Below are 243,458 nucleotides of genomic sequence, written 5' to 3'. Positions count from 1 at the left end.
TTGTTGACAAAAACTTAAGTTAATGAGTTGGCATCATCTCACTCAGTAATGTCAAGACTAGCGACACCAGAAGATTTAATACTAATGCTGCAAGAACATTGTGGCAATGACACTTCTGATGACTGGTAATGTCAGAGATACTTCGACAGATGACGTGAAGCTAACTTGTATTGTTGATAAACTTGTAGTAGCAGTGGGATGCAATTCCAAAGGTACTGGACCTGCAACTTTTAATGAGTCGTGCAGATTCACTTTCTGTTGAAAGCACTTCCTCATATCAATCTCTGAAATAAGTATAACGGAACTTAACTTCAGACTAAAGTAATAGTCAGATGATCTCTAACCTCAGGATGTAAACGGCCTTAAGAATTGTGTGTCTATCAGGAACAATAATGTGTTATTTATAATGGTCCACTCACCTGAGAAACTAAATACTTAGAGCCAATTCAACGAAACAGTAAAACTGAGCACCGCTACAGAATAACCATAATACTTTAATACTTACACTTTTCATTGATTTATTTACAATAATTTAAAAGTTATTTGCACTGAGTGAATACACGAAACTAAGTCCAGATCAGACGTTGGGAACTATAGCCCTATAATGGAAAGGCTGTTTTGCCAAACAATGAACGCACGCATTGTGTTGCTGCAGGGCCTTGGAAATGGCAGGGGAAAAGGAAAGACTCAAGCGTGCTGCATCTGCGCACACTTTCTCACTGGACCACACTTTAGAACATGAACTCAAAAAAAATGAAGTGTATAAATAATGCTACATAAAAATATTTTGCATTTAGCCACCTGTAGGTAATACCAGCTTTTAAATCAATTTCTTACAGGAAAAAACCTGATTACAGTATATTTATTTACTTTCACTGAAAACTAGGAGGTAGAGGGGGTCGGGGGGGAAGGGGGGGCACTGCCCCCACCCTTGCCCTTGGGTATGGGTGCCGATGTGTAAAACAGATCTTCAAGATGTCATCCATTTTCTGCTCACTGAAAAGTTGAGTGACAACAGCTGGCACATAACTCATTTCATAATCATTATTGCAGATAAGCATCACATTTCAACAAGAACGTCTCTGCAATGCAACCTATGCTCGAACCATTGTAAAGTTTAAATGAGTTCTTGGTCAGTGAAGCAGCAAACTGGACTCCCTAAATAATGTTCTGTCATATGAAATGTAGTTACCATGTACTCAATATCTCATTCTGTATGTCAGTAAGTAGTACACTATACTAATGCAAATTTGTTCTGTGTTATTACACACACAGACTAATTTGTTCTTGTATTGTAATGCCTGTATAATCTTAAACTTTGAACAGTGGTGCTGCCTATCCAGTCTTCACTGGCAAATGATGGAGCTATGGTAGCTTTCATGAAACCAATCCAGCTCGTATGTGTAGCACAATTGTCTCGTCGGCAGACAACGAAACTCAGTCATTTCACTGCTTATATATAACACTAGCTTAGCGGCCGCTGCTTCCCTCATGTAAACTGTATGGTGTACAAGATTTTTGTTTTATTTTATCAACTTTTTATTTATGATGTTTGCAAGTTGCAATACATACTAAATGTTTCATATCAATTAAGGCCCAAGATGCATGGTCGTTTCAGAGTGCACTTCTGACCAAAATGTGATACTTGTAGCAGGAGTCCAGGGTTGCATTTTGCTTGCTTCTGGTGAAATTTCCATCGAAACTTGCATCCCCTAATACATATTTCTTTCTATCTAATTGGTGAGTGAAACACCAATTTTCATATGTTTAGCTTTAAACAAATTTTAATATAGCAAAACTTTTCTTAATAATGTTAAACCCCTATTTCACCCCTTTATGGATAGAATTTCCAAAAACAATGAAACATTTTATTCCAGAATGAGATTTTTACTCTGCAGTGGAGTGTATGCTGATATGAAACTTCCTGACTGATTAAAACTGTTTGCTGGACCGACACTCTAACTCAGGACTTTGCCTTTCGCGGGCAAGTGCTCTATCAACTGAGCTACCCAAGCACGACTCACGACCCATCATCACAGCTTCAATTCTGACAGTACTTCACAGAAGCTCTTCTGCAAAACTTGCAACTGTGTAGCTCAGTTGGTAGAGAACTTGCCCGTGAAAGGCAAAGGTCCCGCATTCGAGTCTCTGTCTGGCACACAGTTTTAATCTGTCAGCAAGTTTCAGATATTTTATTATTTCTAGCCCAGAAGTCAAATACCATTTTTCATAGATGTAGCTTTAAAAATGCTTCATTAGTTCTTTAATAATGATTTATCTTCAAAAAATTTTTCACCCATTGCTTTACTCCCTTAATGGTTGAATCTGCAAAAATGCTGAAACCATTTTTTTACTTCTGAGTGAGAAATCGGATACCAATTTTTGTTGGTCTAGCTTCAAAACTGTCTTAATAGTGACATTTTCAACATTCTTGATCACAAAGGGAAATATTCATTTTTTTAAGGGACAGTAAAATTCAACTGAAAAATCTAAACATCAAGTAATTACTTTTGCAAATATTGAAAATGAAGCCAAAGCATCTTACCTGTATTTTACTTAATGGTGAACCTTATTCTATTGGAGAAAAAAAATTAGTAGCCATAGACTATCAATGACTGCAATCCAGATTGTTTAAAACTGTGATGAAATGGATAGCAAACACATTGCACTTTTACTACATAAGGAAGTGAGATGGCTATCCAGATGGAAAGTGCTATTGGGGCTTCATGAATTTCATAGTGAGTTACTGTGGTGCTTTAATACACAAAACTTATGTTCAACATTTAATAGAGTTTTTAAGAAAGCCTTTATGGCTGATAAAACTTGGCATAACTGGAAGGTATTTTTACAAAGTGCAGCAAGTTAACTTGTCACTGCAAGGGAAGAGTCTTACTATATGAAATTGCATCTTTTGACTGAAAATAGAAATTTTGGATTCCTTCAGTCCAACGAAACAATTGCTTTCGCACTTTACATGAAAGTTTGGCTGAAAATTTTGAAATAAATGAAGTATCTAAGCTATTTAAATAACACTTCCATGTTTTGGTGAAAGCTCTTCTGCAATATTTTTCTAACATTAGTGAGGACAATTCCTGGTGTCAATGTCAATTTGCTGCTAAACCAGCAGGCTTCTAAGCAAGAGACTGATGGACTGAGGAACAAAGTGAATTAAAGAAGGCCTAATTCAAAGCAAAAGAATGAAGATCAACTATTTTGTAATTTCTGGGCAGATTTATAAGAATAATTTAAGTTTATCAAACAAGTAGTTATTGTTTTAGCTCCAGTCATCATTACACATTTGTCTGAACCAAGAATTTATTAATATGCTGCAATTAAAAAGTTCAGGAACAGGCTTAACGCTGCATCAGTTATTACGAGAGTAATGCAGGAAAGAAATGCCTCTGAATCATTATTCTGTTTTCAGTATCAGTTGAGGTTTTACATGCATTTCATCACATACAGGAAGGTGTAATTCGACGAATGACCAATACTGACTTCACATAACAAAGGTTTATGTTGTGTGTTTTATGAGACTGGTACATTTGCAGCCCAAGGTACTGCCCACAATGCCAATATTGGCTCTTTAGCAGAAATGTTTTCCAACTCACCGTGCATGATACGGCAGTAAAATACACTCCTGGAAATGGAAAAAAGAACACATTGACACCGGTGTGTCAGACCCACCATACTTGCTCCGGACACTGCGAGAGGGCTGTACAAGCAATGATCACACGCACGGCACAGCGGACACACCAGGAACCGCGGTGTTGGCCGTCGAATGGCGCTAGCTGCGCAGCATTTGTGCACCGCCGCCGTCAGTGTCAGCCAGTTTGCCGTGGCATACGGAGCTCCATCGCAGTCTGTAACACTGGTAGCATGCCGCGACAGCGTGGACGTGAACCGTATGTGCAGTTGACGGACTTTGAGCGAGGGCGTATAGTGGGCATGCGGGAGGCCGGGTGGACGTACCACCGAATTTCTCAACACGTGGGGCGTGAGGTCTCCACAGTACATCGATGTTGTCGCCAGTGGTCGGCGGAAGGTGCACGTGCCCGTCGACCTGGGACCGGACCGCAGCGACGCACGGATGCACACCAAGACCGTAGGATCCTACGCAGTGCCGTAGGGGACCGCACCGCCACTTCCCAGCATATTAGGGACACACTTGCTCCTGGGGTATCGGCGAGGACCATTCGCAACCGTCTCCATGAAGCTGGGCTACGGTCCCGCACACCGTTAGGCCGTCTTCCGCTCACGCCCCAACATCGTGCAGCCCGCCTCCAGTGGTGTCGCGACAGGCGTGAATGGAGGGACGAATGGAGACGTGTCGTCTTCAGCGATGAGAGTCACTTCTGCCTTGGTGCCAATGATGGTCGTATGCGTGTTTGGCGCCGTGCAGGTGAGCGCCACAATCAGGACTGCATACGACCGAGGCACACAGGGCCAACACCCGGCATCATGGTGTGGGGAGCGATCTCCTACACTGGCCGTACACCACTGGTGATCATCGAGGGGACACTGAATAGTGCACGGTACATCCAAACCGTCATCGAACCCATCGTTCTACCATTCCTAGACCGGCAAGGGAACTTGCTGTTCCAACAAGACAATGCACGTCCGCAAGTATCCCATGCCACCCAACGTGCTCTAGAAGGTGTAAGTCAACTACCCTGGCCAGCAAGATCTCCGGATCTGTCCCCCATTGAGCATGTTTGGGACTGGATGAAGCGTCGTCTCACGCGGTCTGCACGTCCAGCACGTCCAGCACGAACGCTGGTCCAACTGAGGCGCCAGGTGGAAATGGCATGGCAAGCCGTTCCACAGGACTACATCCAGCATCTCTACGATCGTCTCCATGGGAGAATAGCAGCCTGCATTGCTGCTAAAGGTGGATATACACTGTACTAGTGCCGACATTGTGCATGCTCTGTTGCCTGTGTCTATGTGCCTGTGGTTCTGTCAGTGTGATCATGTGATGTATCTGACCCCAGGAATGTGTCAATAAAGTTTCCCCTTCCTGGGACAATGAATTCACGGTGTTCTTATTTCAATTTCCAGGAGTGTATCATACCATGTTGTCTGCACAGAACTTTCAGTATGTTTTGAAGAATTGTGTAACTTTTTGTTATATTTTCATCTTCTCCACTGAAACTGATTCATGGACTATGACTATCAGTATCCTATAATGCATTTTGTACTGAATGAGTTGGGGAAGTGATTAAAGCATTTGCATTCAAGACAAAGTGAATTTTAATTTTATTTTGGCCATGCAAATTTTATATTTTCTGTGTTTCTCCTAATGCAGTGAAGTGAAATATTGGTATGGTTTCTTAAAGGAGACAGCTGATTTCAATCATCTTTTCATATCTGACTTACCTTGTGCTTTAAACTAACTTACCTTTTTTTCATTGCCTAACATGGAGGAGCAGTTCCCGCCAAGCCCTTGATATGCATTCAATGTTTCTGAATAAACAACATCAATGAAAGGTCATTGTTGGGGAAAAAAATGTTACGCTAACAAACTCCCATCTCTCCCCTTACTTTACAAAATGCACAATGAAGAGTATAGCTAACAGTAATTGATAATCACAGCAGTCATCAAATGAGCTCTTAATTATTCAGTAATTTTTGCCCTACATATTCTCTGAACAAGTTGCTTTAGCACTGAAGTCTCTTACCTGTCTAAGTACGTTGGAAACATGGGCATCACATTAATCACTTTTGTATTGTATCATTAATTCCTTTCCAGAATGAGATTTTCACTCTGCAGCAGTGTGCGTTGATATGAAACTTCCTGGCAAATTAAAACTTTGTGCCGGACCGAGACACACACACTCGGGACCTTTGCCTTCCGTGGGAAAGTGCTCTACCAGTTGAGTTACCCAAGCACGACTCTCACCCCGTCCTCACAGCATCACTTCTGCCAGTACCTCATCTCCTACCTTCCAAACTTTTCAGAAGCTCTCCTGCAAACATAGCACTCCTGAAGGATATTGCGGAGACATGGCTTAGCCACAGCCTGGGCTGCCAGTAAGTTTCATATCAGCGCACACTCCACTGCAGAGTGAAAATCTCATTCTGGAAACATCACCCAGGCTGTAGCTAAGCCATGTCTCAGCAATATCCTTTCTTTCAGGAGTGCTAGTTCTGCTAGGTTTGCAGGAGAGCTTCTGTAAAGTTTGGAAGGTAGGATATGAGGTACTGGCAGAAGTAATGCTGTGAGGACGAGGTGTGAGTCTTGCTTGAGTCACTCAGCTGGTAGAGCACTTGGCCACGGAAGGCAAAGGTCCCGAGTTAGAGTCTCGGTCCGGCACACAGTTTTAATCTGCCAGGAAGTTTCATTAATTCCTTTCCTTGCAACATTGCCTACCTCACTTCTGTGTGTTGCAGTACTTCATTTGGTTTCATATGTGTGTGTGTGTGTGTGTGTGTGTGTGTGTGTGTGTGTGTGTGTGTGTGTCTTACCCTCATTGATTCTTAGAATTTCACTTTAGTGTAAATGACAGATAAAAAGGAGAACCTCAATCTGGAATTCTCTCCTGCATGTCGTCAAAAACTAATTCTTTTTCTGGAGCTGTAAGAATCTAGACTTCTCATATTTCAGATATAAACTAAACGATAAGTTATTTATTACCATAAAGTTAAACTAATGAATTTTAGTCAGTTTTAAGAGGAGAGACTTCATTAAACCAGTTATTAGCTGTACCATTATGCTGTCTAACTGGTAATATCATTCCTTCAACATTAGTCTTTTATTGCTTGCTTTGTAAGGCCCTTCAGGCTCTACTCTAATAAATTTACAAGTTTCTGGTACGAAAGTTTCCAGTCAATTAAAGCAATTTTTTTATCGCATACTTTGGAGATACAGAAAAATTTTATACAAATTTGCACCAGTTAATGCTAACATTATCTCCAAATGAGCAGTATGTTTTACAGTTGGTTACAAAATGTTCAGTAAAATTTCCAATTGCTGTAAGGCAATTGGTTTTCTTTCTCATGAGTCTTATGGCAGCCAACATTAGAACATAAAGAAGAAGACTAAGAAGGGGGGAAAAAAAAGGAAAAAAAAAAACTGTAGTCCTATGGTCATTTATGTACTTCAATTTCAAAGCATTTCAAATCCCTTATTTCAGAGACAATTTTGCTTTGCTTTATAATAATTTGCTATATAATAATTTGACAAAGGGCTTTAATTAGCTAAGTCAGCTTTGCACCTCTTGCACAAATGAAATGCGTTTTTACTGTGTCAATATACTAATTTGTCCAAGAGACTATCACCCCAACACTTTTCCATCTACAAGGTGACCTAAATTATCTGAAAATATTGTCGTATTTTTTAGTTGCACTCTTCACACATTGAACCCATGTAAGCAGGTTGTGTCTGACCTCCCATTTCATGAAGTCTCCGATGATTTACTACCATAGTAAAGATTCTATCACTTTACCGCAGTCACAGAACACTGCTGCATATTCTACATCACAAACACAGAAAATAAAAATCTGTAAGTTATTCTGATTAACCTGTGTTCCAGAATCACATTTAGAAAGGTCACTGGCATCGGCTGATACATCACATCAGAAAAATCTTGGGGAATCAAGAGTCTATAATGTTGAACATGCAGTCAGTTTCAAAAGTGTTATAAAGAAACTCATTAGGAGGAATTTCTTGTTTACCAAGAGATTCCAATTCACATTTATGATGATTAATACATATTACAAAATAATAAAATTACACTCTTTTACAAAATGTACATGCAAAAGTGAAGAAATGTTCTAACTCTCCCGTTGTAATGTAGTATTTCGTCGTGATGAAGATCTGAAACTGGGTATTCATTATAATGAAAGCCTATTTAAGCAAAATGAAAAATTTATTTTGCCTTTGAATGAATGGAAACAAGAACTTTTAAAACTTTTTTCATTTAACAGTTCATCTGATACATTTCTTTGGTACACATTCAGAGATTTACCACAAAAAAGCATAGTAAACTGCACACAGTGCAAGACAGCCTCACTCTTGGCAACTACAACTAATAATGAACACGCAGATCATGAGAAGTTCGAAATTTTTACGAAACATGTTGCTTACACTATATTATCTTCATGGTCCCCCAATCAAAGCCACAAGAGCCCTCTTGTAATCACCAGAAGTGTCACTCTGTAATAAAGAAGATTAACGTCCATGTCAGCAGCTATTCAAAAATTAAGTGAAAAATCACTCAATTCTGTAAATTACAAATACAATGAAATCTGGAAATCCATAACACCAAATATTTTTCATAGAACTAGTTTGTAACCAAGTTGTTGGCTGCCTCCAATAGTTTGAGACAAAAAAAAAATGTTTAAACAATACAGAAATCATACCTTCACTGCACTTTCCAGTGTTTTATCATAAATTCTCTCATATTCTTTCTTTATGGTTCCCAGATCAATTTCACTACGAGAGACAATAATTCTTATCAATGTTTTATCGTCCGTGCCTGCTCCAGCAAGAGCATTGTGCAAGCGTTTTGCAAAATATGCAGCAGGATTTTGCACGCATTCCACTAGAAAGTCAGGATCCAAAATTAGTTACAAAACATAATCAAGTTACACATTTGACAAAATATAATATCATAAATTACCTAAAGCCATCATAGCAAGCAGCAATTCTCCTGAAAGCTCAGACTCCAGAGCCTGTTCAATTGTGCGGCCGGAAACGTTTTTGTACTCTTCAAATATTAGCCGTAGTTGGGCAAAGCTCTCATGGGCCATAATCCGATTGAAGACCTCTTCATCTGTCCCAAGCTTTAACTCTCCTACATCAAGGGAAAAAAGTATTTTAACAGTTGCCATTACTTTTACCGCTTTGATCATGTTTTGTTTTCCTAGGAACTTATTTTTACTTATGTTAGCAAGTAGTGGAAGAATCCATTAGAAGAACAGTTCAATTTGACATACATCACCATTGCACTTATTACACGTATGGCAACTTTATGCTCAGTCAAAATATTGTTTGGTGTGTGTGTGTGTGTGTGTGTGTGTGTGTGTGTGTGTGTGTGTGTGTGAGTGAGTGAGTGAGTGAGTGAGTGAGAGAGAGTTTTAATACATTAATTTCATTACTGCCCGTGTGATACTGATGTTGCACACCATTTTTCTCCGCCAACAGCAGCTTCGTTACTTTTTATTAGTCTTTTACTTCATGTTTCAATAGAATTGTCTACAACACAAACTAACAAAAGACGATCTATAGGAAATGCATTTTGTTGGGCATCTGCTGTCTGACTACATGACACAATGAGAAATTGTGAAGGTAATGACACACACTCAAACTACGTAAGAGGTAGAGGAAGTAGTACTTATGGACGTTGGTATTTTGTTACGCTAATTCAACTGATACACGATTACAAAATTTTGTAACTGTAGTAGATTACTGTTTGTATTGCTTTCAGGAGACCACCAGAGTGCAGTCATTTGCAAAACACAATCATATCATATCATATCCATCATCATCATCATCATCAGGTGATACCTGTAGGACGAACATCTTTGCTGCATCATGACTCCTTGCGGCAGGATGTCCACCAGAGTGACATGGCATGTTGCACCATTAAGCATATATCTAGCTTGCAACTTCTGAAGGAACACACACAATTTAATGTGGCACTGCTTACTGGACTGACACGACAATGTCACATATGGCATGCCATGCCACTGTCAGATGAATGTGGAGCACTCCATGTTCTATGTGCCACATCTGTATTGGTCCAACTTTATGAACATTGACGATTTCGTTTCACGACTGTGTGAGAGGGGAAAGTAAGATAGTTATTCAACTCTTTAAACAACTTCACACCCAGTTAATTAGCAGTATATATGTGGCACATTAGCTGTGTGACAAAATTCTTAGAAATTCCTATGTTTACACACTTGTTGACATTTTGCATCATGCTTTTCCTGATACCATCTAGCAAACAGACAAACTCACTTTAAATTACATAATCTTATAATGTGTAACTATCAACAAGACAGATCAAATAATGACAAAAACTTGAAATGATATGATTTCTGAAGTCTTCCCAGCATGATTGATTGATTGATTGATTGATTCCGGGAAACTTGTCTAATATACTCATTGTTGGTATAAAGATAAACAATGAAATTGTTAATAACTTAGATAAACATGTTGAACACACAAAATGAACAACCAATGGGAAGGAAGGAAGACTAGCATTTAATGCTCTGTTGACAATGAGGTCACTAGAATGGAGCAGAAGCTCTGTTTCAAGGAGGGGGAAGGAACATCCATCATTTGCCTAGAGTGATTTGTAGGGAAATTATTTGTACTCTCAAATGTGAGTTCACTGTGCTACTTCACTTGGTGATAAGAATGCACTTCTTGTGGCAGCACAAATTTTAATTTCTTCCACAGTGTGACTAAAGATACTTTTCCCATGTTTGTTTTCTGAACTGGCAAAATAGCACTGATTCCTTTGCACTGCCACATAATCAACTTTGACAATTATGTTATTCACACAAACAGTTTTACCAGTGGAAAAGCAAAAACTACTGTTGGTGGCTATAGCAAAGAGGACAACACTCAGGATGCAGCCTTGAGGCCCCCTGTTCTCCTATATAAAGGTGTCTGACAAGGCTGAACCAACACATACCGTGAAAACTGTCTTTAAAAATTCCTGAGGGAAATGATGGGGCAGGCAGTCTCAGAAGCCCCATGTTTATAGAGAACAGGGGACACAAATCCTCCAGCACGTTTTAGGTTTCTTCAAATCAAAAACATGGCCAGTGTCTGGTATTTCCACAGAAAACTGTTTATGATAAGGGTTGACAAAGTGACAGGATGGTCAACTGCAGAACAGTATGCATGAAATCCAAGTTTTGCAGTGGTTAGTAGACTGGGAGACTTGTCACCATACCAGCTAGCCATGTATCTTACATTCCATCACTTTACAAACACAGCTTGTAGCTGGTGAGAGAAATGGGGTGGTAGCTGGAAGGAAGATGTTTGCCCTTACCAGGCTTGGGGATGGGTATGACAGGCTTTATGCCAGCATCTGGGAAACATGTAATTTGCCCAAATGCAATTGTATGTATGAAGGAGAAAGTGCTTGTCCGCAAGAGAAATATCTGATCATCATCTAGCCCTGGGGCAAAAGAGGGGGATGAAGTGACAGGATGTCACGCTCCTTCATAATAAAGACGCACTGAAGCATACACATTTATGAGGGAAGGATATCACCTGAGCTGCCTCCACTCATTTCTGAGGGAAGAAGACAGAATGGAGCTCAAAATCTCCACAAAATAGCTGCCCAAGGCATTGGAGATAGCAATAGGGTCCACAAAGACATCTGCTATGACCAGGTTGGAAATCTGGGAATGAACCTTTGTACCAGATAGCTGATGGACATTTCCTCACATGACAAGAGGAAGTGAAACTGTTGAAAGAACTAGTAAAGAAAATCCAGCTAGATTTTTGCTATCCCAAAGAATATCACACTGCACATGCAAATGTTTATAACAAATACTGTTCACCATCATAAGATCACAAAAACGCACAGAGCACGTCTCTGTGTGAATAATGTCCTGGCATGCCTCAGTCCACCACAGGGCCAGGACATAGCACATTGAAGGAAAAAATGTGAGATATAGAACATCCTGCAGCAGTAAGGATTACGTTCATAAGGTACTCTATCGTAACAAATGGGGAAACAATGTATATTGAAGGTCACCAGGGAGGAGTAAAGCCTCCAGTCAGCCTTAGAAAGCTGTCAACTGGGTAGAAGTCAGCAAGTGGACAGTGCACACTTGAGTTGGGTCAGAGACAACAGTACAGTTGAGACAACAGGTGAGCTGGGCAGTTCAGAATGAGAGGTCCAAATGGGAATCAATGTGCATGGAGTCTGAAAGGAATGTGGATGCTCCACTGTTAAGACAGACGAGGTTGAGTTGACTGAGAAAGTCAGCCAAGAGGGAACATCTGGCAGGTTCTTTAAGAGCTATTTACTGACATAGGGGTTTATACAGCTGTTAGCTGTTTAGCCAGCTGGTATGAGGGTGTAAAAAATGTTGCTTACAGTAAGTCAGAGTTGCCTTTAGGCCTTTGGAAGTGCGGCAACAAGTAGGGGAAGGTTTTGGTGATTTCTCTTGGCATCAACTGGTATAGAAGCACTATGATCTTCATGTAAGTTTTACATTTTGCAATTTTACTTTGACAGTGGAAATAGTGAAAGCACTATTTCTGCTCTTTCCGTTTTCAGGACCTTTGTATTCGGTGAAACAGTTTTGGTGAGTGCACAGTAAATTTCTCCCCTGCATCAGCACTGGGGAGGGTGGAAATTACTTGTTCTACACTGCTGATGAAATCTGCAACATTTATAGCAGTAGATGCGGGTCAAAATTGGGTCTCTTTCCTAGAGCTGGTATCACCATGTTGTTGATACCAGCTTGTCGATTTATGATGATGTATCACTGCTCTGTTGAAATATGAGTGACTAACAGTTTGATCAACATAATGGCTTCACTCTCAGTGAGAGAATCTGCTCAGCCAACTGAAAAGTCACAATATCAGTCGAGAACTAGTTTTGCACCAGATGGAAATGCCAGAAAGCAATAAGGAGTGGAGTGTGAACCCAGTATTCAGCCATAATGTCCCCTGATCACTCCAACTCATAAGGTTTGTTGCCATATAGTGAGGAAAGAGGGGGGGGAGTGACAAGAGTACCAAGGAGTTGTGATGCAACAAAGACTTTCATTGTACATGTATCTCTGAAGATGACAGCAAAGTATGTTGTCTCTCTCCTGCCCCCCCCCCCCCCCCCCCACACACACACACACACACACACACACACACACACAGAGAGACATAGAGACATAGAGAGAGAGATGATACTGCTATTCACAAACACAGCATCACCACTGCCATGTGAACTGCAGGAAGATAGGTCCCTCTTCACAAGATAAAGAGCTGCATGGGAGACTAGTAAAACTAAGCCAAAAACACTATTAGTACACCAATTAAAATAAATACTGAAATAAGTGAGAAATAACTTTAGTGTCTTGCTTGAAAGCCACCATAAACATAACCTAAAGTGACAAAAGTCATGGGACACTACCTAATATTGTATTGGACCTCCTTTGCTTAGCACAGTGCCGCAACTCAACAAGGTATGGACTGAACAAGTCTTAAGTTTCCTGCAGAAATATTGAGCCATGCTGCCTCTATAGCCATCTCAAATTGCAAAAGTATTGCCGAGATGTTGTTCATGAAATGACCTCTCGATTATGTCACAAATGTTTGATGGGATTCATGTCAGGCAGTCTGGGTGGCCAAATCACTGAAGTTGTCCAGAATGTTCTTCAAAATAATTTCGAACACAGTGGCCTGGTGACATGGCATAGTGTCAGAGATAAAAATACCATCATTGTTTGGGAACATTAAGTCCATGAATGGCTGCAAGTGGTCTCCAAGAGGTTCAATTTGAGCAGAGGACCCAGTCCATTCTATCGAGACACAGTCGGCACCATTACGCAGCAACCACCAGCTTGCACACTGCCTTGTAGACAACTTTGGTCAATGGCTTCATGGAGTCTACAGCACACTAACCCTAGCATCAGCTCTTACCAGCTGCAATGTGGACTCATCTGACAAAGCCAGTTTTCCAGTAGCCCAACTGATATGGTCAAGAGCCCAGGAGAGGTGCTGCAGGCAATTTTGTGCTTTTAGCATAGACCTTACAGTCCGTCTTTTGCCACAGCCCATTAACGACATATCGCTGCACTGTCCTAAAGGATACATTTGTTGTGTCCCACTGCCTCTATTTTACAGTGTTGCTTGTCTGTTAGCACTGACAACTCTACAGAAACATCACTGCTCTGTAGTTAAGTGACGGCCATTGGCCAAGGTAATGCCTGAAATGGTATTCCCAAACAACTTCAGAAATAGAATGTCCCATGCATCTAGCTCTAAGTACCATTCTGCATTTGAAGTCTGAATTCCAGTCGTATGGCCATTGTCACATCTGAAACCTTTTCACATGAATCAATCAGGTACAAATAACAGCTCTGCCAATGCACTGCACTTTTATACTGTGTGTACGTGATACTACACCAATCTATGCATGTGCATATCACTACCTCATGACTTGTCACCTCAATGTAAGACTGACCAGTTATAGGATTGAGACAATCATTTTGATGATCATTCAAACTGTCACCAATGCATTTTCCTAAGTTTCTCTTGTTTCAGAAGAGGGAAGCCCCTTCCACATTTACTCACTACACACAAAAATTTGGGTATCTAGAATGTAATGTAAGTGGATTTTTCAGGGATAACCTGTAGTTCTAAGACTTTTAAATTATGAATACTTAACATATACTCAATTTACCATAATTTAAACTCATAAAAGTTTAAAGAAATATAAAGAAGGTTCTACCTGCAGCAACGAGTTGTTTAGCCATGGTAACTGCAAAATCCCTACTTGGTGGATAGCTCTCATCCCTTGTATCCTGAAATAAATTTTTGTTAACACAACAACCATGTCCAGTTCTTCGATGTATGTTGTGTCAGCATGGTTAAAGAGCTTGACAACTGCACCCCAGATTTCAAATTTGTTACTGAAGCAAACACTGTACACAGCCAGCTTTGTGCAAAAAGCAGTTACATGTTACTTGCTACAGATTAATTAGAAGTTTTACAATGGCCCATAGAGTTTGTATTATAATTATACATGCATTGTACCCCATCTGTTTTAAGGAAAAAAGTGTGTGTGGCTCCCATTTTCATCTAAGATTTTATTTTTACTTTCATCTTTCAGAACACTGAACCAATTATTAACGCCTTTTGGTTAGAATGAGTCAAGCAAGTATTCTGCTTTTAGCAGTCATTCTCCTGTCAGCCTAGACATTCTGAAAATTTCTGATAGTCCAGTTTTGTATGTCATGCTTCAAGTTATTGAGCCAAGCAATAAATGTTCAGAAATCCCATTCAGTTTGAATCCAACCATTTTACACTGATTCAGGAAAGTTTTTGCTGTGTTTGGACATCACATTACTTTCTACTGCTGTTGCATACCAATTTTTGCAAACATCCTAAGTCTCAGTCAAAGCATTCATAAATACAAATAGGTTTTAGAAAACAAATTAATGGGTAATTAACTCAAGAAGCTAAACCCAAACAGACTGACGAAATTTTTCTTACCTGCTTCGTAGAGTTGCTGAGCCTCATCTTTTGCCTTTTCAGGGTCAAGAGATTCATCATCACGCACTCCCTACATTGAAAGAAGTTTAAGAGTCACAAGCCTTTTCCCAAAGCCTTCATGCTTTATAATCAGTTTATTTGAAAGCAGGACTAAAGCAAGTGAAGCTATATACAATGCATATCATGCAAACAGTAGTAAACTGCATAGAACTTATGTTAATAGCTACACAGACAATAGACTTGCTACATACATAGAAAACAGAGGCAATTAACACTATACAACTGCAATAACTATTTGGTGATTAATGCATTTTTCCACTCATCTGACCTTGAAGTCATTAACACTTCATTCTTAAAACTGGTCCATTCTGAAGGAAAAGGACAAGATTCAGTAATATTAATGCACACAAATGCAATATGATTTTGTACATAAATGCAATTCACCTGCAATGAAGGTAAGATGTCAGTCATCAGCTGCACAAGATAAAGGCCCTGTATTTGTTCACTTTACTGGTTTCAACAGTTTAAATTTGACTTTTCACATATACTAAGTATAACTTGCAATTTGACAGACAGCTACTCATCACATGTATCTTCTTTTTTGCAATTTAACTATCCACTGATTCTGTAGAAAAGGAAATTACCATCTGATTCTTATTTTGATGTTGGCTTGTTGATTTGAGCCTATTTTACTTCTAAAGATGAAAATTTAAATGGTTGAAACTGGCAGAGGGAACCAAACAAAGGTTTTTTGTGCAGCTAACAACTGATGTTTTATCTTTGTTGAAATAAGATACAATACACGACAAAAATTTCTGATTGTGTACATCAGGACTATAGAAAAGAAAAACAGATCACATACTGTGGGTTTTTAGCAACAGTTTCAGTAAGGGCTATTTGAATTCTTTTGACAAAAAGTCCAAAGACTTACTGTAATGGATTTGGTGAGGCAGCATTTAGTATTCGCCCGAAGTACATTTACAGTTGTGGCTTTATCCAAGGTGGCAAAATTTTATCAAGTTTTAATGAACCTGGTAAGTCATAGTTGGCTGGATATTTTTGCAGGATATGCCTCTCCCGTCTACCCCCCTAGCATGAGGAGGAAGTTTTGCATTCTTAAACCTATAGCTAAAAGATGTACTGAAGATGGTTTGGGAGGCATGGCTAAACAATCACATAACTGCTACAAATACCAAATACAAAATCCACCTTTAAGGTATTGCTCTTCATCTTTTAAATTAAGCTGAAACCAAGTTACAGAAAATTCGTAAAGAAAATTATCGAAGTTCCAGTTAAATATAGATAGGAAAAGTAAGTTATCCTACTTCGTGAAATTTCAAGGCATGGGGAAAATAAGATCAGTGTTTAGCAATATAGGATCAGTGTTTAGCAATATAAGATCCTTCATGTAGCATATGACAAACATTGAAGAATAGAACTTCAATATGGAGTCTGTAACAAGGTCATCAAAGAATGGACATTAAGACACACAGAACAGGACGAGAGGAACATAAATGATATGATGTTGCTCATTTTGAGAGTGGAACAATCATATACTGAGATGGGGAAAACTTACTCCACTGGAATTTAAAATTACAGCACAGCTTAAGTAAACAACAGTAGCCATAATGTTGGATGTTGTTGTTTACTTATCAGAAGGGAGACTCCTGCTGAAGTGATTACGAAACATTTCAAAAGAAAAATGTTCTTATAGTCTCACCTCTCCTGAATGTGTCGAATCTTGAGTGAAGTACCACACTAGCCCATAGTCATTCCTTCAGCACAAGCAGTCCTAACTCTGCTGATTATTTTTCCTTTAAGAAAGAAGGCTCTACCCTGCCAAATGGCAAGAAGAAACATTTACAAAAATACTATTAATGTCTTACATTTCACTGCTTCATGAAGATGCAATGCTGCTTTAAAGATCTTTGAAACAACCTGGCCTTTAGAAGCAGTTTAAACTACTAAGCCATCAAAAATTCAAGACTGCTACATGTCTTAGTTTGTTATGTTGTCCTGTTCATTTTCACACATCTAGGATTTTAAATGCAGGGAAGAAATGTCCATGATTACTCATTACTGGGACTAGCATGTGCAGCATATGTTACTCCTGTCATCTTGACACATGATAATACATTTATTGAGACAAGAGGACAGTCAGAAAAGGCTAAGATCCTGGCATCGAAGACTGTATGTTTCCACTGTGAATTTACCACTGTGGCAAGCTGAAGGGTTAGGTGTAGTCAAGTGAACACAGTAAAAATAGCTGCAGCTTTTTCTATGACAGTCTGGTCAGAGCAGCTGGAGACAGGAGTCATGTGCATGAGCTGTGCTTGCTTGCGTGAATTTTCCTGTTTTGACAAAGGCATTGGCTAAAAGCTAATGAGTAAGTGTCTTTTCATCATGCTTGTTTACAATTCTACTTTCTTCACAGTGAGTAGCAGTCATCTTTTCCTTACATTGTATCTAGATTTTCTATTGTTTGATTTCAGTTTGGTAACTTGCATACAGAACTGCATTAGCAATAATTAGATATTTGTAGCATGTTTTTGCTACCACCAAAAAAATCATAATAAAATATTAGTATTTAGTTATTCACTCACTAGCTCCTGTTAGCTACGGGATACAAATATTTGGCAATGCTTACTACAAACATTAGTAAAATACAAGGTTTTTTCTTTTAAAGAAAAAAGGAAACTGAGGATAGCAGTCCATCAGACAGTTCCAATACCTGTAGCAAATAGTGTAGCCTAAATTCTGCAGGCTAAGCTTTCAACAAATTTCACTAAATATTACTAATTTGGCACACACTCTTAGATACATAATGAAGGACTACACAGTTACACAAAATGAGACTTTTGGGTGCAGCATGGATCCTACGCATTCCAGTGATAAAATGGCAGAAACATGTTTATATTTATCTTCATTTATGGCTATTTTGTTTGCACTGGAACAATTAAGCCATTTCATTTATTTCAAAAAGACAAAATTATCATGTGTAGTGTTCTACCATTATTGCATTCACAGAAAACTCTTCACAATTTGGTTGATGTCAGTAGTGTAATTGACAGAAGTCAAAAGACAACTTTGGATTTATTTTGAGTAGCTTTCAACCTTAGCCTAGTTTACACTGCAGTGTACACTGCAGTGTACACATCATTGTCACCAGTCTGTGCTGTCTTTGCTGGGCTGAGTTGGTTCACTTCTCAACTTCATGTGATATGCTTTTATACACATACACAGACAAAATGCTAAACTTTGCAATGTTTAAGTCTGCCAATGAAGTCAAGTTTTGTTTACAGCAAGGGATAACTGTCAATGCCAGTAAAGTACTTTCATTTTGTATCAGTTCAGCTGTACTTTGTTCACCATAATAACAAACCTGATGTAAACAAACACAAATGCGATGATTGGCCAACAGCTGTAGCACATGTTCACTGGTGGTGTTACATTCTGTAGGGTAGAGGGGGGGGGTGTCAAATAATTAGATTTATTAAATTAGTTAAAGACAGGAGCTTTACAGTAATGAAGTTAGAATGTCAAAGAATTTCACAGCTCAGTGGGTATGCACTACACAATGCCAGGAGGGTCTGTCAACTTGTCCAGCAATAAGTAGTGAGGTAGTGAATCTTAAATCACAGTACAGAGCATTAGTGGAAAAATTGAGTGAATACGTGGAATTATTTGATCTATTGGTCCATTACCCACAACACTGCTTGTGCAGCACCAAATTCCTACTGGAAGTATAGCACCCTGTCTACAAATGACAGTATCAATCTCCAAGGCATTTACAGCCGCTTGTGGAAGGATGTGTAGATCAGCAACAGAGAGGGGGAAAAAAAAAAGATGGTGGCAGAGCATATCTTTTCTGTTGTGAGTACCAATTCCTCACCCAGAAAACAGTCTGATGCATGCCCTATGCCTAATATAACAGACATTTGACAACATGGATCAGTGTTGGTACTTCACAACACTGTATTTTTTAATGGTTACCAGCAGTTTGAAGCGATGCCAGAGGACCAATCAAATGCAGCATTCTTAATGTTGATTGGGCACTGTTCATTTTTCACAAGTTTACAGAAAAAAATCATTTAGAATTTTTCCCAGAACTGTGTTCACTAGAGATAAGGACATTTAACATACAGGTTGCATAGCTGAAATGGGAGTGTTGTAGACTGGTAATCCAAAACAATCCATTAACTGAGGGCTCCAGTCTCTCCTGAATCATTCTTTTTTTAAATTAATGTTGCAATACTTACATCTTTTAAATGTAGAATTCATCAAACATATACTGATAAACACATATCTAATCATCATTTTAACTGAAACACACATTGTTTCTAGTTACATACTGCATGCACAATTCAAGCTTTCATTGCAAATATAAATTCTTCATTATTGATATTTCATACAAGATTGTTAACAAAAGTTGTTTTAATTAGTAAACCATAAAAACCAAATTTTTAGGACAGGAAATTAAACACTATTTGGACTACTTCCAGCATTTTATACCACAGATGTGATCCCACAGAAGTCAAGAGTGACAAGCCTTGTGGAAACATGAACAGTAACAATTTTCACAACATTAAGCACACCATTCCAATGCTGCCTTTCTATAGTTGCCACCATACCACTGCAGCATGAACCCAACAACTAATCTGGTGCCAAGTTACAGGGTTTGTCGAGGAAAGTAACATATTTAAGCCGACAAACATAAAGAAACTAACGCCCAAAGCTTTTTATACACATCACTGCTGAACAGTGGCAGGACACAGACAGCACATCATAAAAAGAGAAGAAAATGTGGTGCTTGGTTGGCTTCATGGAGCCTGTTGTTAAGGACTTCTCTATCAATGTAGAGGTAACAGTTTGCAGTACTGAAACCTTTCTCAAATTCATTTACAGAAGGAATTAAGATCATGCCAAATTACTAAGTAATATCTTTAGGAGATTCATTATCTATATGGTGAAATCCCTGCAATACTCTTTTGCATCACACATCTCCTGCAGAACAATTAGGATGTGTCCACGTTAGGAATTTATATAAATTTTTTTAATTACAGTATTATGTTAGTTAAGAACGAGCAAATAATATAATTTCCATTTGGTCCTCAAGAAGCAGATGGTACTTCTGAAGTTTTGCTCAATACTACTTCATTCCCTTTAAAAATTGAAAGACTCTCGAAGCTATATTGTTGCTTTGTTCATCTCTGTAAGTTTCAACTTCTCAAATTTTAGCAAGCTACTTGGACCAACTGGCAACCCAGAGCTGTCCAAGTTAAGTGCACTGGTAAAAATGTTTGCCCATATTACATCTCAGATGATTTGCACACAACACAGCATAAAACATCCTCCTTATCATACCTGACTACTCAAGTCAGCTTGGCTTCCACTCCACGCGAGATAAAATCCAATGAGATTCCAGCAATTTAAAGAGATTCCAGCAATTTAAAGAGAACATACGGTGTAATGTTTACATCAAGTTTATTCTCATGATAAACACAGTATTGCTTCCATTGCCTTCATGAATAGTATGTTAAGGATGACAGAATCTTTTAAGAAGAGTACAATATTATATCAATGGCTCTTTTTATTGGAGTTTAACTTTTCACTGCCATCCAAATAAGCAGAAAGCACTATATCAAACACATTAAACAATGGATGGAAATTCTGCAGTTTCCCTAAACTAACTCCTGGAAACTAGGGAAATCCTGAGTCAGGATGGAAGACAAGGATTTAAAAGACATTCTCCAGCATGTTAGCAGATCATTACAACTACTGTACTATCTCACTCAGCTTAGTCTAGAAGTCATCTTGCATTTCAGTGAATTCATGAAGTATTGTTTATATCATATGAATAAATATGTCAATCTGTCTCCCTTCTTCCACATAACAGGTGGATCCCCATGATTTCACTTTATCCTTTTTCAATAATCATCTTGGAATTATGGTATCTGCAGTTTTAAATGTGGAAGTTCTATCAATGATAGGTTAGAATATTCCTTGGTTACTGACATGCATGCTATTAATATGTTAGTCCACACAGTGATGCACATATGAAGTGCTCTTACAAACTCTTAGTGATAAGTATTTGAAGGAAACTCACATCTGTAATCATCCGCTACATCAGAGAAAAGCATGCACAAGTAAATTTTATTAACACATGGTAACTCTTTACATGTACAAGGAGGAATTTAATTTTCTATACAATGAAGGTAAGTTAACACTTAATCTGACTACGAGAATCAGATAATAACATTACACTACTTCACAGCTGCAACTCCACATATTTTTCCATTTTAATCTTTATGACACAACATGAAGTGACAAAACTTAAGTGTAGTAATAATAGTGGTAGTGTTATTACAATAATTTCAAAACTTTCTTCTCATAGTAAGGCTGATCACTACTGTGTACTGCCTCACTAGGTCAAAACTGCTTGCTTATAGAGCTGTCAACATTTCAAACAAAGGCATGTAAGTTCTGAAACCATTCTAGAAAGATTTATCTGAAAATAAAGTCATTTAAGACAATCTTCCTTTCAATGCAATGGAGTAAAATTTATTTAAAACCCTGGTTCTGAACAAGAGGATGATTATTTCCTGCACAAAATTGCCTTCAAGTTGTAGGTAGCATAGGGCATACTATTTGAAGTCGTGGAGCTTCAATGATAACTACTGTAAAGCATAGGAACAAGGATTTTTTTTAAACTACATATGTTGCTAACCCTTTGTGCAGTTCTAAGGCTCTTACAATATCAAAAGTAAATTTAGTCTTACTCTTTTAGTGAGCAACAAGATCATATACTGTTGTCCTGGGCAAGGTCCCACTTCTTGGAGTGGGAAGTGTATATCTGTCCTCCGGATGACAAATGTGTGTGGAATATATTTTAACAATGAGGGAACTATGAGTTTGGACTTTAACCTGCAACAATGAGGACCACATGCCACTTCTCCATGCTGGGAGAGAAAAAGGAAATTTCTTACTCAAAATTCCTATCCACCCAAAGTGACATTCTACAAATGGCAAAGCAGGTTTTACAAAATCAGTTTTTGTGGGTTTACAGTAATAACCACAAATGCAAATGCGTGAACTCCTTTATTTTAGATAGCACAGAAAATTATCACAACCATCCTGTAGAGGTACTAATTTGTTTACTATACACATGTCTGTTCAAGATTCATAGTTAACTTTGGCAAGAGGGGAGGTTGGGGATGGGGCAGCTAGAGCTGTTTGAGAACAACCTTGTGGTTATGTAACGGGAATGTGTTTTCTATACAAACAGTTTTTCTATATTTTAGCACATGTGAGATATGGTATAAATGGTGAAATAAGTACTTACAGTAATTATCAGTGTCAGCAGACGGCGGAAATCCCCAGATGTTTCACTGCACAAGTGCTCAGCGAGGGGTCTATCATACACTATGGAACAGAAGAATCTATTTAATTGTGGCAAAAGTATTTGAAACTTTAAAACTATTAATATATAGTTCTATATAATTTGCTTTCACAAAACTATTTCACCTACTTGTGCCAATCATGTTCCCTCGTTCTATAAAACAGATTTAAGTTAACCTACATATGCAGTGAGGAGACACTGAACCTCAACAAAACATTAAGGTGTTTGATATGATTAGGTGAAACATTTTTATCAAACAATAAAAAATCAATTGCAAATGATGGATAAAATTTATTCTTATCCACATGATCAATATCCCTGCAGTATCAACAGAGAAAGAACAGTTGCAAATATAATATAAAAATGTATTTATGATCCAGCAACAAGCCTTAAATTTTAGTGTTAAAATGGCTAATGGCTAGTTTCTATCAAACGTTTCTCCTGAAAGGTGAAGTGCTTGGCAGATGATGCAAACATGTTCAAACCATACCTATTACACTGTCTGATGGAACATGTCTCCTTATTTTATCACAACAGTCCATATAAAGTATTTTGGTCTTCAGGCCAGAAAATTGAACAAAATTCAGTGAAAAGATTTTGATACTGTGAAAAATTCTTAATAGCTGCCCTATCCCAACTCATCATATTCATAACAATATCTTCCATAATTTGTAAAAACCAAATGAAACTGCCAATCTCTGAACTGTTTTGATGAATGAACAAGGATTGGTGCAGATTCAGTATCAAAGATTAAACTTACTTTATACTAGTGAACAATTTAAAATAGCAGCAGAAACAAAAGCAGCAGAGATGTATATAGAAGTGCTGGCATTAGCACAGATGTGCAATAAAATGGCACCTTCCTTGTGCGTGAATATAATCTAATTCTGCTGATATTTTTCTTAGTGAACATTCAGATAAATTTTGCAAAACTATACAACTGATTTTGTCAACTATTTCCATTATTTTAACAAACTCACTCCTGCTGAGCCTCGTGTATTACCCGTGCCACTTTGAACATTTTGCCAGTTGTAAACAGACATGAACCAATTTTTAGAATACAACAACATTCTGCATATTTTCCATTGTGTTCATGAACATTTATTGGCAGTTCTGGTATCACATTTCCTTTCCATGAACCATGGACCTTGCCATCAGTGGGGTTGCTTGCATGCCTCAGCGATACAGACAGCTGTACTGTAGCTTCAACTACGACGAAGAGGTATCTGTCTAAAGGACAAACTTTTAGTTCCTGATGAGGGACAGTGGTCTTTTCAGTAGCTGCAGGGGCAACAGTTCAGATGATTGACTGATCTAGCTTTGTAACATCAACTGAAACATCCTTGATGTGCTGGTACTGTGAATGGCTGAAAGCAAGAGTGAATTACAGTTGTGATTTTTCCTGTGATTAGACAATGATGGCATCATCCTGGGCAAAATAACCTGAAGGTTAAATAGTCTGCCCATTCGGAACCCTGGGTAGCAACTACTCAGGAGGAAGTCACCATCAGGAGACACAAAACTGGCATTCTAAGGAATGGAGTGTGAAATTTAGATCCTTTAACTGCACTGGTAGGTTAGAAAATTTAGAAAAGGGAATTTATAAGTTGAAGTTATAATGGGAATCAGTGAAGTTCAGTGGTAGGAGGAAGAGAACTTCTGGTCAGGTGAATACAGGGTAATAATTACAAAACAAATGGAGGTAATATAGGAGCAGGTTTAAATAGGACTACAGGAAAGCTACTGTGTACAGCATAGTGAATGCATTATTGTAGATAAAATAGAGACAAAACCAACACACAAAACTGTAGTACAAGTTTATATGCCCACTAGCCTTGCAGATTAAGAGAGTGAAGAAATGTATGGCGAGATAAAAGAAGTTATTCAGATAGTCACAAGATGCAAAAATAAATTGTAGTAGGAAAAGGAAGAGAAGGAAAAATAGTAGGTAAATACAGAATGAGAGACAGGAATGAAAGAGGAAGCCACTTTGTGGAATTTTGCACAGAACAAGATTCAATCATCACTAACATGAGGTTTAAGAATCACAAAAGAAGGTTGTACACATGTAAGAGATCTGGAGACAATGGAAGGTTTCTGATAGATTATATAATAGTAAGACAGATTTCAGAACCAGATTTTAAATTCTAAAACATTTACAGGGACAGATGTGGACTCTAATCTACAGTTAATAACAAATACTTTGCAGTGAAAGTTGAAGAAACTGCAAAGAGATAGGAAATTAATGAAGTAGGACCTGGATATGTTAAAGTTTGCAAGGGAGCATTATGCAACAGATGACTAGAATAGGGGAGAGGAACGCAGCAGAAGAGAAGTGGGTAGCTTTACGAGATTAAATAGTGGAGGCAGCAGAGGATCAAATAGGGACAAAGACGAGGACTAGTGTAATTCTTTGGTTAGCACAGGAAGTATTGAATTTAACTGATAGAAAGAGAAAGTTTGACTTCAAAATGCAGCAACTTAAGCATGTGGAAGGTAATACAAACATTTACAAAATGAGATTGGGAGGAAGTGCAAAACTAACTAAGCAGAAGTGGCTAGAGCACAAATTTATAGATTTAGAAGAGTATCATTAGGAGAAAGATAGGTACCACCTACAAAAAAATTACAGAGAACTTTGGAGAAAAGAGAAGCACTGTATGAATATCAAGTGCTCAGATGGGAAACCAGTCCTAACCAAAGCAGAGATAGCTGAAATGTGGAAGGAGTATGTAGAGGATCTATACAAGGGAGATGAACTAGAAAGCAAGATCATGGAAACAGAAGTAGACGTAATTCAGGATGAAATGGGAGGTACGATACTGTGAGAAGAATTTGACAGTACTGTAAGACCAAAGTCTAAACAAGGCCCTGGGAGTAGATGACATTCAGTCAGAACTACTGATTGCATTGGGAGAGTCAGCTGTGAAAAAATTATGGCACAGAAGATGTGAGAGACAGGCAAAATAACCTCAGACTTCAGAAAGAATGTAATTATGATTCAAATAAAAGCACCTGCTGAAAGGTGTGAAAACCACTTATCAGGTCAATAAGTCATGGTTGAGAAAGACAAATACGAATTCTTTACACGGGAATAGAAAAGCTGGTAGAGCTTACCTCCGGGAAGATCAGTTAGGATTTTGGAGAAATGAAGGAACAACTGAACTGATCATGACCCTACAACTTACTTTAGAGGATAGGTTAAAGAAAGACAAACCTATATTTAAAGCATTTGTAGAATTATAGAAAGCTTTTGACAATCCTGCCTGTGATAATCTCTTTGAAATCCTGAAGGGACTGAAAGTCTACTTACAACTTGTACAGAAACCAGACAGCAGTTACAAGTAGAGGGGCATGAAATGGAAGCAGTGGTTGAGAACTGAGTGAGACAGGGTTGCGAGGTTTCCGATGATATTTTAATTCTGTCAGACAGCAAGAACAGTTTAACGGAATGGACATTCTCTTGGAAGGATGATATTAGATGAACAACAAAAGCAATACAAGGATAATGGAATGTAGTCTAATTAAATAAGGTTATGATAAGTTAGATTAAGAAACGAGACAAAGTAAAGGGTATAAAAAATGACAACTGGCAATGGCAAGATAAGCATTTCTGAAGAAAATAAATTTGACAACAAATATAGATTTAAGTGTTAGGGAGTCTTCTCCAAAGGTAGTTGTATGCAATATAGCCCTGTATGGAAGCGAAACTTTCCAAAGCAATTTAGACAAGAGCAAAATAGAAGCTTTTGAAGTTTGGTGCTACAGAAGAATGCCGAAAATTAGTTTAGCAGATAGCATAAATAATGAGGAGGCACTGAACATCTACATCTACATCCATACTCCGCAAGCCACCTGACGGTGTGTGGTGGAGGGTACCTTCAGTACCTCTATTGGTTCTCCCTTCCTATTCCAGTCTCGTATTGTTCATGGAAAGAGGGATTGTCGGTATGCCATACTCCGCAAGCCACCTGACGGTGTGTGGCGGAGGGTACCTTCAGTACCTCTATTGGTTCTCCCTTCCTATTCCAGTCTCGTATTGTTCATGGAAAGAGGGATTGTCGGTATGCCTCTGTGTGTGCTCTAATCTCTCTGATTTTATCCTCATGGTCTCTTCGCGAGATATACGTAGGAGGGAGCAATATACTGCTTGACTCTTCGGTGAAGGTATGTTCTCGAAACTTTGACAAAAGCCCGTACCGAGCTACTGAGCGTCTCTCCTGCAGAGTCTTCCACTGGAGTTTATCTATCATCTCCGTAAAGCTTTCGCGATTACTAAATGATCCTGTAACGAAGCGTGCTGCTCTCCGTTGGATATTCTCTATATCTTCTATCGACCCTATCTGGTACGGATCCCACACTGCTGAGCAGTATTCAAGCAGTGGGCGAACAAGCGTACTGTAACCTACTTCCTTTGTTTTCGGATTGCATTTCTTTAGGATTCTTCCAATGAATCTCAGTCTGGCATCTGCTTTACCGACGATCAACATTATATGATCATTCCATTTTAAGTCACTCCTAATGCGTACTCCCAGATAATTTATGGTATTAACTGCTTCCAGTTGCTGACCTATTTTGTAGCTAAATGATAAAGGATCTATCTTTCTGTGTATTCGCAGCACATTACACTTGTCTACATTGAGATTAAATTGCCATTCCCTGCACCATGCGTCAATTCGCTGCAGATCCTCCTGCATTTCAGTACAATTTTCCATTGATACAACCTCTCAATACACCACAGCATCATCTGCAAAAAGCCTCAGTGAACTTCCGATGTCATCCACAGGTCATTTATGTATATTGTGAATAGCAACGGTCTTACGACACTCCCCTGCGGCACACCTGAAATCACTCTTACTTCGGAAGACTTCTCTCCATTGAGAATAACATGCTGCGTCCTGTTATCTAGGAACTCCTCAATCCAATCACACAATTGGTCTGATAGTCCATATGCTCTTACTTAGTTCATGAAACGACTGTGGGGAACTGTAAAGCAACGCCTTGCGGAAGTCAAGAAACACGGCATCTACCTGTGAACCTGTGTCTATGGCCCTCTGAGTCTCGTGGACGAATAGCGCGAGCTGGGTTTCACATGACAGTCTTTTTCGAAACCCATGCTGATTCCTACAGAGTAGATTTCTAGTCTCCAGAAAAGTCATTATACTAGAACATAATACGTGTTCCAAAATTCTACAACTGATCGACGTTAGAGATATAGGTCTCTAGTTCTGCACATCTGTTCGACGTCCCTTCTTGAAAACGGGGATGACCTGTGCCCTTTTCCAATCCTTTGGAATGCTACACTCTCCTAGAGACCTACGGTACACCGCTGCAAGAAGGGGTGCAAGTTCCTTCGCGTACTCTGTGTAAAATTGAACTGGTATCCCATCAGGTCCAGAGGCCTTTCCTCTTTTGAGCGATTTTAATTGTTTCTCTATCCCTCTGTCGTCTATTTCAATATCTACCATTTTGTCATCTGTGCGACAATCTAGAGAAGGAACTACAGTGCAATCTTCCTCTGTGAAACAACTTTGGAAAAAGACATTTAGTATTTCGGCCTTTAGTCTGTCATCCTCTGTTTCAGTACCATTTTGTTCACGGAGTGTCTGGACATTTTGTTTTGATCCACCTACCGCTTTGACATAAGACCAAAATTTCTTAGGATTTTCTGCCAAGTCAGTACATAGAACTTTACTTTCGAATTCATTGAACGCCTCTCGCATAGCCCTCCTCACACTACATTTCGCTTCGCGTAATTTTTGTTTGTCTGCAAGACTTTGGCTATGTTTATGTTTGCTGTGAAGTTCCCTTTGCTTCCACAGCAGTTTTCTAACTCTGTTGTTGTACCACGGTGGCTCTTTTCCATCTCTTATGATCTTGCTTGCCACATACTCATCTAACGCATAATGTACGACGGTTTTGAACTTTGTCCATTGATCCTCAACACTATCTGTACTTGAGACAAAACTTTTGTGTTGAGCCAACAGGTACTCTGAAATCTGCTTTTTGTCACTTTTTCTAAACAGAAAAATCTTCCTACCCTTTTTAATATTCCTATTTACGGCTGAAATCATCGTGCAGTAACCGCTTTATGATCGCTGATTCCCTGTTCTGCATTAACTTTTTCAAATAGTTCGGGTCTGTTTGTCACCAGAAGGTCTAATGTGTTATCGCCACGAGTCTGTTCTCTGTTTAACTGCTCAAGGTAGTTTTCAGATAAAGCACTTAAAAAGATTTCACTGGATTCTTTGTCCCTGCCACCCGTTATGAACGTTTGAGTCTCCCAGTCTATATCCGGCAAATTAAAATCTCCACCAGAACTATAACTTGGTGGGGAAATCTACTCTAAATATTTTCCAAATTATCCTTCAGGTGCTCAGCCACAACAGCTGCTGAGCCAGGGGGCCTATAGAGACATCCAATTACCATGTCTGAGCCTGCTTTAACCGTGACCTTCACCCAATTCAGTTCACATTTCAGATCTCCATCAATTTCCTTTGATACTATTGCACTTCTTATCGCTATAAACATGCCTCCCCTTCACTGTTCAGCCTGTCTCTGCAGTATACATTCCAATCTGAGTTTAGGATTTCATTACTGTTTACGTCTGGTTTCAGCCAACTTTCTGTCCCTAGTACTATATGGGCAGTGTGACCGTTTATTAATGAGAGCAGTTCTGGGACCTTTCTATAGACGCTCCTGCAGTTTACTATTAGCACATTAATATTGTTATTCCCTGTTGCATTTTGCCTACTCCTACCTTGCCGCATCTCAGGAGGCGTCTTGTCGGGCCTAGGGAGGGGATTCTCTAACCTAAAAAACCCCCATGTGCACTCCACATGTACTCCGCTACCCTTTTAGCTGCTTCCGGTGTGTAGTGCACGCCTGACCTATTCAGGGGGACCCTACATTTCTCCACCCGATAGCGGAGGTCGAGAAATTTGCACCCCAAATCTCCGCAGAATCGTCTGAGCCTCTGGTTTAAGCCTTCCACTCGGCTCCAAACCAGAGGACCGCGATCGGTTCTGGTAACGATACTACAAATAGTTAGCTCTGATTCCACCCTGCGAGCGAGGCTTTCTGCCTTCACCAATTCCGCCAACCGCCTGTACGAACTGAGGATGACCTCTGAACCCAGACGGCAGGAGTCATTGATGCCGACATGAGCAACAATTTGCAGTCGGGTGCACCCAGTGCTCTCTATCGCCGCTGGTAGGGCCTCCTCCACATCTCGGATGAGACCCCCCAGCAAGCAGACAGAGTGAACACTGGCCTTCTTCCCCGACCTTCCCGCTATTTGCCTAAGGGGCTCCATCACCCGCCTAACGTTGGAGCTCCCAATAACTAATAAACCCCTCCCCCCGTGTGCCTGCTCGGACCTTGCTGAAGGAGCAGCCACATGTCCACTCACAGGCAGAGCGGGCGATGCCACACGGCCAGCCTCCACATTGACCCTCCGCCTCGTGCGCCGCGAATGCCGCTGAACCCGCCACTCCCCTTGGGGAGAGGGTGGCCCAACCGCGCCCGGTACCCGCGAAGATGTCTCGACAGCAGCGACAGTGGGTGAAGCATGTAACACCTGGGGCGTACGTTGCGACGCACCAGACTCCCCACTGCCGCTACACTCCGAGGCAGCAGCCTGAAGACGGCTGACCGCGGCCATCAACACCCTCAGCTGTTCACGAACAGTGGCCAGCTCCTCTTGCGTCCGTACACAGCAGTCACACATCCTATCCATCCTAAGGAATCAATTCACTGAAGAGAGTTAATCAACCTTTAACTAGACTGCTAATTCACTAAAGACGGCTGTTTATTCACTAAACTGTGGTTGCTGGCCACTTCTTGTAGAAAACAATGAAAATAGCACTACCTGTCTCTGGACTGTATTGAAAACAAACACTAGCACTACTGGCACTCTCTCTGACTGTATTCAAAACAAACACGAAATCTATGGAACACTAAGAAAAATTTGTGGGACAACCTTACTAAAAGAATGGATAAGTCTCATTCTGGGACATCAAGGGACCATGAATTTAGTATTGGAGGGAATTGTGAAGTAAAAATCAGAGGGAGACCAAGAGATGAATACAGCTAGCAGGTTCAAAAGTATTTAGGTTGCAGTAGTTATTTGGAAACTTAGAGGCTTGCATGGGATAGAGTAGCATAGATAGCTGCATGAAACAAGTCTTTGGGTAGAAGATAACAACAACAACAACAACAACAACAACAACCACCACCTTAAGACCCAAGTACAAGACCCGCCCAATCCACCCACCCAGCACTTCCTATTCCAGTGTTTTCACAGGTTTATTCTACTTCATAAGCAGCCAGGCCACCTACGAAAGCACCTATGTTATTTACCAGCTCTGTTGCAATCATTGCATGAATTTTTATATTGGGATGTGTACAAACTGTCCAGGATGAATGGCCACCACCAAATTGTGGCCAAGAGAGAAGTAGACGATCCTTTGGCACAATATGCAACTGAACGTAACATACTTTATTTCAATGGCAGCTTCATTACTGAAGCCATGTGGATCCTCCCTTCCACCACCAGCTTTTCTGAAGAGTGTGCACAGGAGTTATCCTTACAACACATGCTCAGCTCCCATAATTATCCTGGCCTCAACCTACAGTAATGTCTTCACACTCTACCCACAGTTTCCACCCCCTGCTGTCCTACCATCTCCCCATTCTTGTCTCCCACCTTCTTTGTTCACTGCCCTTTGCCAACACCCACCAATCTTTCCCCACTCCTCCCCCCCCCCACCTCACTGCCCCCACAACCTCCTGCCACATGCCTGTTAGCATTTTAGTCCCTGCACATACTGTCAAACAGTGATCCCTCTCCCCACCAGTCACCCACTAGTATCCCTTCTCCACCCCCTTCCCTGACACCACCAGATTGCTGCTTCCATCCCACATGATAATTTGATTCTGGCCTGAGCTGCTGGAGTCCACGTTCATATTTGTGAGGTGTGCTTGCTTGTGTGAATGAATGGTGTGCGTTTTTCTTTTGCTGATGAAGGCTGTGGCCAAAAGCTTTGTGTAAGTGTCTTAACTGTGCATGTCTGCAACTGAACATTTCTTGTTTATGGTAAATAACATCTTTTCCTACATTGTTGACACACCCAGGTACTCGTGTGAGATGGTTGACTCCAACTATGACTCACCGACAGTTATAAGGTACATTTTTTTTGTTTTGTGAAGTGCAAAATTTTACATCTTTGAACATTTATAACAAGTTGTCTATCTTTGCACCACACTCAAATCTTAACATCCGATTCAATATTTATGCAGCTTCTTTCAGGCAGTACTTCATTACAGATAACAGCATTGTCTGCAAAAACTCCGAGATTACTATATATATATTGCCCAGAAGGTAACTGATACGCAACATCAACAGCAACAACCCCAACACACTTCCATCAGCCACACTTTAATTTACTTCTACATCTGATAATGATTCCCCATCAGAGATAACACGCTGCAGCCTCCCTACTGAAATTTCCTCAATCCAATCTCAAATTTCACTTTGTAACCCATGTGATCAAACTCTTGACATTAAGTGTACGTGTGATACTGAATCAAATGCTTTTCAAAAATCAAGACATAGTGCTTCTACCTGACTGCCTTGCTCCAAAGCTTTCAGCACATTATGTTAGAAGTGAGAATTGGGTTTCACATGATCAATGTTTTCGGAATCTATGCTGGTTGGCATGGAGGTCATTCTGTGAAAGAAATCTTATTATGTTTGAGGTCAAAATATGATCTACAATTCTACAGATTGCATAGTTTTTGTTCGAGGTTTCTACGATAGGTTACAGTTAGAAGAGGGGTTAACTCAGATGAAAATTCAGTGTAGAATATGACCAGAATTCCTTCGGACCCTGGGGCTTTGTTCAATTTTAACGATTCCAACTGTTTCCCAACACCACTGACACTAATACTGATTTCAGGAATCTCTACAGTGGTACGAAGAATAAATTGGGGCAATTCTCTTGGGTTTTTCCTTTTTACACAAACATTTGGAAACAGAGTTAAGCATTCCAGCTTTCACTTTGCTACTGTGATTTCAGTTCCTGTCTCATTCAATAGGGACTGTACACTAATTTTTGTGCCACTGACAGCCTACAGTTATGATAAGAATTTCTTTGCGTTCTGTGAAAGATCATTTGATGTAGCATGCTATGGCAGCCATTGAAGGCTTCACACACTGAAACATGTTTGGCTGTCAAGAGAGCATTCAGCATCTCTATACACTTCTATGTTTTGTCTTACACCTATTTTGCAGTAGTATATTTCCTTGTAAGTTTTTTTACTATGACTGTATACCATGGAGGGTCCTTCCCATTATGAACTGTTCTACTAAGTACTTATCTATTCAGAGAATGGTCAATTATCCTTTCAAACTTAAAACCATAGTTCCTCTACATGCTCCCGTCCTACGTTGAAAGTTTCAAGTTCCTCATTGAGATATGCCATAACTAATTTTTTTTATTTACTTTACATGTGTATCTCTTTTTTTTAGTTGTCTTTTGTACTTTGGTAATCATTGTTGCCATGACAACATAATGGTCACCAAAACCAGTTTCGAAGTGGACATCCTCAAAGAGGTCAGGTCTATTTGATGTCACTACACCTGATGTATTTCGATCATGAGTGGTGCTCTGAACTATCTTAAGAGTACAGGAAAAGAACATGTTTTGTCCACTTTTTCAAAAAATGAAATATATGCCACGAGATGTGTTGTTTAACATTGTTAAATGACAAATGTGATTATATGAATAGCCTACATTCTATAACCCATTTTAGATTAGGCATGCAGGGAAAGAACATGCTTGTGTCTTACTACAGGGGCTAAATGAGCTTTGCCCAATGTTGGGAATTAAATTCTGATTCCTTGTTGATTGGCAAACAATGTTTAAGCAAGAAACAATTTTCCTTTATTTGCATTGTTGTTACAACTGAAAATCATTACTTTAGTTTGAGACATACTACTTAGTAATGCTGATGGTGCAAGTGATTCATTTCAGTTTGAATGGTTAATTATTTATATTTTTGAATGATGAGTACTTCATCTGAGGATGAATGAGTCCTTCAGATTCTCAGTGTCAGGAAAGAACATGGATGGGGTAAATGAGTAAAGTCATGAATAAATTAAGTTGCGTGAACTAGGAAAAGACTGCAGCTATAAGTTAAAGTGTTTTGCAGTAATAAGTGCTGAAGGAAGCTCAAATATACAAAAATTTAGTGATTTGATAGACTGGAATTAACAATAATTGTATCTGACATGCCTCATAGCAACACTTCCACTTCACAGAATGCAATCAAGGAAGAATGAAGACTAAGCTCGGCTTCGAGGGTGTAATTCCAACTACAGAGAAAGAATGAAAGGTGACGACATTGTACACATAATTCCTACATGCAGAAAAGCCTTTGTAGTGCACTGAGTAACCAGATGATTAATGACAGTTCCAAAGTTTTTGAAGTGGACAAGTTTTGTGCAGGAAGGGGTAAGCATGGAAATAGGCCATAGAATATTAAGGAAGCAATCTGAATGGCAGTTTATGATCACATTCTTTCATTTAAAGGTACATCAAGCACTTCTAACAATGAAAAGCCTAAGAGGCATACCTCACAGAGGAACCTTTGGTGAAAAAACTGAATGAAATGTTACAGGAAAAATACTCAAATTTGGACATGTTACATGAAATGCATACAACAGCATTTAACGTCAAATTCATTATAGCTTTGGGGTATCCAAGGAATGACAAGCTCGACCTACAGTAAGTACTGCAGGTCCTACAAGCTGAGATGAAAGTGCAGAATGAAATGTTTGAGAGGTTTAAATGACAACATGAAAAAACAAGTATTCAAAGAAATTACTAAGATCACAATAGATCAGAAAGTACACAAAGTCAAAGGTGAAACATTTTATTCCAGAAAGAGAAATGCTCATTTAAGAAACCAAAAATGTAATGAAACAGAAGCAACCTGCTTAGACAACCAAAAAATGTATGCTAAACAAACTTTAGTACTACTGATTTCTATTACACAAGGCAGTTGTCTTTTTACTCTTTCAGTAGTATCTATGAAATTCAACTTACAGTGCTCTACACTTACACTGAAGATATTTGAAGGAAAGGGGCCAATGAAGTTGATTCCTGTGTAAATAACTGTGACAGAATTATTGCACAAGAAAATCAAACTCTTTGAAGTTTTTGTGATTCATGTTCAGGTCAGAAAAAGAATGACACTGTACTAAAGTATCTTTATTATCATGTGAGTGAAAAGCTTTGAGATAATGGAAGTAACCACCCACAATAATATGAGAGTGCTCAACATTATAAGCAGTAGCAGAAGTTCCAACACATTGGATGCAGATAATGCAGTATGTAAACCTAAGCCTTTTGATGTGGTTATCAATATAAGATAAAAAATTGGGGGTCATTCCAAAGAAGAAATATTCAATAAAATTTCCTTTCGTAACACGACTACTGAAGTAGGTAGTACTCTCAAAAAAATATCCCTCCCTTATTCAACATTTAGAAACTTATAATTGAGCTGGCATTTTATTGGTGGTGAGAGCTTCACAGCAAATTCAAGAGAAGCAGCCATGAAAATACCCATCTCCTGCTCAGAGAGGTAAAATAAATATCAAAATAGTGTTTCATAATAATTTTGTATAATGCTGATAATATCTTTGCAGGTCCTTTGGCTACATCAAAAGAAAAGTATCAGACCTCCAGATTTGAAGGAGTACTGCAGAAAAGAAACGTCAGTGTTTTACTCAAAAGCTTTTACACTATACTGAGAAGTCCATGTTGGGACAAAGTGATATTATATTTTACTCTTATTACTACTTTATCACATGAAGTTAAAACACACTGCTCATCAAGAAGTATCTTTGCTCGAGAACGATATTTTTACTCTGCACTTTAAGATGCACTCACATGAAACTTCCTAGTAAACAAACTGTGTGACGGACAGACTAGCTCGGGTCCTCTGCCTGTCATGTGCAAATGCTCTACACATTTTTAATCAGCCAGGAAGTTACTTTTTAGCATTTTTATTGTTCCAAATATTCTTTTCCATTAAAAAATAGTCTGAGAATGTTGAACAAAACATATAGATTAACTTGCATTATATTCTATTCCACGATAGCCAAGTAGCACTTTCCCCCGTTTTAACATATTACATTACTTTAAATATTATGCCAATAAAATCACAGTTTAAATATTTTAGGAATCAGTTTAAATTAAATTTAATGTATATAACACGTCCTCCCAAATGACTTTTGTATTCACTACTTCTGTCCATTAGTATCCATGAAATTTTGTTTCAAACTTTAAAATTGCTCTCCTGAACAATTTGACAATGTTCACAAATCACATTCTTTCACTGTGCTCTTCATGTGTTATAGGTAGTTTTCAGAGAACGTGCATTGTGCAATTTCTCAGGACGGCTCATCGTACCAATGATGATGTGGTCTTCAGTCCTGAGACTGGTTTTATGCAGCTCTCCATGCTACTCTATCCTGTGCAAACTTCATCTCCCAGTATTTGCTGCAACCTACATTTTTCTGAATCTGTATAGTGTATTCATCTCTTGGTCTCCCTCTATGATTTTTACCCTCCACACTGCCCTCCAAAACTAAATTGGTGATCCCTTGATGCCTCAGAACATGTCCTACCAACCGATCCCTTCTTTTAGCCAAGTTGTGCCAGAAATTACTTTCTCCTCAATTCTATTCAATACCTCCTCATTAGTTATGTGATCTACCCATCTAACCTTCAGCATTCTTCTGTAGCACCACATTTCTAAAGCTTCTATTCTCTTCTTGTCCAAACTATTTGTCGTCCACGTTTCACTTCCATACATGGCTACATTCTATACAAATACTTTCCTGACAAATCTATACTGTATGTTAAAAAATCTCTTCTTCAGAAACGCTTTCCTTGCCATAGCCAGTCCACATTTTAAATCCTCTCTACTACGACCATCAGTTATTTTGCTCCCCAAATAGCAAAACTCCTTTACTACTATAAGCGTCTCATTTTCTAATCTAATTCCCCAGCATCACCCAATTTAATTCGACTACATTCCATTATCCTCGTTTTGCTTTTGTTTATGTTCATCTTATACCCTCCTTTCAACACATTGTCCATTCCGTTCAGCTGCTCTTCCAGGTCTTTTGCTGTCTGACAGAATTACAATGTCATCTGCGAACCTCAAAGTTTTTATTTCTTCTCCATAGATTTTAATTCCTACTCCAAATTTTTCTTAGCTTTCCTTCACTGCTTGCTCAATATAAAGATTGAATAACATCTGGGAGAGGCTACAACCCTGTCTTACTCCCTTCCCAACCACTGCTTCCCTTTCATGCCCCTCGACTCATAACTGCCATCTGGTTTCTGTACAAATTGTAAATAGCCTTTCGCTCCCTGTATTTTACCCCTGCCACCTTCAGAATTTGAAACAGAGTATTCTCGTCAACATTGTCAAAAGCTTTCTCTAAGTTCTACAAATGCAAGAAACATAGGTTTGCCTTTCCTTAATCTTTCTTCTAAGATAAGGCGTAAGGTCAGTATTGCCTCATGTGTTCCAACATTTCTACGGAATCCAAACTGATCTTCCCCGAGGTCGGCTTATATCAGTTTTTCCATTCGTCTGTAAAGAATTCGCGTTGCAGCTGTGACTTATTAACCTGATAGTTCGGTAATTTTCGCATCTGTCAACACCTGCTTTCTTTGGTATTGGAATTATTATATTCTTCTTGAAGTCTGAGGGTATTTTATGTGTCTCATCATCTTGCTCACCAGATGGTAGAGTTTTGTCAGGACCGGCTCTCCCAAGGCCGTCAGTAGTTCTAATGGAATGTTGTCTACTCCCGGGGCCTTGTTTCGACTGAGGTCTTTCAGTGCTGTGCCAAACTCTTCACGCAGTATCGTATCTCCCATTTCATCTTCACCTACATCCTCTTCCATTTCCATAATATTGTCCTCAAGTGCATCACCCTTGTATAGACCCTCTATATATTCCTTCCACCTTTCTGCTTTCCCTTCATTGCTTAGAACTGTGTTTCTATCTGAGCTCTTGATATTCATAAAAGTGGCTCTTTTCTCCAAAGGTCTGTAATTTTCCTGTAGGCAGTATCTATCTTAACCCTAGTGAGATAAGCCTCTACGTCCTTACATTTGTCCTCTAGCCATCCCTGCTTAGCCATTTTGCACTTCCTGTCTATCTCATTTTTGAGATGTTTGTATTCCTTTTTGCCTGCTTCATTTACTGCATTTTTGTATTTTCTCCTTTCATCAATTAAATTCAATATTTCTTCTGTTACCCAAGGATTTCTACTAGCCCTTGCCTTTTTACCTACTTGATCCTCTGCTGCCTTCACTACTTCATCCCTCAGAGCTACGCATTCTTCTTCTACTGTATTTCTTTCCCTCCATTCCTGTTAATTGCTCCCTTATGCTCTCCCTGAAACTCTCTACAACCTCTGGTTTAGTTAGTTTATCCATGTCCCATCTCCTTAAGTTCCCACCTCCTTAAGTTCCCACCTCTGAAATTTTCTTCAGTTTTAATCTACAGTTCATAACCAATAGATTGTGCTCAGAATCCACATCTGCCCCTGGAAATGTCTTACAATTTAAAACCTGGTTCCTAAATCTCTGTCTTACCATTACATAATCTATCTGATACCTTCTTGTGTCTCTAGGATTATTCCATGTATACAACCTCCTTTCATGATTCTTGAACCAAGTGTTAGCTATGATCAAATTATGCTCTGTGCAGAATTCTACCAGACGGCTTCCTCTTTCATTTCTTACTCCCAATCCATATTCACCTACTATGTTTCCTTCTCTCCCTTTCCCTACTCTTGAATTCCAGTCACCCATGATAATTAAATTTTCGTCTCCCTTCACTACCTGGATAATTCCTTCTATCTCATCATACATTTCATCAATCTCTTCGTCATCTGTAGAGCTAGTTGACATATACTTTTACTACTGTAGTAGGCATGGGCTTCGTGTCTATCTTCGCCACTATAATACGTTCACTATGCTGTTTGTAGTAGCTTACCCGCACTCCAATTTTTTTATTCATTATTAAACCTACTCCTGCATTACCCTTATTTGATTTTGTATTTATAACCCTGTATTCACCTGACCAGAAGTCTTGTTCCTCCTGCCACCGAACTTCACTAATTCCCACTATATCTAACTTTAACCTATCCATTTCCCTTTTTAAATTTTCTAACCTACCTGCCGATTAAGGGATCTGACGTTCCACGCTCCGATCCGTAGGATGCCAGTTCTTTCTCCTGATAACAACGTCCTCTTGAGTAGTCTTCGCCTAGAGATCCGAATGGGGGACTATTTTACCTCCGGAATATTTTACCGAAGAGGACGCCATCATCATTTAACCATACAGTAAAGCTGCATGCCCTCGGGAAAAATTACGGCTGTAGTTTCCCCTTGCTTTCAGCCATTCGCAGTACCAGCACAGCAATGCCGTTTTGCTTAGTGTTACAAGGCCAGATCAGTCTGTCATCCGGACTGTTGCCCCTGCAACTACTGGAAAGGCTGCTGCCCTCTTCAGGAACCACTCATTTGTCTGGCCTCTCAAAAGATACCCCATGGTTCATGGAGGGGGCGGGGGCGGGGGGACAATGATGTACGAAATACTTTACTCATCAAACGGTCAGTTGGGGAAAAAACCAATGATGTACGAAATATTAATTTTCCCAACTGACTGTTGGATGAGTCAAGTCTCCACCAATGATTACAGTATGACTGGGGAACTTAAGTAAAAGTGAACTGAGGTTCTTTCTGAAGTTTTCGGTTAGATCAGGATGGTTGGTTGGTTGGTTGGTTGGTTGGTTGTTTGAGGTGAAAGGGACCAAACAGCGAGGTCATCAGTCCCTTGTTTCAAATAGACTCCATGCTGCTAACGGGACATCTCAGAAAAGGCAGAACAATAAAACGGAAAAAGAGGAAACGTAAAAGGGCAGTCACGTTGTCATTAGTAAAAACAAACGAGGGAAGTTGGCAAGAGAACGAACCCAACACTATGCTGAAGCAGCATAGGCAAGACCACCTGTGACTTAAAAGGGACAACCGCTATAATGCAGAAAGTACGGATGGGAATAGAAAAACTAACCAAGCCTTAAAAAGAAGGGGTAAAAACAGAGTAAAAGGGAAAGAAAAGAGGATTCCAGGCAGGGAGGTGAATCGGGAATCTCTGAACACCGCCTACAGTGGGAGACACCCAAACACTCACCGCCCTGCCCCAACACCAGAGGGAGATTAAAAACTTTAAAACTGAGAATAAAAACCACTCTCCCGGAGGAAACCTAGAACCAGAGAGACCATCCGGGAATCGTCAGCCAACATCAAAGGTAAAGTGTGGGGGAGTCTGTACTTCGCACGCAGAGCCAAAAGAAGGGGGCATTCAACCAAAATGTGGGCCACTGACTGGAAGGCTCCACAACCACATAGCGGGGGTGGCTCATCACGCAAAAGGAAACCATGGGTCAGCCTGGTATGGCCAATGCGGAGACGACACAGTGTGGTCGAGTCCTTGCGGGAGAGGCGAAAGGAAGAACGCCATGGGCCTGGATTCACCTTAATGGCGCGAAGTTTATTAGACAGTGGAGTAGCCTCCCAAGAACTGGCCCATGACTGTGCAAAGTGGGATTTGATGTGAAGCCGTAAATCCGCTGCAGGAGGGGTTACAGAAAACGGGGGGTAAGTAACTGCTCCCCCAGCCAAACGATCAGCGAGCTCATCACCTGGGATACCCACATGGCCCGGGACCCATAGGAAGTCAATGGAACAAGCAGCACGGTGAAGATCAGCGAGATGGTCATGGATGGCAGAGACCAAGGGATGGCGCGAAAAACACCGGTCAATAGCAAGAAGGCCACTCATCGAGTCCGTACATAACAAAACGCGGTTGTGTTGGGATTGTTTAATAAAGGTAAGGGCCCGGGATATGGCCATCAATTCCGCGGTAAACACCCCACATGAGGGTGGCAGCAGATGATTTTCCGTTCCAACAAAGGACGTGAAGGCATACCCAACATGATCAGCAGATTTAGAGCCATCAGTGTAAAAAACAACAGCATCCCGAAACTCCCATAAAATTTGGCGGAAAAAGGAACGGAACACCACCGGGGAGATGGAATCTTTCGGACCGCGGCGGAGATCCATCCGAATTCGAGGCCGAGGAACTAACCAAGGAGGGGTAGAGGGGAGGGAGCGAGGAAGACAGGACAAAGAAGGAAGCCGGAAATCACGGGTAAGAGACGCAAGGCGCAGCCCAACCGGTAAACCCGCCCGAGGGCGGGAGTCAGGCGGGCGACGTCCATGGTCTGGAAATAGGATAGAATAGGAAGGATGAGCGGGAGAAGAACGGATAGTAAGGGCATAAGACACCAGAAGCTGGGACCGCCGAACAGAAAGGGGGGGGATCCCAGCTTCAACCAGGAGACTATCAACAGGGCTAGTAGGGAAGGCACCGGTGGCCAAACGGATACCACGATGGTGGACCGGATCCAGCACGTGCAGCGTGGAAGGAGCAGCTGAACCATAAACTTGACAACCATAGTCCAAACGTGACAGAACTAGAGCACGATAAAGACGGAGGAGGAGGGAACGGTCCGCACCCCAAGAGGAGTGGGCAAGGAAGCGAAGGACATTGAGTTTACGGAAACATCCTACCTTCAGGAGTCTGATATGGGGCAGCCAAGTGAGCTTGTTGTCAAAAAGAAGACCCAGGAAACGAAACTGTGGAACCACAGGCAATTGTTGTGCAGCAAGATAGAGCTCTGGATCAGGGTGGACCGTAGTACGGCGACAGAAGTGGACCACCCGCGATTTTAAAGGAGAGAATTGAAACCCGTGTGAGTGGGTCCATGCAGAGGCACGCCGTATAGCCACCTGGAGCTGCCGTTCTGCAGATGCCATCGAGGAGGAACTAACCCAAATGCAGAAATCATCCACATACAGGGCAGGAGCGACCAAGGGACCGACAGAGGCCACAAGTCCATCGATAGCAATGAGGAAAAGAAGGACACTCAAGACAGAACCCTGTGGGATGCCCGTCTCCTGGGTCCGTGGAGAACTAAAAGCAGTACCAACTCTAACTCTGAATGACCGATGGATCAGGAACTGGCGGATAAAAATCGGGAGTGGGCCCCGAAGACCCCACTGATGAAGGGTTAGTAAGATGTGATGGCGCCAGGCCGTGTCATAGGCCTTGCGAAGGTCAAAAAACACTGCAACCAAATGGCGGCGCTGGGAAAAAGCCTGCCGAACTGCAGATTCCAAGCGAAGTAAATGATCGATTGGAGATCGTCCCTCTCTAAAGCCACACTGGTATGGGGACAATAGATCCCGAGATTCGAGGACCCAAGTGAGCCGACGGGCTACCAGCCGTTCAAGTAACTTACAGCCAACATTGGTCAAACTAATTGGCCGATAGCTGTCAACAGATAGGGGGTTCTGACCAGGCTGAAGGACAGGAACCACAATGCTATCCCTCCACTGAGAAGGGAAGTCACCCTGGAGCCAGATACGGTTAAACACCCGAAGAAGATGGTGCCGTTGTGGAGCACTGAGATGTTGAAGCAGCTGGTTATGAATGGAATCGGGGCCAGGGGCCGTATCATGAGAAGAAGATAGAGCAGAAAGAAATTCCCATTCAGTGAAAGGTTCGTTGTAAGATTCTGACGCACAAGTGGTGAAACATAAGGCGACAGCTTCAGCCTGCTGTTTTTGATGAAGGAAAGCAGCTGGATAGGAGACCGACGCCGATGCCATGGCAAAATGGGTCGCAAGATGTTCTGCGAGAACTAATGGGTCCGTACAAATGCCATCTGGGAGGTGAAGGCCTGGGAGGGTGGACTGCCGATGGCAACCTTGGAGAGAGCGAAGTGTAGCCCATACCCGCGACAGAGGGACAGTGGAACCAAGGGAAGAAACGAATCGTTCCCAACATATCCGCTTGCTCTGTTTGATTAAATAACGGGCTTTAGCGCGAAGGCGCTTAAAGGTAGAAAGGCTGGCTACAGATGGGTGCCTCTTGAAGTGTTGCAAAGCTCGACGGCGATCACGGATGGCAATGGCAATGGCCGTACTCCACCACGGGACTGGCCGACGACGAAATTGGCCAGATGAGCGCGGGACAGCAAGGGTAGCCGCGCGAACAATCTCGTCAGACACGTCACGTACGACGTCATCAATACAACCCGACAAAGAGGGAGAAAACTCGACCTGTGCAGTGTATAGAGGCCAATCGGCACGGTGGAAAGACCAACGAGGTAACCTATCCATCGGGGAGCGGGAAGGGAGCGTGATAATCAACGGGAAATGGTCACTATCACAAAGGTCGTCGTGTGGCGACCAGTGTAATGAAGGGAGGAGAGAGGGAGAAGAAAGAGAAAGATCAATGGCAGAAAAGGTACCAGGACCAGCACTGAAATGAGTAGGGGAGCCATCATTAAGAAGGCACAGGTCGTGGTCTGCAATAAATTGGTCGATAAGAAGACCTCGTCTAGATGGAAAGGCACTGCCCCACAAAGGATGATGAGCATTAAAATCCCCAAGGAGGAGGAAGGGAGGAGGAAGTTGCTGAAGAAGGGTGGTTAAGGCAGCAGGTGTGAAAGTCCTGTCAGGAGGGAGATAAAGATTGCATACTGTGACTGCAGAGTCTAAGTGGACCCTAACAGCAACCGCTTCCAATGTAGTTTGGAGAGGAATCCACGTGCTAGCAATGTCTGTACGGACCAACGTACAAACGCCACCAGAAGCCCGCAAGGGTCCGACCCGATTTCGACAGAAAACACGGAACCCACGGAGGGTCGGTGAGTGAGCATCAGTAAAATGAGATTCCTGGAGAACCACACAAGCTGCTGAGTAGGACGAGAGAAGGGATTTCACTTCCGGAAGGTGACGATAATAGCCATTACAATTCCATTGGAGAACCACAGAACGATGGTTTAAATGAGGGCTGAACACGCTGAATCCAGTCATACCGCCGGGTCCCCACCCGTCACCGACAAGGAGGGGGCGACGTCCATAAAAGACAGGTCAGAATCCGGTTGCGAAGTCGGGGAAGGGACCTCCGGTGGTACCAGAGGCTCTTTGTCCCGGGACTTATGTTTCTTCTTCTTTTCAGGCTGAGATCGAGGAGGGCTGTGTGGCATAATGGAGCCAGCTGCAGCAAGATCAGGAACAGAAAGAGACCGGGCGACCTGGGGGCTGATAGACCGCGGCTCTCGCGGTCGCCGCGCTGCAGCAGACCTCTGACCTGGAAGGTGCCGGGAAGGGGCATCCCGGGAGAGGCGCCCTTGACCGGCAGACGCCGAAGGAGTGGGACACTTCTCCGGCTGGGGAGGGGGAGCAGCGCCCAGAGGAGAGGGGGTGGGAGCCGCAGGGGAGGGGGGAAGGAGAGGGGTCCGGGATGGGGGTAAGGAAGGGGGAGGAAGGGATGAAGATGTAACCAAGGCGTAACTAGATTGCATGGACACAGGGTGCAATCGTGCATATTTCTTACGGGCCTCTGTGTAGCTTAAACGATCAAGGGACTTATACTCCTGTATCTTTTTTTCTTTCTTATAGACTGGGCAATCTGCTGAACGTGGAGAATGACTACCATGACAATTTACACATACAGGAGGGGGAACACAGGGACTCCCCTCATGGAGTGGACGTCCACAGTCGCCACAGAGGGGGTCCTGGGAACAGCGAGAAGACATGTGGCCAAAACGCAAGCACTTAAAACACCGCATAGGAGGTGGGATGTACGGCTTCACATCACAGCGATAGACCATAATCTTAACTTTCTCAGGAAGGGTATCCCCTTCAAAGGCCAGGATAAAGGCACCAGTATCAATACGATTATCCTTAGGACCCTTCTGAACACGCCGGACGAAGTGAACACCCCGCCGTCCGAGATTGTCCCGAAGTTCCTCATCAGTTTGAAGGATGAGGTCTCTGTGAAAAATCACACCTTGTACCATATTTAGAGACTGGTGAGGGGTAATGGACACGGGAATTGTGCCAAGGTGGGTACAGGCACGAAGGGCCGCAGATTGGGCAGCCGAAGCAGTTTTTATCAGCAACGAACCCGACCGCATCTTGCTCAGGGAGTCCACTTCGCCGAACTTGTCTTCAATGTGTTCCACAAAGAATAAAGGTTTGACACTGGTGAAAGTATCTCCATCAGTCCTAGTGCAAACTAAATAACGGGGGAAAGGTTTTGCCCCTAGACGACGGGCCTGACCCTCCTCCCAGGGGGTAGCCACGGAAGGGAAGGCCGAAGGAGCAAGAGAAGCAGCACTTGAGGAATCAGTACCACGCAGAGAGACTGCCGCAGAAGAGCGGCCAGAGGTTTGGACCCGTATGCGTTTCATCTGCATAGCGTCCGCCCTGATACCACCCACTCCGATCAGGGGCTCTCCTCACGGGCGCCACCCAGCCACAGCAAGGGCCGTCTGGCACGGCGGCCATTGCCGGGAGTTCCGATGCTCCAGGATGACGAGCAACCACTCCAAGGCATGCATGAGGAGGTCACAGCTCAGGTATCAGAAGTGTGATCCCTGTGTGTTCAGGGGGCTCAACCAAAAGGGTACATAGCGACCCCACCACACGGGCTGGCTACCGTGCTGGCTATGCACCCTAGCATCAGACAACGACGTAAAAGAAAAGGTGGAATGTACTAGAAGGGCACACGTCGGAGACACTAGGTAAGGTGCTCTTCCCCAAATGGCTCACACTACGGAAGAGAAATTTTGGAATGGAGGTCAAAACCCCAGAGGGGGACCAAGGAATGCCAAAAGGAGGAGATGATTACGCAACAAAGCCGGAGTGTAAAACCAACAGAACCAGGAGGATAGCGGGGGCCAACATAAGCAAGGACACCAATAGAGGGAGAGGAGAGGGCGAGGGGAAAGGGGTATGGAGGGGAAAGGAGGGGAAGGGAAAGGAAAGGCAGCCCGGGAGAGAAAGAAGGCTGCAATGGCTCGGGGCCCCGTGCTCGCCACACACGTATCCACAAAAGAGTTGTGGACCCCCTGGGGGGGTTAGATCAGGAGACAAGTACGGTGGGAGATAGATTCAATTACTATTTTGTGTCCACCCCTGATACAGAGTCTTGTCCAGATAATCTCACATACAGCTTCAATTTCTATCTCAGTGGGTTTGAGTTTCATGTGTATCGTGCAAATACACCACGTCCATTTCCCTACAGCCTGTCTTTTTGATGCACTCTTAAATTATCCCCAAAGTCTCACTATTATCAATTTCTGGTTTCAATCAGCTTTCTGAACTTAAAAAGTGAGCTTCCCTGCTTTTCATCAGCATTTCAAACTCTGACACTGCTGCAAATACTTCAGCAGCGTACCACTAGGATTTTAATACTCTCACCTGTGGGTGTCATTCCTTTTGATCTTCCACTGACACTTCTGGGTTTCCTACAGCTAGCATTATTTGGACTGGATGGAGTCACCCAGTCTAAATAACCTTGTGTGCACCCCACACTATTGGCTACCTGTGCAGTGCACAACTGACCCATTCAGTAGGACCATACAGTTCTCTACCCTTTGGCAGCCTAGCTTGTCACTGAATCTTCGAAGCCTCTGGATCAGTTCTCCTATTTGACTCTGAAGCAATGGGCTATGATCAGTTCCATGGACAATGATTTACATGTGAGCTTTGTTGAAACTATATGTACAAGGGTGGTGTTGTCAACCTTCTCTGCTACAAATCCAATTCAAGAACACCACCACATTCAATAACGCCTGAATGTTATCACTTTAACCACATTAGGCTTATTCCAAATTAAGAAAATATTTGAAAAGTCAGATGCTATGTAAAAAAAAAATTAGTATCTCTTATGATAGTATTGTTAACTTTATTCAAATTACTCACATGAAACTATTTAAAAGTAGTGAATAATTACCTTTTTATGTGTTTTCAGACTGTAAGCTGTGACAAAACTGAACATGTTACAAAAATATAATTCGCTGATTAAAGTTTCTAATTATTTGCATATACAATTTTCTCTCTTAATTCCTTCTTATGAAACATACTTGCATTGGAACTATTAATAATGTTTGTATTACTGGGTCCAAATGGGACAAAATTTGCAGTTCTTGACTGTGTTTTCTAGGCTTGTTTGCATTACAGCACAAAAATGGAATTTTACATTTCAGTAATAGAAATACTTAAGACCTTATAAAAGCACAAATACAGAAAGTTTACCATAACATAATGTAAAAACTTGCCTCAAACTGTTTTTACGAGCTTGCTTTGTTACTGGCAGATGCCTAGCTTTGCATTCTTAATAACAAAGAAATTACAGGGTTTCCATGCGTGTTTTACACACAGTACTAAACTTTCAATTCGCAGAAAATTCACCTACAAAAATTCTCTGGCAAGTTTTTGTTCCACTTTTGATAGGAACGGCTCTGCTTTAGATATTCAATCAAAGAATTCATTGCACATTACAAACAGCCCAAAGACTTATTAAACAAAACAAAAGGCTGGGAGTTTAAAAAGTGTTGGGTCCCAGACATCTTTTTTCCTACTTCAAAGGGCATTCTAATAATTAGCAGAAATACTGTGAATCCACTTCCTGCATTACTAAATTTACTTAAGTCACATTTTCTTTAAGGATAATTCACTTACATCTTTCATAAGCTTCAACTATCTTCTTTACTTCCTCATTGGTCTTGCTGCAGAGAATTTCCACAAGTGTTTCTTCATCTGTGCCCAGGCCTGCCATAGCTTTGTGGAGCTGTTTTGCGAGGTAATCAAAATGAGGCACAACCAGTGCCACTATAACATCCTCAAAGTGACCACCGAGCTCACTCTTTAGGTCTTCTATTAAGTCCTGTAGAACATTTGAGACAAGTTAACTTAAGACGTCAGTGTTTCCTTTTCAGATGGTTCAACAGTTATTTAATGATAGTTACAGTCCAGAACATAATACCAAATTATATAAGTGCAGAAGCTGTAATGCAGTTAAGACTACTCAATGAATGGATTGATCAAGTCTCCTCATAAATTTAAATTGTCTTTGAACATGGACTTAGTGGAATCCTTATTTTGTACTGCAAGTAAATGTGACTTAACTAACATCCAGTTAAACCAAATTATACTAATACCTTCCATTATTCACAAGTTCATTCGAATTTGGAAACTGTTGGACGTACTATTTCTTCCTCGCATCACAGATCTCACGACACTGTTCAAATTGAACCTTTTGAGTAAAAGTAACTTTCAGTTCATTCCCCAAAACGTTTGAGTCTCAGCAGTAACTTATTTTAACCTTAAGGCTTTCATGTTAATAAAGCCTTTGTATAGTGCTTAGGTGCCTCGCAATTTATTCTCTTTCTCTAAATCAGCGAAGGAATGCTCACTCACAGTAAAATCTACAGACGATAACATCTTAACAGATTAAGCAAAAGCTCAGATTTGACAAAGACACAATAGAAACTTTGCAGTGTTCTTTCTGAAGGAACAATTCCAGAACCACAATGACATTTAGAGGGACTAAAGGTAACTTACAAATCTTAAAATCAGTTGTTCTACTGGCTCACTTCCCTCCAATTTCGTTCAATAAAGCCAACTTTAGATTGCACTATGCTTATCCTACTGAAAGGAACATGTATTTGCCTATGTATTTTCTAACTTAAGTATCAAAGCACCCAGCTGATAGTGATGAAAATTTCCAGTTCATACAGAATTTGAAACATGGTAAAATTTTTGTACCAGCACTGCCAGTGTTTAATGTGTTGTATATAAGTAAAACCACCAGGTTCATATGGGGATTGAAATATAACACCTCTATTCAACCATATGAATGCTATTCATGACTGCAACACTACATTTGCTGATTGCTAGCATGTTGGAAGCAATCCATTACTTTAAATAACAAAGTTCCCATAAAATCTGGGTGTGTATTGTTTTTACCCTTTCAGGCCTCTGGCTACAAGGCTGCAACCAGTATTTTTTCCCAATGGAAACCTGAAGTACACATTTGTGAATATTTAATCTTTCCATCAGGCCCAAGTGCTGCCAACTATCAGACATCACTACAAAAATATCAGCAAGTCAATGTAACAGTGTGCAACAGCTCTCGACAGCCAGAATACGCAGATGTGGTTGGTTCACTATATTTCACTGTATAATCTGATACTGTTATTTTGCTTGGTAATTATAGAATGCTAGCTTTACTATTTATTGCAATGGAGAATATATTGTAATTAGTTACTTTAGTCTACAAAACAAAGTGTTGAGAGCATGTTTTGAAAACTGGTACATATTTTTATGTAACTCTTCATCTACAATCATAAAAGATCACCTAAGAGCATTACCACATAAAGAAAAATTCTTTCTTTAAAAAAAATCAGGCCTGAAAAGGTTGAACACAACAATGGTACCAATTTTCAAGATGTTACACTATTTCAGGAATGCTATAATGTGCAATGGTACCCCACAAGCTATTAAATAAAGTAAAGAAATTTGAAAAGATGTAAGGCACAAACTACTCCTAATTGCTTTCTACCATATTGGTAAAAATTATGCTGAATTTTTCAAGTGAAAATAGGACTTTAGACAGTTACTTTGAACAAAATGCTGTTGCTCTGTTACTTACTGAGCCTTCAACCAAAACTTCTTAAGTACACCTTGTGCAACTAAATGAAAGGGAAGTCTTGCATCACTTTCATAACCATGAATGCACATGGGCTTGGCTTCAAGAGGAGAAGGGAATGAAAGAAGCCTTACAGAACTAAAAATTAGCTTTACTGTGAAATAAACACAAAACAAAACCTAAAAATGGCAGTCAGTTCAGAAGTGCAAAGAACTCAATCTGCTAATGAGTAACATTCAATACCACCTTGCTTCACCCCTTGCATTGTAATTTGCTTGGATCCTATCCGCATGCTGCCCACAAGATGGTTGATACTAATTATCAAGCCCTTCTAATTCTTGTAAGGTGGACCTCCTAAGGTCATCTAATGTGCAAGAAAGATTCCTGCAAGATGCACTGAGTTTCCACTGATTTCATGCACTCTTGGTCATTCTTTTCTGTAGATAGTGCAGGGCATTCCATTCAGTTGAGTCCTGCTTCCTGACAGATGGTATTCCTAGGTGGGTGTGGTTTGCTACTATCTTTTAACATGAACACAGCGGTGAAATTCTTTCCACTAATATCATTCTGAAGATGGTTCTGATGTAATTAGTCTATCCTGTGCAAGCTTCTTAAATTCTGCATAACTATTGCAATGTACAATCATTTGTAACTGCATGCTGTAATTGAGTCTGTTTCCTCTATACTCAGTTGATCTGCTCACCTAATCTTCAGTATTATTAATTTATTATACATTTCATAGACTTTTCTTGTCTGTGCTGTTTACTACCCACATTTCGCTTCCTTATGAAGCTACACTCTAGGAAATTATCTTCAGAAAAGATATCCTAACATCTGAATTGATGTTAGATATTTACGTTCTTTTTCTGAAACTTTTTAGTACTACCAATCAAATTTTTATATCATCTGTACTCCAGCCATTGTCAGTTTCTTGCTGCCAAAAGATCAAAATACTTCACTACTTGGGGTCACTTCCTAATCTAATTCTCTCAGCATCACGATTTAATTGTAGTACAAGTGATTACCTATTTTGCATTTGATGACGTTCATCTTAAAATATCTTTTCAGGATATTACCCATCCATACTGAACTGCCTTCAAATTACCCTCAATACTGAAGACTGCATACCATATCCGAATATAGTACTGGCCCACAAGATGACTGACAAACTTTCCTGTAGACCTGAGTGACTGTGCAATGTGTATTGATTGTTACCTGGCACTTCTACATTCAATTTTTATCATACCTGAGAAAAATCCAGCATTTGCCTGTGAAGAAGACTTAATGCCCTAACATTTTCCTTGCCCACCTTCTTTGCATACCACAGTGCTCTGGCAGTGTTCTACTGTTTTTAATAATATCCATCTAGTGGCCAGAATCAGTGTGGAGACAGTTACATATTGCTTGGCATGCCAAACCCCATCCAGCTACCCTCAACAACGCAGTATATAGTTGTGTTATGTCCTCCTTCGGATGTGTGCAACCATACATACTATAGAATTATTAAAATTACTTTATAGTTGACTACGCATTTCCTTCAATAAGAGCTTCAATGTCACACCCCAAAAAGTTTGCTGTTGCCAAACTGCCACAACAGTGTCAGTTCAATTCCAGTTCCTTGTCCAGTGTTCTTTCTTGATGTGTGTGGATTTCGAATCACGGATCTGGCACATTCTCAGGGATGCGTGTGCGCATGTGTGTGTGCTCTGGGGAGCAAACCCTAGATGAACACGAGGTTTGTGTGCGCCTGTGTAAAGGGCGTATCTGCAATGAATGTAGAAAATGAGAGGGCTGGCAGAGTGGGCCGTAACAAGCGTATTTCATGTAGCAACGCATGTCATCATCCCTTCGCATATGGCACTAGGTGCCAACAGTTACAAGTGCCACCCAAAGGGTAGGCATGAAACATGGCATCTGAACTGTTATGCCAACAGGTCTGCAGGCCAATTAATTACAATGTATTTGTGACATGCAGATGAAACAGGCGTTTTACGACCCTTATTTGCAAATGCTGTAGTAGACTCAGCTGCAGATATTTCAGGTGGTACAACACTATGGGTTTTCTGCCTATTACTGGAATGTGCACATGCTGCTTTTGGTTGTGCTAACATGTCTGATAGGCGCTGCATAGAGGACAGCACATGTGCACACTGCAAAGTCTGGTTTGCCTGCGTCTGTCATCAAACAGGACACACTTGTGTTACTGTTACTATGTAGAACAGACAGGAAATTGAGCACTATTCCTGTGAGAAGAGGGCAGACATGCACTGTGCTTATGAGGGGCAGATGCTGCCCAACATTAGAATGTTTGGAGGTTTCCAATTTGTCAAGTGCCAGATCCGTGCACATTTACTGCCATCCGAAGGTCGCTACGAAGCCAGGTCAACTTTAAATACATTTTCCACTGGCACATTCTCGTGATGGTACATCTGCATTTAATGCCTACTTCAAAACCCAGTGTACAGATTGTTTGTTGCAAGTGCAAAGGCTTTATGGACATCTATGTTAGAATAGTGCTTACACCAGGGCCTGAAAAGGTGGCGTTAACACAGCTGGAACACGTACCCTCACCAAGCTCGTGATATGCTGAATGGGAATTTGGTGTAAGCTATTCCACAATTTGGCATCTGTGGCATGAAGATGATTTGTGCCCCTACCACCTTCAGGAAGTTCGGGCCCCTAGCCCAGAAGATTTTCCATGTCTAACTGAATTTTGTCAGTGGTTTTTGAAAAGGTGTGCCATTCAAGCAGACTTTCTGAACTGCATACTTTTAACAGATGAGGCATGCTTTACACATGAGGGTATATTTAACACCTACAATAAACATGTGGGTACGGAAAAATCGACACCATGTTTGTTTGTCGTCACCAAGATCACTTCACTGCCAACATCTGGGTCACCTTCATACATGATAATCTGGTTGGTCCATACGTTTTCCCCAGCAACTAAACACAAACATATTTATATTTTTACAAGAAATTGTGCCAGAGTCATTACAACATGTTCCACTCAACGTGCAACAGCAACTGTGGTATCAACAAAATGGTGCACCTGTGCACTTTGTACATGCTGTGTGAATGCATTTAAATGAAACCTCTGGAGAGCATTGGATAGGGCAGTGGAACAGTGGTGTGGCCTGCACGTAAGGCGACCAACTCTCCCGTATTTTAGCACTTTTTTAACATTCTCCCATCTCCCTTACTGTCCACCTGTTTCTCCCATGTATTTTGTTTAGTGATCACAGTTATAACCCGTGAGATACTATCGATAGTTTAAATTCTTTCATCGAGGCATCTCAAACTTTTATTGCAAGTAATTGATACTATTCTCTATTACTGTTGATGTCAGCAATCTGAACAGATGAATATTAGCGCCAAATGTTTCGATTTGTGTTAACTTCTTAGTTTTTCCGTAATACCTACTGAGAAGTAGATGTGTGTACAGTATTTTCATTAGGTTTTTAAGTGAATAGGTTTTCATTATGTGCTCTTGCCATAAAAATGAAGATGTGAAAACTCCACAAAACAAGAAGATGAAGTACTTGTGTGTTTACTTGAAGATATGGAGCAATATTCATGGTTACAGCCCATGGCCAAGAATGTAAAATGAGCTTCCTGTGTGCTATGTAAGCGTGACGTCAACATCGCTCATGGTGGTAAAGCTGGCTGCAGCTAACATTCTTTTATATAACTACACAATTGGAATGAAAGAGACAATGGTGAATTCAAATTTATTTAAATATTTTGGCAACACCAGCAAGGACATGAAAAACGTTGCATGTGAGCTAGCAACAATTTTTCATACAGTAAAGCATAATATCAGCTACAGAAGTACGGACTGTGCAAATAAATTATCTAAGGACATTTTTCATGACTGATTTGGCCAATGTCACCCTGTGATCGAACTAAGGCAGAAGCAGTTGTGAAAAACGTTTTGGCACCGAGAAATATTCAAAGCTTCAATGGTGTCTTAAAAATCCAGCAAAACCATTTAACTTTTTTATACTGCAACTGATGCTTCGAAACAGAAACAGCGAGATGTTTCATATTGTTTTAAGATGATATGATCCTGAAAACAGATTAAAAAATAGACTTCTGGACTTCATTGAACAGGCTAATTAGACAGCTAATGCTGTTCACAGTCTGGTCAATTCTTCATGGCGTTTACATGATTTAGATGTAAAGAACATGACTGCATACTGTATTGATAACGCAAATATTAATTAAGGGAAGCACAGTTCTGTATTTAAACTGCTTCGAGAGAACAACAAGCATTTGGTGAAAGCAAATTGCTCAAATCACTTTCTACATAATGCCACAAAACATGTTTGTGATGCTTTAGATGTAGATATCGAAATGCTTGTTATGAAAATATATGGCCATTTCTCTGTATCTGCAAAGAGAAAAGAGTTGCCAACATTCAATTGTTCATGTTTCTACCCATTGGCTTTTGTTAACATCTGCTGTGGACAGACTAATCCAGAATTGGTTACCAATTAAGAGTTATTTCAAGAGTGTGGATTACTGTCCAAAAATATTAAAGTTTTTTGTGAAGAAGATCCGGAAAAGGAATGTGTTACGAAGTCATATCTAAATTTAATTTCAAACAGCTGCTGTACTTGTTCAGTCTGGAAAAAATCCTTGAAACTTGAAATTTCTGCATCATGGAGTGCTATGAAGTGATGAAAGATGTGCATCATAAGATTCAGCAAAGGATTAAATGCAGTTTTTTTGGTACTACCACTGAACAATTATTGAACAGTTTAAGTCCATCATAAAAAAATGTGTCAGATTTTATTAACTTCTATCATTGCTTAAATAATTACATAACAAAAAATTTTGATGTATCAAATACAAATCCAGTTCACTGTCTTTTACCACTAAAGTTGGAAACTTAACTTTCTTTCAGAGTGTTAAAAGCCATAGTTAAATAATTTTCTCTTTATTTCGCAAATGAAGATGCTCTGTATGAGGAGTTTTATACTGTAAAAAGTGCTGTCAGTATGGTGAAAACAGGAACAGAAAGTTGAGTAAATTTTTTTTAAAGATTTAAATTTCAAACAAATTGATGTCCCAAACCTTAGTAAAATCATAGGCTTTGTATTAAGCATTCCAGGATCAAATGCTCACACAAAGTTTCTCTAATGAACAGTAAGTGGACAGGCCAAAAAAAAAAAAGCTGCAGCTTAGAACTTATTAAGCCAGAGCTTTTGATTAAAATTAATTTCGACTATAATAGCAAAGACTTTTTAAATTTGCTCAGGAAGAAAACTGCAGATTTGTGCTACTTCTGTAAATAAGTATTTGGATCATTCCACATGAAGTGTCTTAGGGCTCCCAGCTCTAACATCTTCAATTTTGATGAAATTTATAAAGGAGGAACCTGAGGGCCCTACATGAACTTATGCAAAGTTTCAGGCTCACCTGTAACTTGGTTGAGGTGCTAGAGCCATTTAAAGCTGCGAAGAAATTGTCAAGTTTGCCATTCCACTGTTCCTAATGTAAAAGAGCTAGACTCTTGCTTCTGGGTAGAGTGGTACAAGTTTGTATGCTCTACACACAAATGTTGTTAATAGAGTCCAGAAAGCAATGTATTTGGCATAATCTCAGTTTAAAGTGGGCAACAAATCGTGTCTTGAGAAATTTTCCCCACAGTTTAACGAGGCATTAGTAGTGGAGAAAGTGCACTCTGGACCTTATCTTTTGCTAAACTACTGTCTGGATGTTTAGTAGATTGCAAATTTTGGCCTGGTTTGTATGTTTAATTACTGTGCTACCATCCAATAAATTTGCTAAGAGACATGACTGTATCAAAAAATGCCTGTGTTCAAAGTCATGTAACTCAAAATGGACCCCTACCACATTACATTCATTAACACCATTCAACAGAGCACATTCATTTTATAAGAAAAACTTATTTTCATTTTGTTGTATCTTTGGGTAAGGTGCAAAAATGTCACCTAAAATTTGGAATTTTGTTGATTATGTCTTCATTGTTTAAATATTCATTTTGCTGTTTATTTGGTGATTTAAAACCTGTTTGTGACAGGTCCATTGCTAAATTTAACCATTTAACTGTACTAGAGACTGCTACATAACTTTTGGGAAGTTGAATGCTTTTTATTTCTTTTCTTTATTTAGGACTCTAAAATTTGATTTTAGTGTCTGAAGCATATCAAGTTGTTGCTAAAATGGAAGAACAAGATCAAGTTAATGTATGCAGTTTTGGAAATACTGATTCCCCATGCCATTTAACAACACACTGCCTTAAAAGGAATAAAAGTTGTAAAGCAACTTTCCTTAGAAGAACAAGAATTACTTATAACTAGACAGAGTGGTTTACACTCTACTGAAAATACTTAACTATGCTTCCATCATGCTGCAATCCATTTGGCAAGAAAAACCACATTACACAAAAAAGCTTGCACTCTAACATAGAAATAGCTGACCTACTAAAAAGGATAACCATGTCTGATATTAAACCAGGCCAAAAAATGTGTCCTTCACGAAGAAAAGGATTTGATTCACTGAAATATTCACAAATAGACGTTACATATCAGTCAGATGAAGATGAGACTAATGTTGGTCACAATTTGCATACAAGCTTAACATCTCTTGGAATATCATTAAAATTTCAACAAACTGGTGCAAGGGATACAAAAGGATATGCAAAGTGCAAAATACATCAAGTTGAAGGTGCAATTAAGAAAACTGCAGAAGTTGGAGGACTTGATCCCAGTGAATTGGAGCAACCATCTCTAAGCAAGCAATGCTTGATTTGTTCAGATTACATTGAGCTGATCCAAGAGTTGAAAGAAAAATTACATATATCAAATAATGAGAAAATTCAAATTTTGACCTTAGTTCCCCAAAGCTGGTCTATCAAAAAGACCATGGAAGAAATTTTGTTTCAGAAAGAATGGTAAGGAAGGCTGGAAAGTTAAAAGCTGGACAGAGAATATTGCCACAGCTCAAAGGTAAATGTAGGGAAAAGCTTTGAGGTGTGAAGGCAAGAGTCATAGAACAATTTTATGATGAGTTTACTCTGATTTGTCCAGGAAAAAAAAGTACCATAATACTGTTCGGATAGATGGAGAAAAGGTTAACAAACAGAAATACTTATTAGTGAGTACTATTAGTGATCAACTGAAAAGAAATTTTTCTTGCCTAACGCAACAAAAATGGACTGGAAATAGGATTTTCCAAATTTTGTGAATTAAGGCCAAAGTGGTGTGTGACTGTAGGCACAGCTGGTTCACATTCAGTTTGTGTCTGCACAATATATCAAAATGTGAAACTTATGTTGGCACATAGCCCAATAAAAGAACATTACAAAATTTTACTGAGCAAAGTAGTCTAATTCGGAAACAAAGGATTGCATGCTTCATCACTGAAGTATGTCCAAGAACAGAAGCTCTAAATGAGTATTTGGAAAGCACTTTGCAGATATTGATCCTGAGGATACAATTCAGTTCAAACAATGTACTCAAACTGATAAAGTTATTGTTGTGGTCTTCAGTCCTGAGACTGGTTTGATGCAGCTCTCCATGCTACTCTATCCTCTGCAAGCTTCATCTTCCAGTACTTGCTGCAACCTACATTTTTCTGAATCCGTATAGTGTATTCATCTCTTGGTCTCCCTCTACGATTTTTACCCTCTACACTGCCCTCCAATACTAAATTGGTGATCCCTTGATGCCTCAGAACATGTCCTACCAACCGATCCCTTCTTTTAGCCAAGTTGTGCCACAAATTTCTTTCTCCCCAATTCTATTCAATACCGCCTCATTAGTTATGTGATCTACCCATCTAACCTTTAGCATTCTTCTGTAGCACCACATTTCAAAAGCTTCTATTCTCTTCTTGTCCAAACTATTTATCGTCCATGTTTCACTTCCATACATGGCTACACTCTATACAAATACTTTCAGAAACGACTTCCTGACAAATCTATTCTCTATGTTAACAAATTTCTCTTCTTCAGAAACGCTTTCCTTGCCATAGCCAGTCCACATTTTATATCCTCTCTACTTCGATCATCATCAGTTATTTTGCTCCCCAAATAACAAAACTCCTTTACTACTTTAAGCGTCTTATTTCCTAATCTAATTCCCCAGCATCACCCAATTTAATTCAACTACATTCCATTATCCTCGTTATGATTTTGTTTATGTCCATCTTATATCCTCCTTCCAAGATACTGTCCATTCCGTTCAGCTGCTCTTTCAGGTCCTTTGCTGTCTGACAGAATTACAATGTCATCGGCGAACCTTGAAGTTTTTATTTCTTCTCCATGGATTTTAATACCTACTCCTAACTTTTCTTTTGTTTCCTTTATTGCTTGCTCAATATACAGATTGAGCAACATTGGGGATAGGCTACAACCCTGTCTCACTCCCTTCCCAACCACTGCTTCCCTTTCATGCCCCCCCGACTCTCATAACTGCCATCTGCTTTCTGTACAAATTGTAAATAGCCTTTCACTCCCTGTATTTTACCCCTGCCACCTTCAGAATTTGAAAGAGTATTCCAATCAACATTGTCAAAAGCTTTTTCTACATCTATGAAAGCTAGAAATAGGTTAAGTGAACTGACGAAGTCTATTGCATGTAATAATGCTGAATGACTAATAAAGAATCTGAATCTAGGTTTGCCTTTCCTTAATCTTTCTTCTAAGATAAGTCGTAGGGTCAGTATTGCCTCACGTGTTCCAACATTTCTACGGAATCCAAACTGATCTTCCCCGAGGTCGGCTTCTACTAGTTTTTCCATTCGTCTGTAAAGAATTCGCATTAGTATTTTGCAGCTGTGTCTTATTAAACTGATAGTTCGGTAATTTTCACATCAGTCAACACCTGCTTTCTTTGGGATTGGAATTATTATATATTTCTTGAAGTCTGAGGGTATTTCGCCTGTTTCATGCATCTTGCTCACCAGATGGTAGAGTTTTGTCAGGACTGGCTCTCCCAAGGCTGTCAGTAGTTCTAATGGAATGTTGTCTACTCCGGGGGCCTTGTTTCGACTCAGGCTTTCAGTGCTCTATCAAACTCTTTACGCAGTATCGTATCTCCCATTTCATCTTCATCTACATCCTCTTCCATTTCCATAATATTGTCCTCAAGTACATCGCCATTGTATAGACCCTCTGTATACTCCTTCCACCTTTCTGCTTTCCCTTCTTTGCTTAGAACTGGGTTTCCATCTGAGCTCTATATGTTCATACAAGTGGTTCTCCTTTCTCCAAAGGTCTCTTTAATTTTCCTGTAGGCAGTATCTATCTTACCTCTAGTGAGATAAGCCTCTACATCCATACATTTGTCCTCTAGCCATCCCTGCTTAGCCATTTTACACTTCCTGTCGATCTCATTTTTGAGACATTTGTATTCCTTTTTGCCTGCTTCATTTACTGCGTTTTTATATTTTCTCCTTTCATCAATTAAATTCAATATTTCTTCTGTTACCCAAGGGTTTCTACTAGTCCTCATCTTTTTACCTATTTGATACTCTGCTGCCTTCACTATTTCATCCCTCAAAGCTACGCATTCTTCTTCTACAGTATTTCTTTCCCCCATTCCTGTCAATTGTTCCCTTATGCTCTCCGTGAAACTCTGTACAACCTCTGGTTCTTTCAGTTTATCCAGGTCCCATCTCCTTAAATTTCCACCTGATAGAGATACACTTGAAACCAGAGAAATGACAGTTGAATTCCCTGAACTATTAGTTACAAAACTGTTGGCCATTTCTGCACACCACTACATTGCAAAGCATCAGAGCAAGCATTTGCAGTTCACTAAAGGAGTGTCTCAAACCAGGATAATTGATTATATTAATTGATTTCACAGAAAATTACTCTTTTACTGTCCAAGACAGTGCAGGGATTCCATTGGGAAAATAGTCAAGCTAGAATATATCGATTTGTCATTTACTACAAAGATAATGAAGACAAAGAACATCAGCTACTGCATAATCAGTGATTGCCTCTGACATAACAGTTGCAGCACATGTGTTTTTAATGTACTTTATCAAATTCCTTAAGTGCATTTTTAAAGAAATTAAGCATATTCATTTTAGTGATGGTTGCGCAGCACAGTACAAAAATTTAAGAGCTTCCAAAATCTTTGTTATCACAGTTTTGTCATTACTGCAGTATTGTTCATGGGTTACTTTCCCAAAACACTTGCTCATGGTAGGAGAGTAATTTAGTCTTAAGTGGTGGTGGTTCAGTAGCTTTGCTTAAGTAAACCAAGCTGCGGAGGATATGGTCACTCACACTGCTAAGTTGGTGGTGTAGTCTCCCTCGCAGTGGAGCTCTAACTGATCACTCAGAGTGTGGGTGAATCAAACTGTCTTGCAGCCAGGCTTCTCATGAGAGGTGAATGAAGAGATTAAAAATCTGCACAAGAGGAAATGAACTGGTCAAATAGAACATCTAATGTGCTTTTTAGATACCTCAGGAATTTAAGATCCATGAAGTTGTTTGTTTCTTAACAGATCGAGTGCAAAGTGAAACATATCAATACTCCTAAGAGAAGCCAAACTTGCAGCAAGAAAACTGCATGCACTTTTTCTAACCTCCTGGCTGGAGCAGTTGACTGAGTGTATTCCTAACCTGATGTTTTTAATTTTGTTTATCTGCTGTTAAAAACCCTAGTAGTTCCACCAGTTCTTCCTGTACTGTGATGGTGTCTGCTTCATTTCCATACCTGGGACATTTCAAATTCCACCCTCCACATGGTTCTATGCAAAAAGTAACAAAATTTACTGCAATATCACCACTCCAACAAGTTATGTTGCTGGCACACAAAAGACTGAAAAAGAGATGGGAATGAAGAGTCTTCCACATAGATAATATTCCTTTCTATGAGTGCCATTTTGAGAGAGTTGGGGAAGGGGAAGTTACTATATTGGTTACTATCCAATTTACTTGTTTCGATCCTCTAAACCAGTTTTGAACTACTTTACTAACAATGCTGTCCTCATATTTATTTTAAGACACATCGGACATTGGCTGCAGTCACGGGGCCCTCTGCAAGACTGCATTGCTGCTACAGAGGAAAGCAGCAAGTAGCACTACTTTTAGGGAAAAGAAGACCACTGTAAACACATCTTCAACAAACCAGGTGTTAGGACTGATTGTGGCAAATGTGTGTTCAATGGCCTCATTCATGTGAAGTGGGAACCACAACACACAAGACACTGAATTCACTATTATAACACCTGAAATCAAGACAGTCTAGATAGGCCAAAATATCAACTGACCAAGACACTAGTTGCCATCCAAACTGTGCCAATGGAAAAGATTAGTGTACTATCAAATCATTTTCATTTCATATCAACAGTAGTTTAAAGCAAAAAATGTTGAGTGACAACATCCACTTTATAAACACTGTACAGCACGTTGACAACCAACAATATGTATACATGTGTTGTAATTTTAATACCATTATGTCCATTCTATTACTGTATTCCTGGTATCTGTCACGTAGTGAGTGTAGTCTAGTGGAAGTAATGGCAATACTAAACTGATCACTATTGCCTCACCCTGCCATATTCCTCTGTGAAGAACTTTGCAATCTGCTGTCGCTGGTCATTCGAGCGCTGTGTGAGAATGTCGATGATCGCCTGCTCGTCTGTGCCCAGACCCTTCATAGCAGCCCTCAGTGTTGCTCCATCTTCTGCTGCGTTGAAGTCTGCCGCTGGTCTCACCGTTGGTTCCGGCTAACACACCGAACAAACAGATGTTGATAAACAGGTCTATTGCAATTTATGATTACAATTCCTAACGTAACACGTAAGAATTTAATTACACTTCATATTTGCCGCTTCAAAAAGAGCAGTCCGCAAAGAAATCTTTCTTCCGCCAAAATTCGCAATTAATTGTTAACGCAGGCACTAGCTCTGAGACGGCAATGAACCTTATTCTGTAGATCATTTTACGACTTCGCTCTGCAAATTGAAGCGATACATTTGAATACTAAACATCACAAGAAATTATTTTTGAAAATAAGATAAAATTTTTAAATACAAAAAATCAAGCTTAGTAACTGTAACAAACAGATCAATAATTTCATCAGATTCATCGATTCTCATTGGCAACCATATATCACCAAACTTCTCACCCCTTTTAAATAACATTGCTTCCCACGATCAACGATGATTTTTGCAACAGCTGAACGGAATAACACGCACTACTACTACTACTACTACTACTACTACTATCACCACCTACAATTCTTATATCTTTTACTCCAACCGCAGCTCACTGCGCCCTGTTAGGGCATGTACAAATCATTTTACTTATTGCGACGCGGTTCGCCATAATTTTACTGTAGATTTCACGCGGACAGTACCAACACAATTCGTAATATTTTTGACACAGAGTAAAAGAAATCCTACATTCGCAATCTTATTTGCAGACTTAATGCTGTTTAACGTATTGGGCAAAGTTTGGTTCTGTATCGCCAAAATTCTAATAAAGCTTTAAAAGGAATTTGTGCGAACTTATATACGAAATGCGAAAACACAAGTAAATAGCTTCCAGTGCTACACCGATAAATGTGCTATGTATTATGCTATTTGATGTAGTACCCTATTTTAGCACAAAAACTTACCACGTAGTCACCCATTATTGCTCACAGTCAAGTTCTCCACGCTCCACACACCACTTCTCCGTCGGAACGACTGAAAGGCGAAAGCTCCAGTGACCTGCAACACAAGTGAAACCAACCGAGCTGACTAACGTAACTTCAAGGCCACATTGCTTTGCTCTGACGCGGCTCTGTTTGACGTTCTTATAAAAGAAGGAACTTCCCCCGTTGTCAACAATTGCACACTGCCGCCGATCGGCTTATTGCAAGCCATTGCTCCCCACTATCCAGAAAAAAAAAAAAAAAAAACAGTTCACAACTTATCACCGTCAACCTAGACAATGCTTTGTGGAATAATTTACTGTTTTAGCTGATACGCATACGGTGGAAGCAGCGGCGCATATTGAAAGCTCTTATCCAGTTGCTTCGATCTGACTAAATCAGCTTTAGCTATTGATTGTAATACACAAATCATACGATTCTATCAGCTGCGTTTCCACATGTGAGAATCTCGAGGTATTAAAAACAAGTCTAGGACTTTCTTCAATACTGGCATTTCCGCAAAGGTTCAAATAAGTTAGTGTATGAAGCCGATATCTGACAGTGATATGGCGCAATGCATAAGGGAGGCGCTGCACACATTCAAGATGAGCAGACTGCAGTTCTATTGTGCCATACAGAATTCTTGATTCAGCAGGTTTCAAAAAATCAAATGCCGTGGTCGTTCCTCTGAATGGAGCGCTAACCTCGTCTGTTTTTGTTCGTAACTAAACTGCTAGACAATTCAAATTATATTACTTAAAAAACAAAGTACTCATAAACGACTTCACATTTTAGGATATCGTTGGATTGGAACAGTGCTTGGTCTTTATATTTTCATCAAAAAGCACACGTGGTCTAATATCCATCGAACTGAACTTTCAGTCGGCGCCTAAGCTTTTGCCAAGGTCATAGACATAAAATAGAAATAACTATAGTATTGTGGCCTCAATCCCTGAACTACTGGGAATCTCTTAAATACTTTCATGATTGATAGATTTGCTACCTTCGCTCTAGAATGAATCAAGTATTTCGGGAGTAATGTATGTGGAAAGACGAAATATGAAAACAGAGCTTAAAGGAGATAAAAATTGAGAAGTAGCAGAATGGCAGAGTCAAGTCAATGGACCCATATCGTTTTATCCTTGGGGTACAGCAGTACATAAGTCAAATATGGAACTGGAAGAAGGGTAAGAGGTTGCTACTGTATAAGCAGATCAGTTAAATAATTTGCAAAATGTATTGTGGCGAAACGACGAAGCATTGCACAGACACGAATATTAACGCGGATTTACACGCTCGTTTTAATTGGTATTGTGTTCAAAATTCGGCAGAGATCCGTACTCATAAGAGTATATTCAATATGTGGCAACGGCTGCATTTCTAGCTACTACCAGTACAACCGTAATATTAAAGGCTATCTTCTTTTATCGTCATGATAGCATCTGTGTGAATAATGGGAAATTCTTAAAATAAGAGCGCAGTCTGTAACGTAATCAGCGGCAATATAACATTACACTGAAATTAAACTGGGAATAGTCTGGATTAATGCTTGCCATAAACTGCCTCGCTGTGCTGTAAAATTACGAGGACGACTGCAGGCTTTGCACGTCGTTTGACAAAACGTTAAGGCGGAGAAAAATAGAATCGTTGGCATCTGTTTCTCAGTCAGTGATGTTACATGAGTGATGTACTACATGTGAATTTAGTAAATTCACTGTGATGTTCACTTTTCTTACGTACTAAAAGATGTGGTTATAGGTCTTGAGCGCAAAACTGTTTGGAGAACAAACGGTCCTGGTTAAACATTCATAGGTTATTAGGCGAGCAACTGTCTCCGTTAATTAAGCGTTTGGACAAGTTTTCTCCTCCAGGAAAAAAAAAAAAAAAAAAAAAGGAATGCCCGAGGAGTGTCAGAAAATCAGACTAGTCTAGCAATATGCAGGAGTTCCAGAGACGGGTTTACAGTTACTATACACGATACGCAAACTGCTCAAGCCGCCTCAAGGTTCTGCGCCAGAAGAAATTTACGCAATGTGTTACTTCATTTTTCCAAGTTTTTCAAGAGACTTAATGTAAACTTAGAAATTCGGCCATAAAGTAACCGTGTTAAAGAAACAGCTCCGTGTCAAAAATAGACTTTTTCTATCATATTTTGTATTTGTTAAATGAAAGATTCCTTTGGGCAGCATAATTTGTTGCTTTCGAGGTCAATTTATTAAATAATTTTCGAATTTTTATCCTGTACCTGCGGACGTTATCGGTCTCCTTCGAAATGGCTTCGTTTGTTGGAATAAAAGTATTATACTGGGATGAACAGATATCTACATTGAATTGTGAAGTGGAACGACCGTATAGGCCTACCTGCAAATGACAGGCTACGATTCGTTAGTAGTATGTTGCGAAACTGCAGTTTTTCCTCGAAAGTGATGGTATTCAAACCATTTGTACTCCCACACCAATACTGCAAAAGTCTGAGGGACCCATATGAAGTCAGATTAGCAGAGTACAGTGAACTTGTATGAGGACAGAGAGAATAGTCGTAGGCTGGTTTGACTCCTTGACTGGCGATCGGCAGACGCTTTAAGGTAGGCATCGTACATCTCAGGACCACCTACTACAAAAGTTGCAAGAGCCGTTTTTTAGGATAGAAAATATTTTTTATCTCCATGTACTTAACGTTTAGAGATAAGCGATGTTCGCAAGAGGGGGAATCAGGCTTACAACAGATCGCACAGCAGTCGACCATTTATTCTTCCCAAGCTGTATCCGTAAACATATGCCACGTAATTCAATGACTTGCTGAGTGTAGATGAAGATACTATCTCATCTAGATCTTTCCGTTATACTTAGACTCTCTAACCAACTTTTTTTACATTTGATCTAGATTACTGTGTAAACAGTTTTCTTTTAACTACAACCAGCAAAAAACACAATACTGGCGCCGGAAGTTATGTAATTTTCGTGCATTTAGACTTTGTATGTGACTATACTTAACGGCAATCTAAACCTCACAAATAATTACACAGGGCCTAAGTTCATATTGGAACGCTACGTTTAGGTTTCTGCCCGTTCGCCAGGTCGATTGAGCGACTATGCCGAGACCTTGCAGCTATTGACCGATTCCGCCTGTTATTCGCAGGTTGCTACACCGCTTTACTTCCGTGAGCATTTTAGCAAAATTACTCTAAGTCTGATTTGATCTTTCATGGGTCTCGAGAAATACCTCCCAGCTGCTTTGTGATAAATATCACCTACTTAAAAATTTAAACGCTGCTTTAGATTTCTGTGCTATGAATATTAGAAAAATGGTAATTACAAAGTATATACATTCATCTACAACCTTATCTGTATGCTTCGTCAATCCCGCTTATGTATCATTCATAATGATTTTAGTGGATAATTAGTGTAATGATCCTATTATGATAGCATCCCTCTACTTTTACAGTTACAAGTAGTATGTAACGACGATAAGAGGAAAATCAGTCAACTATAGCGTTAATCAACTTAATCTACATACATCATATTTAAGGACTTTGTATACTTTAAGATGACACTAGTGAATCAAAACTTATCTTCAGAAAATTAATGTTTTAAGATTCGAAATCAAATATTTTGTCTGGTTGTAATACAACGGTTGAATAAAAAAATGGCAACACCACGAGAATGCATGCTTGAACACAAATACAGATGCTAGCCAAGCCTGTAGGTTGTGCTGTTTTATTTGACCGAGAACGGCACCTGTGCAATGTCAATACGTTGCAAGTATCAGTCATGACCAAAACAGTGTTCTGTGTAGTTGTGGGAGCATTGTGTTGAAGCTATATGGATTCGAACGTGGGCAAACTGTTGGTGCTCGTATGGTGGGCGGTTTCGTAACCAAGGGAGCCGAAGTGTTTCGTGTTTCAAGCGGCAACGTATCTAAAATTTATATCCCATACAGGGACAGCGGGAAAAACGTCTTCGGGCAAAGTCACAAAGTGGATGTAAGTGTGCGTCGAGTAATCGTGTCGGGCGGTCACTGAAGAGGACTGCGACGAAAAGTATGAGAACTAACGCCACTGACTGCACCGAAAGACGAAGTGAACGTCATAAGCTGAGAATTGGAAGGCGAGCTGGAATCCCACGGCCACTCATCAGTGATACAAATGCCTGTCACAGGAAAAAGGTGCGGAAGCCATAGAAGTCTTGACTGAAGCAACGGAAGAGTCATTTGGTCGGTCTTGCTGCGCACTGTTGCCAAGCTCTGGCCGAGTTTACGACCTAATAACGAAACGTGGCAAGGGTTCTATGATTTGGCAAACCATATCGTTGCGATCCATGGACACCCACCACTGCCACTGCGTGTTCTCATTACTGCCAAGGATCACGCGACTGTTTTGGGTGATCAGGTCCATCCCATGGTACAATATTTGTTCCCCAATGGTGATGCAGTGTGCCAAGACAGGCGCCTGCTCACAAGCTCTTATCGTACAAGGCTGACTTCAGTATTATTTTAGTCTACTTAGGAGAGTATTGTGCGATATCGCTATCTACTTCCATCATTACATGAACTTACCATTGTGTTGCAGGGAGAATGGTGTAAGACTCTCTGAAACCATACAGAAGCCGTATTTATCCATTTCGAGACGACTGGAAGTTGTTTTGAATGTCAAGAGTTTCCTACACCGTAATATGCACTTTTTTTGGCCATCAGTCTACTGACTGGTTTGATGCGGCCCGCCACGAATTCCTTTCCTGTGCTAACCTCTTCATCTCAGAGTAGCACTTGCAACCTATGTCCTCAATTATTTGCTTGACGTATTCCAATCTGTCTTCCTCTACAGTTTTTGCCCTCTACAGCTCCCTCTAGTACCATGGAAGTCATTCCCTCATGTCTTAGCAGATGTCCTATCATCCTGTCCCTTCTCCTTATCAGTGTTTTCCACATATTCCTTTCCTCTCCGATTCTGCGTAGAATCTCCTCATTCCTTACCTTATCAGTCCACCTAATTTTCAACATTCGTCTATAGCACCACATCTCAAATGCTTCGATTCTCTTCTGTTCCGGTTTTCCCACCAGTCCATGTTCCACTACCATACAATGCTGTACTCCAGACGTACATCCTCAAATTTCTTCCTCAAATTAAGGCCGGTATTTGATATTAGTAGACTTCTCTTGGCCAGAAATGCCTTTTTTGCCATATCGAGTCTGCTTTTGATGTCCTCCTTGCTCCGTCCGTCATTGGTTATTTTACTGCCTAGGTAGCAGAATTCCTTAACTTCATTGACTTCGTGACCATCAATCCTGATGTTAAGTTTCTCGCTGTTCATTTCTGCTACGTCTCATTACCTTCGTCTTTCTCCGATTTACTCTCAAACCATACTGTGTACTCATTAGACTGTTCATTCCGTTCAGCAGATCATTTAATTCTTCTTCACTTTCACTCAGGATAGCAATGTCATCAGCGAATCGTATCATTGATATCTTTCACCTTTTATTTTAATTCCACTCCTGAACCTACCTTTTATTTCCATCATTGCTTCCTCGATGTACAGATTGAAGAGTAGGGGCGAAAGGCTACAGCCTTGTCTTACACCTTAATACGAGCACTTCGTTCTTGATCGTCCACTCTTATTATTCCCTCTTGGTTGTTGTACATATTGTGTATGACCCGTCTCTCCCTATAGCTTACCCCTACTTTTTTCAGAATCTCTAACAGCTTGCACCATTTTATATTGTCGAACGCTTTTTCCAGGTCGACAAATCCTATGAAAGTCTTTATTTTTCTTTAGCCTTGCTGCCATTATTAGCCGTAACGTCAGAATTGCCTCTCTCGTCCCTTTACTTTTCCTAAAGCCAAACTGATCGTCACCTAGCGCATTCTCAATTTTCTCACCCGCCAGTGGTAATTGGGCAGATATTTCAAACCACTTCAGCGAGTTGCGCGTGGAACACTGTTCCCGATCGGAGAAAGCTGCAAACTTGGCAGAGAATCGAACCCGAGAGCCCTGGGTACAGACTAGAGGAAGCTACGCTAATAACGAGCTGCGAAACTCTCGAGAAGATACGCCTGAATTTAACACTGCGAGCGAAATGTAAATTACGTTACGTAACTTCAATCTTAAGTAACGAGTCCCATTGTCATCTGCGCAGGTCTTCCGTCTATTACACGCGCAAACAAAGTTGACACTCGGCGCGGTGGCTGATGGGAGGCATTTCCCATTCACAGTCTCTCCCATCAGCCACCGCGCCGAGTGTCAACTTTGCGCGAGTAGTACATGGGATTGTGCTACATAATAGAATAGGCACTTGCAGACCAGAACGTCTGCGGAGGAAGACAATACCTCACAACTTTAACAATGTTGTATCTAAATTCTTCGTTTTGGTGCCATGAAATCCGCAGTTGCTGCATAATTACATGAAGTATTTCAAATACCTCTACGTAACTACTGAACGTGCATTTTTATTTTACCGTATCCATTTTATTCATTTAAAACATCGTCAGCGGTTCTAGATCGATAAACACTTCCTGGCAATACATTTTTGGGTAGTCTTAGCCAAGTAATATCTGACAACCTATTAAAGAATGAATGATCGTCGTTAAAGTCAACATGCAGTATTTCTGTAACAACAGATCTGGTAACAGTCCGAGTCTTTGGCGAAAAATCTTGAGAAGATGAAAGACCCCATAATTGCAGAGTTGCAAATGCTGTAAGAAGCTTCTCTTTCCGCGACCTCTTTATTTTCTACTTTCGTTATATATCTAAGTGGATGTGCTAATCCAAAAAAGAAATATCGATACCTAATTTTCAAATATAAAAGATCACTATTATGCCGGAATGCAACGTGTATTTAGACTTGAGAACGCCACGACAAAACTATTCCACCTGGTATGCTAGATGTATGAGACAGGTGAAAAAGACGTAGTAATTCTTATTTCAAGTACGGCATGTGGTGACAGATGAACATATTTCCGAACTGTCAGTTTAATAAGTCGCACTTACTGGCAGGAATTATTTACAGAAGAATGTAATTGTGAGAACCCGACCTGAGGGAAGATCAATGTGTTTATGATAAATATAGGAGCACGCGAGGCAATAGTGACCCTATGACTTATCTTGCAAGGTAAGTTACAGAAAGGCAAACCTACATTTATAGCATTTGCAGATTAAGGGGAAAAAAACACCTGACAATGTTAACTGAAATATACTCTTTGTAATCTATAAGATAGCAGGGATAGGATATTGGGAGCACAATATCTTCTGTAGCTTGTACAGGAACCAGACTATGGTAATAAGATGCGAAGGATGTGAAAGGAAGCAGCAGTTGTGAAGGTAGTGAGAGGGTTGCACCCTTTGTCTCATGTTACTCAACAAATAAGTTGAGTAAGCACAGTACAGCAAAGAGAAGGAAGTCGTAAATGAAATTAAAGTTTAGGGAGGAGAAACGAAAACAGTTTGTCGATGAAGTTCTAATTCTGTTAGAGCGTAGAACTCTGAACACCATTTTAACGTAAAGTATATTGTCTTGACAAGATTAAGATCAATGAGACGTAAAACAAGGGAATGGAATGTTGTCTAATTAAATCAGGTAATGTTGAGGGAATGAGTAGTAGTAAAGAGTTTTTCTTTCTGGGAAGCAAAATAGCCGAAGACGGCTGGAGTAGGAAGGTCATCAGATCATCAAAACTAATTGCAAAATGATTTTGACGATATATCTGTTTGGTGCAAAAAGTGGGAATTGACTCCGTGTAAAAGTCATCCACGTGAGCACTAAAAAGAATCTGCTAAATTTCAGTTACACGATAAATCTGACAACTCTAAAGGCTTTAAACTGAACTAAATACTTGGGGATTACAATTATGAATAACTTAAATTGAAACAACCACATATATCGTTTTGTGGAGAAAGCAAACCAAAGAATGATTTATTGGCAGAATACTTAAATATAACAGCTTTATTAAAGGGACACTAACACTATGCTTGTCCGCCATCTTCTGCATTATTGCTGGGCGATGTGGGATCTGCATCAGATAGGGTTGACCGAGGACTTCGAAAAAGTTTTAAGGACAGCTCGTTTTGTGTTGTCGCGAAATACGGGAGAGCGCGCCGCCGATACGACACCCGAGTGGGGGTGTTCTCTGCAGCAGCACGTTCTCATGAAATATCAATCACCAACTTTCTCCTCAGAGTATGAAAATATTTCGTTAGCCGCCACCTACATAGGGAGAAACTATCATCATAACAAAATAAGAGAAATCGGAGCTCGCAAGGGAAGATGTGTGTTCGTTTTTCCCGCGCGCTATCGAGAATGCAACGGTAGAGTATTACATTGGTTCGATAAACCCTCTGCCAGGCACTTCATTGTGAATTGCCGAATAATTGTGTAGATGTATATATGAAATGAAAATTGGCAATAACAGATTTCTCTTTCTGAAACGCTTTTTGCTAACACTGAATATAAATTTAAATGTTAGGAAGTCTTTACTGCGGGTACACGTCTACAGCGTACTTTCGTATGGAAGTCATACGTGGACGAGACGCAGTTCGGACAAGAAGAGAATAGACGCTTTTGCAATGTAGTGCTACAGTAGGATGCTGAAAACCAGGTAGAAAGATCTGTTAAGTGATGAGGACGTACTGAGAAATTAGGAGAATTTGTGGCACCAGCTGACTGGAAGAAGGGATCGGTTGGCAGGACACATTGTGAAACATCAAGGGATCATCGGTTTTGTATTTGTGTGCGTGCGCGCGTGTGTAGAGAGCGCTTGCTTGCGGGGGTGGGGGGGAACGAGGGGGGGTGGAAGGGGGTAAAAATCGTAGAGAGAATAAGAGCCTTGCACAGGATAGAGTAGCATGGAGAGCTGCATCAAACCATTTTTCAGACTGAAGGCCACAACAGCATAATCTCTCTTTCGACGTCTTCGTAATGTATTATTTTAGTCCTATAGTAATGGGCTTCCAGTCTACTGTATTGATTTTTTGCATCGTTGTGAGTAGTTTATTGGAAACAGAGGCGAACAGATGCAAATTAACTTTTCAGACAAGAAAGTTAGCTATGTACGAGGTACGACAACAAAGTAATGAGACTTATTTTCTTTGCAAGATGTAGCAACCCTGCAGACTTGCGTAGGCACAATATCTTTGATCTTGGTCTATAGGCTGCTTCTAGTCCATGCTCCATGCGGCACATCGATGCAACTGCTCTGTCGTGAGTTGTGCTGTAGTAAGTTCTCGTGTGTGTGTGTGTGTGTGTGTGTGTGTGTGTGTGTGTGTGTCTTGTCACGGAAATGGAACCGCATAATATTGTGCAACGGTATGCCATTTCTATTTGCGTTGAATTGGGTGAAAACGCGACAACTTACAGTAAGCTTCAGAAGGCTTTTGGAGAGGAGGTTATGTCAAGAGCTTAAGTGTTTCGTTTGAATAAAATATTTAGTGAAGGCAGAACGAATGTTGAAGATGAAGACCGCAGTGGACGACCACCAGCCTCACAGACGGATGTCAACTTGGCCAGGGTGCGTGAACTCGTACGATCTGATCGAAGGTTATCCGTGAAAGTGATTGCAGAAGAGCTGAACATCAATCGAGAAGCGGTTTGTCTAATAACTTAAGATTTTGGTATGAGAAAGGTTTGTGCAAAAGTGGTCCCCAAAAATCTCGCACCGTGACAGCAAGAAACATGGAAAAATGTGGTAGCCGATCTGTTAGAGCAAACAGAAATCAATCCAAAATTTTTGAGACGTTATCACTGGTGATGAAAGTTGGTTTTTTTCAGTATCATCCAGAGACAAAACGCCAAAGTTCGCAATGGTACTCAGAGGGATCACCCAAACCAAAAAAGCTCGAAAGTCAAAGTTAAAAGTGAAATGCATGCTTGTGTGCTTCTTTGATTTCAAAGGAATTGTTAATAAAGAGTGGGTGCCTTCTGGACAAACAGTTAACCAATATTACTACAAAGAAATTTTAGAGAGCCTTCGTGCAAGAGCTGTGTGTCCGTGTCAACATTGCAAATAATTGGATTCTGCATCATGATAATGCGCCATCCCATCCACAATGCTCTGTCTGTACAGCAATTTTTAACCTCAAAACAAATTTCAGTACTACCACAGCCACCTTATTCACCAGATATCGCTCCGTGCGACTCTCTTCTATTTCCGAGAGTCAAAACGGCGGTCAAGGGACACCATTTTCAAACAGCAGTAGATGTTCAAAAAGCTGTGACGAGGGTCTTTGAGGATATTACAGAAGATGAGTTCCAGAAATGTTACCATCAATGGCAGAAGCGCTGGAAAAAAGTGTGTGCAATCAGAAGGGAACTAATTTGAAGGAGACAACACTAAACGTGACTGAAAGCGTAAGCAACATTTTTTTTCACATCAGTCTCACTACTTATGTCGCGCATCATATATAATACGTTAAGGCTCTGTTACGTTCACTATTTTTGTAAGTGTTTTAACACACCACTTGTTAGCAGCAGAGCCAGTATTGTTCGAAGAAGATGGCAGCGTTTGTCGACATGTGTTACGAGTAAGTTTGCTCTACTGCTTTGCCGCGATTGGCCTGGAGGAGAGATGGGCACACCCCTTGGCGCCGAGCTGTCGCCTCGTCTGGCTCCAAAACAGATCAATGCGCGCCTCCTGGGCAACAGCGTCCTTGTGGTGTGAGGAAGCTTTACTGGGCGGCCGTCGGCTTCCGATTCCTATCCCTCAAATTTACAGTCAAGCAGCCCCTTCACCACAGTACACTTCGTATACAACCAGTTCCCAAAAAACACGAATCCGTGCAAACTCTTCTCGCAGGTTAAACGTCCCTGAAATCTGACGAAAGATGGAGAACCATCAAATGATAAACTATGATTCGTACATCGTTATCCTGATGAAGGCTAAATACGTGGCTGAAACGCTCTAACACGACACGCGGTCTCACCACCCAACGTTTACTCGCCATTTACACAACCAACAACGCTGTTATGTTACAGGCCCATGACTCAATCTGCTTTGTTGGGTAAAGCTAGTACCGACGCGTTCTGCAGCACAAGGTCGTTCGGGTTTTCGAAATAATTCAAAATACAAACCTCTAAATTCTTTGTAGTCATTTCTCTAACCATTGTTCCCTAACGCACACATGTATTATGGTCGGTGTTCAACACCTGCAGAACTACGTCCCCACCCCCAAACAAAATCGGGGTTATATAAGCAGAGTTTTCAATAATTAGCAGTCCATTGGGGGGCAAGATAAGAATCGTAACGCATAGACGTACAAGAAGACTGGTGATTGAGGTAGAAAATGGCTCTTCACCCATCCTACTGAAATATGAAGTACTGACATTCAGAGTTTATGAACTTTAAGAAATGGTTGACTGCTCTAAGTTTAGCGTATTCCGTAATTACGTGGCAAGCACAATGGCAAATACTGCGACTTTCTATTTTATATCTTAAAATAGAGTCTCAATCTAATTTTTTCCGAGGTTTTACAGTTCTCATCGCTTTCCATATTTCTTACTACTTCTTGAATTCTCCCAATCGCTATCCTTTAAACCTTTTCTGCAATGCGTTATCTGTTCCTTTTTACTTATTTCTGTACTTGGATGTACATTAGCGCTCGTTTTGGCAACACCTTTGCACAATTCTCATTACTTGTCTTTCCATTAATTGTTTTGTTATCTTTCGACACTTCCTTAATGTCTGTGCGATTTTCTATTTCTTTGCAATCTTCATTTCGTGACATTTCACACGAATAAGTATCTGTTTTCTACGACCATTTTGGTAACAAAAACAATTTACTTAGTACGTGCTCCTAAAATCTGTATTACCTTCTAGGTATACAAGGTAATCTACCTACAAAAAATTTGTATTCATGACCCACAGAGAACAGAAACCTTTGAAATGTGGTATTAGGTTACAGATCATGGTTAGCTCAGATAAATGATGTACTGAATTATTGAGGAAAGAAATGTATGACCACCTTGGCTAAAAGAAGGGATTGGTTGACAAGACATCCTTAGATATCAAGCAACAGCTAGACTGGTAATGGAGGGAAGTGAAGGGATTAAAATACTAGCGCAAAGACAAGGCTGGACTACGGGACGAAGGCAAAAGTGAATGTAGGGCGCAGCAGGTACGCATAGACTAAGACTGTTGCACATGTTTAATTAGATATGGTTTGATATAGTCTTCGGACTGAAGACGAAGAATCGGTCAATTCTCCAGGCTATAGTGAAAGTTTACGATTTTAGTCGGTTTTAGTTCAGCGTGTGCAGAATTTTTAAACAAGAGTACACTAGTGGCCATTAAAATTGCTACACCACGAAGATGACTTGCTACAGACGCGAAATTTAACCGACAGAAAGAAGATGCTGTGATATACAAATCATTAGCTTTGCAGAGCATTCACACAAGGTTGGAGCCGGTAGCGACACCTACATCGTGCTGACGTGAGGAAAGTTTCCAACCGATTTCTCATACACAAACACCAGTTGACCGGCGTTGGCTTGTGAAACGTTGTTGTGATGCCTCGTGTAAGGAGGAGAAATGCGTATCATCACGTTTCCGACTTTGATTTTTTTTTTTTTTTTTTTTTTGTTGTGGTTTTAGGGCGCAAAACTTCTATGGTCATTAGCGCCCAGCCCGTGACTTAAGACAGTAAAAAACCGAAATTTAAAACCAGCAGCAATGGGAACAAAGTCAGAAAATTGGAGAAACTAAAAATAGAAGACTGCTTAAAAATCCACTACAGAAAGGGGGTGATTGTCCCCAAAAAAGGCTTCAAATGACTGACGTCATTTCACTGTCACTAATAAACTGTAGAACGCGGTCGGCGGAGCGCGTGTCATCTGCTAAAATCGACGATAGATCAGGCGATAGCTGTAGACGGGAGCGTAACGGATTAAAATAGGGGCATTCAATTAAAAGGTGTCTTACCGTCCACAGCTGAGAGCAGTGGGGACAGAGTGGGGGAGGATCGCCGCTTAAAAGATGTCGATGGCTAAAACGACAATGCCCTATCCGGAGTCTAGCTAAAATTACCTCCTCCCGACGACGCGTTCGGGAGGAAGAGGTCCAAGCGCAAGGAAGGGCTTTCACTTCCCGCAATTTATTACAGGGAAGTGCCGACCAATGGGCATGCCATAATTGAGCAACATGGCGACATAAATCGTTCCGAAGATCGGTGAAGGGAAGCGACTGAATAGCTGGCCGAGGAAGAGAGACTGCGGCCTTGGCCGCTATATCGGCCGCCTCATTCCCACAGATACCAGCGTGTCCCGGGAGCCAGAGGAACGCCACCGAGACGCCCCTCAGGTGAAGCAAGCGCAGACAGTCCTGAATCCGGTGGACCAGAGGGTGCACAGGGTAAAGAGCTTGGAGACTGAGGAGAGAGCTGAGAGAATCTGAGCAGATAACGTACTGTATCCGCTGATGGCGGCGGATGTAGTGGACAGCCTGGAGAACAGCGTAAAGCTCCGCAGTATAAACCGAACACTGGTCGGGAAGCCGAAAGCGATTTGGGGTGTCGCCAACAATATAGGCACTCCCTACACCTAACGATGTTTTCGAGCCGTCGGTGTAAATAAATGTGGCGTCCGTCATTTCTGCACATAGAGCAGCAAATGCCCGACGATAAACAAGTGTAGGGGTACCATCTTTGGGAAATTGACAAAGGTCACGGAGCAGGCAGATCCGGGGACGGAGCCAAGGCGGTGCTGTACCCCAAGTTGTCAGGAAGGTTTTAGGAAAGCGGAAGGAAAGAGAATGGAGCAGTTGACGGAAGCGGACTCCCGGGGGTAGTAGGGAGGAGGGGCGGCCTGCATACCCTACATCAAAGGAGGCGTCGAAAAAAAGGTCGTGGGCTGGATTAGCAGGCATGGAAGACAGACGGCTAGCATAACGACTCAGGAGGACTGCTCGCCGATTGGACAGCGGAGGTTCAGCAGTCTCAGCATAAAGGCTTTCCACAGGGCTAGTGTAAAAAGCTCCAGACACTAAACGTAATCCACGGTGGTGGATAGAGTCGAGACGCCGAAGAATAGACGGCCGAGCAGAGGAGTAGACGATGCTTCCATAATCCAATTTCGAGCGCACTAAGGCGCGATAGAGGCGGAGAAGGACCACTCGGTCCGCTCCCCAGGAGGTACCATTCAGGACACGGAGGGTGTTAAGTGATCGCAGACAGCGAGCCGAAAGATAAGAAACGTGGGAGGACCAGCATAGTTTTCTGTCAAACATAAGAGCCAAGAATTTAGCGACGTCTGAAAACGGAAGGTTGACAGGACCTAGATGTAAGGAGGGCGGAAGAAACTCCGTACGTCGCCAAAAATTGACACAAACGGTCTTACTGGGTGAAAAACGGAAGCCAGTTTCGATGCTCCACGAGTGGAGGCGATCGAGACATCCTTGAAGACGTCGTTCAAGAAGGTTGGTCCGTTGAGAGCTGTAGTAGATCGCAAAATCGTCCACAAAGAGGGAGCCGAGACATCAGGAGGGAGACAATCCATAATTGGATTTATGGCGATGGCAAACAGTACAACACTCAGCACGGATCCCTGGGGTACCCCGTTTTCTTGGGAGAAAGTACGGGAGAGAGTAGTGTTCACCCGCACCCGAAAAGTGCGCTCTGCCATAAATTCGCGAAGAAAAAGGGGCAGCCGGCCTCGAAAGCCCCAAGAGAACAGTGTGCGGAGGATGCCTGTCCTCCAACAGGTATCGTATGCTCTCTCCAGATCAAAAAATATTGCTACCGTTTGGCGTTGCCGGAGAAAATTGTTCATGATATAAGTGGAGAGAGCGACAAGATGGTCAACTGCAGAACGATGCTTCCTAAATCCGCATTGGGCTGGTGTTAAAAGGCTGCGGGATTCCAGCCACCAAGCTAAACGGTAATTCACCATACGCTCCAAAACCTTACAGACACTACTCGTGAGAGAAATGGGGCGATAGCTAGAGGGGAGATGTTTGTCCTTTCCAGGTTTCGGAACGGGAACGACAATAGCTTCCCGCCACCGTCTGGGAAAGGTGCTGCCGGTCCAAATTCGATTATAAAGGCGAAGGAGGTAACGCAGACTATGGGTGGATAAATGCAGCAACATTTGGACATGGATACCATCCGGTCCTGGGGCGGAGGAGCGAGAAGATGAGAGGGCATGTTGGAGTTCCCGCATGGAGAAAACAGTATTGTAGCTTTCGTGATTTTGGGAGGAGAAAGCAGGAGGTCGCACTTCCGCTGCACGTTTCTTCGGGAGAAACGCTGGCGGGTAATTTGAAGAGCTCGAAATCGCAGCAAAGTGCTGACCCAACGAGTTAGAAATTGCGACGGGGTCCACTAAGGTATCATGCGCGACAGTGAGCCCAGAAACCGGGGAGAAACTAGCCGCACCAGATAACCGCCGAAGCCGACTCCAAACTTCCGAGGAGGGAGTGAAGGTGTTAAATGAGCTAATAAAGAATTTCCAGCTTGCCTTCTTGCTATCGCGGATGACGCGACGGCATCGCGCACGGAGCTGCTTATAGCGGATACAGTTGGCCAAAGTAGGATGGTGACGGAAAATGCGAAGAGCACGTCGCCGCTCACGTATTGCGTCACGGCATGCCTCGTTCCACCAAGGAACTGGGGGGCGCCGGGGCAATTCGGAGGTGCGTGGTATTGAACGTTCCGCAGCTGTAAGGATAACGTCGGTAATGTGTGTGACCTCATCGTCGACGCTGGGAAAGCGACGGTCATCGAATGTCGCGAGAGACGAAAAAAGTGTCCAATCGGCTTGGGCAAACTTCCAGCGTTGCGGGCGCATATATGGCAGTTGAGGCTGCAGTCTGAGGACACATGGAAAGTGGTCACTCGAGTGTGTATCATCAAGGGCGAACCATTCGAAGCGCCGAGCTAGCGGAACAGTACCGACCGCAAGGTCCAAATGAGATAAGGTTGTCGTGGAGGCAGACAAAAATGTGGGGACCCCAGTGTTGAGGCAAACTAGATCCGCTTGGTGGAAGACGTCTAGCAATACGGAGCCACGTGGACAAGGGTGTGGAGATCCCCAAAGCGGGTGGTGGGCATTGAAGTCCCCAACCAGCAAATAGGGGGGTGGAAGCTGACCAAGAAGATGAAGGAGATCAGCTCGTGCCATTGGTGTGGACGATGGAATGTATACAGTACAAAGAGAGAACGTGTATCCGGAAAGTGAAAGACGGACGGCGACAGCTTGGAAGGAAGTGTTTAAGGGGATTGGGTGATAATGGAGAGTATCACGGAGAAGAATCATGAGTCCTCCATGGGCTGGAGAGCCTTCAACAGAGGGGAGATCATATCGGACAGACTGAAAATGAGGGAGAACAAAGCGGTCATGGGGACGCAGCTTTGTTTCCTGAAGACAGAAGATGACCGGCGAGTAGGAGCGTAAGAGGACCGACAATTCATCCCGATTGGCTCGAATGCCGCGGATATTCCAGTGGATAATGGACATGGGGTGAAAAGAGAATGGAGGAATGGGACCAAAGTTGCTGTCAACTCAAAGACTGCTCGGAGCTAGCAACCGACAGCATGGAATGGCATTCAGCCGAAGGCAGAAGATCCTGATCCATAAGTTGGTCAGGAGCAGTCCCTGCCACCAGCGATCGGCCGGTTGACCGGCCACCAGCAGTGCGCCTCGGCGACACAGAAGATGGCCGAGGGCGATTTCCGCCAGGTGGTGCTGTAGAGGGGGCACGCCTTGGCGGAGAAGGAGAGGAACTGGGTTTCTTTGTAGCCTTCTTGGAAGAATGTTGTTTAGAGGAAGGAGGAACCGATGGTTGTGAAGCTGCGGTCCGTAAAAACTCTTCACGAGTATGCTCTTTTTTCGAAGACTTGGCGTCCGACTTTTGGGCTCGAGATGTAGCAGAACCCGACGAAGGGTGAGCCATAGAGTGGGCTGGCGAAAGTGGTGAGGTTGAACGAGCGATCTTTGCGCTGGCCGATCTGACGACCGTGGTACTAAAGGTGAGGTCGCAAGTCTGCGTGGCCGCCTCCTTTGTTGGCCGAGGAGAAGCAAGGACAGTGCTGTATTTTCCTGTCTGAGGCACGGTGGGCTTGCGACTGGCGAATAATTTTCGAGCAGCAAAGGTCGACACCTTTTCCTTCACCCTTATTTCCTGGATGAGCTTCTCATCCTTAAAAACGGGGCAATCTCGAGAGGAAGCAGCGTGGTCACCCATACAGTTGATGCAGCGAGGGGATGGAGGTGGACAAGCACCCTCATGGGCATCCGTGCCACACGTAACACATTTGGCTGGATTGGAACAGGACTGGCTGGTGTGATTGAACCGCTGACATCGATAGCAACGCGTAGGGTTTGGGACGTAAGGGCGAACGGAAATTATCTCATAGCCTGCTTTGATTTTCGATGGGAGTTGAACTGTGTCAAATGTCAAGAAGACAGTACGGGTTGGAATGATGTTCGTGTCAACCCGTTTCATTACTCTATGAACTGCCGTTACGCCCTGGTCAGACAGATAGTGCTGAATTTCTTCGTCAGACAATCCATCGAGGGAGCGTGTATAAACGACTCCACGCGAGGAATTCAAGGTACGGTGCGGTTCCACCCGGACAGGGAAGGTGTGGAGCAGAGAAGTACGCAGCAATTTTTGTGACTGGAGGGCACTGTGTGTTTCTAACAACAGGGTGCCATTCCGTAATCTGGAACAAGACTTTACAGGACCTGCTATTGCGTCGACTCCTTTCTGAATAATGAAAGGGTTGACCGTGGAGAAGTCGTGACCTTCATCAGACCGAGAAACAACAAGGAACTGTGGCAACGATGGAAGAATCGTCTGTGGCTGAGACTCAGTATGCTTACGTTTGTGACTAGACTTAGTGGAAGGTGAGGAAACCATTGCGGAAGAATCCCCCATGATTACCGGCGTCTCCGATGGCGCGCTCCTCCCTTGTGGGGGCCCTCTCTGAGGGCACTCCCGCCTTAGGTGATTGTTCACACCTCAGGTCACACCTCCCGACAAACGGACGGAGGGACCAATCGGCATTTTCGGAAGGTATCAGCTCGGGTAATCACCCCTCCCTGGGCCTGGCCGTTACCAGGGGGTACGTACGTGTCCTACCTGTCTACCCGGGGCGGGGAATTACGCGTTACCCCGTCACCGGCTACGCACGAAGGGCGTGGGTCGGCCTTCAGACACGCACAGGGAGGAAGAAAGAGAAAGGGAAGGGAAGGAAGAGAGGTCTCAAACGCCGCAGCGGAGAAAAGAGAAAGAGAAGAGGTAAGGAAAAGAGAAGGACAAAGGAAGGAAAAAGACAGAGAAGGACAAAGGAAGGAAGAAGACAAAAGCAAGGAAGGCAAGAAATGCAGTACATTTACGAGCGTCCGTCTCCGGACGTAGGCACAAACCATACTCCCAGATGGGGAGAAAGAGAAGGAAAGAGCCAGAGGTGAGGGGAGGAGGGGCGAAGATAGGGATGGGGAAGGATGCGGAATGGGAAGGTATGCAGCCCGGAAAGGAAGGAAGGCCACATTAGCTCGGGGTCCCGTGCTCGCTACGCACGTATCCACAAAAGAGTTGTGGACCCCCTGGGGGGGCCCCGACTTTGATGAAGGTCGGACTGTAGCCCATCGCGATTGCTGTTTATCGTATCGCGACATTGTTGCTCCCGTTGGTCGAGATCCAATTACTGTTAACAGAATATGGAATCTGTGGGTTCAGGAGGGTAATACGGAACGCCGTGCTGGATCCCAATGGCCTTGTATCACTAGCAGTCGAGATGACAGGCATCTTATCCACAGGGCTGTAACTGATCGTGCAGCCCAGTCTCGGTCCCTGAATCAACAGATGGGAACGTTTGCAAGACAACCATCTGCACGAACAGTTCGACGACGTTTGCACCGGCATGGACTATCAGCTCGGAGACCATGCCTGTGGTTACCCTTGACGCTGCATCACAGACAGAAGCGCCTGCGATGGTGTACTCAGCGACGAACCTGGTTACACGAATGGCAAAACGTCATTTTTTCGGATGAATCCAGGTTCTGTGCACAGCATCATGATGGTCGCATCCGTGTTTGGCGAGATCGCGGTGAACGCATATTGTAAGCGTGTATTCGTCGTCGCCATACTGGCGTATCACCCAGCGTGATGGTATGGGGTGCCATTGGTTAAACGTCTGTCACCTCTTGTTCGCATTGATGGAACTTCGAACAGTGGACGTTACATTTCAGATGTGTTACGACCCGTGGCTCTACCCTTCATTCGATCCGTGCGAAACCCTACATTTCAGCAGGATAATGCATGACCGCATGTTGCAGGTCCTGTACGGGCCTTTCTGGATACAGAAAATGTTCGACTGCTGCCATGGACAGCACATTCTCTAGATCTCTCACCAACTGAAAACGTCTGGTCAATGGTGGCCGAGCAACTGGCTCGTCACAATACTCCAGTCACTACTCTTGATGAACTGTGGTATCGTGTTGAAGCTGCATGGGCAACTGCAACTGTACTTGTACAAGCCATCCAAGCTCTGACTAAATGCCCAGGCGTATCAACGCCGTTATTACGGCCAGAGGTGGTTGTTTTGGGTACTGATTTTTCGGGATCTATGCACCCAAATTGCGTGAAAATGTAATCACATGTCAGTTCTAGTGTAATATATTTGTCCAATGAATACCCGTTTATCTGCATTTCTTCTTGGTGTAGCAATTTTAATGGCCAGTAGTGTAGATCAGTCGCCAGCTGCACAAGAACAGCTTTATTTGTTTTATTTTACTATTTAACAGTTTAAGGTTATATTCGAAAGTTAAATAGGCTCATTGGTAAGTCAACGTCAAAATACTAATTGGACGGTAATCTCTTACAACGGATTGGCAAAAGAGTATCTATAAAGCAAGGACGTTAAAAAATGTACAAAGATTGAACAGCAGAAGTAAAACCGTTTTGTTACAACAGATGTAAAATAGTTAAGCCTGCGAGCCAAAACATACCTTTGATACAAAATCGATAAAACAGTGGCATCGCTAAAAATATGATATGCGATGAGTAGCAAACAGCACTCAAATCTCACATCGTGCATAGTATGTCCGACGAAAGTCAACCACCATACTAATGACATGAAGGGCATTGAACGATGTGAGGAGTGAAAGTGTCACTGATATGATACGCAAGTAGGGGTGACAGTTACTGAAACAAAGGCGGTTTTCTTTGCGGCGAGACCTATTTACGAAATTGCAATCACCAACTTTCTCTTCGGAACGCGAAAATATTTTGTTGACACCCACTTACGTAGGGAGAAATGATCATAATAACAAAATAAGAGAAATCAGAGCTCGTGTTCCTCTTTTCCATGCTCCATTCGAGAGTGGAATGGTAGAGAAGTAGTATGAAAATGGTTCGATGAACCCTCTGCCAGGCACTTTAGTGCTAATTGCACAGTAACCATGTAGATGTAGATGATTTAAGCCTATTTCACTTCTGACGATTATAGTTTAAACTGTGGAAACCAGTAAAGTGAACAAAAAGGTTTTCTTGTGCAGCTGACGACAGATTTTTTGTTGCTGTAGTAAGTCCTGTGTCTTACGTAAAACTTCGTTCTTGGCAATTCTGTAAATGCCTCGACTCATTTGTATAAACATTGCTAATATTAAAGAGCTTCTCGCCGCTCCCCGAATCCCCCCTGATAAATCATGCGAAATAGCTTACGTGTATCTTGTATGGCTGATTTTAAAAACAAGTGACTCAAGGGAAGCTTTTTCCGCGTACAGCGTCTGTATTTCCTGAATATTGAGGGCCACACACTTGTACAGAGTAGGGAACAACCACCATCCACTTATCGGCTGGCAGCAGACACTATTAGTACCATTATAAAGGCTTTGTAAAGGTACCGCTGACGTGTGTTCTGGAAAGTGCAACATTCAACAAAATTTCCCCGTTTACTTTGGTGGGACGAAATTGAGGAGCCAATCTCCATAATCATCGAACAAGTCAGTAAATTAAATCAGAAAATTTAATAACAAGTAAAATAAAATTTACTCATATCCTATGCAGACGAGATACTGAGTACCCATTAGTATAGTCAGCAGTATAACAAGAATCTTGCGTAATTTTTTCCGAGCAATTGTGAGTCATGAGAAGATTCAATGCAGACTTGAAAGTGTGAATTACTTCTATGATTTTTTCATAAGATTATTGTGGTAGCTTATTGAAAAAGGATAAAGCAGAATATTTTACTTCTTTCTGCACTAGAGCCAGGCAGGTGCGATTCAAATGCGGGTCTGATTTCTGCCTTGTATGAACTGTGGAAAACTGCTAATTCTTGGGAATAAACTGATAATGTTAATATGAATCTGGATTAGTATGTATTGAGAGGCCAATGTCAGAAAAGGGTCGATAAGAGATTCGTGAACGTATACCATATATTGCCCAAACTATCCATTTCCGTGCCAAAAATATCCTTTGTAAATGCGAAGAGTTACCCTCGAATACGATGCTGCAAAGCAGATTAATTTTCTTGTTGGGCCGTCACTTGTTGCAGATTCTGTTCTAAGATAAACGCAGCAGATTTCAGTTTTTGAACAAGATGCTGAACAAGGGCTTTCTACGACTATCTACCTGAACACCTAGGAATTTGAATTGCTCCGACTCGGTAAATAATATGCCCATTCTGTGTAATCAAAATGTTTTAGCTGTATAGTGTTAGAAACTGCAAAAACAGTCTGATTTAGCATCAATTTATTTTCTACAAGCCATGAAGTTACGTATTTAACTCTAGTGTTAATACATTGCCTAGTTTACATTCAATATCTTTCAATACCAACCTAGTGTCATTAGTAAACGTAAGTATTATAGAATCGCCTGCCGTAGTAGAATAGTGGTTCCAGTACTGACCTCCGAGGCATTCCTATATCCGGAGGCGCATTAAGAGTTCTTCCTCGTGCCTCCGCGTCCAGGAGGAGGAACGCCACGGCCGAGTAGTTTGTTGCGCTGACCGCATCTTTCCTCTCACCCTTATCCACTCGTACAGACACACGATCCATTATGTAAGGAACGAGAACTGCATGCACAGGGCATAACATTTGGAAATTTTCTTTTCCATGCAGGCATAATATACGAGGTGCATTCAAGTTCTAAGGCGTCCGATTTTTTTCTCCGGACTAAAAGAGATAGAAACATGCGCATTGTTTTAAAATGAGGCCGCGTTCATTGTCAATACGTCACAGAGATGGCAGCACCGTACGGCAGATGGAATTTTACTGCCAGCGGCGAGAATGAGAACTGTTTTAAATACTTAAAATGGCGACGTTTTCCTTACTTGAAGAGCGTGCAATCATTCGTTTTCTGAATTTGCGTGGTGTGAAACCAATTGAAATTCATCGACAGTTGAAGGAGACATGTGGTGATGGAGTTATGGATGTGTAAAGTGCGTTCATGGGTGCGACAGTTTAATGAAGGTAGAACATCGTGTGACAACAAACCGAAACAACCTCTGGCTCGCACAAGCCGGTCTGACGACATGATCGAGAAAGTGGAGAAAATTGTTTTGGGGGATCGCCGAATGACTGTTGAACAGATCACCTCCAGAGTTGGCATTTCTGTGGGTTCTGTGCACACAATCCTGAATGACGACCTGAAAATGCGAAAAGTGTCATCCAGGTGGGTGCCACAAATGCTGACAGACGACTACATGGCTGCCCGTGTGGCATGTTGCCAAGCAATGTTGACGCTCAACGACAGCATGAGTGGGACTTTCTTTTCGTCGGTTGTGACAATGGACGAGATGTGGATGCCATTTTTCAATCCAGAAACAAAGCGCTAGTCAGTTCAATGGAAGCACACAGATTCACCGCCACCAAAAAAATTTCGGGTAACCGCCAGTGCTGAAAAAATGATGGTGTCCATGTTCTGGGACAGCTAGGGCGTAATCCTTACCCACTGCGTTCCAAAGGGTACTACGGTAACAGGTTTATCCTACGAAAATGTTTTGAAGAACAAATTCCTTCCTGCACTGCAACAAAAACGTCCGGGAAGGGCTGCGCGTGTGCTGTTTCACCAAGACAACGTACCCGCACATCGAGCTAACGTTACGCAACAGTTTCTTCGTGATAACTTTGAAGTGATTCCTCATGCTCCCTACCCACCTGACCTGGCTCCTAGTGACTTTTTGCTTTTTCCAACCATGAAAGACACTCTCCGTGGCCGCACATTCACCAGCCGTGCTGCTATTGCCTCAGCGATTTTCCAGTGGTCAAAACAGACTTAAAGAAGCCTTTGCCGCTGCCATGGAATCATGGCGTCAGCGCTGTGAAAAATGTGTACGTCTGCAGGGCGATTATGTCGAGAAGTAACGCCAGTTTCATCGATTTCGGGTGAGTAGTTAATTAGAAAAATCTGAGGCCTTAGAACGTGAGTGCACGTCGGATGTAAGGAACGAGAACTGCATGCACAGGGCATAACATTTGGAAATTTTCTTTTCCATGCGGGCATAATATACTTGCTGCTTCATTACCCTGAATTCTCAGGTGTCCTGGTGCCCAGCAGAATGACACTAACTTGGGCTGCCTTTAAGTGAAAAATGAATCTTGTATCAACTGGATGTGTTTTTCTGCCAAGTATATGCGATAGAAGACGCAGCACAAATGAGAAATTTGGTAGCATGATTACGCCTCAACCGCTCCGCCGCCCTCAATTTCGCAGATAATTTAGCATAATACGTCGTGAATGCATTGTGTAAGTGAATCTTTAAGGCGCACTCAGAAAATAACACCGCACCGCCGATGGAATTCCACTGCTTAGAAATGCCAGTGTAAACTAGAAAATAGCTGCAGTACTCAGTAAGTTCTGTAAAATATGGATTGGAAATATAGCCTGGGGTACAGTTCTTGCTGTTCAGTGACAAATCTGAAGTAATTTTTAATACCCTTATTAACTATGATGGTGAACGACTCCATCGATGAAGCACTGATTGGTTGCACATTAGAGTGTCTTTAGATACTGCTTAGTGCGAATCCCGAATGGCCTCGTTTCTCGCGGAGTATTTACGAATATTCATCCCAGTGGAGAGCAACCAACGGTATGGAATGCCAGTGATTGCGGGGTCGAGACAAGGCTGCATAAAAGCCGGGTCTACATCCAGATATTCCGCATGTCACCGTACGCTGCGTGGCGGGGGGTACCCTGTACCATTACTTATTTCCTTTCGAGTTCCGCTTGCAAATGGAGGGAGGGAAATACGACTGTCTATATGCCTCCGCATGAGCCCTAATTTCTCGTATCTTTGCGGTCCTTACACGCAATGTATGTTGGCGGCAATAGAATCATTGGGCAGTCAGCTTCAAATGCCGATTCTCTCAATTTTCTGAATAATATTTCTCGAAAATAACGTGGCCTTCTTTCCAGGGATTCCCATTTGAATTTTCCAAACATCTCCGTACACTTACGTGTTGCCCTAACCTACCGGTAACAAATCTAAGAGCCCAGCCCCGAAATTGCTTAGATGCCTTCCTTCAATCCGACCTTGTACGGAGCCCAAAAACGCGAGCTGTACTCTAGACTAAGTCGCACCAGCGTCCTATATGCTGTCTCCTTTTATAGGTGAACCACTCTTCCCTACAATTCTCCCAATAAACAGAAGTCTACCATTCGCCTTCCATACCACAGTTCTCACATGTTCGTTCCACCTCATGTTACTTTGAAATGTTGGTCCCAGATATTTAAATGAACTGACTGTCAAGCAGGACACTAGTAATAATTTATCCAAACATCATAGGTTTGTTCTTCCTAGTCATCTGCATTAACTTACATTTTTTCACATTTACGGCTAGCTGCCATTCATCACTTCAACTAGAAATTTTGTGGGAGTCGTACCTTCCTACAGTACTCAATTATATTACTGCCCACGCTGTCAGCCAAATCATTTATGTATACAGACAACAGCTGTACTGTCACACTTCCCTGGGGCATTTCTGACTATACCATTGTCTCTAGTGAATACTTGCCGTCGAGGATCTGTCACCGGATTAGAAGTGATGTTCACCATCCTCATCACAAGCTGGAAAAGGTGAGAGGCATTGCAGTTGCATTTTGGTCTGAGACCAACGTTGCGGTTCTCACGTTAGCATTACAACCCTTCAGGTTTTACTGAGAGATTATGATTTTTGAATTTATATTTGTCTTTCACAAGGTCTGCTGTTGTCGAATCTAAATCAACTCCCCAGCTGACACGAACTACTGGTTGTCCCTTGATTCTAATTTGCAAGTTCTGTGCCCTATCCAGCTACTGGCACACTGTATTATTCAAATTTAACGTGTTTCCATCATTTAAGGTAGCGTGAGAGGGATAGAATACTACGGCCCTGAGCATAGAATAAGACGATGTATATTGTTTCTATAAGAAAACTTACCAAACGGCGCAAATGTAAAAACATCGTCGCAGTGGGAAGAAAATGATTGCCTCGTACTCACGAAGTACGAACGCTTAGGGACTGATGAACGGCATTTGGCATATTGACTGCCTCTAATCTAATTGACACAGAAGTATACGAAGTAAGAAGTCGTGTCCACCACGTCACCATCCCAAGTCAAGAGGTACTGACCCGTTCTCCATGTACGCCATGTGCGAATACTTCTACTTTCACACTAAACAGAATGTGACCACTGCGATTTCTTCTCGTGAAGCTCTCTTTCCCTGATTAGTTTCTTGCATAGTACAGCGTCTCGAATAATCTTTCCGATAAATGTTTTGCTCATGACTCCAGAGACTGAAGAGGTGTGTACGTGTTCATGAGGAATATTACGAAATACGGAAACGCATAAATTTCCAAAAAATTACTCAACATTTGGCGTTGCTCTCATTTCAGACTGCGCGTTAAGTTGTGGAATATTTAAATAGTATAGAGATAGGAGAGAGTCTTTATAGAACTGGTGTGAACAATTTTGCTCTGAGACTGTGTGTGTACACCCACACACCCTAATCGTGTTGAACTCTTCACAATGCAAATGTGCCCCCACAACCTCAAACAAAGCGCACACGCTCAGTTGCAAGCGTGATAACTTATCTGGGTGCAGCGCGTGTTGCTGGCTAATTACGACATCTGACGTATTATTACACATTCAGAGCCATTCGAATATCTGTATGGCTAAACTATTATTTATCACATACATAGTTTTCGGGTTGGTCTTTGAAGTACATAAAGAGCAAAATTTTGAAAAAATTGTTACATTAATTTTAGCATGGAAAGAGAAAAGCTACGTAGCAATCAACAGTGATGATAAAACTATTATTTTCGTCCATGAAATCCAGTGTCGTTGACAAACGGCGCCAAGGTTGATGCTACGTTCCTTTACTTCCGGAAGGCATTCTGACGCAGTTACACACTGTCGTTCCGTGAACAAAATCTGCGCTTACAGAATGTCTGCCCAGTTTTGAGACTGCATTAACGACTTAATATCATACAGAACTGAACGCATTCTTAATTTAAGTGTGAAATAATTTCGAGAGTACCCCAGGAGTGTTATAGGACATTTACGAGTCACTGTACCTAAAAATAATCAAGTAGATAATGTATAAAGCCCTTTGAGGCTGTTTGTGGAAGATGTCAATTGGAAACTTGCAACGCCATGAGCCTCAAAACGCAGGTAGACGTGCAGAGACGTATGCTGAACGTCAATGAATAAAGTACAGGGTAAAATAAGCGGACATACCCACTTTTGTGCGACTGCGCAATCGGTAGTAAGAAACTGCACACAGCAATGATCTCAAAATATCTGTGAGTAACCGTCCGGGGCAACCTAAAGCTTAATGAGCAAAGAAAATCGCAGGGAACGAAAATTCACTGGAATAATTCGAAGGTGGCGTAGGTCATTTGCAAATGAAATTGCTTACCCTCAGACTTCAATATGAATTTAATAATTCCAATTCCAAAGAAGGCAGGTGCCGCTGCATGTGAATATCACGTAACTATGAGTCATGGTTGCAAAATACAAACACGAATTCTTTACAGAAGAAGAATGGAAAACTGGTATATGTCAAGCTTCGCAAAGAGTTTGGATTCCAGGGAAATGTAGAAACACGCGTGGCGATACTGACCCTACGACTTTCTTTAGAAGATTAAGGAAAGGCAAACCCACGTTTATAGTATTTGTAGACAAAGCTTTTTACAGTTGACCGGAATACACTATTTTAAATTCTGAAGGTAACGGGTTTAAATACAGGGAAAGGCTATTTACAACTAGTACAGAAACCAGAGGGCAGTTATAGGAAGGGCATGAAAGAGAAGACGTGGTCGAGACAGGGTTTTACTTTATCCACCAATTTAATATTGGAGCGAAGTGTGGGTGGGGGGGGGGATTTTAGATGGAGACCAAAAACTGAATTCAGTAAGATTCATAAGGGTGTAAGTTATGTTAGTTATTCGGAGAGAAAGAGGCTGGCACAGGATACAGTAGCGTGGAGAGCTGCATCAAACCAGTCTTCGGCCTGAAGACCACAACAGCAGCCTCTTTCGACCGGTTCTTAAGTACGGCTTGTCGGTTTGAGACCATTGCGAGGTAGGATTAATAGAAGAGGCACGAGAGATCCAAGGAAGAACGATGCGTTTCGTCGTGGGTTTAGCAAGTCCGCGAGCGGTACGTAGACGCTCATCGAATTCTACTCGTAGATCAGACGCTACAAGTGACAATCACAGATATATTGTTACAATACCGAGAGCCTACATCCCGAGAATAGTCAACACTATGTGATAAGTATCTAGACACCCCTATGCAATGCCGGACTGACCACTACATGTCACGAGAGGTGAATCCGCCAGTATAAAACCAGGCAGGGAGCATTGTATTTTCAGTAAAGAAGCAGCAACAGTGGAGTGGGTCGGTCAGGAAACCTCAGTGAATTGGAATGTCGACTTATTTGACGTCACATGAATAAAAAATCCATCAGGGACATTTCAACCCTTTTAATGCTGCCCTAGTTGACTGCTGCTGATTTGACTGCAGTGGAAACGCGAAGGAACAGCTGCAGCTGATACGAGACCATGTAGACCTCGTCTAGTCACGGACAAAGACCGTCGAGCCATCTCAGAAGCTGGTTCTACGACATATCAGGAAATCAGCGGAAGGAATCACACTTTAGTTTCAAATTGCTATCAACAGTTTAGCCAGCGCAATAACTGTGCGTGGGAAGTCAGAAAGATTAGTATACAATGGTCGATCAGCTGCTCATATGCCACAGATTTCTGTCGTCACTGCCAGGCGAGGCGGTGTAAAGACCAACACCAGTCGACAGTGAATAAGTGGAAGCTAGTGATTTTGAGTGATGAATTATGTTATGCTCCATCGCAATCTGTTGGAAGGCTTGTGTGTATGGCGAATGCCTACGGACGTTATCTGCTATCACGTGTAGTACAAACAATGAAATACGGAGGTGGTGTGATTGCGGTATGATCCCCTTACTGCGCTTAAACCAACGCTAAGGAACAGTTCGGAAATTGGTCGATTGTAGAAGCATGACATTTCTTCCAGTCATAAAGCAGCCCCTTTGAGCCAGTTGTTTATGGACAATAACATTACTGAGATGTACTGGCCTGCTAAGAGTCCCGACCTGAACCCAACGGAACATCTTTGAGTTGAAATAGAATGTGTGCTTCCGTCTAGACCCTAGCTTTCGGAATCACTACTTTTTCTGGTTTCGGCTCTTAACGAAGAATGGACTGCCATTCCTCCAGATATTGAGATACCTCATTGCAAATGACCGCAGCAGAACTCACGCCGTCAAAGGCAAACAAACGATGGAGTCATTCCGTATTAATGTCCACTAATAAGTGTTCACATACTTTTGATCAGATAGATTACTTCTTCCCACATAGACGGAGCCGAACTACCACGACGGGAAAAATCGGGCACATTTCATCTGATACGTGGGCTTACCTACGTCGTCGTCCCCCCCTTCCCCACATTCGCAAATGGAACAGGAATGCGCCACTAAGACGTGATCCGGAGTGTAGATGTAGATGATTAAAATCATTCGAGTGTCTTAAAAATGTTTGTCAGCGTTCTTCAACTGCTGGAGGTGACATGGCACTGAACTGAGAAAGACCTAATACGAAAGGCGGAATTTGGTCCTATAGACGGGGCCAAGAACCACAAACATCCTGTTAACTCATTGCCGGAACAGCATGCAGTCAACTAGATCCAAGTCAGCATCATTATCTAAGACGGCAAGCGTATTATTTCTCTGTATAAGGCTTCATGTGGACGTCTCGATGGAATCTGTTGCAGTCAGTGAAGCTCTGCAGTCTTCACGAACAGCAGCATACATGTTCAACGATACGGCAGTGTGCCACAATGGAGGGGGCATCATTGAGCTCTGAGGACTCATTGTACGACAAGCAATTTGCTCTAATGGACTTAAGTGGGTATTCTGATGACGCCAGCGCCTTAGCCGCTGGTCCGAAAGCGGTTCAGGCTCCTGTCTGAAGCCAAGGCAGTGTCAAACCAAAAGCGAAGAACCAGTCAGATGATTCATAAACTTAACAATACAAAGGAACTGAACATGTGGACTAGGAAATTGTCGTAGTCTTGGCGGCCAGTTCTTTGTGTTCTGCGAGACCTGATTTTATCGGTATAGGTAGAGAAGGAAGTTTAGGGTTTGAAATTCGGTCGAAGATAAGATGAGTGGAGACTAAGCACAGGCTGTGATAGGCCCAGAATGACTAGCTATTCGCCTTAACCGATATTGAGAAATCATGGGAATCTAGCTCTTAACAGCCGGACATGAATTTGATCACAGTCACTTCCAAAGGCGCGTTCCATTGCTAGTTACCTTCGTTGGTGGTAAAGAATCTGCCCACTATTTTACCCATAGAGTATGCTGAAGCCATCGTAGGAATAATCTGGCGGACAGATCGCAAGGCGAGTTCCTGAGTGGGTGAAGTACGCACTTTTCCTGAAACCTGAGCTGGCCTTAGTCTGGTCGTTGTAGCATACGTACCACTTAAGCTATGTTTCTTCTTTGCAGAAGAAATGATCATTGGCTGAAAGGAAGGTTTCTACGTAGGCCACACTATTTGATGTGTGGTTTCTGGTGCAGTACTATGTAATGGGATTCCATGTGTCAGTTATTGGTGACAGCCAACTGCACTGTCCTGCTAAACTTCAACACTATAAATCTCTCTTTCTCACAAAATTTATTAGTCATTCAGTGGTTTCACTTGGACAACAAATATAACAAATCGCATGCGAGGTACTAATTAGATTCAGTCACCACGCTCTAAATACAGGTTACTGAAACATAATTACCACAAGTGATACGCAGTATTGTTTCAAGCTCTAGCGCAGAGTGAATTCGCAACGCACTAAACAATAGTACAACATATTCGAAACGCTTCGTGATATACCGGGTGATAAAGTCAGTATAAATTTGAAAACTGAATAAATCACGCAATAATGTAGATAGAGAGGTACAAATTGACACACATGCTTGGAATGACATGGGGTTTTATTAGAACCAAACAAATACAAAAGCTCAAAAAATGTCTTACAGATGGCGCTTCATCTGATCAGAATAGCAATAATTAGCATAACAAAGACAAAGCAAAGATGATGTTCTTTACAGGAAATGCTCAATATGTCCATCATTCCTCGACAATAGCTGTAGTCGAGGAATAATGTTTTGAACAGCACTGTAAAGCATATCCGGAGTTATGGTGAGGCACTGGCGTCTGATGTTGTCTTTCAGTATACCTAGAGATGTCGGTCGGTCGATCACGATGCACTTGCGACTTCAGGTAACCCCGAAGCCAATAATCGCACGGACTGAGGTCGGGGGACCTGGGAGACCAAGCAAGACTAAAGTGGCGGCTGAGCACACGATCATCACCAAACGACGCGCGCAAGAGATCTTTTATGTGTCTAGCAGTATGGGGTGGAGCGCCATCCTGCATTTTGGTTCTAATAAAACCCCATGTCATTCCAAGCATGTGTGTCAATTTTTACCGCTCTATCTACATTATTCCGTGGTTTATTAAGTTTTCAAATTTATACTGACTTTGTGATCACCCAGTATTCTGTTCCTAGGATTGGCGAAACTCCGGCAACTGCTTCATAAATTATCAGTTTCAATGAAAAACTGACTGCCCACCGCAGCGTACAGTGCCTGATGGAGAGTATTTCGTAGCAATATTCGCGTTTCGAGCGAGGGGAACATGACTGTCTACAGGCCCCTGTCTTTTCGTTGTTGCTTTAGCGCGCTGAACAGCTGTCATAAGCTCCCGTGTCAACTTAAAATGGCAAATTACCTAATGAATTTGAAGTCTATAATACTCAGAGCCTAATCGACTGACGTAGAGGGAAGGCTAAAAAACCATCACTTCCCTTTGAGGAAGTTGCTTAAACGATTGAAAATTTAATTTTTCTCGCCATATTACTACGACGAGTAGAAAGTAAAACGCTGTCTACAGTTCGGGCTGTATTTGCTGCAAGATCTGATAATTTAGATGGCAAATATACATTAAAATGGAAACTGTTATAAAACCCCTATTGGGTCAGAAAATAGCACACGGTCAATGGGTGATTGCAATAAGCACAGAGTGATGCGGGATCTCCACTTAAAGGTGACAAACGCTAGTGCCAAGTCCGCAGCCTAGCTGAAAGTACCTCCCCGCGGAAAGAGCAGCGAGAGGAAGTCGTCCAAGCCGTTTGGAGTTTGTTTTCCTATATAGATCAGTGTTGATGCCAGAGTGACAATGTTCTTACATGCGGCAACACAGATCACCTGAAGCGACACAGTAGCTGAAAGGCCTAGTCGGACCGCAGCCTTGGGTGCAACATCGACAGCTTCGCTCTCCGGCATTCTCACGTGACCAGGGACCCACATAAACATTACGTTGGCTCCATTAGCAGCGAGCAAGTGGAGGCATTCTTGGATTCGTTGTACTAAGAGGTGATTGCCTACAGACAGAGGCTCTGGGCAGCACTAAGTGAATTGGAACGTAATTCACAACTAAGAAACCTGTGTCCTCCGATGTACTGGGTGGCCCGATAGTGGGCGGAAAGCTCTGTAGTAAAAATAGAGCACTGTTCTAGAAGCTGGTATCTAAAATGTTTGTTGCCAATGACTCAGGCGCATCCGACACCACGGTCGGTCTTAGAGCCATCAGAGTAGACGAAGGTGCTGTTTCCAAGAAGCGTGCAAAGTTCGAGAAACTTGCAGGGATAGGTCGAATCTAGAGTAGTGTCCTGGGAAGCGGACTAAGTTCAAGATGAACGCGGACCTATGCACGGAGCCAAGGTGGTGAAGGGCTCTCACCCATCGGGAACGTGGCTGGAAAGGTGAGGTCAAGCTTCCGAAGCATTATACGAAAGCTAGCTCCGAGGGACACCAAATAAGTTGAGCTTACGCCGTACTGGCAGTCTAGGGTGAAGTGAAAAAGCACGCTTAGGATGGGGGATGGATACGGAGGACAGGTGACATGCTTACCTGCTGAGGAGATCATCACATCGGTATGACAATGGTAGTTTGGCAATGCCTGCATAGATACTTACTGGGCTAGTGTAGAAGGCTCCAGTGACCAAACATATGCCTCGATGGTTGATTGTGTTGAGATGGCGTAAAATAGACGGTCGTACAGATGAGTAAACGAGACACCTGTAGTCTCTTATCGGACAAGGGACTGATTTAAGAGAGGAAGATTTTTCGATCCACTCCCAATGAAGTACTGTTTAAGACACGTAGGATATTTAGAGATCGGGTACAGCGTGGTTCTAGATATGTGGGAGGACCAACAGTTTCCTATCGAACCTGAGTCCAAGAATTTCGTGGTTTCGACAAATGGAAGAGCAACAGGACCGAGACATAAGGACGGTGGAAGAAACACTTTACGCCGCCACAAGTTCAGTTTTTTCAGTTGAAAAATGGAAGTAGTTGTCGATACTCCACGAGTAAAGACGGTCGAGACTTCGCTGACGTCTTCGTTTAAGTTAAAAGGTCCGCTGAGAGCAGCAGTAGATCCAAAGTCATCGACAATAGGAGTCAGAGATGACTGACGGGAGACCCCCGTGTGTCTGTATGCCCCTAGTGACTCATGATACATATGACGATGGCACCAGAACTGTCAGTTTATTCGAATATAGGTCCTCTGATTTACCAAACAGGGTTTTGTCTGTGACTACCAAAATTCGCATTCAGATTCCCGCGAATTTGTTGCGTTTTCGTAAGAGGCTATACTCATCAGTTACGATCCTAATAGCGCGTCTTTCGCGTTTGTTCGCTACCTATCGTCTTATCTACTTCGTGAGGACTCCAAATGCTGGAATAAAACGGAATTCGTCACAGAAGCATCTAGTCAGATTACCTTTGCAGACGCACACTTTCAGAGAGCCCTTCCAAAAAATGTCTTCCATTCGCATTATTCACTACTGATTCTATGCCATCGAGCCATTTCGTGTAGCTTCTTAGTATCACCCCTAAATGAAATATAATCAGAATGTTTACCATTAATCTTGGAATCGCGTGATGTCTAATTCTCTTCTTTACAGGCAGTATCTTGCTTCTATTCATATTTAAAGACAGCTGGCATTCATTGTAACTAATGGATATTGTGTCTAAGTCTGGCATTTCTTTCCTACGGACAACAGTTAAGGATCTTGTAGTTACGCTGATACTATCTGATAGATCTTATGTGCACTGAGGACGTTAGAGCTATTATGATACTGGAACTGCGCCAGTCAATGGCAAGAGGGCTGTTTGTAGTAAGTGTTACTTGCCTTAACGCGCTGGCGCAGTATAACGTCGCTATGTATCTTGGCGGCGTGTTAACCCGAGTACTGTTTACTTTTGGATAGCAGGCAGAGAGAGAGAGAGAGAGAGTCACTGAATTAACGTCACAATGCCTTGTACTGGACTTTCCGCTGCGCAATCACCACAGTATATTTGCCGTCCAGCACACCAGAAATGACTAAACGTACAGTGTTCGTATTGGAATAAATATAATTTACTCGTCACGCAGAACTAGTATCCGAAAGTTCCAGAGGGTGTTTAAAGCTTAATTATCATTCCGGGTCGAATCATTTGAACAAGGTACGACAATATACACAACGACAAATATTTTGTACTTCACGAACAAAAAGGCGAAGTATAAACTTCCTGGCAGATTAAAACTGTGTGCCGGACAGAGACTAACTCGGGACCTTTGCCTATCGCGTGCAAGTGCTTTGCCGTCTGAGCTACCCAAACACGACTCACGCCCCGTCCTCACAGCTTTACTTCCGCCAGTACCTCTAATTTCATTCTGGAAGGCTAAGTGTCGTTTCTGCGGAGTATATAGACTTTCAAAGAGTCAGATTTTACTACACTCAGCGAGACATTACAGCCGTATTAGTATCTCACCTGACAAAAATCTTACTTTCAATGAATACGAGGCCTGAAAAATTCTAATTAACCCGTAAAAATCTTAACCTCGCTTTAGTTTAGACTAACAAATTCTACTGATGGATCGTAATAAATCGGTATAATTTGTTCAATCGATAAATTTCCTCGCGTCAAATAGCAATATCTTTGAATGCTGCCACTTGTCTAAAATTAAGTGGCAGTAGTTATGAATTATCAATAAATTCGTTTCTTTTCTGTGAACTAGTTAAACGTAATGGATATGTATGAATATCTTTTGCTTTCTTATTTCTTTCCCACGTGAACACTACGTCGTAATCAAAACTTTAGATAGCTTTTCAGTTGGTCGCAATGTATAGCAAAGGTAATACGTTCTTTGAATGTCAGCGATAATGCGTAATTACTACTAAACTACTTTAGCAACTCATTTATTCAAAAGAAACTTAAGAAATACCAATCTGGTTTACCTTCTGTTAACTTTTTTCCTGACTTTCATGTCGACTGGCAGAGAATGTCATTAAGTATTTAGTTTCAACAAAACCCGAATTTACGACCAACCAGCAATTGCTATTTTACGTTCAAGGTGAAACTTAACTCTGCTATCTTTAGCACTTTTAGATTTCTGTATTTACAGGAACCTTTATCTTTCAGCAAATTCAATTACTGATTCCGAGTTAAGTAAATCCAACAAATATTAAATCTCTTTCTCTGAGACTACGTCAGTATAGCACATTTAAAGCAAATTCTGTGATTCTGAACTATCACATCTGTCTAAAAACTATATTTCAGAACGTAATCTTTCTTTTATATTTCAGTCACGTAATATTCTATTTTAACCTTTTAATGTATTTCAATACAATTTTCTCGACGTAAGTGGCCGAGTGCCAGCAACAAACTAATACCCCGCATCTGTAATAACAAAAGTAAAACAAGAATCCGCTTCTTCGATCCTGACAATGCAAAGCTTGCCTCTTTCGGCGTTGGCGTTACACGACCTGTTTGAACATAGGGCACTCGTCACTTTTCACTCTGCAAGCTTCAGTTACATGCTGTTCGTTATTGGTTCCCACACTAAACATCGGCTAAGGGTATGACCTATTTAACTGTTTGTGGGCCAATTCAAACTAACAAGCCAAGAGATGTCCACCGTATATATTTGGGCCCAAAATTCCACCAAAACTCACTTGAGTCGTTATCTCGCTCGATCCACTTCAAAAAATCCACCACTGAGACCAAGAAAAAGCCTAATCAACTCTAGGCGAGCTGCTAACTACTCACAAGACGTCGCGGACCAAAAATCCAGTACCTCTGATATCCTCACAAAATTCAGTTCTCAACATTTTGTCCAGCTGTGCCTTCCATAGCCTGAACTGACAACGATTCACTATATTCACCTACAGCACTAAAAACCTAGGGAAAGATCATTCCTGGCAGTTTTTCGCCAACCCAGTGGCTTAATTTACTTAGAAAACTCCTAAGAACCTGAATATTCCAAGATAGACGAGAAGACAACTGCAGCTTCGGAGATTCACGCTAGTCTCTTCTCAATAATTGATTTACCGCACACGTAAGCTTGTTGTACAGAATCTCGTCACGCCAGACCATTACTCCACCCACGCTCAAGCCTTACTAAACCCGATCGCCTTGCAACGATCCAACTCGTGATGTCTGCATATAGCGCGCAAACGAAGTTGACTCTCTGCGTGCTGACTAATTGGCAACAGCTGTAAATGGGAAATGCCTTTACAGTCGCTCCCATCAGCCACCGCGCCGCGTGTCAACTTTGTTTGCGCGTATAATACGTGAGGCCTTTACGTGAATTTTATCTCAAAAATCTCGTGGGAATCATTAAAGACGATCAAACACGTAACGCCACCTCGACTTTTGACAATTAGTGCATGGGAGCGATGACTGGTCCCCTCCCCCAAATCAACCAACCAACCAACAATTATTAGCGCATTATCGGCAGCGGCTTTCGATAAACTAGCAGCGACCGGCTACTTCGTAGCGCGATCGTAGTAGCATCGCTCACTTCTGCTATGGCCAAAGGTCGCTTCGCAGCTGCAACATGCTTCAGCCTTCCGCCACCGGGGCGCGTACCGTGTGTCTAGAACAATGTTACTACACGTCGTCTACGACATCGTAGAGAAATTACAAGTTTTCACTTGCTTTTAACACATGTGTGCTTGGGTGCCGAGCAATAGTAAAGGCTAATAAATACTGCGAGTGACAGCACAAAGGCATCACAGCCTAGACGCTGCAACTAGTTTCTTGAAGTCTCCGCGACATCTTTCAACAATATAACGCAAGACCACATGATGTCCATAGTGTCCTGACGCATGTAGGTATTAATGATTTTCGACTGTTGCCCTAGTCTCACCCACTCTAAACATCTGGCCGTGAGTTGCCGAGACACTGGCCCTCAACAGCCACTACGACAGACGATTTCTGACAGTTGAAACCAGCAGTAATAATCATCCAAGCTCTGTTCAGGTCCTGTCCTGCTTACAGTCACTGCTGCTAGAAGGAGCAGCCATGTATATTCTCAAATCATTGATAAATTTAATGGTGTATTCTGCCTACTGTACTATGAACGCACACTTTAAATTCTTTGTTTTCCGTTCCTGTATTGTAATTATGTCCAGCAGTGTATTTCGCACCATCCGGCCAACAATCCCACTAACAGAGCGAAAACAGAGTTATGAAAGTCATGGGACAGCCATAAGCATGCATACAGGTTGCGGTAGTATCGCGTACACGATCTATAGAAGGGCAGTGCCTTGACTGAGCTGTTATTTGCACTCAGGTGATTCACGTGGAAAGCTACCGGAGTAGTTATGGCCGCACGACGGGAGTTAATGGACGTTTAACACGAAATGGTACTTTGAGCCAGGCGCAAGGGATATTCCGTTTCGGAAAGGGTCAGAATTCAATATTTCGAGACCCACAGTGTCAAGGGTGTCAATATCAGATTTCAGGCAATACCTCTCACCGACGGCCTTCACGTAACGACCGAGAGCAGTGGCGTTTGCGTGTTGTCAGCGCTGATTGTGAAATAACTGCAGAAATCTATGTGGAACGTACGACGAACGTATGTTAGGACAGTGCGGCGAAATTTGGCGTTCATGGGCTATGGCAGCAGACGACTGACTATAGTGCCTTTGTTAACAGCACGGGATTGCCTGCAGCGCCTCTCCTGGGCTCGTGACCATATCGGTTGGACCTTGGACGACAAAGAGCGTGGCCTGGTCAGATGAGTCCCTATTTCAGTTGGTAAGAGTTGATGGATGGTTTGAGTGTGGCGCAGACCCCACGAAGCCATTGGTCCAAGTTGTCAAAGCGCGCGCAAGCTGATGGTGGGTCCATAATGGTGTGGGCTGTGTTTGCTTGGAATGGGTCATTGACTGGAAATGGTTATGTTCGGCTACTTTCCAGCCATCCATGGACGTCGTGTTCCCAAACAACGATGGATTTTTACGGATGTGTCACTGGGCCACAATTGTTCGATTCGTTTGGAGAACATTCTGAACAATTCGAGCGAATGATTTGGCCACCCAGATCGAACGACCTTAGTTCCATCGAACATTATTGGGACATAACCGAGAGGTCAGTTCCTGCACAGAATTCTGCACTGGAAACACTTTCGTAGTTATGGACGTCTATACAGGGTGAAAAGTATTTAAACCGACAAACTCTGGGAGGTTGTAGGCGACATCAAAACAAATATTTTCCCCTAATGTCATTTTTCCTACGAGGAGTATTTAAACCAGTAGAGGAAGATTTCTCTGGTGACAAACCAACAAAGAGGACATATCTGGCGATCGAGCAGGCCATGGTACAGGACCACCCCTGCCAGTCCACGTTTCTGGGAACCGTCGGTCCAGGAATCTACGCGCACGACGACTGAAATGTGCCGGCGCCCCGTCATGATGGAACCACATGCGTTGTCTCGTAGGGAGCGGGACGTTTTCCAGTACTTCTGGCAATTCTCTGGCGAGAAAATTGTAATAGTGCCTGCCATTTAATGGCCTAGGTAGCAGATACGGTCCAGTTAAACAGTCCTCAACACCGACCCCCACATTAACGAAGAACCGCACTTTATGAGCTCTAGTAACTGTGGCATGTGGGTTACCCTCACTCCAAACATTCGAATTGTGCATGTTGACTCCATCACGCCCGAACGTTGCTTCATCGGTAAACACCACAGAGGATGGAAATGTAGGATGCATTTCAGACTCCCAGGTACCACTGCGAAACTGTGCTCTGGGTGGATAATCAACTGGTTCCAGGTTGTGGACACGCTGTAAGTGGAATGGACGTAACAATTGCTCTCGAAGGACTGTTCTTACATTCGTCTGATTCGTTCCCATGTTACGTGCAATTGCACGAGTGCAGATTTTTTTTTTTTTTTTTTGTGGTTTTAGGGCGCACAACTTCAATGGTCATTAGCGCCCTGACTACTCTAAGAATGCACCGCGAGGCACAAGTTGACAACAACAACTAAAAGGGAAAACACGATAAAAGACAGACCGACAGGCATAGGATTAAAAAACAGCATCATCAAATGTCCTTAGCGAGGTTCGTCAAATTGATAAAACGAAGAACACGAGCAGCTGCTCGTGGGTCATCCGCTAAAATGGCATCGAAAGTATTTGGCAGGTTAAGATCTAGGCGCAGTGTGTTAAAATATGGACAGGACATTAAAATGTGTCGAACCGTCAGCAAGTGCCCACATGGGCAGAACGGCGCCGGCGCAGCCGTCAGCAGATGGCGATGGCTGAACCGGCAGTGTCCAATTCTTAACCGGGCTAAAACTACCTCCTCCCGCCGAGAAGGGCGTGAGGAGGACGTCCAAGCCACGGGAAGAGGTTTTAAGGCCCGAAGCTTGTTGTCGGTAAGTGCAGCCCAATCGGCATGCCACAGCGATAAAATGCGCCGACAAATGACCCTGCTAAAATCGGACGAAGGGACACAACAAGAAGCTGTCCGACGCTGGAGGACCGCAGCCTTGGCCGCGGCATCTGCAGCTTCGTTCCCAGGGATACCGACATGGCCAGGAACCCACATAAAGCTAACCAGAGAACCGACGTCCACCAGCTGCTGAAGAGAGCGTTGGATCCGGTGTACGAAAGGGTGAACCGGGTACGGATCACTGAGGCTCTGGATGGCGCTCAGGGAGTCGGAGCAGATGACATAAGCAGAATGTCGGTGGCGGCAGATGTAAAGAACAGCCTGGTAGAGGGCAAAGACAATAAAGGAACACCCGACCCCGTCATTGGTCTTAGAGCCATCTGTATAAATGAAAGTCATGTTGATGAACTTCGAACGAAGTTCCAAAAAACGGGAGTGGTAGACCGAACCGGGGGTGACCTCTTTTGGGAGCGAGCTGAGGTCAAGGTGAACGCGGACCTGAGCCTGGAGCCAAGGTGGCGTGTGGCTCTCGCCCACTCGAAAGGTTGCAGGGAGTGAAAAATTAAGGTGTTGAAGGAGGCGACGAAAGCGAACTCCAGGGGGTAGCAGGGCAGATACATACAACCCGTATTGACAGTCAAGAGAGTCGTCAAAAAAGAAACGATAAGACGGATGGTCGGGCATTGACAGTAGCCGACAGACATACCGACAAAGCAGTATATCGCGCCGGTAGGTGAGTGGCAATTCGCCAGCGTCAGCATGAAGACACTCTACGGGACTAGTATAAAATGCTCCGATCGCAAGTCGTAAACCCCGATGTTGTATGGAGTTGAGGCGGCGTAAGATGGATGGCCGTGCAGAGGAGTATACGAAGCTCCCATAATCCAGCTTGGAGCGGACGATCGACCGATATAGACGAAGTAGGACGGTTCGATCCGCTCCCCACGACATACCACTGAGAACACGGAGGACATTTAAAGAACGGGTACAACGGGCGGCCAAATATGACATGTGGAGACCAGCTAAGTTTCCGGTCAAATGTAAGGCCTAAAAATTTGGTTGTCTCCACGATTGGGAGAGCAACGGGACCGAGTCGTAAGGACGGTGGGAGAAACACTTTGTAGCGCCAGAAGTTAATACAGACCGTCTTCTCGGCAGAAAAACGGAAGCCATTGGCGACACTCCAGGAGTAAAGACGGTCAAGAGAACGCTGAAGACAGCGCTCCAGGACACGTGGACACTGCGCGCTGCAATAGATGGTAAAATCGTCCACAAAAAGGGAGCCTGACACATCAGCTGGGAGGCAATCCATTATTGGATTGATCGCGATGGCGAAGAGAGCGACGCTCAAAACTGAGCCCTGTGGCACCCCATTCTCCTGGCGGAAGGTGTCGGACAGGACAGAACCCACACGTACCCTGAACTGTCGATCCAGTAAAAAGGAACGAATAAAAAGAGGGAGGCGACCGCGAAGGCCCCATGTATGCATGGTGCGGAGAATGCCCGCCCTCCAACAGGTGTCGTAAGCCTTCTCCAAATCAAAGAACACAGCCGCGGTCGGGCGCTTCCGCAAGAAGTTATTCATAATGAAGGTCGACAATGTAACCAGATGGTCAACAGCAGAGCGGCGCCTACGAAATCCACATTGTACATTGGTAAGTAGGCGTCGAGACTCGAGCAGCCAAACCAATCGAGAGTTAACCATTCGCTCCATCACTTTACAGACACAGCTGGTAAGCGAGATAGGTCGATAACTGGAAGGCAAGTGCTTGTCCTTCCCCGGCTTAGGAATCGGGACAATAGACTCGCGCCAGCATGCGGGAACATGTCCCTCAATCCAGATGCGATTGTATGTACGAAGAAGAAAACCTTTACCCGCAGGAGAAAGGTTCTTCAGCATCTGAATATGAATAGAATCTGGCCCTGGAGCGGAGGACCGTGATCGGCCAAGTGCGTTTTCGAGTTCCCGCATGGTGAATGGGGCATTATAATTTTCACAATTCGAGGAGCGGAAGTTAGGTGGCCTAGCCTCCTCTGCCTGTTTGCGGGGGAGGAAGGCAGGGTGGTAATGAGCGGAGCTCGAAACCTCTGCGAAAAAGCGGCCGAAGGCATTGGAGACAGCCTCAGGGGCCACAAGGACGTCATTCGCGACCTTCAAGCCAGAAACTGGGGAGTGGACCTTAGTGCCAGATAGCCGGCGCAGGCTACCCCAGACAACATAAGGAGTAAAACTGTTGAAGGTGCTTGTGAAAGCAGCCCAGCTGGCTTTCTTGCTTTCTTTAATAATACGACGACACTGAGCACGTAATCGTTTGTAATTGATACAATTCGCCACTGTAGGGTGGCGTTTAAATGTGCGTAAAGCACGTCGACGAGCACGTAAAGCGTCTCTACATGCTGCGGTCCACCAGGGGACCGGTACGCGACGTGGAGAAGGAGGGTGAGGCATGGAATGTTCAGCAGCAGCGAGAATGACTTCCGTGATGTGTGCGACCTGACGATCGCAGCTTGTGAAGGTTTGATCCTGAAAGGTCGCCCTGGAAGAGAAGAGCCCCCAGTCTGCCTTGGAGATGGTCCAATTAGAGGAGCACGGAGAGGGGGTATGCTGCAGGAGATGGATAACACACGGGAAGTGGTCGCTCGAATATGTATCAGAAAGTGCATACCACTCAAACCGGCGTGCAAGTTGGGGAGTACATATAGAGGTCTAAATGGGAATAGGTGTGAGATGTGTCCGAAAGAAAAGTAGGGGCGCCAGTATTGAGGCAGACAAGATTGAGCTGATTGAAAAGGTCTGCTAACAAGGAGCCCCTCGGGCAGGATGCTGGAGAGCCCCAAAGGGGATGGTGGGCATTGAAGTCTCCAGTTAACAAAAATGGTGCAGGTAGCTGAGCAATAAGTTGCATCATGTCTGCCCTGGTAACGGCAGATGACGATGGAGTGTAAACGGTACAAAGGGAAAACGTAAAAGTGGGGAGAGTAATGCGGATGGCAACTGCCTGCAGGCCGGTGTGCAACGTGATCGGATCGTAGTAAATATCATCCCGGACCAGCAACATAACCCCTCCATGAGCTGGGATACCTACCACAGGGGGTAGGTCAAAACGCACAGAGGTGTAGTGTGCCAAAGCAATTTGATCGCATGGGCGTAGCTTCGTTTCCTGGAGGGCTACGACGAGCGGACGGTGCAAGCGGAGCAGCAACTTCAAGTCCTCTCGGTTGGAGCGAATGCTGCGAATATTCCAGTGAATAAGTGCCATCGTAAGAAAAGGAAGATGATAGAAGGGGTCACCTCGAAGGCCGCTTAGGGCCTGGCTTCGAGCGAGCACTGCCGCCGCTATCAGTAGGCGGACAGTCATCGTCCATTGGGTCTATAGGGTCATCGGCCATCACGGGAGGATGGCCGGGAGGGGGAGCTTCCTCCGCCGGTGAACGGCCAGATGTACGGCTACCAGCGGTGCGGCCAGGCGAAACGGATGACGGCCTGGGGCGGCAACCGCTGGGTGGCGCAGGAGAAGAAATGCGCCGTGGCGGAGAAGGAGAACTGTGCTTCCTATGCGCCTTTTTGGAAGGACGTTTGGTGGAAGTACCGGACGAAGGCTGGGAGGTTGAGGGACGGAGGAAGTCTGCATGGGATGGTTCCTTCTTGAAGGCCCGTGCATCTGACTTCGGGGTCTTCGACTTAGCAGAAGCTGAGGAAGGGACTGGTGTCTGTGAGGTGATGGGAGGAAGAGGAGACGTCGACCGCGCGATCTTAGCACTGGCCGAACGGACGACCGTGGTGCTGAAGGTCAGATCGCATGTCTGAGTTGCAACCTCCCTGGTAGTCCGAGGAGAGGCGAGGACAGTACTGTATTTCCCCGCTGGGAGCAGCGTGGGCTTCCTACTAGCCAATAGCTTGCGAGCAGCCGAGGTGGACACTTTCTCTTTGACCCGAATTTCTTGGATACAGCGTTCTTCCTTATAGACAGGACAGTCGCGGGAGGATGCGGCATGGTCACCCTGACAGTTCACACAACGAGGAGACGGAGGTGGACAGTCACCCTCATGGGCATCCCTGCCACAAGTGACACATTTAGCCGCATTGGAACAAGACTGTCGAGTGTGATTGAAACGCTGACACTGGTAGCAGCGCGTAGGTGTCGGGACATAGGGGCGAACAGAAATAACCTCGTAGCCCGCCTTGATGCGCGATGGCAGCTTAACACTATCGAAGGTCAAGAAAAGTGTCCGGGTCGGTACAAGGTCATTGTTGACCTTTTTCATGACCCGATGGACAGCCGTCACGCCCTGCTCAGCGAGGAAAGATTGAAGCTCCTCGTCAGTCAATCCGTCGAGGGAGCTAGTATAGACTACACCACGAGACGAATTCAAAGTTCGGTGGGCCTCCACCCGGACAGGGAACGTGTACAGGAGTGTGGCCCGAAGCAGTTTTTGTGCCTGAAAGGCACTCTCAGTTTCTAGTAATAAGGTACCGTTACGCAACCTGGTACAAGATTTGACAGATCCGGCTATGGCATCTACGCCCTTCTGAATAACGAAAGGGTTGACAGGGGAAAAATCCTTTCTGTCCTCAGATCGAGAAACGACGAGGAACTGTGGGGCAGGCGGTAGTACTTTTGTCACTGTTGGCTGTTCACGTTTCCGTTTTTGGGCAGAAGTCGAGAGAGATGGAGTAGAATCCGTTGCGGAGGAATCCCCCATGATTGCCAGCGTCTCCGATGGCGCGCTCCTTCCTTGTGGGGACCCTCTCAGAGGGCACTCCCGCCTTAGGTGAATGTTTACACCTCAGGTCACACCTCCCGAGAAACAGACGGAGGGACCAATCGGCATGGTCAGAAGGTATCAGCTCAGGCAATCACCCCTCCCCGGGCCTGGCCTTTACCAGGGGGTACGCGCGCGAACGCGTGGGTCGGCCTTCAGGCACGCACAGGGAGGAAGGAAGAAGAGGAAAAAGAAGAGAGGGAGAAAGAGGACAGACTGTCTCAAACGCCGAGGCGGAGACCAGAGAAGGCAAGGAGAAAAAGGCAATGAGAAGGCAAGGAGAAAAAGGCAATGAGAAGGCAAGGAGAAAAAGGCAATGAGAAGGCAAGGAGAAAAAGGCAATGAGAAGGCAAGGAGAAAAAGGCAATGAGAAGGCAAGGAGAAAAAGGCAATGAGAAGGCAAGGAGAAAAAGGCAATGAGAAGGCAAGGAGAAAAAGGCAATGAGAAGGCAAGGAGAAAAAGGCAATGAGAAGGCAAGGAGAAAAAGGCAATGAGAAGGCAAGGAGAAAAAGGCAATGAGAAGGCAAGGAGAAAAAGGCAATGAGAAGGCAAGGAGAAAAAGGCAATGAGAAGGCAAGGAGAAAAAGGCAATGAGAAGGCAAGGAGAAAAAGGCAATGAGAAGGCAAGGAGAAAAAGGCAATGAGAAGGCAAGGAGAAAAAGGCAATGAGAAGGCAAGGAGAAAAAGGCAATGAGAAGGCAAGGAGAAAAAGGCAATGAGAAGGCAAGGAGAAAAAGGCAATGAGAAGGCAAGGAGAAAAAGGCAATGAGAAGGCAAGGAGAAAAAGGCAATGAGAAGGCAAGGAGAAAAAGGCAATGAGAAGGCAAGGAGAAAAAGGCAATGAGAAGGCAAGGAGAAAAAGGCAATGAGAAGGCAAGGAGAAAAAGGCAATGAGAAGGCAAGGAGAAAAAGGCAATGAGAAGGCAAGGAGAAAAAGGCAATGAGAAGGCAAGGAGAAAAAGGCAATGAGAAGGCAAGGAGAAAAAGGCAATGAGAAGGCAAGGAGAAAAAGGCAATGAGAAGGCAAGGAGAAAAAGGCAATGAGAAGGCAAGGAGAAAAAGGCAATGAGAAGGCAAGGAGAAAAAGGCAATGAGAAGGCAAGGAGAAGTCAAGGGAAAGAGTAAGGAAGACAGTGAGGTGGAGAAGAGCAAAGAAAGGAACCAACAAAACGAAGGAAGAAACGAGAAGTGAAAAACCAAAAAGACCACAATCATAGGTCGTGGAACCGTCCGTCTCCGGACGCAGGCGCTAACTACCCCCGTGAGGGGGATGGACTCCTTTTAGTCGCCTCTTACGACAGGCAGGAATACCTCGGGCCTATTCTAATCCCCGGACCCGCAGGGGGGACGAGTGCTGATTGAAGAATACCGCTCAACATGCTGCAAGACAGCTTCCTCAAATTGCAACGTTCTTACCGTGCGACGGCGTCCCTGTCCAGGTAATCTGCTAAATGACCCGGTCGCACGCAGACGTTGGTACACAGCAGCAAAGGTCGTATGATGCGGGACGCGGCGATTAGGATATTGTTGTTGATAAAGCCGCTGTGCAGCTCGTCCCTTGTGGTGCGCTACGTAGTACGCACCAAGCATGTTAGTGTACTCACACCAGGTGTATCGCTCCATTAGTAAACAGAGACAATGCACTACTACACTGGTGGACAGCAGTTGCCTACAACTGAAGAGCGTAATACGGTCTCAACCGGTTTAAATACTCCACATAGGAAAAAAATGACTTTAGGGAAAAATATTTGTTTTTATGTCCCCTACAACCTCCCAGGGTTTGTCGGTTTAAAAGCTTTTCACCCTGTAGAGGCAGCATGACTATTTCTGCAGGGGACTGCCAGCAACTTCTTGAGTTATTGCCATGTCGAGTTACTGCACTACGCCGGGCAAAAGGCGGTATCCGATGACTTGTCACAGTGTACAACAGTGGCGACCAAGCATAAAGAAACGGGGAAAAGGAAAGAGACATTACCCCCGTTATGAACGACTTCATGGTTTATGTCTACTGCAAAGTGCTGAACGTCACCAAGCTGGTTTTACGCCGACAAACCCATGTTACCCCCATCACAGTTGATCACAAACCATGGATAAGGTTTCTGGAGCCACTCCCAGCAGCCTGCTTTGGCGACCTCTGCCTTTTCCCAGACCTGCCAGACTGAAGGCTGCTGAGCCACCTGTTGCGGAAGCGAGATACGTGCTTCCGGTATCTGTATGTGAGCTTGCGCGCCGCGTCATCCATGCACGGTGGCATAGTCAGCCTTGTGACGTCACGTCAGCTGTGGCGCAATGGTAACTCTCCGCTTGCGTGCTGACGGAAGCTCACGTGCGGCTGCCTGACCCACTAACACTGGTAACGAACTCTGGCCGGGCTGTGGAAAATATCTGAACAGAACAGCTCATTATGTCTACAGATTCAGCCGTTCCTGTTCGTGGAAGCGTTATAAATGGCTTACACGTTGTCAGGCGGTTTTTTGATCTTCTGAACTACTCATCAACATATGCTTTATTTACCGGTATGCTACAACTGTCGCGTCAAATGAAAGTCACCGGCACACGTTAGAAGGAAACAGTTTCGCTTCCGAAATAATCGAGGAACCATAAGTCTAGTATTAGCTGTCAAATTACTTCTAGAGAAACGAATTAAGATGTATGTAAGTTCCACAGCAGTGTTACATGTTTACTAAACTTACGATAATGTGATTTACAAAAAATTAAAATGCTGAGAAACAGTAGCAGCGGCAGACTAGAAGCCTAAAACATAACCTCCACAAACTAGGCTGGTGTTTTAATGGAACACAAGAGAGGTCTGAAGCGGAGTTACTAGAATGCACAGCACCGGTTATTTTTACTCAACACAGCACAGGCGTCAGCAGAAGAAAAAAAGAATGGTAGAGTTGGCAAATCAAATGGTACTTCAAATAAAAATAATAAAATGAATATAGCCTCAGAGTATCAGGCAGAGCAAGGAAGAGCTTCTTTAAAGTATATATTAGTGTTATACCATTATATGCCCGACAGAATGGTTTCTCTTGACAGAAAATAAAACATCAAATTGAGTTGCGTCTTTGCTTAAGTATACTTGGTTGCTGTTAAAATTGGGATGTTGAAGATGGTCTTCCTTGACGGTAGGCAACAGAGCCTAAGTGAGTCGTGACATCTTTTCAAAGAGAAAGTAAAATTTGTAAACTGTTGTATGCAGCGCAATCAGTACTTTTCATTCCGAGCACGGGAAATCCCTTTCTACAGTTAAAGTTACCGTCAAATTATTCAGTGTGAAATAATGAGGAAACGCGGAAAAATTAACGATATAATGTTCAAAGCTACAGGGGGAAGAAAGACAGCAGTATTACATTACAGCACGAGTGCTACAGGACAGTAACTTATACTGTGGGAACGCATTCGGGACTTTCGGAAATAAGGTAAGTCTCTCCTGACAATGTTGGGTAAATGAAGAAACTAAACGATTCCGTTTTTCCTGTAAGAAATTTTATGAAACAAATATGCTTTTACGACACGAGTGCCCAGCTCTGATTTCAATGTCGTATCAGGAGCACCTGCGTTAAAAATTAGAAAACTAGGTATGTCGACCAAGAAAACGTCTTTATTCACAAATGTCTATATTGCATATTTTACATGTATTCCAGTCAACCTGTTCTGATCAATGAGTCAGAGCAAAGATGATCGCATGTTCCAGCTTGATCATGTGACCAGAACTGTTTGCAAATTACACCATAAAACTACACTCTTAGATCAAGAGCATCATAGTACGATGAAATGAAATGTCGTGTGGCTAGAGCCTCCCGTCGGGTACACCGGTCCATTGGTGTCCGTCTTTTTAGCTGACATCCCTTCGGCGACTTGCGCGTCGATGGGGATGAGATGAAGACAACACCCAGTCTCAGACGAGAAAATCTCCGACCCAGCCGGGAATCGAACCCGGGCCCCTTAGCATGGCATTCCGTCGCGCTGACCACACAACTATCGAGGCGGACAGGACACCATCTTAAAATGAGGAAATGAGATGAGACAGAAGCTACGAAACTGTTTCCAAAACACTGTCCACTAAGGAAGCGCAAGTAGAACTCTCCTTCGAAATACGGCGGGAAAAAAAAATCAGGAGTTCATTTTCCTTCGCTCCATAAGCGTATCGAATAGAGGCTGGTTAGTATCGACAGGAAGCACTGTCGTACACTGTAATGTTTATGTTTATTTTTATGTTTGAGTGTAGGATACACCAAAAGTATCGTTATTACGTCAGTGGAACACTAAATTATTTTAGCTGTCTCAAATCTTAACTACTTAATCAGCCACGAATTATTTAATAAGCTCTTCAAGAACTGTGTGGAACGAAAACTAGTCGGGACAGTTGTGAGTAAACAATAAGTATGTCATCTCTCTACGCCGGAGCGTACGCTGAATAATTCAAGGTATCGTGACATGCCCGGGTTCACTGCGCAGCTTGGCATAGTTTTGTACTCATTAATTAGTAGTGTTCCGTGACGGCGTTTCAAAGGCTGTACCTTTCGATGCATTTTTGCTTTGAAGGCAGACGATACGGGGGTAAAAACTAGAACTGTTAAGGGCTCGTTCTGCTGTGTGTAAATATGTTATGGATGTTTGCCAGAGTGAAAAAACGATCATCTTTTAACATTCTTATTAAAATCTATGCTCTGAGTGAAAATCTGTAACCACTTTTACTACGCATAGTTATCACAGTGATTTGGCAAATTGGATGATTAATAATTTGAATTTTCTGGTAGTACATCCTGAAACATATCAGACCCCACACCTGATTATTTTGACAGTTTAATCCTACCGCTATCCTACCGCTACTTTCAGGATACAGCTATTATGACATTGTGATCATGAAACCACTGTGTTGAATGTTTCACATCAGCAGTTGCGAATTTAGCCTCAATTACAGTTTCCAAGATAATGCTTTGAACGACAGACGACCTGATAGCACGCTGAGGAACAGCACAAGGGTTAAGTTACAGTTCAGAGATTCCGGTTACAAACTTTTAGAGGGACATTAGTACATAATATATGCATATAATATACGAATAAGAAACTATGTCCGGAAACGTGCCGCTTCCGTTCTAAGACGGCTTCAGTCCAGGTGTAACTCATTCGCTTGTGCCTGAGGAGTTTAATTAGGCGTGACGCAGTGCAGTTACTAGATACCAAAACGAAAGGAAACATAACGAAACATCCATTCTTCAGTTAAGCACATTAGTTCGTAGTAACACTTAAACACGAAAAGTTTTTACATTATTCCAAAACAAAAGAGAACACAGCGTATTGTACGTACAGAACAGTAATAAATTGCCACAGTGGCTCGATGTGACTACCACTTACGCTGTTTACTACGCAGCATGTTCTGGTACATACCCCATCGTACCTGGTGGGTCTTCAATTTCTAGTGCAGCGGCCTGAACTCTTGTCAGCAAATCTTACTCTATCTACAGGAGTCTCGTAAATTGCACTTCGCATACGACCCCACAAGAATTAGTCCATAGGAGTAGCACACGTCACACTGTCTTCGCTATTGCATACTAGGACAAGCAACTCCGACTTTTCTCTTTCCCTCAGCAGACGTGGATTTTTTTTGTGGTTTTAGGGCGTACAACTTCAATGGTCATTAGCGCCCTGACTACTCTAAGAATGCACCGCGAGGCACAAGCTGACAACAACAACTAAAAGGGAAAACACGATAAAAGACAGACTGACAGGCATAGGATTAAAAAACATCAAATGTCCTTTCCGAGGTTTGTCAAATTGATAAAACAAAGAACACGAGCAGCTGCCCGTGGGTCATCCGCTAAAATGGCATCGAAAGTATTAGGCAGGTTAAGATCGAGGCGCAGTGTGTTAAGATCTGGACAGGACATTAAAATGTGTCTAACCGTCAGCAAGTGCCCACATGGGCAGAACGGCGCCGGCGCAGCCGTCAGCAGATGGCGATGGCTGAACCGGCAGTGTCCAATTCTTAACCGGGCTAAAACGACCTCCTCCCGCCGAGAAGGGCGTGAGGAGGACGTCCAAGCCACGGGAAGAGGTTTTAAGGCCCGAAGCTTGTTGTCGGTAAGTGCAGCCCAATCGGCATGCCACTGCGATAAGATGCGCCGACAAATGACCCTGCTAAAATCGGACGAAGGGACACAACAAGAAGCTGTCCGAGGCTGGAGGACCACAGCCTTGGCCGCGGCGTCTGCAGCTTCGTTCCCAGGGATACCGACATGGCCAGGAACCCACAAAGCTAACCGGAGAACCGACGTCCACCAGCTGCTGAAGAGAGCATTGGATCCGGTGTACGAAAGGGTGAACTGGATACGGATCACTGAGGCTCTGGATGGCGCTCAGGGAATCTGAGCAGATGACATAAGCAGAATGTCGGTGGCGGCAGATGTAAAGAACAGCCTGGTAGAGGGCAAAGAGCTCAGCTGTGAAGACCGAACAATGGCCATGGAGCCGGTATTTGAAACTTTGTGCCCCGACAATAAAGGAACACCCGACCCCGTCATTGGTCTTAGAGCCATCTGTATAAATGAAAGTCATGTTGATGAACTTCGAACGAAGTTCCAAAAAACGGGAGTGGTAGACCGAACCGGGGGTGACCTCTTTTGGGAGCGAGCTGAGGTCAAGGTGAACGCGGACCTGAGCCTGGAGCCAAGGTGGCGTGCGGCTCTCGCCCACTCGAAAGGTTGCAGGGAGTGAAAAATTAAGGTGTTGAAGGAGGAAACGAAAGCGAACGCCAGGGGGTAGCAGGGCAGAGACATACAACCCGTATTGACGGTCAAGAGAGTCGTCAAAAAAGGAACGATAAGACGGATGGTCGGGCATTGACAGTAGCCGACAGGCATACCGACAAAGCAGTATATCGCGCCGGTAGGTGAGTGGCAATTCGCCAGCGTCAGCATGAAGACTCTCTACGGGACTAGTATAAAATGCTCCGATCGCAAGTCGTAAACCCCGATGTTGTATGGAGTTGAGGCGGCGTAAGATGGATGGCCGTGCAGAGGAGTATACGAAGCTCCCATAATCCAGCTTGGAGCGGACGATCGACCGATATAGAAGTAGGACGGTTCGATCCGCTCCCCACGACATACCACTGAGAACACGGAGGACATTTAAAGAACGGGTACAACGGGCGGCCAAATATGACATGTGGAGACCAGCTAAGTTTCCTGTCAAATGTAAGGCCTAAAAATTTGGTTGTCTCCACGATTGGGAGAGCAACGGGACCGAGTCGTAAGGACGGTGGGAGAAACTCTTTGTAGCGCCAGAATTTAATACAGACCGTCTTCTCGGCAGAAAAACGGAAGCCATTGGCGACACTCCAGGAGTAAAGACAGTCAAGAGAACGCTGAAGACAGCGCTCCAGGACACGTGTACACTGCGCGCTGCAATAGATGGTAAAATCGTCCACAAAAAGGGAGCCTGATACATCAGCTGGAAGGCAATCCATGATTGGATTGATCGCGATGGCGAAGAGAGCGACGCTCAAAACTGAGCCCTGTGGCACCCCATTCTCCTGGCGAAAGGTGTCGGACAGGACAGAACCCACACGTACCCTGAACTGTCGATCCATTAAAAAGGAACGAATAAAAAGAGGGAGGCGACCGCGAAGGCCCCATGTATGCATGGTGCGGAGAATGCCCGCCCTCCAACAGGTGTCTTAAGCCTTCTCCAAATCAAAGAACACAGCCGCGGTCGGGCGCTTCCTCAAGAAGTTATTCATAATGAAGGTCGACAAGGTAACCAGATGGTCAACAGCAGAGCGGCGCCTACGAAATCCACATTGTACATTGGTAAGTAGGCGTCGAGACTCGAGCAGCCAAACCAATCGAGAGTTAACCATTCGCTCCATCACTTTACAGACACAGCTGGTAAGCGAGATAGGTCGATAGCTGGAAGGCAAGTGCTTGTCCTTCCCCAGCTTAGGAATCGGGACAACAATAGACTCGCGCCAGCATGCGGGAACATGTCCCAGCAGACGTGGATGCGTTACAGACCTGATTAGAAACGTCCATAGAACGGAAACTGTACTTTTCCCGACATGGGTCCCTATTACTCACTACCTTCCGCAAGTCTTAGAAATCTGTAACGAGAACTTCCGAATATCCTGTAGTTTACATGCGTCTTAACTGACGTTTTGGTTGGTTGGGGAGGAGGCGAGTGTTTGGGTTAAGGGAGTAAACAGCGAGGTCATTTGTCTTAAGAGGTTGTCCACTTTGGGTTAGTGAACCAGAAATTTGATCTCACTGTGAAAGCATGTTGTTGTCTTCAGTCCTGAGACTGGTTTGATGCAGCTCTCCATGCTACTCTATCCTGTGCAAGCTGCTTCATCTCCCAGAACCTACTGCAACCTACATCCTTCTGAATCTGTTTAGTGTGTTCATCTCTTGGTCTCCCTCTACGATTTTTACCCTCCACGCTGCCCTCCAGTACCAAACTGGTGATCCCTTGATGCCTCAGAACATGTCCTACCAACCGATCCCTTCTAGTCAAGTTGTGCCACAAACTTCTCCCCAATCCTATTCAATACCTCCTCATTGGTTATATGATCTACCTATCTAATCTTCAGCATTCTTCTGTAGCACCACATTTCGAAAGCTTCTATTCTCTTCTTGTCTAAACTATTTATCGTCCATGTTTCACTTCCATACATGGCTACACTCCATACAAATACTTTCAGAAACGACTTCCTGACGCTTAAATCGATACTCTATATTAACAATTCTCTTCTTCAGAAACGCTTTCCTTGCCATTGCCAGTCTACATTATATATCCTCTACTTCGACCATCAGTTATTTTGCTCCCCAAATAGTAAAACTCCTTTGCTACTTTAAGTCTCATTTCCTAACCTAATTCCTTCAGCAACACCCGACTTAATTCGACTACATTCCATTATCCTAGTTTTGCTTTTGTTGATGTTCATCTTATATCCTTCTTTCAAGACATTATCCAATTGGAAGCATGTAGGACAGGTAAAATCGAGGCATTGATAGCCGTGTTGATGCCAGTGTACAGAAATAATTTGAAGAGACGTGAAAGTACACGCATCAGGGCAGTATGCTGATCAGGAAGCAGCCGAGGGCTCCCACAGATCACATCTGTGCTGAGACGAACCCCACCTGCATCTGACCCTATCCCAAACCGATGAAGGACTGAAACAGTAAGAGCGTAAATAATGCCTTCTAACTGGAGCACTTGCAATAGAAGTGGTAAGATTGGTTGGTTTGGAGAGTAAAGGGACCAAACTACGTCATGATCGGAGTGGGACCAGCTGCAAAGATTAAGCCACCTGCCGTTTGCCGCCATAGCATCGTTTTTGTGGACAGAGGCTAGCAGACGCATCCTACCACCTGGGGGCAGGCGGCTGTCACATCAACTTGCTTTTTCTAGCAGCTTGCCGGATTTTATTATGGAATGAGATCGTTTCTCAATTCCTAGACCAACGTAGCATGCGAAGCGTTCCGATTGGCGTCGGAATTTGAATGTATTCCTGACTTCAGTTGACATTTTTCATTGTACTATTAACTTCTCTATATTTATCAGTGAACTTCGTCACTGTAATAAAGTGTACTTATAATTTGTCTTTTCCATCTCCAAGGCACCAAAACGGCGGGCTGCGTTTTAATAACCGTATCTCCATTGCTTCTAATATCTTGCTTAATCATTTAAGGAAAGTTTCGGAGCTATGGAAATACGAGTTTATACGCATTTCTTAAAATATTTACTTTCCTACCAGTTTAGAAATGGATTTGCTGATAACTGCTAGCAGATAACGGTTAGTATGGAAACGGTGAGTCCATCGCATTTGTCACTGACTAGATTCTCTCTCGCCCTGCGCACACTTTACCACAGCACGAGGTGGCAGTGGCGGTTTTAAAGACGTGGTCGGCGTACGGCTTCAGCCAGCAGACGCTGCTGAGTTTCAAGCGGACGCCGCCTTACGTAATCCTGCTGCAGCCAGCGGCCAAGCAGCAAACATGTTTTGCGTCTTGCTGCTGTGCTTACTAGAGGTCGCTGGAACAACGGCTAGCATTTACCAACGACCGCGCGTGTCCACAGTGTCGGACACTGCACTGCAAGTTGTAAACTGTTACAAGAAAACAATTCCAAGTAATACGAGAGAAGTTTCTCGCGACGACATCCTTACATAAAATAACACTTTTTGGCCGAGTCAAAAAGGAGCAAAAACTTTGACAGTGTACTGCATCGTCTTAGATTGGAACAACGGACTGTCGTGCCTGCTGCTGCTACCCCGACGGCATAGGATTGTCAGCGTACATCGTCATTACGTCATGCTGCCAAACATTCTGTACTATCTGCGTATGTGGCGCAGCCGCTCTCTGAGGCCGGCCCTTACCAGTTTATCCACTCTTCAGTAAGTAATTCGAGTCCGTGTTTCTGTACACGACTCGTGATCGCAGCCTCTGTTTTCGAAACATCTGACCACGAGTGGTCGGAGCACGGGGCTCAACCCGAACCACACACCACTGTTAAGCACTAATGAAGGACTGGGTCCCTTACTTCGATTGCACACAATTCATTAAGATCAATCCAACATTTCAAATACATAAATGAAGTTACGTTTGAATCTGACATTAAAGAGGAATGAAACAAAAAACAATTTCAATATCAGCTGGTTTAGTGCGTGAAGCGCGAGTTAAGCCAATAACCAGGTAAACTAAATTTGAATCTGTTTGGCATTAAACAGGAAATAAAAAAATATATGTTTAAATTACAACATTAAGGAATTCCAAATCTTTCCCTTTTCTAGGCGGAGGCTGAGCCAGAAACACAGAATGCCACAAAAAGACAGTTTTGCTGTGAAATCTTACAGTACGACCGGAAGCAGTAACAGACAAGGGGTCGGCACCCACAAATAACACAGGCTAAGAGTCAGGCAGGGAGCACATCCTACGAGAACTTGTTCACACTATGCTCACCACAAACTATAGACATTCCGGCCGAACATCCGCTTGCGGTGGCTGCCAGAAGGACGAAGCAACTAACAGGCCCACGCCGTGCTTCTCACACAGGCACCTCAATTTGTACAAACATCTAGGCCAACAACCCCTGACTCCCCTCTCACTGCGAGGCTTGGCAGTTTATACGAAATGCCTTCCAGGCAACCAGTAACCGCCGCAGGAGTTTCACGATTCGCAAACAGCCCAAGCGTAACAGACATCACACATGTGCTTACGGCCGAGCTACAGCTCCGCCAGTCTCACCGGCCGCCCCAAACCACCACCACCTTTAGGTGGTGGTGCCCAAACCGACTGCCTCTCGCCGTCCCGCGCGCCCCAGCCGAAAACGCAAAGATGCTCTTGCCCGGGGACGCGCCAAAGATAACAAGCCGATCGCTGATGACCGACCAGCGATCTAGCTCACACGAGAGTCAGATTTATGGCTCTAGTAGCCATGACGTTTATTCCCACGTTTCATATCTCACCTACGTGAAACTGCAGTAGCTGACAAATGACGCCAAATAGGAGTGTGGTCCTAAGAACAAATTGTACTAGAAATACACCTGCAGTGAGAAAATGCACCAACGGGATAGTATTGTGATCCGATTGGCAGCTATGATAAATGAATGAGGGATTACTCTGGCCAGCGCGTCCAAACATTTTTTCAGTGGTACACAAGTTACCCTCCACCAGATACCATAAGGTGCCTTGTTGATTATAAATGTAGAAAGGAAACTGAAAAATATTGGTTCCTCATCAACGAAAATGCTACCCTGTAAACTAAATGAGTTAATTTCGATGCCGTGCTCCCCGTTTACGCAGCACCATGCTGAAGGTAATTTGCGTCAACAATTGAGGGGCGACCACCTGCTGAAGGTGCCACTCTTGAGTGTTTCATGAAACTAATGTGAGAAGTGTCTTCTTTAGAAGATCATTCGAGACCTTAGATAAACGCCACGAAGTGGAAGTAATTTGATATTTTGGCTGCTGGTAACTCATCCAGGTTGTACGGTCGTGGTCCACGGAACATTTTTTGTTCCTAATGTCCCGTCCAGAGTTGCTCTTGGGTCCCGTTGAGTCTTACTAACTAATCTGACGTGGGACCATGAAACTGGGGGCGTGATCAGCAGAAAGAAGATTTGTGAAACATAAAACTTTACTATCTCACAGTTTTCTGTCAAAAATAAAACTTCTGTCTTTTCCGTAGATTCTACACTACTGGCCATTAAAATTGCTACACCAAGAAGAAATGCAGACGGGTATTCGTTGGACAAATATACTAGAACTGACTTGTGATTACATTTTTCACGCAATTTGGGTGCATAGATCCTGAGAAATCAGTACCCAGAATAACCACCTCTGGCCGTAATAACGGCCTTTATACGCCTGGGCATTGAGTCAAACAGAGCTTGGATGGCGTGTACAGGTACAACTGCCCATGCAGCTTCAACACGATACCACTGTTCATCAAGAGAAGTATTGTGACGAGCCAGTTGCTCGGCCACCATTGACCAGACGTTTTCAATTGGTGAGAGATCTGGAGAAAATTCTGGCGAGGGCAGCAGTCTAACATTTCCTGTATCCAGAAAGGCCCGTACACGACCTGCAACATGCGGTCGTGCATTATCCTGCTGAAATGTAGGGTTTCGCAGGGATCGAATCAAGGGTAGAGCCACGGGTCGTAACACATCAGAAATGTAACGTCCACTGTTCAATGTGCCGTCAATGCGAACAAGACTTGACCGAGACGTGTAACCAATGGCACCCCATACCATCACGCCAGGTGACACGCCAGTATGGCGATGAATACACGCTTCCTATGTGCGTTCATCGCAATGTCACCCAACACGGATGCGACCACCATGATGCTGTAAACAGAACCTGGATTATTCCGAAAAAATGACGTTTTGCCATTTGTGCACCCAGGTTCGTCGCTGAGTACATCATCGCAGGCGCTCCTGTCTGATGCAGCGTCAAGGGTAATCGCAGCCATGGTCTCCGAGCTGATAGTCGATGCTGTTGCAAACGTCGTCGAACTGTTCGTGCAGATGGTTGTTGTCTTGCAAATGTCGCCATATGTTGACTCAGGGATCGAGACGTGGCTGCACGATCCGTTACAGCCATGCGGATAAGATGCCTGTCATCTCGACTGCTAGTGATACGAGGCTGTTGGGATCCAGCACGGCGTTCCGTATTACCCTCCTGAACCCACGGATTCCATATTCTGTTAACAGTCACTGGATCTCGACCAACGCGAGCAGCAATGTCGCGATACGATAAACCGCAATCGCGATAGGCTACAATCCGCATTTCTCCTCCTTACACGAGGCATCACAACGTTTCACCAGGCAACGCCGGTCAACTGCTGTTTGTATGAGAAATCGGTTGGAAACTTTCCTCATTTCAGCACGTTGTAGGTGTCGCCACCGACACCAACCTTGTGTGAATGCTCTGAAAAGCTAATCATTTGCATATCGCAGCATCTTCTTCCTGTCGGTTAAATTTCGCGTCTGTAGCACGTCATCTTCGTGGTGTAGCAATTTTAATGGCCAGTAGCGTATTATCTTTCATGGGTTGTTCTACGTTAAAATTGCCCTAAGTTTATGTATTTCGATGGCCTATGTGTAGCCGCGGATAATAGGGCGTCGTTGTAGGTTGTGTTTCAGTTTGGGAAAACTTCGTGGTTTCCTGAGTGAACATGCTCTGTTGATTTTTATTTTCCCTAGTTGATGACACATTCCCTAGACGTGTACTTTATTGTTGCAATGCAGACATTACCACACATACACGGACTGAACAAAGATATGGGAACACCGCGAGAAATGCGTGCTTGAAAATAAATGCAGTCGCTAGCCAAGCCTGCTGATTACACTCTTGCATTTGACCACGAACGGCACCTGTGCAATGTCCTCAGTACTTTTCATTTATTATTTGTGGTTCAAAAAAGCATGTCTAAGGTAACTGAATTCGAATGTAAGCAAACTGTTGGCACTCGTATGGTGTGCGCTTCCATACCCAACGGATCCGGTATTCGGTGTTTTGTTTTTGTTTTGGTTTTAGGGCGAAAAACTGCTATGGTCATTAGCGCCCGGTCCGGGACTTAAACAGTAAAAAACCGAAAATGAAAACCAGCAGCAATGGGAACCAAAGTCATAAAATTGGAGAAACTAAAAACAGAAGGAAGGCTTAAAAATACTCTACAGAAGGCGTTGGTTGTCCCCAAAAAAAGCTTCAAATGACTGACGTCAGTTCACTGGCACTAATAAACTTGAGAACGCGATCGGCTGAGCGCGTGTCATCTGCTAAAATCGACGATATATCAGGCGACAGCTGTAGACGGGAGCGTAACGGAGTAAAATAGGGGCACTCAAAAGGTGTCTTACCGTCCACAGCTGAGAGCAGTGGGGACAGAGTGGGGGAGGATCGCCACTTAAAAGATGTCGATGGCTAAAAAGACAGTGCCCTATCCGGAGTCTAGTTAAAATTACCTCCTCCCGACGACGCGTTCGGGAGGAAGATGTCCAAGCACAAGGAAGAGCTTTCACGTCCCGCAATTTATTATGGGGAAGTGTCGACCAATGTGCGTGCCATAAAAGAACACGACAACATAAAACGCTCCGTAGATCGGCGAAGGGAATCGATTGAATAGCTGGCCGAAGAAGAGAGACTGCAGCCTTGGCTGCTATATCGGCCGCCTCATTTCCACAGATACCAACGTGTCCCGGAAGCCAGAGGAACGTCACCGAGACGCCCCCCAGGTGCAGCAAGCGCAGACAGTCCTGAATCCGGTGGACTAGAGGGTGCACAGGGTAAAGAGCTTGGAGACTGAGGAGAGAGCTGAGAGAATCTGAGCAGATAACGAACTGTATCCGCCGATTGCGGCGGATGTAGTGGACAGCCTGGAGAACAGCGTAAAGCTCCGCAGTATAAACCGAACACTGGTCGCGAAGCCGAAAGTGATTTGGGGTGTCGCCAACAATATAGGCACTACACCTAACGATGTTTTCGAGCTATCGGTGTGTAACGCCGGAAATTCACACCCTCCTATTTCCATCTATTGTACTATTTTTTTTCCTTGCTTTGTTACCTCAAGATATGACATTTCTGTCTCTTTGTATATTGTAATTGTTTTACTATTTGTATATTTATGCATTTATGTCGATGTATAATTGGTTTGTTTCGTAAATATTATTTGTATTTTTACGCTGGGTCTTGCCTAGGGAAAACTGCTATCGAACGATTACGTCGATAGGTCGTGTGAAGAATCAAAGTGTGTAGGATCTTTGGTAGTGTTAACTCTGCCGCGTGGAGCGCGGGCTGAGGGAGGGAGTCTGGCGGGAGTAGCGAGTGGAGCAGGTGTGTTGTGTGACGCTCCCGCGAGTTGCCGCGCTTTCGGGGTTTGGCAGCATGTAATTGCGCTCGACTTGCGATGATAGTTTCTGACATGGTGTCGCGGACGGGAAACATTAACTAGCGCACATCAAGAGCCCGTTTCGTCTGGTGACCGTGTCGAGAAGAAGGCACGCCAACATCCAGCTTCTGCAACAGCGACGGCCGACAATGAGTGACTGTCGCCACCTCCTCGACCGACGGCTTCAAACCTTCAATCAACCGACAAGGAAGACTGGAAGCAAGTAAAGTTTTAGAACTGTATGGCAGACCTCAGCTTTTCAAACTGTACCATTTTCGTAACTATAATAACAGCAACTTAGCATGAACCTTTGTTGCTCATTGTCCCAATTGCATTACCAAGCAGGGTCCCTTCCTTTTCCGAAATGAACCCGAGTGTCGTTGAAATTTAAACGCCAGCACTAAAGTAATATAGCTAATTCTATTTCACTGCTTTAATTTCAAAGTTCAGTTAGCTGGCTACAATATTCAGATTACACAAGCACAAATTAAGAGTGCCGAGTTTTGTTATCGTATTTTAGCTTACCTGTGACTGCAGCTCAGCTTGGTACGTACTAAATTTTACTATTGTTAATTGTTCAGAATCATTTAATTCAAGTTCAAAGTTAAATCTCTTATTTCCAAATTGCGTAGATTCAAGTAGTTTTTTGAAATGATTGTTGAGGTAGTCCAAGACTAACCGTATTTTACTGAATTTCGATGTGCTTCAGAAAGAAAGCTCACTATTAACTTCAGTCACTAAATTAACTTTCGATTTTCCGGTTTTATTAATTCTTTGCTAAATTAAGTCAGGGTGTAGCGAAATTTATTACTTCTGACAAACTTTCAGTTTTCACACTACACGTGTCAACCTTCAGTTGCCACGCTTCTAGTGCTAATTATATGTGTCATAACCTTTCTTTTTCAGTTACTATAGTAATTGTCCTTAGGACTGGCGACCGTGATTTCCCCCAAATCTCAAATACCTAATTACCGCTAGTTAATTGTTAACGTAACGGCTGCACATTTACTTTCTTTATTAACTTTACCCCTTTTCAAAATTAATTTCCACCAGTTTCATTAGCACATTTCCTTTCATTTAGATGTAACCCTTTCCTCCCTCTTTACCGACAGCTTAACTTCGGTGACGATTGCTTTTCCAAAACTCCCATTAGGTACACGCAGTTTCATTTTTCACTGTCATTAAGGTCGGCAAGTGAGGGGGAGGTTACAGGTGTAAATAAATGTGGCTTCCGTCATTTGTGCACATAGAGCAGCAAATGCCCGACGATAAACAAGTGAAGGGGTACCATCCTTGGGAAATCGACAAAGGTCACGGAGCAGGCAGATCCGGGGACGGAGCCAAGGCGGTGCTGTACCCCAAGTTGTCAAGAAGGTTTTAGGAAAGCGGAACGAAAGAGAACGGAGCAGTTGGCGGAAGCGGACTCCCGGTGGTAGTGGGGAGGAGGGGTGGCCTGCGTACCCTACATCAAAGGAGGCGTCGAAAAAAATGTCATGGGCTGGATTAGCAGGCATGGAAGACAAATGGCTAGCATAACGACTCAGAAGGACTGCTCGCCGATTGGACAGCGGAGGTTCAGCAGTCTCAGCATAAAGGCTTTCCACAGGGCTGGTGTAAAAAGCTCCAGACACTAAACGTAATCCACGGTGGTGGATAGAGCCGAGACGCCGAAGAATGGACGGCCGAGCAGAGAAGTAAACAGTGCTTCCATAGTCCAATTTCGAGCGCACTAAGGCGCGATAGAGGCGGAGAAGGACCACTCGGTCTGCTCCCCAGGAGGTACCATTCAGGACACGGAGGGTGTTGAGGGATCGCAGACAGCGAGCCGAAAGATAGGAAACGTGGGAGGACCAGCACAGTTTCCTGTCAAACATAAGACCCAAGAATTTAGAGACTCCGAAAACGGAAGGTTGACAGGTCCTAGATGTAAGGAGGGTGGAAGAAACTCCTTACGTCGCCAAAAATTAACACAAACGGTCTTACTGGGAGAAAAACGGAAGCCGGTGTCCATGCTCCAAGAGTGGAGGCGATCGAGACATCCTTTAAGCAGTCGTTCAAGAAGGCTGGTCCGTTGAGAGCTGTAGTAGATCGCAAAATCGTCCACAAAGAGGGAGCTCTAGACATCAGGATAGAGACAATCCTTAATTGGATTTATGGCAATGGCAAACAGTACAAAACTCAGCACGGAGCCCTGGGGTACCCAGTTTTCTTGGGAGAAAGTATGGGAGAGAGTAGTGTTCACCCGCACCCTAAATATGCGCTCTGCCATAAATTCGCGAAGAAAAAGGGGCAGCCGACCTCGAAAGCCACAAGAAAAGTGTGCAGAGGATGCCTGTCCTCCAACAGGTATCTTATGCTCTCTCCAGATCGAAAAATATTGCTACCGTTTGGCGTTTCCGGAGAAAATTGTTCATGATATAAGTGGAGAGAGCAACAAGATGGTCAACTGCAGAACGATGCTTTCGGAATCCGCATTGGGCAGGTGTTAAAAGACTGCTGGATTCCAGCCACCAAGCTAAACGGTAATTCACCATACGCTCCAAAACCTTACAGACACTACTCGTGAGAGAAATGGGGCGATAGCTAGAGTGGAGATGTTTGTCCTTTCCAGGTTTCGGAACAGGAACGACGATAGCTTCCCGCCATCGTCTGGGAAAAGCACTGTCGGTCCAAGTTCGATTATAAAGGCGAAGGAGGTAACGCAGACTATGTGTTGATAAATGCAGCAACATTTGGACGTGGATACCATCCGGTCCTGGGGCGGAGGAGCGAGAAGAAGAGAGTGCATGTTGGAGTTCCCGCATGGAGAAAACAGTACTGTAGCTTTCGCGATTTTGAGAGGAGAAAGCAAGATGTTGCACTTCCGCTGCACGTTTCTTCGGGAGAAACGCTGGCGGGTAATTTGAAGAGCTCGAAATCTCAGCAAAGTGCTGACCCAAAGAGTTAGAAATTGCGACGGGGTCCACTAATGTATCATGCGCGACAGTGAGCCCAGAGACCGGGGAGGAACTAGGCGCGCCTGAGAACCGTCGAAGCCGACTCCAAACTTCCGAGGAGGGAGTGAAGGTGTTAAATGAGCTAATAAAGAATTTCCAGCTTGCATTCTTGCTATCGCGGATGGCACGACGGCATCGCGCACGGAACTGCTTATAGCGGATACAGTTGGCCAGAGTAGGATGGTGGCGGAAACCGCGAAGAGCACGTCGCCGCTCACGTATTGCGTCACGGCATGCCTCGTTCCACCAAGGAACTGGGGGGCGCCGGGGCAATTCGGAGGTGCGTGGTATTAAACGTTCCGCAGCTATAAGAATAACGTCTGTAATATGAGTGACCTCATCGTCGACGCTAGGAAAGTGGCGGTCATCGAATGTCGCTAGAGACGAAAAGCGTCCAATCGGCTTGGGCAAACTTCCAGCGTCGCGGGCGCATATATGGCACTTGAGGCTGCAGTCTAAGGACACATGGAAAGTGGTCACTCGAGTGTGTATCATCAAGGGTGAACCATTCGAAGCGCCGAGCTAGCGGAACAGTACCGACCGCAAGGTCCAAATGAGATAAAGTTGTCGTGGAGGCAGACAAAAATGTAGGGACCCCAGTGTTGAGGCAAACTAGATCCGCTTGGTGGAAGACGTCTAGCAAGAGTGAGCCACGTGGACAAGGATGTGGAGATCCCCAAAGCGGGTGGTGGGCATTGAAGTCCCCAACCAGCAAATAGGGGGGGTGGAAGCTGACCAAGATGGAGATCAGCTCATGCCATTGGTGTGGACGATGGAATGTATACAGTACAAAGAGAGAATGTGTATCCAGAAAGGGAAAGACGGACGGCGACAGCTTGGAAGGAAGTGTTTAAGTGGAGTGGGTGATAATGAAGAGTATCATGGAGAAGAATCATGAGTCCTCCATGGGCTGGAGTGCCTTCAACAGAGGGGAGATCATATCGGACAGACTGAAAATGAGGGAGAACAAAGCAGTCATGGGGACGCAGCTTTGTTTCCTGAAGACAGAAGATGACCGGCGAGTAGGATCGTAAGAGGATAGACAATTCATCCCGATTGGCTCGAATGCCGCGGATATTCCAGTGGATAATGGACATAGGGTGAACAGAAAATGGAGGTATGTGACCAAGGGTGCTGTCAACTCAACGACTGCTCAGAGCTTGCGACCGACAGCATGGAATGGCATTCAGCCGAAGGCAGAAGATCCTGATCCATAGGTTGTTCAGGAGCAGCTCCCGCCACCAGCGATCGGCCGGTTGATCGGCCGCCAGCATTGCGCCTCGGCGACACAGAAGACGGCCGAGGGCCATTTCCGCCAGGTGGTGCTGTAGATGGGACACGCCTTGGCGGAGAAGGAGATGAACTTGGGTTCTTTGTAGCCTTCTTGGAAGTATGATGTTTAGATGAAGGAGGAACCGATGGTTGTGAAGTTGGGGTACGTAAAAAATCTTCACGAGTATGCTCTTTTTTCGAAGTCTTGGTGTCTGACTTTTGGGCTCGAGATTTAGCAGAACCCAATGAAGGGTGAGCCATAGAGTGGGCAGGCGAAAGGGGTGAGGTTGAACGGGCGATCTTTGCGCTGGCCGATCTGACGACCGTGGCACTAAAGGTGAGGTCACAAGTCTGTGTGGCCGCCTCCTTTGTTGGCCGAGGAGAAGCAAGGACAGTGCTGTATTTTCCTGTCTGAGGCACGGTGGGCTGTCGACTGGCGAATAATTTTCGAGCAGCAAAGGTCGACACCTTTTCCTTCACTCTGATTTCCTGGATGAGCTTTTCGTCCTTAAAAACGGGGCAATCTCGAGAGGAAGCAGCGTGGTCACCCATACAGTTGATGCAGTTAGGGGATGGAGGTGGACAAGCACCCTCATGGGCATCCTTGCCACACGTAACACATTTGGCCGGATTGGAACAGGACTGACTGGTGTGATTGAACTGCTGACACCGATAGCAACGCGTAGGGTTTGGGACGTAAGGGCGAACGGAAATTATCTCTTAGCCTGCTTTGATTTTCGACGGGAGTTGAACTTTGTCAAATGTCAAGAAGACAGTGTGGGTTGGAATGATGTTCGTGTCAACCCTTTTCATAACTATGAACAGCCATTACACCCTGGTCAGACAGGTAGTGCTGAATTTCTTCGTCGGACAATCCATCGAGGGAGCGTGTATAAACGACTCCACACGAGGAATTTAAAGTGTGGTGCGCTTCAACCCGGACAGGGAAGGTGTGGAGCAGTGAAGTACGCAGCAATTTTTGTGCCTGGAGGGCACTGACTGTTTCTAACAACAAGGTGCCATTCCGTAATCTGGAACAAGACTTTACAGGACCTGCAATTGCGTCGACACCTTTCTGAATAACGAAAGGGTTGACCGTGGAGCAGTCGTGACCTTCGTCAGACCGAGAAACAAGGAACTGTGGCAACGATGGAAGAACTGTCTGTGGCTGAGACTCAGTATACTTACACTTGTGAGCAGACATACTAGAAGGTGAGGAAACCATTGCGGAAGAATCCCCCATGATTACTGGCGTCTCCGATGGCGCGCTCCTCCCTTGTGGGGGCCCTCTCTGAGGGCACTCCTGCCTTAGGTGATTGTTCACACCTCAGGTCACACCTCCTGACAAACGGACGGAGGGACCAATCGGCACTTTCGGAAGGTATCAGCTCGGGTAATCACCCCTCCCTGGGCCTGGCCGTTACCAGGGGGTACGTACGTGTCCTACCTGTCTACCCGGGGCGGGGAATTACGCGTTACCCCGTCACCGGCTACGCACAAAAAGGCGTGGGTCGGCCTTCAGACATGCACAGGGAGGAAGAAAAGAAAGGGAAAGTAAAGAAGAGATGTCTCAAACACCGCAGTGGAGAAAAGGGTAAAGAGAAGAGGTAAGGAAAAGAGAAGGACAAAGCAAGGAAGAAGACATACAAGCAAAGAAGGCGAAGAATGCGTTACATTTTCGAGCGTCCGTCTCCGGACGTAGGCACAAACCATACTCCCAGATGGGGAGAAAGGGAAGGAAAGAGCCAGTGGTGAGGGGAGGAGGGGCGAAGATGGGGGATGGGGAAGGATGCAGAAAGGGAAGGTATGCAGCCCAGAAAGGAAGGAAGGCCACATTAGCTCGGGGTCCTGTGCTCGCTACGCACGTATCCACAAAAGAGTTGTGGACCCCCTGGGGGGGCCACAAAAGAGTTGTGGACCCCCTGGGGGGTATTCGGTGTTTCAAGGGGTGCCGTATCGGATGTTTATCCGCATACAGGGACAGCAAAACGTCATCCACTAAGGAAGCGGTCGAAAATTTTGTATAATCGTGACGGACGATCATTGAAGAGAATTGTGACGAAAAATAAGAGGTTGGCAGCTGCAAAAGTCACTGCAGAACCTAATGTCGCACTCGCGAACCCTGTCGTCACCGAACCAGAGGGAGCTCCATGAGCAGGGAACTGCAAAGCGAGCTGAAATTCCGAAAACACTTCAGTGATGCAAATACCCCTGACAGGAAAACGTGGTGCCGGAGCCATAAAATCTAGGCTACGGAGCACTGGAAGAAAGTCATTTGGTCGGATGAGCTACGTGACACTGCTCCCAACTTCTGGCCAAGTGAACGTCCCAAGAGTAAAACATGCCGAGGGGTTCGGTGGTGATTTCAGCACCCATATCGTGGTATTTCATGGGCCCCGTGGTTAATCTGCAAGATCACGTTACTGCCGAGGTTTATGTGACCATTATGGCGGACCAAGTCCTTCGCGTGGAATAATGATCATCCCTAATGTGTTCCAAGAAGGGGCCCCTGTTCACACAGTTCGCACCGTCCATGATTGGTTTTGTGAAGACTAGGAAGAGTGGTCGCATCTTCCCTGGCCACTAGAGTCACCACAGTGAACAGATCTCAGTGTTACTGAGACTTAGCGGTCTGCTTTGGAGAGAGAGAGAGAGAGAGAGAGAGAGAGAGAGAGAGAGAGAGATATGCATGATTGCTATGCACCTCCATCATTGCTACTTGAAATTGCCACAATTTTTCAGGAAGAGTGGCATAACATTCCCTTTAAGGGGGGTAGGGCGTCAAACGGGCCGACTTTGTGCAGGAGAGGCACCACAGCACATTTCAATTTCCACTGTCTATACTTTTAGAAATAAATTCATAAAACTTTGTCAGCATTCACACTCATAGCAGTGGAAGTGCAAAAAGAAATTTTTTTAGATATGAAATTTCATCATTTTTTCACTTACTGTTGGCTGCATTTGTTGCTATAGGTACATTTATCTTCACAACTAAGAGATTCTTTGATGAATTTTGCACAGAATACAAAACATACTTACAGGTGTATGGAACTCTAGAATTTTCCAAATCTATTGAAAACTGTGGTAAAAATTGAGATAATTAACTACAAAATTTGATTTTTTCCAAACGAAGTTTAAAACGTAACAGCTCATTTATTTTTTCATGAATTTAATAGATTCTAGAGTTTCATACACCTGTAAGTATGATTTGTATGCTGTGCGAAATTCATCGAACAGTCTGTTACTTATGAAGAAAAGTGTACATATAGCAACAAATGCAGCCAATAGTAAGTGAAAAAAAGGATGAAATCTCACATGTAAAAAAATTTATTTTGTTATGTTTTTGAACTTCCGTTGCTGCGAGTGTGAATCCTGAATCCCTCCTCGTCATGCTGACAGTTTCATGAATTTACTTGTAAAAGTATAGACAGTGGAAATTGAAATGTCCTGTGGTGCCTCTACTGCTCCTAGTCGGCCGGTTTGACGTTCTACCCCCCTTAAAACCATGAAGGAGCTCTTATCCATTCAGAGTCGACTGAAAGCTGTTTTAAATGCCAACGGGTGTCCAACACCTTATCAAGCATCGTGAGGTGTTTTGTTTCTTTTTCGTCCATCATTTGTAGATGGAATCTTATGGCCCTCAAGCTGAAAGATGGCGTTTATCTTCTCCGTATCTCAGGGCCTAAAATTTTCTTTGTCAGTCTAAAACCTGATCTGATGTTCAAGTTTTTAATAAAGGGGGAGGAATTATTTAGTCACAAAACCGTATTCTTTTCCTGAATAGTCATTTTTTCTGGAAGCCTGCTTTATATTCTAATTCTACATATAGATTTTTGGCTTTGTGGACAAGACGCTCCTTGTTTGCTGTAGATCATGGTTTGAGTTTCTCTGCAAATACGTGCGTGTGTGTGAGCGTGAACATGACTTTCCGAGAAAGTGTGTTCCAGAGCGACCAATGGAAGAATCCATGCACGTATGGTAAGGTCTACATTGGAACTACCGAGGTAAGTGTGAATACAAGGCTGAAGGAACATTGAAATCTTTGTCGACTATAGAAAGTAGAAACGTCAGCTGTAGCAGAACATGTTCTTCGGTCAGAAAACCAGGATGTCAAGCTTCCGAAACCAAAATTTTATTTACATTGACGGAATTATCATCCAGGCTATAGAGAAGCCATGGAAATAATTAGAAACTGTGACAATTTTAACAGGGAATAATAGGCCATGGAACTTCAGGACGTGTGAACAGTAAAACAGACTCAATGGATAAGTTTTACCTTTGACAAGTATCGTCTCTGCTGATCTCTCCCTCTTTATCATTACATTTGTATGGCTGTCCACCGTTCGACTCTTCAGTCGGCAAAACTCAACGGAACTCTCAGTAATTGTGAAGATGTTCTACGCAAAACTGGACGAATCGATAGGAAAGAAAGATATTTCACGGATCACGACCAAACATCCCTGAAAAACTCACCAGCAGCCAAGACAACCGCGCATGGAAGCCATAATCGTATATTTTGTTACGCAGGTTTAGTCCAATGACGGGGAGAAATTATTTACATACTTTTAGCCTTATTGGGCTAAGCATATGGGTAGAGTGTCCAGTCTGCAGTGGAAACTGTTTTAGATATTTTGGGAAGAATGAAGCACAATGCGCTTCAGTTAATTCTTTTATGACTCACGACCTTTCTGAAATGGGACAGACATCAACGAATCCAACAGTGTGAGGGCTGCCTAGCACACAGTACAGAGTTGAAGCTCGCTCGGCGCCCAAAGCATCGCGCCTGATGGCGTGCAATGAAATTTTTATCACAAGGGAGGCCGACTACTGGTTCCACGAGCTGACCTTTAACAAGGAGAGAGATTGGGCCCACTGTAGCACACGCAACCTGCCATATCAAAGTCCCCTTACGATGCAGAAGATCGAACAGACCTCTATTACGTAGCTCAAAGCGCATTCGCGTCTTCTATGGATTACACTAATTTTCCGGCAGAACAAGAGCTTCATCGTTATCTGATGTGCATATAAAGCAAAAGAAATATAGAGGCCACCGCTGCAAGAGGCGTTGCACATCACAGATTTTTATTGTTAAGAGCATAACGTCCCAGATAGAAAGATTGGAGTTTAACGTCCAATCAAAGAGTCATTGGAGAGAGTACAGGCTTGGATAGGGAAGTAATTCTGCGGTGTCCAAACATCTTGACACATGCTTTTATTTACGGGGACCACGATGGTTGGTTGATTTCCGAGAGGGAATCAAACGTCGAGGTCATCAGGCTCATGATGTAGGATGACAGAAATCGCAAACTGTGCACATAGTGGGGCGCCATCACCGCCACTGACCCGCCGCCCCATCCCTACATCCACACCATACCATCACGATACAACGGGGACAAGAAAAAAAGACAAGGGGAAATAAAACAGCACAACAGATCAAACTAGATGTATGAAAACGGTGGGGAGAACCTGACCGATGGAGGCAAGGTCAAGGCTCAACCAACACCTGCGCTGAGTGACTCAAATTCCAGAGGAAAATTCAAGAGTACAAACCCCTTTCGGGAAGAAAACCGAGGACAGACGAAACCATGCGACGGTCGTCCGCCAACGCCCGAGACGAGGAAGGTCGGAGGGCGTATTAGTGCCAAGGGACAAATTATATAAAATATGGATCACTGAGCGGAGCTCCTCAACTGAAAGCTAAAAGAGGGGGGGGGTCGGGAAAACTGGTTGCGGAGTGGAAAACCGCGGGCCAACTAACATGGCCGATGCGAGGACGGCAGAGCATGGTAGATTCCCGCCGGGAGAAGCTGAGGGAGAACGCCACATGATGGATCTCCTTCATGGCGCGAAGTTTATTAGAAAGGGGTTAGTCTCCCAAGAGTCAGCCCACGATTGAGCAAAAAGGGATTTGATGTAAAGCTGCAAATCCGCCCCCAGAGGGTCACGGGGGCAGGGAGCCCACGAAAAACTAAGTTTAGTTGGTAGACTGTGGGCCCTGGTCCGCAGGGACGGTGGATACCCAAAATACCGTCTGCCACACACCCTGACGTGGCTGCGAAGTACTGATGTAGATATGATGCACTGAAACGTGAAGGACACAGCACAACCATTGTTGTGGACTTGCAATGAATGTAATTATGATGACTGACTACTATTGGGACTTAACATCTGAGATCATCAGTCCCCCTATAACTTAGAGCTACTTGAGCTTAACTAACCTAAGGACATCAGACATCCATGCCCGAGGCAGGATTCGAACCTGCGACCGTTGTGGTCGCGCAGTTCCAGACTGAAGGGCCTAAAACCGCTCGGCCACCACGGCGGTCAATGTAATGACATTCTATTATGAAGTTCTTCCATTCTCATTCTCATGCTGTTAACCCTTGATTAACAAATCCACACAAAATTTACGACTGCAGTAGGCTATAAGACAAGATATTCTGTACTTAATTTTGATATGTAACATATCACTGGAGGCCTACATAATTAACTGCTGCATAACCTGTAAATTAAGACAGTTCAAATGGCTCTGAGCACTATGGGACTTAACATCTATGGTCATCAGTCCCCTAGAACTTAGAACTACTTAAACCTAACTAACCTAAGGACACCACACAACACCCAGTCATCACGAGGCAGAGAAAATCCCTGACCCCGCCGGGAATCGAACCCGGAAACCCGGGCGCGGGAAGCGAGAACGCTACCGCACGACCACGAGCTGTGGACAATTAAGAGTCTTTGAATAAATTTGCAGTAGTACATTTTACAATTGTTTAGTAGTAATGTAACATTCCCATCCCCCGCCCCCATTTAGAGTTTTAGGTTAATGGGTACTACTATCGACAGTGGTACTTGTCACCAGCGCTTGTAAATTCGAAAATAAAGAAATTCTGAATATATCTGCTATTTCAGAAAAATGAGGCTCTGAGCACTACGCGACTTAACTTCTGAAGTCAGTCGCCTAGAACTTAGAACTAATTAAACGTAACTAACCTAAGGACATCACACACATCCATGCCCGAGGCAGGATTTGAACCTGCGACCGTAGCGCTCGCTCGGTTCCAGACTGCAGCGCCTACAACCGCACGGCCACTCAGGTCGGCCAGAAAAATGAGACTCGTCCTATTACAATATTTTATTATCTTTAAAACTGCAGAAGTTAATATTTTACTCAAATATTCTCAAAATGAACATTTTAGTTAACTACTTTCAAATGCTTCATGCAATTTCACCGAAAGATATCTCAGACGACAGCATTGCGCTATGTCATCCCAGAAAACTACTTACCAGTATCTGTTTTATTGACTGATTTACGTCTTTTCTATCTTTATCATTGTGCAAATGTGTCAGAACACTGTATTCCCAACAACACTTCGCATTAATGAAATATGAAGACCTTATACATTGGCATACTTTAGTAGTTATTTAAGCAATATGTAACTATTTTGCCAGATATTTCATCTCGACGCTCCAAGCTGCAGACACGAAGGCAGGCCCAATTTGGCAGTCAATCTGCGTAGTGGTGAGACGTTGCTAATGTAAGAACGAATGGTGTAGGTGCAAGCATTTTTACTATCAAAGGATTACACTTTCACTAAAAAATTTAGGTGACTACGTGTTGAGTACCGCAGATAATTAATGTCATGACGATTCGAACCGTTGTCTCTTCCACGACCACCTTGCAAAGAGCGAACGTTACCCACTTGACCGCACTGACTTCTTACGACCGACACTTACGCAGATACATCCGTTATATAATAGAACCGTAAAACTTCTCTTGCGATTTTCTCGGAATTGCCAGAGTAGTGCACCTTACTAATTGAATATGTTTTAATGGCCTACTGTCCGCCTGCTTAGCTGGGTAGTAACATGTTCGCCCCCCATGCACTGGATCCGGGTTCGATTCCCGTCCGGGTTCGATTCCCGTCCGGGTTCGATTCCCGTCCGGGTTCGATTCCCGTCCGGGTTCGATTCCCGTCCGGGTTCGATTCCCGTCCGGGTTCGATTCCCGTCCGGGTTCGATTCCCGTCCGGGTTCGATTCCCGTCCGGGTTCGATTCCCGTCCGGGTTCGATTCCCGTCCGGGTTCGATTCCCGTCCGGGTTCGATTCCCGTCCGGGTTCGATTCCCGTCCGGGTTCGATTCCCGTCCGGGTTCGATTCCCGTCCGGGTTCGATTCCCGTCCGGGTTCGATTCCCGTCCGGGTTCGATTCCCGTCCGGGTTCGAATCCCGTCCGGGTTCGAATCCCGTCCGGGTTCGAATCCCGTCCGGGTTCGAATCCCGTCCGGGTTCGAATCCCGTCCGGGTTCGAATCCCGTCCGGGTCGGAGATTTTCCCCGCTCGTGGACTGGGTGTTGCATTATTTCATCCTCAAGCAGCCGCGAATCAGCCAATGTGGCGCCGACTGAAGTAAGACTTTCATTTGGCGGCCGAACCCGAACGGGACATCCCGGTCAACAATCCCATACGATTATTTCAATGGCCTTCTAAAGGTGGACAAAATCCATGACCCCAATGTCGTGGCCTCCCCTTGTAAGAGTGATCGAATGTTTAAAATATTTTTATTTAAATATTGCAGTAAATTAGTTCAGTCCAGGTAGTGGTGAAGGTGAGTCGAATCATGTCTGTGGAACGTGAGAACAATGTATTTTGGTTGGGAGGGCCTTCAGCCAATGGAGACGCAGACACTGGAGTAACATTGCTGTTGAGACTAACACTTTTGCGGTGGCGCACTAAAGGAAGCGATTCAAGGCACTTATGTTAGATTTCTGAGGACACTGTCGAATTCTGGAAGACGGCAGACCTGCCTATGATATAGTGTGGGATTTTGATCAAGTGGGTGATATACTCTGGACAATGAACAGCCGCAGTGAGGCTAACTTGGGAAATTTTGGTGGTCATTCGGAAAGAAAGCATACCTACCTGAGGTGACTCGTTATTCGATCGTGCATGTCTGATTCTGAGTGGTCAACGGCTGCTACAATACTGAGTGCAATACGAAACAGACTAAAATGCATGTTTGTACTAGTTATCTCATGTTTGTCAATTTGTAAACAATCATGTTGAAATCTGAACTACATCAAAAAAGTTTTGCATCACCCCAGTTCCCAGAACTCGGGAAGATAAATGTTGACTGAATATTTTATCAGCGACACAGTCCCATTGATCAGAGATGTCACTAAACATGTAAACAACTATGCATTAGCAGCGCCTATTAGACGGAGGGGGTCCGACAGCCGATCAGTTCGTCATTCCACCAGGAAGGAGGTACACGGCGTGTGTTGTCTGTAGTTCAGCCTTGCGTAGACGGTCAATGCCCCAGTTCGACCGCGTCCCCATTGTTACTTTGTGCCAGGAAGGTCTCTTCAAGGGAAGTGTCCAGGCGTTTCGGAGTGAATCGAAGCAATGTTGGTCGGACATGGAGGAGATAGAGACAGGAACTGTCGACACTCCTCGCTCAGGCCGCCCCACGGCCAATACTTGAGTGTACAACCGCTACCTACGGATTATGGCTCTGAGGAACCCTGACAGCAACGCTACCATGTTGAATAACGCTTTTCGTGCAGTCACAGGACGTAGTGTTACGACTCAAACTGTGCGGAATAGGCTGCATGATGCCCAAATTCACTCCCGACGTCCATGGCGAGGTCCATCTTTGCAACCACGACACTATGCAGCGCTGTACAGATGGCCCAACAACATGCCGAGTGGACCGCTTAGGATTGGCATCACGTTCTCTTCACCGATGAGTGTCGCATATGCCTTCAGCCAGACAATCGTCGGAGACGTGTTTGGAGGCAGTCCGGTCAGGCTGAACGCCTTAAACACACTGTCCAATGAGTGAAGCAAGGTGGAGGTTCCCTAATGTCTTGGGTGTGGCATTATGTGGACCGACGTATGTCGCTGGTGGTCATGGAAGGCGCCGTAACGGCTTTACGATACGTGAACGCCATCCTCCGACCGATAGTGCAACCATATCGGCAGCATATTTGCGAGGCATTCGTCATCGTCCCCCATCGTGCACATTTTGTGACTGACTTCCTTGAGGATCACTACATCGCTCGACTGGAGTGGCCAGCATGTTCTCCAGACATGAACCCAATCGCACATGCCTGGGATAGATTGAAAAGGGCTGTTTATGGACGTGACCCACTAACCACTCAGGGATCTACGCCGAATCGCCGTTGAGAAGTGGGACAATCTGGACCGACAGTGCCTTAATGGACTTCAATGCAAGAGGACGAGCTACTGGGTATTAGAGGTACCGGTGTGTATAGCAATCTTGACCATCACCATATCTGAAGGTCTCACTGTATGGTGGTACGACATGCAATGTGTCGTTTTCATGAGCAATAAGAAGGGCGCAAATGATATTTGCGTTTTATCTCTATTCCAGTTTTCTGTACAGGTTCCGGAACTCTCGAAACCAAGGTGATGCAAAACATTTTTAGATGTGTGTATTTAGATCTATTGGATATTGTCTATTGTGATCACGAAATGGTTTCAGTTTCTGCGTGTCTTTGGTTACTTTAGTTTAAGATTCTGCTCCCATTCTTGTAATGTTCCCCACGCAAATGTACTCCATCTGGTAAGATAATTTTGCTTGTATTTTAATTGGATATCTTAGGACCACTTTCCATTTGTGATTTACTTTCTTGAATAAACATTATTCAGAATAATTCTCTATCTTCTATATCAATTACACAGACGTTAGAATAGAACTCTTACTAAGTAATACTTTTATTTTACATCTGTTCATATTAATTCGCAGCTCGAGCCATCACATTGATTGCAGGATCAGAACTAAGATTATTATTTACAGTGATTTAGCTTCTGGGCATGAAAGACATCCGCGGCTCGACTTATGTGTCTGCGTCGAGCTATTCTTAAAGAGAGCGTCGCATAGCCCAGTTACCGAAAGTACGAGTAACCACAGGTAAAGTCGCAATTGGTTTGGTTGTTAGAGAGCAACTACGCAGCAGAAAACTGTTAGGTAACGACGTTATCGCCTGTGAATATCCGCAGTGTTTACGCCCTCCTTCCACGGAGACCATGTCGTCCAGCGCTGTCCTTTATGATCTCATCCCACGTTGTCCGCTCACGTAATGACGGCAGTCTGGCAAAATTGGCTGAACTGTGCAGGGATCACACTTTTAGTAATAGTCCTGCCACGTAAGGTTACACCGAAGTACATAAACTTGCTATTGTAATGAGTCAATGGCGCATCATGAACAATGGGGGAAAGCGTAAACCAATATGGAATGCTCCTCGTATAACAGTTTGCATGTAGTGATTAAGTACGAGTTTGGGAGTTAACAGTCGAGTGGTGAGGAAACAGTGAGCGATTAATCTGCTTTTATATGGAGGGTGCGCGTAATTACTCACGAAATCAGTGGAGACACGATTAACATTCTTAGTAGCATGCACTGGTGAGCTACATTGTTAAGGCTACCGTGAACCGTTATAACGTGACAGTTTAATTTGGAAAAGCAACTCAGAAAATGGAAAATATCATGATAAGGTGGAATTAAATAACTGCTGATACCAGCATGGCCGGTTGCAGCCACTGAAAGCTTTTTACGTCTGACCTCAAACTTAGTAAACTGCACGAAATATCCTTTCAATATAACCTTTTTACTTATAACTTAAGACATTTAATATTCACAAAGAAAAAACATTTTTGTTTTAGGTTACAGCTTTAACTTAATTTTATGCATCGATTCCCGGTGAGAAGTGTAGCGCACACAACATTTTACCCACAAGAACTCAACAGTGGCGGCTGGTTGAGTTCCAGACGCGCACCAACCTCACGCTAACGCCGAGCCGTATCTGTTTCTGCCATCTCTCGGATCAGCGACGCTACCGTCTACAAAAGCTCATCTGTCTTAAGTCCTGACGTTGCGTTCCTGCCTGCGACACATGCGCGACCGTCAGTGAATGAAAATAGGTCTCCGAAGAGGTCGGTTAGCCAGAAAAATGTGCTCTGCGTGTTGATAAAATACTGTTGAAGACTTGTGTCGAATTAAGTTGGTATACGTTAGTACCATATTCAAATCAAAGCTGCACGTTCATAACCAGAATTCAAGGCGGCTTGATGAAAGCGATTGATTCTGAGTAAACATCTCTACAACGTACTCTTGACTGACTAGCGATGCCAGCTGGAAATTAACAGACGAGCGTTAAAATATGCTGCTACGTGGGACTTAGTATGCAAAATGCCAGGATATTCAAGACACTGCTCGACACCGTTCACCAAAATAATCTTCACTATTATTAAATTTCCAACCACAATCGTGACCATAAGGCGATCCGCTATCATCTACCCCTGCAGTAGGAATACAGCAAGACAGTGAGCATAGCTAATTATCAGTAACGGTTAGAGACAAAGTGCAGTCTTACATTCTAAGTTTTGTATATTGGTTCAAACAATTTGTATTATTGCAGTGACAAATTTTGGGCATTGATCAAAGTCGCTCCCCGTGCGACTGCACATGGTTTTCTTTGGCACCTCATACGAACTACTGTTTATTGCGCTGCTGACTGGGTCACTTCCCATCACGATCTGCCTCTAACAAAGGGACACTACCAGTACTTGTAAAATTTTCTCCCCAATGTCGTCTGACATCTCTTTTCATAGTATTCATAATTGAACTACTTTTACTAGAGCCAACTGGGGTCGCTAACTCTTGAAAGTGGAGATAAGTGTAATAGTGTAACGGAAGTGAAAATAAAGGATAAACGCAAAAAAATAAGGGACTCTAAGTTTACTACTCATACAGAATAACTAACGGTAAATAATCTTATTGTATTATTACTCTCCTCTATAAAAAAAATTAAATCACTAACAAATTACATTTCTGAAAATGTAGAGGAGAAGCACCAGAACAGAGGTTCAACAGTTGACGGATTACATTTACAGTGATTTAAAAGATTACATTTTAATTAATGGCTTTCTGGTATTTAGCAAGAGATCGTGCCTCTTTCTGTAAGTGTGTCACTTTTTACAGAGAAGTTTCTTACAACTATATTCAAAATTTACACTAACCTGAAGTTCTGCTTTTATTAGCTCTATACTACTCTTGTTTCATTCGTCACTTCGTTTATTATTCATCAACGACAAAATTCTCTGTACCTGCAACCTGCATTTGATCCAGGTAATGTGCAACTACCTATAGTACACGTCCTTTCAGACTGAGCGATGGTGAAACAGGAATACCTCGCACACATCGAGATATAGCGGGCCGACGCACCACACCGAACAGAAGTCATATTGGAGTGCCTAAATTCGATAGGAAGAGCGGAGAGGGGGAGGAAAGAAAGTGACAAAGAATCAAAGCAATAATCATCTATTTTAAAAGAATGGATGGTGGGATTTCCGAAAATACAGGACCCGGGATTTTCGCCCAGATTAAATGAAAATACGGGATTTCCCCGGATATATGGAATAGCTGGCAGTCCTAGCGTCACCGGTAACGCTCGCGTATGCGCCTTCGGGCCTCACGTTCAATAATTTTAGGATTGGTGTCTAAAGTAAACAGTATTTTGACGGACCGATTATTTCTTCTCTCCTTTACTGCAGATACAGGGAGTGAGTTCGGACGTCTCCTCAACCTGCGTCTTTTTAATTTAGACTAGAGAACCGCCACGCTAAGCTTCTAGAACATTCGAGACGCCTCCCTTTTGCCACTCTCCGAGTCACTGTCCTGCTCGCGTGTCCCGCGGCCTTTGCATGTCAGCTTCAGTCTGCAAAAACCATGGCTGCCGCCCACCTCCCTTAACTTTTGTTACTATGTGCGATTAAAAATTATGTAACATGCAAACAAAATTGAATTTCGATGCAAGTGGCATCAATAACTAGCAAAATTCCGTTCGCTTATTTTACGATCTATTCCACAGTACGATATGCTTTTCCTCCAATGATTAAGAAAGATGATTTTCGGGAATGAGCCTGGACAGGGAAATCTAATGTCACTGTTTTACTGTCTGTTTACGGACAAAGTATGTTGTTCTTGTTAAGCAGTCATTTCCCATGTCTGATCGCAACAAAGGAAATTTTCAATTAAGAATCGGCAAAATACTATAGTGCAAGGGAGGTCGCATGCTTTTGCCGGATTCCTCTGGTTACTAACTAAACCATAAGCATCATGATGTCCAAAACATACCATTTCATTGCTGCCCGTCATCCCAGAGTACGTAGTATACAATGCATACTCCATTTATTTCACCATTTTCTCACAAGAGATAATTTCCAAACGTCAATCTTGACGAAACTTGGATGTGTATATGGGACAACATAATGCAATACGTATTTTTTGTTTATGACCAGTTTCACTTTTAAGAGGTCAAACATCCTGCAAGGTAATTTGGAATGTCAGGGTTGGAGGGTGTATCTTCAGAATGATATATAAAAGCGTTTCTTATATAAGAATTCGTACGTAACTTTCTTGAAAACTATAGCCGAATTTTCTAACAATTTTGCAAAACACCACACCACTTAATTTTAAAAAAGAAAACTTGTTGCACAAAAAAGCTTAAAGTTTATATAATGAAAGTATTTACTGAAATACCGTTTTTGGAAAATCAGCTGTACACATACCCAATTAAAATATCTAAATTTCATTATTGGTCTATTTTTACTTGTTTTTGTTTTATGTTTAAAAATTGCTGTTTCACCGTTTTACACTTGTATTTGGTTTACTGTTTCGCTTGTGCATTTTGTTAATTGAAAATAAGGAACTCGTTATGACAATCACTACGATACTGGTAATCTGTGATCCTGATTTGTATCATGCGTATTTCAGTACATTGGCGAGCCTCAGCGAAGAGGATTATGTAGTGACTGCAGCTTGATTATATTTTTTCTCAAGTGGAGTCTGACATTCAACAGAACTGGACATGAAACAAATAGTAAGTTCTTCCAGCAACGGAAGTTGTGTACATCTCACGACTGTACCCGTGCCGCCGAGCCTTTTGGAGGCAGCCTTTGGGGTCAGCAGACAAGTTCCTTGTTCTCGGGTATGATTGTCAAAATTGTTTCTTCTCATTGCCATCCGCCATTTCGTAGTCTTAAATTAATGAGTTTGGACCAAGAGCTCGAGAAAATCTTTTTGAAGCCCCAAATGTCCTTTTGACAGCATTTAAATCAGGTAAACAAACATCAGATCAAGCCAAAAGATATTTGAAAGATGTTTTCTTTCCCAATGAAAGAGAAAAATCTATTCTTAAATTCTTATGTCAATGGGAAAGTGTTTCTACGCCGTTCCCACTTCACAACACTTTTCGAAAGTTGTCTGCTTCTGCGGCGAATTCTCAGTGGCATTAAGGGTTAGAGTCAGTTTAGCACAGATTTTAATTTTACAAGACATGATAAATGAGTAGGTTAGCTTTTCTTTCGTACAAAATTCCTCAGTTAAAGCTGGATGTGTAAGCGCGTCGTCATTGTGAAGGACACAATGAACGGTTGAGATCTCTTTCTGCGAATTTTCTAGTGCAACTTTTTGTAAACACACTTGCGTGATTGTAAGTCTATGTTTGATCTAGAGGCAAAAATTCTACGTTCTCAGTTCTATCGACATCGAAAATAATGGAGCACTGGCACCTAATTGCGGTGGGAAAATTTTAACAACTCATTGTTGTGACTGGATTCTTGTTTCAATATCGTAGCCCATTAAACAGACGTCTCCTGCCATCAACAGTTCTGACCACAGGTTCTTTGCTACTTTCGTATGTTCCTACTTTGAGTCAAGAAACATGAGACGGTCACTAACTTTATTCATCTTCATTTTTTAAATGAAAGCCCGACGACACGAACCAATCGACACGCCAATCTCTTCTAGACGTTCTGACAGTTGTCACTCAGAAAACTGATCCGTGACGAGTTGTTGCCCAAGTGTCATCCACAATGAATTTGCAACTATTTTAGAATTTGAGGAACAGTTCATAATATTGCTTTTGACTAAGCATCGGATCAAAGCTTTCTTCGTAAGTTTAATTTTAGTTTTGAGAATGGCAACATGTTCTGCACGTAAATTTCTTCTATTTACGAAGGTCTTAGAAAGATACAGTCAATGTGATTAATAGTACTGAGTGTAATCCAATAGCCTTGTGGATCTCGTTATGCCTAACAAAAAAGGAGACAGCGAAACTGATAAGCCTCGTAAGAGATATTAAATACTAAATTCATTGGATTATTTTATCTTAAGTCGGTATGCCACGTTCCTTCAAAAGTTTTAAAATTTCCTAGAAAGTTATTTTTGGACCTAACACTTTCGAAATTACAAAGAATAATGATGTGGGGTTGCGACAATTGACGAGACAGTCCATGGCGATATTAAACAGAAATTAACATCTCCGAAGGGCTGAAGGGTGGACACTGGTGGCGTGTGGTTTATGACTTACGGAGTACATGGTAGGTTCGTGTCGAAATTTTTATTGTAATGGTGAGGTCTTGTGCAACATTTGGTTGCATAGCAAAATGTATGGAAGTAATATTTTGTTCTACAAATAAAGTTTGAAAAATACCAAAACATTCCCACACTTTTCGAGATCGAATCTTACTGTTATAGACCGAAATTAATTACATAAAATGACATCGCTATCAAACTATTTCGCATGGGAGTATAGAGTATTTGTGTATAAATGTTACAAATTTATACAAGTCATCGTATATTTGTCTCAAAAGTACGCACGAACATCTATGCTACAAAAATTACATTGTTTCTTGCCTGTCATACGACCTTCGTAACATCCTTGGATTTCAGTGCTGCTAACAGTTTTCTCAGTGATTAAAATACAAAATTTCCATGCATGCTGAAATGATTTATATTCGCTCTCATACCAAATAATTTGATAAATGTAAGATGTTGAGGCAACAAAATACCTAACGGACTAGAACAGTTTTCTTAAAAGAATCATTGTATTCGAATGTGGTCTACTCGTCTTGATATCGTTTCAGTATCTGTATAGGATTTAGTAAATAGAAAAACTAAACGCCTGTTGTCTAAACACGGGGCTTGATGTACAAGGTGCGGTGTCATTTCTGACAAGCATAAAACTCATGTTACATGTATTTTTGAGTAATGATTTGAGAATTGTTTTACTAAAGTGCTACGTTACCTGCCGGTCCTAAAGTATGAACGAGATATACAAACTGTTAGAAACTAGCATTCGCTGTAGAGAATCTTTTTACTGGTGCCTGTAAAAAGTGTGTACAGAAAGAACTGAACAGTTTCAAACTGGTCGTTACACTTTTACCTGACCGAATGTTAAATTGTAACTGTGGTATCAACTACGATATTTTTAACGGTACGAGTGTAATTAGTAAATCGCTCAGTTGTTAAAATCAGTGGTCGATCTCAGGCAAAAGGGAAAAAACTGTCAGCACACTTCGCGTAGTGTGTAATGACATGGTCTCTGCCTTTTTCAGCAGGAACATTACTTTGGGATCTTTGTCATTTAAGCACCTTTTCTCTGCGGCTAGGAATTCGTACAGCGTTTATTACTACCAAGATTCGTTTCTTACTCGTTCAATCCCGTAAACGGGATCACGCAAAAACGTCCACCCATGATTCATGTGATGACATTTTGGGCTTTCGTTTGATATTACAAGCTCAATGATAATCATAGTGTTACTATAGTTCTAAACATCTCAGTAATTTAAGCGCCAAGTGTGTTGCCCATCTCAACAGATGGGTGAGAAGGGCAGCTTCAAACAATCCGAAGTCATCACTTATTTTAACTATAAATCACTGCTAAAGTTGCTTGAAGAAACCATGTAAATGGTCATCATGAAGCCACATTTTTCACTGCCTTCTTTTATTGAGTCATGTTGGAGTAATCGCGTTTAATGAAACATTTTGTACGGCGCCTTTTCAACAGTTATTAGCACTTACAAAATAAGCATATCATGCTAAAACGACGCCGTTCTGAACCTTCGATTCATTCTTCCGGATCCTCTATTAGTGACAATGTTACGGTCCAGAAGGTGTATTTTACATTTTTGTTGGCCGGCAAACTGGGCCACAGCACAGTAATTGCAAACGGAAATTTTTCTTGTAAAAGTGTTACTATTAGAACTGTGTAGTCTTAACAAGAAAAAATGTCAGTGACATCGTATGAGGTGTCTGGGTAGAAATTCCGAATGATCCTCACAAAAAGTGAAACAGCTATCTGCTACTTAATGCTACGTATTTAGCTATTGAAGCTCCGTTACTATTCTGTGGAATATGGGGTTTCCTCAAACGTATGCAACGAAGCTATAAAATGAATTTCGGTTTAAGTAAGTCGTTATCTTAGAAAGTTGTTTACATTATAGCCGATTGTTAGATCCAGTTACAGGGAAGATCATACATCTTGCATCCATAGCGTTATTAGCTGTGTCTGGTGCTTTTTATTTTTTTAAGAAGGAAAAATAGTTCCGAGCACCTATGGGAGGCGTTATGTACACAATCACTTAGCGTGTAACGTCACGTGAAGAAATCCCAGATTATGAATCAGTGCTTACTACGCTCTGGCAACACATTGTCTAAACACACACACACACACACACACACACACACACACACACACTATTCTGGTAGAAAACATTGGTACAAATTGCCGAACCACGGGCATACCGTAGCCATGACTCTCTGCCTACTTCGCCGGTGAAATGTCAAAGTTAAGAGAATACTAGATTTTTCGCGCTTGTACTTTCGTAACTTTTACAATTGATATTTGACATCGTAGGCTACAAAACACAGAAGTAACCCCGTCACGAAATGCGTTTAAGCTTCATAGGCTCGACCATGTTAACTCACTACTACAAGAAACTTGTTACGGATATGCTGGCACTGTGCAACGTGTTGCTCCTGTCACGAAACATTTCAAAGCAACCAACATAAAACTTCTGAACTAATACCAAAAACCGAAATTCCCAAAGAAAATTATGGTAAGCGAAATTTGCTGTAAATCGTAAGAGCTTTTAATTTTTTTCCTTGGGACGTGGCATAACCCCCGTTCTTACTGACACAATGGAACATCCATACTAGACCAGAGGAAACTACTTCGCCATTGGTGGGCGTGGCTGTCATCGAGACACGCTGCCCGTGACAAGACTGCCATACTTTCACTAACGCTTCAATTGAGCGGAAAACATCACAATCACTCGAATGAGTCAGAAAATTTCCAAAATGAACTGCAGAAAATTCCTTTTCTAACCTTGCCTATGGGAACGTACACCTTTAGCAAGAAATTTGCGCCTACGTCTGAAGAAGCACGCTTCGGTGATACACATGAAGACAACGTTTTAATTTAATGGACTAGACCGTGATATTGGGCCCTTCCTGAAATCTTTGTTGTAGCAACAAGCAGATCCGTAGTTTTAGCCCGAGGCCTAGGTCAAACTGGAAGATGATTTGGTTTTTGGATTGAATTCCAAATAACGTTTGTGGTAAAAGACTGGCGTTTAGAATAACTTAATGTTTACGTTCGCGCCATTATTTAATCTTAGTCTACCACACCCTCGTTAAACTTACGACTGCAGTAGGGTATAAAACAAAACATCCTGTAAATATGTTACGTAACATACCACTGGATACCTGCGTAATTAACTCATGCATAACCTATAAATTACGACTTCCCTTGAATACGAAGTGCGATAGTAAACTTTAAGATAGTTTAGTAGCAATGTAATATTCCTCTCTCCCATCCCCCTTTAGTGTACTAGGGTTAACGCACCTTTCGTCGTAGAAGCAAACTGCAACAAATTCTGAAAACCTACATTAGGTAATGGACAAGTCTTCGGCAAGTCTTTTGATGCGTGTTATATCGTACGTACATTTTAAAAGCGCAAGGAGAATCCACCATGCAACTTTTACGATTTAACAAGTCGCGTGAACCAGTCTTGCTTTCAGACTTTACACTTTCCAATTTTCTGGCACCAGAAAGTATCATCTGATGTTTTAATCTCTACACTATTTAACTGCCACAAAAAGCATGTTTTCGATGCTCAAATTCCTATATCAATTTAGGACTTTTGCGAGAAAAATTAGGTAATCTGCTGTCCGTACACTGAAGAAAATGCTTACGCGTGAATTATGTTCCCAGTCACTGACAAAATAGCAAACATAGTATATTGAGGATATGTTTCTCAAACACTGCATTCAGTACGGCAACGTGAGATCGCTAATATTCAACATTGCGAAGCATAAAAAAAACTTAATGCGCTGATGTACTGCATGTGAACAAGACAAAAAAGAATTCCAAGTCCACAGCTATCCACCAAATGTAGCAAGAGATGTTGGAAGAATAGAGACTTTCTCCAGCTACCCGCCAGGGCTTTAAATACCACCGGCACACTGTGAATCTGGCGGGGACCCACGCGACCAGCCCCACCACTAAACACTTTTTTTTTAGATCGGTCGCCCCCTCCACCGATGACAGCGGTCAACATAAAAAGTCACGTACCTCGCGTGCGAACTCCGGTGAGAAACGGCGTTGGAAGCTACACGCCCTAGCCGCTATGACTGCCCTGTGAACACTCTCTCTTCTCGCCGCAGACGTCGTGACGTCACGGAAGTGCCGGACACGCCGTCTGGTGGGGCAAACAGGAGGAGGGATGGGTGCTGCCGCCAAGCGGGAAGCGCGAGCTCTTGCCCACCAGGGCGGCGCCACCGATCAATGGGTACCTTTGGCGCGCGCTGTTCCATTTCTGGAGAAGTTGTCCAGCGATGCGAATGTGAGTTTGAAGTTAACCACTTGAACTGTAAATATATAAATCATTCTGATTTCATTAACCGTTTCTCCTTGTTGATACTGACCGCGTCGGGAGATGAATTCAGTTTTTTATGCCAGTAATATAAATTCACTTTTCCGAGTCTGTAGCGCTTTCCCACCATCCAACTCTCACACGCCTCCTTCCAACGTCACTTGATTCCCCTGGTCGAGTGGTGTAATAGTAGGCTTATACTTTTTCGGGTCCAACCCACGAGATATGACCATACTTTTTGTGTCCAAACCAGGACATATTTTTAAAGTTACTTAAAAAGTCTTAACTGTATAGTGAAACAGCTAACTTTATTTTTTCAGTTGCATTTTCACAAGATATGACCTTTTTCAGAATTGTTTTGTTTGTTTTAATTACAAATTATAATTCACAACAAAAAATTATGAATTATTTATAACATTTAGCAAATGTTAAACAGTACATACTAAAAGTCTATTGTTTCCTGCAGACCAGATATTCCCGATAATCGAAAAAAAGCTCTCTCAACTAGAGTAGATGTCCCAGGCAAAGACATCGCAAAGTCAACCATTTCAGAAATATTGCGGTATGAAGTGTCATTCTTTTACCACCTTCGAAACTCCGTCTTTGGCGGCACACTCCAGATCACTCCTATTCCCAGCTATGGATTTAAAAAAGTCTCTTATATTTCGTGAAGTCATAGTATTAAAATCACTCCTATGCTTAGCTGTTTTCACATGGTCTTCAGTATTCTGTTTTCCTGTATGTACAACAGAAAATTCTCCAGTACACAGTGTGCAATAAAAACCTTCATTATTACTGTCATTACACAATTTCATAAATTTGTATTCCTGTTGCAAGTTAAAATTAAAGACACACTTTCTTTTGCCCGTTGCTAAACGACGAGACCAAAAAAAGAATAGAGATAAAATGATCAAGAACATGTAGATGAGTTGCTTCTCTCATGAAAGCAAGTAAACATGCCCCTATTACGTTGCCCAATGACTAAGTGAAAAAATTGTGGCAGAAACGGTAGCCACACGTCCCCATCGGCTGAGAGAGGAACGACCACAAGAAAGTGTTTAAAAGCACGACATCGTATGTGAAAGTCTAAAATTAAAATGAAATTCCCCACCAGTCTAAAATTCTCAAACCCCAGACATTTTTGCAATTCTGGAACATTACTCAGAAAGCACTAAAAGCCAGGACTGTCCAGGCTAATCCCAAAGGTACGAGGGCAGTTCAATAAGTAATGCAACACATTTTTTTTTCTGAAACAGGGGTTGTTTTATTCAGCATTGAAATACACCAGGTTATTCCCCAATCTTTTAGCTACACAACACTATTTTTCAACGTAATCTCCATTCAATGCTACGGCCTTACGCCACCTTGAAATGAGGGCCTGTATGCCTGCATGGTACCATTCCACTGGTCGATGTCGGAGCCAACGTCGTACTGCATCAATAACTTCTTCATCATCCGCGTAGTGCCTCCCACGGATTGCGTCCTTCATTGGGCCAAACATATGGAAATCCGACGGTGCGAGATCGGGGCTGTAGGGTGTATGAGGAAGAACAGTCCACTGAAGTTTTGTCAGCTCCTCTCGGGTGCGAAGACTTGTGTGAGGTCTTGCGTTGTCATGAAGAAGGAGAAGTTCGTTCAGATTTTTGTGCCTACGAACACGCCGAAGTCGTTTCTTCAATTTCTGAAGAGTAGCACAATACACTTCAGAGTTGATCGTTTGACCATGGGGAAGGACATCGAACAGAATAACCCCTTCAGCGTCCCAGAAGACTGTAAGCATGACTTTACCGGCTGAGGGTATGGCTTTAAACTTTTTCTTGGTAGGGGAGTGGGTGTGGCGCCACTCCATTGATTGCCGTTTTGTTTCAGGTTCGAAGTGATGAACCCATGTTTCATCGCCTGTAACAATCTTTGACAAGAAATTGTCACCCTCAGCAACATGACGAGCAAGCAATTCCGCACAGATGGTTCTCCTTTGCTCTTTATGGTGTTCGGTTAGACAACGAGGGACCCAGGGGGAACAAACCTTTGAATATCCCAACTGGTGAACAATTGTGACAGCACTACCAACAGAGATGTCAAGTTGAGCACTGAGTTATTTGATGGTGATCCGTCGATCATCTCGAACGAGTGTATTCGCACGCTCCGCCATTGCAGGAGTCACAGCTGTGCACGGCCGGCCCGCACGCGGGAGATCCGACAGTCTTGCTTGACCCTGCGGCGATGATGACACACGCTTTGCCCAACGACTCACCGTGCTTTTGTCCACTGCCAGATCACCGTAGACATTCTGCAAGCGCCTATGAATATCTGAAATGCCCTGGTTTTCCGCCAAAAGAAACTCGATCACTGCCCGTTGTTTGTAACGCACATCCGTTACAGACGCCATTTTAACAGCACCGTACAGCGCTGCCACCTGTCGGAAGTCAATGAAACTATACGAGACGAAGCGGGAATGTTTGAAAATATTCCACAAGAAATTTTCGGTTTTTTCAACCAAAATTGGCCCAGAAAAAAAAGTGTTGCATTACTTATTGAACTGCCCTCGTATACTGTGCCTATGTAATACGTGGAAACTTCAAGTAAATCCACAGAAAAGCTGAGCCATCATCTTTGGTTGCACCATTCGGCGTTTCCGTCATCCACATTTCCATCTCTCCAAATTCCTCTTTTGGATTTGCAGCTCATGTATTTTTTCGGTATTCGCAGTTAAATTGTTGGGTATAGGTTGCTCATTTTATGCAAAACACTGTCTTTTCTTGTTACCCGAACATTTTTCGACACCTCTGTGCCATCATCAGTGGGTTTTGTTTATTTAACTGTAAAAAGTGAGCATATTTTAGGTTGTAACTGATCTAACAAATTGAGATCTGAAGACAGTTTTTGTTTTTACCTTGATTTTACGTTATACGGTTTTGCTGGACCATGTTTATTGTGTCCTGTATTGATAACTTGTTACTGGACCCATGTGGCAGAGAAATTAAATCAACAAATTTGTAAAAGGAAAGGGAACGAACGCACTACACACACACAAAACCTTACGCAACACAGCACAAAACAACACAGCACAACACACAAACTATGACCTCATGCATGACACAATAGTGGAACAACACACACACACACACACACACACACACACACACACACACACACACACACACACAAAACAAAATGGTACATACTCACCTACAATAACAAAACTGTCCACAGAATAGGCAACATACTGAAGAAACAGGGCCTTCAGACAGGATACAGGACAGACAACATGACACAGAAAAAACTCAGAACACAGGAGACACCCACAGCTAAAGTCAACAGATCAGGAATATATGAACTCACATGCAACACTTGCCAATCAGTATACATAGGACAATCATACAGGAATTTTAAAATAAGGTACTCAGAACGCCTCAGAACCCTAAAAAGTAACGGCAACCATAGCATATTTTCTGACCACCTAATAGTCCATACTCACCACACAACTTCAATAGCAACAGACTTAAAAACACTGTAATCCAGTCACAGCCTATACCACAAACTAACAATAGAAGAAAACCTCCACATATAGAAGGCAACAGCAGAAGCTAAACAAGTTTTAAATTAATACCCTACACTATGCAAAGGCACATAATTAACACATTAAAGGAACTTTACAGAAAAGCCAACACAAACAGCTATAGGAACTTACACACACAAACACACACACACACACACACACACACACACACACAGAGAGAGAGAGAGAGAGAGAGAGAGAGAGAGAGAGATAAAAGTAAAAAAAAATCAAGTTCTGCCTCTAAATCACTCGGGAGAAATGAACACTGACAGGGTAGAATACGAAGCAACATCGTTTACACCGCGTTTTGCGAAGTGAAAAGTAATTTGTTAAACCAGAATTATATAAAGTACATTGTCAGCTTCGAACTTACAGTGGTTATCAAGACTTTAATAAAAATGGCAAAGGTAATGTCAATCAGAACACTGGAAGGAGTTGTGGTCTAAATAACAATAGATTTATTCATTCTTAACATCACAAGACAGAAAAAGCCCTAAGAAAGCCACAGAAACATTTTTATTTGACAAACGCTTTCTATGATATGTGGTCTATGGTGAACGAAGTGATCAGCCGGGGATCAACACATGACACTAACCAGAACAATCGCTTTAACTGACTTCATACATGTGAATCCGTGGTATGGCCCCAAAACTAAGCTACAGTCAAACATCTATACTCTACTATTTCATAAAGAAAAATATGGTTCCAAAGAACAGGGTACTAAGAATTCTTTACCCTCCTGCTCGTGCGTTCAGCGACTGGAGTCTTGGAGGGCAGCGTTTGGCTAATTCGGAATGCAGGAACTTCCCTATGAGCCTCTGAAGCCCCAGTGGATTCCAGTGTGTAGGTGGACCCGTTTGCCGCCAAACCAATTTGTCTCCGTGTAACGACTATGCGTGACGGAATGTGTTAAATTTTTAGACGGCCGACTCAAAACAAATAAATACACCCACGCATCACGCGTTGTGTGCATGATGCTAGAAGCAGTACCTCTGACAGTTCAGATGGTGACTGGTACAGGTTCTAAGAGGCACACTAGCAAAGGACACAAGTCTCGCCTTTTAGCTAAAGACCTGCAGTTCTTTACTAGCGAAGCGCCAATACAAGAGAGTCCTCTTCTCCCTCTCTCAGCTTTCCTCGCCAGCTCGGTAGCGTAGCACATTTACATCTTAGACTATCCCCACTTTAGCCCAATCCAATCTCGAGCTGGAGCACGGCACTCGTACCTGGGGGACCGCCCCTTGCTCTGCACACACAGATTTGACCAATCAACGACTTTAAAAATTAATTGGGAGAAAAGGAAAACAGATTCAGCTTCGAGCCTCTTTCCCATGCGTTTACGCTGTGTATTTTGCTAAAACTATGACCTGGATGGAACCACAGCCCTCCATAAAAAGATCGTTATCTCCCCTGTTGTGTCCATTTCGAACATTCCAAAGAACATCCATAAACTCTCTAAAATGAAACTTCCTGGCAGTCTAAAACTGTGTGCTGGACCGAGACTCGAACTCGGGACCTTTGCCTTTCGCCATCTGAGCTACCCAAGAACGACTCACGCTCCGGCCTCACAGCTTCACTTCTGCCAATACCTCGTCTCCTACCTTGCAAACTTCATAGAAGGTCCCGAGTTCGAGTCTCGGTCCGGCACACAGTTTTAATCTGCCAGGAAGTTTCACATCAGCGCACACTCCGCTGCAGAGCGAAAATCTCATTCTGGAAACATCCCCCAGGCTGTGGCTAAGCCATGTCTCCGCAATATCCTTTCTTTCAGGAGTGCTAGTTCTGCTAAGTTCGCAGGAGAGCTTCTGTAAAGTTTGGAAGGTAGGAGACGAGGTACTGGCAGAAGTGAAGCTGTGAGGACAGAGCGTGAGTCGTGCTTGGGTAGCTCAGATGGTAGAGCACTTGCCCGTGAAAGGCAAAGGTCCCGAGTTCGAGTCTCGGTCGAGGACACATTTTTAATCTGCCAGGAAGTTTCATATCAGCGCACACTCCGCTGCAGAGTGAAAATCTCTTTCTGAAAACTCTCTAAAAGCCTCGTGCCTTCACAAATATGTTTTGTAGCAGAGTCTGGACGTCTAAGCGCCACTGACCTGTCCACGGAAATTCGCAGAAACACACAGTCGTCTCGTCGACTTCCTGCCTAACAAGGGCCCATCCTCTGCTTTATTGCCGGTCATCAATGCTCTTCCCATAGCAGTGGCGACTCCTTGGCATTAGTCAGCCTACCTGGATGCAGCTGACGACAGACTGGCGTCATACAACGTGTCTGCGTAATGAGACCGAGGAACAGGACAGTCCGCAAATGTCTTAACCCAAGTTCCGCCGCAAAAACGCTCTCCTCGGCCCTCAGCTGCCGTACGCTTTTACTGCAGTCGTTTAAATCGGCACCCTCTTCCTTTGAACCCAGGTAAAGCTTACCAGTATTCCTTCACTAGAGCATACAAGCAACAGCTTTAACTACTGCCAACCATTCCATCATATGAATGAAGTCAGATCGTATCCAGGTATAGCAACCAAGTAATAAATATCAACTTCCCTAAGAACATTATGCAGCATAACACCGTATCAGAAGTGAAAGTGCCGTGCAATCTCTCAACATTTAATATGTATGTGCAGTGCTCTAGAACGTGAAAGAAGAAAGGCCTCCTACAAGAAAACACGAGTAATAACAAATATATATGCAAAACATTTTGCATACAGAAAATCATGTTTTTAAAAATCAAGGGAAATGTTAACTCGCTGTTGAAATTCACATTTACATCGTTTGGTTTGCAGATGAGAAGCTGTCAGAGCAGAACACTACACAGGTAGTCCTGCAAAACAGTAAATTGTAAAATCTGGGTAAGAACAAGAACGAACGAAAACCTCATTTTGTTAAATCAGTCGCAATGTAAGATATGTTCACTTTTTACGGTTCAATAGTAAAAAAAAACCACGGATGATGGCACAGAGGTGCCGAAACGTGTTTAGATAACAAGAAAAAAGAGTGTTTTGCATAAAAGACGGAACCTATATCCAATAAATTCCGTCTCTCCATCCGCAGTCAACTCACCCCTCTAACACAGTAAAATATTTAGGACTGACTTTCGGAAGAAAGGTAACTTTGAATGCACGCCTCAGTACCATCCAACACAACACCCGAAACCGACTAAAACCACTAACAGGCCACGTCTGGGGACGTACATCCTTGTACCATTATCCTTACCCATAAATCCTTCACCCACTCGATTCTAATTTTCCTCACTGTTGCCTGAATCTCCCCCTCCCCTAAATTGTACAAGTCTCTTAAAATCCTGTAAAGTCATGCCACACCACCTCACCTTCTGTGTCGGCCTACCCTCCCCAACTTACATCCTATACCATCATCCACTTTTCACACCTTGTACTCTTCCTGCAGCACCTTTGGATCCAATATATTAATCGCTAAACCCACTCCTGACACCAAATACCTCACACGGTAATCACCAGTCCACATATCCTGCTGTGCCACTAGATCCTTATTCCGCCTTCCCTGCACCTTCTTGCCTTATCTTTCTCCACCCGCTTGACTTTCAACCAACTCCTACTTCTAATGATGAAATCTGTCCCGAGATATACACTTCTTTCCAACCCTACTCAGAATGTTTTACCTCACACTATCTTTCCATTTTCCTCTCTCCTTCTCCTCCACTTCACAGTCTTTTTGACTTTACTTGATCTACAGAGCCCCATAGTCATCTAGGTAAAAATGCGGGTTGGATGATAGGCGTACCGAGATAGTTCGCCCAAGTGTGACAAACACTGTGTCCGGATAGCGCAGTGGTTAACGCAATTGTCTACTAAGCAGGTTACAGTTCCGCTTGGGACGCGACAGCGACCGGACCTGTCGGTATTTCCGCGTAGTCGCAGCGTCGCAAGCCGTGTTTATAGAAATTCTTGGATTGTGACCTGTGATATTCTCAGTGCTTCTTCACTACCGTCGTACACAACCTTCTTAATTCACTCACAGCGGTCCCTACCGCTCATATAGTGCAGTTTTGGCTCCCAGTGTACCCCGTAAGAATACCCTGTGTTTTGCATTTGAGAAATCTTCCAGGAATGTGCAACTGAGTTCTCTAGAAATCTATGACTGGATAGTGGATATTATTGGCACACGTCCGACCAGGTCCACACAGCATATTATGACATGGCGGAATACTGTTTCTTTGTGAAGTTTTTAGATCAGATACAACTGGAGAAAATTTTGGTGAATACTGGTGAGAAAGCAGAGTTCCGACAGCGTGATCGGTCGGTGAGTACAGTTTCAATAACTAACGCTGACATTGACTATAAACAAGTGCGAGTGTTCAGTTTGCCACCTGAGGTTGAGAATTGTTCTCTTAGAGGTTTCCTCACAAAATATAGTGACATCCGACAGATTAGAAACGAAAAATGGTCGATCCGTCACAAACTCCAATGTTATAGTGGGGTTCGCTCAGTTGACATGGCCGTTAAAGTCAATATCCCATTCTATATAATGGTTTGTGGTTATAAGGCTCATGCCATTCACGATGGACAAGTAGGCACTTGTTTTATCTGCAACACGAGTGGCCATTTACGAGGTGATTGCCCACGGCGCGTTGTCGTACTTCGAAACAACCTGCAACAACGACAGAGATTAACATTGGCTGATGTCCTAACTCAAAATCAGACGCATTCTGTGATTGACTCCCAACCAAGTGCATCTGTGTCAGAGGACAACGATCTCGGTAACGGCACTTTCCCACCCTTACGTCAGGAACCCGTGGCCAGTAACCCCTTAGCCATCGGTGTTGCATTATCTGTCGGTAACAAACGACGCCGTACTAGTGACGGTAGTGGCTCCGGTGACCAGGTCGTAAAAAATCAAACCGATGACGCGGAGTCACGGGCCTCCACACAGGACACGCATATGTCGGATGGCTCAGTTACGACCTGCCAAATTCACACAGAAACTCCCGACGCAGAAACTGTCAATACGAGTACAGTCGAGTGTTTACAGCAATCCGTTCCGATGCCGCTTCTCGACTCGCCACAGGTGGTCAACACACAAGAGGCGGCAGTCAGTCAGTGCACATCGTAAACACAGAGGACGTTGCACGCGCTGTAGAGCATAACATAAACACCCGCCACCTCGGAACTGCTTCCAAACAACGCGAGGAAGCGGAAAGCTGTATATAAACAGCCAGTGCGGCTCCAAACAAACACAGTGAGCCTACTGAAGCCGCGTCCTCGGACTAGCCGTCACCCGTTCCGAAGCAAGGACTTTCACATACTGCTTACAGCCATGACTCGCCGACTCCGCCGTCTTCTGTGACACTTCAGACGACTGTGCGACGCCAAAATAAAGTTAAACCAAATGACTCTGTGACTGAAAGTAAGTCAAAAAGTAAAGTCAGCGCAAAAAATGGTACAAAACCTGCGGATGTAGGTTCGAAGTCCGACGGTGAAATGGACTGGGCTTCCTACGCTTCCCAACACCCACACGTCTCTGACGATCATGAGTCAAGCTTATAAGTTTTTGTCCTTGAACATTAATAGAGTTAGGACAGATTTAAAATTAGCAATGCTACGGCAGTTTATCTATGATTCAGAAGCTGATATAGTTCTGTTGCAGGAAGTGTCTATCTTAAGTTTTCATGTTTCAGGATTTGCAACAATCGTAAACACCGCGGCGGAAGGAGGTACAGGTACGGCCATTCTATCACGAGACGGAATCCCAGTGAGCAATATCGAAATGTTGGACTCCGGTAGAGGCATAGCTTGCCAAGGTTTTGACGTGACCCTTGTCAATATCTATGCTCCATCTGGGACGACACTAAACTCAGAAAGAGCTAACTTCTTTAAACAAGACATCATCTACTTGTTACGCCGCAACCCAACCCAGTTGATAATTAGTGGTGATTTTAACTGTGTGATCCACAGGAAAGATCAATCGCCAAACTTTAATTACTGTAGGGAACTACATGATCTGGTGCGTCACCTGCAGCTGAAGGATGCGTGGGAACTAAAATTTCCTACCCTGGTAAAGTACACGTACCTGACCGCCACCGCATGTAGCCGTCTAGACCATTTGTACATCTCTGAGAACATTTGCCAACATGTTCTGGACGCCGATGTCATTCCGGCTAGTTTCTCCGACCACTGCGCCCTCTGTGTCACGATAAATCTGGACAAACAACATACTAAATGGCATAGGATTGCGTGGAGCCTAAATGTTTCTATTCTCGCCGATGCCGCGCTACAAGATATCATCTCCACGACATGTGCGGATTGTCTCAATCAATGCTGCAGATATCCGAGCAAGTTGGCCTGGTCGAATGTTGTGGTCAAACGGAAAATACGATTATGCTTAAGAAACTACAGTTGGCAACGGGCGCAAGATGTCAAACGCACGATTGATTTTTACCAGCCGGCCGGTGTGGCCGAGCGGTTCTAGGCGCTTCAGTCTGGAACCACGCGACCGCTACGGTCGCAGGTTCGAATCCTGCCTCGGGCATGGATGTGTGTGATGTCCTTAGGTTAGTTAGGTTTAAGTAGTTCTAAGTTCTAGGGGACTGATGACCTCAGATGTTGAGTCCCATAGTGCACAGAGCCATTTGAACCATTTTTGATTTTTACCAGACAGTTCTGCGAGAGTTGTATGGGACTACGTCACCAACCAACACGTAGCTGACGACCATCAAACAAATCAAGACGAAGCTTATAGGCATAAAGCGAACGCATGTTGAAGGACTGAAGATCAGATCTAAAGCAAAATCGCTTCAAGAGGACGAATTTGCATCGCTGTATCACCTCATAAAACATCGTGCCAATCGCAAGCGAGCTTTTATCGGGGAGATGGACACAGATGATGGACTCCGTTTGACCCGACAGAGTGATATTCATACTGCAGTTTACCGGTACTTCACGGATCTGTACTCGCAATGCGATACATACGGTGATGACGGCGGCGATATCGCGCGTGCTCTGCCCACCGTAGTCACGCCTGCGGAGAACTCGGCGGTCGTACACGGTTTTGCTCGAGACGAAGTCCTTGAACTGATTTCTGGCTCGCCATCGAATAAATCCCCTAGCCCTGATGGTTTGCCACGGGAATTTTATGTGCGTTTCTGGCCCACAATCGGGAAAGCATTTACAGATGTTCTCAATGAAGTGATGCGAGGGAGTGACGTGCCGGCCGAAATGAAGGAAGGTCGAATTGTACTGATACCCAAAAGCAAACACCGAAAAACCTTAGATAACTTCCGACCGATTACTTTACTCAATTTTGATTACAAAACCTTTGCCAGAGCACTCAGCAGCAGATTGTCTCCATTAATGAAGCAAGTGATTCACAACCATCAATCATGCTTCCCTGGTCGCACTATTATGACGCCCCTTTCGGAATATAGAGATGCAATAGCCATAGCTTCAGTCACTAACGTGAATCTCGCATTGCTGTTTATCGACTTTTGCAAGGCATTTGATCGCGTCCGCCACGAGTACCTCCTACAGCTACTGCAGCGGTGTGGTTTTGATCAACGGGTTATAAATGTCGTGCAACATTTCGTCACGGGCATTACAACCAGAGTCAGCGTAAATGGACAGCTTACCCAACCATCGAGGTCCAAAGAGGAGTGCCGCAGGGGAGCCCTCTCTCCATGATGTTATTTGTTTTATCACTCGAGCCGCTCTTACGCTCTATTCATGACAAACTTGCAGGCCTTTCGATCGCCGGGACGTCCTTCGTGGTTCGTGCTTACGCCGACGACGTCGGAGTGTTACTGCGCAACGACGGAGACGTGTCAACCCTCAAGACCGCGGTAGACGAGTACTGTCGTGTTTCCGGTGCTAAAATCAACGCCGATAAATGCACCTTTGTCAACATTCGAGGATTCGACGCAGTTATTGTACCTTGGGCGAAGCGTGTCGAAGCCCACACCACTCTGGGGATGATTATCGACAAATGCCCGCTAAAAATGAATGCAAAATATTGGAAGCAGGTCACCAATAAAATGCAAGGTGCCATCTATGAAAACAATTGGCGGTCCGTTGACATTCTCCAGCACATACGACTCCTCAGCAGTTATATATTCAGTAAAGCGTACTATACGACCCAAATATTTCCAGTCCCCAAGATGTAGGCCAAACACGTGATGAGACTCTCTATTAGATTTATCTGGCAAGGGCACCTGTTCAAAGTGAAATACACCACGCTGACTTCTTCCAGACAGGCCGACGGACTCAACATGACTGACATTAACCGAAAGTGTACTGCGTTATATATTAAACAAATCACCCACTTGTTGGACAAGGAACCTCTCAGCGTAACCAGTTGGCTCTTCCTAACCTTAGAACCCACCGATATGCACCCATCCATTGCTGTAGGTAAAATGCATTACAAACTACGACATGTCAAGCAGTTTTTTCTTGGAGTAAGCTATATTGATGGACATTATTTCACGCAGGATTTACCGACGACGCATCTGTTATTAAAAAGATGGACATCTCCAATAGTCCGGAATCCCATTGAACTTAAATACCCGAGTGTTCATTGGAAGGCAGTTTGGGACAACATAAGTTTTACCGTCTACACTGCTGAGGTGGCATCCACATGGTATAAAGTGGTAAACGATGTTATACCCACTAATGAAAGGTTGCTTATGGTTCAAATGGCTCTGAGCACTATGGGACTCAACATCTTAGGTCATAAGTCCCCTAGAACTTAGAACTACTTAAACCTAACTAACCTAAGGACATCACACACACCCATGCCCGAGGCAGGATTCGAACCTGCGACCGTAGCAGTCCCGCGGTTCCGGACTGCAGCGCCAGAACCGCTAGACCACCGCGGCCGGCAAAGGTTGCTTAGAATCAGCTTATGTGACAGTGATAAATGCGTCCGCTGTGGTCTGGTCGACACCTTACGCCATCGTTTCACTTGTGGCGGCCATCTCATTAACTGGAAATGGATGCAGCAGAGGCTGGGCCTGATTACCCGCAGCAGCCCAGCCAGCCAATGCACCGACATCCTGCTCTGGCCGGACGCGAAACATTTTCCCGCTACCAAGAACAGCACACGTGATGTGGCTATTAGGACAGTTTGTGACATATATCATCAATATATCATCATCCACAATAGTGAAGATAATCTCATTAGTTTCGAGGCTTATATGAGGACGGCACGTTGGAAGATGAAACGTTACCCAAATGTCAGGACGATGTTTGGTAACATGTTAGACATAATTTTTGAAAAACAAGGCGTAGGGTGATTCTCGACGCAGGTAAGGACACAAATCCCATGCAAGACTATGTAGCGAACAAAATACACAACGAAGAATGGGTTACACCTGTTCCTAGGACTGCTCCCGACTTCTCAATGGTGTTATTAACTTCATTTGACGTTTCCTTAATTTATGTTGCCTGTGCATATCTTTGTTATTCGTTTGTATGCTCAAAAATGGTTCAAATGGCTCTGAGCACTATGGGACTCGACAGCTATGGTCATCAGTCCCCTAGAACTTAGAACTACTTAAACCTAACTAACCTAAGGACAGAACACAACACCCAGTCATCACGAGGCAGAGAAAATCCCTGACCCCGCCGGGAATCGAACCCGGGAACCAGGGCGCGGGAAGCGAGAACGCTACCGCACGACCACCAGATGCGGACGTTTGTATGCTCCAAATGACTTTCTGTGAAGATTATGGACGGTTTTGTCAGTTTAATATTTTTGTTCCGTTTTGTAAGCTTACAAATGGCACTATATGGCACTATATTGAAATGTGTTCTTCAGTCTATTTATTGTAGGATACAATTCGTGTTGAAACAGTTCCAGTACTTCATTATTTTGTTTTTGTGCTTGTGCGATTTTATGATTGTTTTAATAAAGAACAAAAAAAGCAGAAGCTCCCAGGTTCGAATCCCAGTCTGGCACAAATTTTCACTCGTCGCTCATGTTTCTGCATGAAGTCCTTATGCAGCTGACATCATTAGTTTCTTCCCTTTCCTTTCCCCTCCCTCCACCTTCAATTTGTATGATATTGTCATCTGCTTTTATGTAAAAAATAATAAATTTTGCACACTAATGTATTTTTGGCAAAATCATCATTTATTGTCATTTTTTAATTTCTTTCAAAACATCTTTTGGATTTATACAACTTTTTTTCTGAAATACGGTTTTATCCATTGCCAGCCCACGCCTTCCATGGGAAATTGAAATAACAATAAAAACGAGCATTGCTCTGACTCACGAGAACTAATAAATCATAACTGGATGCATTCCAATCACTCAATTTAAAGGGATAAACCGCGTTGCAAATGCCAATACAGGTGCTGCCTCAGTGATGAGCAATTCCGGCTCTTTTCGAGAGGGAAAGCGATCGCTGCTTAGGCACGTCCTGGCATTTCGACGGCATTTCATTATTCGCAGAGCGTCAGTATTACAACGAAAGGTCGAGAGAGAATCTGAAGGCCTTCGCTAGTGAAAAGTTGTCATTAGTTGTTGAGGTTTAATATATTCCGTGTCCTTTCTTTACCTTGCATAACGTAGTGATCAAATATTTTCTGTAAAATGTTGAATTTTAAAGGACAAACACTTACGCTCTTTCTGAGGAAACTTCGACATTTTGTTTGCAGCAAGTTGAAACTAGAATAAAACTTTATTCCGTGAAACATTAGTTTTCACTCCTTATTGTAAATGTAATTTCGGTACTGTAATCGGGCACGATACTGATTAATTTACAATAGAAAAACGTATTTCGCAATTTGTTGTCTTTTGCTACAGAATCAATTTTTAAATCACTTGTGATCGATGACAAATGTATTTTTCCGCATTTGTACGCAGAGTGTATGATATTTCCGCCACGTACGAAACCTATGACGTAAAGAGACGTTACATTTTTCTTTGACTTTGTTTTCTTATCTACAGCTCAATCGACAAACGTCATACGTATTGCGGCGTACGAGACAACAACGACCTGATTACTAGCATACCTCATATGCTTGATGGTTGACCAAGCATCATCATCATCATCATCATCATAATCATCATCATCATCATCCTTTAAGACTGATTATGCCTTTCAGCGTTCAGTCTGGAGCATAGTCCCCCTTATAAAATTCCTCCATGATTCCCTATTCAGTGCTAACATAGGTGCCTCTTCTGATGTTAAGCCTATTACTTCAAAATCATTCTTAACCGAATCCAGGTACCTTCTCCTTGGTCTACCCCGACTCCTCCTACCCTCTACTGCTGAATCCATGAGTCTCTTGGGTAACCTTGCTTCTCCCATGCGTGTAACATGACCCCACCATCTAAGCCTGTTCGCCCTGACTGCTACATCTATAGAGTTCATTCCCAGTTTTTCTTTGATTTCCTCATTCTGCACAGGCCGGCCGAAGTGGCCGCGCGGTTCTGGCGCTGCAGTCTGGAACCGCGAGACCGCTACGGTCGCAGGTTCGAATCCTGCCTCGGGCATGGATGTGTGTGATGTCCTTAGGTTAGTTAGGTTTAACTAGTTCTAAGTTCTAGGGGACTAATGACCTCAGCAGTTGAGTCCCATAGTGCTCAGAGCCATTTGAACCAACCTCATTCTGCACACCCTCCTGCCATTGTTCCCATCTACTAGTACCTGCAATCATCCTGGCTACTTTCATATCCGTAACCTCAACCTTATTGATAAGGTAACCTGAATCCACCCAGCTTTTGCTCCCATACAATAAAGTTGGTCGAAAGATTGAACGGTGCACAGATAACTTAGTCTTGGTACTGACTTCCTTCTTGCAGAAGAGAGTAGAACGTAGCTGAGCGCTCACTGCATTAGCATTGCTACACCTCGCTTCCAGTTCTTTCACTATGCCGGCCGGAGTGGCCGAGCGGTTCTAGGCGCTACAGTCTGGAACGGCGCGACCGCTACGGTCGCAGGTTCGACTCCTGCCTCGGGCATGGATGTGTGTGATGTCCTTAGGTTAGTTAGGTTTAAGTAGTTCTAAGTTCTAGGGGACTGATGACCTCAGAAGTTAAGTCCCATAGTGCTCAGAGCCATTTGAACCATTTTTTTTCTTTCACTATGTTGCCATCCTGTGAGAATATGCATCCTAAGTACTTGAAACCGTCCACCTGTTCTAACTTTGTTCATCCTATTTGGCACTCAATCCGTTTATATCTCTTTCCCACTGACATTACTTTTGTTTTGGAGATGCTAATCTTCATACCATAGTCCTTACATTTCTGATCTAGCTCTGAAATATTACTTTGCAAACTTTCAATAGAATCTGCCATCACAACTAAGTCATCCGCATATGCGAGACTGCTTATTTTGTGTTCACCTATCTTAATCTCACCCAGCCAGTCTATTGTTTTCAACATATGATCCATAAATAATATGAACAACAGTGGAGACAGCTTGCAGCCTTGTCTTACCCCTGAAATTACTCTGAACCATGGACTCAATTTACCATCAACTCTAACTGCTGCCTGACTATCTATGTAAAGACCTTTAATTGCTTGCAAAAGTTTGCCTCCTATTCCATAATCACGTAGAACAGACAATAACTTCCTCCTAGGAACCCGGTCATATGCCTTTTCTAGATATATAAACCATAGATACAATTCCCTATTCCACACGTAACACTTCTCCATTATTTGCCGTAAGCTAAAGATCTGGTCCTGACAACCTCTAAGAGGCCTAAACCCACACTGATTTTCATCCAATTAGTCCTCAACTAATACTCGCACTTTCCTTTCAACAATACCTGAGAAGATTTTACCCATAACGCCGATCAAAGAGATACCTCTGTAGTTGTTACAATCTTTTCTGTTTCCATGTTTAAAGATTGGTGTGATTACTGCTTTCGTCCAGTCTGATGGAACCTGTCCCGACTCCCACGCCATTTCAATTATCCTGTGTAGCCATTTAAGACCTGACATTCCACTGTATTTGATGAGTTCTGACTTAATTTCATCCACCCCAGCCGCTTTATTCCACTGCAATCTATTGACAATTTTCTCCACTTCCTCAAATGTGATCCTATTTCATTCATCATTCCTGTCCCATTGTACATCGAAATCTGAAACATTACTGATCGCATTTTCACCTACATTGAGCAACTCTTCAATATATTCCCTCCATCTGCCCAAGGCATCAACAGGATTCACCAGCAGTTTTCCTGACCTGTCCAAAATACTTGTCATTTCCTTCTTACCTCCCTTTCGAAGACTGCTAATTACACTCCAGAATGGTTTTCCAGCAGCTTGACCTAAGGTCTCCAACCTGTTTCCAAAGTCTTCCCGAGATTTCTTCTTGGATGCTGTAATTATCTGTTTGGCTTTGTTTCCTTCTTCAACATAACTTTCTCTGTCTACCTGAGTTCTAGTATGAATCCATTTTTGATATGCCTTCTTTTTCCTTTTACAGGCTGCCTTGACTGTGTCATTACACCAAGCTGTTTGCTTCATCCTACCTTTACACACTACTGTTCCAAGACATTCTTTGGCCACTTCTAGTACTGTGTCCCTGTACCTTGTCCACTCCTTTTCCAGTGACTACAATTGACTACATTCAAGTAACTGGTACATTTCTGAGATCACTGTTATGTACTTGTGTCTGATTTCCTTATCCTGAAGTTTCTCCACTCTTATCCTCCTACACATGGACCTGACCTCCTGCACTTTCGGCCTCACAATACCAATTTCACTGCAGATTAAATAGTGATCAGTGTCATCAAAGAATCCCCTGAATACACGTGTGTCCCTCACAGCCTTCCTGAATTCCTGATCTGTTATTATATAGCCAATGACAGATCTGGTTCCCCTGCCTTCCCAAGTATACCGGTGAATGTTCTTATGTTTAAAAAAGGAGTTTGTGATTACTAAGCCCATACTGGCACAGAAATCCAAGAGTTGTTTCCCGTTCCTTTTGGCCTCCATATCCTCTCCAAATTTACCCATAACCTTTTCATACCCTTCTGTTCGATTTACAATCCTGGCATTAAAATCACCCATGAGCAGAACCCTGTCCTTGTCCTTTACTCTAGCAACTACATCATTGAGTGTGTCATAAAAACTATCCATTTTATCTTGATCTGTCCCTTCACAATGCGAATATACTGACACAATCCTAATTTTGTTGCTAGACACTGTCAAATCTATCCACATCAGTCGTTCGTTTACATACCTTATTACAACTACGCTGGGTTCCATTTCTTTCCTGATGAAAAGCCCTACACCCCATTGTGCTATTCCTGCTTTGACTCCTGACAGGTAGACCTTGTATTCTCCCACTTCCTCTTCTTTCTCACCCCTTGCCCGAATGTCACTAACAGCTAAAACGTCCAACCTCTGGTATGATTTTTTTTTCTTAGTAATTTAATTGAAAGCTTTGTTGCTTTGGTAAAAATAAAATTGGTTCTTTTTGTCGTGACTGAATAAATTACTATTAATCACACCAGATTTGTCGGAGAACAGCAGCAACATGTGTAAGTGATCCAGCTTTAAGAAATTCTATTACCTTTTAGCGGAAAATTCGTGTGGTACTCTCCGACGTTAGAAAAGTCGTGGTGTTCCGTTCGGAGCAGGAGGCGGCTGTCTTTTCTCATTCGCGATATCGAAAATTACTAAAAAATGAACAGAAATTTTTTTTTCCGGAGGAAGATCGCGCGGAGAAAACAGACAGAAGTTACATGAAAGAAACCTAAGGGACCAACTAATTGGATTTGTACGAACATATAAACGGAACTGAAAGAACTTGGAATAAATACTATAGCGATGTCGTCACGACAGCCTCCTGTTCCGTCAGAACACACGCTGGATCGTAAGCTGCATAAATCTTTTAAACAGGAAAGATTATCACAAGTATAATTAATGAAAATAAGGTTGAGAGATTTTCTTTGAAATTAAATAAACTTCAAGGCTTCAAGTATTATATTATGAAACGGAAACTTACATTAACATGGCCACCCATTGTGGCAGTGGAGCGAATTTTCATGATACACATTCGACTCTTAAATTTACAATAAAATAATTATATCAGTATGGAGCACAATACTTTTGCGTCCGACTCGCAACACATTCACAGAAGAACAGCTAGAGAGCGGCGCGGCTTCCTGCAGAAGTAAAAATTGGCAATTGTTATTTTTAAACATAAGTGCATCGTTTTTTTTTTTTTACTGATCGATAGCAGCGTATAACAGTCTATAGCTATCGTGACATTCTGCTATTTTCAGGAGCGCGGCAAAGATATCTGGTTACAACATTCATTGGTATATGTTAAAAGTTCGCACATACTGACGCGAATACAAAAAAAAAAACTTTTACATGTTAAAAATCGCAGTGATATAGGCTGTAATGTCACAATGCCTCCCATGTGAGGCATGATGATTCCGGAAGGATCATCAGGACTCACATGTAGTTTCAAGACATTACTGTGTTTTATCATCTGTTTACTTTCGTTCTAACATAAAATTGGAATGAGTTTGTCATCTAGTTATTTTATGCTTCCAGTACAGTTATGGAAACAAATAGTCTTTCAGTGTCTTTCGTGCACTTTGGCACTTCTCTCAGTTCATTGTAAGGTGTCCTTGCACTGTTATCTTAACTGCTGTTACTGTGAAACAAGTCTAACACACACAAAGATAAATGAATAATACTCTCTATAGAAAACAAAACATGTCAGTAGACAAACATACACAGATACATTGAAATAATTACTTAAACAGTCCTCTAAAATTGTCTGTGACCTGTTTGGTCTCGTAATGTTTTTTATCCGTTTCATTAGATTCTTTTAGAATGTAGTTGTTAATCAGGTCGTTGCACTTGACACTACACTGTACACTTTTATTTGTCACGCGCTCACTTAACCGGAGTCTGGAACGTCTATTCTCGTTCGGTGAGCGTCGTCGTCCGAGAGGTCACGACCCTGGGTAGCGTCTTTTTTGTGTTCGCTCGTGTTGCCTCTCTAGTGTCTCGCATCAAGCGTCAGGTCGTTTACATGCAAATAAACAGAAAGAAACCTGTGTTAGGTTCGTGCTATAATCTAGACTTACAGGTAAAAGTTTTATAGGATTCTGGACAGGATTGATAACCTCCCCTTCCAGTTAACGTTTCAGTGCTCAGTAATGCCTTGTCTTTATTTAACTATCTATCGCAAAATATCCGACGTGACTGATTAAATGGAAATTAATTTGAAGCTAAGACTTCTCTTTTTACAGAATAAATAAAGTTCATAATTAAGTTTCACTGTGATAGCTTTAGCAATGTCTCTTGCGTAGTTGTGAGACGGAAAACATTCTAAGGTCAATGACACGCCTCCACAGCGCGCGCGTCGGTTGTGTTTCAAATGTTAATTGTTGAGTCCAACTGCAAGCAGCTCCGCGCTGTTGCCGGTTACTAGTCCAGTGTAACACGCGCTCGTGTATGCTCGTATGAAGTTTAACGTGTGTCACTCGCGCTCTGCTAAAATGAGAACACGCGGAAAACACACGTCTAGTGTCCTTTCTCCATCGTCGATCGGCGTATCGAAAACTTGGGTAGAAAATACCACCGTCTGTTTCGAGGATTTCACACGACAGTCCCTGCGACCTGCCATGTTGCTTCCACACAGGTAAGTGAAGCCAACGTTTTACATATAGTTTGCAAAATGCTTTGCTGTGATCGCTGTCACTCCCTGCACTTGCGTGTACACATGTCACTGCACACGTATTTTGTACACTTTATCACTCGCATTTTGTTTAGAACGTCTTAGAGTGTCTGCAAATTCACATCTCCCATCTCACATTGCGATTTCAAAGTTCACAGTTCAAGTTACTCACAGGTAAATACATTACAAGATTAAACAATGTCCATAAATTACATACATACATACATACATTTCTTAAGTTTGCTTACAGTCACAAAATTCTGTTAACCTTTTCAGTCACGCCACGCCGGATTAGCGTATTGAATACCACTACTTGTGCATCAAGGCACGATTATTTCGGTTATTCTCTCTCCCTTTTACAAAAGGTAAAATTTTTCTTAAAACAAATCTTTTAAGCAGCTTGTTATTTCGTTTCTCTTCAAAATTTAGTGTCACTGTTTATGTAGAGCACAGATTGAACAAATTCTGTCTCTACTGGTCGAGCATACTTATGCATTTCTCTCCGGAAGATTCATGCTTCATAAAGTTACTGGCTGCAAGTACTACTCGCGGAATGTATTATAATCTCTCAACATTGCTACTCGCGATACGCGATTAGAACAAAACTTTCACTAACGGATCTCTCCCACAAATTTCGTTTCCACTTCAACCGTCTAAAGAGCACTCAGATGAGCCTGTCAAATTCTAATCCTCACTTCTTTTTTTTTAATGGGATAGGATGGGGAAGTGAAAGAGGAGAGGATCAAATATGAACATAAATACACTATATACATATACAAATTCTAGCACAACTACACTAGGATATTTTTTTGTGACCTTAGATGCATGACATGCGTCACATGTGCCTTCAAGTGGCTATTCTTTAATCTAATATCAGATCTTAGTTTCCTTCTGGGCGATTGTCGGGCTTGGCTGTGAAATAGCTAATTACTTTAGTGCATCTTACATGTTTAAAGAAGAAACGTTTACCATCAGGAATACTTCAGACTTGTCAGTACGACGTATGTGTTTCCATGTAGTGGCACTCTCGACTACATGACCTAACGGCTGTTGTAAAACAGAATAAAGGAAATGCTTTGTTACTTAGCTATTAAATCTTTATGAGGCTTACTGTTCGTAGATGATACTTTGAATCTGAGATTGAATCTCCTGAAAACTATCAAATACTACGTGATACTCTCTCTCTCTGTTATTTACTGCTTTTGACAGTTCAAACACTTGGCTACACAAATCTGTTTAATTCTGAAGATCGCGCTAACAAAAGGTATAGTTCATGGCGGTGTTACAATAACGCACAGTTTACACGCAATAGGCTGTACTCTGTACACTTAAAGACTAACATTCCATCTTGAGGGCTGAAAAAGAAATTGCTTAACCTAATATTTCACATACATATATATTCATTGGAGTTGGAAGGTGGCAATCTGCTACGTCCTTCCGTATCTCCTTTCACCAATAACGGCATTCCTCAATGCCAACAGCCAATTTGGACTGCTTACACCTATGACTAACTTAAAACTAACTGAGAATCTGTCCTCTCAAATGGAATGTGCTTTCTTTTTCGTACGCCATAATAAATCAAATCTTTAATTACCTCCATAGTTTTTCGCCAAAGTGTAAGTACTCGTATTGGTGTGTTTGAATACCGAAGTGTTTCACAGGTTAAACCTTAGGCTAATGTTCCTTTGCTTGTTACTTTGCCTCGTTATACTTCTTGAGATCCTGGTGGTGATACAATCCTTTAATTCTGCCAGATGCTGGATCCGCTATTAGATAACATCCTGTATGTGGTTTTCTAATTACTACAAATGGTCCGTCGTACAATAGCCTCCATTTCCGATTTCTTTTCAACAACTTCGATGGCTTAAAATGTGTCCGTAAAAGCACCTTTTCATTAATATAAATGTAAGAGCCTTAGATACCTTCTTGTCGTAAGACTTCTTGCGTAGATTCGCCTGTACAGCTAAGGATACCAATGCTTGCCTAAGTTTTGCATCTAAATCTAATTCTGGTTCTACAATTTTAGGTATGGGATCTAACCATTCATTTCTTTCCCGATGACTCGACATTAATTCCGCAGGTGTAAATCCAGTTGAGAAGTGTGGAAGATTGTTGACAATCTGCTCGAATGAAGATACAAAGTCAATCCAACGGGTTTGTCGATTAGGTATGTAGGTTCGAATGAATCTGTTGAACTCTTTGAAGATACGTTCGGTAGGATTAGATTGCGGTCTGAAACGAGATATAAGTATTTGTTTGATGCCATGTCTGGCAAGAAAATTGCGCCATTGTCTGCCAGTGAAATTCGATGCATTATCTGATAGAATGGCCTCCGGCTTGCCAAATCGAGGAAAATAGTCTTGTTCAATTCGACGGATGATCGGAAGTGCACTGGATGATTTCACTGCATAAAGTCTCACATGTTTTGTGAAAAGATCCATCAATGCGACTAGGTATTTCACCCCTCCCCTCCCTTGCGGCAGGGGGCCGGCGAGATCAAGGGCCAGAACTTGATTTGGTCTCTCAGTAATAATTGGATTCAGAGGAATTAGGTTCGAATGGTTGAAGGGTTTTGCCTTCTGGCAGATAAGACATGTACTTAACAACTTGTGGATTCGATGGTGCAAGTTTGGTACATAGCAATACGCAGAAATCTTTCGTTTGCATTTTTCAGGTCCATAATGACCCCAGGAAAGATGTGTGTACCAGATAAGGTGTTCAACGTATGCGTGTGGTATACACACACACCATCTACCAGAGAGGAGAGAAGTTCGATGGAATAAAACATCGTTGTGTAGTTTATAAAATTTGGACAAGTGGTGATCGGGGTTTGTTAGAAGAAGTTGTTTGACCTTACGCCATTTGGGATCTGTTTCTTGGAGTATACGCATCTGCTTGCAGAGCTGAAGGAAATACTTTCTATGTAGTGGGTCTTTCATTAGAAGAATTCGGTAGTTAGACATCTGCTCCATAAGTTCACTGGACTCGGGAAGTCCTTGCGGCATGCGTGACAAAGCATCCGCGATAATGTTGTTTTTACCCTTGATGTACACTATTTCGAAATCATACTCTTGCAAGAAGAGACTCCATCGTGTAAGACGAGGATGAAGAAATTTACACGAGAGCAAGAAACTAAGAGCTTGGTGATCAGAAAAGACCTTAATTTTCCGACCATGGATGTAGTAATTGAACCTTTTAAAGGACCATACAACGGCCAGAGCCTCCAACTCTGTCACCGAGTATGACCTCTCACATTGTGTGAGAACCCTACTTGCAAAGCTGATAACTCTTATCTCTTCTTTTCCATCAATTACTTCTATTTGAAACAAACAAGAACCAAGCCCCTGAAATGAAGCATCTGACGAAATACAGAATTCTTTATCCATGTCTGGATGGAACAAAATATTGCTGCTAAGAAGTGCTTGTTTAATGCGATCAAAATCTGCCTGACACTCTGGCGTCCAATGCCAGTGAGTATTTTTCTTTAGAAGATCATGCAATGCTTGACTGTTCATCGACTGGTCCGAAATAAACTTTCTGAAAAAGGAAGTCATTCCGAGGAAGCCTTTCAACTGGCATTTAGAAGAGGGCACAGGAAAGTTTTTAATAGCTGCTAGTTTGTCTGGATCTGGGGTAATTCCCTGTGATGATACAAGATGTCCTAAAAATTTAATCTCGCTTTTACCAAATTTAGACTTATGTAGATTAGCTGTGACTCCACAGTCAACAAACCTCTGGAAAACTTTGCTTATTATGTCTAAATGTTCTTCCCAAGATTTCGTAGCAATCAGTAAGTCATCAACATACACTGTTACTCGATCCAACAGTTCAGGTCCTAATACATGATCAAGTGCAGCTATGAATACGCCTGAACTCACATTCAAACCAAATGGAACTACTTTGAATTGGTATGATCTACCTGCAAATATAAACGCTGTATATTTTCGAGACTGTGATGTCATCTTGACCTGCCAGTAGCTCGATCTCAAGTCTACCGATGTGAGGAATTTTACTCCATGAAACCTTTGTAATTGTTCATCCATAGCCTCAGGTCGAGTTCTTACTGGAATAATTGTTTTATTTATGTTTCTTGCATCCAAAACTATACGTACACTACCATCCTGCTTCAAAACTGGCAATAACGGACTACTGTAAGGTGAGTCTGACGGTTCAATGATCCCCCACTTAAGCATTTTACGTATTTCATTTTTCACAGCCTCGCGCCTTGCGTACGGGACAGAGTACGTTGTCTTGCAAAAAGTAGAATGGGGAGCGACCTTCATGTCACATTCGTAGTCACGTATTACTCCAGGTTTCGAAGAAAAGACATGAAGATACCTCATAAGTAAGTGCAGTAAATCTTGCCTTTGTATGTAATCAAGTTCACTTGATTCGCTTACTTTATTCAAAATCTCTTCTCTAGTCGGAAGTCCGTCATCAGTATCAAAATCCGTCCAACTGTTACCCTGTCTTGTCATGTGTGCTTGGTTCAAAATTATTCGCTGTACCAGTCTGCGTACCTTAACTTTGTGCTCAGTGTTGATTCTTTTGACCTTGCCGCGCAACAATTGCAGCGTTACCTCCTGTTCACTTACTCGGATTGTATAGATACCCTTTTCTATGTCAATCACTGCCTTGTTCTTCCTCAGGAACTCCATTCCTAATAAGCATGACACTGACAAATTCTTAACTTCTAGAAATACACACATGAAAGAAGTAGAATTAATCCTTATCGGTACCTGAGCTTGCAAATTGACTCGCTGTGATAAAGATCCTACCGCTCCTGTTACTGAACAACCTTGTACTGGTAACGTTAAAATTTTCATCCCTGCAGAAACTTTCTTAAACATACATAGTGATAAAGCATTTACGTTTGCACCAGTATCAATAATAGCGTCTATTGGTGTATTGGCTATGTAAATTTTAGTCATTGCTTGTACTTCGTCTTCCCATACGTCATTCAAGTCTGTCTCAATATTTTCCTGCAACAAATCGTCTCTCAAGTCAGTGTCGCGATCATAACGTATTACGTTAAGTCGTTCAAGGTTGAGTTTGCCACCATTATGTCCCGCAGCATCCCCAAGGAGGCGAAAAGGTGCTGCCTTTAGTTTTCCGCTTTCTTGTGATGCGACTGGTTTGATTCTTCTGTCACATCACTTGACCATTCTCGCTGGTTTTTTACCCATTGTGTGTGTTGATTTGTATCAAACCCTTGTCGGTACTGCACTTGGTTACCAGGCTGAAAAATCGGTATATTACTTGCCTGCGTAAAATATACCGGTGGATTGTATTGTTTTCTTGGTTTATTGTTATTGTATCTAAAGTCCTGTTGTGGTGGCGTGTACTGTTGTTGCATGAACGGTTGTTGCTGAGTCGTGTATTGCTGTTGTTGCTGGTGTTGTGGCTGCCCATAGGGTTGTGGTGGAGGTAGCTGACCTCCGCAATTTTGATTGTTGCAACGTTTACCCTTGTATTTGTTCCCATTCTGGTAGAAGTTACTACCGTTATTGTTTGATTGGTATGGGGCATTCCCGTAATACTGTTGTTGCGTGTTGTATATTGGATTGTACCGTTGGTTGCCGTAATGCTTGTTTTTGTGTTTACCATTACGGTAACCATTGTTTCGGCCTCTATTGCGGTTATTGTACTGTTTGTTTCCGTATTGTGTTTCGTGTGAACCATTTCCATTACTACCGTTTCCATTCGAATACGTGCCTGCGTTGTTGTTCTTACGGTTAGCATTCGCACGCGCGTCTTCGTGTATAAGATCGAGCGAATCAAGGACGGATGAAAATGCGTCCTGATCTTCCTCTGACACGTTCACTAATTTTTCGCGTATGGGAATGGGTAGTTTTGACTTAAGAATCATAATAACATCTTTTGTTGTTATGGGAGTGTCCCAATATTGTATCTTTCTCAAGTACTTTTCAAAGTACCGGCGAAGTCCGCCACTGTTCGAATGGAAAGGTTCGGCGTTGTAGACCTCTTTGCGTAGGCGTTGCTGAACACCTGCGCTCCAAAATTTGCTTAAAAAGTTCTTCTCAAACTCGCTAAATGTTTTGCACTTATCAACCATCTCGGTTCCCCATATAGCACTTTCTCCTTGTATGTATCCGGTAATGAATTGTATTCTCTGTTTGTCATTCCAGGCAGCTGGAAAGACTCCTGAAAAGTTCTTTAGGAAAACGACTGGATGAATATTTCGCTTTTCCGGTTGGAATGGTTGAAAAACTCTGTGTTTCAATACACTCTCCTCTTTCATGAGGGTTGTGAGTGTCAATTGTTCAGTGTTATTATTGTGTGAACCGTTAAATTCATTTTTCGGTCGCGGAATGTACTGTGGTGTGTTGTGTTGTCTGGTATTGCTGTTCATCTGGCTCAGAAGGTAGTGAGTGTTTCCCGTCACTCTGGTTATCATGCTGTAGTGTTTGAATTTGCTGTTTCAGGTCGGATATCTCATCTGTTACTTGCTTCCGCCATTCCGGCAAATCCCGGGTAAACACTCGTCTAATTTGGCCTAGTTCAGTACAAACAGTGTCTCCTGAACTGCCGGGTGCAGATAATATGTCTAAGGTTGCGGATTTAACAACATCTTTCAAGTCACATGTAACCTTCTCCTCAACAAGCTTCTCCTGTACATCAATCCATTCTTTGTAATGTTCGGAGAGTGCTTTAGTGTGCGAAGCAACACTACTGTTAACTCTTTCCTCAATAGTTCGGTCCGAAATGTCATTCGCCATTGCGCTTACTTTTGATTCTACAGTGGCTACCGCTGTCGCTAACTCGTCTACCTGTCGTGCAACTGTTTTATACGCAAGTTTTACCGAATCGGTTTCTTTGCGACACGCTTCGATTTGAGTTGTGAGATTCTGACCAATGTTATCAATTTTGTTATTCAGAGTCCTTATCTGTGTTGTCAAAGTGGTTACTTGCGCCGTGACGTCACCCTTAACCGAATCTATCTGTGCTGTGAGAGAGCCTACTTGTGCTGTGAGAGAGCCTACTTGCGTAGTGAGGGTACCTACTTTCGCATCAATGGTGGTATTTACGTCATTCCTAACTGAGTCAATCTGTGTTGTCATATCCGTTTTCAACTCTGATAAAAACTTGTCTCTGTCTTTCTCACGTTGTTCCCTCTCCTGTCTGTCTAGTATCAATTCCTGTAACATTTTGACAATGTCAATTGATACCGTTATCGGGGAGGTGGGTGTTTCCTGCTGAGTGTCGTCCACGTTAGCTACCTCTTGTCTGTCGTCTGTCCTGGCCGTCGTTCCGCGTGAGCGGAGTCGGTAATGTTTGTTAACAGTGCCGTCGCTTTCGTCTGCAGAGTTCGCGCTCGATTGTTCGTCCGCCATAATGAAATTCAACTGTTGCCAACTTAAAATGGGTACTGCCAACTGAAATTCTGATTGTCAATTATTCTTGCCGCGCAAGTTAAAGTCGCGGCGCGTTCGTCAAATGTCTAATGTTACGTGGGTAATAACTGACACACGTCTGTAGCAAAAAGACAAGATGGTGTCAACGCCGTTGAAACAATTGATTGCCAACGCTGTTACACAGAAAAGACTGAAATGGCATCCATCTTGAACTTACACGAGAATACTAACTACAGTATAAAACAAATAGTCAAGCAAAAGGTTACAGAAAATGTTCAAATATTTACGTAGAAAAAAAAGGTGGTTTTTTACGTTAAGCTACAGAAAGGATAGAGTGAGGTCGAATTTGAAGGTCAAATGAGCTACTCTTTAGACAGAACTATGGCAAACGAAAATTTGGTACTCACTCGGCGTTGTCTTCAAAACTGCAAATCTGCGTCTTATTAAATCCCAAGATATTTGTGTAAATACCGCGTCCTTCAATATTGCGTATATTTATTGCTCATCCGTAATTTTATGCAGCATTGGTTTCGAAAGAGCGATACATGAAATAAGACAATCATATATTAGTACCGTGACACTTTCAATATTTTAGTCAAGTCCCTGTTCGGGCGCCAGATCTGGTATGATTTTTTTTCTTAGTAATTTAATTGAAAGCTTTGTTGCTTTGGTAAAAATAAAATTGGTTCTTTTTGTCGTGACTGAATAAATTACTATTAATCACACCAGATTTGTCGGAGAACAGCAGCAACATGTGTAAGTGATCCAGCTTTAAGAAATTCTATTACCTTTTAGCGGAAAATTCGTGTGGTACTCTCCGACGTTAGAAAAGTCGTGGTGTTCCGTTCGGAGCAGGAGGCGGCTGTCTTTTCTCATTCGCGATATCGAAAATTACTAAAAAATGAACAGAAATTTTTTTTTCCGGAGGAAGATCGCGCGGAGAAAACAGACAGAAGTTACATGAAAGAAACCTAAGGGACCAACTAATTGGATTTGTACGAACATATAAACGGAACTGAAAGAACTTGGAATAAATACTATAGCGATGTCGTCACGACAGCCTCCTGTTCCGTCAGAACACACGCTGGATCGTAAGCTGCATAAATCTTTTAAACAGGAAAGATTATCACAAGTATAATTAATGAAAATAAGGTTGAGAGATTTTCTTTGAAATTAAATAAACTTCAAGGCTTCAAGTATTATATTATGAAACGGAAACTTACATTAACATGGCCACCCATTGTGGCAGTGGAGCGAATTTTCATGATACACATTCGACTCTTAAATTTACAATAAAATAATTATATCAGTATGGAGCACAATACTTTTGCGTCCGACTCGCAACACATTCACAGAAGAACAGCTAGAGAGCGGCGCGGCTTCCTGCAGAAGTAAAAATTGGCAATTGTTATTTTTAAACATAAGTGCATCGTTTTTTTTTTTTTACTGATCGATAGCAGCGTATAACAGTCTATAGCTATCGTGACATTCTGCGCTTTTCAGGAGCGCGGCAAAGATATCTGGTTACAACATTCATTGGTATATGTTAAAAGTTCGCACATACTGACGCGAATACAAAAAAAACTTTTACATGTTAAAAATCGCAGTGATAAAGGCTGTAATGTCACAAACCCCATCTTACTTGCAGCCTCTGCCAGCTCTACCTTCTTCCCAGAGTAGCCCCCATTGATATTAATAGCTCCCCATCTCGTTACCATTCGTTTGCCGAGTCGTATCTTAGGAGTCCCTGGTTTGTCAATTAGAGGTGGGACTCCGTCACCTCCAAAGGTCCGAGGCATTTTGCTCTGATTGTTGCCAGCATCATATTTATAGTACCAGGGAAGCAAGTTGCTAGCCTTACTTGCCCCGGGTCCCATTGAGTTTTACCCCTAACGGTTGAGGGACTAACTGGTGGATTTGGTAGTCTTTGCCGTCTGAGCACAAAGGTGGCCACGACTCGAAATATGTCCGAGATGCCCAGCCTTATTCCGAAGTAACTGGTATCCCGACTATCAGGACCACTTACTTGGCCACTCATACGTTGCCTGTGGTTCATGAACTTGGACATGATACCAGGAACCCACACCATGAACCAAGCACTAAATATATATTTAAGTGCTTAGTAGAACAGTTCGCGAAGGACCCTCCATTATGTATTGAGAGATTCTAAATCACTAGCGCCGGCCACTGTGGCCGAGCGGTTCTAGGCGCATCAGTCTGGAACCGCGCTGCTGCTACGGTCGCAGGTTCGAATCCTGCATAGGGCATGGATGTGTGTGATGTCTTTATGTTAGTTAGGTTTAAGTATTTCTAAGTATAGAGGACTGATGACCTCAGATGTTAAGTCCCACAGTGCTTAGAGCCATTTGAACCATTTTTGAATCACTCGCATTTGGTAGTCCTAAGGGCAACGCGCGAAGCCTTCAGTGACTACCGTAGCAGAATATTATCGAATGAACTCTCACTAAACTCAAAGAAATTCTGGTCGTGGCCAGTCACTCATGGATTACAAAAATGCGGAGCTCTTTTTTCAGTGCTATAATTGACGTACAAATCAGTTGTAGTGGCATTGAGAAACAGCTGAATTAGCTAAACATGAACAAAGCTCTTGGGCCCGATGGAATCGCTGTCACGTTCTATACAGAATTTGCGACAGAGTTAGCCCCTATTTAAACCGTAGTAGGTGGCAGACACCTCGAACAAAAACCTGACCAGTAGTTGGAAAGAAACGTAGGTCACTCCCGTCTACAAGAAAGGTAACGGAAGTGATCCATAAGACTACCGTCCAGTATTTTTGACATACTGGGTGGTTTTACACCGAAGAGCTAAAGAAACTGGTACACCTGCCTAAAATCGTGTAGGGCCCCCGCGAGCACGCAGAAGTGCCGTAACACGACTTGGCATGGACTCGACTAATGTCTGAAGTAGTGCTGGAGGGACGTGACGCCATGAATTCTGCAGGGCTGTCCATAAATCCGTTAGAGTGCATGGGGTGGAGATCTCTTCTGAACAGCACGTTGCAAGGCATCCCAGATATGCTCGATAATGTTCATGTCTGGTAGCCAGCGGAAGTGTTTGTAAGTAGGCTGTTTAGTTTTTTATGTTGGTAACGCCACGTAGCGTTCTGTATGAAAATCACTGACTGTGCTGTGTGCAGTCTGTGGCTGGTTTGCATTGTTGGAATATTTGCCATTGTAGTATTGGGCAGTTGGATGTGAACAGCGCGTGCCACAGCGTGAGCCACCGGCAGTGTTGGATGTGGGGAGAGAGATGGCGGAGTTTTGAGAGCAGATGATCTGGACGTGTAATATATATATATTTGTGAATTTGGTTGGTGTCAAAATATTTCATTTGCTTAGTATGCCTATCAGTAGTTAGTTCCTTCAGTACTTAGAATCTTTTATTTAGCTGGTAGTATTGACGCTCGATGTATTGCAGTAGTTTGAGTAACGAAGATTTTTGTGAGGTAAGTGATTCATGAAAGGTGTAGGTTATTGTTAGTCAGGGCCATTCTTTTGTAGGGATTATTGAATGTCAGATTGCGTTGCGCTAAAAATATTGTGTGTCAGTTTAGTGTTGATCAGAATAGGTAAAGAGCGAAATGTCTGAGTACGTTCAGCTCTGCTCAGCTGTTTGAAAATCAAATAACGTAAAGGGTATCCAAGCACAGTAATTCATAAATTTTTCTAAGGGGACGTTTCATGTTTAAACTCCGAAGAGTGTTCCTGGAGCCACTCTGTGGGGTGTCGAACTGTCCTACTGGAATTACCCAAGTACGTCGGAAAACACAGTGAAATGATTGGATGCAGATGATCAGACAAGATGCTTACGTACGTGTCACTTGTCAGAGTCGTATCTACACGTGTCAGGGGTCCTCACTCCAACTGCATATGCGCCACACTATTACAGAGCCTCCACCAGCTTGAACAGTCCCATGCTGATATGCAGGGTCCATGGATTCATGAGGTTGTCTCCATACCCATGCAAGTCCATACACTCGATACAATTTGAAACGAGACTCGCCCGACCAGGCAACATGTTTCCAATCATCAACAGTCTAATGTCGGAGTTGACGAGCCCAGGCGAGGTGAAAAGCTTTGTGTCGTGCAACCATCAAGGGTACACGATTGCACCTTTGGCTCCGTAAGTCCATACCGATGATATTTCTTTGAATGGTTCGCACGCTGACACTTGTTGATGGCCGAGCATTGAAATCTGCAGTAATTTGTGAAAGGGTTGCACTAATGTCACGTTGATCGATTCTTTTCAGTCGTCGTTGATCCCATTCTTGAAGGATGTTTTTTGCGGCCGCAGCGATGTCTGAGATTTGATGTTTTATCGGATCCCTGATATTCACGATACAATCGCAAAATGTCGTGCGGGAAAATCCCCACTTCATCGCTACCTCGGAGGTGCCTTGTCCCATCGCTCGTGCACCAAATTTAACACCACGTTGAAACTCACTTAAATCTTGATAATGACCCATTACAGCAGCAGTAACCGATCTAACAACTGCTCCAGACACTTGTCCTATATAGGCGTTGCTGACCGCACCACCGTACTCTGCCTGTTTACACATCTCTGTATTTGAATACGCGTGCCTCTAACAGTTTCTTTGGCGCTTCAGTGTAATTAAAGTGCAGCTACTCACAGACGTCCATTGTGGACCGTAACAATCGTACAGCAGTGGAACTTGGTAGATATTCTAATACGTTAATGCAGAACCAATTTACGTTACAAAAATTTAATTCCTGTTTTGGTCACCAGGTACAAGTCTGCAAGAGAGATGAATAGAAATATTTCCGTATGTTATGGATTAGGAACGAGATGTGACCAGAGGAGGTCAAACAAGTGAGATAGGCATAATGTTGATTTTATTACTAACCACACAATTTGTTCATATGAGCACTGGAGACGTCGACGAGATGCTGAACAATGCCAGATTTGCACCTGGTGTCTAAAACTGGAACTAATTTACAGAATGAGATTTCCACTCTGCAGCGGAGTGTGCGCTGATATGAAACTTCTTGGCCGATCAAAACTGTGTGCCGGACCGAGACTCGAACTCGGGACTTTTGCCTTTCACGGGCAAGTGCTCTATCATCTGAGCTATCCAAGCACGACTCACAACTCGCAGAAGAGCTTCTGTGAAGGTTGGAAGGTAGGAGATGAGGTACCGGCAGAACTGAAACTTGAGGACGGGTCGTGCTGAGTCGTGCTTGGGTAGCTCAGTTGGTAGAGCACTTGCCCGCGAAAGGCAAAGGTCCCGATTTCGAGTCTCGGCCCGGCACACAATTCTAATCTGCCAGGAAGTTTGGAACCAGTTTTTTCCCCAGCTTAATCGTGTTTGCAGTATCGCAATAGTATACGAGTATTTACCAATTTTCGGTGTCGTACTATAATTACTAACCATACTGGACGTCTGTGAGTAGTCGCGCTTTAATTATAACCACCTGGTAATCCTGTTGTAGAATATTAAAACATATTCTGAGCTCAAACGCGATGAAGGGCCTCCAACAGAAAGACCTCCTCCATGGCGACCAGCTTTTTTTTTTGAGTCGTGAGTCGTTTGACTGATTTGATGCGGCCCTCCTCGAATTGCACTACTTCGCCATCCTCTTCGTCTAAATTATTTTCTGGATGTATTCCAATCTCTGTCGTTCTCTACAGTTTTACCCTCTACAACACCCTTTATTACAGTGTAGGTTAAATATTGATGTCTTAACAGATGCCCTACCATCCTGTCCCCAATTCTTGTCAGAGTTTCCGGTATGTTCTTTCCTTCATCTATTCTGCGGCCCCCTCATTCCTTATCAGTCCTCCTAATTTTCAACATTCTTTTGCAGCAACATGTATCAAACGATTCGACTTTCTTCTGTCGAGGTTGCCCCAATATCCATGATTCAAGTCTTGTAATGTTATGTTCCAAATGTACATTATAAGAAATTTCTCCCTCAAATTAAGGCCTATGTTTGATACCAAAAGACTTCTATTAGCCAGGAATGCCCTCTTTGTTTGTGCTGGTGTGCTTGCTTCGTCCGTCATGGACGTGCAACATCTAGATTTGTGGAGCATTCGGATGTAACAGCGACCCGACGTTGGACCGCATAGGAACATGAGGTCAAGCATTCTCAAAGTCAAGATTCTGGTCGACCATTACTGACCATCAAGAGGGAGCGTCACTGTATTCTGCACCAAGCACATAAAAAAAAAAACTTCGCATCTGATCCTGCCATAAGAGAACACGATTATACGATAAATCCCACAAATTTAAATGTTGTCGGTTAGACTGAACACCAAGAGGTTACAATTACGAACAACTTTAACTGCAATCGCCACATAGAAAATGCTGTGGGGAAGGCAAATGAAACACTGTGTTGTATCGGGAGATTGCTTAGAAGATGCAACAATTCTATTAGAGAGACTGCTTACAATACGCTTATCCGTTCTCTGCTGGAATACTGTTGTGTGATATGGGATCCTTACCAGACGAGGTTGACGAAGAACATTGACATAGTTCAAATAAGGTCAGCTCGTTTTGTACTATCGCGGAACAGGGGAGAGAGCGCATTGGGGAGGCAGTAATTGAAAGACAGGCGTTTTTAGTTGCGACGATATCTTTTTACAAAGTTTCAACGAACTTTCTCCTCTGAATAGGAAAATATTTTGTTGGCTCCCACCTACGTTGGGAGAAATGGCCATCGTATAAATTAAGAAAAAAATCAGAGCTCACAGGGAAAGATTTACGTGTTCATTTCTTTCGACTACTATTCGAGAGTGAATCCTCTGCCAGGAACTTAATTGTGAACTGCGAGTTAGATATATAGACGCAGATGTAGAGACACTGAACAAATCGTAGAACTTTCCGACCGTTGTTTACAGAGACTTGACTACTATGTTGAAAAATAGTGTCATGTATCTGTGCTACTTTGAACGTAGTTCAGCACTCAGTAAATTATACTTGGTCTGGCTACTATGTTGACAAATAGTGTCATGTATCCATGCCACTTTGAACGTAGTACAGCAGTCAATAAAACATACTTAGTCTGCCACAATAATGTGTAACTTACTTTTAAAAGTCCCCTTGTGAGTGAGGAATCTATTTTCTTCATCTCCCCATGTATTGCTCCCGTAGGGACCGTAAAGACAGGACTAAACATATTGCAGCATGCACGTGCGCGTTTGGGGAGTCCTTGTTCCCGCACTCCGTACGCGAATGTAACGAAAAGAAAGCCTAACACATTGTACAGTGGGGACATAGACTCTGCCGTGCACTTCTGAGTGGTCTGCGAAGTGCAGATGCAGGTGTAGACATAGATATTCGCTCTCAACTTTATGTTGTGACGAAAGAGAGAGAGAGAGAGTGAGTGAGAGAGAGAGAGAGAGAGAGAGAGAGAGAGAGATGGCAGATCGTACAGCTTCCGGTATCTATCCCCGTTAGTTTGTAGCAGGAAGCTTGACGGCTAAAAGTGGAACAGGGCACCTGGGGTTCTGCTGCTGTTCGTTTATAAATAACACTGCGCCCTCAGGGGTTCCACGTGTTCGGTTTTTTCTCCGACGTGGTCTTCCGCTCTCTTCCGCCGCTTCCCCATTCTACCACCCTTGTGGCCTTTGCTTTTCGAATGCAGCCGACTGAACATTATTGTGCACCCTGACAAGACTTTTGCCGAAGAATTACCCAACATATCTGGACTGACTCGACCACTGAGTGGTGAGTTATTACTTTCTGTCGACGTTCAGATCACTATTATTACAAAATAGAGTACGACTGTAGAAGTAATAGTAAAGGTATACAGCATTTAACAAAATGGCGCGAGAAAACTTTCAGGACACACAGAAGAACAAAAGATGTTGCATAAACATGGGACAATAAACATTTTATTTGCATGTTGGAAGTCACTTTATCCAGCCCTACACGATGAACTGGAGAACATAAATTGTAACCTGAAAATAAAATGTTTCTAGCGCTACCACCATATATTTTCGACATCTTTGTGCGTGTGGCGAAAGTGTCCTTAAAGCTGGCCATAAATCTTGGGTAAAATATTCCGGAGGTAAAATAGTCCCCCTTTCGGATCTCTGGGCGGGGACTACTCAAGAGGACGTCGTTATCAGGAGAAAGAAAACTGGCGTTCTACGGATCGGAGCGTGGAATGTCAGATCCCTTAATTGGGCAGATAGGTTAGAAAATTTAAAAAGGGAAATGGATAGGTTAAAGTTAGATATAGTGGGAATTAGTGAAGTTCGGTGGCAGGAGGAACAAGACTTTTGGTCAGGCGAATACAGGGTTATAAATACAAAGTCAAATAGGGGTAATGCAGGAGTAGGTTTAATAATGAATAAAAAAATAGGAATGCGGGTTAGCTACTACAAACAGCATAGTGAACGCATTATTGTGGCCAAGATAGACACGAAGCCCACGCCTACTACAGTAGTACAAGTTTATGTGCCAACTAGCTCTGCAGATGACGAAGAAATTGAAAAAAAATGTATGATGAAATAAAAGAAATTATTCAGATAGTGAAGGGAGACGAAAATTTAATAGTCATGGGTGACTGGAATTCGGTAGTAGGAAAAGGGAGAGAAGGAAACGTAGTAGGTGAATATGGATTGGGGCTAAGAAATGAAAGAGGAAGCCGCCTGGTAGAATTTTGCGCAGAGCACAACTTAATCATAGCTAACACTTGGTTCAAGAATCATAAAAGAAGGTTGTATACATGGAAGAAGCCTGGAGATGCTGACAGATATCAGATAGATTATATAATGGTAAGATAGAGATTTAGGAACCATGTTTTAAATTGTAAGACATTTCCAGGGGCAGTTGTGGACTCTGACCACGATCTATTGGTTATGAACTGGAGATTAAAACTGAAGAAACTGCAAAAAGGTGGGACTTTAAGGAGATGGGACCTGGGTAAACTGACTAAACCAGAGGTTGTACAGAGTTTCAGGGAGAGCGTAAGGGAACAAATGGCAGGCGTGGGGGAAAGAAATACAGTAGAAGAAGAACGGGTAGCTTTGAGGGATGAAGTAGTGAAGGCAGCAGAGGATCAAGTAGGTAAAAAGACGAGGGCTAGTAGAAATCCCTGGGTAACAGAAGAAATATTGAATTTAATTGATGAAAGTAGAAAATATAAAAGTGCAGTAAATGAAGCAGGCAAAAAGGAATACAAACGTCTCAAAAATGAGATCGACAGGAAGTGCAAAATGGCTAAGCAGGGATGGCTAGAGGATAAATGTAAAGATGTAGAGGCTTATCTCACTAGGGGTAAGATAGATACTGCCTACAGGAAAATTAAAGAGACCTTTGGAGAAAAGAGAACCACTTGTATGAATATCAAGGGCTCAGATGGAAACCCAGTTCTAAGCAAAGAAGGGAAAGCAGACAGGTGGAAGGAGTATATAGAGGGTCTATACAAGGGCGATGTACTTGAGGACAATATTATGGAAATGGAAAGGATGTAGATGAAGATGGTACTGCGTGTAGAGTTTGACAGAGCACTGAAAGACCTGAGTAGTAGTAGTAGAAGCCGACCTCGGGGAAGATCAGTTTGGATTCCGTAGAAATACTGGAACACGTGAGGCAATACTGACCTTACGACATATCTTAGAAGAAAGATTAAGGAAAGGCAAACGTACGTTTCTAGCATTTGTAGACTTAGAGAAAGCTTTTGACAATGTTGACTGGAATACTCTCTTTCAAATTCTGAAGGTGGCAGGGGTAAAATACAGGGAGCGAAAGGCTATTTACAATTTGTATAGAAACCAAGTGGCAGTTATAAGAGTTGAGGGGCATGAAAGGGAAGCAGTGGTTGGGAAGGGAGTGAGACAGGGTTGTAGCCTCTCCCCGATGTTATTCAATCTGTATATTGAGCAAGCAGTGAAGGAAACAAAATAAAAATTCGGAGTAGGTATTAAAATCCATGGAAAAGAAATAAAAACTTTGATGTTCGCCGATGACATTGTAATTCTGTCAGAGACAGCAAAGGACCTGGAGGAGCAGTTGAACGTAATGGATAGCGTCTTGAAGGGAGGATATAAGATGAACATCAACAAAATCAAAACGAGGATAATGGAATGTAGTCGAATTAAGTCGGGTGATGTTGAGGATATTAGATTAGGAAATGAGACACTTAAAGTAGTAAAGGAGTTTTGCTATTTGGGGAGCAAAATAACTGATGATGGTCGAAGTAGAGAGGATATAAAATGTAGTCTGGCAATGGGAAGGAAAGCGTTTCTGAAGAAGAGAAATTTGTTAACATCGAGTATAGATTTAAGTGTCAGGAAGTCGTTTTTGGAAGTATTTGTATGGAGTGTAGCCATGTATGGAAGTGAAACATGGACGATAAATAGTTTAGACAAGAAGAGAATAGATGCTTTCGAAATGTGGTGCTACAGAAGATTGCTGAAGATTAGATGGGCAGATCACATAACTAATGAGGAGGTGCTGAATAGGATTGGGGAGAAGAGAAGTTTGTGGCACAACTTGACTAGAAGAAGGGATCGGTTGGTAGGACATGTTCTGAGGCATCAAGGGATCACGAATTTAGTATTGGAGGGTAGCATGGAGGGTAAAAATCGTAGAGGGAGACCAAGAGATGAATACACCAAGCAGATTCAGAAGGATGTAAGTTGCAGTAGGTACTGGGAGATGAAGAAGCTTGCACAGGATAGAGTAGCATGGAGAGCTGCCTCAAACCAGTCTCAGGACTGAAGACCACAACAACAACAACAAATTTTTATTATACACTTTGTAATCTGCACTGTAATTTTAATCATTTTGGAATTAAATGACTGTATTATAAAATTCAATGCTTCATGTTACATTTCCGCACACTGTAAACGAAGTGCCGAAGACAAAATAAGCATTCCTTGTTTCATTGTGGTCTCTAGAAGTTATGAATCAGTCAATAAGGAGGTTAATGCGAAATTATTTATGATCAAAGTTTATTCGTGCAGACTAAAAGCTTGGAGATTAATTCAGAATGAACAGAAATTCAGATAACTCATTTTCATCAACGTCTCATAAAAAATGCGACACATCATTATATTTATTTGGAACATAATACAGTGCTGGATGACTAGAGCGTGTCTGCCGAAAGGTTTAGCTGCGTGTTAATACTGCTTGTATGGTAACTAAATACACTGACGGAAAATAATCGCAACACCAAATAATAATTAATGTAGAGTAATGAAATTTCGGGGATACATTTCTCTAGATAACATACCTTTAAGTGATTAATATTGCAGGATCACAGATCAATCTAAGCGCGTAATAAGCCATTGAATATGTGGAATGCTGGTAAATTCATAACCGACGTAACCGCCAGAATGTTAAATGCAAGCATACGAATGTGGATGGATGGTATTGCACAGGTGCTGGTTGTCAATTTGTGGGACGGAGTTCCACGCATATTGCAACTGGTCGGTCGATACAGGGACGGTTAGTGGTGTTTATGGATGAGTCTGGAGTTGTCGTCCGATGATGCCCCATATTTGTTCGATTGGAGACAGATCTGGTGATCGAGCAGGCCAATGCAACATGTCGACACTTTGTAGTGCATAATGGATTAGAACAACGGTATGTGGGCAGAGCTTTGTCCTGTTGGAAAACATCCCGTCGAATGCTGTTCATGAATGGCACCACAACAGATCAAATCACCAGACTGACTTACAAAGTTGCAGTCAGGTGTGTGGGATAACCACGAGAGCGCTTCTACTGTCATACGAAATCGCAGTGTATACCAGAACCTCTATTTCAACAAAGAGCAAAAATTCATAAGCTGGAAAATAATCTGATTCGAGTCTACTGGGCACTCACAGGAAATTTTAATCTCTTCATAAATAATCTTGAAGCTCAGTTCTTCTACTAAAGGTAGCAGATAATAAGTTATGGTTTATAGTGCTTTTAGTATATACACATCAGAAAAAGTTTTGCATCACCCCGGTTCCCAGAACTCCTGAATATACACGTTGACTGTCGATATTGTATCACAGACACAGTCCCTTTGACTGTTCAGATGTAAACAACCATGCATGAGTAGCGCCTATTAGTCGACAGCCGATCAGTTCCAGTCATTCCACCAGGATGGAGGTACACTGCTTGTGTTTTCTGTAGCTCAACAATGATTAGGCAGTCAGTGCCGCGGTTCGATAGCGTCCACATTGTTACTTTGTGCCAGGAAGGGCTCTCAAAAAGGGAAGTGTCCAGGCATCTGGGAGTGAACCAAAGCGTTGTAGTTCGGACATGGAGGAGATACAGAGAGACAGGAACTGTCGATGAGATGCCTCGCTCAGACCGCCCAAGGGCTACTACTGCAGTGGATGACGGCTACCTACGGATTATGGCTCGGAGGAACCCTGACAGCAACGCCTCCATATTGAATAATGCTTTTCGTCCTGTGACGACTCAAACTGTGCGCAGTAGGTTGCATGATGCGGAACTTCACTCCCGACGTCCATGGCCAGACACCATGCAGCACGGTACAGATGAGCCCAGCAACATGCCGAATGGACCGCTGAGGATTGGGATTACGTTCTCGTCACCGATGAGTGTCGCTTATGCCTTCAACCAGACAATCGTCGGAGACGTGTTTGGAGGCGACCCGGTCAGGCTGAACGCCTTAGACACATTGTGGAGGTTCCCTGCTGTTTTGGGGTGGCATTATGTGGGACCGACGCACGCCGCTGGTGGTCACGGTAGGCTCTATAACGGCTGTACGATACGTGAATGCCATCCTCCGACTGTGTTGCATTGGCCTGCTCGATCTCCAGATCTGTCTCCAATCGAACAAATATGTGACGTCATCGGACGACAACTCCAGACTCATCGACAAACATTGAAACGTCCCCTTAGAAAAATTATCAATGACTGTGCTTAAACTGACACACAATATTTTTAGCGCAACGCAATCTGACTTTCAATAATCCCTACAAAAGAATGGCCCTGACTAACAATAACCTAGACCTTACATGAATCGCTTACCTCACAAAAATCTTCGTTACTCAAACTACTGCAATACAGCGAGCGTCAATACTGCCAGCTAAATAAAAGATACTAACTACTGAAGGCACTAACTACTGATAGGCATACTAAGCAAATGAAATATTTTGACACCAACCAAATTCACAAATATATATATATATATATATATATATATATATATATATATATATATATATATATATATATATATATAATACACGTCCAGATCATCTGCTCTCAAAACTCCGCCATCTCTCTCCCCACATCCAACACTGCTGGCGGGCTCACCTCCAACTGCGCAGCGCTACGCTGCTGTTCACATCTAACTGCCCAATACTACAATGGCAAATATTCCAACAATGCAAACCAGCCACAGACTGCACACAACACAGCCAGTTATTTTCGTACAGAGCGCTACGTGGCGTTACCAATAAAAAAACTTATACAGCCTACTTACAACATCATGAACTGTCCCTGTATCGGCCGACCAGTTGCAATATGCGTGGAACTCCGTCCCACAAAATGACAACCGGCACCTGTACAATACAATGCTTGCACATTCGTATGCTTGCATTCAACATTATGGTGGTTACGTCGGTTATTAATTTACCTGCATTCCACGTTGTCATTGGCTTATCTCGAGTTTACATTAACCTATGATCTTGCAATATTAATCACTTAAACATGTTATCTAGAGAAATGTATTCCCGAAATTTCATTACTCAATATTATTTATTATTTGATGTTGCAACTTTTTCGTCAGTGTGTTTCATTTTCCGGTTTTGCGTTAGTTTTTAGTCTGTCCCCGCCCAAACCAGCCAGTTTCCCTCTGTAGGCCCTTAGATTTAATATTTATTGTTAAGAATTGCTGCTATTCCATAATACTACGAGGTTACGATGTGTGATGTTGTAGTGGACTTTAAAGGTAGTCGGTAATTCTTTCACTTACCCCCAAAACCTGTGATAATTTATTTATCACGTGCATATTCCATATTTTCTGTTTTTTTTTTTCTTTTTGCTACAAAATTCGTGGCTACGTAATTAGTCGTTTAAAGTGTGACTGTAATGAAACGTATGTATTTGTATTATCAGTGGCATTATCTATTTTTTCTGTAGTGCGTTCGTCTGTCTATGAGTAAATCTCGTTACCTTGAAATATCAGCTCTATCTAGCGTCTTTGGCTTAGATGTGATGCCATTGGTCAAAGGCGAAAGATGGAATCGGACACTTATTTGAAAACTGTTATCGCGGAAAAGTAATCCAAATTGGAAAAAAAAATTGGAGAATAACAATGGACTACTCAAGTAATAAATGACCCTTGCCTCGTTTCGATGTGTAATAGGAAGCACGATGTAAATAACTCTTTGCGTGTTGTTAAGCAACGTCTCCTTCGCGTCTCGCTAGCGGGTATCCGAGCGCTGACTTGACGGGGGCGCGCCTCAGCTAGTTCTCAACCATCGATGGCTGGAAGATGGCAATCCGAGGGCAAATACTGGGGATCGTGTGGACATTGGCGCTATGAGCAAGTCCCGAAATGAACATTATTTTAAGAGATTCTATCAGCACACCGATCGGATTTGGTGGATGGCGAACCTGGAAATTAATCTGCTATTCATTGGGAGAGTCCTTAGAAAATGTAGTCCATCAACAAAGGAGGTGGCTTACAAAACACTCGTTCGACCTATACTTGAGTATTGCTCATCAGTGTGGGATCCGTACCAGATCGGGTTGACGGAGGAGATAGAGAAGATCCAAAGAAGAGCGGCGCGTTTCGTCACAGGGTTATTTGGTAACCGTGATAGCGTTACGGAGATGTTTAACAAACTCAAGTGGCAGACTCTGCAAGAGAGGCGCTCTGCATCGCGGTGTAGCTTGCTCGCCAGGTTTCGAGAGGGTGCGTTTCTGGATGAGGTATCGAATATATTGCTTCCCCCTACTTATACCTCCCGAGGAGATCACGAATGTAAAATTAGAGAGATTAGAGCGCGCACGGAGGCTTTCACACAGTCGTTCTTCCCGCGAACCATACGCGACTGGAACAGGAAAGGGAGGTAATGACAGTGGCACGTAAAGTGCCCTCCGCCACACACCGTTGGGTGGCTTGCGGAGTATAAATGTAGATGTAGATGTAGAATGCACGAGGCAAGAAGAATTAATGAATCGGAGTCATTGGCGCCTCACTTGGTGAAGACAGTAGTGTTTAGATGGTACGAAAATCGGGAGCTATCTGCTGCACTGTAGGGAATCTTATATTAAGTGCTTTATGTTTGAGTTAATTTGATTTTTTTTACCGGTCGCTAGCTTGCATTGCTAACAGTTCCATCTTTTAATCGCACAGTCAAACTGCTTATTAGGTTTGAGTCTAATTCTTGTTTTACCAATACTTGTGGTGACTTTGTGTCATTTAATTTGGTACTCAGGACTACTTGAGGGTTTGTCGGCAAAAGCTCAACTTGTCAGAAAAATCACAATTTTGGGAAAACAAAGAAAACCGCTTATCTTTGTCTCACAAGTAGCTAATTTGTCTTCGTTTTGTCTAAATACTCTGCAAGCATCAGGAATGTTATCTGAACTGATTGAGTGATAGCAAATTATATTTCTCTGGCTGTGGAGAAGGAAAATGGATTGGACTAGTGAGATTTGAGGAATTCAATAAAAACGCCGCTAATACGAAATTAATAATAATATTATAGTTATATACCATATAGATGTCATCAGGTTGAAGTAATACATTATAACTTGCTTTAGTTAGACAATTATCTATAAGAAAGGGCAAGAAAGGACTTGAAAAACGTGATATACAGCATAGCGTATATCTCAAAACATTAATCTTCACATCCATCACCATTGTCATCCTTGTCTGTTTCATACCCACAACTGGTTGTATGTGAATCCTCTCATACAGCTATGGCAAACAGTCTTGAATAGTACTCTTTGCTTGCTGGATTTTCGAGTATTCGGCAAGTTTTAATATATCCTTACCCTTTGCAGGTTTCACTCCAGGCCACGCGGGGTAGCCGCGCGGTCCGAAGCGCCTTGTCACAGTCCTTACGGCTCCCCTCGTCGGACGTTCGAGTCCTCCCTCGGGCATGGGTATGTGTGTGTGTTGTCCATAGCGTAAGTTAGTTTAATTTAGATTAAGTAGTGAATAGGCTTAGGGATCGATGACCTCAGCAGTTTGGTCCCATAAGAACTTACCACAAGTTTTTTTCACTCCATGAGAGCATGTGAAAGCTCCTGGTAAGCTGATTGTGTCGGGAGTTTTGAACTTCGGAGCTGTGGTGATGCGATGGCTCCAAGTAACATGGTAAGCATTCACAAATATGTTGTTGTTGTGGTCTTTAACCCGAAGACTGGTTTGATGCAGCTCAATGTTAAAAATAAAAAAAATGTGTCAAATGGCTCTGAGCACTATGGGACTTAACAAATGGTTCAAATGGCTCTGAGCACTATGGGACTTATCTTCTGAGGTCATCAGTCCCCTAGAACTTAGAACTACTTAAACCTAACTAACCTAAGGACATCACACACATCCATGCCCGAGGCAGGATTCGAACCTGCGACCGTAGCGGTCACGCGGTTCCAAACTGAAGCGCTTAGAACCGCACGGACACACCGGCCGGCGGGTCTTAACATCTGTGGTCATCAGACCCCTAGAACTTAGAACTACCTAAACCTAACTAACCTAAGGACATCACACATATCCATGCCCGAGGCAGGATTCGAACCTGCGACCGTAGCGGTCACACGGTTCCAGACTGAGGCGCCTAGAACCGCACGGCCACACCGGCCGGCGCAGCTCCATGCTTCTCCATCCTATGCAACCCCTTCGTTTCCGAATAACTAACCACTGTAGCCTACATCATTCAAAATCTGATTACTGTTTTCATCTCTTGTTTCTCTTGTTCTCCCTCTACGATTTTTACTCTCCCCTCCCCCACTTCCTTCCATTACTAAACTGGTGATCCCTTGATGTCTCAGAATGTGACCCACGAACCGAGCCCTACGTCTAGTCATGCTTCTTCTAAAACTTTATTTTTGAAGTCAAGCTGCGTAGATCGAACAGCCATAAGACTGAATGCTAGCTTTGGGTGTTTAAAAACAAACCGCCAGTTGCTTTTTTTAAAATCCTTGAAGTCATCGTGGGAGAATATCCCCAAAACAAATGGAGAAGGATGTGTTCGGACGTTCACAATCCTTTCATCGTTGGCTTCTGGAAGTTAGGCGATAGTAATCTTCGAGTGTTGTGCAGAAATAAGCCGAAAGTTTTGGTCGTTTGCTAGGTAGTAGTGACCACAAGGGGCAAAAAGATATGTAATGGTTCCACGAATTTTTAGAATTGCACTACACAGAACAGGAATAAACCATTGTTTTATTTTTGTTTTGCCTAGGACAACTGTCGACACTGAAACCAACTGATCTGTTATCTCTGATTATGCGATGGTGTTTATGAAATATTAGCTTTGAGGTAACTTCATTTTCCGAATATCTATACTCTATTCTGTTTTCTGAGGTGAACAGCTGTCTGTAACTCAAAAACTTTTCTCTCCGTATTTTCTTTAGCTGCGTTTCTGTTTTACTGAAGCGAATCGCGTTCTTTGCAAGTGTCAGATCTGGGATATCCGCAATGGATGTTGAAAGTTTTTGAAATCTGCCAGTAAAGTTTGCAGGACACATGTATTCTGTAGGCGTTGAGGAAATCGTCATGCGTATCCTTGACAACAAGTCTTCCGGTAAACAGCGCGTATTGGGATTATCTCTGAGTGAGTAATGGGATTTCGTGTAAATAAGGACACGATACTAGCCTCAGTAACCTTTACAAGCTGTTGTGGTGCTTTCCATGGCCGGTTTGAATGTTTATCAAGATTGGAGAGCTCCCACAGTGAACTAAGTTATTTTGGAGTCTTCTCAATTGGTCGCAACTAACTCCACGCAAACTTAAAAAAGGCATTTTAGCAAACGTATACATCTTCTGCTGTCACCCGCACTTTGTTGGTGAACGTCGCGGACTAAGGTTTCATATTGCCTTCGCTATCATTTCTTGGTATAAAGGTCGCGACATAGTGCAAGCGTATCAAACTTCTAAGATGACTGTATTGGGCGTCTTTCGATGTCTTTCATCTTCAATAGCCGGCCGCGGTGGCCGTGCGGTTCTGGCGCTGCAGTCCGGAACCGAGCGACCGCTACGGTCGCAGGTTCGAATCCTGCCTCGGGCATGGATGTGTGTGATGTCCTTAGGTTAGTTAGGTTTAATTAGTTCTAAGTTCTAGGCGACTGATGACCTGAGAAGTTAAGTCGCATAGTGCTCAGAGCCATTTGAACCATTTGAACCATCTTCAATGATCTTGCGCCAGCCTTCTTTCCCCACTTTCTCAAAACAGTGCAGCCTCAAACACCTACCCAAAAACTGATTATCTTTAAAGATAAACTGATTATGGATAGCATTTTCAAATGGTTCAAATGGCTCTAAGCACTATGGGACATCACCTGAGGTCATCAGTCCCCTAGAACTTAGAACTACTTAAACCTAACTAACCTAAGGACATTACACACGTCCATGCCCGAGGCAGGATTCGAACGTGCGACCGTAGCAACCGAGTGGTTCCGGACTGAAGCACCTAGAACCGCTTGGCTACAACGGCCGGCTGGACAGCATTTTCCTTAGATGTGGGACGTATATCACATTCGTAGAAATAATAGTAAATAACAATGTTGATAATTAAGTTTATCATTCGCACTGGTTTTACGAATACAGTACTGGTTCTTTGGTCATTGTTAGTTAATTAGTTAGCAACATGCTCCATCGATCATTTTGCACGATAAATCGTAATGATGTGGAACGAGTCATTATTCATTCACATCGCAAATTAATTTGTACGTACGGCTACATTCTGAACATTTCAAATTCTTTTTTTTTTCAAGAAAGAAAGAAAAAAGATACAGATGCACGTTAGTAATTCCTATCCACCACCTTTTACACAATGCAACAGTAGAAATTCTTCTACGGAATAGGAGTTGTCAAGGAGAAACTATTTCAATTTGTTGTCAAATTTTACTTTGCTGTCTGTCAGATATTTTATATCATTGGGTAATTGATCAAAATTTTTTGTTGCAGTATTGTGCACCTATTTTTGTTCGAACAACAACCTTAACGTGGAGCAATGAATGTAATCTTTTTCTTCTGGTATTGTAATTATGTACCTTATACTTCCTCTTGAACTATAGCGAATTATTAACAACAAACTTCATGAGGGAATAAATATACTCTGAAACAGTAGTCATAATGCCCAATTCCTTAAACAGATGTCTACAAGACGATAGTGGGTGACCACTACATATTATTTTGACTGCAAGTTTTTATCCAATGAAGAGTTTCTTTCTTAAAGATGAGTTACCCCAGAACATTATACCATATGACATTATTGAAAGAAAATTTTCAAAATATGTCGATTTACTGTCGATTTACTGATTTGTCTTTCCCCAAGATCTGCAATGATTCTAAGAGCAAATCTGGCTGAACTAAGTTGTTTTAGGAGTTCCAAAACATGTGTTTTCCTATTTAAATTCTCATCAAGATCAACACCTAAGAATTTTGAGGTTTTCACCCTATTTATTATTTCATCACCATGTGTTACACTTATCGATGGTGTAGTATATCTAGATGTGCAGAACTGAATATGTTGGGTCTTTTAAAAATTCAGGGTGAGACAATTCGCAGAGAACCAGTCAGTGATACTTTTAAGAACTGTTTATCATTCCTTCCGTTTCTGTATGTATGCTTGGATTGTTTACAATACTAGTATCATCTGAAAAAAACCACCTAGTTCTGCTTGTTGTAAACGAGACGGAAGATCGTTTACTTATCTGAGGAACAGTAGTGGACCTAACACTGAACTTTGGGAAATCCAGTCAGAATAATGTCCGTGGACATAACTTGGGTAACTAAGTACAACTTTCTGCATTCTTTTGGTTAGATACGACATTATTCATTGGTTGTCTGCACCATCAATCGCATAAAATATTAATTTATTTAGGAGAATATTATGAAACACTGCCAAATGTCTTAGAGAGATCGCAAAAAATATCAACCGGTGATATTTTATTATTTATGCTTCTAAAATCTGGTGAGTGAACGTGTAAATGGCTTTCTCACTAGAGCAACCCTTCTGAAATCCAAACTGTGATTTGCTAAGGATACTATTGTTTCTCAGATAATATTCTAGGATACATCAATTTCTCAAAAATTTTGGAGAATGATGTCATAAGAGAAACATGCTGGTATTTATTAACATCTCTCTTATCACATTTCTTAAAGAGGGGCTTAACTGTCTTGGTTAATTGTGGGAAAAAAACGATATAGATGTGAAATAAAAAACAAAGCGGCAAGCATCTAAACATCAAATAAACATTTTGTTTCGCAAAATTACTTTTATGGCGAGGTCCATCTTTGCAACCACGTCACCATACGGTGCGGTACAGATGAGCCCAACAACATGCCGAATGGACCGCCCAGGATTGGCGTCACGTTGTTTTCACCGATGTGTGTCGGAGACGTGTTTGGAGGCAACCCGGTCAGGCTGAACGCCTTAGACACACTGCCCAGCGAGTGCAGCAAAGTGGAGGTTCCCTGCTGTTGTGAGGTGTCGTTATGTGGGGCCGACGTACGTCGCTGGTGGTCATGGAAGGCGCCTTAACGGTTTTACGATACGTGAATGCCATCCTAGTGCAACCATATCGGCAGCATATTGGCTAGGCATTCATCTTCATGGACGACAATTCGTGTCCCAATTGTGCACATCTTGTGAATGACTTCCTTCAGGATAACAACATCACTTGACTAGAGTGGCCAGCATGTTCACCAGACATGAATCCTGTCGAACATGCCTGGGATAGATTGAAAGGGGCTGCTTATGGACGAAGTGACTCATCAACCACTCTGAGGGATCTACACCGAATCGCTGTTGAAGAGTGGGATAATAACCAACAGTGCCTTCATGAACTTGTGGATAGTATGACACGACGAATACAGGCATGCATCACTGCAAGATGACGTGCTACTGGGTATGAGAGGTATCGGTGTGTACAGCAATCTGTACGACCTCCTCTGAAGATCTCGCTGTATGGTGGTACAACGTGCAATGTGTGGTTTTCATGGGCAGTAAAAAGGGTGGAAATGATGTTTATGTAGATCTCTATTCCAATTTTCTGTACGGGTTTCGGAACTCTCTGAACCGAGGTGGTGCAAAACATTTTTTGATGTGTGTATAAAATTGAGATAACAAGAATTATCCCAAGCCGTTGCTTTAGATGGCAGCCAGATTGCATATACCGTACTTCAGAATGAATGCTCGCTAGTAAATGCCCAAAGGTAGAGGCTCTTGTCAAAGTAAAAATTGTAATAGGAGTCACAGGAAAAAAAAGGCTCTGAGCACTATGGGACTTAACTTCTGAGGTCGTAAGCCCCCTAGAACTTAAAACTACTTAAACCTAACTAACGTAAGGATATCACACACATCCATGCCCGAAGCAGGATCCGAACCCGCGACCGTAGCGGTCGCGCGGTTCCAGACTGTAGCGCCTAGAACCGCTCGGCCACCACGGCCGGCAGGATAAAATTTTTGCACAAGTTACGTGTACTTCATGCCAGAGAGTAAGGCCAAGGTCAAGTTGGACCGGGGGAAGAACGACTATTGATAAATCTTCGCGTTAGCTCTACTTTTATCTTCACGAACTTCTCGCGAGATATACATAGCAAGAAGCAATATGTTGGTTGACTTCTGGGAACATAAGCTCTCAGAACTGTAAGGCGGGCCGCAAGATGAGACGCAGGCCCGTGAGGTGACGCAGGGGGGCTCACGCCAAATTCCTCACGGCAGCGTCAGTCACGGCGACAATCATCGCAAGTTGGATCGCAGTTTGCTGAGGAACTTTGGCTCTGGCAGAGATGGCGACTACTTCTGCTATCTTAATAGATGTAAGTTCAGAATCGGATTCCGATTCTGAGTTTGAGTTCGAAACGGTGTGTTACTGATGAAACAAAAAGCAGGCTCTCACGCCGAAGAAGGCACGAGGAGGACAATATGGCGTGAGTGAGAAGGGGCAGAGTAGCTGGTGAGAAAAGCCCTTGCTGTCACCAGGGTTACTGTATATGTAGCGAGAAGTGGGCAAATTGCATTATTATCAATTAACAGAAACCGTATTTTCGCATACAGACATTAGGAGAAACAGAATCCTATTAGTCATCAGGACTATCCAACAACAAATCAATTTAAACAGTGCTCATAGTACTTTGTGTCATTCTCTTAATTTACATATATCAGAAATGTACTCGGACGACAGTTTCGATTCTATATTGATATCAAAGAAGTGGTTAAATCCATCTATTCCGTTTTCACTGGTAGATATGGAGGGCTACACGCTAGTAAGGAATGATATTGTAAGGAACCTAGGCATCTTTTTTGATAAACATTTAACCAGGATAGAGCACATCACGAAAATTTGTTACAGAATTTTAACAGTGTCAATGTAGAATGTTAACAACGAATTACAATGTAACTTCCCATTTCGTATGTCCGTTTCCTTGGCCACTTCCTCCCACTTCTCAGCTTTCAGCTTCGTTTTCAAGTAATCTTCATGGTTTGTATCATACAGAACTTTGCGAACACGTACAGCCAGAACCACCGTGAGCCTCGCAGTAAACTGCGTACAGGAGACTGCGGTCCGCTGGGTCGCCAAGCGCAGGAACTGCGTCACGTCACGCTGCGCTCTAACGTGCGCAGGACCATTCAGTTGTGTGGTTCGCAAAAACTCACCGTGAGTCACCCTGCGTCACCTCACGGACCTGCGCCTCGTCTTGCGGCCAGCCTAACAGTAAACCAAATTATGATGCACTACGTCTTCTGTGTAACATCTGCCACTGGTATGTGATTGAGTATCTCTGTGACGCTTTCGCTCCTTACTGAACGATTCTGTGACGGAATGCGCTGCTCTTCTTTGGATATTCTCTATTATCTCTATCAATCCTATACGGTATGGATGTCAGACTGATGAACAATATGGGTTTTGTAAGGCACTTTCTTCTTGGGTGCACTACACTAACTGAAGATGCTGACGATGAATTTCAGTCGGTTATCTCCCTTTTTTACGATTAGTTTTATTTCGTCTTTCAGCTATAAATCTCTCCTTACCCATAAAGTAAGATATCGGATGGTTTTAATTAAACTGACGGTGTTCCTAGTGGTGCAGTGCTGGCTGTATACATCGCAGGGCGCTGAAACAACGCAGGTATGCCCATTAATCGATGCCCTCGCTCAGTATGCAAAAAAATTAGTAGTTCCACTTTCTGCCACCTGGCGAAAAACTGGCCGTGTAAGCAGTCAGAATGTGAAATGTTTCATGTTTTGACACCAGTATGCTGTTTGTCGCTTCACGACACGTGTCAATTGCTTTTTTGATGTGAATGTTGGTGTATTGGATTAAGAGGTTGAAGTTTTCCATACGAAACGCAATATCTATTGACGTGCACTGCTGTTAAAATTGGTTTATCAAAACGGCAGCAATAGGAACGTTGCATTGCGTGAATATCGCAGACAGAAGCAGTGCGAAGAGGTCCCCTCTCAGTAAATGGGCTAAAGAATATGATAAAAAGAAATTTGAAGAAACAATTGATTTAGGTGGTGCAGCAAAAAGAGGGACGCGACCCATTCCAATGGCAGTTGGTGAAGTTGAAGAAGCTATAGCCGACTGTGCAGCTCAGCCCTCAAGTCCTGCAGTGTGTATCGCTAGAATTGTCTGTTCCCTGATCAACAGTTCAAAAGATTTTGCGGTGAATTTTACACTTGTATCCATTTGATATTCAGGACGACACCAGCTGAAGTTCCAACGTCGTATCTTTGCCCTTCGTTTTTGGTACGCATGCAAATGGACGCCACGTGACCAGGGAATATTCTCGGGACGGACGAGGCACAATTTATTCTGCACTTTGCCGTGAATGCATAGAACTGTCCCATTTGGGTTCCACTCCGCCACATGTTGTGGAGGAACATCTACTGCACGGAGATTACGCTATTTGATAAAAAGCATCTGGACATCCCCAAAAACGTACGTATTCATTTTAGGTGCATTGTGCTGTCATCTACAGCCAGGTCTGTTGACTGAAAGAGGGCACCGACAGTTGAAGAGGGTCGTAACGTGTAATAGGCAGAAATCTATCCAGACCATCACACAGGAATTCCAAGCTGCATCAGGATCCACTGCAAGTACTATGTCAGTTAGGCGGGAGGTGAGAAAACTTGGATTTCATGGTCGAACAGCTGCTCATAAGCCACACAACACGCCGGTAAATGCCAAACGACGCCTCTCTTGGTGTGAGAAGCGATAACATTAGACGATTGAACAGTGGAAAAACGATGTGTGGAGTGACGAATCACGGTGCACAACGTGGCGATCCGATGGTAGAGTGTGAGTACGGCGAATGCCCGGTGACCGTCATCTGCCAACGTGTGTAGTGCCAACAGTAAAATTCGGAGGCGGTGGTATTATGATGTGGTCGTGTTTTTCATGGAGAGGGCTTTCACCTCTTGTTGTTTCGCGTGGCACTATCACAGCACAGGCCTACATTGATGTTTTAAGCACCTTCTTGCTTCCCACTGTTGAAGAGCAATTCGGGGATGGCGATTGCATCTTTCAACACGATCGAGCACCTGTTGATAATGAACGGCCTGTGGCGGAGTGCTTACACGACAGTAACATCCCTGTAATGGACTGGCCTGCACAGAGTCCTGACCTGAACGCTGACTTCGTGTAAGGCCTCACCGACTGACATCGTTACCTCTCCTCAGTGCAGCACTCCGTGAAGATTGGGCTGCCATTCCCCAAGAAACCTTCCAGAACCTGACTGAACGTATGCATGCGAGAATGGAAACTGTCATCAAGGCTAAGTGTGGGTCAATACCATATTGAATTCCAGAATTACCGATGGAGGGCGCCACGAACTTATAAGTCATTTTCAGCCAGGTGTCCGGATACTTTTGGTCACATAGTGTATGTGACTGTGTGGCGTCGTTTCACAAGATCCTTCATTCCAGGTCTCTTTTTGTTCGAGGAGATGACCCCTCCTGGGCCTGTTTGCTGTAAAGTGACATTTTCACACTATAAGGACTTTCTTGTGCAACATGTGATTCCAGCTTTGCAAAAATGCATTTGTGACCATGCAAGATGGGGCGATATCGCATGTCGCCTGCCAGGTGAAAGATTTGCTTTGAGAAACCTTCGGTAACGACAGCATCATCGGTAGTTTCAAGATGCGCAGCCTTCCAGATCCCTGGACCTAAATTTATGTGACTTCTGGCTGTGGGCATACCTAAAGATCGTGTCTATCGGGGATCTATATGGAATCTTCCTGATCTGAAGTATAACATACAACGATTCATCTCTCCGATTACGCCGGATACACTGTGAGCAACTGTCAACCATTCTGTGTTACGGGTGCAGCACGTCGCTGCGTCGCAGACCATTCTGAACACATATTGTAACTTGTGACAGTATCCTAAAAAACGTGCCAGAACCATCGCTATCATGTGTTTGATTGTTCTTTCCATTTTCCTGCACCCACACCACATTGCGACGGCTTACAGCGCCGTTTTCACATTAGAAAAAAATGGAACTATTATTTTTTCAACGTACTACGCATCGCTTAATGAACATACCTACGGCATTTCACCGATCTGCGATGTGTATAGCCCACACTGCACCACTCCGAATAACGTCAGTTTAATAGCATTGAAGAGTGAGAAAAACTGGTACACCTGCCTAATATCGTGTAGGGTCCAACAGTCCAATTTCGGTGTTGACGGGCCCAGGCAAGGCGTAAAATTTTGCGTCGTACAGTCATCAAGGCTACACGAGTTGGCCTTCGGCTCCGAAAGCCCGTATCGATGATGTTTCGTTGAATGGTTCGCACGCTGGCACTTGTTGATGGCGCAGCATTGAAATCTGCAGCAAATTACGGAAGGGTTGCACTTCTGTCACGTTGAACGATTCTCTTCAGTCGTCGCTGGTCCCGTTCTTGCAGGATCTTTTTCCAGCCGCAGCGATGTCGGAGATTTGATGTTTTACCGGATTACTGATATTCACGGTACACGCGTGAAATGGTCGTACGGGAAAATCCCCACTCCATCGTTACCTCGGAGATGTTGTGTCCCACCACTTTCAGACTCACTTAAATCTTGATAACCTGCCATTGTAGCAGCAGTAACCGATCTAACAACTGCGCCAGAAACTTGTTGTCTTACATAGGCGTTGCTGATCGCAGCGCCGTATTCTGCCTGTTTACATATCTCTGTACCTGAATATGCATGCCTACACCAGTTCCCTTGGCGCTTCAGTGTATGACCATCCAGTACTTAATGGATTCCAGTGATGGCTAGGCCATCGTGTAATAATACAATAATGTGTCTTTCCGACTATTTGTGCGCAATACATTTACTTATGCTGAGGGCCAAGTACTAATTCCTGCATGAAGTATCCATACACTGAAGGTCTTCTTGCAATGCGCCGCATTTTGCTTAGTTTTCTAGTGCTGTGACTTCTCTGTGCAAAACAGCAGCATCTGCGAAAAGTCTGATGGAGCTTCCGCTTATCCATTAGGTCATAGCAATGGCTCTAGAGCACTCCATAATTTTCCGTCTGAAGATTTCTCTCTAATAACAATAATGTTGTGTTCAATTTACTAGTAGCTCTTGAGCCCAGTCACAAAGCTGGTCTGATATAACATACACATGTATTTTATTTATTAGGCTACAGAATGAAAATGCATCGAACGCCTCATGGGAGCCATGGAACACAATATCGGTCACTGCCCCAGTATCTATCACTTTCTGGATCTCGTGAACTAACAGGACGAGCTGAGTTTCACGTGATCGTTACTTTCAGAATCCATGTTGGTCCCTACGGAGCAGAATGTCAGTCTCCAGAAAGACAATATGTCGTCCAAAATTCTACAACAGACTGATGTCAGCTGTATGGGCTTATAGCTAGATGCATTTGTTCGATGATCCTTGAAACCGGGAATGACCTGCGCTTTTTCTAATCTTATGTGCAGAGTATGAATAACAGCAAGCTTAAACCATTCTTTTGATCCATTGTTTCAGATTTACTATTGAGTATGGTTATCTGTTAACGTATATTATTGTACTGAAGACAACACGGATCCTGCAAGCAAGAGCTGAATGAATCCCATCTTGCTGTGTTCATTCATAAGATTCAGAATGTCGTGGCTAGCATAATCCAGGTAGATGCGACGTTCTTGATTTCCACACAAGTATTCGTTCAGTTCCGCACATTTGCTTGGTAAACAAAAATGTGTACGTGAATTATCTGGACAAATATGAGATTGGATTGAAGACTTACTTTTAGACAGAACTCAGTACTTCGTTCTTAGTGAAAAGGCATCGTCAGAACCGGAGGTAGCGTCCTACGTTCCGTAGGTAGCGTGTTTGGGCCGCTGCTGTTTATGACGTATATAAACGACGTGGTGAACAAAGAATTCCCGTAGATCCTCAGTACATTTAAAAATAATAAGGTAGCATGTCCAGACGTAATCTCTGCCACGATACTGAAGTAGGTACATTTAGGTACAGTCTTTTCTAACACTTTAAGCGGGATAGAATGACATTTTCACTCTGCAACCGAATGTGCGCTGATATTAAACTTCCTGTTGGATTAAAACCGAGTGCCGGACCGAGACTTGATGCCTTTAGCGGCAAATGCTTTACCAACTGAGCTATCCAAGTACGACTCACTACCCGTCCTCCCAGCTTTACTTCCGCCAGTAAAAAGGTCCCGAGTTCGAGTCTTGGCTCCAGCAACGAGTTTTAAATAGCCAGGAAGTTTCATTTAAGGGGCTGTTCAGAAAGCACCTTGCGCAAGGAAAATTTCAAGATACATGGATAGCTGCAGTGGTCATAATTCTGGGAAACAGAGAGATAAGGATTTTAGTCAGGAAAAACTTTATAGACACATCTGCCTACTAACTGTTCTGTGAAAATAGTTGAAAGAGAGAAATACTTGCTTTCGACTCCATGAGATTCCTGAAGCTAATGCGAAAAGGAAACTGGATGTAGAGTACCAATCCTAGAAAAAGCACTGAGGTTACATTAAATCAGTCAAAAACTGTTATAGTTCTCGTTTCTTTTTCCCCATATTTTTGTAATAATGAAAAATTTCTTCTTTTTGTACGTGTCTACGTTTCTTTCCATTTCCTCCCGCTCACTTATTATTATTGTTAGCTCGCTTCCCTTATTATTAGCAAATTTTTCTATTGCAATATTAAGTTATCTCGGTACCATTATTATTAGTAAATTTTTCTTTGGTAATATTTGGAGAATAGTTTTAATGGACAAATTAGTGATAGTTAACTTATGGTTAGTTGTTAGTAAAAGTACATGAAGAGCAAAACACACTGCCGGAACGGTCATCCGCCAACAGCGAAAGACATCACAAATATTTACTAGTTACTTTAAAAAATGACAATAAAAATTTGCGTGTTTTTGTACAGCTTGTTTCAAAATGTAATCTGGAAAAAAAACAGTTCATTTAATCAGAATGTTATCGATCATCAATAGAAATAAATAAATGTGAATGTTCGTAGATGGCGCAGTTGTGTACAGGGAGATGACGTAGAAAGGAAATTGTATCGAAATGTAGAAAGAATGGTAAGCAATCAGCATCTGGTGCAGAGATTAGCAGATAATCTTCAAAACAAATACGATATCATTTGGCTTCACTAAGGCTCGTGTCATTGGGATGACACACAGCCGTAGAGATCCTTCTAACTGATTACAGGTGGAACGAGCTCTTAAACGTACACACGGTGAAGGCAAATGCCAAACTGAAATTTGTTGAAAGAACCACAAGGAAATGTTGCGTCACCTAAAACCGCTCTTTTGACTCATCCTTGTGTATTATTCACCGCTCTCGAACCCTTATCAAGTTGAAGAAACGGTAAATGGAGAAAAGATTAAAGGAAATCTGTGCGATTCGCCAGTGCGAGAACCTGACAGAAATGCTCAACTCACAGGCTTCAAAAATAACGTTGTGTCACAGTGAGTCTTACTCTCAGAATTCAGAGAGCTTGCGTTCCCTTACGAGTTCAAGAACACGTGGCTTGCTTCAGGTTATATTGAGCGAAAAGACCACGTGGGTAAAATTTGAGACGTTTCAGTCATGTTAATGCTGAACCGACAATCTTTATTCCCGCAAGTTGGATGCCCATCGTTACTCGCAAACCTTGACCACCCTTCGCCAAGCGATCAAATCAAAACGACCAGGCAATCTCACCCGTGAGGTCATTCTGATTCACGACAATGCAAAGCCTCATTCGGCCAACACCACCGCGGCACTCCTGCAGAAATTCAAATGGGAGGCTCTCGACCACGCTCCATACAGTCCGGACCTCTCTCTCGCTGTGATTTAGCCCAGTTTTTGTCCCCTTAAAAAGGTTCTGAGGGAAAAACGATTCACCTCGGACGACAACATCCAGCTAAACGTGCTGAACTGGTTAATATCGCAGCCCAGGGAATTTTATGAAACAGCCATTGACCGCCTTGTGTCACAGTAGGACAAGTGTCTCAACAGTCAGGGTCAATACTTCTAACATACAGGTACTGGTTTATGTAATTATGCTTCCGGCTCGTTTCTTTTTGAACGCCTCTTATACATCTGAAAGAAGATGGCTATTAAAATTTCGCGCCAGTTTCGTAAGAAAGCCGCTAGTAGGGACACTACAGTGATGCAAATCATATCTGCTTTAAACACGCGTTGTAACGGTCGTGAACATTAGTTACCTTTGAGATTGGAAGTGGTGAGTTGTGTTAGTCAAGAATGCCTTTAAGGCGAAAAAGACGCCATTATCAAAACATCACTAAGTTTGAATGAGCTCTTGTAATAGGGCCAAGAGAAGCTGGATGTTCCTTCTTGACATTGCAGAAAGACTTGGCAGGAATGTAGGTACTGTACATGATTGCCGGTAGGGATAGTCAAGGGAATGTACGTTCGCAAAAAGACCGGTCTCCGGACGGCCATGTGGCACTACCGAGAGGGAAGACCATCGAGTTCGGCGAACGTGACGCCCTGTAGCTCGCATTCCACTGACATAGCAGTTGTTGGTTAGAAGGAGGACAGCTGAGGGCCTGCAAACAACCTGTCTACATGCTGGACGCACTGGACCCACTTCTGGAGTTATGTTCTGAAAGGTGCGGCTTTGCATGAAAGCAGGAGTACTCTCATGGTTATCACGCTCACCCTGACTGCAAATTTGTACGTCAATCTGGTGATTCGACCTGTTGTCTGCCATTTATGAACAGCATTCCAGGGGGGTGTTGTCCAACAGGATAACGCTCGCCCACATACCGCTGCTATAAACCAACATGTTCCACAGAATGTCATCATGTTGCCTTGGCCTACCGCCAGATCTGTCTTCAGTCGAGCACGTATGGGACTTCATCGGAGGACAACTCCAGCGTCATACACATCCAGCATTAACCGTCCCAGCACTGACCGACCAAATGCAACATGCGTCGAACTGCATCCCACAACCGACTTCCGGGACCTGTATAGCACAATGCATGCACGTTTGCATGCATGTATTCAACATTGTGGCAGTTACACCTGTTATTACTGTATCATCGTTTCACACGTGCCGTGGCTTATCTCGTGCTTACATTAACCTGTGATCTTACAATGTTAATCACATAAATAAGTTATCTAAACAAATGTACTCCCGAAATTTCATTACTCTACATTAATTATTTTTTGGTGTTCCTATTTTTTTCCTTCAGTTTATATTCAATTATGTAAGTACGTGTTTTACATAACAATCACAGTGAGGCAGGAGGAAAGGTACATGCATTGAGAGGCGATAGTGTTAATGATCTAAACGAAAAACTTTGTATAAACATATGTCCAGTTCTTAAAAGTTTCCTAGGAAACTGTTGAGAACAATGGGGAACAGCACAATTGCAGTCGATAATAATGAAACATTGTGATCTACTGTTCTGGGTCAACATTTACTGGCGTGTGCGACTGTCATATGTGGGAGCTGAAAATCTGCACGCTACTGTGGAAGCAAATTTTCAGCCACGTTTCTCAGTGAACGCGTGGTGCAGCATTATTGATGACCAACTCATTGGTCCAGTTGTTTTAGAGAATCGTCTAAATGGAGTACGGTATCTTGATTATCTTCAAAATTTGTTACCAGAATACTTGAAAGGTATTCCTTTGGCAACAAGATGTAGTATGTGCTTTCAGTATGATAATTTTCGTGCAGCTGTATATTGCTAAGAAAAGGGCATAATTTCATTTTATGTTTTTAGTTCAGAAATACCAATACTGTCACCCCTGAAATGATGTACCTTCCTTCCGACTTCCCCTGTATGTCCATAAATTAGAAAAAAATAAATTGACCGTATCTACATCCACTAAACATTTCTCCAAAACATAGCCACACCTAGGTCATTATCACTCGAAAGTAACGAATCTTGATCTGAGCATGAAATTGGACTCTGGCACATAAGGTTGACTTTTTTTTATTGACCAATACTACATTCGCTAAACGTGCAGAAATTTATAATGCGTTTGAAAGAATATGTTGGCTGTTTCAGACTCGATGAAGCAAAAAATATACGCTATAGCATATAAACGAAACAGGACACAATGTCGCTGTAGATAATGACCTGCACACTTCAGAGAAGAGCTGACAATGGATATCTTGGAGGTAATGGAAATATTTACCCACTGCCTAAAGTGGAATAACGAGATCCTAAATGCAATTACAGTTTTCAAGAACTCACATCTCTTCACAAACTTTAATTCAATACTGCTGAATCATAAAATGCGTAACAAATAAAATATATGAAACTGTGTTCTGTGCGGCTGGTCCCGGCGGAGGTTCGAGTCCTCCCTGGGGCATGGGTGTGTGTGTTTGTCCTTGAACAATTTATGTTAAGTAGCGTGTAAGCTAAGGGACTGATAACCTTAGCAGTTAAGTCCCATAAGATTTCACACACATTTGAACTTTTTTTTTTTGAACCTGTGTTCCAATAGCAGTATCTTTGATATTCCTTAAAGTGATTTTCTGCTGTCATCATTAACATCAAATTGTCACAGTCCCTATTACTGTAATATATGTCGTTGTGCTGCATCATAAATGACGTCAGTGGGATCTAGAATGATATAATATTGTTTACAGATGCATATTTGTAGATTATAAAACCGAGACGTGAACTGTTCTGTAATCTACAAATGTCATATCTGAAGACAGTACTGTACCAATCTAGATCCGGCTGAAGACGGCGTAAAGTAAAAGGTGGGGCGCGTTTGGGAGTAATAAAAGGCAGCGCAGAAAGCAAAGTCGTTTTCTATTTACAAAACAAAACAAATAAGTCGACAAAAATTTGTGCCTTGTAGCGATCTCTAAAAACCGTTTCATATTTTTGAAACAGTCTTAATCGATACGTTCAATATGGCTTTAAGTTGTTACACTCACCTGCTTCATAAAACACTTTTCCTTGAAATGAAAATAAATCTATATCTATAACGGTCGGCCGGCCGGTGTGGCCGACCGGTTCTAGGCGCTTAAGTCTGGTACCGCGTGACAGCTACGGTCGCAGGTTCGATTCCTGCCTCGGGTAAGGATGTGTGTAATGTTCTTAAGTTAGTTAGGTTTAAGTAGTTATAAGTTCTAGGGGACTGATGACCTCAAATGTTAAGTCCCATAGTGCTCAGAGCCATTTGAACCATTTATAACGGTCGATCAAACAGTTTCTGTTTGAGGACGTTGCTGCAGCGTATATGTAACGTAGCACAACTTCTATGTGTGTGCCGAGCGAGGTGGAGCAGTGGTTAACACACTGGACTCGTATTCGGGAGGACGACGGTTCAAACCCGCGTCCGACCATCCAGATTTAGGTTTTCCGTGATTTCCCTGAATCACTTCAGGCAAATGTCGGGATGGTTCCTTTGAGAGGGCATGGCCGACTTCCTCATCCTTCCCTAATCCAATGGAACACATGACTTCGCTGTTTGGTCTCCTCCCTGGAATCAACCACTTTCTACATGGGTATGTAAGCACCGGCATGAAAGCAAGGGAAGCGTGAACTATGGCGACATTATTACCAAATGCACTTTTATTGGCTACCGAAGGACAAACACGGGCAGACATCCATAGGAGAACGAAAAATGTATATGGAGCAGCATGTCTGACGAAAACCACTGTTGTGGAATGGTGATAACGCACGTCTCTAACGTAACGCAGAAGTTACGCTAACTCAAGTGGGAAACACTCGGGCACAAGCCCTATAGTCCTGATCTCTCCCCATGCGATTGTCATGCCTTCGGTTCTTTATAAAAGAATTTGAAGGCTCGGTGATTCGTGTAGGACGAGGATATGCAGCAGGTACTTGCGGACTTCTTTACACAGCAGGGCAGTGTGTTTTACCAAACAGATATCTATAGCCGGGTGCGTCGGTGGGATGATTGCCTCGATATACATGGCGATTCTGGACTTACGGCCTTCAAACTTTTTGATCGCTCGTTAAACATCTGTATCTACACCTACATAGATACTGCGCTAACCATTGTAATGTTGATTGTGGAGGGTACCTCGTACCACTAACAGTTATTTCCTTTCCTGTTCAGCTCGCAGATGAACAGAGGGAAAAACGACTGTCTGTAAGCCTCCGTAGAAGCCCTACTTTCTTTCATTTCGCGTGAAATGTACGTTGGCGGAAGTAGAATCGTTCTGCAGCCAGCCTCAAATGCCGGTTCTCTAACTCTCCCCAACCGTAAGGAAGTAAAGTAAACACTGCTCACGGGTTAGGCCTATTCCGACTGGCCGACTGCTGGCTCCAACGCAGTTCGAGGAATGATCTTTGATCGTGGGTCACGTGATCAGCATGTCGTCAATCCCTCCACGCGTTGTTGCCAGTAGATGAATCGTGATGATGCCGCTACTTCTTTATTCAAACAGCTCCTCATTTGGCTTCTCAAGCGATGGGCCCTCTACCAGATCTCTCTACCTCATTAAAAAATCTGAGGATACACTGGGGGTCGAACGCAGGCCCTCTCACAGCGAAAGCAGCGACATAACCACTCGGCTATGGTGGCGATCATTTCTTCAAGAGTGCCTCGTGAAAAGAACGCCTTCTCACCTCTAGGGATTGACACTTGTGTTCATGAAGTATCTCTGTAAATACTTGCGTGTTTATCAAAACTACTGGTGACAAGTATAGCAGCACGCCTGTGAATTACTTCGATGTCTTCTTTTAATCCGACCTGGTCTGGATCCCAAACACTCGAGCAGTACTCAAGAATGGGTCGCACTAGCGTTGTAAACACGGTCTCCTCTATAGACGAGCTACGCTTTCCCAAAGTTTTCCTAAAAACGAAGCCGACCATTCACCTTCCCTGTTACCAAAACTATGTGCCCTTTCCATTTCATGTTGCTCTGCAACGTTTCGTCTGGATATTTAATGGAGGTGGCTGTGTCAAGCGGCGTACTACTAATACTGTATGCAAACGGTACAGGATTGTCTTTCCTACTCGTCCGCACTAACTTACGTTTCCCTATATTTAGAGAAAGCTGCAGTTCATATCACTTGTCAGAAATTCTGTCTAAGTCATCATGCATTTTCCTATAGTACCTCAACAACGTCACCTACACATATGCCACACCGTCATAAGCAAACAGCCCTAAATTGATGCTCACCGTATCTGTCAGGTAGTTAACGTATGCAGAAAGAAGTGTAATAGGAATGATACTTCTTTGGGGCACTCTCAACGAGGCTTTTGTCTCTTACGAACACTCACTGTCGACGGCAACGTATTGGGTTCAATTAGTTTCCGGAAATCTAGGCATATAAAATCTGCCTGTTGTCTTCCAATCTTGCTTTTCAGGATATCACCTGATAAAAGATCATGCTGAGTTTCGCACATGCGATGCCTGCTAAATCCGTGTTGATTTGTGGACCGAAGCTTTTCTGTCTCAAGGAAATCGAGCTCAGAATATGTCCAAGAATTCTACATTAAACCCAAGTTGAGGATATCGGCCTGCAATTATGGGGGGGAGCGTTCTTTTACCTTCCTTATATACAGGAGCCATCCGCGCTATTTTCCAGTCGTCTGGAACTTAGTACTGTGCGAGAGATTCGCCATAAAGACAAAGTAAGTCAGGGGTCAATGCCTCAGAGTACTTTCTGTAAAACCGAAGAGGGATTCTACCCGGACTTGGCGACTTATTTGTTTTCAACTCTTTCCGTTGCTTCTAGACGCCAGGGACGCCTATTTCTTTGTCCTCCTTGCGGGAGTCTGATCGACGGGGAAGCGACGCTATGTGTGTACGATCGTTCTGCGTGGATTATTTCTAAAATGTGTAATTTAAAACGTCAGCTTTCCTTCTGCTGTCTTTCATTGCCACGCCAGACTGATCGGTGAGTGACTGGATAGCAGCCTTCGATCCGCTTAACAATTTTGGGCATGACCAAAATGTTCTAGGCTCGTTGGCAAATCTATGGCGAAAGAAGTTCTTACTTGCTTCGTGGATTTATCTTGTTACTGTTGCATGAATTTCTACGAGGATTGTCCAGAAAGTAAGTTCCGATCGGACGCTAAATGGAAACCACAGTCAAAATCAGAAAAAATTTATTTGGAAGAGTTAGCTACACTTTCCATATACACTCCTGGAAATTGAAATAAGAACACCGTGAATTCATTGTCCCAGGAAGGGGAAACTTTATTGACACATTCCTGGGGTCAGATACATCACATGATCACACTGACAGAACCACAGGCACATAGACACAGGCAACAGAGCATGCACAATGTCGGCACTAGTACAGTGTATATCCACCTTTCGCAGCAATGCAGGCTGCTATTCTCCCATGGAGACGATCGTAGAGATGCTGGATGTAGTCCTGTGGAACGGCTTGCCATGCCATTTCCACCTGGCGCCTCAGTTGGACCAGCGTTCGTGCTGGACGTGCAGACCGCGTGAGACGACACTTCATCCAGTCCCAAACATGCTCAATGGGGGACAGATCCGGAGATCTTGCTGGCCAGGGTAGTTGACTTACACCTTCTAGAGCACGTTGGGTGGCACGGGATACATGCGGACGTGCATTGTCCTGTTGGAACAGCAAGTTCCCTTGCCGGTCTAGGAATGGTAGAACGATGGGTTCGATGACGGTTTGGATGTACCGTGCACTATTCAGTGTCCCCTCGACGATCACCAGTGGTGTACGGCCAGTGTAGGAGATCGCTCCCCACACCATGATGCCGGGTGTTGGCCCTGTGTGCCTCGGTCGTATGCAGTCCTGATTGTGGCGCTCACCTGCACGGCGCCAAACACGCATACGACCATCATTGGCACCAAGGCAGAAGCGACTCTCATCGCTGAAGACGACACGTCTCCATTCGTCCCTCCATTCACGCCTGTCGCGACACCATTGGAGGCGGGCTGCACGATGTTGGGGCGTGAGCGGAAGACTGCCTAACGGTGTGCGGGACCGTAGCCCAGCTTCATGGAGACGGTTGCGAATAGTCCTCGCCGATACCCCAGGAGCAAAAGTGTCCCTAATTTGCTGGGAAGTGGCGGTGCGGTCCCCTACGGCACTGCGTAGGATCCTACGGTCTTGGCGTGCATCCGTGCGTCGCTGCGGTCCGGTCCCAGGTCGACGGGCACGTGCACCTTCCGCCGACCACTGGCGACAACATCGATGTACTGTGGAGACCCCACGCCCCACGTGTTGAGCAATTCGGCGGTACGTCCACCCGGCCTCCCGCATGCCCACTATACGCCCTCGCTCAAAGTCCGTCAACTGCACATACGGTTCACGTCCACGCTGTCGCGGCATGCTACCAGTGTTAAAGACTGCGATGGAGCTCCGTATGCCACGGCAAAGTGGCTGACACTGACGGCGGCGGTGCACAAATGCTGCGCAGCTAGCGCCATTCGACGGCCAACACCGCGGTTCCTGGTGTGTCCGCTGTGCCGTGCGTGTGATCATTGCTTGTACAGCCCTCTAGCAGTGTCCGGAGCAAGTACGGTGGGTCTGACACACCGGTGTCAATGTGTTCTTTTTTCCATTTCCAGGAGTGTACTTCTCTACATAGTCGCCGTTCCGATTTAGACATTTGTTGGAGCGTAATACCAAATTTCCAACACCATCGTCATAAAAGGAAGCCGCCTGTGCTTTCCGATAAGTAAGTAAGTGTCTTGCGACTAGGGCCTCCCGTCGGGTAGACCGTTCGCCGGGTGCAAGTCTTTAGAGTTGACGCCACTTCGGCGACTTGCGTGTCGATGGGGGTGAAATGGTGAAGATAAGGACAACACAACACCTAGTCCCTGAGCGGAGAAAATCTCCGACCCAGCCGGAAATCGATCTCAGGCTCTTAGAACTGACATTCTGTCACGCTGACCACTCAGCTACCGGGGGCGGACTGTGCTTTCCGTTAATTCTCTACGCTGATCTATAGCGCCCAAGTGTTGTCTTGGTATCGAGCGTTTCATGCGAACAGAGATGATACTCAGAACGTGCCAATCAGGGCCGTGTTGTGGGTGATCGAACACTTCCCATCGAAAAGGCTGCAGGAGCGTCTTCACTGCCCCTGCAGAGTGTGGCTGAGAATTCCCATGAAGAAAGACGTGCGTGGCAGTTCTGTTAGGTGGGCTGCATTCATTAAGGCGAAGCCTCTCAGCGGGCCCTCCTTCTTGGCGGGAGACGTAGTTATTCTAGGCACCTTTACTCGCTCACAGTGCGCTCACAAGTGAAAAGAGCGTCTTGATGCGATCGACGGTCATACTAGAGACACTACCCAACACATCTGTGCAAAGCTTCATCGGGTTTTCACTGTGGTGTCCGCGACCGATCCGAACTTACTTTCTGGACAACCTTCGTATTAACTTCTGTCAGTCGACTTTTAGGCGTTCTTTTTGAACCGAGAGTGCAACAATCTCTGCTTTCTCAGCATTTTCCGAATTTTGTTATTAAACGACGGTGAGTCTTTCTCATCTTTAATTTCATTACTTCTTCCGAGCGCGATTCATAATCACAAATTTTGCCCAGAATTTCTCTTCGTTCATAATAATGGAACTAAACGATGTTCATTCATTGTCTAAGGGGGATGCCAACAACTACTCATCAGCGAGCCAGTGGGTGTGTTGGACCTTCCATTGAGCTACGGACCCCCTTGGAGATGTCTCCCGTAGTCGGAGACGAAACGTTGGGAATCGACACAGAATTCATCAACCGACCATGGCATAACAGCCCGGATAATTATAATGGACATGATATTTCCGGCCGTGAAAGTCTACATTTTAGTAACTACTCATCTGCATTTTCTAGCATAAATACTCTCCTATCGTTCTTGATGGATTTATTAACTTTAGTAACCATAGTCGTACTGTCACTTTGCTGACATTGTCGAAAATGTCGACTCTGTTTGTAGCTAAAAGGTCTAAAACATTTCTGTTACCTGTGGATTGTCTAAGTAGCTGTTAAGGCCATTTTCGGAAAAAAGTGTTCGAAAATACTTCATAAGACTGTCTGTCCGTACTATCTGGAATGAATTCATAGACGTCCCAGTCTATACTCTGCAGGTTAAAGTCGCCTCCAGCTAATGCTGAATGATCTGGACATTTCTTTGTTACTGAGTGCAGACTTCCTTCGAATGAGTACTATTTTCGAAGCGTTAAAGAGACGGTCACTTATGACTGGCTGCTCACAACAGGTTAGGTTTCTCGTACTTTGTGCCTTAGATTGACTTCGGTCTTCCTAAAAGAAATGTAACTACCGCCGGAGTGGCACACTGCCAGCTCACCAGCGGTGCTCGGAGTGTAGCATGCTTTCCCGGCGCTAACTGTGGATTGACCAGCGCCAAGCTGAATGGAAAGCCTTAGGAGCGCCTGATGTCCCTACATCGGCCCTTTGCATAATCAGTGACTGTATACTTGGTCTAGCCTGCGCTATCGTCGGAACTGTGATTTCCTTAATGGCGGAAGAAACACCTCTTTTTGTTTTCGTAATTGATGCTCAACGGTCACTATGGTTGTTTCTTATTAAAGAAGCAGACTACGATTTTTCATTCTTTCTTGACGAATTTTATCTTCCCCTGATATTTTGTTAACTTCTCCAGTTATGTTGTTCGCGTGCAGAGCAATGATTTCTTTGCTCGTTGTTTGGACTCGAAGCAACTATGAACGACACACGCTACGTGCTGCCCTGTCGATTGTTATCCGGAGCCGGCCGAGGTGGCCGAGCGGTTCTAGGCGCTACAGTCTGGAACCGCGCGACCGCTACAGTCGCAGGTTCGAATCCTGCCTCGGGAATGGGCGTGTGTGATGTTCTTAGGTTAGTTAGAATTAAGTAGTTCTAAGTTCTAGGGGATTGATGACCTTAGTAGTTAAGTCCCATAGTGCTCAGAGCCATTTTAACCAATTGTTAGCCGGCGCCTGTAGGCAACAAAAGAACGAAATTCAAAATCAACAGAAAGGCTATTCCGGAACGTAAAAAAAGGTATGATTATTGGAAATACTATAACGAATACTTCTTCTTCTTCTTCTTGCGGGGGTCCTTATCTGTCGCACATCTCTGTCGCCAAACACCTCGATGTTGCCTTTCTTCCTCATTCTCATACATTATTTTTTCCCCATCCCTTCGTGGATACCCATTAGCCAACGTTTCCGTGGTCTTCCTCTTCTTCTCCTCCCAGGAGGTTGCCATGAAAGTTCTATCTTGGGCCATCTGTCTTCTTCCACTCTTTTGACATGCCCCAGCCACACTTTTTTTTAAGTCATCAGTCTTCTGGCTGGTTTGGTGCGGCCTGCCACGAATTCCACTCCTGTGTCAACCTCTTCATCTCTTAGTAGCACTTGCAACCTATGTCCTCAATTAATTGCTGTATGTATTACAATCGCTGCTTCCCCTTCAGTTTTTTCCCTCTACAGCTCCCTCTAGTACGATGGAAGTCATTCCCCCATGTCTTAACAGATGTCCTCACATCCTATCCCTTCTCCTTGTGTTTTCCACATATTCCTTTCCTCTCCTATTCTGCACAGAACCTTCTCATTCCTTACCTTATTATTCCATCTAATTTTTGTTTGCAGCACCACATCTCAAAAGCTTCAATTCTCTTCTGTTACGATTTTCCCACAGTCTATGTTTCACTGCCACACAATCCTGTGCTCCAGATTTACATTCTCAGAATTTTCTTCCTCAAATTAAGGCTTATGTTTGATACTAGTAGAATTCTCTTTTCCAAGAATGCCCTTTTTGCCAGAGATAGTCTGTTTTTGATGTCCTCCTTGCTCCGTCCCTCACTGATTATTTTGCTGTCTACGTAGTAGAATTCCTTAACTTCGTCTACTTCGTGACCATCAATCCTTATGTTAAGTTTCTCGCTGTTATCACTTCTGCTACTTCTCATTACTTTCGTCACTCTTCGATTTACCCTCAAGTCCATATTCTGTACTCATTATACTGTTCATTCCATTCAGCAGATCACGTAATTCTGAACTTTCACCGAGGATAGCGATGTAATCAGTGAATCGTATCATTGACATCCTTTCACCCTGAATTTCAATCCCATTCCTGAACCTCTCTTTCATATTGTCATTGCTTCTTCAATGTACGGATTGAACAGTAGGAGCAAAAGACCAAATCCCTGGCTTACAGCCTTTTTGATCTGAGCATTTCTTCCTTGGTCGTCCAGTCTCATTATTCCCTCTTGACCTTGTACATATCGTATATTCGCCGTTCCTACCTAAAGCTTATCACTATTTTTCTCAGAATTTAGGACATCTTGCATCATTTTACATTGTCGGTCGCTTTTTGCAGTTCGACATCTCCTATGAACGTGTCCTGATTGTTCTTTAGTCTTGTTTTCAATATCAACCGCAACGTCAGAATTGCCTCTCTGGTTCCTTTACCTTTCCTAAAGCCAAACTGATAGTCATTTAACTCATCCTAGCTCTGTTTTTCTATTCTAATCGTAATATCATAATGATCCTGCATCCATTTTCTTATTTCGTGGTCATGTTTGGAAATTCTACACACTTTTCTTAAATGGTGCATTTCTAAAGCTGCAAGTCTCTTTCTATTTCTTTCAGTGATTTCCTAGCACTCACTCCCATATTTGTTACTGGTTTCACGGTGGATTTATATAAATGCATCTTAGCCTTTACACTCATTTTTGAGAACCAAAGTACAGGGTTTAATTACTGAATAGCCGCCCCTCCGTGCCTGATTCGTTGATGGACATCTCTGTTACTTCTTCCATCACGAGATAGGACACTACCCAGATAATTAAACTCTTTATTCTCTTTAATATGATGTCCGCCAACGTCCAAGTTACTTTCCTCCTCTCCGCAACATAGATATCCCGTCTTCTCAAAATTAATTTCCAAACCCTAGTTTTTATACTCTTCCAACAGATTTCTAAGAATTGAGGTATATCCTCTTCGTCGTTTGCTACTTCAATCCCCATGCTCATACACTTTCTGTGTCGAACTGAATGCTTTAAATCCTGTTCGGAAAATAAATACTTAGCTGCATATTAGATTTTCTGTTACTTTCGTACATACTTCGCGCAAAATTGCTGTAACAGTGAAAGCAGACATCTCGCACAGTGGTTCGCAGACAAATTTAATGAAGTTTTTGCAGGGGCCAATGTCTCACTAATGTTTAACATTTCATTCAATAAATTAATTTTCTTTTTCTAATCCAGCATTACTGTTAAATAGTATTTTTGAAGTGGTTGGAATTTAAAGTAGGTGTCATCACGCATTGATATTAAGACTGTACGAGATGGTGCAGTGACAGAGGCACTGCACTCACATTCAGGAAGACGCCGGTTTGAAGTCTCGTACGGCCGTAAGTTTTCTGTGATTTTCTTAATCCCTTGATACTGGTAACATAGTTTTTGAAGTAGGTGTCATTTTTATCAATAGTAGAAACAGTCTTGCGTTGGCTATTGTAATGCATATTGCATTATTAGTTGCCGATGTGCAGGAAAAAATTACTGTTCGTATAATCTGTATAAGAATGAATACAGCCTGTTTTTCAATTATAAGTGACACGGTACAATATGCTAAGTACGTAATTGAATTTTGATAATATCTGAGTGTTCTTCTTAACAGAATACATAGCCAATTTTCTGTGTCTTCCTTGTGCAATTTAGATGTACAACTATACCCCGCAAGTCACCTTACAATCAACGACAGTCGGTACTACATGTACCACGGTCACTTCTCCCGTTTCCCCTGTTATTCGCGAATGCTGCGCGAGAAGAACGGCTGTCGCTAATGTTCCGCATGAGCTAAAATTTCTCTGATTATCCAGTTTTAGTCATTTTAATTCTAGAGAGCACCGGCAACCCACCGTAAAAAAACTAAGTGAAGTGTTCAACGATGAACTTGAAGGGGTGTCATGCAATCAGATCAATTGACGAGAATAATGACGAACAGAATGAAGAGGGAGAGAAGAAAAAAGGGAGGTTAGCATCTTCCACCAATAATGAGAACGTTCTGGGTCTCCAGTTCGAACCTCGCTACTGCTTAAATTTTGAATAAAACTCATCAGTAATGGCGGCCGAAGACCTGTGGCATAAGAAATCACCCTCATTCTGTCAACGGCCTTGTCAAAGAAGGCGGAGGAGCGGACAGAGGTTCATGTCACTCTTTTGCCCTTGGGATGGTAAACTGCTCTTAAAAGGTGGAAGAATCAACAGTGATCAATGGCATGAGGATGCAGAAGGCAATGGAAACCATTGCAAATGGCTCCGAGCACTATGGGACTTAACATCTGAGGTCATCAGTCCCCTAGAACTTAGAACTATTTAAACCTAAGTAACCTAAGACATCACACACATCCATGCCCGAGGCAGGATTCGAACCTGTGACCGTAGCGGTCACTCGGTTCCAGACTGAAGCGCCTAGAACCGCTCGGCCACACCGGCCGGCGATACCATTGCATTAAAGACAGCTAGTATTCATTCATAGGACATGTGGCCTGTAATTGAAAACGTGTCATGATAATCTCTCCGGAATACTCCCCAAGTCGGATCTCCGGGAGGAGCCTACCAAGGGAGAGGTGAAAATGAGAAAAGACTGAACAACCAACGGAAGGTTAACCTACGAGTCGGGACGTGGAATTTCAGAAGTTTGAACGTGGTAGGGAAGTTAGAAAATGTGAAAAGATAAATGCTAAGGCTCAATCTAGATATTGTGTGTGTGGGGGGGGGGGGGGGAGGGGGGCAGTGAAGGGTAATATCAACGACAGCAGAAAATGGTATAACGGGAGTAGGATTCGTTATGAATAGGAAGGTAGAGCTGAGACTGAGTAGTTCAGTGATAGAGCTTTTCTTACCAGAATCGAAAGCAAACCAACACCGACAAAGATAGCTCAGGCATATGTGTGAACGGTTATTCAGTACGCAAAGCGGTATGCAAATCTAATAGTCATGGGAGACTCGAATAGGTCGCAATTTTACTACACGGTAATAGATGACATGATACGCAAAGATTACTCACACAAACCTATATCAAGAATCTATAACCACCACACAATTCCATAGATGAATAATATAAATATCTAACCATACAACATCGTTGGCATATCAATTAAAGCTGTCAGATCTATAGGAAACGAAGATCTCAAAAAAAAAAAAAAATATTCAAAAAGACTTCTACTGATGAGAAAATATGTATACAAACAAAAACAACTCAGTCTGCGCTACAAAGACAATACGCAAAAATATTTGACAGCTACAACATTAACGATGAGATATGGAAGTAAGTACTAGACACACTGTTACAAAACAATCAGATTTATAACGTAAACATCGTATATATTAATAGCGCTATATAACTGGAGATCGTTTGAAAATGGCAGTGCAGCCGAAACAACTCTTAAATAAAGCACCGTAATATAGCAGCATTCTGGTATAATAATGTCTTAACAATAAATTTAAATGTTACGAAGTCTTTTTTGAAGTTTATTTTGGGAACACAGCCTTGTACGGAAGTGAAACGTGGATGATAAACAGTCCAGACAAGAGCAGAATACAAGCTTTTCAAATTTGGTGTTACAGAAGAACGCTGAAGGTTAGGTGCGTAGATCGAATAGCTTGTGAGGAAAAGTTTGTGACGTAGCTCTACTAAAAGAAGAAAGCGGTTGATAACACGCATGCTGAGGCATCAAGGAACCGTTTATTTGATAATTGGAGGAAGAATGGGAATGGAGGCGGTGCAAATTGTAGAGGGAGACGAAGGCTCGACTACAATAAGCAGGTTAAAATGAATGTAGTTTGTGGTAGTTAGGTAGACATAAAGAGGCTAGGCCAGTTTGGAGAGCTGCATCAGTCTTCGGACTGAAGACCGTGACAATATAACAACGACATAGCATATTTTTCTGATACAGGAACTTGCTATGTCGGCTTGAGCATTGTACCTTGGAACTTTCGGACTTTCTCCTCTAGGTAGCGCGGTAACAGAGGTTTATGTATTTTATTATTTCATTTTGAAAAGGTAGCATTCATTTTACGTGCGTTGCAGTCTTTGTCTGAAATTGAAAAAATTGCACCCGGAAAAGTAAAGTTTTTCCAGATGTAAAACCCTGTTGCACGGTACAAAACGGTGTTGTAGCTAGAAACAAACATTCTACGCAATTTTAAAAGTGTTGCAAATGAGAAAACCGTGTCAGTACTGTATTTAATTGTCTATATGTTACATTATTATTCTACAACACATCAGTAATCAGTACAAATCAAGCTAATATCATTTTGAAATAAAATCTGTTGTCAACTACCACAAATTTCCATTTTCAAGACAAGTAAAATCGTTAAAAAATTAGAGAAACTCAGTTCGTTTGCAAATTTCTTACGTTCCATGGTAGAAGACCTTCCGCTTGAAGATACAAGATCGTGCTCGACTGACGAAGTATGGCTTAACCACCCACACGTTATGTTAATAGTTTTCAAAATATAGAGAATTTTACTCACCTTAAAGCATTGTAACAGAGTAGTTACCAGTATCCTCCAAACAGCTTCAACGTGTTATAGAGAACTTAAATATGTAGAACTCGTAATATTTGCAAACGCTACGCAAAACAGAAGCTCTTACAATAAAATGAATACCCCTAGTTGCATACAGGCTTTGATATACGTCAACGGGGACAGTTGAAAATGTGTGCCCCTACCGGGACTCGAACCCACGATCTCCAGCTTACATGGCAGACGCTCTATCCATCTTTTTTTTTTTGTAATCTCATTTTAATAGTTTTCGTTCGTTGCATCTGCTGGGGGCGGATGTCGCAAGACACCCGTTCCAGTCCGTCGTTGATCCTCCTAGTGAGATAAGTCTTTCCTTAAGTATTGCAAATCAGTTTAGCTTACATTGGCTATAACGACCGGTTTTGGATTTGGTAATGCTTCATTTGTTTGCACGTGAGGTGTTTTTTAGGTGAAATGTCTTTCGTAACTAACAATTGCGTAAAATAATCTGCCTGCTTTTGATAACTGTGTGATGAAGCTGTCGTACTGGCTAGCGCCACTTAAATAGGTACTGTTTTGCTCTCTTTAGAAGAACAAAAAAACATAAAGTAAAACAGAGGGAGGTGATGCCATGGTAATTCCCATCCATTCACGCGATTTTGGATTTGATTAAGTCGCTTGATGCGAATAACGGGATGGTTCGTAATCTTCATCATCAAACACAAGTCAAGTTGTGTCTAATGACCGCATCGCCGACGTGAAGCTAAACCATATTGTTCCTTTTTTATGCTTACAACGAAAATGGTGAATATTTGAACGAAACACTGGCGTTCGATGAAAGTAGGATAGATATTCAGACCAATAAGCCGTTAGGCACTAAATGCGACTGTTAACCTGCACCGTCAGCTCTCGACCCGCTGCAGGACGAACAGCGCACGGCGTCCTTTTGTCAAGTCACGCCGCTGGCAGTGAGAAATGTCAGCCGAGTAACCGTCAGGTCACTCCAGGGGCACCGATGGTACCGTGCGGAAGAGCTCGTTTCTCCTGGCACACCAACTGCTCAGCAGGCGTGCATGCTTTCGCGCACCCGACATAAGCACCTCGGACAGAATACTAGTCACCGCCTTTAGAGCACTATGCCGTCACGTGATCCTCCCAACGCTAACGTAAATCACGGCAGTGTTGGATGTGCTGGCCGGTTGTACGGAATCAGCACAATAAGACTAGTCCATACGGCGTCGATACAGAATGGCAGAAAGGAGCTATCGTCTTTGGACTTGCTCATGGCCACACCGTGAATAAGGTTATCTGATTTGTTCGTGTATCAGTGCAGACTGTCCAACGAGTTTACAAGGAATAGTGTAACACTCGTAGCCATGTTCACAAGGACTCCAGAAAGTAAGTTATACATGTCGTCCCACGCTGAAACCACTGCGCAACGCGAATAGCGCATTGTCAGAAGAGAATAAATATTCCGTGTGCTCTGCGGAGACAGTTCTGTTGCGGATAGCAGGAGCGTCTCACAAGGGGAGGCCAAACGTTTGGAACGCGGATTTACTGTAAACTTCGTACACTCGTAGCACTCCATGAGGACAACAAAATGTGTAAGCAGTAGCGCGTACTTCCTAGCGTTACTGAGAAAATCGCAAGATGTGCGTGGCCATTTTTACCATGAAGCGGCGGCAGCCGACTGGTGCCGGCACGGTAGCTCAGCGTGTTCGGTCAGAGCGTTAGCTATCTTCTGTATTAAACAAACTGAGCGAACGGATCAACGAACAAACTGAACGGGTGTCATCGGCCGTCCGCCCTGAACAATTTAAGCGAACAATATACACTCCTGGAAATTGAAACAAGAACACCGTGAATTCATTGTCCCAGGAAGGGGAAACTTTATTGACACATTCCTGGGGTCAGATACATCACATGATCACACTGACAGAACCACAGGCACATAGACACAGGCAACAGAGCATGCACAATGGCGGCACTAGTACAGTGTATATCCACCTTTCGCAGCAATGCAGGCTGCTATTCTCCCATGGAGACGATCGTAGAGATGCTGGATGTAGTCCTGTGGAACGGCTTGCCATGCCATTTCCACCTGTCGCCTCCGTTAGACCAGCGTTCGTGCTGGACGTGCAGACCGCGTGAGACGACGCTTCATCCAGTCCCAAACATGCTCAATGGGGGACAGATCCGGAGATCTTGCTGGCCAGGGTAGTTGACTTACACCTTCTAGAGCACGTTGGGTGGCACGGGATACATGCGGACGTGCATTGTCCTGTTGGAACAGCAAGTTCCCTTGCCGGTCTAGGAATGGTAGAACGATGGGTTCGATGACGGTTTGGATGTACCGTGCACTATTCAGTGTCCCCTCGACGATTACCAGTGGTGTACGGCCAGTGTAGGAGATCGCTCCCCACACCATGATGCCGGGTGTTGGCCCTGTGTGCCTCGGTCGTATGCAGTCCTGATTGTGGCGCTCACCTGCACGGCGCCAAACACGCATACGACCATCATTGGCACCAAGGCAGAAGCGACTCTCATCGCTGAAGACGACACGTCTCCATTCGTCCCTCCATTCATGCCTGTCACGACACCACTGGAGGCGGGCTGCACGATGTTGGGGCGTGAGCGGAAGACGGCCTAACGGTGTGCGGGACCGTTGCCCAGCTTCATGGAGACGGTTGCGAATGGTCCTCGCCGATACCCCAGGAGCAACAGTATCCCTAATTTGCTGGGAAGTGGCGGTGCAGTCCCCTACGGCACTGCGTAGGATCCTACGGTCTTGGCGTGCATCCGTGCGTCGCTGCGGTCCGGTCCCAGGTCGACGGGCACGTGCACCTTCCGCCGACCACTGGCGACAACATCGATGTACTGTGGAGACCTCACGCCCCACGTGTTGAGCAATTCAGTGGTACGTCCACCCGGCCTCCCGCATGACCACTATACGCCCTCGCTCAAAGTCCGTCAACTGCACATACGGTTCACGTCCACGCTGTCGCGGCATGCTACCAGTGTTAAAGACTGCGATGGAGCTCCGTATGCCACGGCAAACTGGCTGACACTGACGGCGGCGGTGCACAAATGCTGCGCAGCTAGCGCCATTCGACGGCCAACACCGCGGTTCCTGGTGTGTCCGCTGTGCCGTGCGTGTGATCATTGCTTGTACAGCCCTCTCGCAGTGTCCGGAGCAAGTATGGTGGGTCTGACACACCGGTGTCAATGTGTTCTTTTTTCCATTTCCAGGAGTGTAGAACAAAATGAAATTGAAAAAAAAAAGAAAGCGTTTGGCGTTCAAATTCCGTAATCGCTGGATCGAGTTCTGTTCGTCAGTTTTTTTTTCAACACGTTCATTTTATTTACTACTTACATTACAATTGATATAATGGGAAAAATACGTGTAATTCGATGAACTTTTATTAAATTTACAATGTTATTTGGCAGTCTACTAATTTTTACTATCGCAAATAATATAATATTCATAACTATCGACTAGTAAACGACCAAACGCATTAAGTGATACTGAAAATGTATGCTTGTCCGTGTCTTCAAAATTGTTCGTATTTAATCGAAAGAGAACGAGAAATTGCTTCTCGGAAGACGCTATTAAAATACACTCGATACTGGATAACCAATTATCAGCGCCGATTTTTAAGAAAATACTGCGTTATACATGGTTTGCTTCCAAACTATCGTCTGTAAGAAAGGTTTCTGAAAATGTTAACGAGGTTTGTTTTTCCACGCAAAAGACCTGAAACACAGCATTTATTCAATGCAGCTGGTGCCGTTTAATTTTATGTTTCTCAAATTTTTACGGAAAATACCATCCTGCAGCTTGTGCTCGTAATGTCGAAAGCGACGATTAATTGCACATCTTTCGAAAACCGTCTGTGCCGGTCAAAACTTGGAGGTATCAAGTAGTTTCGGGATGCTTCCAGGTATAAGGAATTTCTCAAATCACGAACATTTTCAGTATCAGTATCACTTTATGCGTTTGGTCGTTTACTAGTCGATAGTTACGAATATTATATTATTTGTGATAATAAAAATTAGCAGACTGCCAAATAACATTGTAAATTTAATAAAAGTTCATCCAATTACACGTATTTTTCCCATTATATCAATTGCAATATAAGTAGTAAATAAAATGAATGTGTTGAAAAAAAAACTGACGAACGGAACTCGATCCAGCGATTACGGGATTTGAACGCCAACCGCTTTTTTTTTTCAATTTTATTTTGTTCTATATTGTTCGCTGAATTTGTTCAGGGCGGACGGCCAATGACACCCGTACAGTTTGTTCGTTGATCCGTTCGCTCAGTTTTTTTAGTACAGAGAGTAGCTAACGCTCTGACCGAACACGCTGAGCTACCGTGCCGGCACCAGTCGGCTGCCGCCACTTCATGGTAAAAAATGCTACTCACAGATATATATTTGACGACTCAAATTATCTTGCGATTTTCTCAGTAACGCTTAAGAAGTACGCGCTACTGCTTACACATTTTGTTGTCCTAATGGAGTACTACGAGTGTACGAAGTTTACAGTAAATCCACGTTCCAAACGTTGTGGCCTACCCTTGTCAGCGTGCGACTCAAATGGCGTGGAAATTGGAGACGTACTTCAAAGTCGAAGTAAACGGAGTAATAGGAGTCTTGTGAGCAAAACGTCTATGTTCCACAAAGATTAATCGTGAATTCTGGCAACACATGATCAGATGTGATGTCACGTCCAGCTGTACTGAAGTGGTGCCGGCAATTCGACCAATACCGCAGGGACTGTGTGATGCAGATCGGGAAGTCCAGATTTGGCACGATGCTTTTCGGCAAACAGAAAGAGCAAGTATGATGACGTTCACGCAGCAGTTCTTGAATGACGCAGTGACCAAGGAGTGGATTACTGTCGTTGATGAGTTAAACGATTATTACAACATTCCCGCCGCCGTTTACAGAGAATTGGCGACTATGTTGAAAAATAGCGTCATGTATCTGTGTCAGTTCGAAGTGTAATGCAGCATTCAATGCAGTTACTTGGCCTGTTGTAATAATGTAAACTTGTTGTTTGAAGACTCCCGTAACAATGCATAACAACAGTGGTCGCAAAACGATCCTAGTCGACAATAACCGAAGACGAGTGTCACGCTTAATTCAACGGCACTCGGTTTCAAACCCGACAGGAGAATCAGCAGAGAATATGGATTGAGAATAAATCGAAGAAAATGAATGTAATGAAAAGTAGCTGAAACGAGAACAGCGAGAAACTAACATGAAGATTGACGGTCACGAAATAGATGAAGTAAAGGAATTCTACTACCTAAGCAGCAAAATAACCCATGACGGACGCAACAAGGGGAACATCAGAAGAAGACTAGGTATAGGAAGAAGGGCATTCCTGGCGAAGAGAAGTCTATTAGTATAAAAAATAGGCCTTAATTTGAGGAAGAATGTACGTTTCGAGCACGGCATTATATAGCAGCGAAAAATGGAGTGTGGGAAAATCGGAACGGAAGAGAATCGAAGCATTTGAGATGTGGTGCTACAGACGAATGTTGAAAATTGGATGGACTGATAGGGTAAGGAATGAGCAGGTTCTGCGCAGAATCGGAGAGGAAAGGAATATGTGGAAAATTCAGACAAGCAGAACGGACAGGATGGTAGGACATTTGTTAAGACATAAGGAAATGACTTCTATGGTTCTAGCGGGAGGTGTAGGGGAAGACAAAGATTGTAATAATTGAGGACACAGATTGCAAGTGATAGTCTGAGATGAGGAGCTTGGGACAAAAGAGAAATTTGTGGCGGGCTGCATCAATCCTGTCCGAAGAGTGAGGCAAAAAAGGAGGAAACACTGGTGTTAGTGAATACAAGTCCACATCAATCGGCTACCTAAAGGAATATCGAATGCAAGGTCATTAAGGTCTACATCCTCCCACCCGAGTCGCCGCCCGAACAGTCTCTCAACCGAATCGTGTTTTTCCGTCACACTATGAGCGCCTTCTCAATGGTGGCGGAAAGAACTGCCGACGGTATTACTGTCCCCCGCCTGAGAGTCGACTTAAAGATCTCTGTACATCGTGGACTAGGTAACGGGTTTGGTGCATAACTTTGCAGATACCATTCTCTAGTAAATGCGTGCATGGTTCAGTCTTGTCGGCTTAATGAAAAGAGTCTAACAGCCATGTTTCATTATCTTCTAAGATAGGCTATAAGGCCAGTACTGCTTCTTGAGTTAGTAGATTTTTCCGGAATAAAACTGATCTTCCACGAGGTAGGCTTTTACTAGCCTTTCCAAACTTCTTCTTCAACATCAGTATACTCTGACAAAATACCCACAGTAATGAAAGGGTGGTTTGCAAGACGTGCCTTATTGTGTGCTAGGTACTGTAAGCCGGGTTTCCACAGAAATGAATTCCTTACACATACATGCTTCCACTACCACTCGCAGAAGTCATCTTACATGTGGAAACACCCTGCTTGTACACTATCACGCCAGCTTACGCGTAAGTTACGGAAGTTAAAAGTCGTTTCACTTTCTTGCATGACGTCGTCTTCCCCACCACCGTCTATGAGCGTCAGCAACTGCCGCTAGATGGTTCTGCTCTCATTCTGCTCTGGTTCGTTCGTCAGCATAGGCCTTGTATCGGTTATTTACATACATGAAAAGTTAGTGTCATCCAAAATAATGGGCTTACTCTTCAACTAAGTAACACAGTAGTACAGTATTTGGTTACTAAGTTAAGTATCTTACCTGTAAATTAAACCTTATGTTTGCAGAACCTGGGATCTATAAAAATCTTGACTAACCGTAAAAATAAAAATAAAAGCATAACTGTTGCGATGTAAACCTTGTTTTCTGATGTTTTTAAAACCTCATACGCCATTTGCTGTCTCCCTTCAACATCACTCTCGATATTAGAGATAAATCTGTTCCTACGTTCTTGGTATGCTTTTCTTACTATATATTTAGTAATATATTTCCCTCCTCATAGGACTGCTTGTTTTCACCTGTGGGATTGCTTAAGTATTTTATAAATGTATCCTGTTTTTCTTTAATAGCTTTTATTATCTCCTCATTACAAATTTTCAGGTCTTCTCTTTTCTTATTTTGTTCTTTTTACCGAGAGCTTCTCCTGCTTCTCTGTATATCACATTCTTTAGATTTTTGCCATTCTTGTTCTATTTTACCCTTAGTTTGCTGGCTCTTTACTCAATTTCCTTTGGTAAAGATGTTTGATGCTGTCCTCTTCAATATTTAGGCTCATCAATTCTTGTAACAATAGTTAAGCTCATTTCACATTCATGCTCAAGCAACCATTTCTGCATTGCATTTATTCGTTGACGTAACAGGTTATCATAGTACATGGGAACCATTTCGTTTCTTTTTTTTTTTTTTTTGATTGTTTTGACGCAGCCTGCCACAAATTCCTCTCATTTGCCAACCTCTTCATCTCAGAGTAACACTTACACCCAACAGTCTCAATTATTTGTTGGATATAGTCAAATCTCTGTCTTCCGCCACAGTTTTTACCCTCAACTGCTCCCTCTAGTATCATGGGAGTTGTTCCCTGAGATCTTAACAGGTGCCCTATCATCCTGTCCCTTCTTCTTTTCAATGTCTTTCACACGTTCCTTTCCTCGCCAATTCTGAGGAGAAGTTTCTAACTTCTTATCTTATCAGTTCACCTAATTTCAACATTCTTCTGTATCACCACATCTCAAAAACTTCGATTTTCTTCTGTTCCGGTTTTCGTACAGTCCGTCATTTACTACCATACAGTGCTCTCCTCCGAACATACTTTCTCAGGATTTTCTTCTACAAACTTAGGTCTATGTTTGATACTAGCAGACTTCTTTTGGCCGGGAATGCCCTCTTTGCATGTGCTAAGCTGCATTTTCTGTCCTTCTTGCTTTGTCCATCAAGGGTTACTTTGCTTCCAAGGTAGAAGAATTTCTTAACTTCATCTCCTTCGTGAGCATCAGTTCTGGTTTAAGTTTCCCGCTGTCCTAATTTCTGTTACTTCTCATTACTTTCTTCAGTTTACTGTCAATCCACTTTCTCTTCTCACTAGATTGTTCATTCCGTTCAACAGATAACAGATCAAGTAATTCTTCTTCGCCTTCACTAAGGATAACAATGTCGTCAGCGAATCTTATCTTTAATATCCTTTCACACTGAATTTTAGCCCGCACTCTTGGATATTTCTTTTATTTCTGTCACTTAGTCTTCAGTTTGTTACCTGAACAGTAAGGGAGAAAGATAGCATCGCTGTCTTACCCCTTTTTAATCCGAGCAATTCGTTCTTTGTTTTCCAGTCTTAACGTTCCCTTTTGGTTCTTGCAAGAGTTGTATATTACTCGTTTTCCCCTATTAATTACTGCTAATTTTCTCATAAATCGAACATCTTGCACAAATTTATATTGTCGCGCGCTTTTGCCGGGCTTACAAATCCTATGACGGTGTTCTGATTTTTCTTCAGTGTTACTTTAGTTATTGAGCGCAATGTCAGGACTAGTATTTAGTATCTGTTCAAATAGGATTATATTCCACTGATTGACCAACAATGACGATGCTGTTTCATTCAAAAATTTCATAAATAATCCAACGTGGCATTCCACGAATAAACGGAATAAGAAAGTAATTTTACCCCACGGACCGACGTAATATTTTCTAACTCCTAGTAAACTCTTTAGCAAATTCTTCAGACAATTATGCATGTAGTGACTGCAAGAGACCGCTTTATTCAGAACCCAAACGACGACTTCTCGCTTACATGCAGAAGTATGACCAGGAGCACTTTGGCATTGTTGACGTTAAATAGCAAGAAAATGCTCCGCAAGAGAAAATATACTTTCAGCTTCGAAGAAGCCAGCGACGAATAAGAAAAGGATTTACTACCTCAGATTAGCAAAGATAACAGTACTCCTAACAGCCCGACTTTGTTCCGATGCAAATAAATTACTTCTTTTTTACATGGCGACAGTAACCGTAAATCGCTAATTACAGTTAGCTGAGACACACTATAACTAAATCATACGGGAACTGACTTTAACTGCATGATCTGTATAGGATATGGAGGTAACAAATCAACCAAGAACGGCTTTTCAGCTGCCCACATATTGCCCCGCCGAATATTTTAAGTGCTGCATCCTCGAGACATTGGAAGAGATGCAACGTTATCCCTTTTGCTTGTCGCCACCGCTCCCAGCTTACTCCTCTTGACAAACCGGTCGTCGTGTCTCTTGCTGCTTCAGTCTAAGCCGAAGGATGTTATAATTAGAGGGCAGACATATCGGGTAAATTGGTATTCCATGTAAGCACTAGCTTTTCCGTGTTCTTGTTCATTACTTCACAACGAGAATTTTATATGTAGGTCCATAGCTAACAAAGTACTTTACTCGAAATGACAGCTTCACAGGTGGACTTTATCTTTAAATTTCTTACTCCGTTACTAATTCCCAACCCCTAGCCCAAATATCAAACGCTACTTTGTACAAATAGAACAGGAATGACACAATCTACGCCAGGCTACGATCGTAATGTTAACCACGTCTCATTCCATGTTGTTTTTTGAGTCTTCAGTCTTCTGACTAACCTGATGCTGCCCGTCACGAATTGCTCTCCTGTGTCGACCTCTCCATCTCAGAGCAGCACTAGCACACAGCGAGCGTCCTTAATTATTTGGTGGCTATATTCCCATCTCTGTCTTCTCCTATAGTTTTTGCCCTCTACATCTCCCTCTAGTACCATGGAAGTAATTGCCTGATGTCTTAAAACATGTCCTTCCATCCTGTCATTTCTTCTTTTCAGTGTTCTATATGTGTTTTTTTCTATGCTGATTCTCCGGAGAACTTCTTCATCCCTTACTAGCCTACTTAAGTTTGAATATCCTTCCACAGTACCATGTCTCAAACGCTTCGATTTTCTTCTTTTCCGGATTTCTCGCAGTCCATAGTTCACTATCATGGAAAGTTGTGCTCCAAAAGCATTTTCTCAGAAATCTCCTTCTCAGATTAAGGTCAATGTTTGATACTAGTAGACTTCTTTTGGCTACGAATTTCCTCTTCGTCTGTGCAAGTCGGCCTTTTGAGTCCTTTTCGTCCATGTGCTATTTTGCTTCCAAGATAGCAGAATTCTTTAACATTGTATTCCCGATTTTAATGTTAAGTTTATCATTACTCTCGTTTCTGATACTCCTCTCTGCTTTAGTCTTTCATCGGTTTACTCTTAAACAACATTCTGTACCCTTTAAGCAGATCATTGCATTCAAAAGGTCTTGTAACTCTTCTTCCCTTTCTCTGGGGATAGTAATGTCATCAGAGAATCTTACCACTGATGTCCTTTCAAACTGAATGTCAATCCCACTCTTGAACTTTTCCTTTATTGCCATCATCGACATATAGACTGAAAAGTAGGGGCGAAAGCTTGTGCCTTTACCTTTCCTGAAGTCAAACTGGTCGTTATCTAACAGAGCCTCAACTTTGTTTCCTAATCTTCTGTGTGTTATTCTTGTCAGCAACTCTGATCCATTTGTTAAGCTGCATACGCTTCCATCACGATTGTGTGGATGACATTTTTCCAGGAAGTCTGAGGGTACATCTCCAGTCTCGTAATTCTACACACCGACTTCAATATTCGTTTGGTTGCCACTTCCCCGCCGGCCGGTGTAGCCAAGCTGTTCTAGGCGCTTCAGTCTGGAACCGTGCGACCGCTATGGTCGCAGGTTCGAATTGTGCCTCGGGCATGGGCATGTGTGAGGTCCTTAGGTTCGTTAGATTTAAGTAGTTCTAAGTTCTAGGGAACTGATGACCTCATATGTTAGAACCCATAGTGCACCGAGCCATTTGAACCATTTTGAAGCCACTTCCCCAAATACTATTTGAAATTTGGAAGGAATATTATCTTTTCGATCTGACTTACTTTTCCGCAAGTTATACCGAACTCTATACTACCCCGTCTTCTGTTTAACGTAAGCTTGGGCGTAAGACGCTTTCTACGACTTTTACAGTTGCATCAAATCAAACAGATGTCCACGAGACGTGTTCTTAAACTCACCATTATTTAATGACTATACGAGGGCGTGCTGAAAAGTGATGCCTCCGAATTCTTCTATGGCAGCACATCTCAAACGTGGAACTTCCTGGCATATTCAAACTGTGTGCCGGTCAGAGGCTCGAACTCGGGACCTTTGCCTTTCGCGGGCAGGTGCTCTAACAGCTGAACTACCCAAGATGGACTCACGACCCTACATCTCAGTTTTACTTCCGCCAGTGCCTCGTCTCCTACCTTCCACACTTCACAGAAATTCTCTGCGAAAAAAAAACCAGACCCACATCGTTAACGTCGATATGCAGCAGGATTTTGGAACATGTATTGTGTTCGAACATTATGAATTACCTCGATGAAAGCGGTCTATTGACACACAGTCAAAATGGCTTTAGAAAACATCGTTCCTGTGAAACACAACTAGCTGTTTATTCGCATGAAATGTTGAGTTCTATTGACAAGAGATTTGAGATCGAATCCGTATTTCTGGATTTCCGGAAGGCTTTTGACACTGTACCACACAAGCGGCTTGTAGTGAAATTGCTTGTTTATGGAATATCGTCTCAGTTATGTGACTGGATTTGTGATTTCCTGTCAAAGAGGTCACAGTTCGTAGTAATTGACGGAAAGTCATCGAGTAAAACAGAAGTGATTTCTGGCGTTCCCCAAGGTAGTGTTATAGGCCCTTTGCTGTTCCTTATCTATACAAAAGATTTGGGAGACAACCTGAGCAGCCGTCTTAGGTTGTTTGCAGATGACGCTGTCGTTTATCGACTAATAAAGTCATCAGAGAATAAAAACAAACTGCAAAACGATTTAGAAAAGATATCTGAATGGTGCGAAAAGTGGCAGTTGACCCTAAATAACGAAAAGTGCGAAGGCATCCACATGAGTGCTAAAAGGAAACCGTTAAACTTCGCTTACACGATAAATCAGTCTACTCCTAAGTGTTACAATTACGAGCAACTTAAATTGGAAGAAACACATAGATAATGTAGTGGGGAAGGCTAACCAAAGACTGCATGTTATTGGCAGGACAGTTAGTAAATGTAACAGACCTACTAAGGAGACTACCTACACTACGCTTGTCCGCTCTATTTTAGAATACTGCTGAGTGGTGTCGGATCCTTACCAGATAGGACTGACGGAGTACATCGGAAAAGTTCAAAGAAAGGCAGCGCGTTTTGTATTATCTGAAATGATACAGGATTTGGGATGGATATCATTAAAACAAAGGCGTTTTTTCGTTGAGGCGGAATCTTCTCACGAAATTCCAATCACCAACTTTCTCCTCCGAATGCGAAAATATTTTGTTGACACCGACCTACATAGGGAGGAACGATCACCACGATAAAATAAGGGAAATCAGAGCTCGTACGGAAAGATATAGGTGTTGATCCTTTCCGCCCGCTATACGAGATTGGAATAAAAGAGAATTGTGAAGGTGGTTCTATGAACCCTCTGCCAGGCACTTAAATGTGATTTGCAGAGTATCCATGTAGATGCAGATGTAGAATCTTCGAGCTGCCGTTTGAAGCTTCAGCCACGCTTGTCGTAGACGCGCTGCGGCCTTGCGGGAAGGTATTAAGTCATGTGGAAGAAAAGTCGCACACGTTCGAGACGTATCCTGTTCTGAATGGTGTGCGTCAGATGCGAATCGAACTGCGCAAACATATCCCGCCGTACATGACTGTTGGTGGCTATAGAGCGATCCTCATTTATGACGGTCAACCGCGGTCTTGGTCGGTTCAAATGTTTCAAATCGTTTAAATGGCTCTGAGCACTATGGGACTGAACTTCTGTCATCAGTCCCCTAGAACTTAGAACTACTTAAGCCTAACTAACCTAAGGACATCCGAAATCCATGCCCGAGGCAGTATTCGAACCTGCGACCGTAGCGGTCGCGCGGTTCCAGACTGTGGCGCCTAGAACCGCTCGGCCACCCGGGCCGGTGGACTTGGTCGGAGTGCGGGCAGGAAGGAGGGCATGTTCACTCTGAATGCCTGCAGAGTCGCCTCGACCACATCCCTCGTGCAGACACGGCGCCTACATCGCAGGCGACGACGCTGTTTGTTACAAACGTTGAGGCAGCGAGGAACATGACGGACGCCGACGTTTTTCCGTTTCAGTTACTGACCCCCGCTGGCCGTTTCCGCGCCTACGACGCCACGGGCTGCTTCGGAATCGTCGACGTGCTCCACAACTGCGACTCCGTCTGCACTTCATCCGCATGAGGAAGGAGATCACCAGAAGTTAGATTCAAGATTGGACACGGAGATACGGGAGGCGGCTGCTGTTCGTCTTGATACCCATGAATAAGACACGCTTTCCCGCAAGCAGAGGTCTCCCAAACGACGAAAGAAGAAGAGTGTGTCTGCAGGAAACGGTTCGCAAGACGGTTACGCGTTGCTGGAAGATGAGGACAAACCCTGTGCGGCCCGGGCTGTGGACCTCATTCCAACGATTCCTAGATCATTTGCGCCGTCACCCTGCCACGCAACACACGAGCCGTAGTAGAGGACTATGGACCGTTAACGTCAACATCCTGCGAAAGAGACTTGGCGTCCAGCCGTCACTGATACCTGGCACAAATGTGAACGACGTCACACCAATGATACACTGCACTAAACCAGTTATTCGCCGCACGCTCATGGCGTATGTACGAGGCAGGGTGCTTAGGCAACGATTGACTTCTGTGTTTTCCCACATGGTCTCGAGGGAACTAGCGTCGCAACAAGCTTCACCAGAGCGCCAAAGGACCGTCCACCGGACAGGCGCATAGCTCCTGCAGATCACGACTACCAAATTGGAAGACACGCGGTGAAACGTCCCCTTAGAAAAGTTTATGAATTACTGTGCTGATAAAAATCTTACACTATTTGCTTTTCAAACAGCTGAGCAAAACTTAACGTACTCAAACATTCACTAAAGTGACACACAATACTTTTAGCGCAACGCAATCTGACTTTCAGTAATCGCTACAAAGAATGGCCCTGACTAACATTAACCTATACCTTTCACAATCACTTACCTCACCAAAAATCTTCGTTACTTGAACTACTGCAATACAGCGAGCGCCACTACTGCCAGCTAAATAAAAGATTCAAACCACGGAAGGCACTAACTACTGATAGGCATAGTTAGCAAATGAAAGATTTTAATAGAGAACAAACAATGTATTTACCTTAATGGTCATAATATATATAGCAATTATGACATCCAGTCTTACAAATTTCAAAACTCCGCCATTTCTCTCCCCACATCCACCACTGCTGGCGGCTCACCTCCAACAGCGCAACGCTACGCGCTGTTAACATCCAGCTGCCCAACACTACAATGGCAGACAACAATGCAAACTAGCCACAGACTGCACACAGCACAGACAGTGATTTTCATACAGAGCGCTACGTAACGTTGCCAATAAGAAAACATAAACAGCCTACTTACATAGCTCCCATGCTCCCCACAAAAAAATTTACAAATTGTTTTGGGCAGTGGCCAATAATGAATTGATAAATTTTTTCATAATTACAATAACAAAGATATCAAATGCACACACTTATTAATACATTGTTGGTCAAAAGCTAAAATTTTCTCACAGTCCATAAAGAAAGTACTGATAATTCATCACAGTAAAATTGCAGTGTTTTTCTCAAACTCTGAGCAGTAAAAGAAAATGCACACGGAAGTAGTGGATTTCCATGCAGTCGCCCGCATCTCGTGGTCGTGCGGTAGCGTTCCCGCTTCCCACGCCCGGGTTCCCGGGTTCGATTCCCGGCGGGGTCAGGGATTTTCTCTGCCTCGTGATGGCTGGGTGTTGTGTGTTGTCCTTAGGTTAGTTAGGTTTAAGTAGTTCTAAGTTCTAGGGGACTGATGACCATAGATGTTAAGTCCCATAGTGCTCAGAGCCAATTTTTCCATGCAGTCTTGAAGAAGTAGTGTTGTCCTTCCAACGGAAAGACAGTGCTGACTCTCGACATGCAGACAGATAATGGGCCACAACAGAGCAAACCCACAGCAGAGTCAGTCGAAGTTTTGAAGAATATTGGTAGGTAGGTCATCAAAGAGCAGACCCACTGTAGTTCTGGTAGAGATTATGGTATTGGTGGGCGACCAGAGGTGCAGACCCACTGTAGTCGTGGTAGAGATTGTGGTATTAGCGGCTTCGATCGAGACTGCAAGATTGCATCCCAGAAGAACGTGTTTCTTTCCACCACATCGTCAGACAACGAAAGAGGCGACTCATCACGGCAGTTATTGCAGCGGACGGGTAACGTGCAGAGGCACACACCGCCATCTCGTGTCATCACAGCTTATTACCGCACTCTGTATCTGGCAGGCTAAATGCCTGAAAATGACGTTGAGGACGTCCTGCACGACCTGCCGCCTTCAGGTAAGGCACAAGGAGACGACACAAATCACGCTGAAAAAAATGCGCATGGGCTCGAGAAACAAATCTCCAAGGCCTAATGGACTGAATTTTAATGCACCTTCTCTAACCTGATGGGGCAAGTTTGGTGGCAGATGTGCTGCGAACTCTTGGATCCCTCGATCCAGACGTTCTTGCTCCCCCACCCTTTTTTCTCCCAAGGTAATTCCTGTGCCAAAACCCAACGGAGGGTGCAGACCTCAAATCTTCCGGCCGCTGACATTAGTGAATTCTGATTACAAGTTGATCGCACGCATATTTTTTGCTCGCTTTCTTGCTACTGTCAGTGATGCCACTCACGTCGACCAAACATGTCTGAGATGTGGCAATAATATACACACGGCGTTAAGCTGTTACAGTGAAACGTCCCCTTAGAAGAATTTATGAATTACTGCGCTGATAAACCTCTTACGTTATTTGATTTTCAAACAGCTGAGCGAAACTGGACGTGCACAGACATTTCTCTCTTTAGTTATTCTGATCAACACTAAAGTGACATACAATATTTTTAGTGCAACGCAATCTGACTTTCAATAATCCCTACAAAAGAATGGCCCTGACTAACAATAACTTATACCTTTCATGAATCACTTACCTCACAAAAATCTTCGTTTCTCGAACTACTGCAATACAGCGAGCGCCAATACTGCCAGCTAATTAAAAGATTCTCACTACTGAAGTCAGTAACTACTGATAGGCATAGTTAGCAAATGAAAGATTTTGATAGAGAACAGACAATGTATTTACCTTAATAGTGTTCAGAAGTCATAATATATATATCAGTTTATGATATCCAGTATTACAAATTTACTCTTTCTGGCGGACACACGACCAGATCGTCCGTTCTTAAAATTCTGCCATCTCTCTCCCCACATCCACCACTGCTGGCGACTCACCTCCAACTGCGCAACGCTACAATGGCAAATATTCCAACAATGCCAACCAGCCGCAGACTGCACACAGCACAGTCAGTGATTTTCATACAGAGCGCTACGTGGCGTCACCAACATAAAAACCTAAACAGCCTACTTACATAGTGGCGTTACAAACATAAAAACCTAAACAGCGTACTTACAACAGATGTGTGGTGGCGCTGATGTCGGCATGTCGCTTAAAAGGCACGCTCATGGCGGTTGACCTGGACAACGCATTTGATCGACTTGAGCACGATTTCTTTCAGGCTGTCTTATAGAGGATGGGTCTGACCCCGGCATCGGCTGGTGTGATTCTCCGTCTCATTCACGGGGCCCTTTCCACTGTCCTGGTCATCAATGACTACCGCTCGCCACCGTTCACTGTTGAGTGTTCGGTGCGACGAGGTTGCTCTCTGTCAGCCTCTCTCTTCGCCGTCGCCCTCGAGCCTGCACTTCATAGTCTACGTCAGCGTTTAGAGGGCGTACGCCTCCGAAATGTGCATTTTAAATGTTATGCCTATGCGGACAATGTAGTTCTCTAGACGAGGTCGGCAAAACATACGTGTCGCGTGGATTCAGCGCTACGGCGAGGTGGTTCAAATGCTTTAAATGGCTCTAAGCACGATGGGACTTAACATCTGAGGTCATCAGTCCCCTAGAATTAGAACTACTTAAATCTAACTAACCTAAGGACACCACACACATCCATACCCGAGGCGGGAATCGAACCTGCGACCGCAGCAGCAGCGCGGTTCCGGACTGTAGCGCGTAGAACCACTCGGTCACAGAGGCCGGCCGGCGAGGTGCCGGGAGCCTTATCAACCTGCGGAAATCGCACTACATGGATATTGGCAGGGGACTGACTATCAATACGTCAGTTCCCATTACCAAGGTCCCGGCGATAAAATGCTTGGGAGTGACCTTCCGTGGAAACGTGCAGCGTACAGTATTACTTAGTATGATCCGCACGCAAGTTCGTCTCCATACCTTTCGAGCACTTGTCTTGATCATTCGGCTACATTTTGTGAACGTCTACCTCGTCCCGAAACTTAATCATTACACATACCTTCTCCCACTGCCAACTACGGTGGCTGCCAAGTGCTGGGCGGCCTTTGATAATTTCCTCAGAAATGATAAGGTGTTCAAGACCCGGTATGACACACTGACGTTACCTACACATGTGGATGGCATTGGAATGATCAACATGGAAAATAAAGCGTGCGCTCTCTTTCTGGAGACGCGCTTCGGACAAGGATTCCCTCACTGGTACACTGACTGAGGACGTGGCGCCGGCCGGTGTGGCCGAGCGGTTCTAGGCGCTTCAGTCTGCAACCGCGCGACCGCTACGGTCGCAGGTTCGAATCCTGCCTCGAGCATGGATGTGTGTGATGTCCCTAGGTTAGTTAGGTTTAAGTAGTTGTAAGTTCTAGGGGACAGATGACCTCAGATGTTAAGTCCCATAGTGCTCAGAGCCATTTGAACCATATTTTTGAAGACGTGGTGCCTCAGTCACTCCAGCCGTCGATTTGTGTTGGACACATCGCGCCGCCATTAAGTCGCATAACTATCTGGTCGGCATGAATTATCTGTTGGATGTCCTACGACCACGCCGGTGCCCAGAACGAAGGACTTCTGCCGCTACTTTCATCGGATACTGCCTGCTAATGTGATTGAACCCCGACATCTGGCGGTTGGCTGGAAGCGGGTGTGGAGTAACATACACTCGCCTTTCCTTCCCACCGCGGTGAGTGCGCTATGGTATGTGATAAAGACTGAAAAATTCCCCACCCGACAACTTTTGTACACCATACATCTTTCCGAGGACCCTCTTTGCCCCAAATGCGCTGCTGCCGACGCCCACCGACATGCACGGTTTCGTATGTGATACTGCTGCCGACTGTCGGCTCCCACACGTCACATGTGACTGTTGCTGCGACAGACGCTTCATTCCGCAGAATTCGCCGATCTGATCCATCCTGACGTCACTTACTTTTCTGCTAATCGTCATAAGGCCAGGGTGTGGGTTAAAGGTATGGCGTTGTCATACTTTTTTTAGTGAGGGTATTGCAGGATTGTTAGATTTTTGCCACTATTTAACAAGCAACTACACGGCTCTACGGCACAAGGCGTCTTATGATTCGCTCCTTGCGAATTGCTTGGCATCGTTGTTTATGCACCCTCTGGGATATTGGGGTTTATCGGGTGTGAGAAGGGACTGAAGATATAAAACAGGTTGGACTGTGGAGAGGCATCAAGGGTAATTTTAGGGTGTTTAACCTTTGCTGAATGAGAAGACGACCTGAACAACCCACCGTCTGGCTGCTGTGGACACCCCGGAATATGATTAAAAAAAAAAAAAAAGCATTGTACTCTATCCTTTATTTACAAAACGATCAGAGGCGCATTTCATTTTTGTTTGCCGGCGCAGCCTGAAAGTGGTAGCAAACATCCGCCCTAGTTAGCGTTTAGGGTAAAAGTGGCAGTGCCACTAGATATTGTTTTCGCTTGTAGGTTAGATAGATTTTTGGGGGTAGTATGGGTGTTAAGAGCAAACGCCTGATGTGGAACAGGTCTAGGAAAGAAAGCGATAATGCGAATGCCTAGGGAAAAAATATGTTGGCAGAGCACTTTCCCGCGAAAGACAAAGGTCCCGAGAACGAGTCTCGGTCAGGCACATGTTTTAATCTGCCAGGGACTCACCTTAACGCACAGTCTCCTGCAGAGTCATGCTGTTTTCCAGAAAACAAACTTTATTAATTTTTTGTTTTGTTTTTTGTTTTAAAAATTCAGTCTTAATCACACCACGTATGTTACAAGAACATAGGTGACCGGTTTCGGTCATATCACACGTCCATCATCAGACCTGTAACTTAATTTAGAAAGTAATAGAAACCTAACTAGATTTACAATAAAATAAGACAAAATGCTTATAAGGATAAAATACAGTAAGACGTGTTATACCCATGGCATCCTTCGAAGATGGTAGGTGGAGCACTCTTCTCAGCTGCTGTGATGTCAACTGGTGCCAGCTAGCGACGAGCATACGCGTAAGGCGAAGATTCTCCCCCTATCTTTTCTCCCTCCATCTCAAATCAGCCAATCAGTATAAAAATGGGTTCAAAGTCAACGATGTTGTGGAGGTCTTTGGCATTGCGGCATCATATCGATATGTGAGTTGTGACTCGACTGCAAGTATATATCTATGCTAGATTCAGTGTGTCTGTCCTTTATTAAAATTTCATGAAACTTGTAAGTAGGCTGTTTATGTTTTCTTATCGGCAACGTTACGTAGCGCTCGGTATGAAAATCACTGGCTGTGCTGTGTGCAGTCTGTGGCTAGTCTGCATTGTTGTCTGCCATTGTAGTGTTGGGCAGCGGCAGCTGGATGTGAACAGCGCGTAGCGTTGCGCAGTTGGAGGTGAGCCGCCAGCAGCGGTGGATGTGGGGAGAGAGATGGCGGAGGTTTGAAATTGAACTGCTATATATATTATGATTATTAAGGTAAATACAGTGTTTGTTTTCTATTAAAATCGTTCATTTGCTAACTATCCGTATCAGTAGTTAGTGACTTCCGTAGTATGAGTCTTTTATTTAGCTGGCAGTAGTGGCGCTCGCTGTATTGCAGTAGTTCGAGTAACGAAGATTTTTGGTGAGGTAAGTGATTTGTGAAACGTATAGGTTAATGTTAGTCAGGGCCATTCCTTTGTAGGGATTTCTGAAAGTCAGATTGCGTTGCGCTAAAAAAATATTGTGTGTCAGTTTAAGCACAGTCTTGTATAATTGTTCAAAGGGGACGTTTCAAACTGATTTATTAAAAGTGGAGTCATATTTCGTAATATTTCTATTTGGAAGCTTAAAATTGTGATATAAATATTTACATACTGTCCTAAGGCACATTTCTGCCATGGATACAACTGGGTTCTATGATTTTCTGAACAAAAGAGTACATATGTGTTCATAGAATTTCGTCAAAGAGATCATAAAAATGTTTTTGACGAAGATCTAACTGTTCATTGAGATCCACCTACCATCTTCGAAGGATGCCATGGGTATAACACGTCTTATTGTATTTTATCTTTATAAGAATTTTGTCTTATTTTATTGTAAATCTAGTAAGGTATGTATTACTTTCTAAATTACATTATAGGTCTGATGATGGTCATGTGATATAACCGAAACCGGTCACCTATGTTCTTATAACATACGTTGTGTGGTTAAGACTGAATTTTAAAAACAAAAAAAAAAGATTAAAATTTTTAATCATTGTTCCAAAAATGTTTATTAAAATTGTTCAAACTTTATTAACATTCTTTCTTCTTCGTGTGTACATATATATTTGGAAACATTGTCACCCTGGTGACGAACCCATTTCTTTGAATGAGAGACCAGTTTGTTAGTACCGTCACTGTAGAATGTTTGACTTTTTTGACGGAGCCACAACCTTGCCCCTGCTTGCACCGCTTCATCGCTATCGAAGTGAAGTCCTCGATGGTGTTCTTTAAGTTTCGGAAACCAATGAAAATCCGACGGAGCCAAGTTAGAACTGTATGGAGGATGATCGATGAGAGCGAAATCAAGGCGTCGGGTTGTTGCAGATGTCGCAGCGAGGTCTGGGTTGGGTTGTTTGTGGGAAGAGACCAAACTACGAGGTCATCGGTCGCGTGGTCTGGCATTAGCATGCTGAAGGAGAGGGCGCTACGTGTATAGACGATCTTTTCGAATTCGGTACTCGATTACAGCACGCTATTTCTCAAGCACCACCATAGTTACGTTACACACAGCAATGTTACACGCTACAATTCGGAGCCGTCTAGCGGCAGGGAGCTGCAAATACGAGTGTGAGTCAATTATTATCCGCAATTTAGTTATATTTTTGTTTATTGTGGTAGTACTGTCGTTTTACGTTAATGACGCATGCTTTGTTTATTTGTTGTTATATCTTTGCAATTTTCAAGCTGCAAGGTTAGTTTCGTTATCGCTGCCGTGCTGTTAATCGTGGCTGCTCCGCTGTCTATTTGCACCGAAGAAGAGCAACGTTCAGTGATCCGTTTTTTGTGGTCGAAAAGTGTATCAAGGGCCGAAATTCATCGAAGACTTTCGGTACAGTACGGGAACAGTGTTTTGCCACAACGAAGTGTCTACGAATGGGCTGAAAAATTCCGAAATGGTCGCACAAGTGTTACTCACGATGAAGGAGCCGGACGACCGTTTACCGCCACAAATGAAGAAACCATTCAGCGTTCACGTGAACTGATTCTCTTGGACAAACGATTGACTATTGACGAAGTAGCACATCATCTACAAATTAGCCACGGTTCTGCCTACGAAATTATCCACAACAGACTTGGGGTTCGTAAAGTTTGTAGATCCAAAAACAACTCACACAGTTGCATAAACAAACGCGCTTGAACATCTGCAAAAAACATTTGGATCGCTTTGGTAACGAAGGGGACAACTTCCTAGACAGGATCATTACTGGTGACGAAACATGGATCCATCATTACGAGCCGGAGAGTAAACGGCAGAGTTTGGAATGGAAATATCCAAATACGTCGTGCAAGAAAAAGTTCTAGACCCAACCGTCCGCAGGAAAACTGATGCTTACGGTTTTTTGGGACGCGCAACGTCCAGTACTGGAACATCGTGGGGAAAGGGGAACAACAATAGACAGTGAACGTTACATTGAAATACTTACTGCCAGGCTAAAGCCTGCAATTCAAAGCAAACGCCGAGGATTGCTGTCAAAAGGTGGTGTGTTGTTGCACGACAATGCCCGTCCGCGTACTGCTGCCTACACTGCTGAAACGCTCCAGAAACTCAAATTTGAAGTACTGGTTCATCCTCCATATAGTTCCGATCTTGCCCTTTCTATCACTTGTTTGGTCCACTCAAACAGGCATTAAGGGGCCGTCGAATTGCGTCGGACGAAGCAGTGAAAGAAGCGGTGCATTCCTAGCTCGCAGCTCAACCGAGAACCTTCTTTTATGAGAGCATCAGGAAGCTTGTACAACGATGGACGAAGTGCGTTGAAACGCAAGGAGACCATGTCGAAAAATGATGTTCTTTTAGGTTTCTTATTTGATTACAATAAAATTTTATAACTACTTTGCGGATAATAATTGACTTATCCTGGTATGTGGACATGAACAATAAAGATGTAGAATGTTAATAACGCTTGTTTTATTTAAAAATCTGTAAGAGTTTTCGTATAAAAAATTCGGAGGCATTACTTTTCAGCAAGCCGTCGTAGATACACTGTCCGTCCAGAGTAGTCTGAAACTGATTGTATTCCTGTCGTACAAGCGATATACCCGCAGTAACTACCGTGACAGCATGAACTAACAACTGTATACAACAGATATGCGTTGGATGAATCAATTGTGAGCAGGCAGTGTTAAATAATGTAGGTGGGGCTGCAGTGTGCCAACGTTGTTGTGCCACAAACCGCAATGGAACAACACATCTGCATCGAGTGTTCAAGACATTCTTCAGAATATTTAGATGAAGAGAAATGTGTGTGCAAAGTTTTTCCTGGACACCTTGTCTCCCAAACAAAACCAACGACGCGTGGACGCCTGCTTGATGACTTGCTTGAAATGCGAAACGTGGACAATTATTCTTTTCTTGGGAAAAATCACCATGGGTGACGAGACTTGTTGTTGACGGAGGAAATCGTAAAAATGCAAAGAAGGGCAGCTCGTTTCGTGTTATCGCGCAATAGGGGTGAGAGTGTCACTGATATGACACGCGAGTTGGGTGGCAGTCACTGAAACAAAGGCGGTTTTCTTTGCGGCGAGATCTGTTTACGAAATTCAATCACCAACTTTCTCTTCCGAATGCGTAAATATTTTGTTGGCACCCACCTATGTAGGGATAAATGATCATCATAACAAAATAAGAGAAATCAGAGCTCGAACGGAAAGATTTAGGTGTTCCTTTTTCCCACGCGCCATTCGAGAGTGGAATGGTAAAGTAGTATGAAAATGGTTCGATGAACCCTCTTGACAGTCACTTAAGTGTGAATTGCAGAGTAACCATGTAGATGTAGATGTAGATGTTCAATGCGAGCATACCACAAAACGACGAAGTGCAGAAATTCGCGTAAAGGGTCAACACTTTGACGACATAACCGAACTTTCAAGTCATTGTGATGCACGAGTTAAACAACATCCAAAAGAAGGGTTTCTCTGACAGTTTCATATGGTTGAATGAATGTTCGGTGCGTTGTAATCATGTGCGGGGAGACTACGTAAAATACCTGAAGTATTAAAAACATCCTATTATCTTTGCTGTATATTTTGTTGTCGAGTCTCAAAACTTGTTGGACTTACAGGGCGCTATCTAAACACGCCCCCCCCCCCCCATGAACCATGGACCTTGCCGTTGGTGGGGAGGCTTGCATGCCTCAGCGATACAGATGGCCGTACCGTAGGTGCAACCACAACGGAGGGGTATCTGTTGAGAGGCCAGACAAACGTGTGGTTCCTGAAGAGGGGCAGTAGCCTTTTCAATAGTTGCAGGGGCAACACTCTGGATGATTGACTGATCTGGCTTCGTAACACTAACCAAAACGGTCTTGTTGTGCTGGTACTGCGAACGGCTGAAAGCAAGGGGAAACTACAGCCGTAATTTTTCCCGAGGGCATGCAGCTTTACTGTATGGTTAAATGATGATGGCGTCCTCTTGGGTAAAATATTCCGGAGGTAAAATAGTCCCCCATTCGCATCTCCGGGCGGGGGCTACTCAAGAGGATGTGGTTATCAGGAGAAAGAAAACTGGCGTTCTTCGGATCGGAGCGTGGAATGTCAGATCCCTTAATCGGGCAGGTAGGTTAGAAAATTTAAAAAGGGAAATGGATAGGTTAAAGCTAGATATAGTGGGAATTAGTTAAGTTCGGTGGCAGGAGGAACAAGGCTTCTGGTCAGGTGAATACAGGGTTATAAACAAAAAGTCAAATAGGGGTAATGCAGGAGTAGCTTTAATAATGAATAGGAAAATAGGAATGCGGGTAAGCTACTACAAACAGCATACTGAACGCATTATTGTGGCCAAGATAGATACGAAGCCCACACCTACTACAGTAGTACAAGTTTATATGCCAACTAGCTCTGCAGATGACGAAGAAATTGAAGAAATGTATGATGAAATAAAAGAAATTATTCAGATAGTGAATGGAGACGAAAATTTAATAGTCATGGGTGACT

General features: G+C 43.1%; 1 protein-coding gene across 3 annotated transcripts; it reads right to left on the bottom strand.

Annotated features, from left to right (window-relative positions):
• Positions 1-7,849: 7,849 nt before the first annotated feature.
• Positions 7,850-146,127, bottom strand: LOC126092492 (annexin B10). 3 transcript variants are annotated; one of them, XM_049908112.1, is made up of 10 exons: positions 145,991-146,127; positions 61,871-61,964; positions 60,801-60,977; positions 47,291-47,495; positions 22,533-22,612; positions 21,297-21,311; positions 15,191-15,260; positions 8,622-8,795; positions 8,362-8,543; positions 7,850-8,155 (listed from the first exon to the last, which is right to left on the bottom strand). In XM_049908112.1, the coding sequence occupies exons 2-10, from the start codon at positions 61,883-61,885 to the stop codon at positions 8,099-8,101; spliced, it is 975 nt and encodes a 324-aa protein (XP_049764069.1). In that variant the 5' UTR covers positions 61,886-61,964; positions 145,991-146,127; the 3' UTR covers positions 7,850-8,098. The 3 variants fall into 3 exon arrangements, with proteins under 3 accessions (XP_049764069.1, XP_049764085.1, XP_049764077.1); XM_049908128.1 differs by lacking the exon at positions 21,297-21,311; XM_049908120.1 differs by lacking the exons at positions 15,191-15,260; positions 21,297-21,311 and adding an exon at positions 14,427-14,499.
• Positions 146,128-243,458: the final 97,331 nt, after the last annotated feature.

This window comes from Schistocerca cancellata, chromosome 1, assembly GCF_023864275.1.
Source record: "Schistocerca cancellata isolate TAMUIC-IGC-003103 chromosome 1, iqSchCanc2.1, whole genome shotgun sequence".
Lineage (NCBI taxonomy): Eukaryota > Metazoa > Arthropoda > Insecta > Orthoptera > Acrididae > Schistocerca > Schistocerca cancellata.
The sequence above is the reverse complement of the archived record's forward strand: the minus strand, read 5'-3'. Positions and strand labels throughout refer to the sequence as shown.

Coding starts and splice junctions, on each gene's coding strand:
- LOC126092492 (XM_049908112.1), bottom strand. Junction 47,496..60,800: donor TCACAGAGGAATATGGCAGG/GTGAGGCAATAG, acceptor AATGTTCTACAG/GACTTAATAGAAGACCTAAA. Junction 8,544..8,621: donor GCTTGCTATGATGGCTTTAG/GTAATTTATGAT, acceptor CTGACTTTCTAG/TGGAATGCGTGCAAAATCCT.